The sequence below is a fragment of the Martes martes genome (genome assembly GCF_963455335.1).
Source record: "Martes martes genome assembly, chromosome: 4".
NCBI lineage: Eukaryota > Metazoa > Chordata > Mammalia > Carnivora > Mustelidae > Martes > Martes martes.
The window spans coordinates 159920832-160209189 of record NC_137891.1 but is presented as its reverse complement, the minus strand read 5'-3'; the positions used below and the strand labels follow the sequence as shown (position 1 = coordinate 160209189).

Genomic DNA, 288358 nt, shown 5'->3' with positions numbered 1-288358 from the left:
CGTAAGATCGAGCCCCAAGTGGGGTTCTGCACCGGGCATGGAGCCTGCCTAAGAGTTTCTCTTTCCCTCTGCTCTTCCCCGCCCCCACCTGGGTGTACACGCGCTTTCTCTCTCTCTCTCAAAAAAAAAAAAAATTTAAAAAGTTGGATCAAGTGAAGGAAACCAGTCTGAAGAGACTGTATCCTGTATGTTTCCAGCTACATGATGTTCTGGAAAAGGCGGAACTATGGAGACAGTAAGAAGATCAGCGGTTTCCAGGGATTACACGGGGAGGGAAGGAGGAACACGTAGAGCCCAGCTGGTTTTTCGGGCAGAGAAATTATTCTGTAGGGTACTGTAATGGTGGATACTTGTCATTCATCCCCTATTTGTGCCACACAGAGCGAGCCTTAATGTAAACTGTGGACCTACAGATGAATACTGGCTCATTAACTGCATCAAATGTATCACACTAATGCATGAGGTTAATAATAGGGGAAATGTGTGTGTGTGCGTGTGTTGGAGTGAGAGGGTATGTGGGAATTCTCTGCACGTTCCTCCTTTCCCCTTAATTTTTCTAAAACTACTCTAAACCTAAAACCTAGAACTACTTTAAAATATAAAGCTTACTGGGGCGCTGGGTGGCTCAGTCGGTTAAGCATCTGCCTTGGGCTCAGGTCATGATCCCAGGGTCATGGGATCGAGCCCTGCATTGGGGTTCCTTGCTCAGCGGGGAGCCTGCTTCCTCCTCTCTCTCTACCTGCCCCTCCCCCTCCTCGTGCTTGTACTCTCTCTCTCTCTCTCTCTCTCTCTCTCTGTCATAAATAAATAAATAAAGTCTTTAAAAAAATAATCCCTATTAATTAAAAAAAAGTCAGATCATGTCATTTCCCTGTTTAAAACTCTCACAACTGCTTCTATTGCATTTTGAAAAAAATAATAAATTATAAAAAATAATAAAACCCCCTCTTCCAACCGATGAAGCTTCCATGATGGGGCCCTGCCTCACTGTCTCCCTTCACAGACTCCAGCTGCTTTGGGTTCTCCTCTGTGTTCCCCAAACACTGCCAGTTTGTTCCCACCTCAGGGCCTTTGCACTTGCTGTTCCCTCTGTCTGGATGCTCTTCCACTGATGTTCAGATGGATAGTTTCCTCTTATGATTCCGATCTTGGTTCATAGGCCAACTCCTTACAGAGGCCTTGCCTGACCACCCAAAAAAGCAGTCACCCAGTCATTGGGTACCATATAACCAAATCCAATGGCTGACATTTTTCTTTAAAGATTTTATTTATTTATTTGAGAGAGAGACAGTGAGAGAGGGCATGAGGTGGAGAAGGTCAGAGGAAGAAGCAGACTCCCCGTGGAGCTGGGATCCCAACGAGTGACTCAATCCCAGGACTCCGGGATCATGACCTGAGCTGAAGGCAGTTGTTTAACCAATTGAGCCACCCAGGTGTCCCCACTGGCTGACATTCTTCTTTCATGTGCCTCTGTTTCTTTGTTTAGTGCCTGGATCCCCACTAGGATGTCGTTGCCATGGGAACAGGGGGCTTTTCTACCTTCTTCCTTGCTTTATCCCCAGCTCCTAGAACAGCACCTCGCCTATCAAAGGTGCTCAATACATACTCATTGAATGAATGAGTGACTCCGTGAGTGAATGAATGAATTTACTGAAACTCACACAGGGCTGGGCCCTAGCTGGCTCCTGGCTCCTGCCAAAGCCAGGTTCATGCCCCCTGGAGGCCCACAGTCTAATCCACGAAGATTTATACTGAACAAAAGATGGAGTGCTTAGCCCGGCCATGGAGCCAGATAGTCTGGGTTCAAGTCCTGGCTCTGGTCCATAATAGCTGTGGTCTAGAAACCACTGAGAGAGGTTCCTAGGGCCTGATATACTTACCAAATCCTAGTCGTTGCCAATATCACGCAGGCCATACAGACACACGAAACAGCTCATTTCTAACACCAGAGTTCAGGGACTGTAGGAAATCACTCCATTCCTTGTTTCTGGATTGGGAGTGAGCTCGAGTGAGCATGAGAAGGGGCAGGTTTTTGGGGGGAATGTTCATGCTCCCAGCAGCTCCACGAGATGAGTGCCGTTAGGGCTGTCTCACAGGTGACAGGGCTGAGACTCAGGGTGGTGTAACACGGCCAGCAGGTGGCAGAACCAGGAATGCCACCAGCTTTCACGGGAGGTCATGGTACCCACCCATCCCCCCATCACTGTCCCAGCTCTGGAGGCCCAGGCCCCGGCCCCGGCCCCCGAGCCCGTGGGCTTACATGGGCAGCCACAAAACCAGAGTGGGCAGGGGCTGGTCTGTGGGTAGAGATGGACCTTCACATCCCACCCAGGGCAGGACCTGGGGCAACACGGGGCCACCGTGGTTTCTGCCTTGCAGAGAACATGTGGCAGCTCTAAGGACAGCCCTTGGCAAAAGAGGGAAGGTGCGTGGTAAGAGTGTGGAGTTGTGAGGCTGGTCCCATGGGTACATGGTAGCCGGTCCCCAGACTCCCCCCGGACAGAGGACCAGAGCCAGGATCCTGCAAGGCAGCACCCTGGGAGGGCGTACAGGCCTGAGGGGAAGGGCAGCAATCATTGTGCGGACTCCTGAGGTAAGCGAGGCCCAGAGAAGGGGGTGTGAGCTGGCCTGGTCCCCCGCAGGTTGGTGGCACATAGCTCCGGTGTGGGTCCTGGGAGGCTCAGGCTCCCCGCCCCCTCCACCCCGTGTGCTCCCAGCCTCCCTAGGTGTGGGCCGAGGGTTCAACGACCTCTCTGAGACTCAGTTTCCTCAATTTCAAAACAGCACAAACAGCACATAGCTTCGCAGAGTTGTAAAGATTAGATGCATGTGTATGTGGCAAGTGTGAGCACAATGGCTGGGACGCGGTGAGCAGACAAGAAATGTTTGTTTCCCTCTGTCCTCAGCTCCATTCCCCACGCGAGCGTCAGAGACAGCCTCCTACCCCTCAGCCGCGGTTGGGGGGACAGCCCTGATCCCCCAACTTCCACTCTTCCCAGGGCCTCCCACTTAGGGTCAGAACTCCCCAGCCTGACATCTGGGATACCCCAGGCTAGTCTACCTGCCCCCTTTCCTGCCATCTCTTTACTTATTTTTTTAACATTTTATTTTATTTAAATTCAATTAATTAACATACAGTGTATTATTCCTTTCAGAGATAGAGGTCAGGGATTCATCAGTTTTGCATATAAGACCCAGAGCTCATTCCATCATGTGCCCTCCTTAACGCCCTCCCCGCCCCCCCCCCCCCCCCCGTTTCCCTACCCCCACCCACCTCTGCCATCTCTTTGTAACTAACGTGGTGTCAAGTTAACAAGCTAGTCCACGGCCATTTTCAGAGCTGGGGCATGAGCCTCCCTGTCCTGTGGACCCGATTCACTTCAATACATTAAGCGTTCTGAGAAAGCCCCTTCAGGAAAGAAATCTGTTTAACCTTGTTCAATCCAGAATTTTCCAAGTTAGTTTGACTGTGAAACCCTATTAATATCCCACAGAACATGCTCGTATTTCCTGAACACCCTTTGCGATTTCCTGCCGGCATGCTCTGCGTAGGTGGGTCTCGCTTCCCATGAAGGCTTCCTCCCCAGCACAAAGTTACTAATCCCTGGAGGCCCAGATTGGAGACTCCCCTTGTTCTGGGAGTGTAAGCCCCTCCTTGGGGTACCCTCAGCTCTGTGCATAGGCCCCTTCCTTTGCCCTACACCCCCCACCCGCATGAGGGTGCCCCGACAGGCTGCCGGGTCCCACCCCCAGCTCCCCAGCGTCTGCCTCCCTGCTCTCCCTTTCCCCTGAGCCCACTGGGTCCTATCACCAGTCCTCTGTTCTCCAAGGAACAGCAAAAACATCTCCTCTGAGAACCTCTTCTATATGCTTCAGTCGAGAAAAATCTCTCTTTTCCTCATGTTTTCAGAGCAAAAGCTCAGTGAGGATAGGATCCATAGTTTTTTAAAAAGATTTTATTTATTTATTTGACAGACAGAGATCACAAGCAGGCAGAGAGGCAGGCAGAGAGAGAGGGGGAAGCAGGCTCTCTGCTGAGCAGAGAGCCCGATGTGGGGCTCGATCCCAGGACCCTGAGATCATGACCTGAGCCAAAGGCAGAGGCTTAACCCAGTGAGCCACCCAGGCGCCCCAGGATCCATGTTTTTAATTTCTTTCTTTTTTTAAATTTTTAAAATTTTTTTAATTTATTTTTTAAAATTGTTTATTTCTTTTCAGCGTAACAGTATTCATTTTTTTTATTTTAATCATATTTTTAATTTCTCCACAGTGCTTTGCACTTAGTAGGTGCCCGGCGAAAGCATGTTTATTCATACATTTGGCCAGTATTTACAAAACTTCCATTATGTGTCCCATACTGAGTGCTGGGGGCTACCATGGGAAATAAAACAGACATGGAAGGCAGCAAGGGAGTGGGGAAAAGCAGACAGCTTGGGTTCAAATCCCGATTCCACCACTTACTAACAGTGCATCTCTGGGCAGGTTTCATTCCTAAAACAGGGAAAGATACAGATCTATCTTAAGGAGTTACTGTGAGGATTAAATGAGATGATAAATGCAAAGTACTTAGAATATTGCCCAGCAGAGAGTAAGGCCCGTGTGTATGTTGGCTATTATTATTGCAATACATGTTTTTTGCCTCACAGACCTTGCTGACTATAGGGAAGATAGACACTGAAAAACTAATTATACAAATAAATGTTTTTGAGATGTATCAAGAAAGAAAAGAACAGTGCCCAATGTGGGTATAAAACAGACGGCCCGGACTTGTCCAGAGGGTCAAGGAAGGCTCCTCAGAGGACGTGACATTTAAGCCAAGACCGAGGATGAGCAGGAGATGCCAGGCCAAGTGGGAAGCGGAGGGTGTTCCATGCAGAGGGAACAGCATGAGAAGAGACACAGAGTCAGGAGGGAGCTTGGCATCTTGGAGGGACTCTGAGAAGACCAGGAAGTACAGAGAACAGGGGGCAGGGGTACAGATGAATGTGCAGAGTGGGGCGGGTCACGACCAGCGCTGGGGCTTCATCCCAGGAGCTTTGGGAAGCTTTCAGAGGTTTTGACTAGGGCAGTGATGGTACCTGCATCTCAACAGACCATTCCAGAAGGTGGTGAAGGACATCAGCGGGAGACTGGTCTCCGGCACTTAGACTGGGGCGCGGGCTGTGGCGAAGGAGAGGTGTGTGGGATCAGGGAGAGGCTTGGGGATCAAAGAGTGGACAGGAAGGGGCGCCTGAGTGGGAGCAGGGGGGAGAGACGAGGGGCAGAGATGCCTGGAGATTCTCGGTCTGAGCGACGGGGGAACAGACGACCAAGCCGCTCACACGCGAAGGGACGTGCTGCGCCCAGACTGGGTTTGAGGATGGAAAGGTGTTAACAGTTTCAGGGGAGTAAAATTAACACATCATGCCAAATCATGCCACTTGAAGAATACAAAGGCAGGCGAAGTAATTATTGCTTGAACAGAGGCTTTGGGTTGAGAGACATGTTGCTTTTTTTTTTTTTTTTTAATGGAGAAGAGGCTGTAGATGGAGATGTTTTGAACAGAGGTGTGCACGGAGAGGGGTTTGGACCCCAGCAGGCTCCCGGCAGGTGGGGGCTTTGGCCAGCCCCGGAAGCGGGTAAAGTACGTAGACAGGAGCTACCATGCAGACACACTTTGGCGTCACTTAGGAGAGTCACTCGCTCACTGATTCATTCAACAAACATTTACTTGTTTATTTATCTATCAATTTTCTAGAGTTTAGGGGTATAACGAATCTAAAGATCCCTTAGCTTCTGCGAGGGAGCACAGACAACAAGCTTCAGCGTATAACTCATTTCAGGTCAACTGCTGTAAAGGCAAAGAAGGGAGGACCGCAGATTGGAAAGGGACAGGGAAGCTCTCGGAGTTGAGCGGAGATGCACTCAAGTCTGTCTGAAGGAGACGCATTTGGGTTTCAATAAAACCATTGAGAAATCACAGATTTCTGATTTGGAAATATATGGAAGGTTACTTTCATATTTTTCTTTGTCATCTTTAAATGTATATTATTAAGTAACTGACATAACTATTTAGAATTTTGAAATAAAAGCCATAAAAATGAGCCATGAAATCAATGAAGAAGATTGTAACCAAAAAAATGTTCTTGGGTGCCGGGGTGGCTCAGTCGGTTAAGTGTCTGCCTTGGGCTCGGGTCATGGTCCTGGGATCCTGAGAGGGAGCTCTGCTCAGTAGGGAGCCTGCGCCTCCCTCTTTCTCTCTCTGCTCCTCCCCCTTCTCACAAATGAATGAATAAAATCTTTTAAAAAGTTAAAAAAAAATTTCCAGTCATTCCAAAAGCAGTACCTCCCTAAGAGGGATGGGTAAGTGTGGAAAGAGGGTACGCAGAGGCTCCTGGAGTCTTTCAGGGTCCACTTCATACAGAGAGTGGATCCCAGGGACGCCTCGGAAAAAAACACTAACATGTTCTGTGGACTCCACACGAATTTTACTGCACTGACTAGGAGAACAAAGAAGGTATAATGCGCCCTGACAAACGGACGTCGGTGGCTAACTGAGTGAGGAGTTTCATCCATTCCCCGAGGACTTAGCATTAGTCATTGCACGAGAAGACGTAAGGTGTTCCGACAGAAACCTGACGGAGGTCTTCCCGAGTTGGAGAACGATCCTGAAAATGTACACGATGTAACCAGTAGCAAGTTGTGACATGGGAAGAAAGTTTTCTGAATTATCCATACGATCTTTTTCCATGCTGGAAAAGAAACCAGGCTGGAGGAAAAGCTCAATTGTCCCTTTCTTCTCTGTCTAGAAGCATAGACTTACAAAATCGTTGTTCTGAGTGTGAAGAGGCAACCAAAGAAAATGCAGCCCCAAAGGTAGGAAACCAGAAAGGCATGTCAGATGGGTAATTAAAAAAAAGTGCTATATGCTTTTCTGGATTCTGTGACCACTGAGCCATTCGTTGGCTGCTGAACTTGTATAATCTGCTGTGGTTTATTCTCTCATTGCAAATAAATCTTCCTACACCTAAAGTCATTAGCTACGTCTGTGATGCTGTTATAGTACCCCCAAATTCAGTGGCTTACAAGCATAATTATTTCTTTGCATAGGTCTGCAGATCCGCTGGGGACCCCCCAGCTTTAGGCTAGAGCAGGGGGAGTGAGATGACCTATGACAGGCTCAGGGGGATGGCTCTGCTCCAAGGGTCTCCTCTTCCACCTGGGACCACCTTTTAAAAAGATTTTATTTATTTATTTGAGAGAGAGGGAGAGAGAGAGCATGAGCTGGGAGAGGGGCAGAGGGAGAAGCAGACTCTCTGCTGAGTGGGGAACCCGGCCCCAGGATCCTGGGATCATGACCTGAGCTGAAGGCAGAGACACTTAACCGACTGAGCCACCCATGCACCCCAGGGGATGTCCTTCTTGTGGCGGTGACAAGCGAGGCAGCAAGACCCAGCCTCAGAAATGGTATACTGTCATTTTCACTCCACCCCATTGGTTAAAACAAGTCGCGTGGCCACACCCAGGGTCAGGAACCCTGGAAATACACTCCGGTCTTTAGCAGCCTGACCTGCAAGTTCTCAGGGCAGAAATGTATACACAGGGAGGGGTAAAGAATTGGGCCCAATCATGCAATCTTCTGTTCAGACCTAATTTTACACCTCTAATGTCATAATCTTTACCTTAAAGAGCTCCTCTCCCCAAATTGTGTTGATCCCTCAGGTGGCTGAGCTCTTTGGACGGGGCTGAGGACGGTTGCTCCAGCAGTGAACGTTCCGCAGAGGAGAGGCTGATGACTAGTTTGAAACACTTGGTACCGCGAAGCCCTGTTGAATTCAACGCCCATTTATTTCAAGCCATTTCGTTCATCAATGACAGAAAAGGAAGGGCTGTCAGATGCTTTAAATAAAATTTCAGTTGTGGTTGCAAAAAGGTAGTGATAGTCATTTGTCGAGGTAATTATTTGAAAGTTTTGAGCGGGAATTTTGTGTAACTGTTGCAGATGCAAAATCTAACCTAAACATTTATGTTCACAGAAGCAAGCTCAAATCTCTAAGTAAAAACTCTGAAAAATATTGTATTGGAATGTGTTTACAAATTCTACATTTAGTTTCTTTGCTAACTGTTTTTCCAGGGGATCCTAGGTATACAGAAATAAATGGTCATAATCCTTGGATTATGATACACTCTTTATTTAATTTTTTATGTATGTATGTATTTATTTTTAAGGATTTTATTTATTATTTGAGAAAGAGAGAGAGAGAGGAGGGACAAGTAGGGGGGAGGTGTAAGTGCGGAAGCTGAATCCCCATTGAGCAGGGGCTCTGATGTGGGGCTCGATCCCAGGACTCTGGGGTCATGACCTGAGCTGAAGGCAGATGCTTAACCCACTGAGCCACCCAGGGGCCTCTATGGTACATGCTTAATATTGGTCCAGGTATATTACACTTGGTTTAGTTATTTATAATAACATAACATGTTACCCAAAACCAAAGCTAGCACTTTGGCTATTGTCTACAAGTAACTTAAATACCCCCACCCCATCTCTTGTCTGACCCAGTATCACATTTTGACTTGCGTGGATCTGGATGTTTCTGCCTTTGTGGGCCTCTTCCTACACACCACACACACACACACACACACACACACACACACACACACACACACGTAGGTTTATCATATGACTGCATTGATATAAAGAATATATTAATATTATACTTTAAAACATTTCCTTTGGGATGCCTGGGTGGCTCAGTCGTTAAGCGTCTGCCTTCGGTTCAGTCATGATCCCAGGGTCTTGGCATCAAGCCCCGCATTGGGCTCTCTGCTGAGCTTCTCCCTCTCCCACTCCCCCTGCTTGTGTTCCCTCTCACTGTGTCTCTCTCTATCAAATGAATAAATAAAATCTTTAAAAAAACATTTCCTTTGACCTCTGCTTCTGATTAAAGAGAAATAAAACAGTCTGATGAGCCCTACAAATATTATGGACCCAAGGCACTGAGTCTGCCATGCCCAATGGACAAGCTGGCCCTATTCCCCACAGTGAGGTACCAATCGTCCCAGATCCTACGCTTATCAATCCTTTTTCTTTTTTTATATAATTGATTGCACCTGTATGTATTCCTTTAAAGAATCCTTTTAATGTTAGTCATTTTTAACTTCACGAAAGGCTATCACATTGCATGTATTCCTTGGAGATTTACTTTTCCTGCTTAGTGTTAGATTGGTAAAATTAATTTATATGTGAGGCATGTCCCTGGAGCGGACTCATTTTCACTGCTGCCTATTGTATGTCCTGTTTGAGCCTATCACAGTCTATTCATCACTCTCCCATTGACGGGCATTTTGAAATGGACATTTTTCATCATTTCCTGCAGGAACAAACAACTCCAATATTTCAATGGCTTCCAATGGCTTCCAGCCCCAAGTTATTTCTAGTCCTCATTCTGCGAGGCTGAGGGCCGGCCTCAGCTCTGCCGGGGAAGAGTCTCTGCCAACAGGGAGACTTGGCAAAGGGTGAAAAGGAATGAACAATTACGAATAAGGAACGCAGTCGATCCCAGCTGGTTTCTGGCTTTTATTACACGGGCAGCTCTGCTATGACACGGCTAACAGCCCAGCTGCTGGGGCAGAAGCTACGTGGATGCTCGGCGTCAGAAGATAATGCGAGACTTTCCGCCCGAGTGGTTTCACCCGCATACACACCTGCTAACCGTGTGCCAGAGACCCTAGGGGTCCACGCCCTTTCTAACACGTGGTATTATCTGACTCCTTTTTTTTTTTTTTAAGGATTTTATTTATTTATTTGGCAGAGACACAGTGAGAGAGGGAACACAAGTAGGGGGAGTGGGAAGGGAGAAGCAGGCTTCCTGCTGAGCAGGGACTTGGACGCAGGACTCGATCCCAGGACTCTGGGATCATGACCTGAGCCGAAGGCAGATGCTTAACCGACTGTACCACCCAGGTGCCCCAGGTATTATTGGATTCTTAACTATCGCAAATTGAATGGATGTAGAATGGTGTTTCACAGAGGCCTTGATTTGCATTTTCGTGATCACTAACAACACTTGTCTCTTCGTCCTGAGTGGCTGTCTGTGTTTCTTCCTCTCTGAAATACCGTGCTCAGCGTCTCTCCATTTTTCTGGTTTTTTTTTTTTTTGTCGTTATTGTTCTTACTGACTTGTACATAGTTCTTTATATATTCTTCATATCATTCCCTTGTTACCTCTGTGTGTTGAGATTTTCTCTTCCCACCTCACCACTTGTCTTTCCACTTCCTGTAAGGTGGCTTTTGTTGAACATAAATTCTTAATTTTAATACAGTCAGGTTTATTACTCTCTTACTTTGTGGTAAATGCATTTGGGGCCTTATTTAAGAAATCTTTCTCTACCCCAGACTCTGAAAGATACTTATTTCTATTTCCTACTAGGAGTTTTAAAGTCTTCTTTGTGAAACGCAAGCCCTTAATCCACGGAGAGCTGACCTCTTTCTACGCCGCGAAGTCATTTTTTCGTAGCGCCGTTATTGTGCCCTCTTCCTTTTTTGTTCACCGTGGAACAGACAGAAGTCCACAGACCGAAGTCCTGTGCAGGTCTGATTCTGGGTCTCTCCATTCCTTCTTAGCAGCCCATCTGTCCCAATGCAGCATCCGGCTGTCAGAGCCCAGCTGCCTAGTGAGTCCTGACTTCCAGTGGGGCCAGTCCCTCCTGCCCTCCTGAGAAGTGCCCGCAGCACAGCAGGGCACCCTGAGCTGGGGTGGGAGAGGAGTTGGACAATCTCCTAAAGGGTGGGGGCTTCAAAATCAAATCCCCTGACATCCTAACTCTGCTCCTTCTGAATGAGTGGTTTCAGGCACCTCAGTTTCCCTTTTGAGCCTTGACTTTCTGTGCATAAACCGAGTGTAAGGATGCTACCCAACGAAGATGGTCTGAGCATCAGATAAAACCATCTGAGCAAAGATCTCAGCCCAGCACTTGTCTGTTGACCTTGAGTGTTTGTGAGATGGGGCCCAGAGATGCTAAATGATATACTCAAGGTCACGTGACTCATGCTGACTTCTCACTGCTGGGATTCAAAGATAATTTCCAACTCAGTCAGTCTTTTCGGTTTCTTTCTTCTGTTTCCCAACAACACCCACCCCCCCTCTCCCGGCCAAATCCATCTCTGAAAGCTCATGGCACACCACAGTTCCCCACAACTCCAGCTGCTTCGGCCTTTTCTTATCTGACAGGAACAGAGTGAGCTAGATAATGGTCGCTAACAATGTTGGAGAGGGAGCCAGGTTTATTTAAAATCCAACTTGTTATGGCCCTGTTACCATAGGCCTTGGCTGAGCCATGGATCAGGGGCATCCGAAAGCAGCCAGGTCTGGGCCTGGCTTCTGGGACGATCCCTGGGCTGACTGGGAAGCGCCCCCTGGAACTCAGAAATCAGGAATCATCAACGTCACAGTGCCCTTGAGGGTTAATGGCTAAAATCAGTCCCTGAGGTAGGGCCACGTCTGTGTTCTTCCCTCTGTCTCTCTTGATCCCACCACTGTCCCTGGCATGCCAATGCTCATAAATGAATTAATTAACATAGAGAGATGCAGAGTTACCTGGAAGGGACAGCGTAACCTAATTCTAAAGACACTAACACAGCCAGGGAAAAGGTGTGCCGCTTACCAGCCGATTTGGTAAAGTCGTAAAGAGAGAAGGGGCTCAGAAAAGAGTATGAATGTACCAAAAGTTGCAAGAATTAAAATGTGAAATGGCTCAGAAACTGATGGAGAGATAAATGGAGGGAATAGAAGCCACAACCAGATGCAAACATATAAAGAAATTTGGTGTATAATAAAGGCGGCATTTCACACATGTGACAGTATATTACATTTAAGGGCAATTGATGGGTCATTTTGAAAAACATCTAGCTGTGCCCCTAACTCATTTCATAAACTAAAATAAATTCCAGATGAATCCAAAGTGTAAAAATGAAAACCCAAACCATAAAAATAATAGAAGAAACTATCAGAGAATGTTTGCTCTTGTAATCACGGAGTAGAGAATATCTTTCTAGAACATGACACAAATCCCAGGAGTTATGAAGAAAAAGATGGGCAGCTCTGACTACATAAATATTTTTAAAACTTCTATGGGTGGGGGGAAACATACACACAAAACAAATGACACACTAAACTGAAGAAAATATTGATTTCCTTTCCACATGACAGAGGCGGACTGAGAAACTGATTTGCAAAGAACTCTCACCCCCCAACATTTCTTAAAAAGGACAGAGGAAGAAAAGTAAGAAAGGAAAAGATGAGTGAGAAAAATAGGCAAATAACGTGGGAAAATACATTTTATAGAAAATGACATTCAAAGGGCCAAAATGCACACGAAGAGATGCTTGACTCTGCAAAGAACAGATCCAAATGAAAAAGACAAGGGGATGATATTTTTCATACATCAGGTTGGCGGAAGTTAAAAGGGACAGAGTGTCTGTGGGCCCCTCTCATGATCCCTGGGCAAGTGCGAATTGGTGCATTATTTTTGGAGGGAAATTCATCCATTTCTCTCAAGACTTTAGATTGTGACTTTGATCTAGTTAACTCTGACTTTGAGAATTTATTTTCCAGAAACTCTAGCAGGGGGACCAAAGAGAAATATACAGGCAGTTCTTTGTCGCATTGTTTGTAGTAACAGAAGACTGGAAATGTCTGTGTATCAGCAGATGATTGAGGAATTTATAGTATGTCCATATTATACAGCTGTTGAGGAATGAGAGCGATCTATCTATACACGCCAATGTGAAAACGTACCCACAAGTTAGTATTCTATTTAGAAAGAAAACCAAGTTGAAGGGCGCCTGGCTGGTTTGGCCAGTGGAGCATGTGACTCTTGATCTTGGGGTTGTGGGTATGAGCTCCGTGTTGGGTGTAGAGATCACTTAAAAATAAAATCTTAAAAAACCAAGCTGAATAGCTTATATAGTATCTGTATATGTACTATTATTATATCACTAATATATATTATAACATATACATCCAAATGCTATTAATTTTTTATTTATATTTTAAAAATGACCTCTCACTCTCTCCATATATATTTGTATAAAACACACACATACACACACATATACAATTATATGTGATTTTATATATCTGCAAATTTACACACCAAAGTCTTAACAGTGATTTAGATTGAAGGAAAAGGTTGAAATTCACATTTTCTGTATCCCTTAAAATGAAAAATTCTGTATCCTTTAAAATTTTTTCAATGAGCACATAATACTTTTATAACAATGTTGGAAAACCATTTTATTAAAACTATTTTAACTGACTTTTTTAGCTTAATATATCAGTGTTTGTGGGTTGGTGGTTTAAAGTCTGCCTCTGAGGACAGACTCCCATCCTGCTAACAGGTAGGGCTTTTTCTTAGATCACGTTTCCCTCTCCTGGCTTTAGAAACTTCCCACCAAGAACCCTGACTCCCTTTTGGAGCTAGACTTTGCAAGGGCTGTCTTTTTTCCTGAGAGAGCCAGAGAAGCCACTTGTGTTTCCCCAGGACTTGCTGGGGCATAATAAATGTAGCCCAAGCGCATACCTTTGGCATTAAGGCAAACCCTGAAAAAGTAAGCGACTTTGTTGGGTTGGCCTTTCACGGCACAGTAATACCATCTATCCCAGACTGTGACAGGACAGACCCCACATCCCACTGTTGTCTATATTTCTAGGGGCCAGCCTAGGAGAGGCATTTGGACCTAATTTATCAACCCAAACACAGACAAAGAGGACCTGCCCAGCAGGCAGGTAGTGATGGCTGGCTATCAAATGGACCTAAAGAAGTGAAAAAAGACATTAGCCATGAGCCATCAATGGCAGGAGGGCCAGAGGGAGAAACGGCAGATATAGTAAGTCAGTTTATCAAAGGGAAAAAGGGAGGAGGCAGCCAGCACCCCCCAAACATCTCAGGCAGGACTCCTGGGGCATGGAGCTTGCCCATAGTAGGAACAGGGGGCAGAGAAGTGAGTGGGGCTAGAGTGGCAGGCGGGACAGGCTGTACTGTATTCTCGTCTCTACAGCAGGTGTCGGGAGGGAGCAAGAATGTTGGACTAGTTCAGTGATTCTGGCCTTGGAGTCCCAGAACCCTAGGGAGCTCTCAAGATAGAAATGGGTACCATGAGCTATTTTAGAACTTCTAAATGCATAACAGGAATTGTGCATTGGCTCGGGAGGAGACTGTATGTGCTGACAGGCCAGGTATCTTTCTTTGGGGCTGGAACTCCATTCCTCCCAAGGAACAGGAAAGCATTTGGATCCAGCTCACTCTGCAGGAGGGCTGACCCAGCTTAGATCATATCCTGTTGGGCCTTTGGCCAAGTCAGCCTCTCTCAAGTGTTAGTTTCCTCTTTGGTGGAATGGGGGTGATAAGAGTCCCCCACTCAGAGGACGATGGTGGCCGTGGAATGAGTTAGCACAGGTAAAGCACTTGGCACCGAGCCTGGCCCAGAGTGAGCCTTCGGCAAATGGTAGTTCCTATCATTATTAATTCAGGGGAGGAAGTCTGGACATCTCATGCTAATCAGAAACTCTGATTGGAGCTATATATATTGATTAATAAATAGTAGGAAATGAACGAATGATTAATTATTTAGAGCAGCTTTTGGAGGAGAACATCTTTCAACACATGAGACCCCTAGAGAGAAATCAAGATCGTACATGGAGGGACAAAGATTGAGCCCCTTTGTGTAAATTCCCTGCCCGCCAGAGTCTAATAAGAGACTAGGCCTTTCCTCGTAGGAGCCTTGGTACAATTGTTCTCTCTGCTTGGAAAGCCTTTCTCTCCCGCTCTCTGCCTGCCTGACTCCTCCCAGGACACCTCCTCCAGGAAGTATCCCGTGGGCCTTCCCCAGCACACCGGGCTCACTCCTCTGATGTCACCCACTACAGTGTGCAGTGCTCTCTTAGACCAGTGATTCTCAACCTTGACCATGCATCAGAACCAAACAAAGCACTTGTTAAAACAGAGATCCAAGGATCTCACCTGTTTATACCCTGGCACCTGCAGCAGCTCCTCCGTGTCAAATAACAAGATATAATACAGAAGATTTCCCAAGGTTTTGTGTGCTGACAGCCATACGGCAGTGGTGACCGGCTCGGAAGTGTCACGGGCCTGAAGGCTCAAGGTGAGGAGCCCTCCAAGCGGTCAGGGAACTCAAGAGGCCTGTGTCCTAGGTCATAGCGCCCTCTGGTGGCAACAGCTCAGCTCTGCGTCTCGAGCTCGGAGGAGCTGGGTGACGGAAGGGATGAGGTTTCCCTCGCTGCCTGGTCTATGCCACCACCAGAGGCAACTTGCTGAAACCTGGCTCTGACTACTCTCCCTTTTGTTCTTCCTCCAGGTTAAACCTTACCCATGGCTGTCTGCTGACTTCTGGACAAAGCTAGACATTCAAGGTCCTTTGCTGCCTGGCCCCTCTTCTCCTGCCTCAGGCTCCTCAGTACACCGTGGCTCTCCCCAGAACCTTCTGTTTTAAACACACAGACAGGCTGTGGATTTTATGCCTTCCCGTATGCTAGTCCTCCTAATGGGACCGCTGCCCACGTTCTCCTTCTAGAAATGGACTCTTTCTTTAATGTCAAATGTGACCTCTTCCATGAAGCCCTCTTAGACTCCTCCAGACAGAAGTAATTGTTTTTATAGCCCTGTGCACAGGCCACTAGAGAGACCCCATGGTGCTTGTAAGTACCAGTTTGTGGGGCCTGGACTGTCTTTGGGACCAGGAGCTTCTCTGGGGCTCCTGACTTAGGTTTGGTGTCTCAATAAATAATTATGGAATCCAAAAGGCTGTTTTTCCACCTTTCTCTCTCTCTCTCTCACACACACACAGCTCCAATACTCTCTCAACTCCCCCCTTTCAAAGCTGAAAATCACTTTCTAATTCCTAAGGCTGCATAGATCCTTCCATATAATTCATTCATTAATCCAATCGGCAAATATATTTGAGGCATGTCTTCTGGCAGGCGTTAATCCTAGTGCAGGGTATATGGAGGAGAATAAAGACAAAGTTCCTAGCCCTGGAACTTACATTCCAGTGGAGGAGAAAGATAATAAACAAAATATATTATATATTGTTAAGTAGTGATAAGTGTTATAAAGAAAAGTAGGGTAGGAGATAGAAATTGATGGAGGCGGTTTACTTTAGGTAGTGTGGTTAAAGAGTCTCACTGATGAGATGATATTTCAGCAAAGACCTGAGCAAAATGAAACTCTGAACCATGCATATATCTGGGAGAAGACATTCCTGACGACATGCAAAGGCCCTGTGACATATTCTAGGAACAGCAAGAAGACCAGTGTCTTAAGTTGGGAAATTCAGGAACAAACTCTGGGATGAGGATATGCACAAGTGACTTATTAAGTGTTCCCTTTGGGTGAGCCCCAAGGCCATGGGGAAGGCAAGGCTGAGAAGAGGAGTCCAAGCAAAGATGTGGCTTCAGGCAGAATGCTACAGGGGGTGGGTTCAGCCTGATTCCGCAGGGAGATCTGGTGCATGAGTTATGCCTTAGAGTTTGTCCCAAGCTAAGGCAAGGTTGCTGAGACTTTCATACTCCCATCAGCCCTTGATTTAGGGCCACCCCAGGGAGATGTAAATGCTCAGACACTTCATGCAGGCAAAGTGGACTCCAGTAGCTTGAGGGCAGCCTTGCCCCCAAAAGAGCCATGTACACATGAGTGTTGAAAACAAAAGCATACCAAAGTTGGAGAACACACACAATGAGAGGAAAGGGGGTTATCTGAAGCAATCCCAACATTATCAGACATTATTAGTGGAACACTAACATTATCGGTTGTAATCAATGAGGCTGAAGAACAGAAGCCAAGGGGAAGAATTATGAAATGAGATCCAAGAGTCTGCTGAGGCCAGATTAGGTAAATCAATATCTGATTTTGCTCAATGAGGCAAAGTGCCAAGCTAAAAATCTATACTTCCCAGCCTTTCTTGTATCTAAAAGTGGCCAGTTCAAGACACAGATCTAAGTAGAAGTATGCTGGAGGCTTCCGAGAAAGCACTGATTTCCTTATGGAAGCACCACTTCTTCCATCTTGCTGCTCCCTTCTTCCTACCTGGAATGTGAACCTGAGACTGGAGGTCCAGCAGCCATCTTGTAACCAAGAGGTCATAATGATGCAAATGTGATAATAAAAGCTTCACGCTAAGGATGGTGGAGCGGATAGACAGAAGGGGTCTGAGTTGTTGGGGATGTGGCAGTGAGGCTGCATAGCCTGAGATGCCCATCTCTGAACTTTTTCAGGAAGAGGATAATAAATTCCTATTTGATGAAGTCATTGGCTTTCTAGTACGTGCAGCTGAGCGTCATCCCTAAGTGACACCACCTCCAAACAGTTTGTGAGTCTACACAGCCTCCTACCTTCTGTGAGATCGCCTGTTCCCACCCAAGTAGGGTGGATGTTGTAAAGCTTTTTCAGGCTTGCTGATCTTCTGTGTGACTAATCCTATCTTGTTTTATTGTGCATTTATTTAGCTACAAGTGGGGCTGAGGGTTTTTATATGTTTACTGAATGTTTATGTTTACATGAACTGCATGCCTTTGCGCTTTGCCTGTTTTCGTTTGGGGACCCCAAAGAACTCAAGCTGGGCATTGGCATCTTAAAAGCTCTGAAAATTCCCATGGTATTAAATCCGGAGCTTAACTCTAGCATAGAATCCTCTAAAAATAACCACAGAACATGTTTAGTCTTGGAATTCCTTTTGCTATTAGTTAGGACAGAGCATTCCAACTAGTTTGCCACGAATGGGCTGTGGGCATGTTGATCTGCTCGACCCCTCAGAAAGTGGCTGCAGCTGAAAACGTGTTTGAACACTATCAGATGGCTCCCTCTGTAATTGGCAATAATTATTTTTGTGGCCAAGATTTTATGTGAAGTCCCTGCTGCCAACAAGGCTCTGTCTGGGCCACGTTATGCCACAGCCACCCCCCCCCCCCCGGAGGTGCACAGAAAGTCATCTCAGATAGGCTCATTATCACTCTAGTTCCTGTTTGCTTAGCACCTGCAACATTATTTTATGAGGACCTAGAAAATATTGACATAGCTTTAATTTTCTTATTTGTCATATGTTGCTAGTGTGGAAGTATGGATATGATTATTTAATAATGTTGTTTCCATATTAAAAAGAACATATCGTGTTAATTTTCTCACTTGTCATTTCTCGACTGAGTGAATGACTATTGATTTCTAGCACGAATGTTTAACACAGTCTGATTCTTGGTGGAATTTCAGAATGAATTGTTGGATTTTATTTTATTTTATTTTTATTTTTTGTTGTGGTTAGCTTTTAAAGACAGGAAAACGCTTCTAAAGATAAACATAACCTGCTCGGTCCCTGTGCTTCTCATCTTCAGGACTGATTGATCCAATGGCAGGGAGAGCACGCGTCCAGGAAGAGACTTGCACGAGCAGGCTCCTAGCAGCTGTGTTCATAATAGCCACGAACTGGAAACAGCCCAAATGTTCATCAAAAGATGAATGAAGAAATCGTGGCATATCCCCACAACAAGGCTGAATCTCTCAAACGTGACACTGAGTTAAAGAGCCAGCTGAAAGAGTACCCACCATATGATTCCATTTACTTCAAGTCCTCGAACAGGCCAGTGTAACCTATGGGGATAGAAATCAGATCAGGGGTTCCCTGGGAAGGGAGGAGGCTGCCTCCTAGAAGGATGGCGGTTGTCTCTATCTGGAGCTGGCACACAGAATTGGAAAGATACACCAAGTGTGGGGCACCTGGGTGTCTCAGTGGGTTAAGCCTCTGCCTTTGGCTCAGGTCATGATCTCAGAGTCCTGGGATCGAGCCCCACATTGGGCTCTCTGCTCAGCAGGGAGCCTGCTTCCCTTCCTCTCTCTGCCTGCCTCTCTGCCTACTTGTGATCTCTGTCTGTCAAATAAATAAATAAAATCTAAAAAAAAAAAAAAGATACACCAAGTGTGTCTTCTAGGTATGTGTACCTCACCCACCTCACTCTATGCATTGAAGCTCAATAAAAATAATGTAAAAGAAAGAATAAAAATGTTATGTCTAAAAATGAAAGTAATTGAAGAAAATCAAATCAATTATTTAAAAGACCCAGACGTTATGGCGCCAGAAGATTGATTTTCAAAATATTTTCATTATGCTTGAATAGGAGTAACATCTTAATGTCATGAATTTTCAGAAATTTAATTACTAAATTAAATGAAAATTAACATTTTAGTACTTCCTATTTTGCCTGCTGAATTCTTTTTAAAAAATTTAATGCTGTGTGTATTTAACATTCTTAGAGTTGCAGGAGACATATAGGCATAGAGGCCCCTAGTAACCTTAACTATCTTTTATTTAAATAGATATAACTTAAAAATTATTTAAATTCAATTTGATTAACATATACTGTATTATTGGTTTCAGAGGAGAATTTAGGGATTCATCAGTTGCATACAACACCCAGTGCTCATTAGTTCAAGTGCCCTCCTTAATGCCTGTCACCCTGTTACCCCCATCTTTCCACACACCTCCCCTCCAGCAACCCTGTTTGATTCCTAGAGTTACGAGTCTCTTATGGTTTGCTTCCCCCTGTGTTTTCACATTATTTTAGTTTTCCTTCCCTTCCCCTATGTTCATCTGTTTAGTTTCTTAAATTCCACACATGGGTGAGATCATATGATAATTGTCTTTCTCTGACTTATTTCACTTAGCATAAGATCCTCTAGTTCCATCCACGTTGTTGCAAATGGCAAGATTTCATTTCTTTTGATGGCTGCATAGTATTCCACTGTGTGTGTGTGTGTGTGTGTGTGTGTGTGTGTGTGTGTGTATGTATAAATATATATATATATATATCGCATCTTCTTTATCCATTCATCCGTTGATGGACATCTGGGCTCTTTCCATAGTTTGGCTATTATGGACATTGCTGCTATTAACATTGGGGTGCAGGTGCCCCTTCGAATCACTATGTTTGTATCTTTTGGATAAACACCTAGCAGAGCAGTTGCTGGATTGTACGGTAGCTTTATTTTCAATGTTTTGAGGAATGTCCATTCTGTTTTCCAGAGTGGCTGCACCAGTTTGCATTCCTACCAACAAAGAATGTGAGGGTTCCCCTTTCTCCGCATCCTCGCCAACACCTGTTGTTTCCTGAGTTGTTAATGTTAGCCATTCCGATGGCTATCGGAGGTGGTATCTCATTGTGTAATTTTTATGGATAATTATTTTCCCATTATAATGAAAAACTTTTTAATTAAAACTGGGATGTCATCAGAGCCTGGGTGGCTCAGTCAGTTGAACGTCAGACTCTTGGTTTTGGCTCAGGTCATGATCTCGTGGTTGTGGGGTCCAGCCCTGGCATTGGGCTCCACTGAGAGTCTGCTTCAGACTCTCTCTCTCCCTCTCCCTCCCCCTCTGCCCCTGCTTTCACGCTCTGTCTCTCTCTAAAAGAAATAGATGAATCTTTGAAAAAAAAAAAAAACTGGGATCAGGATCCCATCAGGATCACTATACACAGTAGTTACAAAAAATGTTTGTCATTCAGTAGTCAATAAATACACAAAGATATCCTCCCTTTGGACTCTGGGACCCTCCAGCTTTATTCGTTGACCCAGAAGTCTAATGTTCTGGAAAATTCATCACGTGACGCAAGGTGGTCAGGTCATCCTTGCCCACACCTGACTGCGAACCATTCAGCTACCGCAGGAAAATAATTGATTTTAGGAAATGTCTGTCTGTCCAAAGCAAGAAACAAAGTTCTTTTATAAGCTCTGTTACAACACTTTCAAGAAACAAGTTACAAGTTCCTGCACTTAATAGCCAAAGTCAAAATATCTCACCCATGTGCACAATCACTCACCTCACCAGTCCACATGAAAATTATCAGTACTGAGCTTGGGGCTGAAAAAGCAAATAGAGGTTTGGTTTCGGTCATTGAAACCCCCCTGCTTTGGAGGAGGAATCCTTGTTCACAGAGGACACCATTGGAATTGTTGTCCATATTACCAAAGCCTTGACTAGAATCACGTATTTGAGAGAAACAAGCATTGAATCAGATATGACCCGGACAGCTTTAAGGGAATAAGGTTGACTTTATGGAGCCAAGGAAGGCCCTTGGAAATGTCAGCCTGATACTTCACTTACAGAGTTCCCAACAGCCTTACCAGACCCCACTCACTCACTCAAGGCTCTGCAGAAGCTTGAACTCAAGATCAACTGGTATGGTTCCAGGCGATGAACAAACAAGGACCTGCATTCCTTACCTGAGACAACAAGCCTCAGACCCCGTCCATGTTAGACGAGCTCTTCAAGCAGGTCCATAGGCCCTTCTCCTTGTCCTAAGATAAACTCCTGACATCAGGGACTACATTTCACCTCATTCTGATGTCAAGTCTCTGCTCCGAAGTAAACATGGGAATATACCTTACGCATATGTTTGCTCAATGTGCCTGCTGCATCTTTTCTCGTGAATCATCCTAAATTTCCCTGCCCTTTTATCGAGATATAAGTAAAGGATTATTGGGGGAGTTTTTTTCCTCCTGTCAATTCAAGGTTATTCCAATGTCCAATTGGTTCCTTCAAATTGTATTTTCTAAAATTCTTTCGAAAGAAAGAAAGAGAGAGAAGTGTCTAGAAAAGTTGCCTCATCCAAACAATCCTCGGGACTCCCCGAAGCCATCTCAGGGGATACAGAACCAGACATAGTCCAGAAGCTCAAAAAACCTTCCATTGCAGATGCTGAAGTTCCAGTCATCAGCAGTGGTGTTCAGCCAGAAGCAGCAGCAAGCAGAGTTCTCAGAAGCCAGTGAAGATTGGGCAGTCAGGGGTAAACAAGCGCCCTGGGTTGTGTTCTCCTGGGGTGGTTGCTGCAACAGGACGTAGACGCTTGACTTCACAAGTTCGTCCTCCAAATCCTGAGACTTGAGAAACATGTTCTTTTGTTCACAAAAAGCTACCGTGTGTAAAGATCTGAATTCCACAAGAAATAATGGGATCAAAATGATAAATCAAAACCCAAGCCCTGCGCCGTCTGGGGGGCCCAGTCAGTTGAGCATCCAATTACTCAGGTCTCGAACTCAGGGTTGTGAGTTCGAGCCCTGCCTTGGGCTCCACGCTGGCCCTGGAGCCTTAAAACTAAAACCAAAAAACCCAAAAAAGACCCCCAAGCCTGTCAGCCCTGTGTGTTTTCAGCTTCATGTGAAGAAACAGGACAATAAAATGACTCTCTGCTGTTTGGGTCAGAAATGCATCGACTCGCCTAAAGAAGGGTTATGTCAAGAGTTTGTGAGCTTAAAAAACAAAAATAAAATGTAAGAATTGTGAACCCGTCTCACTTTGCAATTTTTTTTTTTTTTGGAAGGATTGTAAGTGGCTTCAAAATCTGACCTACTTAGTTAACATTTCTTGAGTCTCAATGAACTTGAACAAAAGTTGGGAGAATTAGGCAAAAGTACATTCGTGCAGTCATGAGTTAACTCAGGAGGCCTGGGTTGCCCAAACTCTGCACATTCCAAAGATATTCAGGACTAGCCCTTGACCAGCTCTTGGAAGATGATCTCTAAGCCCTTAGGCTTTAGTTTACTATTTGGAGAACTGGAGATGAAGTAGCTGAGTTCACATACCATTGCTGGCAGAATTAGGGCCTCTCTGGGTGACTCCATCACAGAAGGACAATTAGAAGCTTGTACCTAGTTTCTCCTGAACTTCTCCACCCAAACACCTTTTCCCTGTACTGATTTCCTTTTATGAATCCCCTAGCAAATCAGAGCCTAGGGGCGGTCTTGGGATTAGCCTCCCAGTATTAATACATGTTACCAACACTTAGGGACAAAGAAAAAATTTGCCTTTGGAGAAGTGAAATTACCAGTGAACTAACTTGGAGTTATGATTTGAATCCTGAAAAGAAACTGCTGAGGCTGACAGACCAATGCCTCTGTATGTTGGGAGAAAATTTCATCATAACTTCAAAACACCTGACTTGAGAAAAGTACAATGGCATTCTAAAGCCCTTTATATCACTACTGGAAATTTCAACCTTATGTGTTGTCTATGAAAGAAAAAACAGAACTGTTAGTGTTTGAGAACAATGGTCTCATCACAGCAAAATTCAAAGGATCCTAATTCTATTAAGAATAAGAAAGGAGTTTCTGACAGCTGGAGGGGAAAATGGTAGATATTACTGCCATTCACAGTATCTACTTGTAAACTATTTCTTGTCGGTAGTGAGGATCATGAATTTGAAGGGAGCGTAATTAGAAAAACATAATCAGAAGTACGGCAGCCATTTCTGAGATAGAATCTAGTCTAAAATGTTCATGAGAGCAAGCAAATTTCCTATCAGACATTTGAAAAGAGGTTATTTGGAAGTTTTATTCTAATTCAGTATTTACTATTTGCCTAACTACTTTGTGTTTTGTTTCCTTTCATAATTATGTATGAGAAAGAAAGTATATCTTTCTCATCTTGAGTATATTCTAATATGCCATATAAATACTGCCATTTCCTACAGGTCCCATCATGGGGAACATGTTTGGGAAGCACTGAGTTAAAAGAGTTTGCTGTAAAAAGATTCAAATTATGGGGGCTTAAAAATACAGAATTGTAGGGGCGCCTGGGTGACTCAGTCGGTTAAGCGACCAACTCTTGGTTTTGGCTTAGGTCGATCTTAGCGATCTGAAGGTCCTGGGATCAAGCCCCACGGCGGGCTCCAAGCTCAGCTTGGAGTCTGCTTGGGATTCTCTCTTCCTCTGCACTCCCCAAACACATGCAAGCTCGCTCTCTCAAATAAATAAATAAATTTTAAAAATACAGAGTTGTATTGCCCCATCTGGTAACAGTTCAAATGTAAGCAGTCCGGGATGCTATGTTGGCTCCTTGGGTTATCACTTGAACAAATGCTGACCAGTAAGAAGGTATAAGTTTTACCTTCATCGTTGTTGCATTCATCAGGGGACAGCGATCTTCCCCTGTTCCCCTCCTGGCCACAGACTTTTGGGGCAGGCAGCATCTCTCACGGGATGAAGCATCTTGGAGCTGGACAGACATGGGTTTAAACCTCATCTCTGCTGATTACAAGCTGGGGACTTGGACAGGTACTTATCCTTCCCAAGGCTCAGTTTCCTCATCCGTAAAATGGGGAGAAGAGAATGAACCTCAAAGGGCTGCCAGGAGAATTAGATGAGGAAGGGGGGGACAAGCACTCAGTGTTGCATCTAGTGGAGAGCGTGGGTTGATGGGGCTCAGGATTTGTCTGTACCCCTGGCATCCAGCACAGAGCCTCGAACAGGTGGGTCTACCTCCGTGTTGGTTGAGATGAGTAGGACTGGACTGAGCTCAGGGGAAGGATCCTAATTCTCCAGCACCTCAGGTCTGCCCCGTGTGCACAGAGGCTCCGGCAACCACAGGAAGATCTAGGTGAAGATTTTCGGAAGCGGACAGTTGGAAGTCAGGATAACGTGCCGAGGGACGCTAAACACACGGACAGGGAGATGACAACATCTGCTATACTGGATGTTGCCTTTTTTATGTTTTTAGAGGAAAATGTCTGTGTGGACCCTACATTCTTCCTGGAATGGAGAAAGAATGTTACCAGAAGTGAGCTATTCTCTGCTTCTTCCTTAGTAATAAGAGCTTCCCTGTGCAGATGGTCACCTGCTTGAGACCACATTCCCCAGCCTCCCCTGCACCCCACACATGGCCCTCTGGCTCCATTCTGACCCGTAGAATGGGACAGAAGGGGTGCAGGCAACGTCTACGTTATTGCCTTAAAGGAAATCGTTTTCCCTCACTTCCTTTCTCTCTCCACTCCTGTGGCGGTGTGAATACAGACATGACAGGAAGCCAGGCTTGGCCATGCGGGAAGGCAGAGCAACAAGGTAGAAGGAACCTGGGTCTAGGGTGGCCGGCCTGTCAGCCAGGACCACTCATCCGGAGGGCGTTACATGGTGAGAAATAAACATGAATCTTATGGAAGCCACACATTTTGGGTTTTCTGCCCTGAGCTCTGGAGCAAGGTAGCCTCCGATTAAGACAGGAGAACCCACGAAGGGCCCTCGGAGCTGATGGAGCCCTTGAAAGCTTTCACACAACTGGCCAGCTGGCGGGGAAGGAGGTCTCTAAGGGAAAGCAAGTGTTCTCTGGGGTGAGGGAGCTCTGCCAGAGCTGGGAGGCTGCAGGGCAAAGTGCAGGCAAAGTGCAGACTGAGACCAGTGTGGGAAGAACCAAGAAAGCAAGAAAGGCGGGCTGGGCTCCCATAGAAGAAAGAGGACCTCCACGGGGCGGCAGTTTCTCTTCTGCCTGGAGGAAAGGCCATGGGGGGAGGGGGTTGACAGTGAGTGGGGGCAAGGGTCTCCTTGGACCATGAGTGGCTGCGGGTGTGGAGGCTGCCAACCAGGGCCTGGTAGAGACAGCAAGGCAGTTAGCAGATCCACAACCTGGAGGAAGATGACATTTAAAGTGAAAATTCCAAGTGGAGAAGCAGGGGATGTTTTCTCTGGGCTATGCATTCCACTGAAGGGACAGAGCCCAGAGCCTCAGGAGTTGGCCCAAGGTAGAATTTCCTTCACTCAGTCATGCAGGCCTAAGCAGTGGGGGTCCGGAACCGTGCTCCCTGGAGCCAGAGTCTGGCCTTTGTCTGATTCGTTGCTCCCCTGCACTCCGAGCTCCAAGGTTTACTTTCAACTTGGTTGAACTACAGCAGCATTTTCCAGCACCCCTTTCCCTGTAGGGTTCCGCAAGGGTGGCCCCCAGAGGACCTGCTTTGGAGACCCGGCAGCGGAAGCAAAGCGATGGCCACTGTTCTTTGAAGGGAGTTCTGGTGACAGAGGGATGCCAATGTGCTGAGTGGCTTCCCACTTGTCCTGTGCTCCTCAGCCAGCGTCTCGGCTCCAGGGCTGGCCCTGCTGACCGCGGTGGCCCCCTAGGTGCTCCATCAGAGGCCTGGGCCCCTGAGGGGGCGCACCGCCAGACCTCCCACAGCCCTTCCCCGTGGCTGGGCATGGCCGGCTTCTCAACACCCCAGCCACTCCCTGGTGTCCACCTTGATGGGTTTTCACAAGGATTTGTTAATGACCCTTCTATGATGCCCATCTTCCCACCCCAGGCCTTCACTTCCTCAGCAACTCCTACTCTTGTGCACAGTTTAATTACCGTAGTACATCCCTCGTGCCTCAGCAAGTCGAGGTGGCTCTCTGTGCTCCCCATGCTGGCCCGGCTTTTGGCTTCTTTGAGTCTCTCCGTTTTCACTCGATCATCCAATTTCTTGCTGCCCAAGTTTTTACTCCTGCTATCTCTCCTGCTCTCCTGACTTTATATGGATTAGCATGCTTTTATTTTTATTTTTAAGGATTTATGTATTTATCTGAGAGGGAGAGCACGTGCGAGCGCAGGGGGAGGGGGAGAGGGACAGGGTTTTCAAGAAGACTCCCTGCTGAGCGCAAAGCCCACGCCGGGCTCCATCTCAGGACCCTGAGATCATGACCTGAGTTGAAATCAAGAGTCAGATCCGTAACCAACTGAGCCATAGAGATGCCCCTGGATTAACATGTTTTTAAAAAACATTTCGTTATTATAGTTTTAATGAGGTTTCAGTGGGGAGGGAAAGTTTGGCATGTTTGTTCAATCTAGCAGTGTAACGCAGAGGTTTTCTCACTACTGAGGTCTCAGGGATGGCTGACAGCTTCCTACCAGGATCTGTGACTCAGCCCATGAACCTCTCCTCCAGCCCCTTCTATTCCCCACTTTGCCAGTCTGTCCATCCTTAAAGACACTCTCTGGCTGCATTAGGTGCCCCTCTTGGGGGTTTCAAGGTGCCCCACCCTTTCCCCCTAGTCTTATACTGACCTCAGTATGGTCATTGTCTTTGTGACCCAGGCGCCTGGGACAGTGCCTGGCACGGGTACACGTTTCATCAGTGAATGAATGAAATAGATAACCATTTTGCTGACCCTTTTGCTTTGTTTGCATACAAGGCAACAGAGGAAGATGACTTATTTACCTAAAAAGGAAGAGGATCTGGCATGGAGTGGGGAGAGTGGAGACAGCTACAATTTAAAGGAGCCAAATAAAATGTTGTTCTTGAAAGAAAGAAGAGCTTTGATGACCATATTATTCTTTAAAAAGAGCCTTGAGGAAACGAATCTACCTTGTCAAAAGTCAGGGCGGTGGTTATGTGGAGGGAGGTGTGGGGGGCAGTGTATAAGTGGTAGCTAGAGGGGAATGAGGGGCCCTCTGGGGTGCTGGTAATGTTCTGTTTCTTAGTCTGGGTCCTACTTTCCTGGGTGTGGTCAATAGGTAAAAATACATCATGTTGTGCATTTAAAATTTTTACAATTTTTTGCGGGATGTTACATTTCAAAAAAGGTTTACAAAATATAATTTTGAAAAGATTTTTTAAAAAATTAATTAATTTATTTATTAGACACAGAGAGAGAAATCACAAGTAGGCAGAGAGGCAGGCAGAGAGAGAGAGAGAGAGAGAAACAGGCTCCCCGCTGAGCAGCTGAGCAGAGAGCCTGATATGGGGCTCGATCCCAGGACCCTGAGATCATGACCTGAGCTGAAGGCAGAGGCTTAACCCACTGAGCCACCCAGGTGCCCCGAAAATATTTTTTTTTCAAAGATTTTATTTATTTGACAGAGATCACAAGTAGGCAGAGAGGCAGGCAGAGAGAGGGAGAGGAAGGGAAGCAGGCTCCCTGCCGAGCAGAGAGCCGGATGTGGGGCTCGATCCCAGGACCTGAGATCATGACCTGAGGCAAAGGCAGAGGCTTTAACCCACTGAGCCACCCAGGTGCCCTTGAAAAGATTTTTAAAGGTGTTGTTGATTTAAGTAATCTCTATACCCAATGTAGGGCTTGAACTCATGACCCTGAGATCAAGAGTCTCATGCTCTTCTGACCGAGCCAGCCAAGCGTCCCAAAATATGATTTTTCAAAACAAACAAAAATCCAGCCTTAGACTTCTTCCTCCAGAATATCATCACCTCTACCCTATCATCCTCATTCATCTTTCCAGTTATTTAAACCTGCAAACAGATGGGTGTTTTCCCCATAGCACCTTGAGATCAGATTAGTTAAATACGTGTTGGATGCAGGTATTTTAAAAGGTTGAATCATTTTGAACGCTCTCATCATGTGCAACAGGAATTGAAGGGCTAATTATGCAAATGTGGGAGTTGTTGGAGATCCTACACAAGTTGTCCCTATTTCCCCCCAGGTTTAAAAGGTGACTTTCAAGTGATGGTGGCACTAATGGCAGGAGTATGAGTCGTTCTTGGAGACTGAAATAGATCTCCGAGAGAGATCCGGGATACAGATGTCTGGAGCCTGGCCCCAGAATTTGCAATGATAACTATGGAGTTTTGTACACATCCAGGGCTCCACTGGGTGTTTCCCAGAGGCAAATCTTTCCAAATCTCTCAATCTCCTGACTGTCCATCCTCTTGTGCCAATTGGTTAGGTCATGCAACCCTGTGGCAGCTGGGAGAATGCTAGATGCCTAGTGGGGGTCTGGAGAATACTGACATACTGACCCCCTGGTGACTCTCAGTCCGCAAATCACCCTGGGGAAACATTGTCTGGGAACATTAGAGTCCCTCAGATTACTGAGTTGGGCTGAGGTTAGGATTGCTTTCGCGGTGTCTTCTCAACTGAAATACAATTGGTTTTCTTTTTCTTTTTTTTTAAGATTTTTTTATTTATTTGACAGAGGGAGAGAGATCACAAGTAGGCACAGAGGCAGGCAGAAAGAGAGAGGGGGAAGCAGGCTCCCTGCTGAGCAGAGAACCTGATGTGGGGCTCGATCCCAGGACCCTGAGATCATGACCCGAGCTGGAGGCAGAGGCTTTAACCCACTGAGCCACCCAGGTGCCCCACAATTGGTTTTCTTGCAACAACACTTGTTTGTCTTGCTCGGACAAATAGGTGGGGAAAAGCCACACCACGAGAAAGCTGACCATCACAATGTTAATCTCATCGTCTTAATCTGGTTCATCAAATATCTATCGAGGGCTTGTTGTAGGCCAAGCACTGTGCTAGGCATGGACAGAATGCTCTGCATCTGCGATTTTCATACGGGAAAGGTAGAGGGGCCACTCTTTGGTTGGAAGCAAGCGATGGGAGCTTGTCCTGAAGCTGTTTGCACAAGGAACACAGAGTTTTTAGGGAGATGAGATGTTTGAGGTGGTTCTGGGGGGCTTGTGACATTTGAGGGAGGCTTTGCGACCCGTTCCTGAAGCTACTGGAGCTGAAGAAAGGCCATTCTTTCTCTCAGTCTAGAGAGAAGCAAATCCAGATAATCTCAATCTAATGCAGAAAGTGCTGGAACAGATGAATGAGAGAGTACTCTGCAGATCAGAGGTGTAATAGTTAACTAGCATGGGAAGCGGGGAGGGCTTCTTAATGCCAAGGCTACTGGAAATGAGTCCTGTTTGCCAGGTTTTCTGAACCCTAAAGTCAAAATATATGATCTGAAAAGTAATCACTTTCTCATCTGCCTATTTATTTGCATTAAAAGTCTTTTTAAAAAATTTTATTTATTTATTTGACAGAGAGAGACATCACAAGTAGGCAGGGAGGCAGGTGGCGCGGGGTTGGGGGGGGGGAAGCAGACTCCCCGCTGAGCGGAGAGCCCAACACAGGGCTTGATCCCAGGACCCTGGGATCATGACCTGAGCCAAAGGCAGAGGCTTTAACCCACTGAGCCACCCAGGCACCCCTGCATTAAAAGTCTTACATGAGTGTAATAACAAAATGACATTTATTTATACATGAAATACATTGCTTTTATTAAAAAGTAAAATTCTAAGAAATCAGAACTGTCCCCCTGAATCTGGGATAGGTGGTGATATTAGATATAATTCATCAAAGAATTAATTTATGCTTGCATAATAACATGTTTTTAATACAGTGTTTTTATTCTTTGTCTTTTACTATGTTTTTTCCTTCAATGTGTTATTGAGGTACTAGTGTATGATTATACCATAGGACCATATATAGTACTAATAATGTACATTATTATATGCCCTACATGAGACAGATGTCTCTCTTAGATTATTCTAACATCCCATCATGTTCTGGTGAAGGACATCAATTAATTCTGAGATGACATACAAATTTTGCCCCAAGCTCCAACAACTGTTGAAAGCCTTTGAATGTAAGGTGAATAGTTTTATGCCATGTCTCTCCCAGAGTGTAATAATCACCACCCCTCACAGTCTATCCAGCACTCAGGCTAGAGAAGTTTCTTTACAAAGATTGACTGACTGATTTGACAGAAAGCACAAGCAGGGGGAGCAGCATGCAGAGGGAAAGAGAGAAGCAGGCTCCACAGATAGCCCGATGCGGGCCTCGATCCCAGGACCCTGGGATCATGACCTGAGCCGAAGGCAGAGGCTTAACCAACTGAGCCACCCAGGTACCCCTAGAGAACTTTCTTTATAGACAAGCACAAGAAGATGCTTCATAATTTGCTTCTGTATAAGCTGGGCTTCTGGTGGCTTCTCCCCCACACTGCATACTCTCGGCATCTTGTTGGCTCTCAGCAGAACTGCTTTGCCGGATTCGCCCTGTGTGGCACTGCCTCCAGCCCTTACTGAGAATCATTCCATGCAGGAGCCCTGTGAGCACAGATCTGCTGTACGGGTGTTACTGAGACCATTCTCTGTATATTACATATCCTGTGTCTTCTCCAGGAAGACTCTCAGAAGAAATTGATTTCTGATCTCAGTTACAGGAATAAAGGTCCTTTTAATTCATTCAGTAAACACTAACTACAGGCAATGTGAGAGGTGCTGGGGTACACTCATAAACGAAATACAGTGTGGTAGGGAAGACAGACATCAAATAACGAATCACCCCATTCATTGTTACAGCTTTGATAAATATGACCAAGGAAAAATAGTGTGTGTGGGGGGGGGCACTTAAGAGTGCCAATAAGGGGCTTGAGGGGGTCAGTGAAGGGTTACTTGAGGAAATATTTCTCCTGAGCAACTATTATACAGTTTTCTGTGATCCTTCTCACTTTGGCTGCTAGGAAGTTAAAAGTAAAATTTGTGACTCACCTCTAGAAAGCTTATAGGATTTGGGATTTAGTTTAATTTCTGGATTTATTTATTTGCAGAGGAAAAATATTTTCCCGATGTGCACTGTGTGCTGGGACCGGCTAGGTACTAGGTATACACCAGTAAATCAGATAGACAGGTCCTACACCTCACAGAGCTTAGCGATAAGGGCGAAATCTGGACAGGGAAATGAGCCATCAAAACACAACTCGTGAGCTCTGTGCTTGAAGTCCAGGCAGCCACAGAGGAATGGAGGACAGGTGCTAGGCCCCAGGACGGCTGTCCAGGAAAGTTACTGGGGGCAAGTGAAGGCCAAGCTGAAACGTGACATTAGGAAGACAAAGGGAAGGGGGTTTTCCAACAGAGGTCTGCGCAAAGATCCAGATGTGGGAAAGAGAACAGAGGGCATGTTTAGGCAACTGGAAGAGTCCGGCGTGGCTAGAACATAGGGGGGTGTCATATGACTAGGGGAGTAAACGCAGGCCAGTTGGTGCATAACCTCGTTAAATCCAATTGTGGTTTTGAGTTTATCCTGCAGGCAGTGGAGTGTCATTGAGGAGAAAAATTCCTACCCCAATTTTCGCTTTGCCTCATTTTTTCTCTCATATTTTACACACACACACACACACCTCTTTCAAACCTCTCATGTCCAAGTGAGGGTATAACCAACTAATTCAGTAAACAGCATTAAAGAAAACTGGCCCAAATGAGGCAAACCCAGTTTAACGTATTCGTCCTTAAATAATACATAACCAGTAAGAGAAGATACAGACCATGCACAGAGTATCTCTTGAAAGACAAACAAGAAACTGGTAATACTGGTTGCCTCTGGGAGGAAAACTAGGTGGCTGGGGAATAGATACATTTGGAAAGTTTTTACCGTGTGTGTGTGTGTGTGTGTGTGTGTGTGTGTGTGTGTGTTTCTTTAAGATTTTATTTATTTATTTGACAGAGATAGTTCAAGAAAGCACAGCAGGGGGGAGGGGCAGAGGGAGAGGGAGAAGCAGACTTCTCGCTGAGCTGGGAGCCCGACTCGGGACTTGATCCCAGGATCCTGGGATCATGACCTGAGCTGTGGGCAGACGCTTAACCGACTGAGCCACCCAGGCACCCCTGTGTTTTCCCTTTTACCTTCTGAATTTTGTACCATTAACATATTTGTTAAAAACTAAAAAAATTTTTTTTAATTTTGGTATAAGTAGCCCCCATCTGGGCAAAACATACAACTTTAAGTCAGTAGTCATGGGCTCCTTCCTGCTCTGTGGCTCGCCCAGAGAAGCTCTTAGCACACCTGGCCAGGCGGACACACAGTGATGTGAAAGTGAAGAAAACCACTCAAAGGAGCCTGAGCAGGGAAACAATTAGCAAGATCTGGTGATGGGCAGAAAGCGGGGGGCGGGGGGGGGCGGGCAGGGTAGAACAGAAAGGATTCAAAGTGAACGTTCACAGGGGCTCTCAGGAGGGAATCCTTACTTCATCATATGGAATATAGTAATAAGCACGGCATTCGCATCCCAGGGTGGTAGTGGGAATTAAAGTTATTAAAAGGTGAAAGAGAATTATCCCTGATAAGGGATCTGAGACATCGAAACGTGAAGTAATCTCGAAGAGATTGCCATCGGCTGGGGAGGAGACGCCCAAGAAGGCCTGCAATTCCAGCCCCTGGTGACAAATGTCTTAGGGAAGGCAGGGAGCACACCACAGGAGGGACGTGTAGGAGAGGCGCTGTCCTGGGTCACGTTCCCTAGCAACAAGGACAGAGATGGGGTTCTTGTGTAAGTGAAGAGTTGAGTAATGCTCTCAAGTGAAACCTGAAAGGGGGAAGCAGCATAGGGCAGGGAAGGAGCTACGCCAGACAAGAGGTGTGTTTAGTTCAGGGTTTGGCAAACTCTGGCCTTCCAATCAAATCCGTATTTCTATTTCTGGGACGCGTGTTTTGTTCAGGCATTACACTTTTTGCGCTACCAAGACAGAATTGAGGAAATGTGACCTTACGGCCCCCAAAGCCTAAAATATTTACTATCAGGTCCTTTTCAGAAAAGTTTGCTTCCCCCCCACCCCCGAGGTGTAGGCTGGGCCTGGTCCCTGGGGTTCCCCAGAGCAGGTCCGGCACTGCTGAATTGTCCCACCTGGAGAGGAGGTGGCTGTTTATTCATGCTGGGACGTTCAAGCTTAGAAGAACCCCAAACCTGGAGTTCAGGAGACAGGTCTGGGCTGGAAATATCAATTTGGGAGTCGTCAGAATAGAGATGGTACTTAAAGTCTGGATGAGATCATGTAGAGAATGATTATAGATGCAGAAGGGATCTTTTGAGCCCTGGGGTATAGCAATGTTTACAGGTCAGAAACAGGAACGGCTCCAGGAAAGGGCACCTAGAAGGAGAGCCCTGGGAAAGAGGAGAAAAACAGAGAAAATGGTTTTCTAGAAGCCTGGGAAAGAACACGCTTTAAGGAGGGAGCGACTAGCTGTGACAAATGCTGATAGAAAGTAGTCAGTTGAGAAGCAGGACCTGGGGACAGTGTGCCTGGGAGTGTGTGAGCTCAGGGTTGGGGAGATGGGGCAGTCCAAACATGCAAACACACACACACACACACACACACACACACACACACACACACTCTCACTCTCTCTCTCTCTCTCTCTCTCTCTCTCATGATGCACGTATAGCCACACTGGCATCTTTATCTGGGACGTGTGAGACCAGGCTGGACCACAGAGGTCTAGGAACACAGCCTTAATTTTCGATAAGCACAGTTTCGGTGGAATTGTGTGAGCAACAGCCTGATCAGAACGAGCTCCAGAGAGAGGGAGGGAATTGGAGACAAGTACAAACGCACCTTCTAGGAGCTGTATTGAAAAGGACACAGAGAAATGAGGAGTAGCCAGAGAATCATGTGCCGTCAAGAGAGGGCTTTTAAGATGGGACAAACTGCCTCATACTAGTGGAAATGATCTGGTAGAAAAGGGAGAACTGATGCACGAGGGGAGAATTGCCAGAGTGACATTCTTGAGTTGATGAGAAGATACGGCGCTTGAAACAATGAGGGTAGTTTGTTGGCAGCCCAGGGGAAAAGGCAGAGCCTGTGAGCAGAGATAGAAGCAGGCCGATGGATATGACACGGGGAGCTCAAGGAAGTTCTCCTGATGGCTTCTATTTTCTCAGTGAAAGAAGAAGCAAGACCACTGCTGAGAAAGAGTATGGGGGAGGAGAAGGCAGAGGTTCAGAGAAAGAGAGGAAAGGGTGAAATGATCATCGGAATACTGACTAGCTCATTCCTGTGTCTCCTACAGCATCTCTATTCCTTCAGCAAGTATGTTCTCAGTGTCTACCATGTCCCAGCGCTAAGATAAACACCAAATGCTTCTCGAAAGAATGTGTGGCCATAGCACATCTTCAAACACATCCCAAGCATGTTTTAGATTTGGAGCTGAGTGCCGCTTGGGTAGCTTGGCAGGGTAGGAGCAGTGGTGATCCAGATTTGGAAGAAGCCAGAAGCTCTCATTGGGCCACAGCAGAAGCCTCCTAACTGGTTTCTTGGAAACCATGTGTTTGAGTCGTTTTCCTGAAAAACAAACCTGATCATGTCACATCTTCCCTTTAAATCTTTCAATGAAGACTGCAAGAGCTTGTGACAAATTGCTTCTAGGGAAGAAAACAAGAACACTGGGATAGAGAGGTGAGATATTTCTCAATGCATCCTGTGTAGTGTTTGAAGGGAAAAAAATGAGCTATGTGCACGTATTCACTATTCAAAAGAAAAACAAAATCCCCTCCTCAAAAAAATTTCTATGGCTTTCCACTGTCAGTAGGAGAAAGAAATTCCTTCATTTTGTCTATAATGCTCTTCATGGTATGGCCGTGCCCACCACTTCACCCTGATCTCATGATTTCTTCTATGCTGGCCTTCCCATTCATCTATGCTAGACTCTTCTGGACCTCAGAGCCCTTTCACAGACTTTTCTTTCTGCCTCACTCATTCTTACTCCCAATGTCTCCCTTCCCTTTCTTTGCCAGTAAATTTCAGTTGTCAGTTTTAAACTACTTTTCCAGGGGAGTCTTTCTTGCCTGCATCCCCAATCTACACCAGACTTGGTCAGTTCCCACACTGGGCACTCCAGCCCCCCAAAACTTAAGAGAATCACGATGAAGGGCAATTAGTTGATCACTTTGCCCCACGACGTCGTTACACCCAGGATAGGGTCCCCTGGAGCCCAGCACAGCGTGTGACACACGGGCGGGGGTGCTCCGTGAGTGTCAGCTGGACGAAACTCTGTCCCTGGAGTCTTCTCCATCCAAAGCAGCCCCTTTGGATGGAGATGCGGGGGCAAGGAAGCCAGAGGAGGAAGGAGTCGGTGCCCAGCCATCCTTCTAGGCTTTCCCATTTAGAGGCCAGGGGTGACACTGCCGCGGTCCCTCGGTCCAGAGGGCGTGGCGGGAGAGATGGGCTGGGACCGCACCACCAACAGCCGCAAACGCGGTGCCCACAAGGTCGGACTGTTCAGACAGGGTGTGATGTCTCTAGCCTCCTCTAGAAGGGGGCTGGAGTCAGACGACAGATTTGCCAGGTTTGAGTCCAAAAACGGCCTCTACTGCAGGAGAGGAAGCCCGGACCACCGACTGCGGACAAAGGCTGCGAGGCAGAAAGGCCGCAACCAGCCTGGTCTCGAACTGCCCGGTCTCCAACACGTCAGCTGCGCGGGGACAGGGCCGCAAAGCCGCCCACCCGGACGAGAAAACGCGTCCGCCCCACGCCTGCGCACTCGGGGCCCTGTGCCCCGCGCACTCAGACCCCGCCCCTGGGAGGGCCCGCGCGCCCGCCCCGCCCCCCGCCTCTGCGTGCGCACCGCCTGGAGCCCGCCTCCGTGAAAGACTGCCGGGCGCATGCGGCCGGGCTGGTTCACTGGCGGCCCCGGGCTCAGCGCGCGCGTCGCACCCCTAGCTCCTTAGCGGACGGCAGGCCTGGAAGCCGGCCTCAGGTAGGCTGACTCCAGGGATCCCGGGGGAGCTGTTCTCCCGTGCAGGAATCGGCAGCGCCAGCTGAGCTCGGCGCGGGACAGCCACACCGCCGGCTGACAGACAGCGTTCCCACCAATCAGGGTGAGGTGGCTCGCAGGCTTGACCAATGGGCTCAGTGCCTAACGGGAGTGGGGCGGGCGGGCGGCCAGGCCGGCGAGGAGCCGGCTCCCGCGCGCGGGGCCGCGTGGCCGAGCGCCGCTGGGAAGCCGGGCCGCAAGGGGCGTGGGGCGGCGGGAAAGGCCGCGGGGCGGGGGCCGGCAATGCCCATTTCAGCGCGGCCTGGATCGGCTGGCAGGGGGGCCCGGGATGACGCGTGGGACCGGGAGGGCCGTACAGGCGCGGGAGCCCCTCTGCTCAGCCCTCCCGGAGCAGCCCCGGCGGCCGCCGCTCCGTGGGGACTGTCCCGGCCGTCACCCCTCTGGGCTCGGCGCACGGCCTCGGCCTGGCTGGGAGGCGGCTCAAAGTCCGAGACGCGGCGCCGCGTGGAGGATGGATTCGGCGGCCTGGCCACGGCCCCTCCGGCGAGCCCCGACTCCCGTGGGCGGAAGGGGCCTTGCAGCTCGCCCGCCCGCCGGCCCCGGGTGCAGCCCCTCCGGCCCCACAGCCGGCCGGCTCCCCTCCCGGCCGCCCTCAGTGAGCATGCTGCGTTTTAAAGAAGTTCACTACGTTTGCGTGGCACACTTAGGTCCACACTCATTATAATGTCCAATCCTCAGCAGTCCTGGTGACAGGCGATGCGGGAGATTCTCATCCCATTTTACAGATGCGAGGACCCGGGCTTTGGGCAGCTTGAGTGACCTGACAGGTCTCACTACGCAAGTGGTAGGGCTGGAGGTGGATCTCAAAACATTTTTAACAACAAAAAAAGCTTTTTTTTTTTTTTTCCTTTCCATCTTTGTTGAATTCCTCTGATGCATTTTTTAAAAAGATTTTTTATTTTTAAGTAATCTGTACACCTAGCATTGGGCTTCAACTCAACAACCCCCAGATCAAGAGTCACATGCTACCTCGACTGAGCCAGCTGGGCACCTTCTTTTTTGTTTTTTTTTTTTTAAAGAATTCTTTGTTGTTGTTGTTTTTTAAAGATTTTATTTTTAAGTAATCTTTACACCCAAATTGGGGCTCAAACTCTCGGGACATCGAGAGTTGCTTGCTATACCTACTTAGCCATCCAGGGGCCTCTGATGTGTCTTAATTTGTTACTTCTGTGCTTGAAAACCTTCTGATGTGTCCGTGGCCTTCAGAATAAGTTCAGATAGGACACTCAAGTTTCCCCATGATGTGGTCCCTTGCTTACATTTCCAACTCATTTCCCACTGTCTTCACCATCTCTCTCTCTCTCTTTTTTTTTTTTTTTTTAAGATTTATTTATTTGACAGGGAGAGAGAGATCACAAGTAGGCAGGCAGAGAGGGAGAGGGGGAAGCAGGCTCCCTGCTGAGCAGAGAGCCCAATGTGGGCCTCAATCTCAGGACCCTGAGATCATGACCCGAGCTGAAGGCAGAGGCTTAACCCACTGAGCCACCCAGGTGCCCCTCCCTATCTCTTTTCTTGGCCCTACCTCTGTTTTCTGTGGCTGGCCTTCACCTTCCTGTTGCGTCTGTTCCCTTCCCCATGCTTTAGGTCTTTCAGTGGGTTCTTGAAGACCCACTGCAAGTCTCAGGTCAAGAAACCAGGAGCAGTCTGGGTCCTCTCCCTGCCTTCATTCCTCACACCTTTTGCTGGGCCATGATCTATACCCTGGTCTTGTCACTGAAAGCTTTCTGCTCTCTTTTCTCCAAGTACGCCTTTCATATGTTGTCCCTGTTTCCCTCCATCACTGGATTACTCATTTATTTGTAAATGTTTTGTCTCTAACTGGACTGCCAGCAGCTTGAGTTAGGAGCCCAGATCTGATTACATTTTGTGGTCCCCGCTCTTCCCGTAAAGCAGCCTGAGGTGATCTCTGATAATGGTTTGCTGTTCACTTGACCCAGAAAGCCCTACAAAATCATGCAAATCAGGAGGTTCAAATCTTCATGTTTACTGTAAGAACACATGTGAAACTGCTCAGGTCATCAAGGGTATGCCTGTGCAAAAAGCCACCAGGTAGCTGAAGGATGTCACTTTGTAGAAGCCATATTTGCCATTCTGTCGCTACAGTGGTGGTGTTGGTAGATGTGCCCAGGCCCAACGGTGGGGCTGCACACAGGGTCGGTGGCCTAAGAAGAGTGCTGAATTTTTACTGCACATGCTTAAAAATGCAGAGAGTAATGCTGAACATAAGGGTTTAGAGTGACAGAGTAGTGTCCTCCCTCAGTGTCATCACTGAGCACATCCAGGTGAACAAAGTCCCCAGGATGTGGTGTCACAGGGCTTATGGTTGGATTAACCCACACCTGAGCTCTCCCTGCCGTACTGAGGTGGTCCTTACTGAGAAAGAGCAGACTGTCCCTGAACCACAAAAGGAGGTTGCATGGAAGAAAAAAATATCCCAGAAGAAACTGAAGAAACAAAAACTTACAGCCTGGTAGTAAATTCTGCATAAAATAAATGCAAATACACGTTAAAAAAAAAAAAAAAGTGGGGCGCCTGGGTGGCTCAGTGGGTTAAAGCCTCTGCCTTTGGCTCAGGTCATGATCCCAGGGTCCTGGGATCGAGCCCCGCATCGGGCTCTCTGCTCAGCCGGGAGCCCGCTACCTCCTTGGGGCGCCTGGGTGGCTCAGTGGTTTAAGCCTCTGCCTTCAGCTCAGGTCGTGATCTCAGGGTCCTGGGATCAAGCCCCGCATCGGGCTCTCTGCTCAGCAGGAGCCTGCTCCCCCTCTCTTTGTCTGCCTCTCTGCCTAGCTCTGATTTCTCTCTGTCAAATAAAATTTAAAAAAAAAAAAAAAAAAAAGTGTTTGGTCCCCAAAGTGTGCAGCACAGTAGTACCTACATAGGGGGTCGTCGCCCATCAGTGTGAGTGAGTGGGTCGTTTTAGCCTCTCCCACCTGGTCTTTGGGCACCGTGGAATCTTTACTGCCAGGCACTGTGGGAGACTCCAGGAATCTTCCCTCAAAAGAGCTGTTACCCTCTTAGAGTAAAATTGGGGCAAATCAAATGCAAATGGATGAGATGAGTCTTCTGGAAAAGTAACCTGCTCCATAACTGACTCAGGGAGGCTGAGGACTTTCTAGGATCATCTAAAATTGAGGTTGAGACCGGGTGTAATGTCAGGGATATACCTGATTAGAACCCATCTAAAATGTAGCCATGTCTGATATTCATGTGTCTCTAAGGAGCCATTTGACTTTGAGGTGACAAGAGTAGTGTCCCGCCCCTTATTAGGGACTTGGGGTCCAATGAGTTTGGGAAAACTGCATATTGTATTCCCATTTGGGGAGATCACAGTGTGCATTAGCTTATTAAAGGCTACTGGAGGTCTGACATTAAACCAACTCACTGTTTAACAGCATTTCTCTGATTTATATGTCTGTAAAAAGGCTTTATGGGAACCCCATACACGTTTTGCAGAAACCAGGGAGCGCGCTCTTGGAAATGCTGTAACAGATGGAAAGAGCAAGTCATGGTCTGGTGTCTTCCTTGCAGTCCAAGGGGGAAGTCCTTTTGAGCATTCTTCTTTTGCCAAGTGTATTCATTCCTGCCTTGGGGAGGAGTAGGGCAGGGGAATGCTTGAAGCAGAACTCTCCAGTTTCCTTGTTCCTTTCTTAGCTTATTTGTATTATAATTTGGCTTCACATGAAGTGTTCCCGGAGGAGGAACATGTCCTGACCATGCCAAAGGAGATTGTGTTTTTCATTTTGGTCCCGTTTGGATTTACCGACCGGCTGATGTGTCTGGGCCTCTGAGGCTAGGAGCCGGTGATCAGTCCTCCCTGGCAAACCTGTTGCTGTCCCCTCCGCTGGTCCTGCGTCCATCCACTCCTTTATCTCTCACCACATCTGTTTCCTGCCTTCCCGGCCACAGCTGCACTGCTCTTTGGATTTAATCAAATCTGTCCTCTCTTTGAGTGTTCTGCCCCCATTCTGTGCTTCAGGCTGGTTTGGTATCTGATATTCTCCTCCAAGATACACAGTTTCTCTTCGGGGCATACCTGAGCGAGATTGCTGACAAGGAGTAAGTTGTTATTAATTACAGGAGACAACAACCTGTAATTACAGGATTTCTCGGCTTCATTACAACTCCTTTTAAATGTTGAAGTTCTTTTATTCTGTCTTCCATAACTGGGAGAAGCTGTGTGTTCTTGGTGATACATTGTACGCTAACCAGAGACATTCTCTCTTTCATGGGCAATCGGAGTGCTCACCCAAGATTGAAATCTTTTTTTTTTTTTTCGTGCAGGGAAAATAATGAGGCGCCTCCTTCCATACCCCAGGGTCCCGTGGTTCTATCAGCCAACATTTGGGGCAGAGCATTCTGTCAACAGAGCTGTTTTTAAATTTTTACGTTTTATTTTTTCTTAGGTTGTCTCTCAAGGTTGTTCGTTGTCAGAGCTTTAAACAAAAGCTGCATTATTTGATTAGCGAGTTGTTTTTCAACTCCTGTTTGACTAAAGCCATTCAGTGATCCCAAGAAGTATTTGTTAGGGTCCCACATAACAGCCTTCTAGAGTCGTGTAGCAGATAGGGAAACAGGCTCCTGGGGGATACAGAGGTAGTAAGGGGCAGAGCTAGCTTTTGAACCCAGATATGTGTGCTTTGGGGAGATCTATCTTATTTGTAATTTTTCCTTCTCCCCCTCCCAGGTCAAAAAGTAAAATGAAGTACATTCTAGTTACTGGTGGTGTTATATCAGGAATCGGGAAAGGAATCATTGCCAGCAGCGTGGGCACAATATTGAAGTCATGTGGTTTACATGTAACTTCAATTAAGATTGACCCATACATTAACATTGATGCAGGAACATTCTCTCCGTATGAACATGGTAAGCACAATGCATTTCTTTCTTTTACTAAAATAGTAATTGTGGAGTACGTGAAAGAACAGGTCAGCCCTCGGAACTTGTGTGTATTTTGTATAACGTGACTTGTATTTCCTGCCTTCTAAAAAGTCCTTAGTGTAGCAGAATTTGCTTTTCTCACCTAGACAGGGAGGGAGCAGAAATCCAGACAGTCAACGTGGTGATGAGAGTCCAGAGGTTTCTGTACTAGAAACCTCTCTCTGAGGGGGGGAAAGAAGACCTTTTCTCCTTTCCCATTTTTGAGCTCATCTCCTATTGTGATGGTAAGAACAAACCATCCTGGGCAAGACTTCTAAGAATAACGTCTCAAGGAATGAATGCGAAACAAAGGAATGGGGGAAACTTTGAGTCTCACCACTTTGTTTGGGACTGAAGCGTAGCCCAGACTTCGGTTTTTCTAACCAACAGGCCCTTAATACCCAATGTGAGTTCTGAAGGAAATCATGCTTTTATCCCGTCTGAAACCTTTTTCTGCTCAAGTTAGGGGGCTTTGTTAATTCTTTTTGGGCAGCAGACACGACACTCCTATAAAGCTCCCCGTGCCCACGGCCCTTGAGGCCATGATTTCCTTCCACTGTACGCTCTCCCGTTACCTCCCAATCCTCACTGAGCTTGTGGAGAGGCTGCAAGTGTGTTATTAACTTTTAAAGAATGGTTGGTGGGACACCTGGGTAGCTCAGTTGGTTAAGCCTTTGCCTCAGGTCATGATCCCAGTGTACTGGGATCGAGTCCCACATCGGGCTCCTTGCTCGGCGGGGAGCCTGCTTCTCCCTCTGCCTCTGCCTCTGCCTGCCACTCTGTCTGCCTGTGCTCGCTCGCTCGCTCTCTCTAACAAATAAATAAATTAAAAAAAAAAAAAAGAATGGTTGGTGATTTGTCTTTCTTTTGTGTCATATTTAGTTCTCTAGAAATAAATGTCTCTGCTTCATATCAAGGTAATGCAGACTTCATTCTATGCGAGTATTTACATTTTGAGACTCAAGTTTGCCCTTGACGTAGGTTTTCCACTTCCCCTGACCATGTCTGCTGTTTGTCACAGGTGAGGTTTTTGTGCTGGATGACGGTGGGGAAGTCGACCTTGACCTGGGGAACTACGAGCGCTTCCTTGACATCCGCCTCACCAAGGACAATAATCTGACCACGGGAAAGATCTACCAGTACGTCATTAACAAGGAACGCAAAGGCGATTACTTGGGGAAAACCGTCCAAGGTAGAACTGGATTTGCCTTCAAAGTCTAAAGAATCTTAACCAGTTTGCTTTCTTTTGAGTACAGAAATTTACTTTCTATGCAATTTCAGCCTGAAAGTACAGAAATGTACTTTCTATAGAATTTCAGCCTGAAAGTATTAAGGTATTGTTACTGACATGTGCCCTTGGTTGAAAGTTCAGAGCTGTACAGCTGTTGGCTTAAAAGCTCGCGTGAAGAAGCCCCTGTGACCCCATGAAAGGCACCGAAGCTGTGGGCCCCTAATAGGGTGTGAGTCCAGAGAGCTCTTATCCTTCTGCAGGGATGAATGTGGATTGATGAAGGCAGCCAGGTCAGGGCAGCGAGCCCCGTGTTGTGTGTCTGTCATGCATCTGGGGTTGACTTCGACGGGAGCAGGAAGAGAATGTCCTCTGTGCAGCCTGCTGGCTGGTCAAGGGCACCCATGGGCCGGGGGAGCCAGAGACGCGGGGCTCTCATCCTCCTGCGCCTTCCCCAGAGAGCTTCACTTGTGTCTGTCTGCTGCCCTGGGGGTTCCCTGCCGCATGCATTTGAGAAACTTGCCACTCTTGGCTTAAGACTTTGCTGAACTGAGAGCTGAGGGTCGTGCTGTCAGCCAGCTCTCGTCTGGGGCTGTCCGTGCGAGGGGTCGCTTAGAACATAGCCCTGCCACTTACAGCTTTGTGAACACAGATTGCTGAACCTCTTTGGGATGTGGTTCCCTTTTCTGTCAAACGGAGATAACTCCCTGCCTTTCCTGATTGTTGGGAGGGCGAGAAAGACTCTCTGAGTTCCCGACACGAAGGGGATCAGTTAGGAATCAGACTTAATCACAGTCTGTTGGTCTAGGCCTCCAGTGCAGTCATCTGTGTATGCCTTCAGCGGTCCCGTGTTTCTTGAATACTCAGTGGCCATCACACCCCCCCTGGTGCTGGGGCTACGTGACGAGCAAGACCAGCGAGTCTGCTGTCCCCACGGAGGCTACTGTGTGGGAGACACACAAACAAACAGCTGAAACAAGATGTCTGATGAGTGCTGTGAAGGAAGTAAATAGGAGAGAGAGAGCGTGGGGCAGCCCCTTTGGACAGGTGGTTAGCGGGAGTCTCCAGGAGGGGGTGTTTGTGCTGGGAGGCCGGCAGGGGGCCTGCGAAGGAGGGGGCAAGACCGCACAGAGGCCCGGGCTGCCGGACGCTCCGTCCGGGATGTCAGGGACAGAGGGCGTCGGGCGTGGTGACCAGGGCGATGAGTGGAGAGGTGGGGGAGGCAGCCTGCAGCCAGGTGACACAGGGCCTTCAGGGCGGTTGCCCTGGAGTTTGGATTTTACTCAGAGCCGTGGGAAGCCATTGAAGAGTTTAAAAACATGGGAGCGGGGGAGCTCTGTTTTGCATTTTTAAAAGGTCCTGTTGGCTGCACAGTGGAATAATGAATATCCTTGTGCCTGAGGCACTGCTGGTTAAATTGGGAGCGAGTTGAACAGTAATCCCTGCCCCCCGAGGAGCTCGCCTCCTGAGTCCTACAACTAGGATTTTAACACGTGGTGCGGTGGCTGGCTTACCAAAGGACTGGCCTGTGAGGCCTGCTGCTTAGCATTTTCCCAGTGGTGTCGCAGGAGATCCCCACAGCTTGAGGCAGCAGAAGCTGTCATCTCCACTGAGCGCATAGGGAAATTGAGCTTAAGAATAGTTAAGTAATTCACTCAAGGATCTGTACCTGATGAGTAGTAGAACTCAGGCTTGAATCCAGACGTTCTGGCCCTGGATGCTGCCCCCTCACCACCCTGCCCTCCCGTACTCTCTCTTACCCGTGGATTGTTCATCCTTTCATGAACTGGAACATATGGGAACAGGGGCCTGGAAAGCACCCAGTGTGAAGTGGCTGCTTTCGGCAGTTAGTGGTGCAGGTGGCCGTGGGATCTGATGCATGGGGGGCAGCCGGGGTCGTCTCTGCATGGGGTGCAAGGGCTCTGATGTGGGTTCCGGACACACTCTTGGCCTTACCCTCGTGTGCGTCCAGCCACAACCTGGAAACCTGGAGGGGAGACCACAGGAAGTGTGAGCCCAGAGATTATTAAATGCCGTTTAAGAGTGGTCTCAACGGGGTCACCTGGGTGGCTCAGTCAGTTAAAACGTCTGCCTTCGGCTCAGGTCACGATCGCAGGGTCCTGGGATCGAGTCCCACATCGGGCTCCCTGCTCAGCCGGGAACCCGTTTCTCCCTCTCCCTCTGTTCTTCCCTGCTGCTCATGTGCCCACGTGCGCGCGCTCTCTCTCTCTCTTGCTCTCTCTTTCTCCCTGCCTCTCTCAAATAAATAAATAAATCTAAAAAAAGAGTGACCTCAACAATATTTTTATGACCCCGTCACTATTCCAGGCGAAGATTACAGCACTTAATTTTCATAGTAAACGCGTCTGCCTCCAGCAGAGCTGACAGAAAAGGGTAAGGTATGTATTTCTTTTCTCTTCTCCAGTTGTCCCTCACATCACAGATGCAATCCAGGAGTGGGTCATGAGACAGGCGCTGATACCCGTGGATGAAGATGGCCTGGAACCTCAAGTGTGTGTTATTGAGGTTCGTACGAGTCTTTTCTAACCGAGAGGACACACTGACCTCCTTACTCAGCCAGCAGCACCTGATAAGACCATTCCCCTGTGAGGCCCATGACCCTCCTCGCCACGGTGGGGTGGGTCTGGGCACAGTACCGGTCATGGGAACACCCACACCATCTAAAGCAGTCCTCTGTGTGAGCGATTCTCTTCAGCCTGTGTACGTTCACTCACCGTGGACTGTGCCAGTAACGGTGGCAGGACACATTCTCCTCTATCTCTTGAGAATGTCGCTGACCTTCCACTCTCCTCTGGTAGGAACGTTCATGTTCTGCTGGTCCTAGCTGCTGAATCTGTGTTCCTGCAGAAATAGGGGACTCAAGACATTCCAGCAGTTTCTTTATAACTGATACTTTTTCATACAAAAGTTATTTACGGCTAACTAAGTAGATAAGATTTAGGTTTCTTTGCTTCCTGACATTGTACAAATAAAATTCCTAGTGTATCTTCCACCTGATCTTTCTCTTGGCGAGATCCATAGCCCTGGAGAGTGGAGAGCCTATCCAGAAAAGTAACTCTTCAGCATAAGGGAATGTCGGTTACTGCTAAGTGACATTAGCCAGGCTCAGAGAGTCCACATTATGCTGTTTCTGGTCACCGGGCTGAGATGATAAGGTGTGGTTGTTAGAAAATTAAACCACAAGAGGAGAATTTGACCTCTATAATAACGTTGTTCTTGTAGCTCGGTGGAACAGTGGGAGATATAGAAAGCATGCCCTTTATTGAGGCCTTCCGTCAGTTCCAGTTCAAGGTCAAGAGAGAGAACTTTTGTAATATTCATGTCAGTCTCGTTCCTCAGGTAAGGCACTCAAGTTTTACTTTGCGGGGGAAGGAGAAGAAAGAGAAGAGGATGGTTTTCATCCCTTATGTGTTTTAGATATGTGAGGGGCAGGGAATAAAGATCTTTGTGAATTTAAAATGATTGTAATCGTACTATTTGAAAAGATAAGCGGGAGAACATTTAGAAGCTAACCAGGGAAGTTGCATTTGAAGATGATGGATTGAAAATGTCCATTTGTCTCTACTACATGGTAAAACCCTGCTACAATTAAAGTAATGGGCTTTTTTTTTTTTTTTTTTAAGAGAAATAGTCCCATAGGTAATGTGAAAGGGTCAATGGGAACGAAACCTAGGAAGCCAGAAAGCAGGTGCCGTGTAGGAAGTGAGAGAGCAGACTCGTGAGCCTGTAGCAGGGCCGGCAGAGAAGCAGTAGTGTTTGCCCTGCACAACCCTTAGAAGCTCAGGAAGGGGCTGCGCCAGGTGCATTGGAGGCTGGGGGCGGCTCATGATAACTGCCATTTGAGAAGCAGCTAGAACCCAGCTTCTCCTTCCCTAATGTGTGCACTTGGGTGCCAGTCCCCTTCCCACCTTGGCAGAAGGCTGAAGCTTTTTTTTCTCCAGAGAGGGATTCTAGATGAGCAAGTAGTAGCAGTAGTTCAGAGCGGTAATACTGAAGTAAAATCACGGGGATAAGTGCACTTGGATGCTCTTGGGACACCCTTCCTTCTTCTGCCACTCGGTTCCCAGAATCATCACAGAGCCAGGCTTGAATTGTGCCTGTGAGGTTCACGATGGGGTGTATGACCAGCCCAGGAGAAAACACACTACCCTCAGGGGCTCCCCAGTGAAACAGTGAGGATCCCAGGGGAACAGGCCTACCCTATTCGCTCAGAACTTCCAGTTGGCTTTGAAATGTCAGCTCATGGCCAGTGGTCACCAGACGTTTGGAGAAAGCACCTAGATGTGCAAGATATCAAAACAGCGGGACATAGGGGAACTTAGAAGAAGTTTGGGATCTGGAGGAAGCAGGAAACTTCAGAACTAGAACAGCCTGTCACTTGTGTCCTCAGAGAGTCAAAGGGGAGATCAGCTGCATCTGTGAAACAAGAATTGGATACCCTAAGGAAGGGGCATTCAGAGAACAGAAAATTTAAAAATGGGATATTAATTTCCATTAAAAATGGGATAACAGGAATGAAAAACTTGAGAGAAAGAAGGTAGAGGAACTATTGCAGGAAATACATAAGAAGAGCAAGAGAGAGGAAATAGGAGAGCAGGGGTAAGAGAATGAGAGGACAGGGTTAGGGTTTCCAGAAAATAATAGAGAAACGGAGAGGGATGTGTCATCGGAACCAGGGGTAAGCAAACTATGCCCACAGGCCAAATCAGTGTACCCCATTTTCGCCGGGAAAGCTCTTTTGGAAATACAGCTGTGCTCACCTCTGTATGTGTTGTCTGTGGCGGCTTCTGTAGGGAAACAGCAGAGTTCGAGTCCTTGTGACAGACTGTATGGTCCATAAAACCTGAAGTACTCATTACCTGGCCTTTTATAGGAAAAGTTTTCCGATCCTTTGATCTAAATAATTCAAGGAGTTTTCAGGACATTAGTTTCTAGATTGAAAGGACCCACCAAATGCCCACCATACTGAATGGGACATGACCCCCAACAAGGCACATTGCTGAAATTTCATAATAATGGGGCAGACATTCTCAAAGGTTGTAAAGAGAAAAACCAAGAATTTGTAAGCTGTTATACTTTCTTAGTAGCAATACTAGAAGCTAGAAGACAGGGAAGCTGTTTCTTTACAAGTGGTCAGGGAAAAATGCTTTCCAGCTTAGAATACTGTACCCAGCAAATCTGTGAAGTGTGAGAGGGAAATGGGATAATTTAGTACTTAGGAAACTCAGCACGCCAAGAAGACAAAACAAACACCAACCAAGGAAAACAAACCAAATTTGGACAGAAAGGAAAATGTGGTGCATGTTTATGATGGCAGGATTTAAGTGCTTAAACACACACAACTGTGGAGAGGTATCGTCAGATGGGCTGTAGGCACAGGACAGGAGCATGTGTCGTAGCTTTCTAACTATAGTTCCCGCTGTCTAACGGGGCGATCGATGGGAAATATCTCAAACCACGTGTCAAGAAGCAGCATGAAGCATACCAGAAGGATCATGGGAGAGTGGCTGCCCCTGGGGTTTAGGGAAGGGGAGGGGCTTAGGACAGACCTTGTGGAAAATACATGCGCATGATTCTTTTGACAAAAATAAAAACTAAATTAGACACTGATCCATAAAAGGGGTTCAGAGAAAAGTCATGCCTGAAAATTCTTTATCCTAGAGAAATGAACTTTTTTTTCCCCTTTTGTAAAATAGCCAAGTTCAACAGGGGAACAGAAGACTAAGCCCACCCAGAATAGCGTTCGGGAGCTCAGAGGCCTCGGGCTTTCTCCAGATCTGGTAAGGTTTTATGATTCCCTGGTTTCAGCGCGATCTTGGATATCTAATTAAAATCTCTCCTCCATGTACCATGTGACTCCTCTTATATGGAATCGGAAAGACAAAAAGTGGAAACAGATCCAGAAAGAGAGAGAACACACTGGTGGTTGCCCAAGGGGAGGGGGTGGGGGGTGCAGAATGGGAGCTGCAGACTTCAGGTCAGGGAGAGAATAAGGCCCGGGGGTGAGAGGCGCAGACGGCTGCCCTCGTGGTGAGCACAGCGTAGGGCGTAGAGAGTCCTGTCGCTACGTTGTGCTCCTGAAACCCATGTAACATCGTCTGTCAGCTGTAGTTCAGTTAAAAAAAAGAAAGAAAATCTCAGCTCCGCAGCAGATAAGACCTTTGCTTCGTTGGGTTGCTTTTCGATGCTGGTGGGGAAACAGGGTGAGTGCTTTGAGTGGGGGTTGCCTTTTACAAAGATTTCCTGATGGACCTGTGTGAGGTCATGCCTTGTCTCTCCTCTGCGCCCATCATTCAATGTCCCCTCCCTCCTACCCAAGACTTCACCTGAGGAAAACCCACTGGGTTCCCGAAGTTCATGATCGGCATGTTCATCTGCACTGCCTACCCCCCTCCCGTTTCTCCAGAGTGGGACTTTAGGAGTTCAGTTTTGAAAACAGGTCCTACTTTCATGTTGGCCTGCACTGGGCTGGAGTTCACATTTTCATCCGGCTTCACGAGGTGATGTCTGTTTTCATGTCAGTCAGGAAAATACCCCGGCTCCGTCATCCCTCTTCTGTCTGAACGCCATCCTTTGTTTCCTGCTAGGTTGTGTGCAGGTGCTCCAATCCTCTGGACACGTCAGTGAAAGAGAAAATCTCGATGTTCTGCCACGTGGAACCTGAACAAGTGAGTCGAAATTCCGTCTCCGCATCAGTCGGGTTTTGGTTCTAGTTATCCTGAGGGGCCGCAGCCGCTTTCGTGAGGCTTGCTGCTTGTTTCACAGTTCGAGGCAGGAGTCTGTTGGCTGGAACCGATGCTGTTGGCTCTGGTTTTCTGGACATACTTGACCTCTCTGGCCTCTTCTCTCCCCACTCCTTGTACCCTTGGCTCCAGCCATGCTGCATGGCCTCGTCCTCCCCGCTGGCCCCGCTGTCTCCTATTCATTTTCACCCTCCAGGGCTCCCCTGGGACCCAATATTGCCCGAGAAGCTCTACCTCTCAAGCTGCTTCCCCCTCAGGCCTCAAGGTTGATCCTTCTTGGGCGACCTATGTGTCTCACATGGTGAGACAAGTTCTACTGCCCCTCGGGGAGAGAGAGAGAGAGTGTGTGTGTTTGTGTGTGTGTGTGTGTGTGTGTCCGTCCACCTGTCTGTCCGTGTTTGTCTCTACTCATAGACTCGGCCCCTCGGGGAGAGAGAGAGAGAGAGTGTGTGTGTGTGTGTCCGTCCGTCCATCCGTCTGTCCGTGTTTGTCTCTACTCATAGACTCGGCTTCTTGAAGACAGGGACCGCTTCAACCAGCTTTATATTCCTAGCGCCTGGTGCTTAAGGTGGCGGAGGCTTTAAATCTGATTTAGTCTTTTTCGTTACATGTGCTCATGGAAGGTACCTCTTAAATAGGAAATTCAGAATTTGGGGACCGGTCATATGTCCAGGGTGGGGCATGGTAGGGAAGGCCTGGTGCTGGTTAGTTGAGGCTGTGGCTGCGGTCAGGCCGGCTGAAGGGCGGGAGCAGGGAAGTTGAGGTCCAGGAATTTGTGTTGAGGTTGTGAGTGGTTTGCTTTGCTGCTGGGTTACTGAGGATCAAGAAGTGAAGCAGGAGGGCCCGGCTGGCCTAGCGGGGAGAGAAGGAAGCAGCAGTGCTGAAATGAGAGCAGTTCATTTGCAGGACTATAGGGGGTATGGCAGTGCGGGTCAAAAAGTCAAAGTCAATGGCATTGAAGTGAAGAGAGCAGGGCAGCCTCTGATACCCCATCTCCATGGGCACTCAGGAGTCCGGCTGTGAGCATGGCCTGGGGCCCGAGATCAGTGTTCCCAGTGCTTCCCAAGCTGGGAGCTCCGTGTCAGGAATTCTGCTTCCTACTAAATACAGATCTCCCTTGACTTAACGATGGGCTAATCCCAGGCAACCTGTTGTAAGTTGAAAATACCCTAAGTTGGGGCGCCTGGGTGACTCAGTGGGTTAAGCCTCTGCCTTCGGCTGGGGTCATGATCTTAGGGTTCTGGGATCAAGCCCCGCATCAGGCTCTCTGCTCAGCGGGGAGTCTGCTTCCTCCTCCCTCTGCCTGCCCCTCTGCCTACTTATGATCTCTCTCTGTGTCACATAAATAAATGAATAAAATCTTTAAAAGAAAAAAAAAGAAAATACCCTAAGTCGAAAATGTGTTAACACACCTAGCCTACTTTAAATGTAGCCTACAGGTGGGCAGAATCACCTAACACGAAGCCTGTTTTACAATAAAGTCTTGACTGGGACGCCTGGGTGGTTCAGTTGGTTAGGGGGCTGCCTTCGGCTCAGGTCATGATCCTGGGGTCCTGGGATCGAGTTCCACATCGGGCTCCTTGCTCAGCAGGGAGCCTGCTTCTCCCTCTGCCTCTGCCTGCCTCTCTGCCTGTGCTCACTCTCTCTGACAAATAAATAAATAAATAAATAATCTTAAAAAAAAAACAAACAATAAAGTATTGACTATCTCGTGTAATTCATCGAACACTGTACTGAAAGTGGGAACAGTAGTTGTGGAAACAAACAGTTGTAAGCTATCGGCTGTTTATCCTGTGACTGTGGGGCCGACTGGAAACTGCGGCTTGCTGCTGTGGCCCCATGACACGAGAGAGTGTATGGCCTGTTGCTAGCCTGGGGACCAGAGTTCAAAATGCAGAGTATCCTTTCTACTGAATGTGTGTTGTTTTCACACCACCCTAAAGCAGAGTATCAAGTCAAGCCATTGTAAGTCAGGAGCTGTCTGTACAGAGCGTCAGAATAACTTCGTTGTTATGAACAGCCTTCTTATTTATGCATTTCATTTATTTGAGGTATTTCTATCCCAGCAAGTGAAGGTAATTAAATTCCATGATAGAATACGTTATTAAGGGGCATCTGGGTGGCTCAGTTGTTAAGCGTCTGCCTTCGGCTCAGGTCATGGTCCCAGGATCCTGGGATCAAGCCCTGCATTGGGGTTCCTTGCTGAGCGGGGAGCCTGCTTCTCCCTCTCCCACTCCTTCCTGCTTGTGTTCCCTCTCTCACTGTCTCTCTCTCTGTCAAATAAATAAATAAAAAATCGTAAAAAAACAAAAAGAGTAAGTTATTAAAAAATACTTACTATTAAAAATGCAACAAGTGTTTCTAGATTTAAATTCGCATTTCAAATCTTTCACCTATTTTTAAATTGAGTTGCTTATCTTACTGAGTTATAGGAATTCTCTGTCTATTCTGAAGAATAGTCTTATCAGATCTGTGATTTGCACATTTTTCTCCAAGTCTGTGGCTTGTCTTACCTTTTTAGTGGTATCTTTTGGAGCACAAAAGCTTTTACATTCTGAACTCCCGTGTATCCATTTCTCTCTGTATTGGTTGTGCTTTTGGTATTCTGCCTGAGAACTCCACTTAACAAAAAGATTTCATGTTTTCTTCTAGAAGTTTTATAATTCTAGGTCTTATATTCAGGCCTGGGATCCATTGTGAGTTCCCTTTTATGGATAGCAACTTTCTAGTAAAAGTCGAAATTTGTCTTTTTGCCTGTGGATAGCCAGTTGTCCTAGCTTCTTTCCTTGGAAAGACCATCCTTCAACAGTAATCTGTGGTGTTTTCTCGTAAAGTTGCTTTTTTTTTTTTTAAAGATTTTATTTATTTATTTGACAGAGAGAGATCACAAGTAGGCAGAGAGGCAGGCAGAGAGAGAGGAGGAAACAGGCTCCCTGCTGAGCAGAGAGCCCGATGCGGGACTTGATCCCAGGACCCTGGGATCGTGACCTGAGCTGGAGGCAGAGGCTTTAATCCACTGAGCCACCCAGGCGCCCCGTAAAGTTGCTTTTTAAAGATTTCTTTATTTGTAAAGTTTTTTTTTCTAGATTTATTTATAGGTATTCATAATTTTTGTAGTTATATGAATGGGAAAATTTTAAAAACTACATTTCCTAGGAGCTCCAGGGTGGCTCAGTCGGTTGAGTGCCCGACTCTTGATCTCAGCTCAGGTCTTGATCTAAGGGTTGTGAGTTCAAGCCCCATGTTGGGCTCTATGCTGGGTGTGGAGCCTGCTTAAAAAAAAATTACTTTTCCTAATTAGATATGACCATGTATAGGAACCCTGCTGACCTCTGCTCATTGATCTCAAGCCTGGCAGCCTCACTGAAATTCTGCTAGTTCTGTTTGTTTACATGTAAATTCTAGGGGTTTTTGTGGATGAGAAATAATACTGAATGTAGTTCTTGGTGGTTGCTTTTTATTTTCCATTTCGTATGTTTCTTATTTAATTGTAATCGGTAATATCTCTAATACATCACTGAATAGAATGTATAATAGTGGCCAGTTTTGCCTTGTTTCAGACTTTAAAGATTAAATGTTAATATTACATGCTGAGAACCAAATGATGTTTGCTGTGGGCTTTTTTTTTCCTTCTTTATGTTCTTCACATTTTCCCTAATAGTCCTAATTCACCAAGCATTTTTACTGTGGGTTGGTTTTGAATTTTTATTAGCTTCATCCACTGAGGTGACTTTTTTTTCCTTTTTTTGTCTGTTCATGTAGTGAATTCCACTGTTATATATCTTAACGCCGTGGTTTTTGGACTCAACCTGAAAAATGACATCCCTGCTTGCCACCCCCAGAGGTTCTAGTCCGTGTGGTGGTGGGTACGGTATGGGCTTGCGAATCCTTAAAAGCTCACCCAAGTGACTCCAGTGTACAGCCAAGTTCGACAGCCACTATTCTTGGGACAAATCCTACTTGGATGTGAATTTTTTCTTTTTTTAAACTACATTTGTGGTTTGGTTTGATTTTTTTTTTAAAGATTTTATTTATTTATTTTAGAGAGTGAGGGTGGACGGGGGAGAGGCAGAGGGAGATGATCTCTAGGTGACTCTGTGCTGAGTTCGAGTGCAGAGCCTGATGTGGGGATCATTCCCGTGACCCTGAGATCATGACCTGAGCTGAAATCAAGAGTCAATGCTTAACCGACTCAGTCACCTAGGCACCCCTGATTTTTTTTCTTTTTTTAAAGGATTTTTGCAGTCTTGTTTGTTAAGAGATTAGCCTCTCATTTTTTATTCTGTTTGTGAGTCAGTTTTCAAAATGTATATTTTTCTAGAAAATTGCCCTTGCCATGTTCAGATGTAGAAGTTATTTTCTGAGGGTGATAGAGCCAGTAGGAGGCTGCCAGCCCAGTTCGTTTTTGTTTGTTTTTATTAAATAACCTTTGCCTGTTTTTACACAGGTGATCTGCGTCCATGATGTCTCCTCCATCTACCGAGTCCCCTTATTGCTAGAGGAGCAGGGGGTCGTAGACTATTTTCTCCGGAGACTTGACCTTCCGATCGAGAGGCAGCCGCGAAAAATGCTGATGAAGTGGAAAGAGATGGCAGACAGGTTTGCCTCGTGATAAGGAGCTGCCAGTCCGGGCCTTATTTCTCTTCTCGGGAGGGTCTCAGGGAATTTGCTCGCACTGTCAGCTCACCCTAGGTAAAGACTTGGTGGTAAGAGAGGCAGAGACAGGCTCTTAGCCCTCAGCTTGTTGCATCAGGACTGAGGAAGTCCTGGCAGGGCTGAGCTCAGATCACACACCTGTGGCCTCGTGTCCACTCGACCAGGAAATCCATGTGAAAGGGCGTCTAGTGGCCGCGGGTGAGCTCTCGTCCCCGAGGCCTGCCCTGTTGGCTGACCATGGCCGGGCGCTCCTGAGGTCCCCCCCACCCCCGGATAGCTGAGCCGTTTGGGAATGTGCCGCTCACCGCCCAGAAGAGGATGAGTGGAGTGTCTGGTGTTGTGTTACTGCTGCTGCCAAAGCTGCTCGCTTTGAGAACCGTCCCCATTCCTCCGGACAGTTCAGTGATGCTCTCGCCTCACTTCAGAGGTGTTTCCGCAGCCTCGGCGCTGGCTCTGCGGGGCGGGGGGCACTCCTGCCTTGCTCTGTGAGGGGCGTTTTCCTTTCGCCATTGGCCCTTCCAATCTTTGTGCATTTCCATGTATATCCATAGGCAGCCAAGAAAAGCCTGCCACATGGATTTGAAAGTTGCTTCCTCTTTACTGTAGTGTATGGAGAACTCAGATCATACCTGCTCCCATTGTGTGCTTCCCAGAGAGGTTTTCTTTCTTTTTAGAAAGCAGTTTTGATCTCGTGGTGGTATTTATATTTTAAATAATTTGGTGTCTCTTGGCCTTTGTGTGATAGATACGATCGCTTGCTGGAGACCTGCTCTATTGCCCTTGTGGGCAAATACACCAAGTTCTCAGACTCGTACGCCTCCGTCATTAAAGCCCTGGAGCATTCTGCGCTGGCCATCAATCACAAGTTAGAAATCAAGGTAAGGAGGGGCAGCACGGGTATAGCGAGGCCTGGACAGGGAGGGCTTCTGGGGTCTCATAGATGCCGTAGGCATATCTGCCATATGTTCTTGGAACTCGGAATTTCTTTTTTGGACTAGAAAGGATTCATGGTTGGCTCCTGGCTTAGTGAGAGAGCAGTAGGGCATTTTCAGGAGACAGTGAAGGGGAGAGAGGTGGTCAGGGTAGTGCTTGCGGAAGTGCAGATGGTTGATTCTGAGTAGCAGGTGGCCAAGTACAATTGTGCCAGGGGAACGGGGTTGCCCTGGTGGGCCAGAGGCGCACTGCTGTTCTCTTACCTTGTCTGGGACGTGGGAGCGCTGATACCCACCTCCGAGAGCGGGGAGGTTTCTCTGAAATGTGTGTCCGGTTGCCCGGCCAGTGCCTGGAACACGTGCGGCACACAAGAGCAGTCCTGCTTGTGTTCCGCTCCGTGACGGGACGCGCAGAAGCCCAGCTGGCGGAGTGTCAGGGCTTGGTCCCTGCTTGTCGTCTTCGGGTGCCTGGAGTCTTGAGGTTCTGGGCTCCGATTCTGGCCGTCCTCACTGCTGGCATCGGGGTTGGCCTCCTCCTCTGGGTGTTTCTCAGCGTGGTAATTTAGTTGGCTCTGTGCTGGGAAACACTTTCCTACAGAAGGACCTACGGTATACATTTTAAGAACTATGAGATCTTTTTTTTTTTTTTTTTAAAGATTTTATTTATTTATTTGAGAGAGAATGAGTGAGAGAGAGCATGAGAGAGGAGAAGGTCAGAGGGAGAAGCAGACTCCCCAAGGAGCTGGGAGCCCGATATGGGACTCGATCCCGGAAGTCCGGGATCATGACCTGAGCCGAAGGCAGTCGCTCAACCAACTGAGCCACCAAGGCGCCCCAAGAACTATGGGATCTCATTACACTTCCCCGACTTTTGCTCGTTCTTTGACTCATTCATCTGTCGTCTCCACGTGGACATTGTCTGTGCCTTTTGTGGTGGGGGCCGAGAGGTGAATGAGTCTGTGGGGTCTCGAAGGTGTGAGGGGAGCACACAGAAGGGGTGGGGGAGCCTGTCTGGGTAGACGTGTGAGGAGGGCAGACTTCCTCCAAGAGGGTCTCTGGCAGAGTTTGGGAAGATGGAGGAGGCAGAAGGGAAGGGCATTCGGACGAAGGTAGAGTGTACCCAGAGCTTGGAGATGGGCAACAGTTGGGAACTCAGTGGGTGGGAAAGTGTGAATTGGAGGATGTCAAGACAGGCCTGTGAGGTCATGAATCCTGTCACCTGGGCCACACAGCTGGGTCTTCCCTTGAGGTTCAGGGAAGCCATCGCAGGGTCCTGGGCAGGAAGCGGTAGGAAAAAGGTGAACGACCTAATAAGAAGGGGGCAGAAGATGTGAGTGGACACTTCTGTAGAAGCTGCCCCTGATGTATGTGGAAAGGCAGACAAGGGTAGCAGCTTCAGTTGTCAGGGAAATACATGCACATTAAACCACTGTGACCGGACACCTGCCGGAGAGACCGAGCGTGCTGGCGTGGATGGGAAACCCCGTGCCTTGCTGGTGGGCTGGGGAAATGGTGTGACTGGTGAGAACACAGCCTGGCGCTTTCCTACAAAGGGAAACATACACTTACTCCATGACCCAGCACTTGTGCTCCCTGATACCTACTGAAAACATACGTCCACAAGAAATATTTTTTTTTAAAGATTTTATTTATTTATTTGACAGACAGAGATCACAAGTAGGCAGAGAGGCAGGCAGAGAGAGAGAGAGGAGGAACAGGCTCCCTGCTGAGCAGAGAGCCCTATGCGGGGCTCGATCCCAGGACCCTGAGATCATGACCTGAGCTGAAGGCAGAGGCTTTAACCCACTGAGCCACCCAGGTGCCCCCACAAGAAATATTTTTATACAAGAGGACCGATACTTAATAGCCAGAATCTGGAACCAATCCACATATCCAGCGCGAGTTCGTGTACACGTTGTACTGTATTTCCTCGGTGGGCAACAGCTCAGGGACGAAAAGGAATAAACCCGTGACATGCACAGCAGCGGAGATGAATCCCAGAAACATCCCGAGCCAAAAAACAGACACAGAAGCTGCATGTTGTGTGTTTATTTCTATCAAGTTCTAAAAGGGGCATCTGTGGTGATAGAAAGCAGAGCCAGGGTGTCCGGGCAGGAGGCCAAGAGGAGGTTGTTTGCGGGGGTGGGGTGCAGAGGGACTTTTTTAGGATGACAGTCATTTTCCTTATCTTTGATTGAGGTAGTGGTCACACCTCGGTGTGTATGTTTGACAAAACTCATCTGTGTACACTTAAAATGCTTAGGTTTTATTGCATGTAAGTTATACTGCAGTAAAGAGGGGAAGATGGAAAGCAGTCTTGGTGGCAGACAGGCTGGAGGAAAATGCATTCTTTTTTTTTTTTCTTAAAGATTTTATTTATTCATTTGACAGACAGAGATAACAAGTAGGCAGAGAGGTAGGCGGAGGCAGAGAGAGAGAGAGAGAGGAAAGCAGGCTCCCCACTGAGCAGAGAGCCCGACTTGGGGCTCTATCCCAGGACCCTGAGATCATGACCTGAGCCAAAGGCAGAGGCTTAACCCACTGAGCCACCCAGGCGCCCCGGAAAATGCATTCTGAGCAGAGGAAACACTTTATTATTTTCTTTTTTTTTTTTCATTACACTTTAGTTTTAAAGATTTTATTTATTTATTTGTTAGAGAGATGGGGGAGAGTGAGCACAGACAGGCAGAGGGTGAAGCAGGCTCCCTGCTGATGAGGGAACCCAATGCGGGGCTCAATCCCAGGACCCTGAGATCATGACCTGAGCCGAAGGCAGATGCTTAACCAGCTGAGCCACCCAGGGGCCCCAGCGAGAACACTTTGGACTCCAGCAGGCGGAGGGTAGAGCCAGTGGAGAGCCATACTGGGGAGGCCAATGATTTTTGAAGGCAACATTTGTATTTTGAAATATAAGAAAGAATTTATTTATTTACTTACTTACTTACTTTTAAAGATTTTATTTATTTATTTGTCAGAGAGAGAGAGAGAGCGCGCACAAGCAGGGAGAGGCAGAGGGAGAAGCAGGTTCCTTGCTGAGCAAGGAGCCCGATGCGGGACTCCATCCCAGGACCCTGAGATCTTGACCTGAGCCGAAGGCAGCAGCCTAACCGACTAAGCCACCCAGGCATCCCTATAAGAAAGAATTTAAAGTTTATTTTAAAATTATTGGGTTTAAATATATGAAGATTATAATTTTGAAACTTTATTTTTAATTTTTTTAAAGATTTTATTTATCTGAGAGAGCCAGCGCGTGCGCACAAGCAGTGGGGAGGAAGGGCAGAGGCAGAAGCAGGCTCCCCGCTGAGCAGGGAGCCAGACTTGGGACTTGATCCCAGGACTCTGGGATCATGACCTGAGCCAAAGGCAGATGCTTAACCATCTGAGCCCCTAAAACTTTAAGTGAAGAAAGACCGGGCATTGATAGTATCATTTAGGAATTAGGAAGAATGCGGCTCTGGAGTCATGGACTGCTTCTTGTCTCCCCTGCCCGAATGGTCCCCAGTACATAGATTCCACGGACTTGGAGCCGAGCACGTTGCAGGAGGAGCCCGTGCGCTACCACGAAGCCTGGCAGAAGCTGTGTAGCGCGCAGTGAGTAGGGCCCTCGGCCTTGGGTTTCTGGGGGTTTTGGTGGTGGGGAGAGGGGAGGCTTTATTGAGCAGAGCCCTGTGCTCTCGGGCTTGTAGCTGGCAATCTGCTTTTTTTTTTTTTTTAAGATTTTATTTAGTTATTTCTCAGAGAGAGAGAGGGAGAGAGAGCGAGCGAGCACAGGTAGAGGCAGAGGGAGAAGCAGTCTCCCTGCCAAGCAAGGAGCCCAATGCGGGACTCGATCCCAGGACGCTGGGATCATGACCTGAGCTGAAGGCAGCTGCTTAACCAACTGAGCCACCCAGGCGTCCCAGGCAGTCTTCTTTTTAAAGATCTTTTAATTGTTGAAAGGCTGCAGTCTGTAAGATTTAAGCCTTACAAAAATACAATCAATATAGTTGAATCTAAAGAAAACGCGTTCTGATTTCACGGACATTTGCTGTCTGCGACGATGGATGAGGCTTATTTAAAGATTCTCTTCCGGAACGTTTGATGAGGACCGGTCCGCAGAGTCTCTCCGTTAGTTTTTTGGCAGCTGTTCTTTATAATAGTAAACAATCAGAAGGAAACTCCAGCTCCCTGGAGCAGTGGGATGTTCTAGAGCCCTACAACCATGACCGAGGCCCCCGCTCGGCAGACAATCCCAGCTGACAGGGAGAGGCTCCCTGCCCACGCAAGGGAGCTCTTTAAGCCAAGAAGTAAGAAGTTGCATTTATGTTAACATATGTTAAAAATGATGAAAGAACCCATGTGTGCCATCTTTTTTTTCCCCTTGTAAGCATTTAGTGCACATTTTCTGAGCCTATAGTGTTTACAGACAGCTCACCGGCAGTCTCCCAAGTCACCATCATAGCCCCAGTAGCACAATAGAGGGGGAGTGACTTTGTGGCATCAGCGGCTTGGGCTGGTGGGAAGGGCCAATCCCCGTGTGCTATGCTCTCTCGTACAGTGGAGTGCTGGTTCCAGGGGGATTCGGTGTTCGGGGGACAGAAGGAAAAATCCAAGCCATCGCCTGGGCTCGGAAACAGAAGAAGCCTTTTTTGGGTAAGGAGTAGGAAAGAGCAGGAAAAAGGGCCGTGTGGGAGCCTGCGAGTAAAACAGGGAGGTCACTGGAACCAAGCACAGATGCTGTCTTTCTAGGTAGCAGCTCAAGTAGAAGTTGTTTTGGTTCTGTTTGGGAGAAATTCAGACTTTCTTAGTGTGAAAAGTTTAAGAGCTTATACATCCACATGTAGATGCCGTGGAATTTGGGGAGAATGAAAAGCAATCAGGAAATTTTGGTCCTTTTGCTGGACCCAGCTGTTCGGCAGGACACCTGACGCCGAGTTTCACACCCTCACTTCATATTGGCTTGTGATTTTGGATGCTTCCCGGAGCTGCAAATTTTAGTAATTTTCAGCTTGATCATTTGTAAATGGGAACTTAATGAGAGAGGATAGGAAAACTTGAATTTTTAAGTATGAATACGCTACTGTGTATTTCTAAAATTGAGTAGCTTCTAAAACTTGGACCCTTCACATGAGGACTTCTTGAAAGCTTAGACCCACTTTGTGAAAGCTGATAACAGATAAAACACAGCGGGGGTGCTTGTTGGTAGCAGGGAAAGTAGGAGAGTTTGTGATTGTCGTTCTGTGGGCAAACGGAACACGGAGTCAGGGCAGGCTGGTGGGAAATATAGAAGCTGCTTTTTCAGTGGCGCTTCCTTTGTGTTTTCCCTTCCACCTACAAGGTGTGTGCTTAGGAATGCAGTTGGCAGTGGTTGAATTTTCAAGAAATGTGCTGGGCTGGCAAGGTAAGTGTTCGTTACAAACCTTGTTACAATTCTTGCTGAAGTGTTTCTGGAGGGCGTGGAGCCTGGTGGCCCCTGGGTGTTGGGGGGCCCCGGAGAAGGCCAGGCGCGGCTTCTTGGTACCTCGTGGGGCGCAGTAGGGGGAAGTGCTGTGTGCACGAAGGGAAAGCACAGCTCCTCCGAGCCGTGCCGATGGCAGGAACAAGGAGTCACAGCTGGCCAGGCATCCTGGGTCTCTGTCCCTGCATCTCCAGCTTCAGAGATGCCCGCACTCCCATCCCCGTAGCCACCATCCCTGAGCTGGTGCTGAGCAAGGAAACTCTGGCCTGAGGCTGTGCAGTTACTATGAGCTTGGGCCCTGGTACCCGTCAGACCTGGGCTTAACTTCTGACCCTCCCTTATTGTGGGTGATTTAGGTAAGTTATTTAGCCTTTCTGGGCTTCTGTTTCTTCTGTAAAATGGGGTGATGCTGGTACCTGCTTCTCCTGGTTGTGAGAATCGAACGCAGTTATGCTTGTAAATAGTCCCAGTGCGGTGCCTGGCCAGTAGGAACTTCTCTGTGCCTCGCTATCTGTCCAGACTACCTGGAAACTCCGTGGCTCCCAGCAGGGTTTTACCATGTCTCAGAGTGCTGTGGGGCGAGTGGGCCCGGTTGGCTGGCTTTCTACTCCCTGTGGTGTATCAGATCTCCCTGCCGTGCATTCAGCTCTGCCCAGCAGGGACATCGAGATGGTTCTCTCCCTGGAGCAAGGTTCATCATTCACTACTTCAGCCGAGGCGTCTCACAGCAGGGCGACCTCCCAGAATGACAGGCCCAGTGTGCGGACACTTAACAAGCTTGCTCGTGTCCCGAGGCCTGTGCAGCTGGTGGGAGAGGGGAGTGCACAGTGCGACGGCAGGGGCGAGGCTCCCTGGGACCACTGATGGCAGAGTCCACACAGCTCCTCTCGACTCTGTAGCCCAGCTGACAAACATATCTTCAGGAAGACCTCGGAAGTTGTAGGAAAAAGAAGCCGAGCATCTTGAGCAATGTGAAAGTGGCCTGGCTCCATGAGGGACGAGTGGCCTTCCCGTGGCCAGCTTACTGTTAGGGCTGGGCTCCTTGGACATGTTTTTGAGAGGTCACCTCCCACTCATTCACCCCCTCACCTCCCACTCAGCCCACTCAAGCTGCTCTGTAGGCCGCATGCCCTTTAGTTTTGGCCCCTGAGCCCTGGCAGGCACTGTCCTAGCCGCCCGTGGCCCTGGAGCTGGCCCTCTGGGCACTCTGGACCCTCTCCCAGCCACTACCAGTTGCCCGATGGGGTCCCCAGGTGGGTGGGTGACCTGGCGACGAGTTTGCCTTCAGCTGGAACCTGGCTCTGGTCAGGCCCAAGAGGGAAGGTACCAGGCCTGTCACGCATAGGGAGCCGGATGGTACCAGGAACAGGGTTCTTTTCCTTATAGTCTTCAGTGGTTTTGCTTATGGCTAGACCATCCCCGTTTGGTGAGGGAGAGGAAGGCTGTTCGGGTCTCGAGATCAGTGAATTCCTGACTTAGCTGCTGCATGAAGTGGTTGGGCAGGGCGACACAGAAGATGCCAAGGATGAGAGGAGTGCGTTGCCCGTCCTGGAAAGATGCACTCTGATGCAAGAAGGGGGGAGTTGAGGCAACAGCGTGTGAGCTGTCATGGGGAGGTGATATCGAGCTAAAGGTGATGAGGGGTGCCCCTGGTTCGATTCCCCCATTTTCCACGGCTTGGCTTCCCGGTGCTCGCAGATGGAGAATACTCAGCCATCTGTGTGCACCGAGTACCTCATATTAATGTGACTCCAGTTTTTGTTCGAATCACTGAACAGTCACTTTGAACTGGGGAGGGAAATTGTAATAAAGAGCTTAAGAACGACACTTGAAAATAATCAGTGTTGTTTGTTTTCCTAACGGAAGTATTTCCGTTTTTCAGATGCCAATTCTACAGAGTTTGACCCTAAGACCAACCATCCTGTGGTGAGTCGTGTTTGAGCCGCACCGGGACTGAGAAGGGTGCGTGGGGCGGGACAGGGGGCGCTTGTGAGAGCGCTCAGGGCTCGGACTCAGGGAGACCACTGGGTCTGTCCATGGGTCCCTCAGACTCACTGCATGGGAAGAACTTTTTTTTTTTAATATTTTATTTACGGTTATAAAATTAAAGATTTTATTTAAGATTTTATTATTTATTTGACACAGAGAGAGAGATCACAAGTAGGCAGAGCAGCAGGCAGAGTGAGAGGGGGAGGCACACTCCCCACTGAACAGGGAGGCCAATGTGGGTCTCGATCCCAGGACCCTGAGATCATGACCTGAGCCAAAGGCAGAGGCTTAACCCACTGAGCCACCAGGCGCCCCATGGAAAGAACTTTTACTGTGTTTTCATTGTGTAACTTCTCACTTCTCTTCCCAGTTTGCAACAGAAAATGTTTAAGACAGACCTCACCCCAGCCAGCCAGGGCGGTTCCCGCTTAGCATCATTCTCTCTCCGCGCTCCCCTCAGTCCCCAGGAGCGCCGTCCCACTGCTGACAGGAAACACTTGACGTGGACCCCTGCTGCGCACCATGCGCTGTTTTCACCCCTTTACAGATGCTCGTTCGTTTCCTCTCCGGCAGCCCGGGGACATGGGCTTGTTCTTCAAGACCTGTGGAACATGGGTGTTGAACTAACATGTTTAATAGTAACCAAAGCCTGTGGAGGCCCACGTCCCTCGTGTGGTGTCTCCTGTCAGAGGAATGTGGCTCCTGGGGAGGGATCGCGCCTTTATTCATCTTCAGCTCTCCTGCCCGGGGGTGACAGGTCTGTTCTCGATACCAGAGATGCTGTGATAAACAGGGCAGGCCCAGCTCTTGATCCCAGGGCATTTGAACAGCATCAGTGTATGCTTGTTGACTTGAAACTGAACTTTGCACAGGAGGAGAGGAGGGAAGGGTTGGAGGGGCGCCTCCTCTCAGTGGTGGGAAAGCAGGGCTCTGAGACGGTCCTTGAGGCCAGGAGGTACTCAGAGGAGCCGGGGACTGAGCTGTGCGCTGGGCTCTTGTGGCTTGGGGCCTCCGCCTCTCTGCTGCCCACACATGGCACCAGGCAAACCCTGAGAAGCATCCATTTCCTTTGAGCAGCCGCTCAGTCTGGTGGGGGAGACCTGGCCTTTCCCATCTCGCATCCACGCTGCTGCGTCAGTCTCCAGAACGTGCTGGGGTCCGGCAGCCTTCATGACCCAGAGTGCTGCGGGCAGCTGTTCCCGCAGCTCAGGATGACCCGCCAAAGGCGAGGGCTCAAGGCCCTACCCAGCACGGGCTCTCAACAACGAGAGGAAGGCCATTGCTCAGTGGTGACCATCCCCTCTGAGCAAGGGCCGGGGTTAGAGCTTCTCACGGGCCCTCGGCCCGCAGCGCTGGCGGTCCTTCTGCTAACAGACGCAGCGTGTGGTAGCGAGTGCTTGTTTCTCAACACCTCCAGGTCATAGACATGCCGGAACACAACCCTGGGCAGATGGGCGGAACCATGAGGCTGGGCAAGAGGAGAACCCTGTTCCAGACCAAGAACTCAGTCATGAGTAAGAGCTGCCTCCCCCGGCCCCCCAGCAGCACACCATGGCGCATCCGGACGCCCATCCTGGGCTGCTCCTGGGGCTCTGAAGAGCCAGGCTGGCCTTTTGGGTTTCGTTCTTGCTTTCGAGTTTTTTCCCCCTTCCTGCTAACGTTCTTTCAGGATGCGCCAGGATAGCCCAAGAAGCAGTGTGGCTCTTAGGCCCCAGGCTGCGTAGTCGCGGGGGGGGGGGGCGGGGGCCTTGGGGGCAGGTGGCTCCCTGGGAGGAGGCCAGGACATGCAGTCTCCTATAGCCTGGCCTTTCTCTAGGCCACTCGGGTGAACCAGATTAAACTGCCAGTGTCAGCACTGTCCCCAGGAAGGCAGTTTTGTGCAGCCCAACCTAGATGGGTTTTACTCTGAAGGTACTAATAGGTACTGCAGATTTAGGAAAAGTTGGGGCAGGAAAATCCCGAGGAGAATGATTGCGGTCAGTCTCATTCTCTTGCTCACTGGGGAAAATTCTGTCTTTGTAGAAGTGGGGGCCCCTTGTGTCTGTCGTTGTTTGAGTCAGTTGAGTAGGTGACCGTGCATTGCTCCCAGCTCTGTGTTCTGTGGACTTGGGGACCCCCTCCACCCCCGGCAGCGTGGAGGCCATGGTGCTCTGTTGACCGTGACTTACCTGCACGGCTCCCCGAGTGGGCTGCCTCCCTAGCTCTTCAAGTGTCCTTCTCCGTTCAGCTGTTCCCTGTGTCCTGGTGGGTTTTCCAGGGTAGTTTCTAGCAGAAAGTGCTTTGTACCACAGTAATTGTGTGCTAGGGTGGGGCGGGGGGTGGGATGGAAACATCTGTCTCTGTGATGGTCTTTCCGGCGTGGTCAGAAAAGTCAGAGCCCAGGAACGAGTCTGTGCTGCGCTGCTGCACGCTGGTGGCTGTGGTTGTCAGGAGAGCCCAGAGCCGGCCTTCAGGGGGCTGGGCTGTTTCGGCGCTGGACAGTACACTGGGAAGCAATAAGAATTCTTTGCATCAGTCTGCTTTCTTTTGCCAGGGAAACTCTACGGAGATCCAGATTACCTGGAAGAGAGGCACCGCCACAGGTTTGAGGTGAGGAGTTGAGCTCAGTGACCTTTCACCCTGTCTCCTGGCGACTCTGGAACCACAGTAAGCTGGGAGGTCAGCTGCCTTACTCTTGGCGTGTCCGCAGGTGAATCCAGTCCTGAAGAAGTGTTTGGAGGAGCAGGGCCTGAAGTTTGTTGGCCAGGATGTTGGGGGCGAGAGGATGGAGATCGTGGAGCTGGAGGGTGAGAGCGGGGCGGCTGTGGGGGTGCAGGGGGGTGGCTGGGAGCACTGACCTGGTGGCCGGAGGAAACAGCCCTGCCCTGCTGGGTGTGCTCTTGGGGAAGAGGAGCCTGGAGCCCTGGGAGCCCCTCTTCCTGTGGGCGGTGCTGCACATCTGGCCTTGGTCTTCATTTTCCAGAATGAGGGCTCGCCCTTGGTCCTTGAGCCCCGTTTCTGATCTGGGGAAGCTGGAGAGCAGGGCCAGCCAGGCGGGAACCCTGGAGGAGGCCCCATCAGCTAGCTGGGTGACAGCTTGTGGGGCAAGGGCATCTCCTCCCCCTAGCTTTGGGGCTGCCTTAACCCGGGTTCTGGTTAAGATGCTATTTTGAGAGAATTTTAGGGTTTATAGAAACATGAAACACCTGACAGGGTTTGCTCTTCTTTATTTTATGCATATGACCAAAGTACTGTTTTATGTTTCTGTTTCAGATCATCCATTTTTTGTTGGGGTTCAGTACCACCCTGAGTTCCTGTCCAGGCCCATCAAGCCTTCGCCTCCGTACTTTGGCCTTCTGCTGGCCTCCGTGGGGAGGCTCCCGCATTACCTCCAGAAGGGCTGCAGGCTCTCGCCCAGGTACGGTCACTCCTCTCTAGTCCGTCGGGGGGCCCCCTGGCTCATCGCAGTGGGCATGCGCCCCTCCCTGGGGTCCCCTCAGGCTGCCTGTATGCCGCCGGACCTTCCCCAGTGCGGGGGCTGAGCCCTCACTGTAGCACCTGACCCCGGGCTCATACGTGACAGTGGGGCCCTGGGTCTGTGGGACGCTGGCTTTCATGGGCTGGTGGTGGCCACAGGCCCAGTGTGTCCGTGCCTCGCTGCTGCCTTCCTCTGGAGCCAGTTCCTCACTTGGAGCTGGGGGTTAAGAGTTCCAGGAGTGAAGTATAAAGCGGACCTATATCCTTTCTAACTAGAAGACGAAAATCCCTCTAGTTCTCTGTGCTCAGTACATAAATAGAGCAGGATAGTATATCTGGTTCTTGCTGTGTGCAGACAAGGGTCCTGTGGTGAAGGTGGCTAGGAGCACAGAGAAGGAAAGCGGGTCTGTGGTGGGAGACAATGAATAAAGCATCCGAATTCCACAGGGACACCTACAGTGACAGGAGTGGCAGCAGCTCCCCGGACTCTGAAATCACTGAACTGAAGTTCCCGTCAATAAATCACGACTGATGGGAACGTAAGTGGCGTTTCTCGGTTCTAGTATTTTTGTTCGTGTGTTTTAATGGCAAATACGCTAGAATTGTAAGATAGCAGGAAAGTCTGATGTTGAGGATTTTATGTGCCAGAGTGTGTAAGTGGTAAAGGCGGTGTGGGCCCTGGTGGATAGGGCCCCCCGAGTTACAACGTTGGTGTCCCTGGGCCTTGGGCCCTCCGGTGCGGGGCGCAGGGGACACCACCAAAGGGCAGTTGTCTTGTCGCTGATTGCGACATTCAGGAGCCAGTCTGACCACCTCTGGGGGAGCTGGGCTCTGAGACCCTGTTATCTCATGCAGCCATAAACTTGAGATCTTGAAGGAGGTGACCGGTGTGACAAAATGGTCACGTTTGCAGAAATGCAGGCTTTCATCAGGAAGTGCTTTAAAACTAACACAAAGTACAGCTCTTGGGTTGATTGCTGCTTATTCTGGAAATCCCCTAAAATCCGAACAGTTCTCGGGCAAACTTGGAATGTCAGTCTTGACAGTAACAGTGTTTGTATGTTATGACGCGGCCCAGGGCTGCGGGCGCTGACGTAAATGACATTCAGTAGGACTGTGATAACTGAGTGAACTGTGTTCACCTCCTGCTGATGCCAGTGTCAAGAGAGGGTTGGGGGGGGGTCCAATCTGTGGGGTCCAAAAGGAGGGGATGTGGTGTGATCCCATAGGTGGGGCCCCAGCAGGCCGTTGGGAGATGTGGGTTCCCGCCTGGAGGAGGGCCGTGGCGGCGTGCGGGGCACGGATGCCCTCCTCCGTCTCGCCCGTTGCTGCCGGCTGCCTGCTAGTCTGAGCAAGTGCCCGGAAGAGAAAGCAAAAGCTCCCATCGGCCCAGGTAGTTGGTGAAGTCTGGAATCTCGCCCTGCCGGCAGCCCTGTGAGGACGCTGGGTGCACTGACAAGAATGGGGTGGGAGAAGCCTCGTATGGTCTGGAAGGTGTAGGATTGTGCAGGGATTACAGAGTTAGCGTCTAATCCTATTCGGGTACTCCTGCTGGTCTTCCCAGGCAAGCGGCCTCGTTTGCGGTCGCAGCCGACTACACACTCTAACTTCCCCACTTGTGTATACCCCCGTAACTGCTCCGTGTTGTTTGCTTTTCTTAAACAGGCGTGACTCTTCAAGAGAGCCTTCGGACTTTGAGAGTTTACAGCTTTGATTTTACACTCAGCTTTTGACACTTCCTTTAAATTATGTTTTTATTAAGATTATTTTATTATGGGGGAAAGGTATCTGGAAGACTTTGTGACTCACATGTCCCATCCCGTGTGCTGGCCCCTACCCGGTGCCGCCCTGTGTCGACACCCGACATGGTCCCCGTGGCACCATGCCAGGGAGGGGGGCCTGTGGGCGGGGGTGGGGGATGCTCCCCCACTGGGGGAGCGCCCGTCGGTCATCTCCAACTACCTCCCGCCATCGTGGATTCAAGCGTGCAGCCCGTCGCTTCTCCTGGAGGATGTGTGCCCCGTGGACTGCATGCTAGGAGGGGTTGTGTTAGTGAGTGCCGGCAACGCTTGGTGCTGGGAACCCGAGGGCGCTGCCTGCCACCAGGAGCTGTGAGACCAGAAGCAGCCTCGGCACGGGTCCGCTCCCCAGGGCCCCTCACTGCCCACGGGCAGCGGGGGTGTGGTGGCCAAAGGGAATGGTTCGTTTGGTGTCCCGTGAATGGCGACTAGTCTGTCCCTCTGCGGTGTGGTTTCAGAATGCCTGTCCTCAGCCGCGCGTCCCTTCCCGGGCTGGGAAGTACTCCTTGTATCAAGGGGTTGCTTAAAAAAAAAAAGAACAAAGAATCTTTTGGGGAAACTGCCTCTCAAAGCCTCTGCTATACAGACCACTTTGCTCGAGGCCAGTGTGTCCTTCCAGAATGGTGTTACTGCAGTTGAAATGCAACCTGAAAAGCTATTTTCTTACCGTGGTGTCACCACAGGCACTGCCGTGGGCCCGCTGTCCTCTGGCCAAGACTCCGTGTATCCTCTAACTTAAGAAATAAATAACGCAGAATGAGACATGCTCTGTGTGCCGTGCTCTTGATGTCGCCACTGGGTGGGCAATGTCAGTGCGGTCCGGGACGTGCCTGTGTCACCTCAGTGGCCAGCACCCGGCTGTCCTCGGTGGGATGGCCTTAAGTGCATGAGCTGATCGTCTGTGCAGAACCTGAGAGGAGCCTTTCTTTTTCGTGGGAAATCAGAATTTCCCCCCGAAGGCCTCAAATTCAGATTCCCAACATATAGAGATGCAAAGAAGCATGGGGGCTGCTTGGTCTTGGGGGGGTGGTGTGTGTTATTCACGGGGGTCCCCTCCCTCTGCTGGCCATGGATGTGGCCCCTTATACATGTGACCCGGGAGCAGCAGACTGACCGCTGTCAGCCAGCAGGACCACTTTCTCCACTGCTGGTCCTCCCATCCTCCGGCTTTGTGTGTCCAGGGCGGCATCCTGAGGGCTTTCTCCCCAGAGTGAGGGGCCCATTGCTGCTGTGGACAACCACCCACCCTCCAGCCACCAAGCTCGCCTCCTCGTGAGCCAGCTCCGTTCAGTCCGAGACGGGAGGCTCAGGCTGGGTTGTCTGTCTGTGGTCAACCGCCTTTCCTCACGGACATTTGAGAAACCAGGGCAGGGAGAAAAATGTTTCTTTCTCAGCGTTTAGCCCAGCTTCCCCGTCAGGGGGATCTGGAGAAGAAGTGGGTTTCCCTGTGTGCCTGTGCTCATGGCTCAAGGCTGCCATCCGCACTGGGGCCTAGAGGCTGGGGTGCCCGCCCTGACCCAGCAAGAGCGAGTGAGCCCCCTTTGTCTCCGCTTCTCATGGACCGAAGTAAAATGGGTCCCTCACAGGGCTCTTCATGCCTGTCTTGCTACCTGGAATGCGGCTAATGGGATGGGTTCTAACCACCATTCCCAGCTGGTCACACAGTCTGAGTCATTTCTGTATGAGCCATTCCCCAAACTGAGGGCACTGAGGAGGGTGACAGCAGCGGTCCCTACAACGGTGAGGACTCGGTTGTGTATGGGATGGTTTGCAGATGTCCCGTGGCCTCCGCTGACCTGCTGCTAAGTGCTGGCCACTTGGATGACCTTGTGGAGAAGGGATCCCGCTGGCTTTCCTGGGCTGGCGGAGCCTGAGTGGCCCTGCCCCCCAGGCTGCGGCAGAGGGACCGGAGCCCTTCAAGCCAGCTGGTCTGGGCCGGGCTTAGCAGCCTGGAGCAGCTCAGCAACACGGCTGCTCTTTGTTGCCATCGGCTGTGTCCCAGGAAGGGCACTTCCGAGGACTGCACTGCCCAGACCAGCATCTGGCCTGTGCCGGGCACACGGAAATTGCCCACAATTGGCCCCCCTCTGACTTCCTCAGCAGCACATCCTCTGTGCGGTTCTCACGGAGCCTCTGAAAACTTGGTTTGGGCACTATGTTTGGGTGACTGAGGGGCCCAGTGGACGAGGAGCAGGACTTGGGTAGGTAACGTGTCATGAGACAGGCCTCCCTTACTAGCTTGTGGGTAAGTGGGATCAGCAAGTCCCCGAGCAGCTGAGACACACAGGTGGGGTCTCCTGGCTGACGAACCAGGGGCTGTGGGGCTGGAGCTGCTCCATCTACTCCATGGATATGGCCAAGGACCTCTAGACCAACGAGGAAGAGCAGGTCTGCGCAGGTGTGTTGTGGGCCCTCCCGGGAAATGCCCCATTTGACCAGGTTCCATGGTTTTCTAGTGGCTCAGACCGGAAGCTGAGTGTCCTTGCTTGTTTCTGCAGCAGTTAGCTGTTGGGCATCTACGACCTGCCAGCTGTGTTTTAGGTTCTGAACGTCAGCAATGAACAAAATAGACCCAAATCCCTATCCCCGGAAGGGTGCATTCTACTGCGGGGAGGGGACAGCAAGGAAAGCTACGGAGTGTGGCGAGGCTGGAAGCAGGAAAGTGGGGGAGGGAGGTGTTATGTGCAGTAGGGTGGGTAGAGAACTGACTATCCCCTCCACTTGGAGGTGGAGCCCAGAAGAAACCATCCTACAGCTCTGGGGGAGCGGCCTTCCAGGTAGGGAAGCAACCAGTGCAAAGGCCCTGCGGCAGGTGTGTCCTGGAGACAATGGGTCACTGTAGCGGGGCACACCCGCTCAAGGGGCAGAAGGGGCTGAGGTCAGGTGGGCCAGGTTGTGAAGAACTGTGTAGGCTGCTGTTCGGACTTTGACACTGATGAAATGGGGAGCTCTTGCAGGGCTTTGAGCCCAGCATGGCATGATCAGACACTGGCTCGAGTGTGTCTGTTTCTACTGGTGGAGATGAGGGGAATGGCCAGAGCAGAAGTCCTCACCAGTGGCTGGAGGGTACTTGGGCTGGAGGTCACACCCTGTGCAGGTGCTGGTGGGTGCTGGGGAGACACGGTGCCGGGGTGATGATGACCGAGTGCCCCTGCTTCCTGTCCATTTCACTGTCTCCTAGACGAAGAACTGAACAAAAAGGTAGCAGTTTTCCCCCAAGGGACCTGGTTTTTAAGGCCGAGCTAGAACAGACTGCAACTGTCTGGGCCCCACAGCTCTGGGTGGGAGGAATCTCTGGCTGGCTCAGACTCCTGGACAGAGAGATGGGCTGGGCATGGGACTCAGGACTCAGCTGCATCCAGCTGGCTGACCGAGAGGCCTAGAAAGAACCATCCTTGCTCCAGGTGCATGTTCTTTATTGACAATCATAAATTCCAGCAAGCTCAGGGTGGGGTTTGCAGGGTGGTGGCCTGTCTGCCGCATAGCCACAGTGACCTGAGTGTGTCTGGCCATTTGCAGAAGCGATTTCCCAAGAGGACACATTCCTCTGTGGCCTATCTCGCCGATGGGTCAGGGACCCCAGCCTGGGCAAAGTGAGCATCTGAGGAAGTAGGGCAGTCCCTGACAGCTCGGCCGTAGGCGGGCTCCCGCCGAGCTTTTACCAGTTCTTTCTGGAAGTAAGGTTCCTGGGGGATCAGGCTAAGAGCCGTTTCTCAGCTCCATAGACCGGGCCTGCTCGGGATCGAAGCCCGCACACTAGCAGTCGTTGAAGGAGCAAGGACAGACGTGCTGCTGGCATCTGCCTCCGAACAGCCCACACAGCTCTGAAGGGAGACCTTAGGTTCAAAAAGAGGCGATCCCGTGTTTGCCGGGTGGAGCCAGCCCTCAGGCTCGCACACTCACCCGGCGCTCACAGGACGCAGCAGGTGCAGGAGACGGGCACGCGCTGCTGCAGCTGCTGCTGGAGCTGCTCCTTCTCCGCCGTCAGCGCCTTCAGTCTCTGCTCCAGCTTGCTCAGCTCGGCCGCCCATTTCTGCGGGGGCCACAGAGGCAGAGGTCCACGCTGGGGCCGCTCGGGGCCGCGCCCCTCTGCCCGGGGCCACGCCCCCTCTGCCCGGGGTCCAATCTACCGAGGAGGACGCGACCCAGGAGGGCCTTGGGGGAGGGGGGGCTACTCGAGGCCAATGGGAGCCAGGCCCCCGGCTGTGCGGCCGCCCCCGACAAGTCAGTCAGCCCTGGGTCTTGAGGGAAGCCGGCTGACCTGAGGCCTGCCTGCATCCCAGAGCCCGGGCTGACCCATCCTCTGCCACCTCCTCGAGTTCCAGGGGCAGACCCGGGTTGGCCGCTGCCTCGCAGCGTCCTTGCCCTGCCCTGCTTCTGGGCCACCTGGTGTGGCCCTCTGGAAGAGGCTTTTTCTTGGGACCGTGTCTAGCACTAACTGCCTCCGCATCGTAAGGGGCTCCTCCCAAAGTCTTCAGCCTTCTCCATACAGTCTTCTCCCAGTTCCCCAGCCGCGTGGGGTAGGGGCTGGCACACAGCCGGGGGGGGGGGGGAGGGGTGTTCTCCCCGGCGGTGGAGCACGGCGCGGGGGGTGGGGGTGGGGACGTGGAGTGGGGGAAGCTGATGGCATGCCCCCGACCGCGCAGTGAGTGGCTCCGGGCACTCACCTCCCTGCACCACTCCTGGATGGCGTGGCCAGACAGCGGGCCCTGGATGCTCCCGTCCCGCCGCAGGAACACCTCCCCCCGGTCGGTCTCATAGAGCTGCGGCTCGGCCTGGGCCCTGGGGGCGTGCACGCTCAGGCGGATCACCTTGGAAAGGGCGACAGCGGCTCTGGCAGGCACCCAGGCCCCCACATCCCACGTCACTCACTCCTGGGGGCAGCCTGGCGGGGGGGGAGGGAGCTTCCCGCCTCTCCTCCGGTCGCTGCCCCCAATGCCCCTGCCCCCGGCCCCGCCCATCCCTGCTCGGCCGAGGAGAGGCTGGCCGTCCCTCGCTGAGCGCCGGGGACCAGACCCGAGACCGTCCCGGCGGCGGCTCACCTTGAGGGGCGTGCTGCCGGCCGAGGCGCTGACCACCGGGATGAAGGAGAGCGTGTAGGCGTCGGGGAAGACCTGGGGCTGGAAGCCCTGCAGGATGGAGTCCACTAGCAGGCGCACGCGGTCCTCGTCGCGGTGGCCGCAGCGGACGCCCTGCACCAGGCCGCTGTCCTCGACGCCCACGAACAGGCTGCCGCCCTCGCTGTTGAGGAAGGCGCACACGTAGCGCCGCAGGTGGTGCTTGAAGGCCAGGCTCAGGTACTCGCCGCCCCCGCGCTTAAACTCCACGCTGCGCGTCTCGTTGCCCAGGAAGGCGCCCTGGAAGAGGCGCTCCTGGCCCACGATCTCCTGGCGCACGATGGCGCTGTCGGAGCGCGTGCCGCCGGGCTGGCCCCGGGGCCCCCGCAGGGCCCGCGCTGGGGTGCTGTGGGCGGGGCTGGGGTTGGAATGGGGACTTGGGCCGCTGTCCTCCTCCTGCCGGGGCGGGGACCGAGAGTCAGAAGCCCCGAGCCTGGCAGCGAGAGGGCAGGGCACCTCCTTCCGCCTGGGGCCCACACACTCAGGCACCCCGATGCCCCGCCCGGGGGAGGGGCCTAATTCTGCCCACCTTCCTGGGCCTGTGCGGTAAACCCGCCGAGCCAAGGGCTTGAACCGCCATTGCTCCCTCCTGCCCGGTGGTGGGAAGCAGGGCGGGTCTGACACGCTCTCCTTCCCAGGGCTGGGAGCTGGAGCTGCTGTGGCCGATGTCTTCCCTCTTAGTTACAGACAGGCCTCAGATTCCCGGGGCCAGATCACAACAGGACATATCTCAGTACCTGAGGTCGCCTGTGACAGGTCTCTGAATCATGACACGGGATTCCAGAAACCCATGCCCTTCCTGGTCTCCCTGAAACGCCGGCCTGTCGCTTTCTAGACCACTGACCAGTCCTCCTGAATCTCAGCCCTCTTCCAGCCCTCCCGAGACCCCTTCAATGGTTTCTGCTCTGTTCCTGGGCTTTGCGCATGAGCAGGCTCCTGGGGACGGGCCAAGTCTGGGCCTCATCACTGCCTCCCCACCTCCAGCTCCTCCCATCCCATCCACTGACCCTGGAGGCAGGATGACTCTCTCACTCCCCCTTACTGGGCTTTCTGCAGCTGTCCCTGGCTCCTTGCTGCCTCCCTGTCTCCAGCAGTGGCTTCTGTGGCTGGGGGCACCATGGGGGCTGGAGGTGCCGTGGGGGCTGGGGGGCAGTGGCGAGGAGCCCATCCCTACTAGCCCCATGCCTCCCAGAGAGTACAGTTTATCAGAAACATGAGGAAATGGTCACACAAACATGAAGTCAGGCTCACAGGCCTTGAAATGTCAGTCACAGAGCTGCTCAGTTCTGCAACAATTTAAACACCACAGAGTTTTCATCCCAAAAGAAAAGGAAAACCGAAATCACCTTTCTCACGGAGGGCCCAACCATAGCCGCAGTGAGTTGGTGCTCCCTCCCATCCCCCATGAAGGCCACCACACCGGCCCCCTCAACACCCTCCCTGCTCTGCTTTGGTCTTGCGGCCCTTCGGGGCCCGGACCCCGCCCTCTGGCCCAGCTTTTTTCCTTAGCTCCTCACAGCCTTCAGCGGGCTCGCCCTTCTGCAGACGGGCCGTCACCCCCCTCACTGTGTCCCGCTGCCTAGAACATCCTTCCACTCCCTAAATCCCAGCTGGGATTTCAGCTCTTCTGTGCAGTTGTCCCCGCAGCCCACAGCTTAGTGACTGGCTGTGCCTGGCTCTGCTCAGAGAGCCGGACCCCCCAAGGGCAGGGCCAAGCCTTTGCTCTCCGCTTTGCTGCCTGGCCGGGAGCGGACACCGATGTTGTCAACTGCAGGAATGAGGGGGGCTGAGGAGGAAAGGCCCCAGCTGGCCCAGACCCAGAGGATGGGATTCAGAAGGACCCAGGGAGGAGGTCCCACACTTTGGCCTTCCTTCCCGAGCTTCCAGGCTGGAGGCGAACCGTAAGCGGCAGCTGCTTCTGGGAGCGAGCGGACAGCAGTCAGCAGCTGCCGGCCAGTCTGCCCATCTGTTCCTGAGCCCTCAGACACACACCTCCGCCCCCTGCCCTGCGCCCCCAGCACAGGCCATCCTGGCCCAGGCTTCTCCTGCTCCCACTCCCCGAGGCTCTGGGGCTTGCTGGCTGGGGTGCTCCGGACCAGCCTCACTTACCTCCTTGCCGCTCGAGGGCCCTGGGCCCTCACCCAGCACCAGCTCCTTCCCGCGGGCCACCAGCTCCTTGGGGATCTGGTGCTCCTCCAGGGCCGCTTGCAGGCGCCAGGGGAGGGCAGCCAGAGTGGCCTCGTGGGCTGTCACCTGCACCAGCGCATAGGCCTTCCGTGGGCGCCTCACCACCTCAATGTGCTCGCGCGCCACCGGCAGCTCTAGCCGCTCCAGTGTGTCCCGCAGCAGGCAGGCGAGCACGGGCACCGAGAACTGGGGGTTCAGGTGGTCCACGTAGAGAATGTGCGCGCTGGGGGCGGTCTCGGGGGCTGGGTCCTCAGGCGTGGACTCCTGCAGGGGCTGCTTGCCTGGGGGCTCCATGAGGGGCTCCTGCACCTGGGTTTGCTGGGATCTCTTCCTGGGGGGTCTCTGGAGAGGTCTCCCTCAGAAGGGCTTCTGGGAGTCCTCACGGCCGGCTGTTCCTCCCGGGGCCTCCCAGGGGGCTCAGTGGGTGCCGAGGCTCCTGGGAGGTTCACAGATGGGCAGGGGCTGGGCAGGGCCAGAGAGAGGGAGGGAGGGTAGAGGGCCAGCCGAAGGCGCCTGCCACCAACCCAAGGCCTAGGACAGGAAAGAGGGGAGTCAGCGCTGAGGTGGACAAGAGAGCCTGGGGGCCTGCCCCTCCATTCCACAGAAGGGAAGACCGAGGGGGAATGTGTCTCAAGAGGGGAAGAAGGGCCCAGGACTCAGGTCTGAGGGCCCCGCCACTTCCCTTTCTGGGCCTCAGACCTCCTGTCTTCCCCCTGACCAGTCCACAGGTGGGAGGAAACACTTTGGATTTCCTGCCCATCAGAGATGACTGCTGCCTCCAGGCCCCAGGGAAGCCTTTTTTAGGGGCCTTTGGTGAGGAAGGTGTCACCCAGGGCTCTGAGGACTGGCAGTGGCCACTCTGCTGCTGCTTCTCACCCGGTCCGAGCTGGTGTGAGCCTAGCGGAGGCTTTGAACCAGGCAGGGCTGGGCCGGAGGGTTTTAGAGCAGAGGCCCCCTGACAGATGAAGGCTTCGGCCCCTCCCCCAGAAAAATGGCCTTTGCACGTCTACAGCTAATTTGAGGAGGCTCATGGTCTGGTCTAGACAGAGTCCAGAGAGCAGAAGTGAGGAAGTGCCAAGCCAGGGCCCTTTAGTACGCCCCCTTCCGCCGGGCCGGGGGCCTCATGCCTGACTATGTGCCCTTGGCAACCAGCGGCCCCTCCACTCACCCCCACACACCCGGCCTCCGCTCTGTGGGGCAGCGACCACCGGCCTGCATCTTTTCAGATTGGCTTCTTGAGATAGTCGGGGCCTGGGGACCAGCGCGGCGGGGGTGGGGGCCTTCCGGACAAGCAGGAACAGGAGGAAAAGGGAGGCTTGTGACCCTCATATCCTGATGGTTGCTGGGGGAGCGTGGGAGATGCCAGCCCTCAGCTCCCATGGACCGCTGACCCTTGACCAGCAGCTGCCTGGAGGGGGGGATCCCCTGGGGGCCTGGCAGGAGAACCGAAGCTGTAGGAGAAGTGGGCGGGGCCTGTGCAACCACCTCTGTGATCTCACGGGAGTCAACAATGCCTTCTTGGCTGGACTGAGGCCCAGGGCTGGGAAGTCAATCCTATTCCTATTCCCACACCAAGGTAGAGACACACACTACAGCTTGTCTGTGTGGCTCCCTCTGGGCTGCTCCGGAGTCCAGGGGCCAAGGACACACTTCCTCCTTCTGTAATGTCTCTCCTGGCCCCTGTGGCCACACAAGGCCTCTGGTGCCACAAATCCCCGCCTTCCCCTTCGGTCACCAAACCCAGGCTCCGCTGAGCACTGACAGCCCGGACACTCCCAGGATGAATCTGAGCACACATGGCTGGTCTCAGGGCTGCCCCGGGCAGCAGGCCTGGCTCTGTGCCCACGACGGAAGTTGCCGGCCAGAGGAGCCCTGAGCACTCTGTCAAGAGCTGCCATCCCTTTTCAAGGACAGGGCTGTCGCTGCTGTTTGACAGGGATGGGGACATGGGTGATACACAGCCTTTGTTAACGCAGAAATCTGTTCTTGGGTGGGGGAGGGGGCTTGGAGAAATGCTTTCCTTAGGCAGACGCAGGGAGCTTGGGTCCTTCTGGAAGTCCTGAGGCGGGGAGGGAGGAGGGAGGGCAGAGGCAGATGCTTCAGGCTGGGGAAGCTGCTGGGCCGTGGGGGCTGCCCCCTCCTCTGGGCAGCCAACCTGCAGAGGCCAAGGGAGTTCTGTTGCCCTTAGGGACGAGGCAGAGAGAGCCTGGACTGGGGTGTCCAGCTCTGGGAGAGGCAGTGAGGAGGAGGAGGGCTGCGAGCTCCCCATGCATTCCCCCCACCCCTCTTCAGGCCTGTCCAGCCCCGGCCATCATGGGCCACTCTCAGGACTACCCCAGGGCAGGGGCTGTAGCTGCCCAAGAAGGCAGGTGGAGTGCAGTTGGGCCGAGTTGCCCCGAAATGGCCAGTCAGGAGAGGGGCCCCGACAGACCAGGCATGTAAGCACCCCCAGAGAACAGGACTCCCTTCTTGAGGCCTTGCTGTCAGGCCGCCTTGTGCACCAGGCTTTCCACGCTGATCTGACCGCCCACACTCCTCCCATTCCTATTGGGGGTGTCCTCAAACCCCCGAATTGCATGTGTCCCTGGGACCTTTAACCAGCACATGTTGAAATGCACGTTAGTTCCCCTTCCTTCTGTGGGGTGGGGTGGAAACAGTCACTGGAAGGCACCAAATACGTTTACACAGTAATATTTCAAATACTGAAACGTACTGCAGTGTAACTGGGTTATTTAGGGCATTGGGCTTTCTAACAGGCCGCTGGGCAGGGGCAGACATGGGCTCAGTGTTACGGGGTAAGCCGTCCCTTTATCCCCTCACTGGATGTCTGTGACCTTCCTGACAAACTCTGCTTTGCGCCAGAGGGAAACAACTCTCGAACTTAAAGTTAAGAATGTGAGGCTAACCCAAAGACGAGGGAGGAGAGGGATGTCCACTTTGTGGCCCCACGTGGCCATAATCCCTGAAACCACGTCAAGGATGGATGTCTGCAAGAATTGCCCTGGGAGGCCAGCCGAGGAGCAGAGTGCTGGGGCAGAGGTGGGGACTGAGCTCAGACCTCGTGTGGGAGGGGTCAGGAGGGCAAACTCTGGAACTTGGGGGAGAAGTGGTGTGGACGCTGCCTTTGCCATTTGGGCCCCATGGCACTCCCGGCTGTCTTGAGCCCACCCCTGGCCTATGGGCATCTGCCTGTTGATTCCCACCGACCTCTGCCAGGGTCTAGTCCCAGCCACCCACAGGTGTCTTGGGTCTAGTGTCTTTATACTGGGACTTGTCAGCTGTGGGCTCCTGGAAGCACCCTCAGTGGCTTTCGTGTTGCAGGTGGGGCACAAATGGAGTTGTGACCCTTGGTGGTCATGGTCCCTGGACTGCAGGTTTCCAGCTGTGGAGCCTCCCTGATTAATGGGGTGACTGGGGTGTCGGGGTAAGGAGGCTGCAAAAAGGTGAGGGATGGTGAGGAGAGGGGTGTCTGGGCTCGCAGGAAGGTTCTCCAAGTTTTTAGTTTTGGTTGTGGGGAGGAGGCGGGGGCCACCTTCCAGCTCTTCCTGAGGAGGAATGGTGGCATCAATGTGAAGACAGACACCATGTCCACCTGGACCATCAGAGCCACAGCCTGCAGAGATCGCCGGTGGCATCTAAGTAGAGCCTGGATTCTTCTGTCATCTTCTCAAGCATGCGGGCTTCCTGAGGTTCCTCAGCGCTGGAGCCAATGTCCTCTCCTTGTCACAGTATTGGGGGGGCATGTGAAGCTGGTGCCGGGGGGCGTTTGTCCCCCAGTCCCAGATGCCTTCCCATTTTGTGGGGGGCTGGACTGTGGGGGTTCACAGACTGGTCTCCCCTGAGCCGCGGCTGGTGCTCTCAGGCCTGCCAGAGGCCCCTTCAGCTTCTCTGGATGATTGTGGGTCACTATTAGAAGGCTTGGCTGTGGGAAATAATTTCAAAAGTTTTTTTCCCCCCTCCTGAGAAGACATTCAGTTCTGACCCCAGGAGTCAGGGCAGTAAGAGTGAAGGGGTAACGAATCCTTTCCCCTCCTACAGAATCTGACATTTGGTTACCTTTCTAGTTCTGTTTCCGTGGAATGTCAAGTGTTTGAAGGCAATGTTGCTTATGGTGAGGATGAACCTGAGCTGTGAATCATCAGGACTGAACATAGCTTAAAAGCCACAGCTCTGGGCCTCCTTAGTGCGCAGGCTCCATGGGGCGTGGCCCTTGTAGGGATGCAGAAGCGACGCCTACGGAGTCATCACGCCTACGAACTGGGAGTTATTGCTCCCTCAGGACATGCTGCTGCTAAGCCAAGGTGAAGCCCACTGCTCCCTGATATGTGCAATCCCCTTGCACCCGAGCTGTCCCCTGGATGGCAGTGGGCTCTGCAGGGACTACCCCACCGAAGAGGGGGGCTGTTTCATACTGTCCGCTGGGCAGGGGTTTCTGACAGCCGTCAAGGTGAATGCCACCCCCAGCCGGGGTAGCCTGCGGAAGTCTTGAGTCTGAATGGTCAGCAGGATCTGGGAGCAGACCCCCTGGGGGGTGTTGCAGGCACCCAGGCTTAGCTATGGAGTTTGGGGCCAAGTACTTCAACTCTCTCCCAGCTTTAGTTCTCCCACTTGCAAAGGGCAGGGTGAGGCTGGCCTGAGAAAATGTGCATAAAACAACTCCGCACAAGGAAGCTGGCAAACTGTATGCTCTTGGTGACAAGGGCGTGGCTGAGGGGGATGCTGGCCGGCTCCACAGGCGCAGCCCTGCTGCGGGTCTGGCCGGCCCCCGCGTGCTGGTCCTTCAGGCCCCACGTCTGTCTCTTGGGTAAGGATCACATCCAGAGGTTTATTGTCAGGGTTCCGTAAGGCCCTCTTTGGGAGTCCTGTGAATGATCGGTACAGCCCATCACAGCCCAGTGTCCGGGAATCTGTGGAGAACCGAGCCCTGCTCTGGTTGGGCAGCCCTGACCCAGACCGCGTCACAGGCGCTGTGGTGAGAACCTCACAGGGGCCATGTGCAAAGGACATTATCTCTTAGTCATCATGGTGGCACCAGCCAGGGGAGAGCTGGTGGGACGCTCAGAAGTCTCCTCATCTGAAACCCTCAGAGCCACATGGGCCCAAAGAAGGGAAGTGACCCACCCAAAGCCTCACCATAAATAGTCTGACTAGAACTTCCACCTTGGCCTTGGTGTCAGAGCACTTGGCTTCAAACGCTTGCTTTCATGCTTCCTGTGAGCTAACCTTACATGTCCTCATCCATCAAATGGGTTTGCTGTGAAGATTTAATGAGCTGATTCTAATACCTGTGGAGTAGTTCACGGGGCCCACAGTGACACGAGAGTGCCCGTTATTACAGATTTTCCTGCACGCCGCTGCTCTCCCCACACCTCCCCCAGCAGAGACGAGTCTGGGGGCCCTGGCCTGGCATGTCTGGCTCCAGGTAGGCGCAAGCTGGGCAAGCCAGTGTCTCTCCTCACCCCATGATGATGGCGACGAGGACGAACCTAGCCATGGTGGCTCTTGAGGCTGCTGACCCAAAAACTGCTTCCCGCTCGCCCTTCACGCAGCTTCCGCGCTCCCTGTCTCGCTGCACCAGAGCGCTGCCCCCTGAGGGCAGAGAACAGACTCCACACCACCTTTCCAGTGGGCATCTGGCAGCCAGCCTGCTTTTTAGGGTTTCCTGGAATCAGAAGAACCCCTGGGGATCACCCTGTCTACATGCCTCCTTTAAGGATGAGGAAACTAGGGCCAAGAAAGGGGAAGTGATCGGCCACTGGAGGTTCAGTGCTCTGTTGACTGATTCAAACCACACTGGCATCTAAATTGGTTTTTATTTATAAACAAATTGACATAAAAGAAGTCCAGATGGCAGCGGGGGCAGCTGTGCTGCTGAGTTGCTTATAAAGGAAGCGTTTGGACAGGTGAGGGTACAACCAGATTCCAGCCTGCAAACCCTTTCCTCCCATCCACCTTATAGCCTTCGTGGCCGAGAATCACGGGGCCTAACCTTCTTCGGCAGCAGTTCCGGCCCAGGCAAGTAGCTGTGGTAGGGGGCAGTGTGGGACAGGGGACTCCCATTCCCACAGATGAGGCCCGGGGCAGCAAAAGGCCCAGTGGAGGAAGAGGGGAACGTGACAGGAACTCTGTCCTCCCTATGCTGAGTGATATGGTCAAGGCTTGAAGGATCTGTCCACCCCACAGAGAAAGTGCCTTCGGGCGATGTCCTTGTAAAGGGCCTACACGTCTCTGGGACCAGGGCGGCACAGACTCTCTCCTCCCGAAACCCAGTGTCTGGAGTGAGAGGAATATGTACTGGGGGGCTTGCCCTAGTGCCAGAAACAATAAATTTAAATAAGAAAAGATCTTTTTTTAAAAAAGGTAGAGGTGTGCACCACGAGTTTGGAGTCTGGAGCTCTTGTGAGGAGGTGGCAGGTGCTGGGGGGCAGTGGGGTGCCACACTGGGCCCAGCAGGTGGCTGGGGGCCTGGGCCCAAGTATCAATTCAGGGCCCTATCCTCTGAGGCCTCAGGGGTCAGCCCCTTCCTCCATCACCTGAAAGGTGTTCAGTCTAAACGCCCAGTGAGAGGCCAACCAGGCTTGAGAAATAAATACGGAGGGACCTCAGAGGCAAGGCCGGGCTGAGGGGAAGAGCAGCGCCAGCCCCGGGCCGCACACTCTCCCCTCCTCAGTCCTTCATGGAAGGACGTATCATGGCAGGGAGGGGGAGCAGCGGTGGCTCGCACAGCCTCCGGAGTCCTGAGGTGGCCCTGAAGTCCACGGAGGCGCTAGCTGGGGGCTGCTTGGCTCCCTGTTCCAGGGAGAATGCTGACCCCCTCTGGCGGACCCCACAGGTGTCCAGGCTGCGTCTCCCGGTTCAGAACTTGCCCTGCTTCAGCCGGTCAATGTGGAAGGAGAGCTTGAGAGCGGGCCCCAGCTTCAGCCCCATGTACTTCATCATCATGTCGCTGCGCAGCAGGAGCAGGGCCTTGCCGTCGATCTCCTAGGGGGGCAGGGAGGGCTGTCAGAGGCCTGGCTGGTCTGGCCAGCAGGTTCTGCACCACTAAAGCCGACCGGCTCCCCACAGCTTCTGTGGCCCCTGCCCCTCCCACCCCAACACCTACTACCGAGCCCAGCAGGTGCTCCTTCCCAGCGCTCCTCTGCTTTCCTGTCCCTGCTGCCTGACACCGTGGCCCCACCCTCCAACCACTGAGGTCCGGCTCCCTTCCATCTCTTCCAGTAAGTCCCCCCAACCCCTGGCCCTCATCAACTGTTACTCTGTGAGTTGTCTTCCTTCCTGAGTGGCCAGGGCCCTTCTGTGTGAGCTAGGCTCAGAGCAGCTGTGAGATCTTTAGGCTTGACCCAAAAGCACCCCCAAACCCACCAGCATGAAAGACTGAAATGATCCATGAAAGGCAGCCTGAGTGCCCAAAGAGCAGAACAGTACCAAGTAGTAGGGGCTGCAGGGAAATGGGTTTGCACCCCAAATCAGGAGTATGGTCACTGCAGGAGGGTCGGAAACAGTGCCTGGTCACCCAGCCAACGGTCACTTGAAGAGATGCTGGAGGTTCACAGAAGAGCAAGGACAAGACGGGGGCTGACGTGGCTGGAGAGTGGGAGCCACCTGGCTGGAGACTCTAAGTTGGGCTGAGGCCCCTGATTCTCAGGCCAAGGCAGGCCAATGGGAGAACAAGCGCTTCTAGGAAAAGAGGAGAGTCCTTCCCCTGGGCCTGAGCCCACTGGCCATGCACCCAGCAGGCATGTGACCAAGTCAGGCCTACACTACATGAGTGGGCTGAATTCAGTGCCCACTGAGGGCTGCTTGAGACCCAAGATTCTGTCTCTGTTCAGGGTGTCTCCTGTGGTCAGTTTAGAGGAACCTCTAAGAGTCTACAAATTGTGGAAGCAAGACTCCCAGTGGACACAGGAGAGGTCAGGCAGGGGCACCTACGTGTTTGCGAAAGAGGTCAGCGTGGGGTCCAAGCTGAGGGTCGGCTTCCCGCACAAACTGCATCACGTCCTCCACTGTCCATGAGGAGGGGTCCCGGCCAGTCAGTCGAGAGGCATCCCGGCTTTCCAGGTAGCGGTCGGAGCCTGCAGGACAGGAGGGAACCTGCCATAACGGGTGGGGACTGGTTTGTCATGCCTACCACTCTCCTTGGCATGTCCCCATGGCCCTAGGGGGAGGCTGACGGCACTGCCGGGGCAGAGCAGAGAACTGGAGGTGGCTGAGGGAGGGAAGCGTTCTTCCACAAAGGGATGCGGGTCTGAGACTGTTCTGAAGGCAAATCTTTGTTCTTTAGGAGTAGATCTGATTCTGGGGAGAGTCAGAAGAATTTTACAGTAAGGCTGTGGTTCTGCCTGGACCTGAGTCAGCAGTAACAATGAGTAAGGGGATGTCATGGGTTCAGTGGGGGCCTGGGGGGTAAGGCTGCTTTTGCCTTGGCTCTGGGGACCATTTCCAGAGAGACTTTGGGAGATGGGCAAGATTAGAGCCAAATCCTTGGGGTCGAGGGAGAAAAGAAGTGGTGGATGATACCCTGTGTCTCATCCAAGGCCTGGGGAGTAGCTAACCTTGGGACAGCCTAATAATGCATAGAGGCAGAAAACAGTTTTGCCTGGGCTGCCAGGAATCTCAGTGTTAATTCAGGGCTTGGCTTAGAGCTTTTATCTCATTCTTGGCTCAAATACAGTTCCTCCCATTTCCTCTGTGCGATCTGGACTCTCTGAAATCGGAACTCCTTACCACGCATGGTCTAGAAGTTTCTCCCGTCATCCAGCCTTTTCTACCTTTTATATATATATATATATATATATATATATATATATATATATATATATATTTATATTTTAATTTCTTTTCGGCGTAACAGAATTCATTGTTTTTGCACCACACCCAGTGCTCCATGCAATACGTGCCCTCCTTAATACCCACCACCTGGCTTTGACTGCATCTTAACCCCCTATCCCCATCCCCTTCTCGTCATGCTCCAGACACACTAGCTTTCTTTCTGCTTCGTGAATAGCTATGCTTTATTCTTTGACCTTCAATCTCCTCCGTTCTTTCCCCAGGGCTTTGCATATCTGATTCCTTCTCAATATTTATCTCAAATATCAATTCCTCAGAAACCTTCACTGACCTCCTAGTAAAAGTACTCCAATCCCCACAGAGCTACTCTCAGTCTAATTACTCTCCCCTTTACCCAGCACATACCACTACCTAAAATAATTTCATGTATTTATGTTTATTGTCTGTATTCTCCTATTTTCTGTCCTGCTATTTCCTTGTGATATTCATGGTTTTTAATAAGAAACATACATATGTAGTCTTTGTCCTGTTTCTGGCACAGAGCTCCCCAAATTCTTGGAATTTCCTAAATGGTGAGAGAAATAAAGGGGTCTTTTGTTATTTATAACAAGCCCTTTTCAGCCACACCTGAGTACGTTCAGGAGGTGACTTCCGGAAAGCCCCTAAGGATGGCGGCTGGTTGCCAATCTTCTGGGAAGGGGAGTCGTCAATGACTTCATCAATTGTGCCTGTGTAATGAAGGTTCCGTAAAAAAACCCCAGAAGGATGGGGTTTGGAGAGCACCCCGCTGGTGAGCACTCAGAGGTGTGGGGGGCGTGGCACCCCTAGACATGGCATGGAAGCCTGTGCCCCCTCCCATAGACCTTGCTCTGGGCAGCTCTTCCACTGGCCGTTCCTGACTTGTATCCTTTCATAAAAAGCTGATAACCTAGTAAGTACCCATTTTCCTGAGTGCACCTGAGGGGGGATGGTGGGAACCCCTGCCTGCCAGCCAGTCAGAAGCCCAGATGACAGACGGTCCCATCTGAAGTGGCATGGGGTGGGGGGCAGGCTGGTGGGATATGACGCTGTCTCCAGATGGGGTCAGGATGGAGTTAAGCTGTCAGGCCCCCAGGGGTTTGGCACAACTGCTGGGTGTGTGGAGACACCAACTGTCCGGTGTCGGGGTGAGGTCCTGTTGGGTAGCAGGAGGGGGCAGGCTGCTCCTTCACAGTCCCCAACATGCAAAGGATGCCTGGTCTGCCACAGTAGGTGTTCCAACAGGTTTGCTCACTAAGTGGAGGGTCACACACATAATAGCTACTTGTGCACTTTGCTGTCTCCCTGGCTGGACTATGTTTGCCTTGAGGCAGGGACCTTGCCTTGCTCCTGTCTGTATGCTCCCCACTCAGGAGATGCCGGGTGCACAGCTGAGCAGTGAGCTGAACCATGCCTACAAAAGCAGCAGGGCGTACTCTTCAACTGTCTCTTGCAAAGGCTAAAATTCTCCATTTCCCTTCACTCTGGGTCCCAGTTCTAAATGTCAAAGCACGCTTGCCTTGGCCTGGCCCTGCTCCCTGGGGAAGTGACTCCAGCACATTACGTTTCAGACTCAGAGCCGGCACCGACAGATTGGGGGGAAGATGCTGGAACAAGCAGGGTGCTTACAGCCACAGAAATTCTGATGGCTTTTTAGGGGCGGAGGCGACAGGAAGTGGGAGAGGGCTCTGTGAGCCAGCCACTTCTCCAGGCCCTAACCATCCACCATGATGTGCCCAGAGAAAGCAGTGGCAGGGATGGTGGGGAGCAGAGAGAAGATACACTCATGGGTGTGTCTCGGCCCATTTCAGGCACTTCCTCCACCCAGGGGAGCTAGGAATCAAACACACGCACCATGATGTTTTATATATCTGTATCTATGTATCTATTATGTATCTAGATCTATGTATACAGATCTATGTAGATGTAAAAATATGTATACATTTATATATATTAATACATAAATATTTAATGAGTTTGTCAGCCTTTTTCTGTTAAAACACATACTCTAGGAGGGCAGGTGGCGGGTTGGGAGAGACATCTCTGAGATGGGGACCCTTGAGCAAAGACCCTGAGGCAGGAGAGTGGCCAGGAGGCCAGCAGGCCAGAGGGAGCGAAAGACCAGAGAGGGGTAGGGGATAATATCTGAGAGGGCGTGGTGGTGCGGGTCACAGAAGACCTCGTGTACCACTGAAAAACCACTGACTTCCTGTGCAGTGGGTCGTGGAGCAGAGGGCAGAGGAGTGACTTGAACCGGCTTACAAGGGAAGAAAGCACTCTCAGTCCGTGCTGGAAACAGACACAGACTCCAGGCAAGGGCAGAAGGGAGACCAGTCCGCCGCTCTCTCTGTCCAAACAAGAGACGGCTGTGGCCCGCCCCAGGTGGCAGCAGTGAGTGTGGGGAAGGGGGTCTGGCATGTGAACATTATAAGGGAACCCTACCACTGGGAGCTTGTTTGCCCCTTAAAATAGCCCTTGAAGCTAATAATACATTATATGTTTATAAAAAAATAAAAAAAAATAGCTCTTGGAGGAGGCAGCATCATCTTCACTTTAGAGATGAGGGAACCGAGGCCCAGAGAAGTGAAGTTACTTTCCCAAGACCACACAGCTAGGAAGATGACAAGTTAGTGCCCCAAGTCTGGCTTTTCCTATCCTGGTTTCTGCACGGTCTGCACCGGGACTCTCTCTCATGCCGGATGAGTGCAGCTGGTGGTTGCTCCTCAAGGAAGGCAAGGGTCTCAGTCTGAGAGTGACTAAGACAGGAGTGGCACGGCTAAGGCAGGAGGCCAGACTCACAAACTGGTGCCTACTCATCCTCCATGAATGAAACAGGAGCGGACAGACTCAACAGCTGAATGCTTTGAGAGAAACACTTCCAGCACCAAACAGAAAGAATCTTTCATAGCCTTATGAGGTTCTTCAGGATCTAAAGAGATCTAGACCATGACCTGGCCAACAGACTCCTGTATTCCAGAGGGACAGCAGAAGTGCCCTGAGGACAATAGTGGCTCTGAGGCCAGTGCCCCACAAGGCAGCGGTCAAGAAGCAGTCCTAACAAGAGAGGACAGTAATGTCCTCACACTGGGGATTGACTCAGCTTCCCAAATGACCCCACATCCCTGCTTCCAACTGAGCCTTGTCACGCTCCTGTGAAAACACCAGGCCACTGTCACAACGTCCCTAGTACACAAGAGGAAGATCGGGGCCTGAGAGGTGAGAGGACTCCTTCAAGACACAAGGCAGGGAATCAACTCACAGCTCTACCTGAACTGCAGAGCTCCCCACACCCCACGCCGCCTTGCTGGGGTGAGGCCTGGGAGGGGTATCCCGGCATCTTCCTACCTCTTCCTCCTGCTCAGTCTCTCTGAAAACTGTGTCTCCTGAGACCACCTTTCTCCATTGCAGGCCTTGTCCATGGAACCTTCTTACACTTCCATAGCCTGGGGCAGGGGGAGGCCACAGCATGGGTGTGGAGGTGGCATTTTCCTGTCTCTCCAAGGCTGCTTTTAGGCCATTCTCCTATGAAAGCTCATGTTCTTCAGAAGCCAGATGAGTCTGCAGCCACCTGCTCTTCCTGATCACTGTGCCTACAGATCTCTGGGCTTTCACCCCTTGTTAAATGAAGACCGTTTGGTACATCGGTCACTGCCTTGCGCTCCAGCCAAGTCCCGTCATCACCCTGAGAGGCACACACCTGTTAGCCACCTTGCCTCCAGTGACCTTCACCTCCACTTTACTTCAAATACCTCCTGCCAAGGCCGCTGTCTGCTTCTTGTCATCACTTGGAACAAATCCACTTCAGACATTTAAACATCACTTTCTCTGACCCCAACCTCCCATCTGGGCACCGGCCCTGGACATCAGTCCACTAACCCTATCACTGCACAGAGAGGTTTAGCACATCAGACTGACTTGCAGTCTCCCCCATCCTTCAGCCTTGCCCCAGTGGCGCTCCTAGCCCAGTCTGCCCAGCTCCAGTGCTCATGATCTAAACAGCTGTCCCCGCAGCTCCATCGCTCTTTCCCATGCTCCCCCACCCCAGCCCTCTTGCCCATCTAGCTCAACAGAAAACTTTAATTCTCAGTCTTTTCTCACCCCACGTCTAGGTTTCCAAGAACCAGAGAAGAAAACCACGTCTCTTGCAAAATGGCAAACTAGTCTCCAAACACAGCTGGGCTTCGGAGTTTCCCGCAGACCATTCCCTTCTTCTCACTCCACTCCCCCATCTTCTCTGGACCAGTCCACTCTGCGAGCACCCCTAAGCTCTTCCCTACATGGCCCTCTCTCCTTTCACTCAGGGCCACCATCAGTCTTCCGTCCGGTCTCAGAGAACATGGCTTCAGACCGACACATCTCTATGCCCTTGATCCCTAAGCCTTCCCACCACAGCCACACCTCACTCTCTCCTCTCTCTGGTAGTCTTCATTTCTCCTTGGAAGGCTCAACTTGTCTGCTGATAAACACGCCCAGTGTGCTCCTGCTCTTGAAGACCTCCTTTGGAAGGTCACTAGTTTTCTTTTTCTCAAACCCTCCCTTACACCCCACCGTGCAATCTGTCCTCATCGCCTTCCACCACCACTGAAGCTGCTCCTGCTGGGGTCGTCAGTCACCCACTCATCACCACATTCCACGGACAGCTGACAGTCCTCGTCTCACGAAACCTCTGTTGTGCTGCTCTCTCCTGAAAATACTCTCTCTAATCCTGGCCACTATAATATCAGATTCTGTTTCTGCTCACATTTGACTACTCCTTGGTCTCCTTCTGGGATCCTCTTCCTATTCCCACTTCCTGAACTTTGCTGGTCCCCAGGATGCCATCTTTGGCCAATTGTTCTTTTCCTTCTACACATACGCTCCTGGTCATTCACCCTACAGCCTCAACTACCATCTATATGCTGATAACTCCCCAGTGTTTATCTTCAGCTCAGCTCTCTTCCCTGAGAATCAGCCCTGCAGAGCCAGTGCCTGCTGGAGATCACCTAGATGGCCCATGGTCTCCTTGCCCTTCTTTCTCTTCTAAGGTTGGTTTCCTCTCTCAGCGAATGGCACTACCATCTCCCTGTCACCCCATCTAGAACCTGAGGAGACATTCCTGCTCCCTTCTTTCTCACAATCCTCAAATCTGATTAGATCTACCTCGTGAATAGTTTTTTAATTGCTTCACTCTTCTACAAACCTTCTACCACTATCCCAACCCAGGCCTTCATCTGTTCTGGTCCGGCCCATTCTACACCCCCTAACTGGTCTCTCTGGGCTGTCGTTCCTCGGATGCATCCTCAACGCAGTAGTCAGGTAGCTACTCAAAACACATACCTGCTTAGGTCTCACCTCTAATCAAAACCTTTCAGCAGCTTCACATTGCCTGCAGGATCCACTCCGAACTCTACCATGGCATTTGGGTCCTCTGTGAAGTAGCCCTGACCTTTCCAGGCTTTTCTGTTTGATGTCCCACCATGGCATTTTATGCTCAGCAATAGCACGGCGCGTAGAGTTCCATGCAGACCATCCGTACCAGTTCTTACCTGTGTTCTTGTTCCTGCTGCATGCTCTTCCTAGACAGCTTTCCCTCCCCGACTACCCCTGGTCACCACTCACATGGTCAAGCTTTTAAATCACAGCCAGGGTGTCACTTTCTCAAGGAAGCTTCCCCTGGAGCCCCAGCTTTGGTTAGGTGTTCCTTCTTGCCACCTTTTCCTACCTTCCTTTTCCTACCACCCAAGGCATATCTGTGTACTCAAGACGATGGTTACAATTATGTGTGGAAGTGTTTCTCTCTCCCGTAAGACTGAGCTCCTTGAGGGCAAGAACTGATTGATTTTTGTTACCCCTGCCAAAGGCAGGTGGTGTTCAAATCAGTGGCTAATAAAGAATGGGTGTGTCCTTCCCTGTCCCTTTGGCTCTAGGCCTTTGGCTCTCAGCTTCCATTATTCTCAAGCCAATCCCAGAGCTTCAGTTGCCTTCCGGGTACCTAGCCAGGCACAAATGTAAGTCTAGAGCCCAGCCCAACTCCCATTCCCAGGCGGGGGGCAAGTAGAGCTCGCTGAGGAAGGAGTGAAGGAGGGAAGGAGGGAAGAAGGGTGGGAGATCCCGGGTAAGCTTACCCCTGGAGCAGAGCCGGCGCACAGCTGAGGCAGTACCCAGCGGGAGGCTGCAGGATGGAACCAAAGGCCGGTACCCATGGGTTCGGAGGTTTTGGGAGCTGCTGACAAGGTTGGTGGGATTCAAGGTAGAGTCCATTGAGTCTGAGTGTGGATCCAAAGACCGGGTCAGACTCTTCCCCAAGACAAAGCTCTCACCTGGAAAATAGGAAAACCAGAGTTAGAGCAGGAACTAGCCTGGAAGAACTTCCAGGGCACTGGCCTCCCAGGTACCTGTCTGGATGGAGCGAGAGGCAGCCGGACAGAGCCCTCAGCTGTGTCTCAGGAGGCCTGTATACTAGTCATGGTTCTGGCTCTCACTAGGTGGCCTTGGTCAAGGCCAGTGCCACTCTATGGGCTTGGGTCTACTTAGAGACTCTTCCTTTTAGACTAGATGGTCTTTGGAGTTTCTTCTGGTCTGGATGTCTTATGCTTTTTCTGGATAAGGCGAACCTTAAAACAAATAGAACTATTTTAGGAAGAGGCTGCCTTCCTATACATGAGATGCCAGCACAGGGGACAGAGACACTGGAGAAGAGATACACTTGCTTGGGTGAGAGTACTTTAGAAGGTGACCCTCTCAGCCAGCAGGACATTCCAGAAATGCTCTTCGATGCCTGGGTAAAGGCCTGTCAGTGAAGGGTCTGCTCCTATGTTCTCTCCCTCCTTTGGTATTTGCCTCATTCAAGAGAAACGCCCCAAGGAAGCTGGGCTTATACAGTGGTGAGAGCGGGGCCACGGAGACCAGTACCAGGCAGCCCCTAACAGAGCGCTCCAGAACCTGAAGCAGGCTCCCTCTCATGGCTGGGCTCTACCCGCATTGGGTTAGTTCCTCAGCCCTGGTCACAGCGTCTCTGCCTGTGGAGGGTGTCTTGGGGCCTGGGTCACACCAGTATGCTTTGTGGTTTTTCTTAGAGGCCGGCTGTTTAGGTCATGCTTGGGACTCACTGCGGTCAAGTGATCCAACACTATGGTCAAGAACATTGTCTGGCACACAGTAAGACCTCTGTGGCAAGATGGCTTAGGATTTTAGGACTAGTTTCTAATACTCACCTGAACTTGCCTGGTAACCAGGGGCATAAAGGCAAGTCGAGCAGGAGACAGCTACTGGCCCTTCTCTCAGGGAGAGGGACGGTGAAGCCCTTCCCCAAGAATGGTTCTGAAGGGAGAACTCTGGGCACCTGAACCACAGCCCACCCCTTTTTGCAGATGAGCTTTCAGATTCCTGTTTTCCAGGAAAGATGACCACAGCAGCGTCCCACATTTGAGACAAGAACAGGCACTCAAGTCAGCCGACAGGAGGCCTGTGTTCTAGGCCTGGGCTCCTGCCTTTCACTAGTATTTGATCCCAGGCAAGTTGTCTGTTTTCTCAGCACCAGCTTCCTCATCTGTAAAATAAGGGGAAAATCACCCTCTGTCCTGCTGAGAAATCAAATGAGAAGACGGATTTACCAAGGTGGGGAGCTGTCATTTGATTTCTTCTTCACTCAGAGTTAGAGGGCAAACCCAAGTCCTCTGCAATAGCTCAAGGAAAAGCTGAGATCTAGTTTCTGTGTGTGCTGGCAGGGCAACCTCACCTTTCTAGACCTCATTTTATCTGGCAAACACTGGGGATAGTACCACTCGCCTCACCTGAGCTCACAGACGTGAAGAATCACGATAGTACCAGGGCTCCCCAGCTGCTGATGCAAGTCAGCCTGTCTTGCTCTCAGGGATGCTAGGAAAGGCAGCTGAGACCTGGAGTCTGAGTTGAGGGGCCTGGCAATCAGGACAGGTGGTGGCTGGACTGGCAATGTCATCACATCTCTCCCACTGAGATGCAGCATCACGCCCACTGCTCTGGCAGGTCCCAGTGCCCTTAAGGCCGATGAGACAAGGGCCCAGCTGCCTCAGTGAGACAAGGGCAGTGGAGGAGACTGCAGTGCCTTCATGCTGTGCTCCATGGTGTCCCGAGGGCCTCCGCAGGGAAGTCAAGTGAGTAGGGCTCTGGGCCTCATCCCAGCTGCTAGCACAAGAGCTATGGTTTTAACTTTTATGCCCCAGAGTTTTCATATAATCTTACCTCTGCAACAAGGAGTTCTGCTGCTAAAACAAAAGAAACTTGGCAACCACTGGCCCAGAGATCAGAACTTAGGGCTGAAAGACTTGAGTTCTATTTCTGGCATGACCACTGGTCATGATCACTGCCTTTTTTCTGGGATTCAGGTTGGCCACCTATAACAAGATGCTTAACCTCACATTTGTTAAACATCAATTTAAATGAAATTTGCTGTGGATGTGCTAGACATATGAGAACAGTCAGCATGAGAGGGAGCTCATTCTTTCACTGAACACACGTTTGTGTACTAGCTGCTATGCTAGGGAGGGGTACGCAGAAGGAGACAGGTAAGGACCTTTCCTTATGTATGCACTGATTTTCAGTGAGAAGCAGATTTTTCTCTATCATCTTGCAAGGCTACCTTAAAAACTAGAGTTCCCAAGGGAGGATAGCAAAACTGGTGGGGAGAAGTCTAGAAATTACGCAAAGGAGAAAGAGCCTGGGAATGTGCAGTCCACAGAGAAGTCAGAGGAGACAAACACCCCAAGGGCAGTCATGGGAAAGGAAGAGAACTGGGCCGTAGACTGGGTCTTCTGAAAAGCAGAGAGTAAAACAGAGGGCAGGCATTATAAGAAGACAGATTTTGGCTCAAAAGGGAGGGCATTTTAACCATCAGAAGTGTCCATGAAAACACAATGTCTGAGATGAATACATTGAGATAGATTAAGAGTAGATCAGACAATATAGAAGAAAAGATTAGCTAACTTAAACATAGCTACAGAATTTATCAAAATAAAACAGAAAAAAAGGCTAAATTAAAAAAAAAAACATTATTACTGTGGGAAAACTTCAAGAAAATTCAAATATATTTAATTGGAGTCTCCAAAGGAGAGGTAACAGAAAATATACATGGAGAAAGAATAGTAGACATTTTCTCAAATTTGATAAAAACTGTAAACCCACATGTCCAAGAAGCTGAGTGGACTCCAAGCACAACAGGCATGAAGAAAACCTCACCAAAGCATAGCATAATCAAATTGCTAAAAACCAACAATAAACAGAAGACCTTAAAAGCACCCATGGGGTGGGGGTGGGGGACCCATGTACTCAAAGAGAAGAATGACAGCAGACTTCTCATCAGAGACAATGCAAACCAGAAAACAATGGGGTGACATCTTTTAAAGAAAGTGCTGAACAACAAAAAAGTCAATTCTAAACTCAGCAAAAGTATCTTTCAAAAGCAAAGGTTAAAAAAAGACTTTTTCAGAGACACAAAGGCTAAAAGACTTTGTGTCCAGTAGAGCCATAAAAAGGAGAAATGTGAAGGGAGGTCCTTCAGGCAGGAAGAGGATCTGAAACTCTGGCTTTACACTGAAAACATGAAGAGTACCAGAAATGGTAACTATGAAAGGGTAAATTAAAAAAAAAATCTTTTCTTTTATATTGAGAACGTTTTTTCTTGTATGTTAAAAAAAAGTCTTTAAAAGATAATTAATTACCTATTGGGGCACGTGGGTGACTTGGTTAGGTGACTGACTCTTGATTTCAGTTTGGGTTGTGGTCTTAGGGTCGTGAGATCGAGCCCTACACTGGGATTCTTTCTCCCTCTTCTCTTGCCCCCTCCCTACCTCTCTCCTCCCCCACCCAAAAGTTAATTATCTATTTAAAGCAAAATAATAACAATGTAGAATGGGTTTTACAAAATGTGGAACAGTAAAATGTACAGTGACAACAGTACAAAGGCCAGGAGGTGGATAGTGAAAATACACTGGTGTAAGATTCTTACACAATATGTAAAGGGATAGGATTATGGCTTTAAGGTAGGTTGTGACATGTAAAAAATGTATAATATAAACTAAAGCAATCACTAAAATAAAGGAGTTATAGCTTATAAGCCGGCAAGGAAATAGAACAAAATCATAAAAAAACTGGATTAATCCATAGGAAGGCAGAAAAAAAGAGAACAGAGGAAAGATGGGACAAATCTCTCCACCAATAGCTTTTGTCTTTGTTCTCTGAGTTGCTGAAAGTACAGATCTGGTTCCTTCATTTATATAATTACAATGTTATATTTACATAATTTTGATTATGAAAGACAAGGTCAGGGAAAGCTGAGACCAAAGGGAACACAATCATTATACAGGATAAGGTAATTTGGAGTTATCTGCTGGTAGCTGGAAAAGGAGGAGGTATGGGATGAAAGGAATAGAGAACAGAGGAGAAAATGCCCCGAACGCAGAGTGGGTCCCAGAAATGGCAGCAGGCTGAGGTCCAAGGTGAAAGAGGCTGGTAAGATATATCCTGTAACAGCTTAAAAGCATGAACACAAAGTGTTTTTTTTTTTTTAAGAGAGAAAGAGAGAGAGAGCGCGCGCACAAGTTGGAGGGCAGGGAGGGAGAATCTCAAGCAGACTCCCCACTGAGTGTAGAGCCTGATGCAGGGCTGGATCCCATGACCCCGGACCACGACCTGAGCCGAAATCAAGAGTGAACAGCTTGATCAACCGAGCTGCACAGGCACCCCACTGACAAATATTAAGATAAAACGAAAACGTTAAAATGCTTACTGTTCTTTGTGGCAATTCCTCCCCCCGCCCAAACTTCAGTATAAGTTTATCACAGTTGATAGCCTTGTACTCGTTTCTCCTTAGGGAAATGAAGGCCGGGGAACCAGATCAAATGTTTGGGGTAAAGCAGTTTGGGGAGAGACAGTCAGCTAGGAGAGTGGTCAGGCCAAGAGGGAATAAGAACGGAGTCAGAGCAGGAAACCTAGTCTGAATTATGTGGGGTGGGAATTCATTTTATGTTATTTAGATGTGGATACTGAAGGAAAGGATTATCCCCAAATCTAAGAGGACTCACAGAGTCCCACACAAACCTCCAGCTGGTCTCCCTGCCTACTGGGTTGCTCCATACTCATCCATTCTCCCACATGGGACCCTGAGCCACCTCTCAGAAGCACAGGCCTGGCTGTGGCCCTTCCCTGGGTCCTCACTGCTCAGTGATACAAAGCCACTAATATGGTCAGTTAGCTTTTCCCACTGGGCTGCTGCTTGCACTGCAGACCCGTCTCCCACAAGCCTCCGGTTCCTCTGACGCGGGGTGTGCTCCCCTTTGTCCCTCCCGGTCTCACAGGCCATTCAGTCAGCTGGCGCATTCTTCATCACACCCCTCCCTCCATCACCTTGGGTCTGTGGTGTCTTCACCTGGTTATCCTGCTCCTCCAGGTCCAAGACTTTCTTCTGGAAAGTCTTCCCTGACATCTGGTTTGAGCTTTTGAACTCTGAACTCATCCTGTGAAAGTACGTATCACCACAAATGAGCTGTTTGCTTATTTGCTCCTCTTCTCCACCAGGCTGTAAAGTCTGCATGGAAGGACCTGGACTCCTAGTTTACTGTGGGACCCTCTGTGCCTAAACCAGAGCTTGGTGTCATGCAGCAATAAATTCTGGGTTGACTGACTGAATAATGGACTCAATACAGGTTCAATTAATTATGAACATTTGTGTCATCTTAGAACTCTGACCGTTCTACCAGGAAACCCGGCATGGGGATGAGGGGGCATCCTAACACATCTTACTGTTATTTGGCTTTAATCCTGTGAATTTTAGGATTTGGACAGGAGAACCACTTTATAAGCTCAGAAGACCAGGCTGGCAACCAGAATGTCAGGGCTGCGGAACTTACCGCCATGGGCTGAATGGACCTGTTCCTCCAGCAGAGAGGAATGTGGGCAGACCCCAGGCAGCAGACCTGGAGGGGTATGCTGGGTGGTTTCAGTTACAGCCGAGAGAAGAGTCCCTGGGACCAGCTAAATGAGCCGTCTCCGTCTCCTGCTGCCAGTTCTGAGGGCTGGAAGGAGCGCGCTCTCGCCCAACCCTCAGGGGCCTCTCAGCTGACACGGACCTACGGGGAGTTCTGAAGAAGTGACCCTAATCTGACACTGTGTCTCCCAGGAACACCGCTAGACCTCTTCTTTCACCCTGCTCATCGTCCCTCCTGGCTCACAGCACATGCACACGGCACCCTGTACCCCTCTCCCCGCGGATGCACTTTCGGAGCAGGGATGGAGTCAGCTGCTCCTCTGGCTCCCCAGAGGCCGGCACAGCAGCTGGCACAGAGTATCTGACAGCTGGCCTGCACTTTCCAAAATGCCCGTGTCATGTCATGGAAGGTAGAAAACAGAATCTGGAAAACTGCTGCACATAAAAGGGAAGTAAAGAGAACAACTGCATGTAGTGGATGGTCCTTTACTGGATCTTGGATTAGGGGAAAAACAGCTAAAATGACATTATTGGGACAACTGGGGAAACCTGATAGGACTATATATATCTTAGATTTTATTAAATTTCTTTTAAAAAATTTTTATTCATTTATTTGACAGAGAGAGAAAGAGAGAGAGAGAGAGAGAGAGGGGTTGACAGTAAGCACATATGCAGGGGGAGAAGCAGAGGGAGAGGGAGAAGGAGACTCCCCGCTGAGCAGGGAGCCCAATACGGGGCTCAACCCCAGGACCCTGGGATCATGACCTGAGCCGAAGGCAGAGGCTTAACCGACAGAGCCACCCAGGTGCCCCAATGTTAAATTTCTTTTTTTTTTTTTTTTTTCCCAATGTTAAATTTCTTGAGTGCGAGAACGTTGTGTTCCCTGCTCCTAGGAGATACACAGGGAAGTTTATTAAGGAGCGAGTCTCTCATCTGCAGGTAACTCTCAAATGGTTCAATAAATAAGAACACGTAGACTTAGAGAACAGGTATAGTAAATATTGCAAAACGGAAGTGGTAACTCTAGATGAAGAGCGCATGGCTGCTCACCACTATTTGTTACCCCTTTTTTGTAGGGTTGAAGTTTTTCAAAACAAAACACTGGAGGAAAAAAGTCCAATCTCACCTTAGGTGAGGAGGTCTAATGGGCTCTGCCTTTGGTCACTATCTGCTATACTGAAGTGCATGACCCTAGGGTCCAGGAAATGTGGAGACAAGCTGCAGGGCAGGGGAGAGGGAGGCTCCGTAAGTACCCAGATAAGAGAAAAGGTAGTTTTGGATGATGAACTAGCAGAACCATGTAGCCGGGCAGAAGGGTGGGAGTGACAGACTCCAGATACAAGAGGCAAAGCAAAAGAGGGCCCTGTGCAGATCAGGCTCTTTGGCAGAGGTGGGGGTAAGTCATCATGAAAGCACAGGAATTGATAGATGATCAGAGCTGCAGCAAGGGGTCAGGAAGGCAGCCAGGTAGGCAGGTGGGAAAGACAGGCTAAGGAGCACAGAGGAGTGAGAAATCTAGGCAAAGCTCTGGCTTGTCTGGGCACAATTAGAACACTCACTTCAGGGAAGCAAACAGAAACTGGGGGGAGGGCAGCCAAGTTGCTAGCACCCAGGATGGGACACAGAAGTTCAGAGAGAGTGAGCAAAGGAAGGCCCAGAAAGTTGGCTGAATCGGTCTGAAAATGAGGGCAGGGAGAGGGGCAGCCAATGGTGGAATATGATAACCTGGTCTTTGTCTCTTAGTTGGTGAGGTAAGAGGGCAGAGTGGCTAAAGCTTGCTTCCTCCTATCTGGTAGCTGAATCAGAGAGATGCAAGCTGCAACAGAATTCCCAGGAAACCTCAGGCTTCAATTCCAAACTCCCTCCATGACTGCAGGCCCAGTGGGTACAGCCCCGCCAGTCTCGGCACACCGCTACCAGTACGATTCTCTTCGTTCTTAATGCTGCCACTCCACTGACGAATTCTGGGTTCCTGGGTCTTGGAGAAATCTGTCTGTAGACTAGCAGCTAGCCTTGGTGTACACTACCCCCTCTTGTGTATCCATTCTTCCAGAAGCTCAGGGAGGCCTCACTTTTATTCCTGAGTGCAGCTCAAAGTTCCTGAAGGCCACCTGCCTTGTCCCCACTGCCGCCATGCCCAGCCCTGACCCCCAGTGCAACATGCTAAGAACGTATTTTTCTGTTCTCAGATTCTGATATGAGGGCAAGCAGGAGAGCAGGTTACAGAAGTTGCCTCCCAAGAAATGGAGCAGTGAGGGGGACACAGACACATCTGCGGGACCAGACCGGTGTGGCCCTCTCAAGGAGTATTTGAAATTCAAGTTATCTTTTTGCCCTGTACCAAGTCATAAGAGCAGTGCTCATGGGGGTGCAGAGGTCTAGATAGTGGCCACGTGGGGGGGCTGGGTGAGCAGTCACTTCCCCAGGCACGTTCTCGAGAAGTGGCACTTCTAGAAGGAGTGAGTTAAGACAATGATAAAAAGACACTGGAGGAGGCAGTGTGGGAACAAGACTCAGAGGGGGCACCCTTCAGACTTCAGCTCCCTCACCAACGGGCAGCATGGCCCCAGCACTGAGTGCACCAGCTCTCTGCTCCTCCGCCCAGGAAAGGTCCCTGGGACTCGTTTCAAGGGCCTTTACTCCCTCTCTCCACAACCACCTACCTCGCTATGTGCCAGGCTGAGCTCGGCTCCCCTCCCTGTCGTGCTGGGTCCCGGGCTCCAGATGAGCGATGCTTAGTTCCCTTCCCTCTGTACCCCTCTCGGAAGTGCTTAGTCACTGATCTGGCCCCAGCCACGTGGCCGCCGCTTTCCCGCTGCGGGTCCGCTCTGCTAACTGGGAGAGCTATTTTCCAGCTCGGGTCGTGATGGCAGGAACTTGAAATGACTTGCTAGACAGGCAGTGCTGGCGGAGCTAGGGCCACGCGCCAAAGGAAAGAGCAGACGGCCAATCACTGGGGAGCACATTTCTCAATCTGTAGCCTGAGACTAAACCTTCCTGTTGGCAAGGGGGAGCTCCCTCAGGCCTTGGCTGCCGGCTTCACACAGGGAGGGGTGCTCTGACTTCAGGGTGGCTCCACAGGCCGCGTGGGGCTCAGAAAGGGAACTGTGAACCACTGTTTTCTAGGGATAAAAATCCAGAGGACAGAAGATTAAACCTAGAGAGAGGAGACAAAACCCTGGAGAGAGTAGAGTTGGGAAGAGACCGAGGAGTCCCATGCTGGCAGGCGTGAGGGCAGGCCCTGGGCCCTGGCTGGCGCGGCGACCAGCCCTGTGTCCCATTCCTAGCCCAGACCCCATCCCAGCTCCTACCTGGTAGGTACCTGTCGCGGCTGTGGCCGTACTCGGTGGTGGTGAGTGGCAAGTGGGTCTGTGTAAAGGGCTGGTTGCCAAACAGATTGTCACTGCGAAGGTTGTGGCAGAGTTTCTCCAGGAAGCGCAGGACATAGGTGATGCTGTTGACTGCTGGGAGGTTGAGAGTGTGCTGTTCACGGTCAAACACGGCTGTGGAATTAAGGAAACAGGGCTGAGCACGTCAGCCTGGCAGTGCAGGGCAGCGCAGGGCAGGAGGAGCCCAGCCCACTGCTTGCCTCCGGCTTACCTTGTTACACAAAGCAATCAGTGCCCAGGTTGTCCCTCCCTCCCCTCCCCTCCCTCCCTCAAGGGTTTGATTTTTGCCTCCAATTCCAAAGGGCTTGCTGTAATGGGAGTGGCCAGGCCAAGTCTGTTGCACCGGGGCTCTGAAGTGATTTTACTCAACTTGTGAAAACAACTGTGAACATAACTCTATCTGCTCCATCAGTTGGCAGGGCCTCCTCCAGGAAATCTGCTCATTTCGGGTTTTCTTTCCATTAGAACTGCCCAGGAACAGAGAAGCTAGGCAGACGAGCAGAATACAGCTGTTGCCAGCAATGGTTTAGGTGCACGATCTGATCTGTAAGAGGGCACTAGAGTTTCAGCAACATTTGGAACCGTTCCACGCTTGGTTTTATTTTACTCCTTATCTATTTCTATTCAAGAAGTATCTGTATAATCCTCACAAAGCAGAAGGCCTTCGCATTTGTCTCTGAGGGCAGCAAGGAAATGGGGAGATAGGCCATTCCCAGGAACCAGTTTTGGGGCAGAAGAAGAACCCTAGAGGAGGTGTGGGTGACAGCAACTCCACAGAGGCAGCAGAGGAGGCCGGGTCCCTGCAGACTACCGCACAGAAGCCTTGGCCTCACAAGGAAAGGCAGGCTTGATTTCCCAGCAGTCCTCAGCCTTCTAGAACAATGCCTTCCATGCCCGCCCTCATCCTCCACACAGCCAACTGCTCCCTTGCCTGGGTTCCCACACCACCTGTACACATTTCTCACACATCAGAACACCTCTCACCTGTCATCTCTCCTCCCCCTCCCCTGGCCAAGGCCTGGCAACAGCCTCTGGCATATAATAAAGGCTCACTGAAGGTGTGCTAACAAAATACAGTTATTTATGGGGTCTTCTATAAGAATGCAGGGACTCCTGGGGTCTTCCATGTCAGTGGGGCTCCTGAGGCCGGATGCTGCACCTCGTTAGCGGGGAGGGGTGGGAGACCATGCAGTGTCGTGCAGTTGAGACTGAAGGGCTGCAGGTCAAGTCTTCATAGGTTTGGCGGGTAAGGAGTGGGGTTCTGGACTTGGGAACATTGAAACAGAACCAGGGCACAGCAGGAAAAGTGGATATTCTCAGTGGAAACAAAAAAACACAGTGCAGCTGAATCAGACAAAGCAGGAGAGACAGAGGGAATGGTGTTTCCCACTCTGCCCTGGGATTCAACTTCCTTGTAACAGGGCTGGCGTAGGACAGGGCAACTAAAGAGTCCAAGAACATGACAAGAGTCCCGTGGTCGCCTGAGGCCAGGTGGGAGGCTGTGGCAGTCTGGAGAAGCTCCTGTTGCCACAGTGCAGCCCCTCTGGATTCTTCTGGAATGCCTTTACAGCAATACACATCTACTTCCTGTATGCAGAGGCCGAGCCGGGAGACAGGACAGGAGGTATTCTACTTGGCACAGGTGTGCACAAGGCTCAGAGGGGTTCTGGGAGTTGAAAAGGAGGACTCTTGGAGAAATGGAATCCCTTCCCATGTCTCCAGAGCCTACCGGCATGAAGTAGGAATGAGGAAGCCTTGCCAGAAATCACCCCCTGGAGAAGGCCTGCGCACCCCCCCCCCCACCGCCAGGTGGCCGCACTAACCCCAGGGGGCTTACCTGAGATCACTTCGCCACCGTGGCCCTGTTTGAGGAAGCTGAAGACGGTTTTCTGGTGGTAAGCACAGTCGATGCAAGCCTGGACTGCCTGCTGCAGCACCACGGAGGCGCGGGCCGGCCCAAAATGGTCAGGGAGCAGTTGGACCTTCTTCTTATCTAAGTGGGGCCCGGGGCTGCCATTCTTGTTCAAGTAAATACAAACTGCAGGAGACAAAGAGTCAAAGCTGCTTAGAGAGCGCCCATACAGAAGTGACGTTAACAGTGCTCTCTTCTGTCTCGCACACTCTGGGCTCTGGTCCCTAGCAGGATTCCCAGCTGCCAGGCTGGTGAAACACTGTGGGGAGGGGTGCAGAGGGTGGCTGTGTCCAGCTGCAACCAGCCCAAGTTGCATGACCAAAGGGTCTGGGAACACAGCCTGCTGGAAGGACAGCCCAGACCAAAAGCCAAGGCACAGAACTTGTACTTTGTCTTCTGTGCGCTGAACAGGGCATCTAAACAATTCCCCGGATGTACATCCTTTCATTTTCAGGACTCAGTCACCTCACACATTCCTTGGATCTCTCATGTTGTGTAAGGAGAGGTCAGGTCCATGGCACTGTCAGCCAGAGTGTGCTGGTGTGTCTTTGGCCTTGCACTTAGAATGGTCACACTATAGGTCACCTGCCTTGGTTTCTGTTCTGGGCCTTGGAGTCGCTTTGTTATCTTCTTTATTAACACTCAGGCCCAAAGAACGTAGTAAAACAGACCAATATGGCAATGAAGAAAAGCACAGAAAGAGCCTTGAGGGGCCCAGTTAGACAGTGTCGTCTGCTTCAGTAGTTCCTCCCGTCACGCCAGCTGGGCGCTCTCCTACTGCAGCCCTCTTCCTGGCACGGGGCTAAGTGCCACTCGCTCAGGAGTGAGAGGCAGTCTGCCACAGAGCTGCTTCTTCGTTCTCTGGAGAGGACCCACGGCAGCCTGGTCAGCCATGACATTCTCTCTTCTGATGGGCCTTCCAGGCCCCACTCGAGCAGGGCACTCTGCTTTCTCACACTGCCATGGATCACTAACTGAAAGAGGAACAGGTGGGCAAAAGGTCTTTCTTGCTACTAAGGGCAAAAAAGTTAAGAGCGGGAGCTGTGTTGGCTGGGGACGGACTGCCATCCTCGTCTGTGGGGCCGCGGCTTTAGCCTCTGTAAAGTGAGGGCGCTGAGGTGAGCGAAGACTCCTCACCTCATTCAAAGGGAAAGCAAGATGGAGAGAAGGAAATGGAAAATAGTAAGAGAAAGGCAGGATGTGGAAGGTGAGAAAGGGAAAGAGTAGAGGGTAAGGAAGATGAACTGAAATACACCTTCAACTCCGTTTTCTCCTAAAACTCTCCAAAATGAGCCAGACAATAAAGGAGACAGCTTAAAATTTTGGAAGCTAGAGAGCAGATAAGCAAAGTAGCAATTGGCCAAGTAGACCCAAGAGAGCCAAATCCTTAACTAAGAATGGGCAAAGATGAGAAACCAGCTGTGTCATCTTCTAATTCACAAAAGGCCCAAGAATGGGCATTTGTCCCTGGAGGTGGGTGTGAAGGCAGATCTAATGAAAGGAGGACTGGGTGACCTCTGTTAAGAAATAGCTAGGACTTGCATGTCATGATATGACTCCGTCACCGAAAACAAAACAAGTAAAAATGTAGGAGCTCAAAGAGCTAAGAAGAGTAGTGAAAATAAACGAAGACCTAGATCTACGAAAAGAATGTTCATAGCAGCTTAGTCGTAACAGCCTAAAACTAGAATCACCCCAAATGTCCACCAACAAGAGGACACATATACAAATTATGGTATATTCATTTATGGAAACAGCAGAGCGGTACTAAAGAGTGAACTATTGATAGCGTGCGTCTCAAAATGTTAATTTTAGTGGAAGAAACCAGATACAAAAGGTACATACGGTATAAGTCCATTCATATATTAAGTTCAAGAACAGGAAAATCCAATCTCCAGGGATAGAAATCAGAATAAAGTTAGGAGAGAAGACTGACCATAAGGAGACATGATGTAACTTCTAGGGGTGGTAGAAACGACTTTTATCTTGACTGGGGCTGTGTTTACATGGTGCTTACACAGATTAAAACTCATCTAATTATACATTAAGATATGTACATTTCACTGCATGTAAATTTTACTTAATTAAAACACATGAAAAGGAAAAAATAAAACCAGTCCAGTGATGACTATAAAAAAGAAATTCTACATGGATTAAAGGATGAAATATAAAAGGCAATCTATAAAACCTTTATTTTCTTTAAAGACTTATTTGAGAGAGACAGGGTGAGAGTGAGCGAGCATGAGTGGGGGGAAGGGGCAGAGGGAGAATCTCCAGCAGACTCCTCACTGGGCAGGGAGCCTGACTTTTGTGGGGCTCAATCCCATGACTCCAAGATCATGACCTGAGCTGAAGGCAGACGCTTTACTGACTGAGCCACCCAGACACCCCTGAAATATAAAACCTTTAGAAGACCGTGGCAGTATAAAAATGTGGCTCCCCTCGCCAACAACAACAACAACAACAACAATTAAATAAATTAATAAATAAAGACATGGCTTGACAACTCTTCCATCAAACTCTGTGACACTTGACCAACAGACTATGTAGAAATGACACTGTGCCAGTTTCTGGGCCCAGGTTTAAGAAGCTGACAGTTTCCATGTCCTCTTTCTTGAGACATTCACTCTCAGAACCCAACTACCATGTGTGAAGAGGCAAAGCCACCCTGTGGAGAGGTCTATGTGGAGAGAAATCAACACCCAAAACCCACTTGTCAGCCATATGGTGGAAGGGGGTCCTCCAATCCTAGTCAAGCCACCTCAGCCGATACGGTATGGAAAAGATGCAAGTGACTGCCACCTAGCCCTGCCCACACTGTTGTTTTAAGCCATGAAGTTTGGTGGTGGTTCGCCATGAAGCAAAAGATTACTAGAAAGGGTTGTGGTACCAGAAAAAGGGTGCTGCATTAACAAAAGCCCAACATACACGGCACTGGCTTTGGGACTGGGGAAGCAGGAAGAAGCAATAAAGGCCCCAGAAAGGGTATGAGTGAAAGCATAAAGGGGCTTGAAGAGAAGCCTGTAAAAGGTTGGGGGTCAAAGGATTCTTTTCATTTTGTACCATCTCTATCCCCATTAGTCTACCCTGACAATGCTTCCACCAGAATGATTCTCTTAGAAATGTGAGAATGGACGCCTACAGGTTTTGGGGAAGCTGCCAGTGAGAGCTTAAGGCAAGTGGGAAAACCTTATTGGAAGACAGAGGACGGGAGACACTTGCTAGGTAGTGAGTTAGAGTCTGACAACACTGTCGCCTTCAGTAACCTGGAACCAGGATGTAAATGTAGCTGGAGGACTCAGAGAAAAAGCTAGAGATTTCCAGACAAAGTAATGAAAGTGCCAGGTGGCTTCTGACTGCCTATGATAAAAAATGCAAAATGAGAGAGATGATCTTAAAAAAAAAACTATTAAAAATAAAAAAGCCCAGGATTCAAGAGTCCACATGTGCTTCTCATTTCCAGTCCTTCCAGAAGACAAACAGTTCTAAATTAAGAAAGGGTCAAATCCAGAATGGGGCAATAAAATATTTAAAGGGGCCAGAATGATTAAGACTATGCTTCATACTCTTTCTGACCAAAAGGCCCTTTAAGAATCTTAAGGGCCAGTTTTGCAGATTCTTTCCCTTAAGTTTAAGAATCTTAAGTGCATTGTCTCATAGCAGTGATATAGGAAGCCTGAAGTAGAGAAGGGCTTATCTTCAAAAGATTTGAGGTGTGGCTTTTGTCTAATGAAGGAAATCTCAACAATATTCATAGAAAACCCCTCGGGTTTCTAAGAGAATCATTCTGGTGGAAGCACTGCCAGCTCAGACTAAAAGGGACAGAAATGGTACAAAATGAAAAGAATCCTTTAAGACCCAAACCTTTCAAAGATTTGATGAAGACTAAGAAAGCAATCTCAGTTTTCCTACAGAAAAGGAAGGATGATTCAGAAGACAAAACCAAGACCCATGGAAAACCACCCAGGAAAGCAGTACTGGATCTAGTTAAGGATCTGGCAACATGTGCCCAGTTGGATTTCATAATTTCTATAGACCAGCGACTGCTCCCTTTTAAACGAGTGTTTATCTATAAGTTATCCGATGCCTGTCCCACCACTGTATGCTGGGTATGTGGGAAGTAGACAATGTTTTTTGTTAGTTCACAGACCTTCAGATTGAGAAGAATTATACTCAAGGAGCTATTACACTCGAGAATCTGCACCCGAGAGGTTTCATTTGCTCCTGGATTTGATTTAGGTAATGCGATCCTAGGATCAAGAGTTATAAGGGGATGGAACTTTAATGAAGAATCTTGTAAGAAGAATAAATTTCCCAAGTAGGAAAAATGTAAATAATTTATGTCCAGGGAGTAGAGTGAAGTGGAATGGTCCATAATTCTTTGACCCTCTTCTCATAGAGGAGTAGGGTCTGTTCTCTTGAATCTGAGCTCTGTGACTGCTTAATCAGTAGAATATGGTGAAAATGATGCTATGCTAATTTAGGGGCTTAAGTCTTATGAAAATGGAAGTTTCCACTTCCTGTCTCTTGGGACACTTGCTCTTGGAATGCAGCAACCATGGTGTGAGGAAGCCCAAGCTACCCTTTGGAGAGGCCAACAGCCAGCACCAATTTTGCTACCACGTGAATGAATCTTGGAATTGGATCCTCCAGCCCCAACTAAGCCACCCCAAATGATGCCACGTGGAAGAGAGATGAGCTGTCTTAATGTTAAAATTAACAGTTGAATATATTGATATTACTCTTCCCTGGCATATAAAAGGTTATATACCTTTTCTTTTATAGTTTATGCTTTTGTCTTAATTTAAAAATTCTTCCTAATCTTAAGGTTGTAAAGATATTTATAACTGTCATGTTTCAGTTTTGTACTGCAGCCATGAAATCAAAGGTTATAAACAAAACAAAACATCAGAGAAGGGTTCAGTATTTAAGGAACTTGGAAATGGCCACTCCAGTCTAATAACAAGTGAGAAGCTGAACAAATGGAAAGATTAACAATCCTTTTTAGATCCACAAGAGAAGTGAGATCACAGGGTAAACTGCCGCCACCCAAGTTTGGAGAGAGAGATGAATACTGAAAATCACATTTTACTAAGCAGAAACCCATAAGCATAAATCTCCACAATAACCAGTGCCAGGGCAGGAAAATCTAAATGGCAACTGATGAATCGCTGCAAGTTTAGTGTGGACAAGTCTGAGAGTTAGAGACTCCAGGGGGACCCAGGCATGGAGGAGGGGTGTCCCACACGTTTGTCAGTTACCTTCAGGATCTCAGCCTATGTTCTCATAGTGAATACTGGAGAAAAATCCCTTCATGCCTCCAGCAGCAAGTGCAGGAAAGGAATCATTTAAAAACACGCCAGAGTGTTCTACTCTTCTTAACAAGGCCTGACCTCAGGAAAAAGTGTTTTACCACAGCTATTTTACCAAATCCTGCCAGGATTTGATCAGAGCCCAACCTATCTGGGAGAAGAGAAATACCCAATTCCAGTCCCCTCCAGCCATCCTGTCCTACCTAAGGGCAGGGAGGATAAGAAATATTGGTGAAGTTCACCATCTAGGGGCCCGAGCCCTCCTAAAAGAATGAGACTTAATCATAGGATTACAGAATATTTTTCCTCCCCCAGCACCTTACCATCACATTACTAAAGGCCTATTTATAACAACTTCGTTTACCTAGTACATCTCGTCTGGCTATCAAGAGGAAAATTACAAGGTATACTAAAACGCAAAAACTGCAGTTTTGAGAGACAGAGCACAAGACTAAAGCACACACATAAGAAACTAGCCTTAGACTGGAAAGCATAAGAACTTGATTCAGACATGGCAGAGATGTTGGAATTATTAGACTGGGAGTTTAGAACTATGATTAATATGCTAAGGGCTCTAAAGGTAAAGTAGACAGCATGTGCAATGTAAGCAGACAGATGGAAATTCTAAGAGAGAATAAAAAAGAAATGCTTGAGATCAAAAACACTGTAATAGAAATGAACACCTTTGATGGACTCATTAGTAGGCTCATTAGGGGACATGGCCGAGAAAAGAATCACTGACCTTGATGATATCTTAATAGAAATTTCCCAAACTGAAAAGCAAAGACAAACATGACTGAAACAAATGCCAAAAGACTATCTAGGAACTGTGGGAACACTACACACAGTAGGAATACCCAGAGAAGAAAGCAAGGAACAAAAGAAATTTTTAAAGACACAATGACAGAGAATTTCCCTAAATTAATATCAGACACCAAACAACCCCCTACAACTAGGTATATTACATAAAAATACAGAAAATCAAAAACAAAGAAAAAATCTTGAAAGAAATCAGAGGCAAAACCCCTCTTACCTACATAGGAGGAACACTAAATAAAAATTACATCTTTAGCAGCCATGCGAGCAGAAAGAGACTGGAGTGAAATACTTAAAATGTTGAAGGAAAACACCACTAACCTAGAATTCTGTACCTTGCAAAAATTATCCTTCAAAAGTGAAGGAGAAATAAAGACTTTCTCAGACCAAAAAAAAAAAGTTTGTTGCTAGTAGATTACGTTGCAAGCAAGGTTCAAGAAATTCCTTGGAGAGAAGGAAAATTATATAGATCAGAAATTAAAATCTACCTAAAGAAAGGAAGAGCACTAGAGTAGGAATAGATGAAAGCAAAACAGAAACTTAATTTTCTTATTCTTAACTGATCTAACAGATAACAATTTTTCAAAATAAAAATAACAGCAATGTATTTGATCGTGTATGCTTATAGATATATACACACGCTTATTTACACTTATGTGTAAATGAAATGAATGACAGAAATCATATGAGGGATGGAGAGGAGGAATTAGGATTACTTGTTATTTTATCTGTGAAGTGACACAGTGATTTTCAAAGTAGACTTGGGTTAGTCATAAATGTATACTATAAACTCTAAGGTAATCACTAAAAAATAAAAAAGAAGTATAACATATGCTAAAAAAGGAGAAAAACTGTAATCATAAAATACTCAATTAAAACCACCAAAGGCAAAGAAAAAGTAGAAGACAAAAATAGGCAAAGAATAAAGGCAACAAATAGAAGATGGATCAAATATGGTAGATATTTATCTAACTATATCAATAATCACTTTAAATATCAACTGTCTAGATATACCAATTAAAAGACAGATTTCTCGGGTGCCTGGGTGGCTCATTTAGTTAAGTGTCTGCCTTCAGCTGGGGTCATGATCCCAGGGTCCTTGGATCAAGCCCTGCATAATTCTCCTTCTCACTCTGCCCCCTAATCAATCTCCTGCTTGCTCTGCTCTCTCCCTCAAATCTGTCAATCAATCAATCAATCATCTTAAAAAAATAAAAGAGATTCTGAAAGTGGACCAAAAAACAAGACCCAACTACATGTTGCCTACAAGAAACCCACTTTAAATAAGAAGAAACATATAGACAAGAAGTAAAGGGGTAGAGAAAGTCACTGCAGATAAAGAGGGGCATTACATAATGATATAGAGATCATTTACCTAAGAAGACATATCAATTCTTACCGTATATGCACCTAACAACAGACCATCAAAATATGAGAGGTAAAAATTAACGGAACTCCAAGAATAAACAGATGGATCCAGTATTATAATTGGAGACTTCACCATCCCTCTCTCAGAAATGGACAGATCCAGCAGGCAGAAATCAGTAAGGATGTGGTTGAATACAACAATATCAATCAATCAATTGGATATAATTGATATCTACAGGTTACTTCACTCAACAACAGCAGAACACACAGTCTTCTCAAGCTCATATGAAACATTCATGAAGACAAACCACATACTGGGCTATAAAACATACCTTAACAAATTTATAGGGAATAGAAATCATACAGTGTTTGCTCTTAGTCCACAACGGAACTAAATTAAAAAATCAGTAACAGAAAGGTAGGTGGAAAATCACCTAATGTTTGGAGGTTATACAACATATTTATAAATAACACATAGGCCAAAGAACAAATATCCAGAGAAATTTAAATATATTTTGAACTAAATGAAAATAAAAATATAATTTATCAAAATTTCTGGGATGCAGCAAAAGCCATGGATAGAGGGAAGTATATAGCATTGAATGTAACATATTAGAAAAGAAGAAAGATCTGAAATCAATAATCTAAGCTTCTACTTTAGGAAGAAAGAGCCAATTAAATCTAAAGTAAGCATAAGAAAAGAAATAACAAATATTAGAGCAGAAATCAAAGACACTGAAAACAAGTCAATAGAAGAAAAAAAAAGTCAATGAAACCAAAATTTGGTTCTTTGAAACAATTAACATTAATAAACCTTTAGACAGGCTAAATTTTTGAAAAAGATGACACAAATTACTAATACCAGAAATAAAAGAGGGCACACCACTATGGATCCATGGGCATTAAAAAGGTAACACAGGAATACTATCACGAATTCTAGGCCCACAGATTTGTAATCTAGATGAAATGGACCAATCCATGAAATCTACAATCTGTCAAAACTCATACAAGAAGAAAAATATAATCTGAATAGGCCTATATCTATTAAAGAAATGGAATCAACAATTCATAATCTTCCAAAATAGAAAGCACCAGATTCAGATGGATTCACTGGTGAATTCTACTAAGCATTTAAGAAATAAATTTTACCAATAAACTGTTTAGAAACTCTTTTAGAAAATAGAAGCAGAGAGAATACTTCTTAACTCATTCTAGGAGGCTGGCATTATCCTAATACCAGAACCAGACAAAAACATTACAAGAAAACTACAGACCAATCAATGTCTCTCATAAACATAGATGCAAAAATTCTCAACAAAATATTAGCAAATCAAATCCAACAATATATAAAAATAATTATACACTATAATCAAATGAGATCTATCCCAGGTATGCAACGCTGGTTCAAAACATTTAAAAATCAATTAATGCAATCTGTCACATGAGCAGGCTAAAGAAAAACTATGACATAATCATATTAATAAATGCAGAAAAAACATCTAACAAAATCCAAGACCCATTCATGATAAAAACTCTTAGCAAATGAGAAATAGGGGGGATCTTCCTCAGCTTGATAAATATCTAGAAAAAAAACTTCAGGTAACATCACACTTAATGGTAGGAAACTAGAAGCCTTCCCACTAAGATCAGCAACAGAGTAAGCATGTTTCCTCTCACCACAACTTTTCCTTTTTTTTTTTTTTTTAAGATTTTATTTATTTATTTATTTATTTATCTATCTATGACAGAGAGAGTGAGCAGGGGTGGGGGAGAGTTGGGAGGGGAGCGAGAAAGAATCTCAAGCAGACTCCAGACTGAATGCGGAGCCTCATGCGGGGCTTGATCTCATGACCCTGAGATCATGACCTGAGCTGAAACCAAGAGTTGGATGCTTAACTGACTGAGCCACCCAAGCATATCACCACAACTTTCCATCATTATACTAGAAGTCCTGACTAATGTAATAAGATAAGGAAATAAAACATATACAGATTGGGAAGGAAGAAATAAACACTCTTTGTTCACAGATGACACAAATGTCTATGTAGAGAATGTGAAAAAATTGGCAAAAAAAATTCCTGGAACTAATAAGCAATTACAGTAAGGTTGCAAGATACAAGGTTAACATAGAAAAGTCAATTGCTTTCCTATATAACAGTAAGAAATGAGTGAAATTTGAAATTAAAAACACAATACTATTTACATTAGTACTTCCGAAGATGAAATACTTAGGTATAACTGTAACAAAATATGTACAGGACTTATATAAGGAGAACTACAAACACTGATGAATGAAATAATAATAAAAAAACCTCTTAACATACAGACTCTTAACTATAGAGAACAGACTGAGTTTGGTTCCAGAGGGGAGAGGGATGGGGAGATGGGTTAAGTAAGTGATGGGGATTAACGAGTACACTTATGATAAAATAAAATAAAATAAAAATAAAAAGAAAGAGAAAACTAAATAAATAGAGAGACAGCTCATTCTCATGGACAGGAAGACTCAATATTGTCAAGAGGTCAGTTTTTTCCAACTTGATCTACAGATTCAATTCAATTCCAATCTCCCAGCAGGTTATTTTGTGGCTACTGACAAACTGAGTCTAAAGTTTATATGGAGAGGCAAAAAAACCCACTCTGAATAGTCAACACAATATTGAAGGAGAAGAACAAGTTTGGAGGACTGATCCTACCCAACTTCAAGACTCACTATAAAGCTGCAGTAATCAAGAGAGTATGAAAGAACAGACAAATCAATGGCACAGACAGAAAGTTGAGAAGCAGTCCCACATTGACATAGCTAACTGATCTCTGACAAAGGAACAAATACAAAACAACAGAGAAAAACATAGTCATTTCAAAAGTGGTGCTGAAACAACTGGACAGCCACATGAAAAAAAAAAAAAAAGGGATCTAGACACAGATCTTACACCCTTCACAAAAATCAACTCAAAATAGTTCACAGACCTAAATGTAAAATTCAAAACTGTAAGACTCCTAGAAAATAAAATAGGAGAAAAACAAGATGACCTTAGGTTGGCAATGACTTTTTAAAAAAATTTTAAAGACTTTATTTATTTATTAGGCAGAGAAAGAGAGAGCACAAGTAGGCAGAGCGGAAGGCAGATGGAAATGAGCAGGGAGCCGGGAGCCCAACATTGGGGCTCGATCCCAGGACCCTGGGATCATGACCTGAGCTGAAGGCAGCTGCTTAACTGAGCAGCCACCCAGAAGCCCCAGTAATGACTTTTTAGATACAACACCAAAGGCACGATCCATGGAAGAAATAATCGATAAGCTGGACTCATGAAAGTTAAAATGTTCTGTTCTGTGAAAGACACAATCCATATAATGAGAAGAAAAGCCATAGAGTGGGAGGAAATATCTGCAAAAGGCACACATGATAAAGCACTATTTTCTAAAATATACAAAGAATTGAAGAAAACTCAACAGTAAGAAAATGAACAACCTAGTTAAAAACTGGGCCAACTCTGTTAAATAGACACCTTGCCAAGGAGGATACACAAATAGCAAATAAACACATGACAAGATGCTTTTTCCTATATGTCATTAGGGATATGCAGATTAAAACAATGAAATACCACTATCCACCTATTAGAATGGCCAAAATCCAGAACATAAACACCATCAAATGCTGGTGAGGATGTGGAAAAAGGAACTCTCATTCATTGCTGGTGGGAGTGCAAAATGGTACAGCCACTTTGGAAGACAGTTTGACAGTACCTTAAAAACCTAAACACGCTCTTACCATACGATCCAGCAATCTCATTCCTTGGTATTTACCCAAAGGAATTTAAAATTTATGTTCACACAAAAACTACACAGGGAAGTTTATAGCCATTTAATTCATGATTACTCAAACTCGGAAGGAATCAAGATGTCCTTCAGTAGGTGAATAGATAAACTGTGGTATAGCCAGACAATGGTATATCATTCAGCCCTGAAAAGAAATGAGCATGAAAAAGACATGAAGAAAATTTAAATGCATATCACTAAGTAAAAAGGCCAATGTGAAAAGGCTACATACTGCATGGTTTCAACTAAATGACATTCTGGAAAAGGCCAAATTAAAGAGATAGTAAAAAGATGAGTGGTTGCCATGAGTTAGGGGGTAAAGACAGTTGAACAGGAATTTTAGGGCAGTAATTTTTAGGGCAGTTAAACTATTTTGTATTATCCTCTAATGGTGGATACATGTCATTGTACATTTGTGAAAACCCAGAGAATGTACAACCCCAAGAGAGAATCCTAATGTAAACTATGGACCTTGGGCATTAATGATGTTTCAATGGAGGTTCATTACTTGAAACAAATGTACTTCCTACGCTGGTGGGGGATGTTGATAATGGAGAAGCCCGTGAATGTGCAGAGGCAGGGGTATATGGAAAATGTCTGGACCTTCCGCTTGATTTTGCTGTGAACCTAAAAAAACAGTCTAGTAAAAAAAATTCAGAAAACAAAAAAGAGCACTTCATAAAAGACGCAAATATCCAAGAGTGGGGAAGTACAGTATAAGCCTTTCCTAAATGTATGTAAAATTCTTTCATGCTGATCATTTTGCAGGGCTGGTTTTCCACCAAACACCCTTTGGGAAATGCCACTGGAGTAATGAATAATGATACTTTAAAAGTAAGATGCTAGACATGAGAAGCTCAATACAAAGTCTGGAAGATAGACTTAAGGAAATTTTGAAGAAAGTTGAACAAAAAGTCAACAAGAATAGGGAGAAGAATAAAGAGGCTTAAGAATATAACAGGATGAGTTCAAGAGGTTCAGCATCTGAATAATGTGTGCCAGAAGGAGTGCAGAGAGACAAGGAAGTGGGAAAAAATCAGTGATGAAAGAATTTTTAAAAATCTCAAGAAACTAAAGAATGGATGGGCACATACAGGGTGCCGCATGGCAGTGTCTCATCCTAGGTAAGACTGTAGAACAGTAGGGATGAAGAGAAGCTTCAAAGAAAACAGACAGGAGGCACCTTGGGTGGCTCAGTCAGTTCAGCGTCCGCCCTCAGCTTGGGTCATGATCTCAGGGTCCTGGAATCAAGCCCCATATGGGGCTCTCTGCTCAGTGGGAGTCTGCTTCTCCCTCTTCCTCTGCCCTCCCCCATCCCCATTCATGTTATCTCTCTCTCTCTCTCAAATAAATAAATAAAATCTTAAAAAAAAAACCAGCAGAAAAACCCAAGCAGGTTTCATATAAAATTAAACACGAAATCTAAGATTTACATGGGAAGACAAAGACAGGGGAAGGAGCAAACTGGGAATAATACAAAAGGGGGGTGAAGAAGATGTCAAGGAACTCAGAAGGCTTTGGAAAACTTCTTTTTGAGAGTTTGAAATGGACAGAGTATATATTGTGCTTGAACACAGAGATGTACATAGTAGTAACAGAGCTTAAGTTGAATTATTAAGTACCAGCAAAATTAACACATAAAGAAATCAACAAGATTTACTCTGAAAACAAAATGTGCAACAAAGGAAAAGTAATCAAAATACACTACTTGGCTCAACTGAAAATAGCATTCTGTAAATTTCAATGACAAAATACTAAATTTCACTCTAATCAAAATGATAATACCATGGTATTAAGATAGGGAAGTATATGTGGGTGGGTAAGGGACAAGGAGATTTATAATAAGAGTTAAATCTTCAACTTCTAAAGTAGGTTGTCAGTTAAAAAATGCCTGAAGCATAAAAACAATACACATAAAATGTAAGCATAAAAACAATATATGGAGGTAAATAAGACAATCGGTTGAATTAAAAGTGATTGCCATGTGGTGAGAAATAAACGACAGGGGAAAGGGGAGCCAGTTTGTTTTGTCTTTTGCGTCATAATTCTTAGAAACCTGTCATTCCTTTAAATTATGAGGATGTATATAACTCTGATAAAAAATAAAACTAACTCTTAAAAAGTATTGTGCAGGTAAAAAAATGCAAGGGAGGTATAAAGGATATAGTGTGGCACCCAGCTTTCAATCTATGATAGCTTTTACTGTTACCATTTGAAGGGTCTGTATAAGGCAACTTCAACTAATCCTTACATTGCATTAAGTGTGGAAACTGAGGCTCAGAAAGGGAAGTGAGATCAAGGTCACACAGAATGAGCCAAGGCCCAGGCAGAGGATGGCCACACAATAAAAAGTCAATAAAACTGCCACAGTCTGGCCAAGAGCAGGAAAGTGAGTTTCTACTTTTCCTAGGCTCTGAGACTCAGGCTGAGGGAGGGATACCAGCTCAGTGGCTGCCAGATGTAAATGGGATGTAAAACATTTAAATGGAATGGTGTGGCACAGTCATGAAGCCGCCACTGCTGTGGGTCTTCCAGGTACTGCTGAAAAGGCACACGGGCACCTCAGTGGTATCTAGAATGATGTGGGAGACCCGAGCAAATAGACAGGTATCTAGGGGCATGCCATGAAGTGGGAAGTCAGACAGAATATTCCTACCAAGGTTTGTATTTGTTTTTTTCTTCCTCATCCACAGAGCTTTGGGGCAAAGGCCACTGTTCATAAATCTAATGACACTCTGGGACTAAGCAAACCCAGGAATTGGCTGGAGCTAGATGCAGATGATGTACCTGGAGAAATCATGTAGTAGGACTCTTACTAGAGCTGACATAAATACCACAGGCAGGCTATATGTGGTCTTTCACAGGTTATGTGGAGAAGACACTAGAGTTGGCCTTCCCTTCAAGCTCTAGCGTTCTAGAATTTGGGTGGAAACATACTTAAGTCCTACGGAAAAGGCTATGCTAACTTCCCCGGGGACCATTCCCATACCTTCAACTTCTCTAAACAAGGTGGAGGACCTGCAGAGTAATCAGAGTAAGGTTTCACACATGTATCTCTACTTTTCACATAAGAAACGAGCACTGTTCTTTCTAGTATTCCCCTGGGGAGACTGTGTATCTATTCCAGTGGTGTAGCTCTTTTCAAGTTATCTTCCCAGATGGCTAGTTTATGAAATGGAAGCAGATACGCATGGCCCCGGTTGACTACCTGCCCACTGCAGCCACCACATTGTACCTTGAATCACATGTTCATTGGTTGGTCTCCAAAATCAAGTTCACTCTCATAGTAATAAGGTTTGCCACCACCGATGATGTTAAAAAAAAAAAAAAAATCAGCCAGGGCTTTGTCTGGGATTTTATAGGTTCGTTTTTGCTCCCATCAATCTCCAGCTATAGAGGTCCTGAACAGAAGGCAGCATTCACTGGGAACTAATGGTAACTCTGGACTTCAGTTTTGGTGGACGCTCTCTCCAGCTTTCAACATACCTTGCTGAATCCCATTCTAAAATGTCAGCCAGCACTCTGCACCTTACTGTCCCATGACTTCTTCAGGAATGATTTTCTAGAAGTTGTGAATTTCTTGAAAAGTTTAACATTGAAGAGTAAAGATGAAAAAAATGGAATTCTTCCAATTTCAGCTGCTTGTGAGAGGACTTAATAGCACCACGGTCAGTGCCTCTCCTGCTTATCAGTTGCTGTGTGCAGGGCCAGTAGCCTTTAAGAGTTTTCTTCCTCATCTGCTTGGTCCCTTGAAAACGCACAGGGAGAAACCCAGAAGCCCCTTGCCTGCTCTCGCTGGTCCTGTTCCGGTCACGTGCCGCTCCAGCGGTTTGAGGTTCACAGCGAGCACATGCGGAAGGTGCTGCTGTCTCACCTCCAGGCCTTCCTGGAGCACTTCACTCAGGAGCCGCTGAAGAAAGTCACCTTGCCTCAGGCATCACCCGGCCAGCATGGTACCAGCGGTTCCCTTGCACTGGTTACTCTTCACAGCCTAGGAGTGCTGGGCTCTCTCCTGGGACCAGAGGTGATGGTGGGAGGAGAAAGAACCAGCAGCTTCCAACACACTGCCTCAAGTTCTATGGAAACTATGGACCCTTCCTCAGAAGGTGATTGATTTTTTCGACTTGGTAAATTTCCCACGAATGGAATCTCAGATGTAAAAGGGACCTCAGAAGACAGTGAAAACTTCCCATTAAGGTCTAAAAAGGCTGAAGAGCGACCTTACTAGCCAAAAGAGTCTGTAACCCAAACCATCAATGTACCTATTTGTCCTACAGAAGCCTGTGCTACTGTCAAGTCCCCGCTCACTAACTGATGCTGAGGATGAGAGCCCAGCAGCTAAAATTCGGAGATAAACCCTGGAGGTGGAACCACGGCTGTAAGACCTGTTACCTCAGGGGAGCAAAAGGCCATTCCTACTCTGCTTCCACTCATTGAAGAGTCCAAGCCTTTGAAATCAAGCCTACCTCTAAAGACCAGTCTTGTACAAAGTGGGGATGAGCCAGACCAAACCAAGCCACCAAAAGTGTCACAAGAAAGGAGGCTTAAGGTTCCATTAGAACTGGGTTTAGGAGAGTTTACCAGTTCAAGTAAAAAAGAAGCCACTACAAGATCCTAACTTGGACTGGCTTGTTGATATGATCTCAGAAATGAAGCCTGTAGCAACTATTTTTATTTTATCTGAACTGAGGGCAGAGATGATGGTTCCCAAGGATGATGTTTCACCACTGATGCAGTTTTCCTCAAAATTTGCTGTAGCAGAAACTACTGAGGGAGAGTTTGAAGGCTGGGAAGGGGAAGAGGGGCTGAGCTAGGAAGACAATGACTGGTGACAAGAGGGGGGGGCATTTACACTATAGGAAAAAGGACTCCTTTAAGGAAAAAAACTACATCAAATGAATACCTCAAAAGCTGGCTCTGCAGACAAAACCCCTAGACCGTCCTGTTCTTGCCACAGCAGGAGCTCTTTTCCCAGTCTGCACTAACTGAAGTGTGAGCCCTTGAGGGCCAGCCGGGAGCCCTAGGCGGTGAAGCGGCTCACAGCCCTGGTTTCTCTGACGAAGAGCTGTGTGCCTTTGACTAAGAGCTCTGTGAAACTCAAGTGGCTGTGGAAAGGCTGAATTCCCCCCAGGAAAGAAAGAAAAGAAACACAAAAAGCCAAACTGATTAGCTTAATTTAGTGCCACTTCTTTAACAGTCAGAAGAGTAAGCTCTACTTTGAAATTGGACTTACAGAAAAAATTCTAGCTTTATTAAAGTATCTCAATGATTTTAAATTGCTAAGGTTTTGCTAGGCAGCTTGTTGGTTTACAGTTGTGCTGTCTGAGTGAACAGCCCTGTGGGAAGGTTCTTAAGGAGAAATAACTCTGACAATCCTAAATGTTTCCTAAATATCTGGTAAAGACTATTTTCATGAGAAAAAAAAAATCAGAGCAGTTGCACATGTATTTGAGTGGTGGCAGGATTATTGTGATGCTGGAAGGATTCTGGAAGGGATCAGTAAAAAGGGAGCACCCGGAACTGGAAAGGATGCATATTAGTACAAACTGGAGGATGGAGGTTCCTGGTGCTGGCCCCACCTCCACCCCACCCCCATGCCCCAGTTCCCCAACTCTGAGTTCATAGGACATCTACCTAAGTTCCTTCCATTGTTTTGAAACGATGAAGGTTTCTCTGAAACTATTTCAAATGCCAGAGATAAAACATTTGTTTAAAGATCGGATTTAGGTTTACAAATGGATGGGTTTGCGGGGGTTGCTAACTACTGGTGCAAGACAAGAGAAAGGAGATGGGGGGACTGGGGCTTGTGGCAGCTAATACATGATCTGCTCTTACCTGTGGGGGCCTGCATGGCTGAGCTGGGGATGGTGGCAGCATCTTGGGGTACAGTGCTGGTATCCGGTTCAGGGGTGCTGGTTGTTGGTGAGGTGGGTGGTGGGTTCAGCAAAGTCCGAGGCTTCCTCTGTCAAAACGGATGGGGAGAAGTTTGCTACCTGTGACAGGTAACTTGTCTTCTGATTCCTCTCTTCCTAGCTCTCAATTCACCCATGAGATGGAAATATCTCTGTGGATGGGGCTCTTGTATCTTTGTTTTCCACACAGAATCTTGCCTAGAGCTTTACCTATAGTAGATGCTTAGTAAATATTTTCTGAATCTGCATATAAGATTCTGGGCTCCTATCGAGCCAGAGCTTAACTCAGTCTTTTATATCTTTTATACTAGATTCAATATTATCATTTGAAATACCAGGTTCTTTATCAGTTGGGCAGACAAAAGCAAAAAAGGAAAAAAAAATGCTGAGGCTTAAGCCTACTTTGACATTATTTTGTACTTTGCTTCTCTCTTAAAAAAGGGAAACGTCCCTTCCCCTAACTGTAGACTCATTCTTCTACCTACCTCTTCAGCTCATCAACTGCCATTTTTCATCTTAAACTTTAAACTCTAAGGTCTAAATCTCTAACTAAATTACTTCTCTAAAAACCCTGCAGCTTTACCTGTGCCATTCCTTTAGAGTAATAAACTGTCCCTTCTGCCTGGAATGCCCCCCACCTTTTTTTTTTAACTTTATTAATATCTATTTATCCAGGAAAATTTTCTAGATTTCCTCCAGTTAGTCTCTTTTGTGCTATGTCTGTACTTTGTGTTGCATCTGTCACAATGAATTGTCATAAATATTTACATACTGGTGTCCTCTATTAGCCTGGAGCTCCTTGAGGGTCTGATTCTGAGTACCGCTCCTAGCATGGCAATTGCCATATGATAAGTCTCAATAAATATTTCCAATGAAGCATGCAGTACAGAATACCAATATTGAGGGAAGTAATAAAAATGATTTGAGAAAAATCTAACATCTTCTCTATGCTGTTCAGGGAGTCTCTAGGGGAGAAAGATCTCAGAAGATTCTTCTCAAGAAACAGTTTTCTAAAAGCCATTCTGAAAGCAAGGAAAACGTAATTATCACTGAGATCCAGAAATCCCTTTTTTACTAAATGTCCCATGTAGGGGCCACTGTTGGGAGCTATATAAACCTGTCTGGCTTCTAGGAGAGTATTATGTAAAGCAATAACACCAGTGACAGCAGGCATAGATACGATGGCCTGGTCTGTGGAAGTTATCATGCAAACACTTATGAAACATTCAAAGCATACATGGGACGTGGATATTTCCTCATTTTTAAATTTTTTTGATACTGCTAAAAGTCAAAGTCTAAATAAGCAAGGAGTCAGGGAAGAAAGGAAATAGCAGTTCAACTTCACAGAGTTGGTGGTAGGATTCCATGGGGTCCCTGAAGGAACAAGCCTCGTGAGTTCGGTGCCCAAATATTGTAGCAGAAAGCAGAGAAAAGGAAGGCATTTCTGTTTGAGATAGGTGCATTTACATGTATTATATCTCTTCATATATTACCTCATCTCTATTTTATTGGCGAGAAAACTGGGGCTCAGGGCCTTATTCAAAGTTTCCCACAGTCACACAAGTGGTAACAAATGGAGATGAGATATAAACCTGTTTGTCTAGCTTTGAAGCCTCTGCTCTCATCACGAGACCACTTTACCCAGAAAGGAACAGAAGGGTCAGAGTTAAGTGGAAGGCATAGACATTTATAGAAGTAGGCAAAAGCACAGGAGGGAAAATTAGTGAGCCAAATGCCAGCCCATAAAATATAGGATAAGATGAGAATTATTGTTTTCAAGAGGATTGGAAAGAAAGGGGATTTTGGTTATTACTATGTTTAGGACTGCCTGAGGAAGCAGAACAGAGGCAATCGTAGAATCATAGTGTTTAGGTTTTGAAGGATCTTAAAGGCCACTTAATCCAACCATCCCTTTCCTACTTCCCTCTTCCTGAAAATATCCATCCCATATGAGTCATCCAGCCCTTGACAAAATGCCTCTAATGATGGTATTGACAGATCACCACCCTCCCTCCCTCCCTTTCTTCCTTCCTCCCTCCATTCCTTTCTTTCTTTTGGCAGATCACTACATCCATTTTGTGATAGATTTAACTGTTCCTTTTATGTTGAGACAAAGGCTGTCTACTTGAGTTTCTACTTTTTGGTTCTGGTTTTGTCTTTGAAACTTTACAAATTTTTTTCCTCTTTAATTGGATGTCCTCAAAATGTCTTCACATCATCAAAAGCCTGGCTTCTCTGGCCTTGGAATCTTTAGAGCTTTCAGTCTCTCTCCATAGCAGAAGAATAAGAAGAGAGTAGTGGAGATAAAAATGAACCAGGACCTGAGTTAGGGGTTAGATCAGGAGCATATGTGTTACATAGAAAGATCAGGATGTGACAGCAAGAATTCAAAGCCAATAAACAAGAGATAATCTCAATTAGAACATCATAACTAAAATCATCCATCCATGCTGCATTTATTGAACATCTCCAAAGAGATTGAGATGGAAGGCACTACAGGAGAAAAAGAGAAGATCAAGATTAGGTTCTTGACCTTGAGGAGCTTATATTCTAGAAGAACTGAAGTCAGCTGAAATTAATAAACAGAACAAAACCAATTAACCAACCAACCAACTAACCAACCAACCAATCAAACTTACAGAAGAACTCATGGGATTAGAAAGGGGTGTCCAGGGAGAACTAGGTATCATTTCCATACTGAAACTCAGGTAGTCTAGTTCAGGAAGGAGTTGCAAAGAAATCCCTTAACAAAAAGTGAGTGGAGAAGGTGATGCTAAAGGAAGCCATAGAGAAATAGCTGAGGAAATTTTTTATCGATGGTTTCCCTAGGGAGGACATGAATGAAGAACTAGTCATGACTAAAAAGTGGCACTCGCAGTTAACAGTGCTCAGTGAAGCTTGACTCAGCAGTCTTTTCCTGCATGAGAGGTAAGTGTTATCTCCTTCAGGAAATGTGGGAGAGTGCCCGTGGTACCCATGGCAGGGCAGCAGTGACCTTGGAACTAGAACATCTGGAGCCCCATCTCTGGAGCCTTTGTTGTTTATTAGCTATGTGACCTTAGGGAAGTCATTTAATATCTGTCTTAAATTACTTAACTATTAGATAACATTAACACTACCCATCTCCTACAGTTTTGTGATCATCATGTGATATGTATGTAAAGGTGTCTGATACAGAGCCTGATATTTACTAGGTACTCGGTAATTTTCTTTCTTTTTAAAAGAAGGGGCAGGGATAGAAAAAGAAATACATTTATAGAGTCAGATTTCTGTTTCTGTTCCTGCGCCTGGGTCTAATCTGGGTAGGTTAACAATTAGGAACAGGGTCTTCCATCTAGGGAAGATATTAGACCAGAATTCCCTCAAATGTGAGTAGCTTTTAAAGTCAAAATTTGTTTCTTATCCACACCATCCTATCTCTAATATTACCAACTCCCAGTTAAGTAGATTAACAGGGACGACAATTTAAGAAATTCCTGTTAAAAGCATACACAAGGTGGAAAATAGGGCCAGACATGCCCCTTTCCAAGATGGATGGATACGGGTGCATTACCCCTTTATGACCCTTTATCCCTTTCTAGGAAACCCACATTTTTACCTACCTTACTGCCAGGTTTGGGACCCCTCTTCTTTGGGAATTTCAAAGGTTCAGCTGACTTGGATGGGGTAGAGATGGGGTGGGGAATTAGGGGCTTGGGTGTCCGGCCCCGCTTCTTTCCTGGTTTACGCCCCCTCTGCCCTGGTTGATGGTCCAAGACAGTTTTGGTGCTGCTGTGGAGGCTGGGCTTCTCAGTGTTCACATCAGATGCAGGATAGGGATTCTTTGGAATCACAACTGCAAGAAAAAGACTCATTCTATCACCCCCTCCTCCCACCTGCATTCCCATCCCAAACAGCAGGGGTGGGGGTGGGGTGGGGGGGTGGCAAAGACTTGTTACTTCTGCTTGGGTAGTTTTATCCCAAGAAGCTGGTTTCCTGGTATCTGACCTAAATGTTAGAAAATCTCAGAGGAGAACTGAATTTATATTGGTTAGAATTGGAAGTTTTAATTATTTCTGGCAGATGCAGAGAAAATATTAAATTTTTCTCCCCAAGGCATCTAGTTAAAGCATATAAACAGAATCATAGGCTCATAGACAGAATGACTTTAGAAGCCTACAATCCCTTCCTGCTAAGAATGCAGATCCAAGGCTTAGCAGAGGAAATGATGCCTTCTCCGGATTACACAGTGAACTGGGATAAGGACTTATGTTTTGACACTGGGCCCTGACAAGCAAGTTAGGCATTTTCTACACCGATCTACTTAAAATTTTCATGTGATTATTGCAATGATAGTGAAACACATGGAAATACATATATCTGACAGCATCTCTCCCTAGTTCAAAAATCTTTGCTCCATATGACCTTTAATGTAAAGTCCAAATTCTTTATCCTGATATCCAAGGACTTTTGGTACTTAATTCCTGCCTTACTAGGCAGTTATGCCTGATGTCTTTTCCTGACACACACCTCCACTGTGTTCTAGCCCACTTGTTTTCTGAACACCAATTCATTCATATATATTGAGTTCCCTATTCCTCTTAGTCAAGAAAACATCAATACTCAGATTCCAACACTCAGCTCCAGGGTCACCTCCTTACTGAGGCCTTGTCTGACCATTCCCCAACGAAGTCAGTACCACCCTACCTCCAAAGCATTCTGGAGACATCTATGTTAGGATACTTTAAATTTTACTCCCAACTATTCATCTTCTCCTTAAATTGAAAATGCTTCAAGGTAAGCACATCTAATTCATTCCACAAATAGTTACTGAGCACTTACTATAGGTTAACAAAACATAGTTTCCACTGTCATGGAGCTTACCTCCTAGTTGGGGAGACAGAAAACAGACAAATAAATATACAGTATAATACCAGGTAAGTGCTATGATGAAAACTAAAGGAGGGTAAGGAGAGAGAGGGGTGAGGAAAGTTCTCTTTGAGGAGGTGACATTTACACAGAGCTCCCAAATGAAATAAAGGCAAAGCCTAATGAAAACCTGAGAAAAGCACCTCTCAAGTAGAGGGTACATAACAAGTGCAAAGATTCTGAGACGGGAACATGTCAGGGGGGTTGAGAAATGGTAAGGAGGTCAGTATAGCCAGAGTGAGTAGAAAGGAGTGGCAGGGGATCAGGTTAGAAAAGGAGTAGCAGGGGTGCCTGGGTGGCTCAGTGGGTTAATGCCTCTGCCTTTGGCTCAGGTCATGATCTCAGGGTCCTGGGATTGAGTCCCTCGTCGGGCTCTCTGCTCAGCGGGGAGCCTGCTTCCCTCTCTCTCTGCCTGCCTCTCTGCCTACTTGTGATCTCTCTGTCAAATAAATAAATAAAATCTTTAAAAAAGAAAAAAGAAAAGGAGTAGCAATAAGATTGGGTAGGACTCTGCAGATGGTGAAAATGAATCTGATATTATTCTAAGTATGAAGGGAAGCTGCATGAGAAGAACTAGGGAGACTGGCTCATAAACTAATCACAGTGCGCAGGTAGAGGGTAACGCTGCTTATGCGTCTAGGCAGGATGTAATAGATTATGGCAATGTGGTGTTGCTAGTGCAACAGTTAGGAAAAGTCAGATACGTTCTTTGAAGAGACACTGCAGTGTTGTAGAAATCACAAGGACTAGATGAACTGGAATTCCAGGCATGAGTGGGGAAGGCTTCTGAGGTAGCTGACACTGTTTTCTTTCCTGAGGACATTTGCCAATTTGGGGCATGAACTGAGGATCAGGTGTGGTCTGTGCAGAAGACCTCTACTGGAGGAGAGAGAAATCCAACAAGTTGTTGTGACAGATCGGAACTTGAGCTCCATATGTGTGGCCAATTTTCCCCATGGGACACTTGCTAAGTTCTGAGCCTGCACATTGGATATATGAAGCTAGGCTGAGAGCTTCTACAAGGTAGAATGAAATCTCCTTTAATCTTGTGGTTATAGGGATAAATAAGGTCCCACTAGATGGAGGAGATCTACCTCAAGCACATATCCCCTCTTCAAGATAAATGCCATATTTTGAAATTGTAAGGAGTAAAAGGTTAAAGAACTAAACCCCTAACCTCTAAAGGTAGGACAATCTCTTGCAATTTTTCAGGACTGAGAAAACAGAGAGATCTATTAGGTTCTCAATCAAGAGCCCCGGAGGGCCCACACCCAAGAAACAGGTATAGCCACAGATATAATCCAGACCTGGAGTAGCTCAATCCATTATTAGATTGGGAGGAATAGGCCCTTATCCTATTAGCTAACAGAGGAAAGGAAGAATTCTTTCTAATGGAAGATACTAGCTGGAGCCTCAACAGTTCTTTTATATAAAATATCCAGTATATCACAAAAAATATTAGATGTAAAAAGAGGCAGAAAAAGGGATTGGTAACCAAGAGAAAATACAGACAATAGAAGGAGATTCATATATGATCCAGATAATGGAACAGATGCTTTAAGATAATCACAGTTAAATAAAAAAAGAAATCATAGTTAATATGTTAAAGAAAGTAGAGGAAAAGATAAACAAAATGTAGGAGAAGATAATACCCACAGAAAACTGGAATCTATATAAAAAATTAAATGAATATCCTGGAATTAAAAATGTAACATGAGAAAATTAAGAACTCATTGGATGGATTTAAGGGAAGACAAGATCCAGCAGAAGAAAGGATTAACGAACTTGAAGAAAAATCAATAGAAAACATCCAAAGTGAAGCAAAAATATAGGGAAAAAAACCCAGATTAGGGCATTAGAGACATGTGGGCATAGTCAATGGATCCAAAATATGCATAACTATAATCCAGGAGAAGACAGAATTAGGCAAATGTAATATTTAGAAACCAATGAAACAAGAGCTCAGCAATCTACAAGCAGCAAAAATCCCCCCTCCAAAAAAGTCCCTCAAACTAAACCAAGACACATAACTGTTAAATTGCTGAAAATAAAAGATAAAATATAAATGAAATGAAAAACAGATTTTTTTTTATCAGAGAAAAGAAGCATTACTCTTATAGGAGCATCAATAAGACATCCTAACAGATACTATAGAAATTGGAAGCAGCAGAGATATATTTTAAGGGCTAAAATATACAAACTGCCAACCTAGAGTTCTATACCCAGTGGAAAAAAATCCTTCAAAAATGAAGGTGAAATAATATTTTCAGACAAATCAAAACTGAGGGAATTTGTCACTAGCAAATCTAAACTACAGGAAATAAAAAGGAAGTTCTTCTGGCTGAAGGAAAAGTAATCCCAGGCAGAAAGATGGAACTGAAAGAAATGAAGAGCATAAGAAAGGGTAAATAAAAAAGTGCTAGATACAAAAGAATTTAGAACAAGAACTGACTGGAACAAAAACTTGTACAATGATTTGTAGAGTTTATAATGTATGTATTAGTAAATTATATGAAAGCAACAGCACAGAGGATGGAAGGAGGAGACAATGCAGCCAAACTTTGTTAAGAATTTTGCATTACTTGGGGAGTGGTTACAAAGTACTTATTTAAAGAAGACTTTGGTAAGTCCAGGCTACATATTTGCACAGGATACCTAGTTAAAGAATTACATAAGAATGTATCCCTAAAAGCTAAGGAGAGAGAAATGGGGTAATAAATATACCTGACTAATCCAAAAGGCAAGAAAGGAAGGATAAAAAAATGAGGAAGCACTCAGACAAAGAGAAAACGAAAAGCAAAATGCAAAATGGTTAAATCCAAATTAATAATTATATTAAATACAAGTGGATTAAGTAAAACAATTATTAGGAAAAAGTTAACATTCTGCACCAATCCTGCCCCCCCCCCAGTACTCAATTATATCTGTTTATAGGAGGGCCTTGAAATATAAGGACACCAGAAATATAACACAGAAAAAAGATAAAAACAAACAGATGGAAAACATATACTCTGTAAACATTAACCAAAATAAAGCTCATGTGACTATATTAATATCAGACAAGTCAATCTTTAAGGCAAGAAGTATGACTAGACTAAAAAGGAATATTTCATCAAGATTAAATAGTTAAATTTACATAGACCTAATAACACAAAACATATAAAGCAGAAGTTTAGATAACAAAGAGGACAAACCAACAAATCCAAATTATGAGTGGGAGATTTTAACATATCTCTCTCAGTAACTGATAGGTTAAGAAGTTGAAAAAAAATCAGTAAGGGGAGGAAATATTTGAATAACTCAATTAACTGACTAATAACATAAATAACCAATTAACCAACCAACTTAACTGACATCTACAGAACACTATACTCAATAAGTATAGAGTGCATTTTCTTTTCAAATGCGATATGATATTATGCGATATGCTGAGTGAAAAAGAAATCCTGAATAAAGTTTGAAGAACTGAAATCATACAGAACACGTTGTCTAATCACAGTGGAATTTATTTATTAATTTATTTGTTTAGTCTCAGCCACAATCTTCAACATTTTTTAGAAAATTCTATTGCTTTGGTGTTTAAAAAAAACTTTTATAATCACCCTATATTCATAAATTCTAATCCAGCAGGAAGATAAACAAGTTAGTGTTTCAGCTCCACTACCAGTAACACAGAAATATTTATAGCTCTGAAAACAAAGATCTGCAGGCAGGAACTTAAGAATTTGAAGATTCTTTTGTGCCAGCTGATTCAATTTACACATCTGCATTCATTTACTTATTCTAATCACTGCTTAAAAACTTTACGTTAATATAGTTAAGCATAAACTATGTGTGGCTTTTTTTTTTTTTAAGATTTTATTTATTTATTTGACAGAGAGACACACAGCGAGAGAGGGAACACAAGTAGAGGGAGTGGAAGAGGGAGAAGCAGGCTCCCCGCGGAGCAGGGAGCCCGAAAGGATCCTAGGACCTTGGGATCATGACCTGGGCTGAAGGCAGATGCTTGACGACTGAGCCACCCAGGTGCCCCGCTCTGTGTCTGTCTTATAAGAGAAATACAAAGTGTCAAAAGGAAGAATCTTTTTTCTTTTCTTTTCTTTTTCTTTTTAAAAGATTTTATTTATTTATTTGACAGAGAGAGATCACAAGTAGGCAATGGCAGGCAGGCTCCCCGCCAAGCAGAGCTGGATGCGGGGCTCCATCCCAGGACCCTGGGATCATGACCTGAGCCGAAGGCAGAGGCTTTAACCCACTGAGCCACCTAGGCACCCCAAAAGGAAGAATCTTAACATTTTTTTTGCTTTGATATCTTGAAGCTTTTTTTTTAAAGTTTTTATTTGAGTATAGTTGGCACACAGTATTACACTGGTTTCAGATGTACAACACAGTGATTCAACATCTCTATATGTTATGCTATACTCCCAAAATGTGTAGCTAACATCTCTCACCATACAACACTATTATATTATCATTGACTATACTCCCTATGCAGTAGCTTTTATTCTTATGACTTATTCATGCCATAAATGGAAGCCTGCACCTCCCACTCCCACTTACCTAACCACAGTGGAATTTAAATAGGAACCAGTACCAGAAAATTAATTAGAAAAACCCCAAATGCTAAGAAACTAAGTAACATATACTTGTAAATTATTCAAATACCAAAGAAATAAAAATAGAAATAAAAAAATTCCTTGAACTTAAAATTCATGAAAATATGACAGATCCAAACGTGTGAGATTTAGTTAAAGCAGTGCACAGAGGAAAACATACTGCTTTAAATGTTTGTATTAGAAGAGGAGAAAGGTTAAATATCAATGATCTAAGCTTCTATTTCAAAAAGCTAGGAAACGAACAGCAAACTAAACAAAAAAAGTAGTGTAAGGAAATTATAGAGATGAGTGGATAAGTCAATGGAAAAAAGAAAGCGGACATACTACAGAGAAAATCAACAAAGGTTGGTACTTTGAAAAGATAACCTTTTAACAAGTCTGATTAAGAAATATAAAAAGACAAATATCAAGAAGGAAAGAATGGATTTCATTATAGATGATTCGGGTATTAAAAAGATAGTAACAGGACATCATATATAACTTTATGCAACTACAACTGAAAATTTAGATGGAATGCGCAACTTCCTTGAAAAATTGGCTTATTAAAATGGACAGAAGACCAAACAAAATATAAAGAGCTATATACACAATAAAGAAATTGCAATTGCAATGAAAAGCTTTTCTGCAAAAAAAAAAAAAAAAAAAAAAAAAAAAAATTCCAGGCTCAGATGCCTGATTGTACAAAACCTGTTCAGATAAATGGAAGAGGGAACACTCCCCAAATCATTTTATGAGGCCAACATAATCCTCATGCCAAAACATGACAAAGATATTACGAGAAAGCAAAACTATAGACTAATATCGCTCATGAACACAGATGCACAATCTTTAACAAAATATTAGCAAATTCAATCTGGCAATTTATAAAAAGGATAACATATCATGACTATGTGGAATCTATCCCAGAAATACAAAGATTGCTTAACAATAGAAAAAAAATCAGCTGAACTTACCACATAAACAAAAAAAGAAGAAAACCCACGTAACATTGCAATAGATACAGAAAAAAAGCATTTGACAAACTTCAATACTCACTCATCATAAAAAAATCAGCAAATTTGTAATTTCCTTATAGAAAAGGTCATTTATAAAAAAAAATCAGTAGAAGCCAGCATACTTAATGGTGAAATATTAAACACTTTCTTACTGAATTATGGAACAAAATAAAAATATTCAACATCACCACTTCTTTTTTTTTTTTTTTTTTTTTTAAGATTTTATTTATTTATTTGTCAGAGAGAGAAAGAGCGAGAGAGCACAGGGAGACAGAGTGGCAGGCAGAGTCAGAGGGAGAAGCAGGCTCCCTGCCGAGCAAGGAGCCCGATGCGGGACTCGATCCCAGGACGCTGGGATCATGACCTGAGCCGAAGGCAGCTGCTTAACCAACTGAGCCACCCAGGCGTCCCAACATCACCACTTCTATTCAACATTGTATTGAAGGTCAATGTAACAAGGAAAGAAAAAGAAAAGAAAGCTACAAATACAGGTTGTAAAAAACAAGCATTATTTGCACATGACATGACTTTTGACATCAACTGTACCTTTTTCCATCTACAAAACCTAGTAAGATAAAAAAATGAATCTGGGAAGGTCACTAGATGTAATTCAATATGCAAAAATTTATTCTATTTCTCTATATAACAATTAGAAAATGAAAACCCCAAATCAAATATTCAGTGAAAGACATGCAATACATCCACACTAAAAACTGTAACACATTCTAAGAGAAATTAAAGAAGATCTAGATACCACTTATCATCACACTCATGGATCAGAAGACTCAAGTTATGCTCTCAATTCTCATCAAACAGACTTAAAGAGTCAATGAAATTCCAATCAAAATCCCAGCAGTTTTTCTTTAATGTGTGTATGTCCAAACTGACAAGTTAATTCTAAATTTTATTAGGAAATGCAAAGGATCTAGTGTCTTCTCAAAGTGATTTACATTCCCACCAGCAAAGCTGGAGGGAGTGTTTGCATCATTAGACACCAAGGCTCATTATAAAGATGGAGTACTTAAGACATGTGATATTGGTGTTAAGGTAATCAAATGGATCAAGGGAATAAAACAGAGTCCAGAGATAGACCTACATATACACAGTCATCTTATTTATAATAAAGGTGCCCCTGTAATTCTGTGGTGGTGGTCGAGGAGGGGATCACTTCTACAATAAAACTGTGGTGAGTCAAACAGATAGCCATATGGAAAAAAATGAAACTTTAACCCTGCATTTCATATCAGATACAACAATGAACATGAAGTCTAAAACATCCAACTTTTCCAAGAACACAGAAGGTACTATCTTCAAAACTCTGGGGTAAGCAAGATTAAACAAACAGGTCACACAGAGCATTAATTATAAAAAGACTGACATATATGACATCAGTAAAATAAATTCTGTTCATCAAAAGACAACATTAGGGAAATGAAAAAGAAAAAAGAAATCTAGAAAGTGGGAAAGGATACACAAAACATATGTCAGAGAAGCAATATCCAGAAAATACAAAAGAATTTCTATAATATGTAATAAAAAGACTGACAATCCAATTTTCAAAAGAAGAGACTTGAAGAACTAGGTCACAGAACTGAACTTACAAATAGCAGATAAGGATATGAAAAGTTACTAGTTATCAGTAAAATGAAAATTAAAACTACAGGACACTGTATCTCCACCAAACTGCGAACATTAAAGGACCGGCAGTACCTGTAGTGGCGAGGAATACGAAGCAACCAGAACTCTTGTGCATTGCTGATGGGAATGTAAATCACTTTGAGAAGACACTTAGCTTTACACTCTCACCCGGCAATTCCGCACCTGGGCATACACCAAACAAGAATGAGGGGCATGACCACCAAAAGACATGTACTAGAATGTTCACAGCAGCATTTTTCAGAAGATTCCCTGGGAGTCGCAGGCATTATCTAAAAGTCTGAAGATGTACATAATCTATGATTCAGCAATTTCAACCTTAGGTATAAACTCCAGAGAAACTCTTGAATATGTATACCTCAGATATGTGTAAATGTATGCTCATACGATGTCACTTGTGATAACTGAAAACTTGAAATGATCTGATATTTATTATTAGTAAAATGCACTTAAAAAATGTAGTTTTCAAAGTATGATCTGGGAACCTCTTCGGGACCTTGAAATCCTTTTGCGTGTCTATAAGATGAAAACTATTTTCATGATACTAAAACATTATCTCCCCTTTCCACTCTCATTCTCTCACAGTGGAGTTTTCCAGAGACTATGTGATATCATCAATCTGACAGCTAATGGATGTGTACTTGTATATTCTTATGTTTTAAAAAATTCTAAGTTTTTATTTCTAATACAGTGATATGGAGCACCTCCATAAATAAAATCTCTTTGGGGTCTTTAAGGATACCAAAGTTTCCTGATACCAAAGGGTTTGACAACCATTGACCTAAAATTATAATCACTTCCTTGCCCTGTTTTTCCTAACATGCTTACAGAAAAGAACTGCCTATTCTCTACCTATTCCACACCCAAACCTGAGTTACTGAACATGCCAAATATTTAAACTGATTATTCTAAACCCTAAGATTGCCCCCTGTATCTCTAGTAAGACCAGGAACTGAACTAGGCAGGGAGGTAAGGGATTTACTTTGGAGTTCCTGTCATCACATGATAACGTGCCAAGTTCCTAGCAGAGACCCAGCACATGTCTGTAGAAAAAAAGAAAACAGATATAAGAGATGAACTGAACAGGTCTTTACATGGCCTTCAAATAGTCAGAAAACAGTTTTTCCTCCTTCTTCTCTTTTCTCTTAAAGCTAGACAAAAAAATCCATGTTGCCAACTGTCAAAGAGGTTGACCTCTCTGGCCTGAAAGATCTGGGCAGAAGAACTACTGACAAATTACATTTAATAGTTCAAAAAAATCAGAGCATGCAGGTCATGTGTGAGAAGCTAGCACTGAGATTAAAGCTTCATACTAATTTAAAAGCTTTTTAATAATGGATTTCTTAAGCTATCCTGAGGGATTCCAGGATTTGGAAGTTCTTCCCACCAGGAAGCCCTATTTTGCCACATTCTAACTTAATTATCCTAGTTGGGGGAAAAAAAATGGAGTGATGTCAGGGGACTTGGGATCTAATTCGAGTTCTGTCCCTTATGGTGTGACCTTGAGTCTGTCATTTAAACACAATCTTTTCTTATTTTTCCAAACGTAAATAATTAAAAAATTTAATGACTGTCCTACTTCAGAGAGAAAGATCAGAATATTCTCCAATACATTTTGACACTAATAAGTGTGACAGAATTACACTCTTAATCAACAAGCCTTTGACAAAATTCTTGCACATTCATGTGGCCTTTGTAACAAACCCATGAAGGTGACATATCATCCTCCTTTGACATTTAAGGAGAGCAAGCCTCAGAGACGTGATGGTGGCAGAGCCAGGCAAGATTCTAGTCTCTGTTGTCTTCAGGGCACACATTCTGTCACATAGCCTAGGAGAAAGGAAGCAAACTCTCTTTCTTCAGGAGCCCAGAAGGGGATGACTCTTATGTTAATTTGTTTGACCATGAGTTGAAAATTAAGTAAATGCTAAGTATCAAGGTTTGCCAGTTATCATGGTGAAAACCCAATACCACTGCTGTCCTAAAAAAAGCACAATGTTGAGATGGTTAGTAACCTTTACACAATCAATCACAATTTAGTGGGTATGGACTCAGGTAGGGAAGGTACAAGATGAACCCGGAACATATTGGTCAGAAAGTAATGGGAATGCTCAAGGAGTGATGGAGACATGTCAAGAGGGCACGGGAGTCAACTTCAAGGGGCTTCCACAGGCCAAATCTGGGAAAGTTTGAACATCAAAACAAATAATGGTAATAAGAAATTAGTAATGAATCAAAAAAGTGTGGGATCCTATTGATATAACTAATGCATAAATAAAAAAACACAGAGAAGGGAAAGTTGTTGCTTATAGTAGAACCCCAACTAACAAACGTGGAAGAAGTGAGGGAACTAGAAAGTAGCTATTTGGCTACTGATTCAGGTGAGACTCATCAACAGATGCTAAAACTACAGGGTGAAAATTTGGTGAGACACAGGATATTTACTGTCTCAAAATATTTCTCCAAAAGATGATTAATTAATTACAAAAGAACGAGGTGAAGAAACTTAGTAAATACCGCCGGGACCAAGTAACCAAAGTTGCTCCAGTAATGGGACAAACAGATATCATGTGTCTCCAAATGTGATGCTTTGAGAAGAAAGTCACTTCTAGAACATTCATGTCAAAAATGTATGAACTGAATCTGATCTTGAGGTAACATCAGACAAACCCACTTGAGACCCAATCTATAAGATAACTGGACAAATATTTATAAAGAAATATTGAGGTCATGAGATACAAGGAAGAATGATGGAAAAACTTCTCCAGGACTAAGAAGACATGACAATTAAGTACAACTCATGAACCTAATTTTCTTATCCCAAAAGGACATTAGTGGGACAGTTGGCAAAATATGAGTAAGGCTTATAGATTAGCTACTGGTATTCTATTGATACTAATTTTCTGGTTTTAATAACATTAGAAGGTCTACAGATTAGCTCTAAATAATATATTAATATTAATTTTCTGATTTTTAAAAAGATATTAACTAATCCCTACATCCACTGTAGGGCTGGAACTCACAACCTGGAGATCAAGAGTTCTACATTCTACCCACTGATCCAGCCAGGTGTCCCTAATTTTCTGATTTTAATAATGGTACTATACTTACAGAAGAGCATGTCCTTATTTTTGGAAAATATACACTACAGTCTTTAACAGTAAAGGGACAGTATGTATACAAGTCATGTGTCAAATGGTTCAGAAAAAAAATATGTATTTATTGAGAGAGACTACTAATACAAATGTGATCGATGTTAATATTCAGAGAATTCTTTGTACTCCTGTTATAATTTTTCTGTAAGGCTGCAATTAGGTCAAAGTTTTACAAGAGATTCATAAGTGTGGTACCAAAATGTACATGTACACAGGGGTTATAAGAACCTGGATGAAGGAGTGACTAACTCTGCAAGAAGGGGAGAGGGTGCAAGGGAGACAGGCAGGTGAGACTTGTCAGGCAAGATTTCAAGGTGACATTTTAACAAATCTTTGAAGAATAAATAGATCTTGCATTGGGAAAAGGGCAAAAGTGGAGGGAGAGCAAGGGTACTGCAAACAGAGGAGACAGTACAGAGAGAGGCAAAGAGTGGTTAAAAAAAAAAAAAAAAAAGCATGGTTACACGAAGATCCATGGGCAGTTGTGAGTGGCTGAAGTCCAGAAGGAGAAACAGATAAGGTTAGAGAGAGATGCTGGAGTCAGCTTGAGAAGAGTCCATATGACATTTAAGGAGGTCTAACATACAAAGACTCTGCCAACAGACACAGGGTGGGTCCTATGGCCCTCCATATGGCAAAGGTAAGGGTGAGGTTCATTGCAAAGGCAAAAGCACTTCTAAGGCAGGATGGAGTACATAAAGTTGTGTAGAACTGGTCTCCCCTCCTTGATAAACTTCTTTTGATCTGTGTGCATATGTGTATATCTAGTCCTCATTCCCTTGGCGATAATCATGACTAATAATGTTGCTAAAAGGCAGACAAACTGTTAAGACCACGAATGAATAAAAGTAGTTTACAAATGGGTGTCCCTTAATGATGGAGTTAAATTTGCTTAAAAGGAACTGGCATTTATTTTTTGGGCACTTACTATGAAAGAGGCAGTATGGCAATGCAGATAGCCATCATCTTCCGTAACATTTACTAGGGTGTATATGACCCAGTACATACTGGCAGTTAAAACAATGGGCTGTGAAGCCTTGCTATGAAGTAATAATAATAATAATTCTATTATTATTATTATTATATTATTATTATTATTATTATTATTATTATTATAGTCAATGCATGAGGCTACTGAAACTTGAGTAACTTGGCCAAGGCCACGTAAGTAAAGGCAAGGCTGGAATTCAAGTCCAGAATGCCTAACTCTAAATCCTTGCATTTTCCATCATACCACACAGCTTTCCATCATACCATTCACTCATCCAGCAAATATTCTGTATCAGGAATAGATTATGTGGTAGGCTCCACAGCATGAACCAGGAGTGTAAGTGAACAAATTAATCTCAGATGGTGGTAAGTGTTATGAAGAAAAAACAATGTAACAGAAGATGACATTTGACCTGAGTCTGGTATGACAAGAAGGAATCAGGCATGTGAGGATCTAGGGCAGAGTGTTCCAGCAGAGGAGTCAGACAGTAGGTGTAAAGGCCCTACGAAAATAATGAGCTTGACTCGTTTAAGAAACAAAAAGAGGGCCAGAGAGACTCTGGCAGGGTGAATAGAGGAAATAATGGCACAAGAGGGTGTCAGAAAACAGATGGGGTCACACCATGCAGGGCTTTTTGGGTCATGATAAGAACAGGACCAATTTACTTCTGAGAAAGATCTCCCTGATGCTCTGTGGAGAATGGATTATGGGAAGGCAAATATGGAACAGAGACATCAGTTAGGATGTTGACTGTAGAAGTCCATGCAAGAGGTTGACAGTGGTGATTAACGTGATAACTGGGAAGGTACAAAGAAGTAGATAATACAAGATAGGTTTTGTAAGCAGACCTGAGAGATGGAACAGAGGGAGGGAAAGAATGGCTCAAGATAAATTTTAGGTCTTTGATCATTTACCAACCAGGGAAGATGAAAAGAGTTGGAGGTTTGAGAGGCAGATTGGGACTTGAGAATCTGTTCTGGCAGTATCTTGTGCTAAATGACTTTGATGGTAAAGATAACAAGTAGGTAGTCAAAGAAATGAGTCTGGAGTTCTACAGAAAGGTCAAGGGTAGAGATAATTTTGGTACTAATTAGCATAAAGACAGTATATAAATACAGGGGATTGACTGAAATCACTTGGGAGGAGATACACTATAGCATAAATAGAGTATATAAAATAGTAGAGGAGAGGGCCTAGAACTGAGCCCTGGAGCCCTTCACAATCTAGAGGCTGAAAAGTAGAAAAGGCCAGCCAAAGGAGACCGACAGGGCATAGTGAGTGGGACAGGAATTGAAAATCTAGAGAGTGTAATATCCCAGGAGCCTAGAGAACGTAGTGGTTCAAGAAGGAGGGAATCTTTTTATTAATTAAAAAAAAATTTTTTTGGAAGATTTTATTTATTCTTTTGAGAGGAGAGAGAGAGAGTATGAGCTAGGGGGAGAGTCAGAGGGAGGAGGAGAAGCAGACTCTCCTCTGAGCAGGGACCCAGACTCAGGGCTCGATCCCAGGACCCCTGAGATCATGACCCAAGCCCCGAAGGCAGATGCTTAACCAACTCAACCACAGGTGCCCCGAGGAAAGAGGGACTGATCACTTGTGCTGGAAGTTACAGAGACACTGTGTAAAACGAAGTCAGAGAAGGCTTTGTCAACATGGAGGTCAATGTGTTCTTGGTAAGAGCAGTACACTAGAACAGTGGTGACTGAAGAGCAATTGGAAAGGGTTGAGAAGCTAATGGGAGATAGAAATAGAGTGATTATAGATCTGTTTTCTTTCTTTTCTTTCTTCCTTCCTTCCTTCCGAAGTTTTACTATGTGTAGTAGGCAGAATGGCCCTCTGGTAACTCCATACCTTAATTTTGGAAACTATAAGTATGTTACATGGCAAAATAAATTGTACAGGTATAATTAAGGTTGAACTCTTAAAATAGGGAGATTATCATAAATTATTCAAGTGGGCCCAGTCTAATCACATGAAGAATTCTTACAAGCTGAGGACATTCTCCAGCTAGAAGCAGGGAGATGAGGCAGAAGGGGGAGATCAGAGTGATTCAAAGTGTGCAAAGAACTCAAACATCTGTTTTGACTTTGAAGATGAAAGGGGCCACAAGCCAGGGGATGTAAGAAGCCTCTACAAGCTAAGATTCTCAACCCTCAGGGCAAATGAACACACATATACATGTTCTCATTAATTTTCTCTTGAGGTCCTGGACTTCTGATGAAAATCAAGTTGGTGTTTTGTTTTTTGATTTTGTTTTGTTTTTTTAAATTGATAGTACTAGGCATTTCCTCTAGGGGAGGGAAGAAATGGCAGGAGTAGATAATTCAGGTCTCTTGATTCCTTATCCAATACTCTCTTCCCACTCACATGTGGGCATACACACACACACACACACACATACACACACTTCTTCTTTGGTATATTGGGTCTAAATCTACTCTACTGCCTTTTTTTTTTTTTTAACTTCCTAGCTGTTTCTTATCAATCAAACTTTTAACTGTTCCAAACTTTAATTTGCATGATGGCCTCATTAATCTAATAGTATTTTGGCTAAATACTACATTAACATAACTTCACATCTTGGGGGAATAGGAAGAGCTGTTCATTCTCTAATTACTTTCACTATTGTAAGTCTTCTCTCTCCAACTAGCTATATAATTTAACCAGAGCATACTTTTTTAGTGCTAGAGGCATCGCCACCCATTTCAAATCTGCAATAGCAGGCCTACTGGACCCATAGCAGAAGAACAGTATCATCTGTATTTCCTCCATGTTTTATATATTCTTTGAAATCTGTAATTAGTCCTTGGATTCTAGGCCTTGCTGATGCCTGATTCATACACTTGGCTTGCTTTCTGACCTACCCTTCAATACAGCTTTGGTGACTGGCCTAGAGTTCTTAGGGTCTGATTTTGACCTGTATTTTGTTTTCAGTTGTACAACTCTCTTGGTTATGTTGATATCCCAAAAGGTTCCTATGGCCAAAGTTACATGGCATGTATCCTAGCACCCTGAATTTTGCCAAACACATATTAGTAGTTCATTAAAATGTATCAAATTGGTGGTGATGGGGAGGAAGAGAAGGTGTATACATTAAAGTGAAGGTTGCCCAGCCTCTCAGCAATAGGACAATGTGTAAAGTCAGTGTGTGAATCAGTAAAAAACTGGTCCAGAAACTGGAAAACTAATCACAAACACTTGCCTGAGGAATAAGACTCAAGGAATGAAAGCCTATAGCTGTTTCCATGGAAACATGTGATGGCTCTCTTTAGTATTATATAACCAACACATTAAATAAAGCCAAATATATTGGAGAAAAAGACCAAGAGAACTGGGATCTAAGGAAAACTATTACATAAGGCCACTATTCTAGAAGACCCCAAACCAAAAGATGAAAAGAAATCAGGGAAGGAAGGAATAAAATAAATCCCCAGCATTCACATTCCAATGAACTGTGGGACAGTATAAAGAACAGTGGCCCAGGACACAGCAAACATAATTCTGAAACTAATGTGTTCTACCATTTTGGCAAATTTCAATGTGCTCTATTTTTATGGTTTGCTATTCCTTTAATGTCTCTCTTCAGGATAAGGGAAGGGTACTATTCTACATAAGCATAATAAACTTGTCACACTGAGTTATAAGTAGTTCTATATCCCCGCCAAAATAGTGAGAAGAAACTATAGAAAATGCAAGAAGAGACAGATTAACACTAATAATAAAATACTTTAACACGCCATTTTCAGAACAAGACAAGTCGAGGGGACAAAATATAGGGGATAAAGAAGATGTAAACAGCACAATCATCTGAAAATCTATTAAGCATTTGGAGCATATGTCCATAGCTAAGCTCCTGATTTCCCCACCTCTTGCCTTCAAACTGTTCCTCTCAGTTTTTTCCACCCCATTCCATCTTCTCAAGTGGCTCAGGCTAAAACCTTTGCCATTATCCTCGACTCCTCTCTCCTTCTCATATTCCATGTCCCATCAGCAGCAAATCCCATCAGCCTTAACTTCAAAATATGTCCAAATTTAGGCCATTGCTCAACACTCCCTCTCCTATTTCCTCAGTCTAAGTCATCATCACCTCTAACCTGGGTTATTGCAATAGTCTGTCCCCGCCCCTCTTTAAAACATATCTCAGGTATCAGCATCCCTGTGCTCAAAACCTCCAGTAGCTTCCTATCTTGCCCAGATTTAAAGCCAAGTCCTTATGTAGACCTACTGAACCCATGACCTGATTCCTCATTACTTCTCTGACCTAATTTCCTACCACCCTCCCTCAATTACTCTACTCTAAGCTAGAGATTTGCAAACTGTTTGGTCTTGGGACCCCTTAACATGCTTAAAATTTTGGAGGATTGCAAAAAACTTTTGCTTATGTGGGTTATATCTATCATACTGGAAATTAAAACCGAGACATTCTAAACATATTAATTTTAACTTAACAAAACACATGTTTACACAATATATTTTTATGAAAATTAATGTCTTCCAAAAGAAAAGAATTTAGTGAGAATGGCATCGTTTTACATTTCTGAAAATCTCTTTATTTATTTTTTATTTTTTTTAAAAGATTTTATTTATTTATTTGACAGAGAGACATCACAAGTAGGCAGAGAGAGAGAGAGGGGAGGAAGCAGGCTCCCTGCCAAGCAGAGACCCTGATGCGGGACTCGATCCCAGGACCTGAGATCATGACCTGAGCTGAAGGCAGAGGCTTAACCCACTGAGCCACCCAGGTACCCTGAAAATCTCTTTAAAGTCTAACCAAATATGGAAGACAGCTGTATTCTCCACTTCTGCATTCATTTGTTGCTGTGTATCCTTTAGGCTGAAGTATGTGTAGTATATGAAAAAAATATAGATTCACAGAGATATGTAGTTGGAAAGGGGAAGTGAGTTTTTTATATTTTTATTTTTTTAGAATTTTCAGTTAATTGTGGATATTCTCCTTTAATATTATACCAAAACACAACAAGTGGTAGTTTCTTAAATGTTAGTTGAAACATGGAATCTGAAACCTTACTGGTGAATTTTTCATATTCTGGTAATGTTAAAATCCACTGGTCAACCTTATACTTTGAATGGGTCTTCCATCTGAAGTATGCATGCATGATTTTGTAACGTCATGCATTGGTCATTTGGAAAATATTGTTTCACTGAATTATGCAGATTTCCCAATGTTGGCACATTTATTATGCAAATATAAAAAATTCACAATACTTGACATCATCATAATTCTTTTTTTTTAAAAAGATTTTTTTTATTTATTTGAGAGAAAGAGAATGAGAGAGAGAGAGAGAGCGAGCGAGCATGAGAAGGGGGAAGGTCAGAAGGAGAAGTAGACTCCCTGTCGAGCAGGGAGCCTGATGGGGGACTCGATCCCGGGACTCCAGGATCATGACCTGAGCCAAAGGTAGTCACTTAACCAACTGAGCCACCCGGGCACCCCATCATTCTAATTCTCTCAGAAAAATCTGTATTAAGTATTGGGATGGTGTCAAGATCATGGTGGCAGACACAGGTTTTCCAAAATTTAAATTTACACTTGAAAGCTTGAGTTTTATCACTGTCAACAAATGCTATTTAGTCATCTGAAGTGGCAGGCTCCCTTAGTTCATTTTTGAGAAAATGTCTGCCAAATACCAAATCTGAATAACCACAGTTTGCCTGTTAGTCATTCTTTCAAGGAAAAAAAGTGCTTCATAAAAGGAGTAAATAATTCAGCTGACAGCTCAATTTTGCAAGTGCTTTTCCTAGAGGCAAACAAGTACTCTGGTGTGCAGTGCATCTGCTTTCTTCACACTTCCCCTTTCCCCATACAGAATATTAAAAAGATATGTCCTCACAGACTGGAACCTGATAAAATAAATTTTACTGCTTCATCGAGAACACTCTTAGTGAGCCTGGCTTCTCTGCCCTGCCCCCATGGGGGACCATTGCCATGATTTGTGCCAAGGTGCAGGCAGTTGTACTCTCACTCACCATTGTGTTTGCACTGTCAATGCAAATATCAACCCAGTAACAAGGGCAAAAAAATGTCAGTATTACTATGAAAATACTTCTGACCTCAGATCCCATTAAAGCATCTTGGGGATGCTAAGGCCCCAAGGACCACAGTTTGAGAACTGTGGCACTAAACACTCTATTGCTTTTCTGCACTTAATTTTGCAGCTCCCTTGGCCTGGAAAGAATTTCTTTTGCACAGTTATCCATAAGGCACCTTTCAGTGAGGTTTTCCCTGATCATCCTATATAAAATAATACCTCCACTCGCCCCTTGCCTCTCCCTGTCCTCCAGCCCCCTTGCACACTCGATTTCCCTCCTTCCCTTTTCTCAAACTTTGTACAGGGAAATTATAACTTGCTATTTATTTTCCATCTTCCCCAAGCACAGAAATTTCTAAGGGCAATGCTGTTATTGCTACCTCCTAGAATCATCTTTATACTTGGCAGGTGCTTAGTAAATCTTAGTTGAGCAATTAATGTAACTCACATCCAGCATTTGATTCTAGGATTTTGGCTTGCTTAGATTGCTTTTTCAGTAGTTCATATCTTATTTCCCTAGCAGAATACAAACTCCAAGAACAGAGGATTCCATGTAGTCCCCAAAGCTTCTGGCACTTGTCTTTGACATGCTATGTATATTCTCTTCCCTCGGGAATATCTGTAGTCCCATAGTCAACTCTGGGTATAGCCAGTACACATGTGGAATGGCAGAAAATTTGGCAAAAATTTTACCTATTTCTGATTTGCAACAATTTCTATTGTGGAAACACTGTAATTGGTATATAGCAATGATGACCTCAGCTCACTGGCTCTGTGTTTCCTACTCTGAAACATGTGGGAAGCAGGAAAAAACTGCCATTCTGATGCTGTTTTCAAGCAGAAGGTTCTTGGTTTAACATGCAAAGGTTTATTTTTAAAATGAGCACACTTGACTCTGCAGCCAAGATCCTTAAACATAGTTTAATTCTTTGATTTAATCTCGTATTTCTGGGAAGCTGACTTAAGGATATGTTCTGCAACACTGAAAAAAATGCTTATATGTTTATCAAAGCATTATTATAAAAGAAAAATTAGACCATCAAACTAGGGGAATAATTAAGCAAACAGCTGCATATCCATTCAAATTATGTAATCATTAAAAATGATGGCTATAGGGGCGCCTGGGTGGCTCAGTCATTAAGTGTCTGCCTTTGGCTCAGGTCATGATCCCAGCATCCTTGGGATCGTGTCCTGCATCAGGCTCTCTGCTCAGCGGAAAGCCTGCTTCCCCTCCCCACCCCTCTCTGCTTGTGTTCCCTTTCTTACTGTGTATCTCTCTGTCAAATAAATAAAATCTTAAAAAAAAAAATGATGGCTATAAAGATTGTGTAATAACAGAACCAGGCAGATGACGTGTTAAGTGAAAAGCTCTAAAATCTAATATTCAAACGTGATTTACTGTATTTCAAAAAATTATTTATAAAGAATAAAAATCAGAATAAAATATACAAGTTGTTAACAATGGGAAAAGAGAGGAGGAAGATGGGAAGCTCAGATGAGCAGACCAGGTTCAATAACAAACACAATTATGTGAACAAACAGGCACTAACCTATTATGCCTTATTCTAATTCCTAACTGGATGATTTACCCAAAACTGAGTCTTAGAGTATCGAGAGCTGGGAGGGAGTTTACATATCATGTAGTTTAATCTTTTTTTTTTTTTAAAGAAGGAGAAACTAAAGATTATAGAGAAAAAATACTTGCTTAAAATCTCCCAGGAAGTTAATGGCAACACTGGAGTGGAACCAGGGACACGTGAACACGATGTGTGATTTTGAGGAAGTCACTTCTTCACTTCTTTGCACTGTGGTTTCCTCATTTGTAAAACAGACAGTAGTACTCACCTAAGGGGCTACTATCAAGGTAACATGAAATGGGACCACTACAGCGCTGGAGACATTGTATTCCATAAACATTAGCCTCTTTCCTTTCTGATTCTAGTGAACCGTTTGTCATTAGGTTGCTCCACAGGGGGTAGAGGGGCAGAGCAGGTTGAGGAGGGCTGTACAGAGAAAGGAAAAGAGGAAAGCATCCAAGGGGCACCTCTGGCGGAATGGTATTTGTGGTCCTGATGGTTGTGGGACCCTGCATCACTGGTATAGCAGAAGATACAGCCATTGGGAGTCCCGTCCTGAGACCAAAGTGGGCCCACTCAAGGCTGAAGAGGCTGAGATGGGCCTGTGTCCTGTCTCCCTCTTCCCTGCTTTTTGTGCTCATTCCCCTTATGCTGATAATTAGCATGAAACCATTCTAATGCTTTCTAATTCACAGAGTAATTTGGGCAGTCTCTGGGACCAGCTGCTTTCGGGGATGCACATATTAGCTGCAATTTCCACCATTTTAACCTGGTTCAAAGAAATGCCATCTTCACATGTTAGGGTTTTTTTTTGTTGTTGTTGTTTTTAAAGATTTTATTTATTTATTTGACAGAGAGAGAGAGATCACAGGTAGGCAGAGCGGCAGACAGAGAGCAGGGGGTGGGGGAGGGGAAGCAGGCTTCCTGCTGAGCAGAGAGCTTGATGGGGGCTTCCTGCTGAGCAGAGAGCCCGATGCGGGGCTCGATCCCAGGACCCTGAGATCATGACCAGAACCGAAGGCAGAGGCTTAACCCACTGAGCCATCCAGGTGCCCCCACATGTTAGTTTTTAATCACTCTGGGAACCCTGAATTCTGCTCCAACTCTGGCAATGTGTAGAACGTCTAAGTACAGGAAAGGGCAAGTACACCTCACCTGAAACAACGGATGTACAGTTGTTATTTTAGTGTCTTTGAAATAAAAAGTATGTCTAGAAATCAAGTTAGCTTGTCAGGAGCTGGCTGAGAGTGCTGTGCCTTTAAGGTTAGGAGACATTGTATCTTTCATCACAAATTCATCTGAACAACTGGTCTTCTTGATTTGCAACTGTTGCCTGATTTCAGTTTCAGTTTTCTAGTTTTTCTATCTGCCTATGCTTAGATCTGGCATATTCTGCTGATAATATGGTCTACCTCAGCATTTATTCCATTTACTTAGTTTGACATCAAGTGCATGCTTTCCCAGCATCTAATCTTAGACTGCCTCTAGTTCTAAGATTCTGTAGCACTGAGAGAGTAAAGGAATGTGGCTCGAGAAGAGCATGGCTTTTCCCAGAGAAATTGTTCCCTGAATGTTTCAAATGCATTTCTTTCACTCCAATCCCACCTGACACTACCTTAAATCACGTTCTCATCATCTCTTGTCTTAATCACTGAAACAGCCAGCTTACTGGTTTCCCTGCTTCTTTCTCATGTGTTCCCATCATTATCTCCGTCCCTTACATGACAGGTCATAGAGAGCAGTCTACAGCACAAATAGAATCATGTCACTCCTTTGGTTAAAATCCTCCAATGGTCTCTTTTTATTTTCTGGGTCAAGCCCCTTGAGCAGGCCCTGCTTATCACCTTACCTCATTAGATTTTTGTTTTCTGACATACACCCTTCTTAGCTTGTGTCTTGTACATGTGAGTTCCCCTCAAATGCACCTCCCAAGAGCTTCTGTTGGTGGCTGTCAATTCTAGGTGTCCTTCAGCAAATGACACAAATCCCAAGAGGCCCTCTCCAACTTCCCTCTTTTCACTGATTCAATATGAATGATATGATTTTGAACTTCATTTATTTCTGGGTAACTCTTAAATATTTCATTCTATTTTTGACAACTATTTTACGAGTGCTTATGTAACATGTAACTTACAAGTATTTACGTAAGACACATAAACTGAAATTTTTCATATGGCCCATGAAAGACTCACCTTATTTATCATCATAGGGAAGACATATCATCATGTAGCTAGCCCAAATAAAACCCAACAAAGTGACTGACTCTTACTAGGCCTAAATGTCCTTGTTTATAAAATAACAGAATCAGGCTAGAATGACTAATAACTCACATTTTTTTAAGAGCTTCGTATGTGCCAGCCATCGTTCTAACATATGAGCTCATTTAACACCTTACAACAATGCTGTGAGTAGGAACTACTACTGTCTCCAATTTATAGATGGGGAAACTAAGGCTAAGAGAAGTTAAGTAACTTGTTCAAAGTCACAGACCAAGTAAATCTCTAAAAAAGGCCTATTATTTTGAAAGTTCGAGGAGAATTCCATGGTTCTAAAAAATACTCAAGTCTAAATTGAATGCAGAGACGCCTGGGTGGCTCAGTTAGACGTCTACCTTCAGCTCAGGTCATGATCCCAGGGTCCTGGGATTGAGTCCTGCATCAGGCTTCTTGCTGAGCAGAGAGCCTGCTTCTCCCTCTGACTGCCGCTTCCCCTGCCTGTGTGCATTTTCTCTCTCCAAAAAATAAATAAAATCTTAAAAAAAAAGAAAAAGAAAAAAATAAACTGAATGCAGAAGAAAGTCAAATCAGCAACAGTTGTTTCTACTTCATATTCTATTTATCTATATCTCATCCTCCCTAATGAAATTATATTCCCTGTTATACCTAGTATACGGGCCAAAACACAGTAGGAACCCAATAAATATTTTTGAATTACTGAATTTTCCATCACGTATTACACTAAAAGCCATTAACAAGTCAACAGACATTACTGGGAAAGATAAGATAAAGAAAATCCAATTACTCCTCAATGTTAATGTGGAAAATAAAATTAACGCTTGTTAAAGATTCCGATGGGGTTGGGGGTGAGCTCCTGCCAAGTTAATCAAGATGAGAATATTATTTTATTTGAGATTTGTTAACATAATTCTCAAAACAAAGATGCTCATAAATAAATGAAAGCAAAAAGAAGAGAAATTGTAAAACACTGTCATTAAAAAGTACAAGTACCCAGACAGTCACCATCAGCCCCTATCCAAACAGGATTCCATGTCATATAAAGCAGAAACAGGCTACCGGCAGTTATAGCAAGAGTGGGAAAAGGAAACAGAGAAACTTGCATGAACTCAAAATATCCTTGGGGGATCCTACCCAGTGTCCTTAGATTGCTTTCTCCTTCCCTTTTATTTCCATGAATGTTAAATTTCCTAAGAATATCTCAACTGGCATAGTTGACTGCATAACTATATAATATATACACGTGGCTCTACTCAAAAACAAATGACTTCCCTTGTGAGAGCTACTGTATTTCATTTTCTACGGCTGAACAGTTGGTCTACACTGGCCTGGAAAACGGCCTTCTCTTGTCCAGACGTACAGTAACTAGCTACTGATGCTTTGAAGGGTCCTAGCTCCACTCTTGTTCCCTCCCATTCTACCCTCAACACACACTTCAAACTCATCCCCACCCCAGCTGCTGGGGTGAAAAAGGGCCCTGGAGTTTCTGGTTGATTTCACCATGCATTTCCAAAATCACTGATGGAAACCTCTCACATGAGAACCATGGTTCACAGTTCTCAAATTACTTCAACATTCATTAACTCAATCTTATTCACAATCATCTCAGACTTGTTTACCTAATGGGTATCTTTAAAGTTCATCTGAGGCATACAGAAGTGTGGTATAGTAGAAAGAACATGGATTTTGAAGTTAGAAATCCATGGAACTAAGTTCTGGTCCTTGCAAATCATTTAACCCCTCTGAGCTATGGGTTATTATGAAGTTTAACTGAGATAAAGCTTGGGGACATGGATATGAGAAGCACTGCGCCTGAGATGACCGAGGGACTTAACAAATTTCACTTCTTCTTGCTGGTAAACTTTCTGAGGCTCAGTTTCTCCATATGTAAAACAAGGTTAAATGCAGTAGTTCCCCTTTATCCATGGGTTTTACTTTAAAAGCTACCCATGCAGTCTGGAAGCATGTACCGTCAGAAAGTCCACTAGCTAACACTACATCACAATGCCCACCTCGTTCCCCTCACTTTATCTCATTGTGTAGGCATTTTATCATCTCACATTATGACAAGCAGGGTGAGTACAGAACAATAACACACTTAGAGAGAGATACCACACTCATATAACTTTTATTACAGTACAGTGTTAAAATGATTCTATTTCATTACTAGTGACTGTTAATCTCTTACTGTGTTTTACATATAAATTAAACTTTATCATAGATATGTATGTAAAGGAAAAGCATTAAATACAGTGATCAGTATCACCTGAGGCTTCAGGCATCCACTGGGAGTCTTGGAACATACTCCTTGCGGACAAGGAGGGGACTACCGTACTATATAAATCCTGCAAGGGGAGGGGCTTTGGGGGATTTACCAAGATAATGTAGCAAAGTGCTGGCTGTACTGGGGACTTTGTATGGGGCACTGAAAAGGTTAAATTTTTTTTTAAACATTTTATTTATTTGACAGAGAGAGAGAGAGAGAGAGAGATCACAAGTAGGCAGAGAAGCAGGCAGAGAGAGGGGGAAGCAGACTCCCTGCTAAGCAGAGAGCCGGATACGGGGCTGGATCCCAGGACCCTGAGATCATGTCCTGAGCCGAAGGCAGAGGCTTAACCCACTGAGCCACCCAGGTGCCCCGTTAATTTTCTTTCTTATTAAAATGGTGCTCACTAAATATTCTTTCAAGCAACATTATAAAAAAGGTGGTTAGTTTAATGGAGTACTAAAATAGCAGATACACAAAAAGTTAAGCATTTTTGTGATCTACATTCTTTTCCATGGAAAGTTACAAATAAGACTGCTTTAAAGTATATTCTATTGGCCATGGGTACATGAGTGAATTCAGCTCTAAGGCCGGCTTCCATGTTTCTACACAGCTGATACTATATGATCCCTACTGGTTTGAATGAAGAAAAGTTCTCCTTGGGAAAGAAGTGGAATCCTTTTAACTGATGGAAACTTTTCCTGAGGAAAATACTTGGGTATATCACAACCTGGATAGTATGATAAAAAAGAATTGTAAAAGCACATTCCAAATCTTACCATCCTTATCCTTTAGTGGCAAAGAAAAAAAAAAAAAAAAAACCCTAACTACCAGAAAATCCCCTTCTGCAAGATGGCCATTGTGCCCTGAAAGTTTGCTTCAGCTTGTGCTGAGACTAGATAAGGAGTAACATTAAGCACTGACTATAGCCATTTTAAGAATATAAAAAGAAAGACAATGCAAGCCCTTATCTTCAAGAAGCTAGACAGTATAGTCCTCCTTTAAGGGAACTGAGAGTACCACTCCATTTTGCACTAGTCAGACCATCCCTGATGTGTGGAGTTGGCTCTGGGCACAACAATGTAAGCTGAAATGGGTTCAGAAGGAAGTCCAAGCTGATGAGGGGCTTAAAAACTATCCAATTTCAGAGATATCTGGAGAAAAAAGGCCTGGAGGAACAAGAGTATCAAGAGCTATCTGAAAAAGGCTTCAGGTGAAATAAGAAATAAAATTAGGACCAACAGATAGATATTGGGGAAAAGCAGATTTCAGTTCAAAATTTAAAAAAAAATGTTTTTAGTCATGAGAGCTATCACAAATAGAAAAGTTTCCTCTCTGGGAGGTTACAATTTCCCTGTATCTGGAAGAACTGAAGTAAGGGTTAGACACGTAGTTACAGGGGATGATCTCGAGTCCTGAATCAGGTGGAAGTTGAATTATGACTTCTGAATTCCCTCTAATCCTGTGATCCTAGGATTCTATGCCTTTTTACTTCCTGTAAGGGTGACTGTGAAGTCTTCACATATTGGGAAGATAAGCTCATGTTGGTGGCTACAAGTTTCTTCCAAATCTGATTTTCACTTGAAAGTTTAAATTTCTCATTTACAGCAAATGCTTACAGGTGGTCTTCCTTGAAGTGACCAGCTCACTTAATTTGGGAGAAAGAGTCTGCCAAATGCACAAGTTAGTTGTTCTTTATTAATTAAAGATGATGTTCCGTGAAAAAGTGGCTACTTGAGCTTGCAGTTCAAACAAGCCCACAAGTGCCTTTACCTGAGACAACCATTACACCTGGATATCTTAAAGCGGGAGAAACCGAACTCACAGAAGTTGCCAGAACACACACCGCTAAAGCTAGGATTTGAATGTAGATCTTTTGGTTTTTAAAGTTCATGGTCTTCCACTATTTAACCCTGGAACCAATAAACAAAACAAGAGTGTATCCCCAAAGAAAGGACAGAGGATAATGAACAAAACATGCCGAGCTGTAATAACGAAGGGCATCAGAGTCTTGGTGATTTCTAGGTTTCTCCAATGATCCTTAGTAAGGAGTCTTAGCTGCCCAAAAGAATTCATTATCAGATCTCTTCTCCCTCCAACAAAATGCACTATATGGAATTGGAAACTGATCTGTAAAATGTAAGTAAGTCCAGCTTGTGTGTGTGTGTGGGTATGTGTGTCTACATGACAGGACAGGAACAATGGACAAGAAAAAAGGAACAGGGGGAAACCCATTTGATTTATCAGTTTCCTAGACTGGGATCTTGTTTTCATTCACTGCAGTCTATCATTGGCCTTGGCATAGTTACTTAGAGGATGTGTTCTTCATTAGCTTTGCTCAACTTGGCTGGGTTCAGCTGTGTGCTGCCAGCTGGGTTGATGCCAAGGCTAAAACTCCACTCCTCTAAATTCAAATTCACTTAATAAAGCATGGGTTGCCTCTTGCTCTGATCTAGCTCAGTTAACACTTCTAGTTCTCCAGATCTAGCTCCTTCTCTCCCTCCTGACTCTAATTCCTACAGGATGGAGAGAAGACCTCTGCGACTATAACTTTTCGTGTTTTCTTGGGAAACTTTTGGGCTGATAAATCTATAGAGTGGGGAAAAAGAGAGGATAACAAAATCATGCACGGTGGGACCACAAGACAAATTTAAAAACCTTCTACTACTGACATTCAAAGGAGTGACTGACCTTAGCTGTGTAGGGCAGCAGGTAAACGGATTTGGGAGCAGTTTCTGTGAGTGGAGGGCTATGTGTTTTTGAGAAGATGACCTGCAAATGGGTCTGGTGAAACCCAGGGCCCTCCGGGATACAGTGTGAGAGTGCACTGTGCTGAAGCAGACGCCGCTCAGCCACACGGTCGCGCTAGCACATTCCAGCTGTTCTCAGTGTGAGACAATGAGTCCCAAGAGCTTATCGTCAAACTCCTGCCTTCTTGCCATTGCACCCTCAAAATCTTGTTTCTTCTTTGCTCTGTTTAAGAGTTTTCCAAGTTTTCCTCATCTCCTTCATATACGTGAATGTTTATGTTTTTCCTACTTAGTAAGGCATTAGTGAGATTATAACTATAATATATCCTCAAAAAAAATCTCTTTAATTGAGGGAGAGAATGTAATTAGAGAGAGTTCATATTACTGGTTTCCAGCATGGCTTTCCTAAAAACCACAGACACTGATTTAAAAGAGGGGCTTCTGCAAGCTGATGTGTACTGATGCTGGCACCCAGTAGGTGCTGTCATAAAAGCCAGAGAGAACTACATGGGTCTAAGAAATCTGAAGACAACAGCAGGTGTGGTCAAATCTATGAACTGCTTAAGTCACATCTCATTTTTTCCAGGAGTTTGAGGGACTCCAGCTGTTTCACTACATATGCCAGAACACTGCTACCATTCCCAGGCATCTGTGGCTGCTGAAGGCCAGGGAAGTGGGCAGGCCAAGGGGCAGCTCCAGGAAGCTGGAAGAGGGGCATGGGACAGGACATTTTTGTCCCTTAGGCAGATATAATGAGAATCAGAGGAAAAACCCAGATCCCTGCCTCCTAATCTAGTGTCACTCAAGTCATTTCCCCCTTTGCCTATTTCTATTTGTGTACTGTAAACATACAATCACGAGAAAGCCAGTTACGGGAGTACTGGTTCACTGCACAAACCTCATCTCCTAAGTATGTGTATCTTTTCTGACCAAAATAGAGCATTTAAATGCTTCTGTGCATAGCTCCCTTTTCTTGGGATGTCCAGGCATCTCAATTCAGATAGAACTAACATCCAGTGGGCATCTGCCATGTGCTGCTCGGTGCTGTGCGTGTGCATGTCCATTCTCCCATTTCAACCTGGAAAGTGGGCACTTCTCTATAACTTCCACTGAGCCTAGCATTACTGAGAGGAGGTCGCTCGACAAGTGTCAGACACATGGATGGATACAGGCCAGAGTCCAGTGTGAGTTGAGTACTAGGCCAAAGCTGGAATAATGAGAAATTATGTGTGCATGCATGTGAGTGTGTGTAGGGAGGAAATGGTATATTAAAGAAAGGCAAGGCCTGGAACTACGATATCTGAGAGGGTAAAAAGGAAAATAGCCAAAAAGCCAAGAGGCTGTCCTCATTAAAGGTACCAAAGAATTTGTTTCACTTATTAATCTGTGTGCCTGTACCTTTTCTGACATGGTTAGTGAATACACCTTCTCAGGGGACAAGCAGGGCATATTAGTTGCCAGAAGTTTCTAGAGAGAGGACATTCTCCTGTTTGCTGTGGCTTAGTAGCAAAAGAAGTTGGCCGGAAGGGTAGGTGGACAGCCGTACAAATGTTTCTGGAGATGAGTGCCCTTTGCCACTCTTACTTATTTTTTTTTAGAGAGACAGAGAGAGTGAGCAAGTGGGGGCAGGGAGGGAGAGAGGGAGAGAGAGAATCTTAAGCAGGTTCCACACCCAGTGCAGAGCCTGATATGGGGCTCCATCCCACAACCCTGAGATCATGACCTGAGCTGAAATCAAGAGCTGGTCGCTTAACTGACTGAGCTGCCCCTTGCCATTCTCACTTTTGGTCATAAAGTTTCCCAAATTTAAAAAACAGAACATTAGTTTAAATAGATTTTAGTCTGCTGTTAAAGTGAGAGTAATACTCTCACTTTTGTAATTAAGTGAATAGTAGCTTTATAGTTGATGAATAGAAATGGAATCAGAAAACATAGCATGACCTATTTTACTCGACAAATTATTACTGAGTCAAGTGCTGGGGATATAAAGATGAAATTATAAATTAGTTCCAAATAACGAGAACTCCAGGCAGTAATGAATCCTAACTTCCTAGACAAAACAAAAAGAAAAATTTTAGCTCTCTCACTAATGCTTATACTGAAAAACTAGTAATATTTTACATGTTGCAGGGGCAATTATTTGTTACATAAATAAAATAGGTGTTGAACTGTAAGAACTCATATTTTGGCTCTTTATTCAAAGAATATGCCCCCCCCAATCTTTTTGTCCTTTTTACCACAATGTCACTCCTTCAATTCTTTCACTGGAATATTATAACAGCTTGTTAATGGACATCTCTGCCTCCAGCTTCTGGAAGCCACCTGTCCTCTCACTGCTACCAGAATGATTCTTCTAGAACACAAATATGACCTGTAATCTCCCAATGAAAGCCCATTCAATGGCTCTCATTGCTTTTAGGACAAATACCTTGATCTTTAAAACAGTGTAAAAGAGGAGCTGTGTACTTCCTGTGTTACTTGCCCAGCCTTTCCTCTTTCTAGTCCTCTCTTTACACTCTGCAATCTAATTGTGTAAACATTTTTTAGGTCCTCAACAAATTGTTTTTTTATTTTTTAATTACCTTTTTTTTTACTTTTTTTTTTTTCTCCAGTCTTGGGCCTCCACTCCTTTCCCGCTGCTAGCTAGAATTTTCCCTCTATCTCCCCACTCTTCCAGTTTCAGCTCAGATGTCACCTCCTTTGGAAGCCTCTTCTGGCCTCTACCTTCCATCCTCCAAACTAGGTTGTAGGCCCTTCCATACTTTATTACTTAAAAGCTATAATTCTCTATTTGTCTGTATGCTCCTCAAAGTGTAAACTCTAAAGGGAGAAGCTCCATCAATCAGGCCACAGACCAGCACTCAGCTATGATCTGGAAGAGCTTGAATGAATGGATGGACGGCTGAAGAAAACCAGCCTATCAGCTGACCTACATCCTGTGACTTATAGTGTGGCCTGGGTTGTGTTATTCTTGCCTCTACCCTAGTTTTTCCCTGCATAGTTTAGGATTACAATTCAACCAACCCCTTTTCTGACCCAGAATCCTAAAGTGACTATAGTATTGTTTCCTACATAGTTTTACAAGAGGAAGACGCCATCTATGAAGTAAGGGAAATACTTTCAAATGTTTCACAGAAACATTTGGAAGAGACATTCTTCCAAATGTTCCAAAAAACCTCCAAAGTTTTGTTTTTAAGCATCAAATTCTTACTCTCTAGACCACACCTCAACCCCAGCAATGAGTCAGCTTTTGAAGTTTTCTCTTTGTATGATGCCACAGGTAGATAGGGTGGGACGAAAGGGCAGAAGAGGCCTGGCTGACCTTTTACTCAAGGGCAGCACCTCTCCTGGACTCCCATATCTGTATCAGCATACAGAGAACAGCCAGAACTGGTTTACAGTCTGTGAAGTCACAACAGACTGAAGTATAATCCAGATAACAATACAGTAATTTATAATAAAAATGTAAAGATGAAATAGCTTGTTCTCTTCCTACTGTAAAACTGCATAGGAAGATAACCTATAATCTAAAATGGACTTACCCAGCCTGAAATCAGGGCAAGGGGGAGTTAGGTGGATGGTTATGATGGTGAAAAGCCCAATTAAGCATTATTGTCATGCTGAGTGGACTGCACTCTTTATTACTTTTTAAAACTTAAAAAGTAAAGCTTGCCTTTATTTCAGTTTTATGTTAAGTCACACACATAAAAAAGCGATGAGTTGTTTTTTTTTTTAAAAGCTTTTATCTTTTATAACCAAGTACCCTGGATTAGTTGCAAGCTTGGTATTTGCTGCTTATGAGAGTTGGCTGGACCCCATGAGTTCAGGAGCTCTACTCCTTAGCTCTACTACTTCTTAGCAAAGGAGAAACACCAGCATGGAGGAGTCTGAGAGAGAGAGAGAGCCCTAGGCAGGTGGGGGGCACAGCAAGGTAGTAGGTGAGCTGGAATGGGAATCAAGCCAGAGACAGTCACAGGAGTCACTTGTTACCCATCCCCAAAAGCAGGAAGAGACAATATCACTGAGTGGGAGGGCCCTCAAGGGTCACCTGTTCAACCTCTCACATTAGGAATCACTTGCTCAAAGACATAAAACAAGTTTGTGGCCCAGTTGTGACAAGACCCCATTTCAAAGCTCTCATCGTATACAACATGGCTTCTTTCCTATTTCTTTCTTTCTTTTTTTTTTTTTTAAATTTTATTTATTTGACAGAGAGAAATCAGAGCTAGGCAGAGAGGCAGACAGAGAGAGGGGGAAGCAGGCTCCTGCTGAGCAGAGAGCCCGATGCGGGGCTCGATCCCAGGACCCTGAGATCATGACCTGAGCCGAAGGCAGAGGCTTAAACCACTGAGCCACCCAGGTGCCCCTTCTTTCCCATTTCATATCAGGATCCAGAAGCCAAAATCCAGGGTCCCAAATGAAGCTTTGAAGAAAGCCTGAAGAAGAATGGGGAGAGTACAGGGGAGACATGTGAAGGCAATATGGCTCGAAATGGCCCTGACAGCTGGCCCTCCTGGAAGATCTCCATGACTTCGCCCCCTAGACTCAGATATCAAGAAAACTAAGTCACTTAATCCTCTAGACTTCACTTTTCTCATAAATAAAATGTATCCGAGAATAATTATACCTAGTTCAGAGTTACCAGGAATATAAAATGAAATAAATGCACGTAAAAGAACATTAAATAAAATCGTTATTTTTCTTTTCCTACTCATTGTGAGCAAGGAAACTTATCCTACCAAGAAGGTAGGAAGGGAGGAGGAGACAGTATGATTAGAAAGAGAACAGGCTTACACAGAGAGAACATCTTGTTTTGAGAAATGAATTGAGTAACTGCATTTTTTCCACATTGGATCACTTGCTCCCTAGCCAGGACACTGATGTGGCTGACGTTCTGCTATTTCTGAGAGCTACACTACAGAAACTACTGAGGGTATGAGAAGGGGGGGCAAGGGAGTCACTGGAGGAGCCCTGGCTGCTGGAATGGTGGCCAAATGACCTGCTCTGGAAATGTCAACTGGAAGAAGGTCTCTCTCTACCTTCTGAGCCTGGTCCTTCTGGTCACCTTCTGTTATAAATCGAAGCTATCTACGGACATGCAGAAGGGCATGAAAAACAGCCAGCAAACACCTCTGGAAGAACCACAGAGTGAGTCATATTTCTTATCAGCAGGGTGCACAGTCAGAAAGGAACGCCCACCCCACGACTCCTGGGCACGAACTCCCAGCTCTCCTGGCTCTTGAGAAAGGCCTAACGGCTCTAAGAGATTTACCAATCCAAACAACACAATTCTCTAGGCAAGAAAGTGAGAAAATCAGCCTACTCACTGAACACAGCCGGGAGCACCGAGAGTTACCTTGTTCATCTCAAGTAAACAAAAATGACTCCACTACCACCTCCGCGGCACATCTCTTCCTACGGCCTCCCCAGAGATAACTGCCTCACAGGGCTTACAGCACGCGCAGCGATGGATTTCTCACAGTAACTGCCCGGCACTTGTTCCTTGAAGCAGAGAGGAGGAGCACTTTCCTGAGGCAGGAAGTGTGTCTCCCCGCTGCCCTGCCCCCATCTCAAGGGCTCTCCTCCTCAGTGCCAACCACCTCATCCCAACAACCCTTACCTCTTCCTTGTCAGTTACCCCGGCGCCACCCATTCTCCATAAGCAGCCCGAGTGATTTTTTTTAAAGAACAGCTTTATCAATAGGTACTTCACATACCATAAGATTCACCCTTTTAAAGAGCACAATTCAGTGTTTTTAGTAGATACACAGAATGGCAAACATCATCCCTATCTAATTTTAGAGCATCTTTATCATCCCTGCGCTCATCAAAGGCACGTCCCATTTCCCCTCTCCCCTAGGCCGCTGGCAACCACTACCTGACTTTTGTCTCTGTATTTCCACCTCTTCTGGACACCCCATACAGATGCAGTCATGCTGTGTGTGGTCTTTTGTGACTGGCTTGTTTTCTCTTAGAATAAGGTTTTTCAGGGTACATCTGTGGTGCAGCATATTTTGGGACTTCATTCCTTTTTAATGCCAAACTGTATTTCATATGGAGATACATTTTATTTGTCTGCTGGGCACATGGTGGACACATGGGCTACTTCAACTTTTTGGCTACTGTGAATAATGTTGCCATGAACATTCATGACAGTTTTGTGTGGAAAGGTTTTCTGTTCTCTTGGGTGTATACCCATGAGCGGTATTGCTAGGTCACAGGTAACTCCACGTTTAACATTTTGAGTAACTTCCAAACTGTTTCCAAAGAGGCTACACCATTTCACCACCTCACTAGCAATGTGAGCTCTAATTCCTCCACACTCTCACCAACACTTGTTACTGCCTTTTGATGATACACCCATGGGTGTGAATGGTATCTCCTTGTGGCTTCGATTTGCATTTCCTAATGACTAATGATGTACAGTATCTTTTCAAGTGCTTATTGGCCTTTCTCCTTTTTGGAGAAATGCCTATTCAAACTCTTTGCCCATTTTTTAACAGGGTCGTCTTTTTCATTGTTGAGTTGAATTCTGGATACAAGTGTCCAAGTGACTTTTTAAAAGTAAACCAGATCTTGTTACTCCCCTACAGAGTGCCCTCTAATGACTCCCCACTATGTTTAGAACAAAGTCCAAATTCTCACTCTGGCTTTTGGGGTCCTAGCAGGTTTTGCCACTTTCCTCCTTGCACAGTGCATTCCAGTAGAAGCAGGCTTCTCTCTGCCCCTGAAACACACGCTCATTCATGTCTCAGTCCCAGGACATGTATGTCCCTTCCCTACTTGGAATTCTCTTTCTTGTCATTCAATTTGGATGTCACCTTTCAGACAAACTTTTCTGAAAAGAAACTGTATCTAAAGAATCTCCCCTCTCCACCAAGAGGAACAAGGAAACTTTTGGGCATGATGGATATGTTCACTATCTCGACTATGGCTACGGTTTTCTGTACGTACATTATGTGTCAAAACTTTTCAAATGCATACTTTAAATATGTGCCATTTGTTTCATTTCAGTTACACTTCAATAAAGCTGTTAAGCAAAAACTCCCTTCACGATCACTCCTCCACTGCCACTGCTTCATCATACTTTATTCCTGAGGAGAAACTGAAAATCTGAAGCCACCTTGTTAATTTCTTGATTTCAGTGCTTATCAACCATCTCATCCCACTAGAACAGAAGTTTCAGGAGGGCAGAAATGATTTTCATCTTTGTAACTGCTGTATCCTCAGCTTAGCTCATGATTAAGTGCTCAATAAATATTGGGCGCCCTGAATGAGTGAAATTGACGGAGGTTTAGGAGAGACTGACAGACAACAGGAAGGGCGGCTTTCTATTCCCTCAGATTCACTAGTACTTTTAGACTTCAGGAATGAGATGCAGCTATCTCAAACTCTATTCCTGGGTGATGTCCAAAATCATCATCATTAGAAATATAATTTATTGTTCAACTGCTCTGTGGTACTCTTCCAGTATTTTATATATACTCTTCCACCGGGAGTGGTTATTTTTATAATAATAGCACAATCATAAGAATATGGCATAATATAATATACATTATATAGTAATTGTAACAAATACAGTAATAGCATATAATAACTATAATAATAGCAGCAGTAATAGAATAAAAACATTTGTTTAGCACTGGGTATTTAGCAGATACTAGGGAAGCATTTAACCCACGTCATCTCATTTATTCCTCACAATAACTTTATGAAGCAGGTGTTCTCTTACGGACGAGGAATCTGGGGTTTAGAAAGGTGAACTAACTGCCCAAAGCCACGTGGCTGGTAAAAAAAGGCAGAGCTGGGACTCAAACCTATGTCTGTCTCGCTGCAGAGCTCATGCTCTTCCCATTGCGCTACAGCGCGTCTCCACTGCTCTGGTGACACGGTGCTACTCTGGCTCACGTGCAAAGCCCCTGAGTCCCGAGACAGAGGTGCACCCCGACAGATACCCCTCAAACTCTGAAACAGGCCAGGAACCAAACTGACAGAGAGGAGAGGCTAGGTGCCTGAGGATAAACTAGGATATTTGGAGTGAGGAAATTTTACTTTATCCCAACCTCTGCATCTAGCTCTCTTTGACATTTAATTCTTGTTTCTGATTACTCTCAGGTAGACCTTGGTCTTCACCTCAGTCGCCTCCTAGTGTGGTTGAGTGAAGAGATGCTGCCCATGGGAGATAAGCAATGCCCCTTCCCGACTTGGGCCCTGAGTTCAAGAGCTCACAGATGAGCCTTTACCTTTTGTGCCAGGCGGCTGTAGGTTGTCTCCAGTCAAGGAGCACCAGCCCACAGGGAAGATGTCCCGGGAGTCGAAGCGGCACCAGTAGTCAAAGGCCCCTCGCCACCCGTCAAAGGTGACAAGCACCTCTGAGCCCCGCACCTCCCCAATAGTGGCTGGGCAAATGAAATGAGGGTTCTTCCTGTCCACAGCTTCTAGCTTCATTCCCATTTTGAAGAAGTTGTGGGAAGGTGATGGTGGTTCCTAGATGAGAAACAGAAATATGCAGACCTAGATGCAAAGACAGAGGCATCTGTGCACCAAAAGACCGCTACCAAATTTGGATGATGACAAAGTAACGGGCTGCTCTATAAGATTTAAATGGAAGATTTAGTCTTTGTTTTAAATGAATTTCAAAGGGTACCAAAGTATTACTTCTTAAGTCCTAACATTTTACCATTTTTGATTCAGACTTTTAAGAAATAAAGGTAACAGATAAATGTAAATCCCTTTCGCGCCCATTCCATGCTTTCGTATTCTACTATATATATACACATCCATTTGCATACTTTAAAATTTTATGTAAATGGTATCATACTGTACATATTCTACAATTTTGCATTAACATTGTGTTCTTGAAATTTACCTATGTTGATAACTCCAGCTCCAATCCATTTCAAGTGCTAATAGTATTCCATTATATGTGTATATCACTACTTACTCATTCCCCTTTGACAGACATTTATGATTGTTTCAAACTGTCCACTATTTCAAGAGTTTTAAAGACCATTCTTGTACCTGTTCCTTTGCACACATGTGGGAGGGTTACTTTTGGGGGTGTGTGCAAGAGTAGAATTTCTGGGTTATAGGAGAGATGTATGCATCTTATGCTTTATTAAATACTGTCAAATTGCCCTCCTAAGTGGTTGTAGCATTGCACACTCTCTCCAACAGTGTGGATTTGCAATGCAGTTGCAAGGATAAAGTTCCCAAAAAGTGCTGTACACTCTGTTCTTTCCCTGGCCTTACACTCTGATCCTGCACCAAAACACCATCCTATTAAATGGGTATCTGGTAGAAAAAGTCCCCTCGTTTGTCATTTTTTGGTATGGCTTTGGGTATTCTTTCTCCTTGATCTTTCACATGAATTTCGTATGATCTTTCATATGAAAGCTGATTTCATATAATCAGCTTTTCAAGTCCACAGAAAACCCCTATTTGGATTTTGACTGGAATCCCAATGAATTTATAGATTAATTTAGGAAGAAATATCCTTTATATAAATGATATTTAGCCTTCTCATCCATGAACATGATAGTATTTTCCATTTATTAAGCATTCTTTAATGTAGATTCCTTCTCTAATATGAATTTTTAAATTTTCTCTATAAATATCTCATGCTTACTAACACTTTTCTAGGCATATTTTAATTTCATTGCTATGGTAAGTGCTATCTTTTAAAATTTTATTTTCAAGCCACTTGTTGCTATTAAATAGAAAGGCAACTGATTTTTTAAACCTGATCAGTTAATTTAATACTGAGTAGCTTATGATGATTCATATGTCAATTTCCTTGAGTGCTTGATTTATCAATTACTAGAGACATGTACTGAAATATCTCATAGCAATTGTGGATTTTCCAATTTGTCCAAATTCTGTCAAATTTTGCTTTTATATCTGAGGCACTGTTTTTCAGGAGTGTGTACTCTTTTATTGGTAGATAGAGGGCTCTTTAGAATGTCTTTCAGCAGCAAAGTCTCCTTGCCCAATATCAGTATGATTAGCACTAGCTTCATTTTGATGAAGATTTGCCTAGTGTTGTCTTTGCTTTTCCTTACAATATTTTAGTGTCATATTTTAGCTGTGTCTCTTGTAAACAACATGTAGTCAAATTTAAAAACAATCTAACTGTATGTCTGAACTGATGAGTTCAAGCTCATTTTTGTGATAACTGGTGTATTTAAATTTATTTCAATTATCATATTGCCGACTTTCTATGTAACTTGATTTTTCCAGGTTCCTTTATCTCCTTTATAATTAATCGAATTTTCTTCCCTTTCCACTGCTCCATTGATTCAGATGTTAACCGTTTTCTTTATACTCTTCCAGTGGATCATTCCTGAAGATTATAACTGTACAGCTGACGTAATTAAATCTAAACTCATCTTTATGTATAGTCCCAAGCAATATAAGGACCTTAGACTGTTTTACTACTCCTGAGTTTGGTAATTTAGCTCCACGTTGTTATTATACTTAGTTTATATAGTTATAGGCACTGCTTGATTAGCTTTACGCTCATGTTAAACAATTTCCTCACCACTACTTCTTCCATTCTTACTTTCTGAATTCAGTTTTCTCCCTCCTGAAATATATTTTCAGCTGTTCTTTCAGTGTCTATATTAGTAACTACTTGTATAAATTGTTTGGAAATGTCTTGATTTTACATTCATTATGAAATAATAATATGGCTAGATATAAAATCATAAGTGGACAACAATTTTTTTCTCGATACTTGGAAGATAACTGTTCTATTGTTTTTTGGCTTGTACTGCTGCTGTCTGGAAATGTGCTGCAGGCCTACCTGTAATCCTTTGGAAGGTGTTCTGCGTGATTACTTGTTCAGATCTCTCCTTTGGACTTCAGTCATATCGTGATGTTTTAAGGTATGTATTCGTCTTTATTATACACTCTGGAAAATTCTGTTAATATTTTCCTGAATACCCTTATTCTCTGTTCTTTCTAATTAATCTTTCTGAAGTTCATGATCAGCATATATCAGGCCTTCTAATATTATTCTCCTGTCTCTTCTCTTTAATATTTTCCATCTCTTTATCTCTCTGCACTGTGTTCTGCGGACAGTCCTTATACACGTCTTTCAGTTAATTCTATATGTCCTAGTGTCTTATATACCTACCCATTAATTTGTTCTTTTAATCATTAAGTTTCATTTCTGAATGTTCAGCATGTTTTTTTCAAATATTTTTAGAAATAGTGTTTTGTATCCTTTCAATTTTTAAAGTCCTTCTTTTCATTCTTTAATCATTTTTAAATACTTAATTTATAATCTCTATATGGTGTTTCTATTATCTGAAAGCCCTTGGGGTATAGCCTTACTGTTTATTGGATCTACTGATGTCCCATCATGTTGGATTTGTTTTGAGAGTTTTTGAGGGCTCTGGAATTCTGAAACAAACGCTCATCTTCAATGGTACTTCACTTTTGGGACATCTATGACCTTGGATTGAAAGCAACCAAACTATCTGGAGAGGCTTTGGGTTTGCCTCTGCAGGCACTCAGAAATATCTCCAGGCACTCTATCTGAACCGTGGACCTACAGGGGTCAAGACCGCTTTAACGGAGGAAGTGACTCCATTTTCACCCCTCCCTAGAACCCACGCAGAGCCTTTCCTTATCAGTGTTAACAGTCTTTCCACAAAGGAGTAACCAGCTGATCTGGTCCTCTACATTGCAGTCTCAGGCCCATTTCCCTGCCTTGCACAGGCCCACAAGTGCTCATCTATCCTATTGTGGCTGTTAAAATATAAGGTCCTTATAAAGTAAGACTGGCAACGCCCCTTAAGGCATCTACAGGTGCACCACATACACTTGCCACTGGTTCTCCTGCCTCATTCTGGCCTTTGCAGAGTTTCTAACTTTCTGGAAGCTCGGCAAAGCCTGTAAAAGAATATTTGTTGGTCTCCCTCCCCCACAACCCCACCATTTTGATATATGCTGTAGTGAAAGGGTTTTTAAGTTGCCCAGTACACTATATTCTGGGAACCATATAGTGCTCTTAGGGTTTAGACTTAACTAGCAGGATAGGCAAAACTTATTCAGTCCCTTTACCTCATTAAAGAATTCAGCTGAGCACAGACTGATTGCTTCCTGCCTTAAAAAACGAGCAAGAATGGGTACAGGTTTTACATCCCTCTTCCACCACTTACTAGCCATGTGATCTTGGGCAAGTTCTTTATTCAAAAGTCTTTGTTTCCTTAACTATGAAATGGAAATTGTAATTCTTGCTTCAGAAAGTTAACTGTGGATATTAAATGAGATGGTGTATAGCAACTCCAAACACACTGTAGACATTCAAAAAAGAGTCTTCTTCCTTTCTCTTTGTTTAGCATATGGACCTTAGGGAATTCCAAGATCTAGGATGACAATAGCTCCTTTAGATTTATAATATATTTTATGTGTTTTGCTGTTAAACACATTTTAACTTAACAACCCTGTGAGACAGAATCCCACTTACAGGTAAGGACAAAAGGACACTGCTTATTATTGGCAGAGCGGGGACCCCAAACCTAGGAATCCTGACTTAGAGTGAAATATCCTCCAGGGACAGGTGCTGCTTCCTAAGGTACTAAAAAATCCTCCCTCTGAACTAGTTTCTGAGAAGGCACCTTCACGTCATAAAGTAGACACTAGGGGCTTAGTAAATGAAGGAACGTGAGCATCTGACCTTAGGCAAGTGGTGATATCTGAAGGACACCATACCTTGTGGAAAATCCTGATGGGAGCCATCTCTGCTCCATTTAGTGTCTTCAAAAGGAACATGGGCCAAGAGGAGGCATTCAGCCGAAATCCTGCAGCAAACATAATGGGGAACAGATAAAAAATGTGTTTCAAAAGGGAGTGGTGAGATGAAGTTTTCCCTTGGGAATCCAGCTACTCCTGCCACAACCTATATGCTGTGGCAGTTATAGAACCACAGGCTGTTAGGAAAGGACTTAAAGGTGAAATAGAAGAAATGCCTCATTAGACAGCCAAGGAAATGAGGCACGGGAGAGGGCACGGAACTTGCCCAAGGTAATGTTGCAGAGTAAGAAGTGGAACAAAGTCCCCAGCCACCTTTTCTGACTCCGTGACAAGTATTAGAAAATACATATTATAATGTTTAAAAAGCTTTCCTTGAAAAGTCCAAAATAGATGTGTGATAGGATTAACCAATTCTTAGAAATGATCTAGACAGCAGAGTGTGAAAGGGGTAGGATAATCTCTTAAGAAGAAACCAAATATGTCAACTGATACACCCAATATACACGTAAATCTTTTTGGTTTCTTTCCATATTAAACTAACTCATTATTTCTCTCTCTGTGACTCACTTTCTCTTCCTTTCTCTCTCTCTCTCTCTCACACACACACACACAGTACAAAACACTTTCTGATACTCATTTTTCCTTAAACAATTAAGGATGAGACAATGATGAAGATGGAAGGGATAATCCTATCCCAAAATACACATTTTCCCAGAGAGTAAAAAGAAGCCTAGAGAGATTAATTGTCCATTGTCGTTCAGCAAGTAAAAGCAGAAAAAATGTACTACTTAATTAATAAATTGTAAAAATAAGATTGTTATCATAGTTAGGTCTTCCAAATAGAACTCTGAATGTTTCCCTTTATTTGGCTTCAACTCTCTATCCTGAGATACTCAGCTTCCCCATTCCTCACAAACAACAGACAGGCTGCATCAAAGCTGCAGAGCTGGAAATAACAACTATTATTGAGAACTTTACTGTGTATGTGACACTGTGCCCATAGCTTTCCATAGACCACCTACTACTCAAGACAACCCAGGGAGGTAGATATTATCTCCATTTTATAGAGGAGAAGAGAGGTATAAAGTAAACTTAAGATCTCGAAGTGAACAAATGAGAAGGACAGAATTGAAATCCAGGCAGTAGGACCCTTCAGCCCACACTGTGGACTATGTATGCTAGACTATCAATGTACAAGCAAAATGAAAAAGGAAGAATCAACTTTGGGGATTAAGTATTAATTAATAGCTGTAGTTAAGGGGGAGGAAGTGAAAAGAGAGAAGAATGTGAAGATTAGAGAGTTACCACCCCACATGATGTAAACGTTTCGTCTCAAAGCTGGCTGGGCTAAGCCAAGCTCCCCCAGGTCAGGCGAGGTCCTGTGGCCGCTCATTTATATCAGCAGTGGTGACAGCGATGCAGATGTTCCTATCCCTTCAGCCTGAACTGCTACTGTTTACTTTTTTGCGTGCCTAGTCTTTTTTCCTTCTGGAAAAATTCTGTGTGATTTGGTGGGGATGCCTATCGCATGACTGTACCAACCTGGTTATGGAACAGAAAATAATGCCAGGTGAAGGCATCAGACTCCCCCCACTGAGAATGCGTATGTATGTCCCAAGTTGGGTCAACTGTGTTCTGACAGGACAGGCATGTTGGAGGAGTGTCTGTCTTTCCCTGAGATCATGGCTAGAAGGATGTCTGTAGGTTTGGCACTGCTACATGTAGAACATAACTGAGAATAAAGCCATGGTACAGCAAGAGATGGGGAGCCATGAGAGTGTTTAAAACCCTGTGTCCAAAAACACTCGGCTGCAGGCCTTAACTTCTTGGTCATACAGAGTCGGTAATTCTTGCTTCCTCCTTTCACCTCCTTTCACCTGGTTTGAGTGGAGTTTTGTTACTTACGGTCAAAGGAGTCTTGACTACCACTTTTCCTTTGATCAGAGTAAAATAAATAAATTTCTTCAGAAATTCGGGCCTGGTCTGTGAGTGAGGAAAACAACTCTCCTCAGGTCAGGCAAGGGCTGAGGCAAGTCAAACCTAGAGCAGATGTGCCGTGAATTGTTCACCACACCTCTGGGCAAGGCGAGGCAAGGCACAACTGTTCTAGGGAGATGCTTGCTATACCTTGATACAAGAGGAGTAGGAGGAATGACTGCATGATCAGAACATTCAGATTCATGTCCTCAGTTTCCAAGGAGTGCCTTGCCATGTAATTACCAATTCCATTTCTTTAGAAATAGGTTACTCTGGAGCTCCTAGCTCGCCTGGAACTTGAAGACCAAAAAAAAAAAAAAAAAAAAAAAAAAAAAGTCCTCTCAGCTCTGGGAACACTATAATAATATTATAATAGCTAATTTGTATTGAATGCTTATTATGCATAAAATTCTTCACATGCAATTTCCTTCTGGATATCTGAAATAACACCACGAGGTATGCACTGTTACTACCCTTAGTTTGCAGAAGATGAAATGGAAACTCATGATAAGTATCTTGTCCAGGGTAGTAAGTGATAAAGATTGCCATATATGATGGCCCCACTCTAGACCTCAGGCTCTTAACTATTCTGTTTCACCACCTCCTAGCAAGCTCCTTCAAGAATAGCACAGAACTGGGACGCCTGGGTGGCTCAGTTGGTTAAGCGGCTGCCTTCGGCTCAGGTCATGATCCCAGCGTCCTGGGATCGAGTCCCACATCAGGCTCCTTGCTCAGCAGGGAGCCTGCTTCTCCCTCTGCCTCTGCCTGCCACTCTGTCTGCCTGTGCTCGCTCGCTCTCTCTCCCTCTCTCTCTCTCTGACAAATAAAATATTTAAAAAAAAAAAATTAAAAAAAAAAAAAAAAGAATAGCACAGAAGTAACACAGAACTATTACCAACCCAAGGAATTACCGAGGTACCTTATTCCCCAACGCTTACAGTGATGTGGGACCCCACTCCAAATTCAAAGGTATCCCAAATCTGTCTTGGGCAGTCACAGATAGCATTTTACCATGGAAAGGGCCCTCGGAGACCATACAGTACAAAGATTTTATGTTGCAGATTGAACTGAAGTCTAAAACTGAAGTCCAGAGAGGCTACAAAACTTAACTATGGTCACACAAATTGCTCTTGTAGAATCAGCATGGAGCCCTAGGACCCTTCATCTGGGTTCTGAAAGTTCTCTTTCATACTATGCTGCCTTCCAAAGAGAACATATATCATGCACATATGAAATGCTAGGCTCTATGTGCTGTGCACTCTAAGTGGGTTACCTCATTTAATCACTACAACACTATGAATTAGGTATGAGAAAAGTAGCACTGGTTCAGGAACCAGGCTGCTTTGATTCAAATCTGGCTCTGCCATTTACCTGATGCGTAACCTATGGCAAATTACAAAAACTCTCTCTGGCTTTAGTTTCTTTAACAATAAAGTGGGATAAAAATGGTAACCACCTCAGTGGGTTGTTCTAAGGATTAAAATAGGTTAAGACAAGTGAAAGACTTAAAACTCAGCCTGGTATATGACAGGTGTTAGATAAATGCTGGCCATTACAGATGGAAAGACTGAGCTTAGGGAAATGAAGTACAATCCAAGGGTACTATACTAACTAGTCAATAGCAGAGGCAGGACTTCAGCCCAATTCCTATGTCTCCAGAACCTTCATTATCAATCAGCACATTAATGTCTTCAAATATTTCAACACTCAGCCCTACTGTAATGTTTTTACTGGCAAAAGGAGTTTGGGTCATGAATTTGTATAAGAGGGAAGAGAAGAAGAATAAAAATAGTAATTTGAGGATCTCCTCGAATTAAACAATGGCCTGGGGTGCTTATGAGGAAAAGAACAGGTGGGTCAGAAATCCCAACTTCTGAAAGTGGGAGCACCTCAGCGCTCGGCCACTCGTCCTCTTCTTCTTGGTTTCCAGTCTCCTCCTAGAAAATAGGACTGCCAATTTATATCCCCAGCTCAAACCTCTGCCCTGAGTTTCATGCTCATATTTCCAACTGCCTTGTTCTGTAAGTCTACTTGGATGCTAAGAGGTCTCAAAATGAGTAAGTTTCAAGCAGAACTCTGGATCTGCTGCCCGCCCCCAACTGGTCCAGTCATCTCAGCTCACTGGTACCATTTATTTAAACCCAGCTGGCTCAGGCCAAAAGGCCTAAAAGTCACCTCTGATGCCTTCCTTCTAGCACCCCTCAAATACATTTAGTCAGCAAGGCTTGACAGCATGTGCATCTTCAAACCATTTCTCGCCATTCAAGATTTCGCACCCACCAATGACCGCCCCAATCTAAGGCCCAGTCACACTCTGCTTAGAATGCTCCACCAGCCTTCTACCTGGACTCCCTGCCTCTACCTTTGCCTCCCTACTGCTCCACATAACAGTCAGAATGGTATGCTTGTGTGTGTGTATTTTTAAATATAAATCAGATCACATTACCGTTGTGCTTACATCCCATAACACAAAATAAATTTATGGTCTTCAGATATGTTAACAAGGCTTACATGGTCTGGAACTTGCTTACTTCTCATAACTCACCTCCTGTTCGCTCCTCTGCCCCCTTTCACTGATCTTTCTGTTCCTCAGACACACAGAGCTGTATCCTTCTGCCTCAAACACACTTCCCTTTCTCAAATCTTTGTTAATTCCTTGCTGAACTACCATCTCCTCAGAGAGGCATTCCTAGGCCATCTTACTTGAAACAGCTTCCTAAATCCTGCTCCTCGTGGTCCTTAAGTGCTTATCATTTTCTGGATTTTCTTTTTTCCTTGTAATGTGTCTGTCTTTTCCAACTACGATATAAACTCCATGAGAGTTTTTACTGAACAAAGGAAAAATCTCCACTTGGTAAACAGGTACCAAGAATCGATGGATACTTTATCATGTTATTCCATTTAATACTCACCAAAACCAGGTATGGCAGAGTTTAGGAACAATCTGGCAGGTGAGGCAATTGAAATTCGAGGTTAAAAGTCAAGGAAGGGGAACTCACCAGAGCCCACATAGCTAAGCTTTTAAGTAGCTGAGCTAATATGACAAAGCCAGGTCTCTAAATCTAAACACAGCCATGCTGCAACTGTTCTGTGCTTACCTAGGATTTCTTTAAAAAAAATATTTGTAAAGAACCAATGATAAGGAGCTTCCTGATATTCCCAAGACAGTGGGACTACTGAATAAGTTAGGATCCAGCTGTTTAAACTAACCTTGACCTGAGGAAGCTCTGGACTTAGATGCAGATCAGCAGGTCTAAGATTTAACCAAAGTTCATGCCCTCTGGTGGCGAGTAGCAGAACCACACTCACACCAGGAACCACCTGGTTGTGGTCTCCACTCCCTACCCTGCCATAGTCCCATCTAATAATTCCAAGCTTTGTGAAGTTATTAGACTCTAAGGCTGTCAAGACGATTCCCAACTCATTTTCTTCTCCCAGAGGAGCTTTACATACATGTACATCTACAAATTTATGTACAGAAAGATGCCACTAACTCAATGTACAACCCTAGACAACTTACTTCCCTTTCCCTGTTTCTGTATTTGTCAGATGAGGACACTGAACTAAAGCCATGCTTCCAAACTGAGTTGAGTGGATGATCTCACTTTTACCCCACGCATGAAAGAAAGGAGAAGTGAAACTGGCAGAGAAATGTCAACCGCGCTGTCTTCCCTGAGGAAGAAGTGAAAATCCGGCCTGACTATTTGGGAAGACTGGATTCCTTTTAGTTCTGATAGGACTCTATCCCCATATCACTGTTCCATTCCCATAGACACTCACAAACACAAGTTACCTCAGATTGATTTAATTGGGGGTGGAGGTCGTGACTTATCTTGAGATAGGTATGTGTAGGTGGGTCTGGCAGGGTCCTTGCTGTAGAGAAGAGGGAGTTTAGTGAATATTTTTAAGACACCATGCTTAAAGTAACTTCCAAATTTTGGGGTTAACCACCCCCAGAGATTTTTATAGAGTTCAAATTCTGTGATCACAAAATGAGATGTGTATCTTTTTAAAACCTCCTTTCTATTGACAGGCCCAGGAAGCTACCTAGCAAGTGGAAAGACTGATCAGTGACAGGAATATACAAAGGGTTCCTTTCAAGTCAAGGTATCCACATATAACCCAGACCATGTGACTAAGTTTGCTGATTGGGCACTTTGTACTGGGATCCTGACACACTCGACTAGGGGCCTCACCAGAAGCCAGCTTCTGTTTTAGACTCTCAAAAGTGGACATTGGAATCCCCTGAGGGAGCATTAAAGATTACACTGGTCTCACCCAGAATCAGAAATTCTGATTTAACTAATCTGAGGTAAGGCCTAGGCACTGATATTCTTAAGAGCTCTCTGGGTGATTCTAACTGGCAGCCAAGTTTGAGAACTAGTGATCCAAACAGTCCTGTTTATAAGAAATAATCACAGTCCTGAGTAGTAGAATAGGTCAGTGAAACAAGGGAGTGTGAGGAAAAGGTTGGCAGCATTGAGTTAATAATGTCACCTGAGGATCATTCTACCTTTCCATCTTTTCCCCCGGAGGACTCTGCAAGGGAGTATGAATGTTTCCTTTGTGAAGAGAACACACACACATATACACACAAATCATACGAGATTTTACAGGAGGAGAATGCTCTTCTAGAGCGATATTTCCCAAATATAGACCAATTTCGTTAGAGTCTCGGGAGAGTCATTTTACCATGCAGAATCCCAAGCCCCATTACCTAGAGATTCTGATTCAGCAACTCTGGGGAGAAGTCCAGAGGAGGCCTGGGGAACATGAACACACACACATATATATGTATAATTATATACATAATTTATTAAAACTTTTTATTTTGAAAAATCTTAAACCTAGATTAAAGTAGCAAAACAGTACATGAACTATGCACCCTTCACCTAGATTCCACTAGTAACATTTCCATATTTGCTTTCCATCTATCTACACACACTTTTTCCTCTGAACTATGAGAAAGTCAGAGACACAGTGACACCTCACCCCTAAATACATCAGTACATTTGTCCTCAGAATAAGGACACTCTCCTTTAAAACTGCAATACTGTAATACCCAAGAAATTTAATTAAAAATATTTTCCCCAAAATGTCCTTTATAGCTGTTTAATTTTTAAATACAAGAACTGATCGAGAATTACATATTGCATTTGGTTGTCATGTTCCTTTAGTCTCCTTTAATCTAGAACAGTCCTATTGCCTTTGTTTTTCATGAAACATGTTTTTGAAAAGTGTGGGCTAGCTGTTTAATAGAAAACCCAACAACTTGGATTTCTGATTGTTTCCTTATGATTACACTCATACTAACCATTTTGATAAAAATACCAGTGATGTTGAATACTTCTCACTTCATTACTTTAAGAAGCACATAATGTCTGTTTATCTAATCACTGACGATACTAAATTTGATCACTTGTAAAGGAGTGACTGACAGATTTCCTCATTATAATTTCCCTTTGTAATTAATAGGTAATCCGTGGGGAAAAACACTGAGATTATGTGAATATCCTATTCTCCGATAATCTTTTTTTTACCCAATCGTTTTAACATTCATTGATTATCCCTGACTGAATCAATTAAAATGGTTGCAAAATGGTAATTTTCTATCATTCTTCCTATATTTATTAGCTGGCATTCTGTAATTAGACCTTTTCCTGCAAATGTAACATTTTTTTGTTTTTGTACACTAGGGACCTATGGAAGCCAATACCATTGTTCTTTTGTTTTCATCATTCTTTCTGATCATATTGCTCCAATTTTGGCACGTCAGAGCCCCTTCCAGCTGGCTCCTGTGTCCTTCTGATATGTCCCCATCATTCTTTGAGAATTCTTTTCTTTCTGGAATAACAGAATGTTCCAAATTCACCTTACATTTTCTCTTCTGCTCAGCCTTGAAATCAGCCATTTCTCCACGGAGGCATGATACCGTCTTGTGAAGAGTGGGATTTAGAAACCACATTGCTACTGAGGTGTCTTTCCTTCTAGACCTTTTCAATGAACAGCGCTTATAGAATTATAGTACAAGTATATATAAAATTATATAAATTTTTTTGAATTAACAGTTCATATAGATATCTGCAACTCAAATTCTGTACTACAGGGTTCTTCATCTTCCCCCGTCCCACGTTTGTATCTTATTTACTCAATGGCTCTATCTTCAATGCATGTAAAATAGCTTCAGATGATTAAGGTAAAACCACTAAGATTAAGAAAACAGAATTTATTTCAAGTTCCATTTTTTTTCTTTGAAATATGTCCCATTAAGGGTATACTGTGAAGGTTCTGTGTTGAAGTTATTTGAATTAACTTTCTTTCAAGGTTGTTATGATATCCATTTGATACACAGTTCAGTTTGTTTCTGTTTGTAATCAATTTTAGGTTACGATTTGTTCTTTTTTTCTGGTTTCTTTTTTTTTTTTTTTGAGTAAAATAGTTACGTAACACAAAAGTTCAGAGAATATAAGAGTACTCTCAGAGAAGTCTCACTCCCATTGCTATACTTTCTACCCTATTCTCAGATACTCCCAATAGGTGACCTTTTCATTTTTTCTGGTTTAACACTCCCATGTTTCTTCTTATAAAAGTAAATGAAATATGGAATTTTGTGCATAAAATGTGCACCTGTGTGTATACATATTTCCCCTTCCCTTTCTCAAAAGTAAGAGGCATTAAGCACATTCACACTGCTGTGCAACCATCACCACCATGCATCTCCAGAACTTCACCTTCCCCAAGGGAACTCTGTAGCCATTAATCAATAATTTGCAATTCTTTCCTCCCCACCAGCTCCTAGCAACCACCATTCTATTTTCTGTCTCCGAATTTACCTAAATTAGGTATATCGTCTCAGTGGGATCATACAGTATTTGTCCTTTTGTGGCTGGCTTATTTCACTTACCACAACATCTATATTGTAGCATGGGTCCGAATCTCTTTCCTTTTTAAAGTTCAATAATAATCCATTGTATGAATATGACACATTTTGTTTAGCCTTTCTTCCACTGACATGCATTTGGGTTTCTCTGACCTTTTGGCTACTGTGAATAATGCTTCTAAACATAGGTATACAAGTATCTGCTTGAGTCCCTGCTTTTAATTGTTTTGTCTATATAGCCAGAAGTGGAAGTGCTAAATCATATGGTAATTCTATTTTTTATTTTTTGAAGAAACACCATATTGTTTTCCATAGTGGCTGCACCATTTTATATCTTCATCGTAGTGCACAGAGAGCAGTGCCTGGGTGGCTCAGTGGGTTAAAGCCTTTGCCTTCAGCTCAGGTCGTGATCCCAGGGTCCTGGGATCGAGCCCCACATCGGGCTCTCTGCTCAGCAGGGAGCCTGCTTCCTCCTCTCTCCCTACTTGTCATCTCTATCAAATAAATAAATAAAATCTTTTTTAAAAAAAAAGTAGTGCACAAAGATTCCAATTTCTCCACATCATCACCAATACTTTTTTCTACTTGATAATAGCCATCTTAATGGGTGTGAAATATTATCTCAGTGTGGTTTTTTTTTATTTGTATTTTACTAATGATTAGTGAGGCTGAGCATCTTTTCATGTGCTTACTGGTCATTTAGAAAAATGTCTATTCAAGTCCTTTGCTCATTTTTAAATCAGGTTGGTTGTTTTTTATTGTTGTTGAGTTGAAGGAATTTTTAAAAATATTCTGGATATTAACCTCTTATCAGATACAGGATTTGCAAATAGTTCTCCCATCCTGTGAGTTCCCTTTTCACTCTGCTCATATTGTCCATTGATGAACAAAAGTTTTAATGTGATGTAGTCCAATTTAACTTTTTCTTTTTTTTTTGGTTGCATGTGCTTTTGGTGTTATTTCCAAGAAATCATTGCCAATTCCAATGTCATGAAGCTTTTCCCCTATATTTTCTCCTAGGAGTTTTATACTTATAGTTTCTACATTTAGGACTATCATCCGGTTGGAGTTAATTTTTGTACATAATGTGGAGGTAAGGTCCGGCGTCATTCTTCTGTATGTGCATAATCAGTTGGCCCTGCACCAACTGTTGGGAATCCACTGAACTGTCTCGGTACTGCTGTTGAAAATCAATCGAGCATAAACGTATGAGTTCATTTCTGGACTCTCAAACCTAATCCACTGATCTATGTATATCTTTGTACCAGTAACATATCTTGAGTTTTGTTGCTGTATAATAAGTTGTGAAATCAGAAAATGTGAGTCCTAGGTGGAATGCTAATTTTTGTCAAAGGTCAGATGACTTTCTTCCTTAGCTATCATAATATGATGAATTTCACTAGCGATTTTTCTAAAGTTAAATCTTCTTTTCATTCCCAGAAAAAAAAACCGTTACTTTGCTTGACAAATTATTGTTTTAAATATGTTGAATTCTAACTCCTAATATTTTAAGATTTTTATAACAATATTCATACATGAAATTGTGTGTGTGTGTGTGTTTGTGTGTTTGTGTGTGTGTAATATAAATCAGGCTTAGGTATCCAAATTCTACCTGCTTTATAAAAAGAATCTGCATGTTTTCCTACTTTTCTATGATCTAGAACTGCACTATCCAGTAGAGTAGCCACCAGCCACACAGGCTTTTTAACTTTAAACTATAATTAAGCAAAATTAAAAATTTGGGTCTTTAGTTGTAGTAGCCACATTTCAAGTACTCTGTAGCCACATGTGGCTGCTGACTACCACACTGGACAGCACAGATGCAAAACATTTCCATTATCACAGAAAGCTCTTTTGGCTATCACTGACTTACAACAACTTAAGTAGAAGGAGAAAATCTGGTCTTAGAGGTTTTGCAGGATTCCTGTTAAATAACCTGCACATAGTGCTTTGCTATAGGTACAATTCGTTGAAATCTTTTATATGTTTTCTATGTAACTGTTTAAATATTACAATGTTATTAGGGTCATTTTTGACAATAGTATTTTCTTATTTCATCTCACTTTTCTATTTTATTTACATAGAGTTATTTCCTCCCTTTGTCATCGCTATGTTTGTGTATCTGCACTTATTCCTTTTTTTTCTTTCATAGGCTAACTAGTGGTTTATGTATTTTGTGTACTTTTCTCCCCAAAAGACTAGTATTTTGATTTATTGCTTTTTTACTTTCTACCTCATTAGCTTCTGTTTTATCTTTATTTTTCTTCTTCCTTTTTATCTTCTTTGTACTGTGACTTTTTTTCTAGTCTTTTGAAATGGGAATTTAAATTCTTAATTTTTACCCTTTTCACTTTTGTTGATGTCAAGCAGTTAAGGCTATCAGTTTTCTTCCAATTACTGCTTTAATTGATCTCAAAATTCTGATATGTGATGTTTATTATCATTACTTTTTAGAAATTTTGCAACTTTAGTTCATATTTCAAACAAGAGCTGTTTAGAGTTTTAGATTTCAATGTAGAAGGGCATTTAGCAGGTATAAAGCTTCATATGCATACACATATATGATCTGCCTTATTCATTAAAGTCTTTTTATTTATTTTTTTGGTACCAAATTACTTTATTTGGAGGAATGGTACAAATGAAAGAAGTAGATGTTTTGGTACAACTCATAGAAAATAAAGTATTTAATACCTTTACTTTTTGTCCTCTTGGGCTGCCTTGCCTTGAGAGGTGTGTGAAATCTATTAGTACGTTTGTCTCTCTACGTCTTTGCACCTACCATCATTTCTATTTTGTGAAGACAGATGCTTTGTGATTTGGTTCTGAAATATTTTTAACTATTATATTTTCATTGTGAATTGTGTCACCATTAAGCATTATAAAGTGGCTTCTCTTGTTTAATGCATCTTGGTCTGAATTCTACCTTGTCTAATATCAGAACTGCAATCTCCGGTATATATTGTTTGACTTTCCTTTGTATACCCTTGTCCATCCTTTTGTTTTCTCCTTCACTTTACTATAGGTATGTCTCCCGTACACAGTATAAAGCTGGGCTTGACTTTGAGCACCAATCTGAAAATTTTTTTTTCAATAGGTGAGTTAAAACCATTTACATTTATTGATGTAAATTACACATTTGGTCTCAATTCTCTCACATTATGTTTTATTTATGGTGCTTTCCATATTTAGTTCATCTCTTTCTCTGTATGGTCTGTTCCTTGATCTTTTTGTTCCTTTGTTATGTAGGAAATTTTGGAATTTTGTTTTTGTGGTTACCTTTATACTAACATATTTTCTAATGTCCTTAATTTACCTTTTCCTCATTTTGGTTTCTACTATTTGGCTTATCAGTTTCAGGTGATATCCTTTGATCCCATCTAAGGATATTACAGGAGGAAGGGGGTTTGCTTCCTGGTTACAGTGTGTTTGCGTGGTGGGCTTCTGCGGTACGCCCACCTTCTCCATTGCCCATATCCTGCAGTGCCTGACAGCCAGCAGTATCAGTAGTCAGTGCTGCCACCACCTTTCCCCAGATGGTTTTGTAGCACTCCAGAGAGACAGTTCTCTGTGAACCGCTTTCCTTAGAGGTACCCTAAAAGGCAAATTTCTAGCAAGTTCCACTGCTGTAACACCACAGTGACTTCTCTCATCCAGTGAGCCACAGCTGTGCCCCCTCCAAGATCAACTTCTCTGCCCTGAGGGTGGGGGAGGGGAGGTCCTTCCTTGGGGTCTCTATCTCAGCGCCAGTGTAGTGGCTTCTCCTTAAGTCTGCTCTTATATTCTTTAAAGTTCTCTTTCCTTTTGATTAGCCAATCCCTCAATCCTGTGTTACAGTTAACAATTATATTACACTTTCTGTGTTCAAATTACTGTGTGGGTTCTTTCCCTTCACAGGATCCATACTGATACCATACTATTCTACTCTTATCTCCACCTGTGTTTTTCTTAGCTTGATCATTGATCATTCCTTGTTTGGATGAAGCTCTTTCTGTAACTGATGCCTCAGGTAGGCTTGGGGTTTATAGTACTTCCCGAGTTCTTGCACGTTGAACACGGTTTCAGTATAAGCTCAATACCTGAAAAACAGCTTGTATAGATATAAAACACCCCGTTCTTACTTTCTTTCTTTGTACTTTGCTGTAGAGAAGTATGATGCAAAGTTCACTTTCTCTCCCTCGTAAATAACTTGGGCCTTTTTTTCTGAAGGCTTAGAGGGATTTTTCTTTATTCTTACAGTGTAATAGTTTTACTAGGATACATCTTAGTGTAACCAACCTGAAACAATCTTTCCAGGAAAAAGGCCTCTTCAATATGTAGGTTCATGTCTTCTTTAATTTTTGGAAAACTTTCTTATAATTTTAAGTATCAACTGTTTCATTATTTCGTTCATCTTCTTCAGGGACTCCAATTATACATGCATACATACATTTACATATACACATTCAATCTTTATTGATTCTATTCTATATCTAATGGTTCCTTTCTGGTACTTTTTAATCTTTCCTAATATTTACTTTTATTCTTTTGGCTGTTTTATTTCTCTTCTCAATATCCCTTATTATATTTTCAGTTAAGCCTATTATCCATTGGGCACCCTGCAATTGAGTCTGCAATTGGGATTATTTTGTTTTTCTTCAATTTTTTTCCTTGAGTTTGGACAATCCTATTTTCACACCTTCCTGTTTCTTCCGCATTTCTAGTCTGACTTTTAGAATTTATGATTTAAGGTTTTTTTTTCATATCTGTCAATACTTGTTTAATTCAAGTTGTGTTGTGTAATAGTTTTCTTCTGGTTAGTCACTGATTTTGGCAGAATTTTCAGTAGTTAAAATGGTTTTATCCTCATCTTTGGTTTTTCAACATATAGAAACTTTTTGTAGATACAGACTGCTATTTCTTAATCATGTGAGATATCTTATATTTTCCTGGACCAACAAATACAGGAGGTTCTGTTTTGGCAGGAATCTTGGGTTATGAATTTCTGTTGACATAGTGAAACACAGTTTCTTTAGTAGATGAGCCTGTTGGGATGGAATAGGAAGACTTGTGTGTCTTTTGACTGATTCTCTTCTGTTTCTGTATAAATCTGAATTACAACACCCCTGCTTCTTTCTTTTCCTTCAACCTACGTCTATCCTCCCCCAAAAGTAGTTATCTTCTCAAGAGAGCTATCTCTAGTCCCTCACACTTTCAATCCACTCTCTTCCTTTGGATTCCCCAGTAGCCAATGTTCTAATCAAATAGATCTTAGCTCTGTTCTCAGTATTTCCCACTCTAAATTGAACTACCTTTTCCTGGAGTTGATTTTGGCTGTGTTAGGCCCCCACTGCCCTCACCTTTCTAAATCCCATTTCTACCTACATAAAACTATTCATTCTGGTTTGGGTCAGGGGGTCACGTACTAGCTTTAATGATTTCAGATCTTTATACCTGAACATGCAGACAATATGTAATTGAAATCTATGGTATTCTTGACTCCAGTAATGTTTAAATTGGTTTGGTTTCCTTTTTGATCCACACGTTTCTAGAGAATTTATTGAAAGACTGTGATTTAAATTGCCACAATTATCCTTGGGACCTTATATAGTTGACCCCTGAATGATGCAGAGGTTGGGGGGTACAAACCGCCCCCCCCTGCATGCACTCAAAAATCAAAAACTTTTGACTCCCTCAAAACCTAACTACTAATAACCTACTGTTGACCTGAAACCTTAACGATAATGTAAAGAGCTGATTAACACAATTTTGTATGTTTTATGTATTATATAGAGTATTCTTAAAATAGGCTAGAGAAAAGAAAATGTTATTAAGGGGCGCCTGGGTGGCTCAGTCAGTTAAGCGTCTACCTTTGACTTAGGTCATGATCCCAGGGTCCTGGGATCAAGTCCCACATCAGGCTCTCCGCTCAGCATGGAGCCTGCCTCTCCTCTCCCTCTGCCTGCCCCTCTGTCTTCTGCTCTGTCTACTTGTGCTCTATCAAATAAATATAAAAAATCTTTAAAAAAACAAATAAAATGTTATTAAGAAAGTAAGGAAGGGAAAATACATTTATTTTTTATTTTTTTTTTTTTAAATAATTTTTTTTAATTTATTTATTTGACAGAGATCACAAGTAGGCAGAGAGGCAGGCAGAGAGAAAGAGGGAAGCAGGCTATCTGCTGAGCAGAGAACCCGATGTGGGGCTCGATCCCAGGACCCTGGGATCATGACCTGAGCCGAAGGCAGAGGCTTTAACCCACTGAGCCACCCAGGCGCCCCGGAAAATACATTTATAATAGTGTACTGTACTTATCGAAATAAATCTGTGTACAATGGAGCTATGCAGTGCAAACCTGGGTTGTTCAAGGGTCAACTGTGCTTTTTAGTATATGTGCTGCCGAAGCGAGCACTCAATTGTGCTTTTTAATAGCCTAACAAGATGATTCTAAATAGTGATTCATAAAGCAGGTTGAGAACTACACAGTTTAATGCAGCTATAAAAAGGAATGAGAAATATCTCCGTACTACTAAGAAATCAACTTTAGGATCTTTCATTAACTGGAAAAAAGCAAGGTTAAGACAACTATGCATAGTATGCTGTCATTTATATAAGAAAGTGGGAAATACATATGTATATATGTACATACACAGACACAGACACAGACACACCCAAATATATTTGTATTTTTAAAAAATGAAGTACAAACTATAAAATTAAAAGAAAGCAGCGCCTATGGCAGAAGAAAGCAATAAGGTGAAGGGGATTTCTCTGAATATACTTTGCTCTATAGATTTGACTTTAAGAATGATTTGTATCACATATATATTTATAAAGGAACATTTCTAAAAAGCAATCTCTAAAAATAAAAAAGAAAATACAGGGGTGCCTGGGTGGCTCAGTCAATTGAGCATCTGACTCCTGATTTTGGCTCAGGTTGTGATCTCAGGGTCCTGGGTTCCGTGCTTAGCAGGGAGTCTGCTGAGGATTCTATCCCTCTCCCTCTGCCCCTCCCCTCATTCATGTACATTCCCTCTCTCTCTCAAAGAAATAAATAAATCTTTAAAAAATACAACAAATGAACCTCAGTTTATATCAAGTTGGTGGCACTGCAACCCAGAGAGAAACTAACCCAAACAATCTTATAATATATTATTGACTATCCTTCACTTGAGGGTAAGAAAAAAAGAAATGCAAGTAACTCAAACACTGTCAGTAATGAGGATGGTGGTAAAGTGTTACTGTTATTCTGAGACTACTGTATGTGTCTATACAATAGAACAAATGAGTTATTTTGTTAGTGATATGGAGAACTAGGGTTTTGTTGTAGTACAAAGGAGATAGAGATTTAAGATAGCAAAGATAAAGTAAATAAAAACACCATTTGTCCTGAATTTTAGTAGGAAGTATCAGCAAGAACTAACAATTTTATCTTTAATAATAATAGTAAGGCAGTTCCTATCTCTGCCAAAAAGACATAGAAAGAACAACCAACCCAGCAGCTCTGAGCGCTCTAGTGTTTGGATTATAGTCTCTATCATTTCCCACTAAAAGGAACCTACGCACCTAAAAGAAATAGCTGAAGTCGTATTTGGGGCAGATAATATATAAGATAAACCTGGAACATTTTGAAATTTCAAAAGTCCAAGAGAGCTATCAAGCAATAAAGAGTCAGAAGACCATTTGATGAGGCTCCTATATAGCCAACAAATGGACAAATTAGGAATCAATAAGGATAATTAGTGCAATGGAATGAAACATGTCAAGTATTTATGAATTCTTGGGTTTACGATAGTAAACAACAATAACAAAAAAAAACTATCCTTAAATATTTTTGAAGGATGGTAGTAAACCAATTCATCATTTTGTAAATTGGTAAATAAATAAAAGAATCAAGCATTTAAGCTTTCTTCCATGAATGATATCCTCACAATAGCCAAATAATTGATGGAAGTTTATTTTAATAGACATATTCCATTTAATTTATGTGGATAGAATTATTTATAAGATTAAAATTTCCCATTCTGCAACCATAATGAATTGATTGATCTAAATCAGGGATCAGCAAATTATAGCCAGCAGCTGGTCATCTGTTTTTATAGATATAAGATTTTATTGGAACACAGCCTTGTTCATTTGTTTATGTATTGTCTCTGGCTGCTTTTGTATTACAATGACTAAGCTGACTAGTTGTAACTGAGAATGTATGGCCAATAAGCCTGAAAGTTTTGCTGTCTAACTCTTTAAGAAAATCTGTCAACCTTTGATCTAGGCCACAAGCAGTAATGGCTGCTACGTTATAAAATAAGAGACAAGACCATATATGCTTCCTAATAGAAGTAAACACCATCATCTATGAGATATTCTTATAAAAAAACTGAACCTGAACCTGATCAAGCCTCTAGACCTAGCTGCCAATTTCTAGGAGAGAGAGAACAGAGAAACCTGTCAAATGATACCACAGAGATACAATTGGCAAAATCTAATTGTGGGGGATATTAAAGACAAATTATTTAGGTTTTTCAACAAATAAATTGTAAGACAAAAATAAGAGAGAAGGAGAACCCACAGGTTAAAAGAGACTTAAAGGACATATCAACCAACTGCAATATGTGGATATTTGGATCCTGATTCAAAGAAACTAACAGAGAGAGAGAAAGAGACAGACAGACAACAGGGAAAATTTAAACACTGAGTAAATATTTGTTGATATTAATGAATTATCATTAATTTATATATGATAATGTTATTATGATTATGTTTCAAAAATATTATCTATGAGACATAGATACTAAATATTTAAGGATAGAATGATATGATGTTTGGGCAATTGGGCAGGAGGGGGCAGGGAGTACATGCGGATAACAAAACAAGACTGACTATGTGTTGGTAATTATCAAGGATGAAGAATACATGGACCTCAACTGTGCTATTCCTTCTACTTTTGTATATGTTTGGAATTTTACATTACAAATAAAGTTTTTAGTTGGAGGATAATGTTCAGCAACCACTTTGGGATCTCTTGCAAATGATACCTGCTATGTAATGCTCAGTTAATTCAGTATAATCTTCTGAGGGGAACACAGCCCATAGTTCATAACCTGTCTCTCTTCTCTGTTGAGACTCACTGCAACAGTGACTAACTGCTATTGATGAGATGGGCTACATCACCGAGGTACATCGAGGGGGGAAGAAAAAAGGTAAGTCTGATATTGAGAAGAAAAATGTAATGGGGTTATTAGTTTAAATAAAATAATGCAAATTAATTCAAAGTGAGAAAATTACAAGGACCAAGTGAGAATTTAGGAGAAAGGAAAGAAGGAATCCCTACAACAGTCATATTTCCACTGGGAAATTTTCTCTCACCTCTTGTTACCATTGTAGGATTTGGTAAAAGCTCTGTGGTTTTTGAGGCAGATTAAATGGTAAGATCTCCTTCTATTCTCTCTTTCAGGGTAAATGAGAACTGACAAAGAAGGATGAAAGGTGTGGTTTCTAGTTAGAAAAAAGAGACCTTAAGAGAAGTCTGGATATTATAAGTTAATGTAGAGGCGGATATGTCCAGATTTTACAGCTCGTTTCATTTTGGGTGGGCCCTTTCTTTTAGCCATATGAAAAAGAAGGAATAGGCAGGGGACCCTAGGGTTTCCCATAATAGGATGTACAATTTTGGAAAGATAACTAATTGGCTAAGGAGAGCTTAGGTCTAGTTACTCACCCAGAGGGGGCTGCAGCATACCCCCATTCTTCTCACAGTTCCCAATAGGCTGGATTTCAGCTGAGTCAACCAGCCGCCAGAAGTCATTCTTGTTGTCGCTGCCATCAAGGCGAAGGCGGAGGCGGGCACCTGTTAGTCCAACCACTGTGGCAATACACGTGGATGTGGTGTTCCTGGGGTCCTGCGCTTCCAATTTCATGCTGATCTTGAACTCGTTGCTTGGAGGTGTGTAGGACTGAGAAAAACAAGCCATGGGCATTAGGAAGACTAAGAGTGAATGGCATTTTCTGTACGGATGTTGAGCTGGAACCTGACAATTTATGCTTAGGACTGAAACTGGTTATAGCTGAGCCTAAGACAACTGCCTTGAACTATTCCCTAATTCTTAGGAAGGGTTTCATATAAAAGAAACGTTGGAAGGTAAGATGAAGGGGAAAAAAATTACTTTCCACAGAGGCATCAAATATTGACTCACACGAGTAAAAAAAGCACAGCAGTGTCTCAAATGGTCCTGATTTAAATGCTTGCTCATCCTATCTTCTCCAATATCCTAAATCTCCAGGTATTCATAACATTTTCTTCTTAGAAATCATCCTATTAAACTTGCATATCCTCAGTGTCTCTTCATGGAGCATTTCAGTGTATTGGTTTGTATATTCACCACACACACTACTGGGGGTTAAAAGTTTTCTTATTTTGACATTAACTTACAAATCAATTCATATTTAAAAACAATTTTAAGTTAAGTTGACATACCATAAACTATACTCTTTGTTAAATCTTGACATATATATATATCTATGACACCATACACATCACAACACCCTAGGAGCCTTTACCACAATAAAGAAAATTAACATGGACATACTCCCAAAGTTTTCTTATGTCCCTTTATAATCCCTCTGTCTAGCCCTTCCCAGACCCCTGCTCCCAGGTAAACACTGATCACCTTCTATCACTGTAGATTGATTGGCTGCATTTTCCAGTTTTAAGTGGAGTCACAGAGAATAAACTCTTTTTGTGTGTGTCTAGCTCCTTTCACTCAGCATAATCTGATATTCATCCATATTGTTGGATATATCAATAATTCATTTCTTTTTTCTAAGGATCTTGTTTTTTTACAGCAGTTTTAGGTTCAGAAGAAAACTGACCAGAAGGCAAAGAGATCTCCCATATACACCCTACCCCAAACACATGTGCAGTCTCCCCTATTACCAACACCTCCCACCACAGCAGTACATTTGTTACAACTGATGAACCTATCTTGACACACAATAATTACCCAAACTCCACACTTTACACTAGGGTTCTCTCTCGGTTTACATTTTGTGGTTTTGATCAAATGTATAATGACAGGTATTCATGATTATAGAATCATACAAAATAGTTTAACTGCCTTAAAAATTCTCTGTGCTGGGCGTATTCATCCCTCACCCACTCAACCACTGATCTTTTTAGGGTCTCCATAGTTTTGCCTTTTCCAGGATGTCATATAGGTGGAATCATATAGTATGCAGCCTTTTCAGACTGGCTTCTTCCCCTCAGTATATGCAAGTTAAGTTTCCTCCATGTCTGTTCATGGCTCAATAGCTCTTTTCTTTTTACAGCTGAATTATGTCCCATTTATTGGCTACACCACAGTTTTTTTCGTTTACCCACTGAAGGGCATCTTTATTGCTTCCAAGTTTTGGCAGTTATGAATAGAAGTGCAATAAACATCTATGCACAGGTTTTTGTGCAGATGTAAGTTTTAAAATCCTCTGGATAAAAACCAAGGGATATGATTGCTAGATTGTATAGAAAGAGTATGTTCAGTTTTGTAAGAAATCAACAAACTATCCTACAAAATGGCTGTACAATTTTGCACTCCCCCCAGCAATGAATGACAGCTTCTTTCGTTCTACACCCTCGTCAGATTTTGGTTATGTCACTCTTCTGGATTTTGGCCATTCTAATTAGTGTGTTGTGGTATCTCACTACTGTTAATTCCTATTTCTCTGATGATACATGATGTGGGACATCTTTTCACATGCTTTTTTGTCATCTGTATGTCTTCTTTGGTGAGGTGTTTAGTTAACATCTTTGGCCATTTTTAAATCAAGTTGTCTTCTTTCTTATTTTTGAGACTTTTTTAAGTGTTCTTTGTATATTTTGGATAACATTCCTTTATCAGATATGCCTTTTGCAAATATATTCTCCCAGTCTGTGGCTTGTCTCCTTATTCTTCTGACAGTGTCATTCCCAGAGCAGAAGGTTTTAATCTTAATGAAGTCCAGCTTCTCCATTATTTCCTTCATGGATCATGCCTTTGGTGTTATATCTAAACAGTCATCACCACACCCAAGGTCATCTTGTTTTTCTCCTATGTTATCTTCTAGGAGTTTATAGTTTTAAGTTATACATTTAGTCCGTGCTCTGCTTTGAATTAATTTTTGTGAAGGGTGTAAGGTTTCTGTCTAGATTTCTTTTTTTTTCGTGTGTGTGGCTATTGTTGTTTAAGCACTATCCTTTGGGAAAAAAACTATCTTAGCTCCATTGTATTGCCTTTTCTCCTTTGTCAAAGATCAGTTGCCTTTACTTTTGAGAGACTATTTCTTGGCTCTCTATTCTGTTCCACTGATCCATCTGGCTCTTCTTTTGCAAATACCACACCGTCTTGACTCCTGTTTCTTTATAGCGAGCTTTTAAGTTGGGTAGTGTCAATCCTCCAACTCTGTTCTCCTTCAATATTATGTTGGCTATTCTAGATCTTGTCTCGCTATATAAACGTTAGAATCAAATTTTTTCCACAAAATAACTGGCTGTAATTTTGATTAGGCTTGGATTGAATCTATAGATCACACTGGGAAGAACTGTCATCTTGGTAATAAAACTAACATCTATCTTTTTTTTTAAAAGATTTTATTTATTTGAGAGAGAAAGAGCACATGCAAGCAGGAGGATGGGCAGGTAGAGAGAGAGAATCTCAAGCAGACTCCACACTGAGCCGTGGAGCCTAACGTGGGGCTCAATCACATGTCCCTGAGTTCATGACATGAGCCAAAATCAAGAGTCAGATGCTTAACTGACTGAGCCACCGAGGTACCCCAAGCCTTCCTATTCTTGAACATCACTATCACTCCATTTTTTTTTTTTTTTTAGTTTTTTGATTTCATTTACCAGAGTTTTGTAGTTTTCCTCATACAAATCTTGTATATATTCTGTTAGATACATATCTAAGTATTTCATTTTTGGAGGTGCTAAGTGGAACTGTATTTTTAATTGCAAATTCCACATGTTCATTACACTATAAAGGAAAGTGATTGACTTTTATATATTAACCTTGTATCTTACAAATTTGCTATAGTTGCTTATTAGTTCTAGGAGGGTTTTTTTGTCAATTCAAGTTTGCTACAGAGACAATTATGTCATCTGAAAACAAAGAGAGTTTTATTTTTCCCTCCCAATCTGTATATCTTTAATTTTCTTGTCTTATTACAGTATCTAAAACTTCCACTATGATACTGAAAAGGAGTGGTGAGAGGAGATGTCCTTACCTTGTTCCTGATCTTAGCAGGAAAGCTTCTCATTTCTCACCATTAAGTATGATGTTGGCAATAGGATTTTTGTAGAAATTATCAGTCTGCGTAACTATTCTGCTATTTACCCATGTTGTTGAATTAATCAATAATTCATTTCTTTTTATTGCTGTGTTCATGTTGATAAACATTTGGTGTATTTCCAGTTTTTGATTATTACAAATTAATCTATGGACATCCATGTATGAATCTTTGTATGGAAAATATGCATATATTGCTGCCATTGTAAATGAGAGTTTCTCTTCCATTTTGTCTTCTATTGAGTTACTTTTAACCATAGTACTGAGATATAAAAACATTTTTTCCAAGTTAAAGATGTATTATTCAATCCCTAATTTAGTGATTTTTTTTTTTTTGGCTGAGTAGTTTGTTGACGTTTTTTCTCAAACTGTATTTTAAAGTAATTGAATCATTTTATGTTTTCACCAGTAGCTTATGAAAGTTTTATTTACTCCACATCCTTGCCACTATTAGGTCTGGTGAGTCCTTTTTGTCAGAGACATTTAAATAAATGGATAGAGATATCTCATTATCATTTTACTTTGTATTTCCATAATGAAAAAATGTTAACCATCAATTCATGTACTTACTTGTCACCCACACATTTTCTTTGGTGGTTGCTCTAATCTTTCAATCTGAATCCTTTTCTTTCTTCCCTCCCTAAAAGCCTCCCTTCCTCCTTTCCTTTTTTTTTTTTTTGGCCTGGTCACATTGGTAGTACAATGTTGAATGGAAATGGCAAGAGCAGACATCCTTGTCTTGTTCCTCACATTAAGGGAAAAGCATTTAAACTTTTACCATTAAGTATGATAGCTTTAAAATTTACATAGCTGCCTTTTAGGGGTTAAGATTTAGGAAATGTCCCTCTATTTCTTTCTTTCTTAAATTTTATTTATTTATCTGACAGAGAAAGACATAGCGAGAGAGGGAACACAAGCAGGGGGAGTGGGAGAGGGAGAAGCAAGCTTCCGGCTGGGCAGGGAGCCCAAGGTGGGGCTCGATCCCAGGACCCTGGGATCATGACCTGAGCCAAAGGCAGACGCTTAATAACTGAGCCACCCAGGCACCCAAATGCCCTTCCTTCTATTTCTTGTTTGTTGAGAGTTTTTATTAGTAATGGACATTGGATTTTGTCAACGCTTTTTTGCATCTACTGAGATGATCACACTTTTTCTTCATTAGTGTGTTCATATGATAAAACACTGATTGACTTTTGAATGTTTAATCAACCTAGCATTCTTGGAATTAAGTTCCACCTGGTTGATTACATATTGTTAGTATCAATCTCCTAGAATTTTCCTTAGAATTTTTATAAGTATTTTCATGTGAGATGTTGCCTTGTGGTCCTTTTCTTGCAGTATCTTTACCTGATTTTGGTATTAGAGTAATACCTGCCTCATAGAATAAGCTGGAATGTATTCCCTTCCCTTAAACTTTCTGGAAGAGTCTGTGTAGAACTTGCATTACCTTTTCCTTAAACGTTTGCAATAATTCACCAGTGAAGTCATCCAGGCCTAAAATTTTCTTTATGGGAAATTTCTTAGCCATGAATTCAACTTCTGTAACAGCAACAGTGTTATTCAGAACTTTGGTCATCTGTGTTATTCATGAAAATTATCCATTTCAATGAAGTTGTCAAATTTGTTCATAATATTCCTTTATTAGTCTGTAAATATTTGTGCAATCAATAGTAATGTTACCCCTTCCAATTCTGACATTAGTAATCTGTGTTTTCTCTCTTTTATTATTGATTAATCTGGCTAGAGGTTAACCATTTCTATTGATATTTGAAAAGAATCAGCTTTTGGCTTCAATGATTTTCTCTATTATTTTTCTGTTTCTTCTATTATTGGTTTATGCTCTGATCTTTATTATTTCCTTTCCTCTGCTTACGTTAGGGTTAATGTGCCCTTTTTCTCCCCCTCATTATTTAAAATGGAAACTGAGGTCACTAGATGAAATTCTTCTTTTTGGTATCAGTGTTTAGTGCTGTAAGTTCATTGTAAGGACTGCTTAGCAGCAATCCACAATTTTGAAATTTTCATTTCCATTTAGTTGAAAATATTTTCTAATGTCCCTTTTTATTTCTCCATACCCAAGGTGTATTTAGAAATGTGTTACTTAGTTTCCAAATATTTGGAGGTATTATTTTCCAGATAACATTTTTTTTAAAGATTTTATTTATTTATTTGAGAGAGAGAGGTCACTGGTAGGCAGAGAGAGAGGGGGAAGCAGGCTCCCCACTGAGCAGAGAGCCCGATGTGAGCCTCGATCCCAGGACCCTGAGATCATGACCTGAGCCGAAGGCAGAGGCTTAACCCACTGAGCCACCCAGGCGCCCTCCAGATAACTTTTTTAAAAAAATTTTTATTTTTTCAGTGTTCCAAGATTCGTTATGTACTACACCCAGTGCTCCACGCAATACGTGCCCTCTTTAATACCCACCACCAGGCTCACCCATTCCCCCACCCCCTTCCCCTCTAAAACCCTCAGTTCATTTCTCAAAGTCCACAGTCTCTCATGGTTCATCTCCCCCTCCGATTTCCCCAACTCACTTTTCCTTTCCTTCTCCTAATGTCCTCCATGTTACTCCTTATGCTCCACAAGTAAGTGAAGCATATGATAATTGACTCTCTCTGCTTGACTTATTTCACCCACCATAATCTCCTCCAGTCCCGTCCATGTTGGTACAAAAGTTGGGTATTCATCCTTTCTGATGGCTGAGTAATATTCCATTGTATATATGGAGCATATCTTCTTTACCCATTCGTCTGTTGAAGGGCATCTTGGCTCTTTCCACAGTTTGGTGATTGTGGACATTGCTGCTATGAACATCGGGGTGCCCATGGCCCTTTTTTTCACTACATCTGTATCTTTGGGGAAATACCCAGCAGTGCAAATGCAGGGTCATAGGGTAGCTCTATTTTTAATTTTTTCAGGTAACTTTTTGCTATTAATTTTTAATTTATATTCAGTGTAACCCAAGAACATACTTTTTATTACTTACATCCTTTTCAGTTTATCAAAACTTACTTTATGGTCCAGAATATGGTCTAACTTGGCAAATATCCTGTGTGCACTTGTTAAGAATGTACATTCTATTGTTGCTGAGGGTGCTCTATACATGTCAGTTAGGTCCAGCTGGTTGACAGTGTTGTTAACGTCTACTATTCACTTGCTGATTTCCTACTATGTGTTCTTTACTCATAGACAGGAGTATTAGAACTCCATCCATAAATAAATTTAGGTTTATTCATTTCTCCTTAATTTTTTTTAACTTTTTAAAAAAGATTTTATTTATTTATTTATTTTATTTTATTTTTTTTTAAAGATTTTATTTATTTATTTGACAGAGAGAGATCACAAGTAGGCAGAGAGGCAGGCAGAGAGAGAGAGAGGGAAGCAGGCTCCCTTCTGAGCAGAGAGCCCGATGCGGGACTCGATCCCAGGACCCTGAGATCATGACCTGAGCCGAAGGCAGCGGCTTACCCACTGAGCCACCCAGGCGCCCCTTATTTATTTATTTGACAGAGAGAGAGATCACAAGTAGGCAGAGACGCAGGCAGAGAGAGGGGAAGCAGGCTCCCTGCTGAGCAGAGAGCCTGATGCAGGGCTCGATCCCAGGACCCTGACATCATGACCTAAGCTGAAGGCAGAGGCTTAACCCTCTGAGCCACCCAGGCGCCCCTCTCCTTACATTTCTATCATTTCTTGCTTCACGTAAAAATGTCTGACCCAGGGTGCCTGGGTGGCTCAGGGGGTTAAAGCCTCTGCCTACGGCTCAGGTCATGATCCCAGGGTCCTGGGATCGAGGCCCGCATCGGGCTCTCTGCTCGGCAGGGAGCCTGCTTCCCTTCCTCCCTCTCTCCCTGCCTCTGCCTACTTGTAATCTCTGTCTGTCAAATAAATAAATAAAATCTTAAAAAAAAAAATGTCTGACCCATTTTCATGATGAAATTACCTTTTTTATCTTTGGCAGTATTCTCTACTCTGAAAAATACTTTGATATTAACATTGTCATTTTAGTTTATTGTGGCTAATGTCTGCAAGGTATACCATTTTCTATCCTTTTACTTTTAACATGTTTGTGTCTTTATATTTAAAGCATAATTTCTTGCAAGAAATTAGATTTTTTTTTTATTCAATGTGACAATCTCAACCTTTTAGCTAGGGCACTTAGACCATTTATAATTAATTTGATTACTGATACAACTGGATTTAAGTTTAACATCTGTTATTTATTTTCTATTATTTTAGTGGTTGCTTTGCTGTTTATAGTAAACAAGTTTAACTTATCAGTCTATCTTCAAGAAAATAGTATAATAAGAATCTTACAACAGTATCTTTAAGAAGTCTCCTCTCCTGGGCATTTATGTTATACATTTTACTTATTCATATGTTATCACCTGTACAATACAATATGATTATTACTATTTACACGATTATCTTTGTAGAGATTTAAATAATAAAGAAAAACACCTGGTGTATTTGCCTTTGTAATTACAATTACCAAGGACTTTGATTCCTTTTTTACAGATCTGTAATTCCACCTGGTATTGTTTTTGGAAGGTCTTTTGACTGGGTATAGAATTCCAGGTTGACAGTTTTTGCTTTTGGTACTTTCAACATGTTACTCAACTTCCTTGTTTGCATTGTTTCTGACAAGAAAATATAATATTGTTCTTATCTTAGTTAACCTTTACGTAAAGCGTCTTTTTTCCTCTGGCTGCTTTTAAGACGTTCTCTATTGCTAACTTAGAGCATTTATAATATGCATTAATGTAGTTTTCTTCTTGTCTTTTATTTGGAGGGGATTCATAGAGCTTCTTCAATCTGTAGATTTACAGTTTTCCTCAATTTTGGAAATTTTCTAGCCATTTTATCTTCAAATATCTTTTTCCGTCCCTCATCTCTTCTCCTTTGGGCACTCTAATTACAGAGCCTATGAAGTTATCCCATGGAAACTGAAGTTATCCTTTGGCTCACTGATGTTATTTTTCATCTTTTTAAGATTCTTTTCCCTCTCTGTGTTTCATTTTGGATAGTTTCTACTGCTATGCCTTCAAGTTTACTGATCTCTTCTGCCATTACTCCCATCCAGTATACTTTTCATTTTGCACTTAGTAGTTCGATATGAGTCTTTTTATATCTTTCATGTTTTTGCTTAACTTTCAAACACATGGAATACAATTAAAATACATGTTTTAATGTTTTTGTCTGCTATTCTAAGATCTATATAGATTCTGAATCTGTTTCAATTGGTTGATACATTATTCTGTTCATGACTGATTATGTTTTCCTGCCTCTGACATTTGACTTTTACATGTTGGTTGCTGGTTATTTTTGCATTTCTTCTTGTGCTCTGTTCTTAAATGCACTTGTTACCTGAAAACATTTTGATCATTTGAGTCTTGCTTTTATGATTTGATAGGCAGGTCCAGAGAAGTGCTCATTCTAAGGCTAATTATTTCCCACTGCAGAGTAAGATTGTTCCAAGTTTTCTGACCTATGACACATGAATTATGAGGTTTTCCAGTCTAGCCGGTGGAATCAGGCATTATCCCCAGTCCTGTGGGAATGTGAGGCTCTATTCCTTACAATCCCAATCCTGTCAGATGGTTTTTCTCTTGGCTTTGGGTAGTTTCCTCATCTGCATACATGAAACAACATCACTTTGCTGAACACTTGAAGAGGGTTTTCTGCAGATCTCTGTGCTTTTCTTTCTGTGCAGCTCTCTCCTCTTAGGCACTCTGTCCTCTAAATTCTAGCCATCTTGGTTTCTCCTCTCAGCTCTGTCTCTTCAAATTAGGGAGCCACTGGCCCAACCTGGGCTCTTCTTCTATGGGCCACAGTCTCAAAACTCTCTTAAGGCCGTAAGCTGGGAAGTCATAAGGGGCTGGACTCATTGTTTTTCATTGCTCAGGTATCACTGTACTTGGCTGCCCGATCTTCAGTAACCTGAAAACTACTGTATAATATACTGTCTTTTATCATTATTTCTGGTGGAAATATGAATTTAGTCCCTATTATTTCAAATGAGCAGAAGTCCTGGATTTGTATTTTTATTTAGAACACAGACACAGTTCAAAGTGAAATGTTGACAACTTGAGGAAATAAACACTTGACTAATAAAGGAAGGAAGGTATAAATAACTTCCTGATGTTTAGCTCTGCCTAGCATCAGTATACTTTTTTTACCAGCTTATCATGTGCTGAGATAGCAACATTATTTGTGCATTCTGTGGGACACTTACCCCTATATGGGAAGGTCTGAGAAACCTCTAATAAGGTCCTAACATACTCTCCAATGGAACTTGGTGCCAGTATTCTTATGGGAAGGGAAGACTGCGGCCAGGGTGTTACATAAAGAGAAACGAATATTGCTCTACTTTCAAGCACTGTCTAAAGGCTACAACTTTGCTTCCTATCTGTCTGAATTAAGAGCTTTCATAAAAATTAGGTATTGTTCCCAGGAACAAAACATAGCTTCAAAGAGGTTAAGAAAGAAAAAGGTGTTACTTGGGATGAATTTGGGGAGACTGTCTACTGCCAAAATTCATGAATTTTGAGCCTTGAGATGTATTCTTCCCACAGAATTTTATTCTGGGGCCTTCAGGTGACAAGTCCAAGGACTTGTTTTCCTTGTCTCAGAATCAGAACAAACCTACTTGCCTCCCACCTACTAAAGATGTTGAGAATCAATTACCTGCTTGAAGCAATGGACAGGCGCTGGGACTGAACATGTTTCTTTTAGGTATTTGTCCCAGGTAAAATGACCTGTAAAGGAAATAGAAATCTCTATCACAGTCAACTTCCTAAAAAGTGCTTTTGGGATGTAATCTACTCTAAACATTAGGCCATTTTTGGACTTGCTCTGAGTGTAAGAAAAAATTTATTTTCCCCTATTGGGCTCAAAAGAGTATTAGGGGTAGAAATCTAGGTAACCTGAGTGGATCATTTTAGATCAATGTTTTAAAATCATGGTCTGAAGATGACCTTCACATGGTTTTCATGTTAGTCCCTAAAGGGATCCAAAATGCCAGAGTGAGATATACCAATATCTCACAAAAGTGTCCAGGAAGCTTTGGACAGCTGAACAGAAGACGTAGAGAGTGGGTGAGGAGAGTCCTTCTGAACACCCTGTCTCCTGTTGAAGAGATCCCTTAATATCATCAAATGATAGCTTTTAACACCCAGTATGGTTGGATCCTACCCTCTCAGCTTAGAGAGAATGAAGGAGAGATATTGGGTAAGATGGTTTGATGGCAGCAAAAACTGGAATGAGTGAGATTATACTTGAATCCTCGCTCTCTCTCACGCACCCCTAAACCACTCCCATTCCTGCCACAGCTGCAATGCTCTGAGCTGCAAAATGACAAAGATGTAGTAATTTACAGAAAAGTAGGTCCTTGTAGCATTTCTGAGAGTAACTAAGAATAAGCAAGGGAGTCTACAGGATATTTTAGCCTCTTGAAGAGGGCTTTAGAGCCTCTCAAAGTTTGAGGAACACTAATACCCATCTAGAGGTGACCCCATGATGATGCAGGGAAGATCCCAGAGACTCTCACAAGCTAAAACACCGTAGCAAACCAACATTTCTTGAAGTTTCCTCTGCAGTGGAGCAGCACAGGGCCACTTTGGACCATATAAAAAGCACTAGATGCTGGGAATAAAAAATGATTCACTGAATGATGAAATCTAAATCACTTCAAAGATGATGCCAAGACTTTATACTCTATTGACTTTATAGCTTCTATTTTAAAACTGGTCACTTTCCCACCATCCTTAAGCAAGCCAAACAGATTTGGCTGGATCACAGTCAGTTCTGAACCACTTCATGAACTCGCTGGTGATTAACTATCTAAAATATAGAATCCATAGGGTAAATGAGATGGATATTTCCTGGAATCAAGATTTGAGGAGCTTATCAGAATGTAATAAAGAGTATGCTCTTAGCTGAAACATCCATAAAGCACGGAATGAATATAGTTCATCATTATTTGCTGTTAGGAAAAGAAAACACTACAAATTACTATTCCATTCTTACAAATAAAGGATTAAATCCAATAGCAAGTCTGGGATTTGAGTGAACTGCAACTCTTGAAAGTCCAGCATCTATGGCAACACTGTCCACTAAACTTTCTGTAATGATAGAAATGTTTTGTGTCTCTATTGTCCAGTAAGGCAGCCACTAGCCACATGTAACTACTGAATACTTGAAATGTGAATGAGGAATTTAAATTTAAGTTTAAATTAATTTGATTTAATTTAAATTCCTACACCTGGGTAACAGCTACTGTATTAGTGCAGGTCTAGAGGTTTGGTCAGTCCTGGGTAATTGCTTGTAGTAGCTTGAGCTTTAACCACAAGCACCCAAGAGACTTTGGTTTTAAGAATTATGTCAGCATCAGGCGTACCAAAATAATTAGGATATTAAATACAGTTCTCTATTACATATCAATTATGGTAATCAATCCCTGTTATATAGCCAAGAAACCTCACACCTTTCTCCCTACAGAGAACACCCGATTACCAACTGAATGAAAAGGAATCTCCTTATTAAAAGCAGTTCACCCACTGTGATTGAACCATACCTAGATTAGCATTTTTCTTAAATTTTACTGCTTAGGCATCCTAAGGCTTTGTCTCTTAATTTCAGGTAAATTGAGATAAATTGACTTTTTCCTGACACAATAAGAATGCCTGAGCACCTGCTATAATGCCCATAATGCCATCATATCTACTACATCTCCAACTACACACACACATACACACAAATAGGACAGGCAGCAAGATGCAGATCAGGGAGGGGTTGGCAACCTTTCTGTAAAGGACAAGACAGTAAAAATTTTACTTTTGTTGGGCCACACACTTTCTGTCATAAATACTCAACTGTGCACTGTAGCCTGAAAATGGCCACAGACAGTATATATATGAATGAACAGGGTTGTGTACACTAATATTTTATTTATAAAAATAGGCAGTGGGCTGGATTTGCCAACCCCTGGCATATTATTATTGATTCCCAAATGTTACTTATCATCAGACTCTCCTAAATAATTTTTCTCATTTTTTTAAATAGAGTTTTAGGCCCCAGCTTCAGAGGTTCTCATTCAGTAGGCTTTGAGTGTGGTCTGAAAAATCTGTATTTTCAAAGGTCCCCTAAGTAATTCTGATTCATATCTGTGTCTAGAGATTACTGGTGTAGTTAAAAGTATGTAATATTCAGAGTCAGAAGATGTTGGATAAAGTCTTGTGGTTTTTTTTTTTTTAAGACCTTATTTATTTACAGGTGAGAGAGAGAGAGAAAGAGAAAACATAAGCAGGGAGGAGGGGCAGAAGAAGAGGGAGAAGCAGACCCCTGCTGAGCAGGGAGCCCAATGCAAGGCTAGACACCAGGACCCTAGGATCATGCACGACATGAGCTGAAGGCAGACACTTAACCAACTGAGCCACCCAGGCGCCCCTAAAGTCTTGTTTCTATAACTATCTTGGATAAGTTATTTAATCCTTCCAAGCATTAGTTTACTCATCAGGATGGAGATAATATCTATCATGCAAAATTGTACACGTACTCACTCATTCATTCAATAAATATTTATTAAACTTCCAAGTACAAAGGCACTGTGTTAAATGTAAGAGGAACAAGATAGACATGGCTCCTAAATTCATAAAGCTTGCAGTTGAGTAATAAGGAGCGATATTAAATAAATAATAACACAAATAATTTGGTACAATTATGATCAATGTAAGTTAATGAGGTGGTACAGGTTGCCTTGAGAATGCAGAATGGGAAAAATTTAATCCGCTACAGGGGTCAAGGATTAGTGTGAAAATTAATAATATTAACTCATTTAAGTATAATGTTTTATAGTTTACAGAATGATTTCAATTATTCATTCAATTGATGTTTGAATATTCCTCTATGTGCCAAGCAGTATTCTCAGTGCTGGGGTAAGACAGGAGGTTCCTGCCCTCACGGAATTTACATTCTGCTGCATGATGAGGCACAATTAACATATAACCCAATAAATAAAGTAATGAGTGGTAAGTATTTGAAGGAAATAAAATAATGTACTACACAGAGGCTGGTAACTATCTTAAATGGTGAAGTTATGGACAGATGCTCTACACAGGAAACACTGGAACTGAGACGTTACAGGTAAGAAAAAGCCAGTCATCTCATTTATATTACTGAATAATGTTTATGAAAGTTTTCTTTAAACTCTAATCCGTACCACTTGATAATTATTAGGAAGTAAAATCCCTGCCGTGAAGAGAATAACACACTACAGAGAAGTACCTTTAAAAAATTGAAATTCCCCAAAATGTAAAGCACAAGGATCCACCAAGTCGAATGCATGAATCCTCTTCTCTAATATTCATTCATTCAACAAATACTTATCGCACACCTACCATGTACCAACCCTAGTTCCAGGCACTGGTGATATATAGCAAAGAATAAAATAGCCAAAGTCTCTGTCCACAGGGAGCTTACTCTCTAAGGGGGAAGAAAAACAATAATAAAGAAATAAATATATGTCAGTTGGTTTAGAGGGCAACAGAAATACTTTTTATTTGGCCTTTTTCAAATAAAGAAGAAAGCAAGGTAAGAGGGAAAGAGTGCTGACAGGGTGTGTGTACTATTTTAGGCAGATGGTTAAGAAAGGCATCTTGATGAAGCGATATAAGTTGAGACCTGAAGCTCCCTCCAGCCTTTGCTTGAATACTTCCAAGGCTGAAAACCCCCTTATTCAGTTCTTATTCAATAGTACAAATGGATAGACTTTACCCTTTATAGTTGGGCGAAGTCTGCCTTCTTCTAACCTCTACCCATTGGTCCTGGGCATAATACGTACAATCTCTCTAAAGATGTCCCAAACCCCTCAAATGCTGCTAATCTGATCTGGTTACATGAGGCACCTTCACCCATGCTGGCTACTATTTGGCCCCATTTCTCTACAATAACTCCACCCCATTCTACCTTAAGTGCAGAACCCAAATTCCTGAGAGAAAGACAATCATAAATCATAGATCAGAAATTCTACTCCAAATTACTGTCTGAAAACTGTTCCATTGTTTATATGTGCCATAATTCACATTAGTTAACAAAAGTATTTGTTAAATAATCTCAATGGTTATTTGAGTGTTTCCTAATTTTTGATGAGTATTTTTGTACACACATCTTTTAACACTTTTAAGATTACCACTTTAGGGCAAATTCCTAAGGGGGCATTAATGAACAAAGAACAGACAGATTTTATATTTTGATACAATGTAATTCCTACCAGTAGTGCATAAGAATATGTTTCTTATAGTCTTTTTCTTTAATTTTTTTTTTATTTACTTGACGGAGAGAGCACAAGTAGGCAGAATGGCAGGCAGAGGGAGAAGGAGAAGCAGGCTTCCTGCCAAGCAGGAAGCCCAATGCGGGGCTCGATCCCAGAACCCTGGGATCACGACCTAAGCTGAAGGCAGATGCTTAACTGACTGAGCCACCCAGGCACCCCTGTTTCTTACATTCTTGCTAAAACTGCTTCGACATTCTCTATACTTGTGATAAATCTTACCAGAGAAGAAAAAAAAATACTGTTATATTTCTATATGCAATTCTTTGATTACTAATAAAGTTAAAGATCTTTTTAGGCTTATTAATCTATTTGTATTTTATTTAATCATTCTTCACTGATGTATTCTTCAGTTTTCTCAGATTCTAAGAGTTCCATGTAGATTAAAGATACTAGTCCTTTGCCTGTCACGTATGTTGCAGACACTTGTCTCAGTCTGCTAGGATTTGCCCTTCAATTTCTCAGTCTTGTGCTTTATGACTTCTGGCTTTCATATCATGCTTTCTTCACTTCAATTTACAAGAAATATTAACTCATGTTTTCTTCTAGGATTTCTCAGGTTTCATTTTTTTTACATTTAAATGTTTGTTCTACTTTGAATTTAGCTTGTGAGACAGATAAGGCAAAGATATTGCTTTCCTTTTCACCTCTATTCAATAAATGTGCTCAGCACCATTTATTAAATAAATCAACTTCTCCCCACTGATTTGAAACGTCACTTTGATCGTGTATTAATTTCTTATATACATTTATGTTCTGTCCCTCTCATCAACCTATTCCAGCATGAGGAGCACTTTGTTTCATGTAATTTCAAAACCAATCTAAACAGAGCAAGTACTTTTCATAAGGCATATCCTCAACCATGCTTTCTTGGCACTTTCAAATGATTAATAAGTTATGGCATAACCAGCACTAACAAAACCCAGTTATTTTTAAATGTCTAAAGTTTAAGTTTATGAGATACACAGTGCTGTTCATTCTCAAAACAGTGTCCATAAGCCTTTTAGATCAGGAATTTGATAATTTTTAATGAATCAACTAAAGATAAAACACCAAGTCCCCCCCACCAAAATGTCTGACTCACCCTGTTTCTCAGAACAAATCCCACCATTTCCCAGCTCCTGTAACATCCTATTCACACCTTTATTTTCATACTCTTCACATCATACCATCACTATTATTTATTTAAGTTCTTTACAGATAGCCGTTATCTTTATTATTATTTTTAAAATCTTCACTGATTAATATAGTGCCTGACACTTAACACAGGCTCCATAAAAGTACAGCGAATGAAAGTGAGTGAAAAGAAGAAGCAGGTATGCCACGGTGCTACTCTGTTCTGGACTAGTGAAATCACACCCGGGATATTACGTTTAGTTCTGGGAGCTATAGTTTGAGAGGGACAGAACAAACCAAAGCCTAAATGGTGACCTAAGTGGGGAAGGGACACAAAACCTCATCACCTGAGGAGCAGCTGAAAGAATGATGAACATTTAGCATGAAGAAAAAAAGAAAAGTCCTGGAGCCATTTTTCCATCTATCCATCCAGCAAATATATTTATCGTGTGTATCAAAGCATTGTGCCGGGTGCTAGAGATACAACTGTGATCAAAATATTGTTCTTGCCCTCACAGAGCTTCAGTGAGGGGCAGAGACGAAACCGCCAACTGTAATAAATTATGCTAAGTGCTGTGGTTGGCTAGGAGGATGCTACAGGAGGACTTGTGGAAGGATCCCCAGAGGAAGTAACCTCTCCACTTCTAAGTTAAAGTGTAGAAGCATAAGCAGAAGTCAGTCAAGGAGAAAGAAAATTCTTTCTTTCTTTCTTTTTTTTTTTAAGATTTATTTATTTACTTATTTGAGAGAGAGAGAGCACAAGCAGGGGATAGGGGCAGAGAGAGAAGCAGACTCCCCGCTGAGCAAGGAGCTTCCTGTGGGACTCAATCCCACGACCCTGGGCTCATCACTTGAGCGGAAGGTAGATACTTAACTGACTGAGCCACCCAAACACCCCAACTTATCACTGACCGAGCCACCCAGGCACCCCAAGAGAAAATTCTTTTAAGAATTTTTTTTTTATCAGACTGAAAGAAAAGCATGTATAAAGGGCCAGAAGTAAGACAAGGTAGTTTTAAAAACTAGGTATTTTAGTATGGCTAATGGGTAGAGTTAAAAAAACAGTAGTTTAGAAAAGAGGTTTTAGATCAAAGTGGTGTTCAGGGACCAGAGAACCTCCTACACCACATTAATGAGAAGAGGAATCACGGAAGGTTCTGGGGGAAGAGGCATTCTGTCTGCAGTGTGAAGGACGGATTAGAAGGAGACAAGGCTGGAGGCAGGAAGACTAGTTAGGAAGCTATTCTAATAATCTAGGTATGAGATGGTGGTTCTTCAACTAGGAAGGTAAGAGTGGCAGGGAGAAGGCAGTCCCTAACACTTTCTAATAACTAGAGGCTGGTGAGTGAAAAATTGGCTAAACTATTCTATATTGCCCTAAAAGCTGTAAGTATGATAGACAGAATTTACAAAAAAAAACAGATTTTGGCCCAATAAATATTTTTCTGAATATGAAGCAAGTTCCTGAGGAGGCTATAAGTCCCCAACAAATTTGAGGAGTTCAAGACAAGGCATCTTTATAAGATACTCAAAATGTCCAATTTTGAAATGCTGAGCCAAGTTAGATTATTTTGAGGCCTCTTCCAATCTCTGAAATTCAAGAAATCTACTGAATTTCATTTCAATTTGATATCTGGTGTGGCTCTCCATGCTTGATGGGGAAATGAAATATGCAGGATTAACTCGACAGCGGCTGTGCCTAGCTACGCCTGTGCTATGTTAGAACAGCCTCTACTCCTTGCACAAGGAAAAATATACTTTCAAATTTTATGAGTATCCACTTTTCACAATCAACAAAAGAGACTGTTCACAGCATCCTCTGTCAATGAACCATATGGAATTGTCACCATTCATAATAGCAACAGAACCCAAACCAGCGGCAGCTCTCACTGAGTACCTCCCATATGCCTACACCATGCCACACAGTGTTCGCTATCTCTCACGTTCATTATAACCTGAAAAGTAGGTTTTATTCCCAGTTTAAAGATGAAGAAATAGGCTCAGAAAGATTAATTTTCCCAAAACACAAAACTGGTAAGTGGGGAATAAGAATCTGAACCAAGGCCTATCTGATTCTCATGTCTATGCTTTTTCTACCATACACCAGTGCCTTAGAAAGCTTGAGGCAAGTCTGAAGTCATTAAAAAGTGATTCTCATTTATTGCTTATCAAGTGCTAAGCCCTTTACCTGCATTATTTCATTTCATTCATTTCTTCAGCTCTTATTCATAGAATATGAGCCAAGAGTTGACTTAGAGTTATGTCTGAGGCTAATCCCTCAACAGAATGAAAATAACAATCCTCCAAAATTGGAAAGTATTTGAGAGTATTTTAAGATGCTTTCACATCCATTAGCTCACATAATCTTCTTTAAAACTCTGTGAAGTAGGAAGAATGGGATCATTATCCCCATTTTCCAAGCTGGAAAACTAAGGAGGAACATCACAAAGTTCCAAAGTGCAGCTGGCTTTCAAAGGATCCAGGAGTTCTGACTCCTAGTCTAGTGTTCTGCGCTGTCTTCTTTGTCAGTGGGCAATAAAAGTAATGTTCTTGGAAGAAAAGGCAAGAGGGAGCATAAAGACACTGATACTAATAGAGCTGAGTATGTGAAGTTACAGTAACAAAATATACAAAAATATCTGAACAAAAACCGATAAAGGCATTAGGATAGTCATACTTATGTTACATATAGAAAGACTTTAAGGGGCTAAGAAGACTGACATTTGTTTATGTAGAAATCCTGAAGGCTGATTAAGAATGATTAACATTATTTCTCAAATCCTAGTCCTGAGGTACACCCTGTAGGGATGAAAATTAAATGTAGTAGCAGTCTGACTCTTGTTATTTCAACTGTTAATATTTCTGATTGTATTTAGTTAAAAAATTTAGAAAATCTTTAGGTTAAACTTCAGTTCAATATATCTCATGAATAATTTCTTTTGGGAAAATCCCTCCAAGTTCTAATTTACGGATAGTCGGGGTTTGCATTAGCTGTGGATTTGGTGAGTGAAGAGAAGCTTCCCGTATGGGCCTCCTTGGACTCTGTGTAATTAACTACTCTCCCCTCCCCATCTTTGTTAGCTTGGTCTGCACCTCCTGATAAGGAGGGTTTAGCCGGACAGCTGAGAGGACTGGCTGTATGGGCTCCTGAGGCAGCCAAGCACAGGACTCGCTAGTCCATGAGACAGACAGCATGGCATTCTTTTCCTAGTCACACTCTAATCTCTGGTTTGGTTAGTACCCATATTCAACAGAAATACAAGAAAGAAACCTTACCTAGTTCCAGGATGTCAGTAGCTTCTATTAAAGAAAAAAACATTACAGCATAAGTCATTGTGACAAACATATCAAAAAGATAAAAAGGTGACGTTCTGGGGTAAAATGAAGACCTGAGAGTTTGTGTAATCCAACCCTTTCATTTTAAAAGATACCGAGTGTGTTATTAGTGTGTTACTAGTAGTTGTGGACTATATCACCCAATTCTGCCTCACTCGCAAGGCTAAAGTCTTAGATAATTTGGAATTATCTGCTCAGAGTCTAAGTTTCCTGATTTCTGGTTTAAAACAAAGCAAACTGCTTTGGGCAGATACCTCCGCAAACTATAATATTTGCTTGTGTGTTAGCCAGTGCGTGTTTTGTACCACAGACCTCTTTTGCAGATACCTCCGCAAACTATAATATTTGCTTGTGTGTTAGCCAGTGCGTGTTTTGTACCACAGACCTCTTTTGTACCATAACAAAGGTTTCATGGTAAGAGATGTCAGATTAAATTTTTCCATAATACACAGAGGTTTTTGTTTCCTTACCTTGATATTGGGATGCAGACTCTGAAAGGTGACCATATTTGTGTTTTCTAACATCATTCCAGTCTATGTCTGCAGGAAGAGAGAAGACAGTCATGTGAAAAGGAAACGCAAGATTCAATAATTCTCTAAGTTAAGAGTAGGTATTCATAGTTTTTGACAAAGTAATCCACTTCTGAGATTGTATACTAAGGAAATGCTCCAAAATACAGAAAAAAGGTTTTATTTATAAAGCTTCGTTTTTGTTTAGCAATAACAAAAAGAGGGCCAACTAAATGTTCGGAAGACTGATTAAGATATCACTGTACATCAATCACATGACAAAATATTTTGCAGCTATTAAATTTTTACAAAGGCAACATAACAAAACAGGAAAATGTTTAAGATATGATGTTACCTGATAAAATATCAGATCAAAAATTATATTCATGAAATAATCGCAATTATGAAAACAAAGTACACCCCTGTTATGGACCGAATTGTGTCCAACCACCCTCTGACATTCTAATGTAACTGTATTTGGAGATAGAGCCTATAAAGAAGTAATTACATTAAAATGAGATCATTAGGGTGAGCCCTAAGCTGATAAAACTAGTGTCCTTAAAAGAATAGGAAATCTGGACACATATAGGGACAAAGAAAAGACCATGTGAAGACAGGGAGAAGACTGCATCTACAAACCAAGGAGAGAGGCCTCAGAAAAAAACAATCCTGCCTATAACTTAATCTCTGACTTCTAGCCTCCAGAATCATGAGAAAATAAATTTCTGTTTAAATCACCAGATCTGTAATCTTTGCAGCCCTAGCAAATTAATACAACCCTACAAAGTTATCACTAGGGAAAAAAAAAAAAAAAAAAAGCAAACATAGCAAATATAAACATCTGGTTATCGTTAGGTGATGACCCTGTTTCCCCCCCATCTTCTAATCTCATATATTTTTGAATTTTCTATAAAGAGGATAAGTTACTTATATAATGTAAATACATTTTCCTTGTTTGAAACTTTAATCTACTGACCCTACCACTTTCTCACCATCAACTACCTATCATGTTTTTACTTCCCTTCTTAACCAACTCAGATCCCATTGTCCCTCATTAAAAACACTCCTAGGCAAACACTCTTAACTCCCTTCCAGTTCTTTTTTTTTGGGGGGGGGGGTCATATTTGCCTAGCAAAGCCTCAGTCTTAACTCTGATTAAAGCCACTTATCCACCTATATACCATGCCTACCCCGACTGCTCACAAGTACTAAAGACAAACAAATGCAAGCTTACTGGTCTCACTTTAAATTCATGGCCATAATTTTCAAATGCCACTTAACACCATCTAGAAATCATACCACATTTCCCTACTGTGTTTGCTTTTCCACCTTCAAAAAAAAATTCATATATTTTTCCCTCGCCTCATACTCCAAATATTCCCTCCCTCACCTTTACTCTTAGGGATGATGTTAATTCAGTGTTCACTGAGAAAACAGAAATAAGGGACAGGAACCTTCTATATGCCACTATTTTCAGGAAGGTACAGACCTATCATGTTTAGTCCTATATCCCCGTGTACCGTACAGGAGCAGGTCCTCAGTTAGTGTTTAGTGAATGAATGAATCTACTCACTCATCATTCTGTCTGACTGCTCACCTATTGCTGTGGATGAAGTGTCTGTTTTTATCAAAAGGGAACGCTCCAGTTTTGCTCCAGATCTCATTTCCTCTCATCCTCTCAAGGACTTTGCAAGTATTCCTTTTCTAATAGACCATTTGCACCTGCATCCTTACTGCTCCATCATCTCCTACAGACAAACTGAAGAGTATCATGCTAAGTGAAATAAGTCAAGCAGAAAAAGACAATCACTATATGGTTTCACTCCCATGTGGAATATAAGGAATAGTGCAGAGGACCACAGGGGAAGGGAGGGAAGGCTGAATGGGAAGGATTCAGAGATGGAGACAAACCATGAGAGACTCTGGACTCCGGGAAACAAACTGAGGGTTACAGAAGGAAGTGGGGTAGGGGTATGGGGTAACCAGGAATGCGTATTAAGGAGGGCACATGATGTGATGAGCACTGGGTGTTACACACAACTAATGATCGTTAAACACTACATCAAAAACTAATGATGTACTATATGTTGGCTAATTGGACATAATAAAAAATAAAAACATAAAAAACAAAACAAAACAAAAACCAGACAAACACACAAAACAAAAGATCACCTCCCCTCTCTTAATCCCACATATATCCCTCCTGCTATATCCTTCTATTTCTCAGGGAAATTTATTTTAAGATTTGTCTATACTCATTGCTTCCTCACTTCCTCACGTTATCTCCTCATTCAAACAGGGTTTTTCTGTTTACTACTCCACTGAGATCATTCATATATCTGGCATTGGCCTCCTCTTGGAATTCCATGCTTACGTATATGACCACCTATAGGCTGTCTCTACAAGGTTATCAAATCAGACACTTCAAACTTAACATGGCTAAAATAGAATGCTATCTCTTGCCAATCCATTCTTCTTTTTTCTTAAGTTTTTATTTAGATTCCAGTTAGTTAACATACAGGGTAACATTAATTTCAGGTGTGCAGTATAGTGATTCAACTCTTCCATACATCACCCAGTGCTTATTACAAGTGTCCTCCTAAACCCCCATATTTTTCACCCATCCCCCACCTACCTCCCCTCTGGTAACCATCACCTTGTTCTCTACATTTAAGAGTCTGTTATTGGTTTGTCTTTCTCTCTTTTTTTCCCCTTTGCTTATTTGTTTTGTTTCTTAAATTCCACATATGAGTAAAACTGTATGTGCTGGACATGCCATTTACTGGTTTGGGGAAGACTGTTCCTCTTTTTGTTTTCTCCAAACCAGTGAATAGCATCTCCATCTCCGAGTTGCTCAAGCCAAAAATCCCTTTAGTTATCCTTGATGCCTCTACTTCCTTCACACTCACATCCACACAGTAAGCTCTGCTGGACCATGTCCCCAACCCATTTACCACTCTCATCCCATGGCTCACATTCCAGTTCCAAGCACTGTCCCTCTTACCTGGACCATTAGGACAGCCTGCTAACTAGAATTCCTGTTTCCACTCTTGGCCTACTCCAACCTATTCACCATACAGGGCTCAGAGTGATCATTTTATTTATTTATTTTAGGGAGAGAGTGAAGGGAGGGGGAGAAGTGGGAGAGAACCTCAAGCAGACTCCCCACGGAGTGCGGAGTCCAGTTGGGAGGGGGAGGGAAGGCTCGACCTCAGGACCCTGACATCATGAGGAGCCAAAATCAAGAGTTATATGCTTAATGGACTGAGTCACCCAGGCCCCCCCAGAGTGAGCATTTTAAAACATAAAACATCTGCTTAAGCATGGCTTCCCAATAGCTCCGAAATGAGTTAAGGGTGCCTTGCCCAGCTATGCAGTATTTGGCTGATCTTGCCGCATATGACTTTTCCCTTTTCCACTACACTCCAGTCACATTGGCTAGTGTTCCACCCTAAGTGTTTGCCTTCTCTCCTAGTTGGATGTCCCCTGTCTTTCTAGTAACTGCCACGTTTGTTCTCTAAATCATGAATAAAGATTGTAAACTTGATCAGGCTAAAAAACTGCTGACAGAGACAAAAGATATTAGGGTATAAATGAATTTATATTTAAATTTTCAAAAATTATTTTTGTAATTAGAACATAGTCTTAAAAATTAAATATACAATATATATTCCATTTATGTACAAGTTTTCACTCTTCTATTGCTTATGTAAAGATGAGCTACTGGTATACACAAAACAGATTTAGGAGCCACAATAAATAGAAAGCAGGCTATAAGATCACTAATCAAACTAATAAAACAATTCAAAAGCAACCAATACAATTTAGAAAAAAAACATTCTAGTAAAGAGAAAAAACAAAAGCCAGAGTCAATGATGAAGCAAAATGAAGAGAATAATTAACAAACTTAACTGGGCATAAAGGCATCAAATAAGGCCCCACAAGACAATGAAAAAGGAACTTCTGAGAAAAAATATTTGAAACTCCTCACACAAACAAGTGGACCTGGAAAGCAGTCCCCCAGAGAAGAAAAGGAGACAACTACATTCATTACAAATGACTTAATTTTTAAGCATCACCATAAATTGCTCAGTAGATTAGGGAATCCTGTATCAATTCTTAAATGAACAGAATGCTGCCTCTGATAGAATTCCACACATAAAAGAAAAGGAGCTCGTTTTTTTCCCCCAAAACATTTTAAGATTAATGGCCATGTTTCAAAATACATTATGATATGCAGCTACTATTTTTAAATAACCAGTTTTATTTTATTCTCTCTCCTCAGGCATATTCTCTCTCTTATTTCTTCCCTGGTCGTCCTTCTCCCAGTTAACAGCGACAAATCAGAAACCAGGAATCCTCCTTAATTTTCTTCTCTCGTCCTCTGGATCCAACCAGCTATCAAAATCTGTCAGTTCTCCCTCTGAAACGACCATCTCCTCTGCTCCTATTCTGAGTTTAAGATTTCACTCTCTTTCACCTCCCTGACAGAAACAATTACTTCAGTCCCATGTGGGACCCCATCCCTCTCTAATCCATACTCAAGGCACTCATTTTCTAAAATACAGATTAAACTTGTCACACTCCTTTAAAAGTCTTCAAAGATCAAGCCCCAGACTGTCTCCATAATAGACATGCCATACCGCTTTCTGCGTCTGGACTTTACCCCCCACCCCACTTCTCAACTTGGAAGTTTCCTATTTATTCGCCATGGTCCAGGATAAATGTTACTTCATAATGGCTTTCTGGCAACATCCCCAAGCAGAGCACCATCTCTATCTCCCACTCCCATACCTGCTCCACAGTGTCAGAGCTAAACGCTACTAACCTAGTCAGTATTCCTGGGGCTTGGTACACAGCAAGCACTCACAAAAAGAGAAAGAGGGGGAAAAAAAAGCCAACAGGAAAAAAAAGTGTCTTTTTACCAAACTCAGAAACAGTTATGCAATGTGAGAAAATCACACATATTTAAGAAGTCAATGTTTAAACGCACACTTTCATCAAGATAATTTTGACACATAAATGGATACTTAGATACAGAATTCATTATAACTAGATATCAATTATTTATGCTAAATAAAGAATAATTTAAAATAGATCATTGAAAACTTCAGATAATAGAGTAGTCATTTATATATTGATTTTGGAATTTTTTCCATACAGATTTACTATTTCAATACCTAGGCTAATATTAAAAATAAATGTGCTTGCTATCATTAAATGAGTACAGAGTTTCAGTTTCAGTGTTATAGGATGAAAGAAGTTCTGCAGATGGGTGGTGGAAACGGCTGCACAACTATGTGAATGTACTCAATCCCACTACAATTAAAAATGGTTAAAATGGTATATTTCAAGTTTATGTCTTCTATCACAATTTTTTAAAAGATTTTATTTATTTATTTGAGAGAGAGAAAAAGAGCAAGAGAGAGAGCATGAGTGGTGGGGAGGGGCAGAGGGAGAGGGAGAAGCAGACTTCTGCCCCCATTGAGCAGGGAACCTGCGAAGTGGGGGCTCGATCCCAGGACCCCGGGTCATGCTCTGAGCTGAAGGCAGATGCTTAACTGGCTGAGCCATCCAGGTGCCCCGTTTATCACAATTTTTAAAACTCAATTAATAAAAAAATGGACTTGCATTTCTGGGATGTCAGGAGGCTCAGAGGTTGCCATACCAAATCCATTTCAGATTCAACTAACACCTATCATTACCACATACGAGGCCCAGCACCTGGCATTTTCATACAGATCATCTCAGGTATTACCAGTATCTATTTGCAGGTGAAGAATAAGACTCTGGGGCTCAGAAAGTTTAACAGTGCCATTAGGGGCAATGGTTGGTCAGGCAACAGCAACGAAAGATACGCAATAATTGTTCACAGATAAAAAATTGAATTGAATTAATGCCTGAATCCTGTTTTTATAGACTTATTAATTCAACAAACATGTATTATCTGTTATTTGTCAGGCACTGTTGTAGGCACCGAAGATAGATCACTAAACAGATAAAAACTCCTCCTTCTCACGAAGCTGACATTCTAAACCAGAGGTTCCAAAAATGTGATCTTTTGACTGGAGGCATCTGAAACAGCATTCATTGCAGGGAAGCAGTTTTCAGAATGAGACTTCCTGGCAGTGAGAGCTAGCCTGCAGAGGACAGGTTACTCATTCTCTAAAGAGTATAGGCAGAAGGCTGCATGGCCACTTATCACCAAAGATGCTGAAACTTTTCCAAGCTGAGAAAGAATTTATGGGTTGGAAAGGGATTAATTACATAAACTTCTAAGATCCTATTCAATCTTGGGAGTTCTATTTCACTAAGCAACAAACAATATTATGAGATAGCAATGCATCCATACTTTCTGTGCATGTGTTTGAGCACATGCAAACATCCCAACTATGAACTATTTAGCAGTATAAATTACGTCTCATTCTCCTTTACATCTCAACTGTTTCAGTCCATGAAATGAATGAATGAATATAATGTCATAGGTTTAAAAGAGAGTGAACTGTTTCCTATTAAATCTTGTTCAATTTGACATTTAAATTCTATTTCCAATTTACTATTTTTTTTAAGATTTTATTTATTTATTAGAAGGAGAGAGAGAAAACACAAGTGAGGGAGAGGGAGAAGAAGGCTCCCTGCTGAGCAGGTAACCTGACAGTGCAGGGCTTGATCCCAGAACCCTGGGATCATGACCTGAGCCAAAGGCATTATGTTTCACTGACTGAACCACCCAGGTGCCCCTCCAATTTGCTATTTTCAAAATAACCCTCTAAAGCCTTTCCTACTTCCAGATTGAAATTATATTCATTCACTCTTTAAACAAAAACTCTTTGACTACACATAGGTTCCAGCCCTGTGCCAGGTAATGGGGGATTCAAAAAATAACAAGGTACTCTCTCTTAGTCTAGAAGAGGGAGAAAGATACCTAAGTAAGTGTGATAAAGAATTATAGGTGCTACATTAAAAGTATACAGGGGCTAAGAAGGTAAAGGAGAGGGGAGGAGCCAGTTCTATCTGGGGAGAGGGTGGAAGAAGAAATTAAGACCATGGAAAAGGAACTGAGTCTTGGGAATGGAGTAATAAGAAAAGTATATCATAGAGAGGGAATAATGTAAAGAAAGAAATGGGGCAATGAAGCATTATGTTAGATCTGCTCTGTCCAATATGGTAGCCACTAGCCATATGCAGTACCTGAATGTAGTTAGTATGACTAAGGAAGTGAATATTTAATTTTGTTTTCATTTTTTATTAACTTAAATTCATAACTGAAACTCAATACAGTTATAGGGAGAAGTTTTTTTTATTAGTTTCATAGATAGAATTTAGTGATTCATCAGCTGCATATAACACCCAGCGCTCATTATATCAGGTGCCCTCCTTAATGCCCATCACCCAGTTACCCCATCCCCCTACCTTGTCTGGAATAAAACTGGGTATGAGAATCTACTTTTTCAATTGAAAATTGTTGAAATCTAAATGCAGATCAAGTATTTCTGACATAACTTGGTGTCCAAATTGAGATGTGCTATAACTGCAAAACATACACCAGATTCTGAAGACTGAGTATGAAAAAAAGGAATGTAGAATAGCTCATTAAGTATTTTTATATTGGTTATATGTCAAAATAGTATTTTGGATACACTAAGTTAAATAAAGTATATTATTAAAATTAATCCTCTGTTTCTTCTTTACCTTTTTCAATGTGGCTACTAGAAAATTTAGAATTACATATGTGACTTGCGTTCTATTTCTGTTGGACAGTGCCATGCTAGGCAACTGTAGTCCACTGTGGCTGGAGCGGGAGGCATGTTAGGGGGCTAAGAGAAGTAAAATGTGGTCAATGTCAGTGACTGTACTTTTTTTACTATAATAGAGAAAGTAGATCTACAATGAGCAAAAAGAAGCCAATGGGCAGAGAAGTAGAGGTGAGCAACAGAGGAGAGAATATACTAATGGCTTATCGGACCTTAGCTCTGAAGGCTCATTACACCCTTGCCTTTCACATGGCTTAGTTGTTCAACCTCTCTAGTAATTAAATAACTATTTAGATGTAGGGATAGAAGAAAAGGCTTTAGAGAAACTCTTGTGATTTTAGTGGCGAGTAGAAAAGCAAATTTAACTTAATCTCAGATAAGACAAATCATCCCACCTCAGAAAATCCCAAGCAAAGGATAAAAAAGGGATAAGACATAATAAACCAGAAACCTATGCCTAAAATAGAGATTTTTATATTTAAAGATTCTTGATAAGATTCTTAGTTTCTATATTTAAAGATTCTTGATAAGGTTCTTAGTTTCTTCTAAATTTTCTTTAGAATCTAAACTCTGAAACTTGTAAGTTGTTTTTATTAAATTCAATTAATACTATTAAAACTATCACTATAAAAATAGCAAGAATACGTACCTTTGTGAAATGGTTGTTAAGTTTTAATGACATTTAAATACTTAAACGCTAGACAAAGTGTCTAACATGGTGCCTAATGTAGAGAACAAATTCATTAAGTAATAGTTTTCTTTATTTTCTTAATAATCTCACGTGTGGCTGAGCTGTTACAGGAATATCCTTAGAAATTTAAAAAGCAAAACTTCAATTCCTTCTATGACCTGAAAAACTAATGACAAAATGACAAAAGACATCGTGGCTAAAAGAAATGGATAATGAATGATATAATTAGTAGTGAGGAATTCCTTAGAATCAGTCCTTACTAAAATCTCTTAATCCCTCTTAATTCCAGAATAGGATAAAAAGATACTTACCACTAGGCTGCATAGTCAATGGACTTAAAACTGGTCAGGGAATTAAGAAGTTTGGGATTTATCCCTGGATCCACCAATACCTTACTCTGACCTCTGACAAGTCAGTTTCTCTGTATGTTAATTTCTCCATCTGTAAAATGGGGGTGGAAGGAAGGAGGACACTTATTACCCCGTAAAGTACTGAGATGTAAGTGTTAAGAACTGGCTATGTTATTTAAAAAGTAGGACATTTAGATAAATCTTACTTGGTTATTAGAGTATCTCCGGGTTGGACAGTACCTTATAGCAAGGACCACTGGTTTAATTTAACTAAGCCCCAATATTCACAAAATCAAGAATACGGATATCTGCTACATTTGGTCCCATGCAAATACTACATATAAATATAATTTCCAACTAACCAGGTTAAGCCAAAAACTCAAAAGATACTAAAAATCCATTATCATGGGGCACCTGGATGGCTCAGCTGGTTAAGCAATTGCCTTTGGCTCAGGTCATGATCCCAGAATCCCAGGATCAAGTCCCACATCGGGCTCCCTGCTTGGCGGGGGGTCTGCTTCTCCCTCTCACCTCTCCCCTCTCATGCTCTCTCCTCTCATTCTATCTCTCAAATAAATAAATAAAATCTTTTAAAAAAAATCCATTAACATGGTATTATGGACTGAATGTGCACCCCCACAATTCCTATGTTAAAGTCCTAACTCCCAATGAGACTGTATTTGGAGATAGGACTTGCAAGGAGGTAACTAAGGTTAAATGAGGTCATAAGGGTGGGGCCCTAACCTGTCCTTATAAGATGAGAAAGAGACATCAGAGATCTCTCTCTCTCCCTCTCCCTCTTTCTCCACAGAGTAAAAGGCCAGAGATTTAAATTTAATAAAAATTAAATACAAACAAAATGGAACTGTTCAGACACACTGGCCACATTTGAAGTACGGAAGAGCCACATGTGGCTAATGGCTGCCCATTAGATGATACAGAACATTTCTAGCATCAAAGAAAGTTCTATAGGAAAGCACTGCTTTATTTTACTGGTCTGTTATGTTCTGGTCTTTTCTCAGAAATCAAAGAGGCTATATTTTTTAGGATGTTCCACAGATTTCCCTCTTAATGTTAAATGAACATATGTGACTGGTGGTGACTATAGTGGGTAATACAAGATCTAGAGGATGTAAAGATTCTGGTATTTCTGGAAACCCTTGAGAGAAAAAAAATATGTAGCAGAAAATTTACAAGTCTATGGAAGTATCCTTTCAACACATGGCAAAACAATCATAACAGGCCATCCCCTGAATCAAGGAAAAGTAAAAGAAATTCTTCATATATTAAGAAAAAAATTTAGTTATAAATTATCACTTATATAGTAACAATAATTATTAACATTATATAGCTATTATTTTTAAGTGTTTACTATGTGCCAGATATTGTGCTAATTATTTCAATAAAACCATCTTGTTAAATCATCACCAGTGTGATACCACTTAGTATGGTATCATTATTCCTTTTTACCTAATGAGGAAATAATACCCAGAGAGGTTGAGTAACATTCTAAAAGGGTATAGTCAGTAGAAAAGCCAGTATCTGAAACTAAACTATGCTCTTAACTACACTGCCTCTCTCAAAAAAAAAAAAAAAGACAAAAATACAAGAAAGAAATCTTACAAATGCTTCTAACATAAAATAGCCCAACTCAGATATTCTACCCACTTTACTAAGGTAAAAACTGAAGCACTGAGGCTTATTAGCTTGATCTGGACACCGAATTAATATTAAGCACAGTCTGGGATTTAATGAGGCAAAACTAGATTAAATGGAGGATGTCCAAAGGTACCATGTTTTAAATATTCATAGAGCTTGGAAAACACAAAAGAAGTAATGCAGGCTTACATGCACATATCAATGAGAGAGGGGAGGGGGTGAGGAGGAAGGGAAGAGGGGACAGAAGAGAAGGGATGTTTTTCTCAGAAACTGGAAAATAGAAAAAAGACTCATCAAATGTACTTCTGAAAACCCACTGAGACAGAACTCTTTCAATGTTAGATAGCAGTTGGGATTTTAATAAACCATAATCCTATGCCAATAAGCACAGAGATCAAAAAGGAAAAGCTGGGAGGAGAACACCTGCCCCACTGTGGCCATGGAGGACAACCTACAGAGGAGGCAGGACAAGGGACTAGTCTGGAATGTACCACTGATTAGCCACTCTCTCTTATTAGCAACTATTCCTAGTGCCTTTTAGCTGATTCTCTGCCTCCAGCTCTCCTTCATTGACTTTTACTCTGTTCAGAGAGAGGTGTGATGAGATGGTAATATTCCTCTGGGATGATCTGCCAGAAGAGGGGGAAGGGGAAGCAAGCTAAGCAATCCCCTTCTCGAAGAGAGCAATAAATCCTGTCTTGTGCATGCAGCAGATGTGAACAAAGAAGATGGAACAGATCTCTCCTTGGCAATCATCCCTCCCCCACTCCCTCTGTAGCAATTATCCATCTCTGCACGCGCACACAGAGAGAAGAACCCCACAGAACATCAGTATTTCCTTTAACAAGCAAAGCAGCATGCAATAGCTAATGAAAATGCAGAGAGGCTATAACTCCCTTTGTCTTGCAGGCAGTCCTAGAAGACTTCAACTATATATAATGTGTACCCTTTCCAGAGGCTTACAGAGGTGGCATCCAGAGCATAAGCGAGGCTAATGCTTTCTACAAATCTTCTGGCTCCTGTTTCCTGAACAGGGAAGACATTTAGTGAACCAGTGGTACCACATCATACTTCCTGGCAGACATATATAGATCTGATGTCATGAGCTAAGTAATGCACCATCATTCCTGTCACTATCCAGAGAAAAAGACCTAACAGTACTGGCTGATCTACTCTGCCAGTCAGAACACTTTGGAGGTGGAGTTTTATGTTCAAGTCTAGACCCTACACTCTGAATGAGATATAGGCACACAATCTATTCAAAGGAAAGCAATGAGGAGAGTAAAGGTTCAAGAAACTGTGGAGGCTTAACCAGGAGAAAAGACGACTCAGGAAATAGGAGAGTTGTTTGCAAATATCCAGCATGTCCTCATGTAGAGGAGAGATGAGACTCACTGTACTTGTTCAATAGTATGCCAAGGGACAGAACTAGGGACTAGTGGGTGGAAGCTACAGGTAGACAGGCTTCAGCTCATTACTAGAAGAACCTTCTGGCAGTCAGAGGTATCCAAACATCAGATAAACTCTGAGAAGGAAAAGTATGAATCTGCCATCATGGAGGGTATGGAAGCAAAGGTAAGATAAATTCTTGGTGGAAGTATTAAATCAAGAGAAGGAAGAGGGAAGTTGGACTAGGTAACCTTAAAAGGGCTTTCCAAATATGATATCCTACAATTTTATCGGGGTATGGACCTCCTGATTTCATCATTTCAACACTGCACAACTTTAGGTTTACAGCATGGACGGCACATATTTCTACAATACCAACTTTTCCTCTGAAGGCTTGCAGAAATGTGATGTGAGCAGAAGAAATAACAGCATCATCATCTTCTTCTTTCCCTTCTATTTCTGCAACTACTGTGAACTGGCACCATGAAAGGCACTTTACATACCTTCTCACTAATCTTTGAGAGGCAAGTTCCAGCTAGGCTACCGTGAGACTGAGCCAGGAACACATCATCTTTGGTTTTTACTTTCCTCATTTGTAAAATAAAGAGGCTGAACTTCATTCATGATCTGTAAGTTCCCTTTTAAATTCTATCACATTGTGAGTCTACGGGAAGCAACATCAAGGTAGCAGGCCAATTATTTCCTCCTTATCCATTACAACCTAAAACCAGGTGGGATAACCTGGGATAACTTCTTTCTTTGAAATAATGAACAATGGGGCGCTTGGGTGGCTCAGTCATTAAGCGTCTGCCTTCAGCTCAGGTCATGATCCCAGGGTCCTGGGATAGAGCCCCATGTCAGGCTCCCTGCTCAGTGGGAAGCCTGCTTCTCCCTCTCCCACTCCCCCTGCTTGTGTTCCCTCTCTTGCTGTCAAATAAATTTTAAAAAAAGGAAGAAAAGAAAAGAAATAATGAACAATGTGTGATGTTTTTATTTTATGCAATAAATGCAAAATTTAGTGTACGTGGAATTTTTAATAAAAAAATGAAGTCTACTTTGAGCACACCAAGATGGTTAAAGAAACCTTTACTAAAATAAGTTCAATGTTTTACTGCAAAGTAACCTGTTCTATAAATTTGGATTTTATACATTGGATTTTTCTCTTATACTATTTTGTTGTCCACTCAAGTCATCCATGCCAGTCAAATTGGCATCTTCTCCTTTGTGGTTCGTAATTGGGTCAGAAGTTATAACACAGAACTACAGGTTTAGAAGACACAGTAAAAGCCCCTTAGTTCAATGTCTCCTCCTTCCCTGCCTCCAATTCCACCAACCCCAGCCAGAGTCTGAATCTTCTTTCTAGCATCCCTACAGAATCCCGTCTTAGACCTCCACTGATGAAGATCCTGAACCTCTCTAGGAAGTTCTTTCCATTCTTGCCTGTGGATCTTGGCCTTAGGAAAGTGATTCTCAGTATTTTTTCCATCTCAACAACCACGAGGGAATCCCATCATACTTCCATTAGTAACAGTAGTTTCATCTACAATTGAACTTTTAAAAGAGATATCTTTTTTTGTTTGTTTTTAAAGATTTTATTTATTTATTTGACAGACAGAGATCACAAGCAGGCAGAGAGGCAGGCAGAGAGAAGGAGATGAGAAAGCAGGCTCCCTGCTGAGCAGAGAGCCTGATGCAGGGCTCAATGTGGGGCTCGATCCCAGGACCCTGGGATCATGACCTGAGCTGAAGGTGGAGGCTTCAACCCACTGAGCCACCCAGGCGCCCCTAAAAGAGACATCTTAAGACAGTAAGACACTTTCCCTTTTTATTCGGTATACTTCTGTTGCCCAATTTTTCACAGTGCATATAAATAATTTTAACACACACATACATTAAAAAGAAAGTGGTCCAAGGTGGTAAATGTTTATCACAGCAGTGGCAGGGAGTTACATAGGAACAAGGTCCCTTAGGGAAACAACAAAGAAAGGGAGAGAATGGCATGTGTTTGATGTGACACCTCCACTGACTCTAACATACTTGGGGGTGGGGGGGTGGGTGCTGAATGTCACCTAGCTCCTTGAAAATCACTGCTCATCTCTACCTCAATTGAGTATGCCTGCTCTTTAGGCATTTGGGGGCAGCTTTCATGTGTGCAGGGAAAGTTAGCTGCTTTCTGGTCTTATCAAGGTGAAACTCAATGACTATGTAACTTGTCTCACTGTAAAATGTATCTGCTTCTTATTCCCTCCCATTCCACCTAATCCAAAGTATACTATTCTGACTGGACAGTCTGCCTTCCAACATTACACCTCTACGATCTGGTTATTTTCTCTTTACGGTGATGGCTTAGCACATGTCCTAATTATTCAGACTAATTATCTTAGTCCAAGCTCAAGGGTATTTTTACCAAATATCCCTAGATTTCTCTCTTCTATTATGAAGATCCTGCAGCAATACTGCCAGGGTTCGGATCTGGTTCTATCACTTACTAGTTGTATAACCTTGGCCAAGTAACTTAAGCCTCTTTGCCTTGGTTTTCTCATCTGCAAAATAAAGACAATAACAGCAATTAGCTCACTGAGGGGCTAGGAGAATAAACAGGATACACAGGAAGCACTTAGACCAGTACCTGGCCATCGTAGACACTCAATCAATGTTAATGTGCATTGCTGATTACTTCTTCTCTGTCATCATCATCCTCATGCCCTGCTATTAATTAGGAAACTGTCTTACTACAGACCCTAAGCATTTACTTGGTAATTTCTATTGAATTTTTATGTTTCCTCTTTATCAATCCGAAACATTCGTAACACTTCAACATAGCTCCCTCTGACAAACCTGTTTGAAGTGAAACTTACTCACTTAGCGTACCCACTACTACAGCCCGTTTTCATTACGTTACACTCACACTTCACCAATTCACGTTCCTTTTTTTTTCATACCTCTATTCAAAACCCATCTCCTAAAACACGGTTTGGAAAACCTCTGTAAAAAGCCAGAGAGTAAATAATTTCAGCTTTATGGGACACACAGTTTCTGTTGCAACAACTCCACCACTGCAGCATGAAAGAAGCCACAGGTAACACATTAACAATAAATATGGCTTTGTTCCAAAACACCTTTATTTACAAAACAGGCAGCCAACAGGATTTGACCCATGAGCCACAGTTTGTTAATCCCTGATACAGAGGCATTCTTCCTTAAATTCTGCTTGGGTATGATCATCCCTCTGTTCTACTTCAAGCATGTACCATATTTATTTACAAGCTTCTAAGTATTTGTATGTGGTCAGTCTCCTACTAAGATTGGTGTACACATCCTTTAAGGAGAGCTAGTTTTGAATTCTTTTTTTTTTTTAAAGATTTCATTTATTCATTTGACAGAGAGAGAGATCACAAGTAGGCAGAGAGGCAGTCAGAGAGAGAGAGAGAGGAGGAAGCAGGTTCCCTGCTGAGCAGAGAGCCTGATGCGGGGCTCGATCCCAGGACCCTGAGATCATGACCTGAGCTGAAGGCAGAGGCTTAACCCACTGAGCCACCCAGGAGCCCCTAGTCTTGAATTCTTTAAACGAATATATCTAAGCCTAGGAGTAATGTGGGGTATTAAGGACACAAAGACAAAGTCCTAGCCTGTGCTCACAAAGAACTCATAGATTGGTACGACAGATAGCAATGCAAATACAAAATCATAACATAATATGATTTTTGTTCTCACAGAGATTTCCTATACAAAGTGCTCTGGGAAAACAGAAAGGAATGAATAACTATGCTTGGGGAAGTGAGGAAAGCTTCACAGAGATGAAGTTGAGCTAGGACTGTCAGAAGAAAGATAAATAGACATTTTAGGCAAAGGGAATATAGTACAAAGGTACTAAGACATGAAAATGGACAGCATATTTGGACAACAGCCAGCAGTTTATTATAGATAGGAAAGCATAGGGTAAGCTATAGAGATAAAGGGAGATGATAACAGAAAGGTAGGTAGGCTGCGAATAAAGAGCCTCATTTGCCACACCAAGACAATGGTATATTACATATTGAGGCACCTGGTATCATCTCAAAGATTATGTTCAATATCAAGATCTGACATTAATATTTTATATCCATAAAGGGATTTTAACATTTTTAACAGACGTTTACATAATTTCCAACGCTCATGTAGCTGTCATATTTAATACTTACATGCCTCCTAAATTCTGATACTGATCATCAACTTGTGATACAGTGAGAAGAAAAAGATTTAAAGGCAAAAGATCTAGAATTAAATTGCACAGCACATAGTACATGATTTTGAGTAAGTCTCTTAACCCCTCATTGCTTCCATAAAACAGGAATAGCAACTGTACCTACTCCACAAGATTACTGTAAAAACGAGGTAAGACAATTATGTGAAGAGTACTTCGCAAACTATAAAGAGCTGTATAAACGACACTCAAGATTTGTTAAAATTGCAGGGTTAAGTTGGCAAGAGACGGTGAGATTCTTTTATTCATTCTAATTGATTTTTCTGACACAGATTCATATACAACCTAATAGAGGAAAATTCTCTATACCTATTACATATAAATACAGGTTCTGACCTTTTCGAGGATCCGATTTTTGCATGGTACCATCAGCTATATCAAATAAGAAAGCGTTCCTCCTTAGCAAGATGGAGAAATCTGGAAGCAAAAGACAGAAAAAATTAGAAATGTGAACTACTGTAGATCAAATTAGACATGCAGTGAAATTAGGTTTTTATCAGAGGAAACCAACAGGCTGGACACCCAAACAGGGGTTCCCAAAGGCAGCAATTTAGGTAAGTTTTCAATTTCTAGGATCCTTCCCTCAGTTTTGTGGGTTCAGAACACTGATTCTGTTAAAAACAGAATATTCTTGAGGGTAGTTCTACAGATCACTAAACAATGATGGATAAATAAGAATGTTAACTTATTTATTTATTGTGAGAAATATTAACAGTCACATGACATAAAACACTATATCTGAAAACTACAAAACACTGCTGAAAGAAATTTAAAAAGACATAAATGGAAAAGACATTCTGTGTTCATGAATTGGAAGACTAACACTGTTAAGGGGACAATACCCAAAGAGATTTACAGACTCAATGCAATCCCTCTCAAAATCCCAATGATGTCTTTTGCAGAAATATAAAAAGTCATCCTAAAATTCATATGGAATTTCAAAGGACCCCAAATAGCTTAGACAATCTTGAAAATCAAGTCTAAAGTTGGAAGATTTACACTTCCTGATTTCAAAACTTACTACAAAGATAGAGTAATCAGAGCAGTGTTGTACTGGCGTAAGGACAGACACACACCCCAATGGAACAGAATTGAGGGCCCAGAAATAAACCCTACTATATACGGTCAGGTGATTTTTGGGAAAGGTGCCAAGACCATTCATGGGAAAAGGATATTCTTTTAAACAAGTAATGTTGGGAAAACTGAATACCCATATGCAAAAGAATGAAGTTGAAATTTTACCTTATACCGTATACAAAAATTAACTCAAAATGCATCAAAGACCTAAACACAAGAGCTAAGATTATAAAACTCTTACAAGAAAACACAAAGGAAAATCTTCATGACACTGGATTTGACAATGATTCTTGCATATAACATCTAAACCACAGGCAATGAAAGAAAAACAGGTAAATTAGATTTCATCAAAATGAAAAACATTTGTGCATCAGAGGACACCATCTGAGTGTGAAAGACAACCTATACAGAGTAGGAGAAAATACTGCCAAATTATATATCCAATAAGGGATTAATATCTAGAATATATAAAGAACTCCAACAATTCAACAACAAAAAACCCTCAAACAACCCAATTAAAAGACAGGCAAGGGACCTGGAGAGACATTTCTCTGTTTATCTATACAGATACCAATAAGCACATGAAAAGCTACTCAGCATCATTAATCAGTAACAGAAATGCAAATCAACATGAGAATGAAACACCACTTCACACCCATTCAAATAGCTATCATAAAAAAAGAAAACAAAAATAACAAGTATTGCCAGGACGTGAAGAAATTAGAATCCTTGCAAACAGCTAGTAGGAATGAGAAGTGATGCAGTGACTGTGGATAATCTCAAAATCATAAACATAAAACTACCACATGATCCAGCAACTCCACTCCTGGGTATATACCCAAAAGAACCAAAAGCAGGGACTAAAACAGATACTTATACACTAATTTTCATAGCAACATCATTCATAATAGTCAAAGGAGAGGAACAATCCAAGTGTCCGTCAGTAAATGAATGGATAAATAAATGTCCTTTATATATATATGTCCTTTATACACACAATCGAATATTCCATAAAAAGGAATACAATTCTGATACATGCTACAACAGAGACACATCTTGAAAACATTACTCTAAATGAAATAAGCCAAACACAAAAGGACAAATATTGTATGATTCCACTTATACTTGGTAACTAGAATAAGCAAACTCGTAGAGATGGAAAGTAGAAGTACTAGGGGTGGGTCAGAGGAGGGAATGGAGAGTTATGATTTAATAGGTACAGAGTTTCTGCTTGGGATGATGAAAAAGTTCTGGAGATAATAGTAAGGCTACGCAATACTGTAAATGTACTTAATGCCTTAAGTGGTTAAAATGGTAAATTTTACATTACATATATTTTACCACCAAAAAAAAAAAAGAAAGAAAGAAAAGAACACGTAACAGGTGGGTCTGCATCACAGTCCCATTCAACCATCTCACAAGAGAAATATACAAAGCTTCACAGGGATTTAAAAGAAACTAAGTTCTGGAGTCATAACATTCTCTTTCCTGAGCAATCCTAGATGAAACCAGCTATCAATTTTCTTTACAACGTCCCATTCTGCAGGCTTCCAAGCTATCCTCTGATAAATACATCCTTTCTTTGGATAACATTATTATCTATATAAAGCATGTGGTAGAGATGGGCTTTGAGTCTGAATACCAATTCTGTCACTAGCTTTGTAAACTTAGACAAATTACTAAATGTCTCTGAGCCACAGTTTCTGTATCTTTTTTTTTTTTTAAAGATTTTATTTATTTGTCAGAGAAAGAGAGAGCACAAGCAGGGGGAGAGGCAGGCAGAGGGAGAAGCAGGTCCCTTTTTGAGCAAGGAGCCTCATGTGGGACTTGATCCCAGGACCCTGGGATCATGACCCGAGCCAAAGGCAGATGTTTAACTGACTGAGCCACGCAGGCTCCCCAATTTCTGCATCTTTAATGCGGGAATAATAGTTTCTACTCCAAAGGGTTTGTGAGGATTGAATAGCATTATCTATTTTAATGAACGGATATAAGTAAGTATGTGATAGGTAGGGGGTTCTCCTCCCACCTCCTTAGCTTTTTGTCACAGTACTAATCCCTAACAAAGTCAGTGGGGTCCTCTTCGCTCCATTGCCATTCACACAATCACCACCACAGCTCTCTGTGGATTAAAGGGCCTTCCTGTATCTCTGTCAGAAACCTTCTCATTCAAAGTCCAAGTCCAAGTCTTCTCTCTAAAACCAACTATATCCAAAAGACCAAAAGTAAATATAGAAAAATTCATTTTCTGCCTATATCACAAATCTCTCCTACAGGAAATCTATCCTCCCTGAGGACAGAGACTGTCATAGGCTTATTTTATATCACACACATTGCCTATATTAGGGGAAAAAAAAAAAACTTTTTGAGTTTTTTTTTTTTTAAATTGGCTTTTCAACAAGTCTAAGTTTTTTATAACAGGACCTTGCATAAATTTCCAAGTACCTAAGTTCTGTTTTTATACTTGTAGTACAAAGCAATAAGGTAAAAACAATACCTATGGTTCTCTTTCAGTGATGAGAACCAAAGCAAAATATATGAGGTGTCACAGGGTGCGACCATGACTATTTCAAAGCCTGCTATACTAAAACTGGCGTGTATCAAAAGTGCCAAAATAAGAGAATAGGTCCAATGTTCCATCATAAAAAAAACTCAATAATGAAGTTGATCTGAAATCAGGCAAAATTTAAAAATCCACTTCATCGCCACTTAAAAAGCAAAACATCAAATCAAGTAATCGTCAGAGAATAACACCAAATCAGAATTCGTATTGCTGATTTATTCCTAAATCAGTGGTAAGACATTGAATTTTACCTTATCTGACTGATCTGAACTCCTTCAGCTACACCAGTTGGGATTACCACCATATATATTTATTAAACATGCATAGGTATAAGACTGGAACCAGGAGACAGAGAACCATAACAGAAAAAAAGAAACTGAGAGGTTACAAAGAAAAGAGGCTAGGATCATTTTGTTAAATAGACTTTCATACTGTTAACTTATGGAAGCATGATAGGGGAAGGGAATTAACTACGTGCTAGTTTCTGTGCTATGCACTTTAAAAATGACTTTGTAATAAAGTATAACAAACTGAAAAGTACACAAATCCTAAGTACAGAACTCAATGAGCTTTTATGACCTGTCTCTAAACCAAGAAAGACATTGCTACCAGCGCCCAAAGAAATACTCCTTTGTGTCCTCTCCCAGTCACTACTCCATGAGTAAACACTGTCTTGACTTCTGTCATTGCAGAACAGTTTTGCTTGTTTGGAACTTCATATAAACAAAATATACCACATGTGCTCTTTCATGTCTGCTTCCCTCCACTCAAAATTTTGTTTGTGAGGTTCATCCATGTTGCCCCTAGCCCACTTCTACCTTCATTACTCAATTTAAAGAGCCCAACAATTCTAGTATCGCAACAGCCACCAGGATCAGGCTCCCCCAGACCAACATCGCTTGCAGTTTTAGTGGCACAGGGGTGCAGAGACAAGCGGGGACCTTGGGCGACCACTGATACGGTGGCTGGGAGTGCGCACCGCCTGTGGGAGGGTGCAGTGCTCAGCAGCGGAGATTGCAGAGGGGGAGTCTCTGTGTGTTCTGATTTCAAGCTTTACTCCCATTTAGTTTAAAAAAAAAAAAAAAAGCTGAGATTCTGACGTTAACTGAAAGAGATTAATTAAGGCATTCAAGGTCACATAGCTACTAAATGGAAAGGCTAAAATTAAAGACTGTCTAATTTGAAAGTCCATGCTCTTTCTGGTTCCATTATGCTTGCTTACTGTATTTTATTTTATTTTTTAAGGGTTTTTTTTTTTTTTAATTTATTTCACACAGAGAGAGAGAGCACAAGTAGGCAGAGAGGCAGGCAGAGAGAGAGAGAGAGGAGGAAGCAGGCTCCCCGCTGAGCAGAGAGCCTGATGCGGGGCTCGATCTCAGGATGCTGGGATCCTGACCTGAGCTGAAGGCAGAGGCTTTAACCCACTGAGCCACCCAGGTGCCCCTGCTTACTGTATTTTAAAACAACAAAAAATTAATCCCTTTCCTGGTTTATGTGTAGAAGCCTGGCAAACAGTCAAGGACTATGCAAATTAAGAAAGTATTGTTAGGGGGCACCTGGGTGGCTCAGTGGGTTAAAGCCTCTGCCTTCAGCTCAGGTCATGATCCCAGGGTCCTGGGATTGAGCCCCGCATCGGGCTCTCTGCTCAGCGGGGAGCCTGCTTCCTCCTCTCTCTCTGCCTGCCTCTCTGCCTACTTGTGATCTCTGTCTGTCAAATAAATAAATAAAATCTTAAAAAAAAAAAAAAAAGAAAGTATTGTTAGCAGGAGGAAGGAGTTACCTAGTACAATGGCTTTTAAACCTTTTATGACTGTGACCCACAGACTTAAGACCAGACATTTATATACAACAATATGCACTCCTGAAAACCTTGCACTTTGTAAAAATTATGCACTAAAAATGGTCTTGGGGGAAAAACAGAGTTAGGAATAGACTAAAAAACTCATGGAACTTTGTATCCTTTACACACACACACACACACACACACACACACCATAAGGATCTGGGTCATTAAGAAAGGGTTATATTAGGCTCAACAAACTAAATTAAAAAGAAGGGCAGCACAATTCATTTTAGAGTAATTTCCAACTAAAACGATTCTTAAAAATAAAGATTTAATGTATAATCAAACAAACCTGTAGCTACCCAGAACATTAAGCTTCTAAGAGTGACTTATTTCCCCAAGGTTTCCTGGAATGAAGATTTGAATGCATGTCACCATCTGCAGACAGGAACCACTTAATAAAAGCTTTTCATGGTGACAGAATTAAAATCTGAGGTCAGGCTCATATGGCTTTGGGGACCAGTAAGAGACTATTAACCCATTTACCACCTTTTATCTGTTCAGACTGCCCAAGCAGACCTTTGAAAAATGTCTATGCTACAGGTACCAGAGATCTCAAGATCAACTTAGAATCAAGTTAGTAAAATTAGAATCTAATAAGATAGAGTACTGTAGAGAAAACTACCTCCTCAGACATAGAGCCCTGAGAGTAGATTAAATCCTCACCTGCTTAAGTCACTAAGACAGGTATATAAAGTAATTTGGGCTCATCGACAGAGTGGCATCTAGAAACCATTCTATAAATCCCCCCCAAGTCTCAGGTTATTAGCCTAAAAGAAGTGAGTTATGACTCCCTGGCATTATTCAGGGTCCTGCATGAATCTTACAGAATTACAAACTTGGGGCAATTATGGTTTCTTTGTAAGAAGAAACTGAGCTGCAACTTACGCCTAAACTTGGGCTGGTTCATTCCAGGTTACCGAGGAGTCACTTCCTCAGGGCTTCAAATTCTTCCCCAGAAAACTAGGAGGTGAGAACTCTATACTGCATTCCCAGGCAGGTCCCCTGTTTACTAGAAACAAGCTGCACGGCTGTTTCCTCATCATCCACTTCCAAAAGTATGATTTTATGGCTTCATGGAAAATCCTACTGTTACTGAAATATGGGAACTTTATCAAGTGATATCAGTTGTCTTCTTGCTAGCTACTCAGGTAATTGCCCTGACACCCATTTCTGGTTGGGAGTCTTTGAGACTACCTCCTTCTTCTCTGCATCAGGCAGGCCAGAGACGACCAAGAGGCTTCTAGTGAAATATGTCCCATGTGAGTGTGAAACAGTATAGCAATTCCGGGAAAGGGCTCTCTTCTCTAGAAGACCACTTGACTGAGAGGGCATGGATAATCTTTGAGATGTGGTATTAAGCTTAGGCATATCATATTTTTTTTCATATCATAAATTTTTAAAAATTATTTGGGTATGCTAAAGAATATAAACATTCCAAACAGCAAAGGCAGAAGAGTGGTGCCATTTGCTAACAGTCATTCCATATTTACTAGGAACCTTCTTTATGCTAACAAGTCGGAAAACCTTTCTACAGAATCAGAGAGCCAGCAGGAACCAAGAGGCATGAGAAGAAAAAAATATTATGTTCAGTTTCACCTCAGAGATAAGTTTCTGCCTGCTTATTAGCTTTTTGATTTTTTTTTTTTTAATCCTGGAAATTTAGCTTTTGGGACACAAGATGCTTTTCTCAACTTCCTCATCTTTTGACCAACAATTCATTCCTTAATTAAAATCTACTTTAATTTTTCTTCATTCTAAGTCTCTGGGGTTCACTGGGCCAGGATTTGTGGTAGATTTTATTTCAGAGAACAATCTTATATGGTGATACTAGTTCAGAGAACCCCAGAAATTTATTTCATCAAAATCACTGACAGGTGTAAAGCCTGCACAACACTCTAATACAGGGCACTGATTCGTTCCTTTTTTTTACCATTCTGACACATCTGAAGAATACAAAACACTATCAGTGACAACAGGCTCATTAAACACACTGGCTTTCCAGAACAGGGTAGGAGGGCGGACTTATTTGATGGGGAGAGAAGCTCCACGGGATGAAGGTGTTTTGGAATCTCCAAGGGTATTGGTGTAATTAGGAAAAGCACCTCCCTCAGTCCACATGCTTCTTCCACCACCCTCCCCTCTGACAGAGAGTCTAGAGCAGTGTCGCCCAAAAGAAACATAATTCAAGGGGAGCCTGGGTGGCTCAAGTGGCTAAGAGTCAAACTTTGATTTTGGCTCACGTCATAATGTCAGGGTTGTGAGATCAAGCCCCACACTGGGCTCCACACTTAGTGTGGAGTCTGTTTAAGATTCTCTTTCTCCTTGGGGCACTTGGGTGGCTCAGTGGGTTAGGCCTCTGCCTTCGGCTCAGGTCATGGTCTCAGGGTCCTGCGATCGAGTCCCGAATCGGGCTCTCTGCTCAGCAGGGAGCCTGCTTCCGCCTCTCTCTCTGCCTGCCTCTCTGCCGACTTGTGATCTCTTTCTCTGTCAAGTAAATAAATAAAATCTTAAAAAAAAAAAGATTCTCTTTCTTCCTCTCCCTCTCCCCACCACACTCCCTCACTCTCTCTCTCAAGAAAAAAAAAAATTACATGTAATTAAGATTAATTAAAATTTACAGTTCAGTACTTCAGTTCACTAACCACATGGCTATATGTTAGACCATCCATATCTAGAGGAAATAAATATAAACTTAAATATTAAGTACTTAATATGTTCTAACCACTTAACTTGCATTAAGTTGTTCAATTCTCACAGCCCAGTAAGGCAGGTACTATTATTTTATTTAGTATTTTATTATTTATTTATTGAGAGAAAGCACGTGAGCAGGAAGTAGGGGGACAGGGAGAGAGAGAATCTCAAATAGGCTCTGCATTCAGCTCATGCTGGTTTCCATCCCACGACCCTGAGACCATGACCTGAGCCAAAATCAAGAGTCAGATGCTTAAGCAACTGAGCCACCCAGGCACCCCAGGTGGGTACTATTATTATATCTATATGAAGATATAGAGAAAACCCATTCAGGGAGCTGTCTTAGAATTTGCCCAAAATTCTACAGTTAGTAAATGCTGGAGTTGGGATTCAGAGCAAGGTAAATTGGCCGATCTCTTGCCTCTGCGGTTTGGGTTTTTTCCAGGAAAACTAGACTAGTATGCCCTAGGAGTAAACACAATCTTCTGCCTCTGGTTAGAGGCTCCCAGCACTGGGTGATTTTCTCCATCATATGGCCCTATCCTGGTTATTTGTTAAGTTAGATAATGTCCCTCCCCTCCTTAAAATCTTCCAAAGGCTCCCATAGCTCTTACAATTAAATCCAAGTCCTTTATCACCCTGACCCACATCATCCTTCAGGATCTGACCCCCCCTCTCCTACAGCCCTCGTCATTCCCGCTGCTCCAGCCATGCTTCCTCTTTTCTTCCAGATGCAGGCCAAACTCCTCACTACCTAGGCACTGCCTAGAATGTTCCACCACATATTCATATGGCTCACTTCTTATCATCTGGGTCCCCGCTTAAATATCCCCTCCCCACAGAACCCTTTCCTGACCACTCTACCTAAAGTAGTCACTCAGACGCCCTCAACGATACTGCTCTGAGTTCTGCCCAACAGTTAGCATCATGTACAATCGTCCTTGGAATGGTGCCTATATGGAAGAGGTACTCAGTATTTTTGAATGAAATGAGTGAGTCCTAATTATTAAGGAAAAAAAAGGCATATAATTTTAAAATTACATAAACAGAACATGGTGATTACTTTCTGAATTTAAAAAACATGTGGGTGATTTTTAAGTAGAACTTACAGGTGATTTATGAGAGTTTAAGACAAATCTCTCAAAATGGAACAAAACAAGCTGGGTCCTTTAGTACTATAAGTCAGTCTTAAATCTGACAGGATCATTATAAACAGGTAATGAGAGGCTGAAAGGAGTTGAGAGACATAATTGTGAATACAACTTAGCTTTTCAAAGACTTTTCTGAATACAGTCCTCATAGCTCATTAAGGAAATCCATCTAACACTTGGCAGCACTGGAAAATAGGCAAGAGTACCATCAGAGCATCAGAAACTTTGAGGAGTTTCTGTCATATATAATCTAAATACAGCTGCATAATGGAGAAAATCAATCAATGCTGAGAGCCTATAACCAACACAGGTAAAGGGTATTTCCTGGCAGGGCACGCTAAATAGACCAACTGTCCTGGGAAAAAGCCCACGCTTTGAAACAAAATGTGGGAGTTTGATGGGAAGTGCTGAGATACCCAAACTCTGCAGACCTGCGCAGGCACCCCACTCCATGCAAAGAAGCTTCTAGAGGCACTGAATGCACGCTATTGTTTCTTACAAATTTTTTAAAGATACTTTCAAAGGAGAAAGAGACAACAAGGAGGACTTCAAAGAGCCTACTCTGAATCAGACACTGAGAAAAAGATTAACAAAAGGCATTCTCTAGAAAATGCCATGGGACGATGTAAGGTTGGAAACAATGTAGGAGCACAAATAGTACAGAGAGATTCAAATAACGAATAACTCACTAAATAAAATTCTTCACAGGGGCAAAACAATATAAATAAGAAAACTGTAATTTAATTAAAAACATCTGAATGTATTTGCACTCCTGGCTTCCAAATTAGTTAAAATACCTCGTTTAAAAAACCTCCTTCAGAAAAGTCCTAAAGAATCACCAGAGAAACGTCAATACAGCCAGGTGGGTGGAGGGACAGATAAATAGATATGTGACATTTACAAGTAATGGCAAAATTTAGGTGGTAGACATGAGGCTTTTCATTGCAAAACCTTTCTGATTTTGTTGTATGTTTGCAATTTTTCATAAGTAAAAATAAACTTGAAAATATCCCAAAGAAACTGCTGTCTCAAAGCTTAACAGCAGGCAATAGTGAAAAGATGGGTAATGTAATGGAAGGAATGAACGTTGTTTTTTTTAGCACTCTTACATATAATGATCATTCATCACAACAAACCTGAGAGGTACATGACATTATCTCCATTACACACACTACACACTACACACACACACACACACACACACACAGACACCCGAGGCTCAAAGAGTACTTTAACAAAGTTATTTGGATTATCTGTGAATATCAAAATACACACATATGCTTAAAAACCTACCTAAAATCTTAATCCATCCCTTATCATTTATTTTCCACAGGTTTCCAAGAAAGTGACTCTATTTCACCTTTGCTTGGAGAAGCACTTTACAAATAGTGAGAACACATAAAATGTACTTTATAAAACAATACTTCTTACAATGTATTATAGAAAATATAAATGACTTCTAGTTTCAAAATCCTTTTTAATGTTCAATGCTAACTGACTTGCATATTATCTTCTTTGTATTAAAGTCATTTGTAAATATCTTTTGGAGTCCTTTTAATGTTGTAATTTCCTCGAAATTAGGATCCATATCTGATTCATTTCTACATTCTTTATAATAGCATCTTGTATTAGATACAAGTAGTTAGTGAATGTTTACCTATGGAAAGGAAGTAAACATGATCTTCATAATAGATATACAAGGTAGCTAGGACACCTGTTCACATATTAAATACTTGAAGAAACAGAGGCAGAGTAAACTCTGATGCTATTTCTTTGTGAAAAAGCTCACTTGTTGAACTAGGGCTCCAGTCTTTTCCTATTGCACCACTGACTCAAAAAGGATGTTAAGCCTGATTCTCCAACTCAGAGTCTGGCAGAGTGTCCAAAGGAAAAAGCTTTAGTTACGTTATTTTTTAAAATGCTTGAGAAATCCTGAAAGATGGATCCTAATGTAAATAAAAAGGTTTGTAAACCTCTTGATTTCTTTCTTTTAGGAGAGTGATAGAAAGAAAATGAAAATGCTTCTTGAAAATCCTAAACTTTGTTACAGGTAACCTAAAACTCAACAAAACCAGAAGCTGATATATAACAGCTAACATTCATACTTAGCTCTTCACACCAATTCCATGTATACACGTTATTTCATTGATTTTCCGTAATACTCAGTGAGAGATTTCTATTATTCTCATTTCACTGATGAGGAACTTTCAGAGCTGGGAGACTTAGTAGGTAGTTGAACTGGGATTTAAAACCACCTCAGTCACGCTCTTTGCAGTATCCTATGTTTTATTTGCTTACACGCAACTAGTCAACGGCCTTCTAAATGGTTTCTCTCTACTTCACTCTATCATGTGTATGGCAACTGGAATAATCCTTCTAAAATAAAAACTCCATCATGTTGCTTCTCTGCTTAAAATCCTTTAATGGGGGCGCCTGGGTGGCTCAGTGGGTTAAGCCTCTGCCTTCGGTTCAGGTCATGATCTCAGGGTCCTGGGATTGAGCCCTGCATCGGGCTCTCTGCTCCCCAAGCAAGGAGCCTGCTTCTCTGTCTCTCTCTGCCTGCCTCTCTGCCTACTGATCTCCCTCTGTCAAATAAATAAATAAAACTTAAAAAAAAAAAATCCTTTAATGGATCCATGTAGCCTGTGGTATGAAATCTACCGAAGTCCTTGGCATTGCATACATCGCCCCTCAAAGCCAAAATTCTTTGAGATTTGGCCCCTGACTACTTCTCTAGCCTCATCTACCCATCTTCTTTTCTTTAGCCTCTTTCCTTAACTTATTCTAAATTAGCTGTACTCCCTCAACTCATCTGTAAGTTCCTCTTCCCATAATGCACTCAACTTGTCAACTTAACTCATCCTTCAAAATTTAACTCAGAAATCAATGAATTTCCTTTTCCTCAGCCCTCTTAGCTCTTTTCCCTAGATAATCATTTCCTATTCTATTCTATGTTTATATCTGGTTCATACTTATAGCATTTCAATACCGTATTACAATTATTTGTTTGCATACCTCTCCTGCTTGTTTGACAGCAAAGCCCTAAGGATGTCTTGGTCATCTTTACTTCTTTACCCTTCCCTAGGGTCTAATACAGTGCCTGAAAGTAGCAGGCACTAGATACATATAAGTTTGTTGAGCTGAATTCAAATAAACTTACTTAGAAAGTTTAAAAGTGTTAAAACAGGATTTGGATTTTCCAAAATATAAAAGTTTCAAAGGAAAAAAAAGAGCCTGAAACTCTTTAATAGAATTGTGTATAACAATGGCAATTGCCCTGAAGGTCCCTGCTAGCACTGTGTGCCCCAGCTGGGCCTCCAGAAGGTTCATTACATTCATATTATCACTGTGGCAATTTATTAATGAGCTCAACACTAGCAAGACAAATTGAAATGACAGCCCTGGCAACTAACATCTCTTATTTATCACTGGAGCTAGTCTCTCAGTAACAGTGCCATGGATAAGCCTTCTTCAATGCAAAACAATTACAGAGTATCTTCTAAGAAACCTACAAACACTGTGATTGGCACTAAGGAGAATCAAAAAGTATCGGTCCTTATTACCATAGGCAAAGAATGCTTCAGAAAAATAACTCAAAACTGAAAAACACAGACACCCATTAGAGTGATGGTAAAGGACTCATTATGTAATTCATCACTTTAAAGGGTCAATTACCTATCCAAGGGTTAACTGAAACACCACTGGGGTTCCTCTTTCTCCACGCTGATGGAGGCAGTATGCATGAGAGCCAAGAACTGGTACTAGGCATTCTGGCAGAAGGAAGGTCTGTAAAACTAAAGCTACCACTCCTTCAAAAGTTTGAAGGTTTCTTCGTATCACAGCATTCCTACCAATGATTTAAAGTTGCTCTCCTGAGGCAAAACAAAGGCAATTCTTAAGCCATTAACATACAAAAGTAAACTTTAAGTGCAACTAGACATAAATATGGTTTAAAAAGGAGAGGGAAATAGCAAGAAATCCTGTGAATACAGGCAGATACTACTCACTCACTGTCTTTCACTAATGACTATGATACCGCCAAGTAACACCCCTGTTTTGGCTTCTTAATCTGCTACAACAGAGTACCACCAACTGGATGTAATAAACAAAGGAAGTTTATTCTCTCACAGTTCTAGAGGCTATATGTCTGAAATCAGGGTTTCGGCAGAGTCAATGCTCTCTCTGAACCTTGAAGGGGAAGATACCTTCCTGCCTCTTTTAGCTTCTCGTAGCCTCAGGAAACCAATAGATTTTGGTACCGATGGGAGTGGGGTGCTGCTCTAACAAATAGTTAAAAATGGGGAAGTGACTTTGGAATTGGATAATGGGTAGAGGCTTAATCTAAAAAACCTAGATTGCCCTGAAGAGATGTTTGGTATAAATAGGAACCCTAAAGATATTTCCGGTGAGGTATTAGAAGGAAACAATGAACACATTATCAGACACTGGAGAAAAAGCAATTCTTGTTATAAAGTGGCAGAAAACTTGTCTGAATTGTGCTTGGTCATTGGGTGAACTTGTGATAAACTTGGATATTTAGCTGAAAAAATTTCCAAACAAAGTGTTGAAGTCTGGCCTAGTTTCTCCGTGGTGCTTACAGTAAAATATGAGCAGAGATAAACTGAGGAATGAACTGTTAAGCAAGAAGGAATCAGCACTTGATGATTTGGAAAATTCGCTGCCTAACCAGACTACATGCTCTGGAAATAGGGCCAAGGGTGTGGCTGGACAATCGTTTGCCTGTGACTCATGGATACAGTCAACCATCTCAGAAGCTAGGAATAGAGATATGGTTATCCAGAAAGATTTGGAGCCTCTTTGTCAGAAGGTCTGGATCCCCAAGAATGACATGAAAGACTGATGAGGTTTTTGAGAATTTTATACCAACAGAAGTGCTATTGGTCTGGACTGAAGGGAACAAAGATGTAATAAAAGGAAGGAAGGGGGCGCCTGGGTAGCTCAGTGGGTTAAAGCCTCTGCCTTCGGCTCAGGTCATGGTCCCAGGGTCCTGGGATCAAGTCCCACATGGGGCTCTCTGCTCAGCAGGGAGCCTGCTTCCTCCTCTCTCTCTGCCTGCCTCTCTGCCTGCTTGTAATCTCTGTCAAATAAATAAATTAAAAAATCTTAAAAAAAAAAAAAAAAAAGGAAGGAAGGGCAAAGCCACACATGTAGAGGCCTGGACCAATGGGTCCCTCTTAGGTGTAAAAGGGTGGAGGTGTGCTATCAGGCCAGAGGACAGAGCATCAAGTCACAGAGAATTCTCTCAGGCCTTGAGATCTTGTGAATTTGCTTTAGACTGGTGACCCTTTTATTCCCTCCGTTTTCTCTTTGTAATGGAAATGTCTTTCCTATGCCTGTCCTACCTTGTACCTTGGAAGCAGATAACTTGTGTTCTAGGTTTCACAGGCCCACAGATGGAGAGTTTTGTATCAGGATGGACCATACCACAGTCTCACCCATACTTGATTTAGAAATAATATCTGAGACTTTCTGAGCTGATTATATTTAGGTGAGATTCTGGACTTAAGAGTTAATGCTAGAAATGGGTTAGGATGTTGGGGGGGATGTTGGAAGGGGATAAATGTATTCTGCACAATGGAAGTTCATAAATTTTGGGGGGCCAGAGGGTGGATTGTTATGCATTGAATTCACTATTCATCAAGTTATGGGTTGTGTTCACCAAAATTACATACTCCTGGTACCTCTGAATGTGACCTTGTTTGGAAAATGGTCTTTGTAGACATAATCAAGCTAAATGAGGTCACAGGGTGAGCCTTCATCCAATCTGTCTGGTGTCCTGAGAAGAAGAGGAAAACATGTGAAGATAAACATAAACAGGGAGAACACCACAAGATGACAGGCAGAGACTGGAGTGATGCAGCTGCAGGCCAAGGAATGTCAAGGACTGACAGCCACCACAAGCTCGGAAGAGATTCTACTCAGTGCCAGACAGAGCATGGCCCAGCTGACACCTTGATTTGAGAGTTCTGCCCTCCACACTGTGAGAGAATAAATTTCCATTGTTCTCAACCACGCATGTGTGGTACTTTGTTACAGCAGTCCTAGGAAACTAAAATACTCCTTAATACTAATATATATTCAAGAATTACTAAGTACCAGGTACTGTGTTAAGTGCCTTACACCTCGTGGAGAAAATAAATAAAGTAACTTTCCATTATACTTGTTCTAAACACTATACTAAATTTTCTCCCATGTACCATCTGTTGTATAATAATCTGCCTGACTTTGTCCCAGGTTCCTGGCATAGAGCTTCCAAAATCCTTGGAATTTTCCAAGTGACAGGAATATCTTTGTTATTCATAAGCCCTGTGGATCACATGAGTTTGTGCTAATAAGATGGCTGAGGATGGGGGCCAGTTGTGAGAAAGAGCAATCATGGGATTAGACGATTGGGGCTTTGGGTCAGCCCACCTTCAGGGCCTATCTAATAAAGCCCCAATCAATACTCTAGACACAGAAGCTCAGTGCAGCTTCCTAATTGGTAAACACATCAATGCGCCAGGAGGATGCCCTGATTCCATGGAGAGAAGACATGGAAGCTCTGTGTTTGGGACTCATCCAGACTGTACCCTATATGTCTCTCCATTTGGCTGTACCTGATTTGTAGCATTTATAATACATCTGTATTCGTAAATATGGCCGTTTCCTGAGTTCTGAGTAGTGCTAGTGAATTACTGAACCTGAGAGGGAGGTCAAAGGAACCATCAGATTTGCAGCCAGTCAGTTAGAAGTATAAATGGCCTGAGGACCTCACTTGAGGCTGGCATGTAAAATGGGGGCAGTCTGTTTGGGAAAGGTGTTCCCTTAAACCTATGCAATCTGACACTAATGCTGGGTGGCTGGTGTTAGAATTGAATTGGATTATACCCGCTGGTGTCAGAAGAACTGGGTTAAAACAGAATACCATAATTGAGTTATGGTATTAACTGTGTCCCATACCTCTGTCATTGGGTTTCATTTTATAGGGGTCCCATACCTCAGTCAGTAGGTTTTGAGGTACAAAGATTTTAACTTCTCTGAAGTCAAGAAGCTGATAACAAACAGCAAATGTGCTGGGGTTTACCTGTACCTTCATACTGTCTGCCTCATTTGGTCCTTAAAAGCTTGTGAGGTACAAATGGCAAATACTACTATCTGTACATTAGAAATGAAAACAAGACTCAGAGAGTTTAAATAACTGGTAACAGTTACATGCTAGTAATTGCAAAATCCAGGATTATAATATCTAGGTCACGTGACTTCAAATCTTGTACTTTTTCCACAGGCCAGTCTTTCTTGCCAGTAAGAGATCACTTAAAGGTCACTCATAAAACTGTAAGAACAGACAAACGCAATTAAGATAAAATAAAACAAGAGTGCCATTTAAAAAGTCAGATTCCAAACTTTTCAATTAAACCAATTTCAAGGCTAATTCAGTTATAACCTCCTCCTCTGTACACCACCCACATTCTGCCCTGGGGATTCAAGGCATATCCATACAGGCTATCTGGCCAGGAGGTTTTTATTTGTATCTTTTTTTTTTTTTTTTTTTTAAGGTGGTGGAGCCCAACGCAGAGCTTCAACTCATCACCCTGAGATCAAGACCTGAGCTGAGATCAAGTGTATTTTCTAAGACACATATTTCAACCTTTATTATATATGTCATACTCAACATACAAGATAGGTTCCCTAGTGAGGAGAAAATCATCCAGCTTGCCCAAGACCAAATAAAAAGCTTCTCTATCTGACCTATGTACCAAATATTGAGGACTTTCCCAATTTATCCAATCAATACTTACTGAATACTCTATCAGTCCCTGGGCTAGGGATATAAGGATGGGTAAGACTTAAACCATGTTAATTTAGAAGTGGAGAGAGATAAGCAAAATGCATTACAAAGGAATGTAACATGTAGTTATTATGGGTATGTGGAGGTAGAGACCAATTTTCTCTAAAGGCATTGAAAAACTTCATAGAAGTCTTCATAGAAGCAGTGACTTCTGAACGAGAATTTGGAGAATGCATCTTATTCCAGGCAGAGAACGAAGTTTAGGAAATTCTAACTAAGCAAAGATAAATAGAAAAGTAATAAGTAGTCAAAGGGCTTGTATGATGTCCTGTGGAATATGATAGATAGCTCAAGCAGAGGATGCATATAAGGCAGTGACTTAATTAGAAAACCAGGTTAGAATTAGATAAAGATCCAAGACTATATTCTGCAGCCTAGAGGTTTTCAGACCCTTTTCAGTCAAAGAACTATCTTCAGACAGATTTTTTTTATGCAAAACACAATAATATATAATAACTACAGAGCTTATCAGATAGAAGGGAAGCAAGGAATCAGTCTACACATTCTGCCTTACCTTGACACCCCATCACAGAGACCTGAAGTGGTGCTAGTTAGTATTCAGTGTGTAGTCCTCATCAGCAAAATGTTCCCAGTTTGTAGTAAGCAAAGAAATTGAGAGTAAGCACTCTGAAACTTTGCACTACAATTTAACAGAATAATTTTATGTTGTACTTTTTATTAGGTTATTCAACCTAATAAAATTTTGAAGTTCATACTTGGACTTCAAAAATTTTTATCTAATAATCTATTTTTATTTATAAAATTATTAGTCTAAGATGAATGAAAAATACTGCTTCTTCAGTTGTTGTCTGTGTCGTATCAGGGTGTTGCATGTAAATGTTGAATCACTAAATTATACACTTGAAACTAATATTATCCTGTATGTTAACTAACTGGAATTTATTTACTTTTTATTTATTTTTAAAAGATTTACTTATTTATTTGAGAGAGAGAGGGTGCCCACAATGTGCCAGCTGGGGGAGGGGCAGGGGAAGAGGGAGGGAAGGAGACCCCCTACAGAGCGCAGAGCCCTGAGGAGGGAGGGCTCCACCCCTCCACGCTGGGGCTCCATCTCACAAACCTGAGACCATGACCTGAGCTGAAATCAAGAGTCCCACGCTTACCTGACTGAGCCACCCAGGCGTCCCAACTAGCTGGAATTTAAATAAAAAGTTGAAAAAAAAAATATGGCTCCTTCAACATGTGTAGTTTAAGAAGCATGCCCTAGAGGTTCCACAACTTACCAGCTCTGTAACTGAGAAAGAAAAAAACTCCAGTGGCTGTTTAGAAGAGGAAGATCAACTGGTAAATATAAAGCATAAATAAATATAAAACAAAACAAAACAGCCCAGATGACATAATGATTACCTGTGTAAATGTCAAGCATCTGGCAAATGAATAAGGACATTTAAGTTCACAGAAAAGGTAGATCTCTGCAAGCTATAGTAGTCAAGGAAGGCATAGACATGGTAGTAGATTTTCAGAGGTTAGAAAGACCTTAAGCCATCAATTTCCAGATCTAAATTCATTAAGTCAATGATTTTAATATTCTTTATTACATATGTATATGTCTACTGAAACACCTATTAGATACTAGGTGCTGGGGATACATTACTGAACATAAGGTATGATTCCTGCCACCATGACAGACATTAGTCCACCAAAACATACAAACTGATGTGTCATTTAAAACTATTATAAGTACAACAGAGTTGCCTGGGTGACTCAGTTGGTTAAGCATCTAACTTGATTTTGGCTCAGGTCATGATCTCAGGATTGTGAGACTGAGCCCCACATGGCTTGGTACTGAGCGTGGAGCCTACTCGGGATTCTCTCTCGCCCTCTCCTCTGCCCTTCATCCCTCCCCTCCCACTTGCATGCTCTCTCTCTCTCTCAAAACAAAACAAAACAAAACTATTATAAGTAGTACAAAGAAAAGTCACGTGGCACTATGAAATCTTGTAACATAAGAGATTAAAGAGATTCTGGGAAATGAAGGCAATATATCCTAAAGAAGTGAAATCTTAGTTGAACTCTGAAGAATGAGTGTAAATTAACCAGTCAAGGAAGGGAGAAGAGCATTCATGGCAGAGGGAAAAGGCATGAGAAAAAATTGTGAGGTGAGATGGGGTGTTGATAGCCCACAGAACAGAAAGAAAGGAAGTATCACTAATGCACAGAAACCAAGGAGCAAAGTGAAGAGAGGTCACAAAGATAGATGGGCCAGGCCACTGAAAGTTCTATAAGCAAGAACATAGATGAATCTTAAAGACATCATGCTAAAAGAAATAAGCCAGTCACAAAAGGACTGTATTTCACTCATACGAGGCACATGGAAGAGTCAAAATATGTGATGTCACAGAGATAGAAAGTAGAATGGTAGTTGGAGGGGCAGGAGGGAGGGAGAAGTGGGCAGTTATTGTTTAATGGGTACAGGGTTTCAGTTCTGCCAGATGAAAAAAGTTCTGGAGATGGATGGTGGTAAAGGTCATACAGTCTGAATATACTTAATGCCAATGAACTTTACACTTAAAAATGGTTAAAATGATAATTTCTGTTATGTATATCTTACCACAATTTTCAAAAAAAAATTTTTTTTTAATTTATTTGTCAGAGCGAGAGAGCACATGCAGGCAGAGCAGCAGAGGGAGAAGGAGAAGCAGGCTCCCCACTGAGCAGGGAGCCTGATGCGGGGCTCGATCCCAGGACCCTGGGATCATGACCTGAGCCAAAGGCAGTCACCTAGTCAACTGAGCCACCCAGGTGCCCCAAAATATTATTTTTTAAAGTTCTATAAGCTACATTAAGATCAACAGGAAGCATGTGAAAAATTTTAGTATAATCGAGACTTTTTTTTCAGACTTCAAGTCTTTAAAAAGTTAACCCTAGAAAACAACATGGAAAATGTATTAAAGGGAGCCAGCACAGCTGTAGGCAGAGTAATTAGGATGCAACTGTAGTAATTCAGGAGAAAGAGGACAGAAGCTTGGACCAGGATGGTAGCAATGAAGATTCACTTGTACATTCAACAAATATTTAATGAATGCTATTATATGCCAAGCACTGTGATAGATGTTAAATATAAAAGACTGGCAATGGAACTTACAAGCAAATAAATAAATAATTACCTTTTGTGATTCAGTACTAAAACAAATGAACAGTGACTGTTTAACAGGGCAGTCAGGAAGACCTCTATGGGGATGTGATTTCAAGCTGAGAAAGAGCTAACAAAGCATCAGGAGAAGACTTCCCAGGCAGAGAGAACAGTGTGTGCACAGTCTCAGAGACAGGAAAGAGCTTCACATATTTAAGGAACAAAAAGGGTACCAGTGTGACTGGAGGGTAGCCAGGGGATGGAGGCATCATGTGAGACAGGCTAAGAGAGCAGGCTCCGTATCATGCAGACCGCAGGACAAATATTGTTTGTATTTTCAGCACAAGGGGAAGCCACTGAAAGACTTTAGGCAAAGAGGTGGCAGGATCTGACTATATTGATGGTGGTGAAGAGGGAGGGTAACATGCAAAAGTAGAAGCAGGAAAACCATGTAGGGGTTAATATGACAGTCCAAAAGTATTATGCCTTAGGCTAGAACAAAAGATACAGGTGGAAAGACTCATTAGGTATTTAGAATACAGACCTAAAGGGTATTAGTAATGGACTGAAAATGGAAAAAAAAATCAAGTTTTTAGGCCAAGACAAATAGATGAATTTCGAGGTTGTTCACTGAAATAGGTAATAGTGGGCATCATAGTCACCTGGAGAGCTTTTTAAAACTACTAATTTCTGTGTTCCATTCCCTTGGAAAACCTAATTTAATTTTTTTTGAGGGGGTGGGTTGGTGTCCATGGGATTTTTAATTTAAAAATCTCTCCAGGTATTTTTGGTAATCAGTAAGGGTTGGGAGTCACCGCTGTAGACAAAGTTAACCAGAGTTGGTTTCTACTGCTTGCAACCCCAAGTATCCATATGATACTGAAACTGGTATTTGGAAGAAGGGTCCCTAAAATGTAGAATTGACTGGATTTAGGTTAGGAACAGAAGAGTGCAGACCTCTATCTCATGCTGAGAGGTTGGCCATCCATATGTGGTATGAGAAAGCTGATCCCACTGTGGTCTGTTTTGTATCAGGACTCACTACTACTGAGGTACACTGCAGAGCCATGGTAAGGAAAATGCAGGATGTGACATGTATTGCCTATATAGGTGGACTTCAATCAGTTCCTATAAAAAAAGAAATTGCTTAATATGAAATAGGGCAGATATTAAAAATATTGAATAACCTGTAAAGCCATACCAGTGCATAATGGGGAATATAAACTCCTGAGTAAAGCTGGTCAATCTGAAAACACTGGGTAGGAAATAAGGCTTTTCTAAAAAAGTTTCATGCTGCCTAGAGCCTGCACAGGAGGCTTGCTGAACTGGAAAATTACCCAGGGCTAAAAATGGTACAAGTAAAGGCAGAAAGGCAGGACCTACAACCATGGATAAGACAGACATAACAGAGTCTTTATTCTGCTAGGGTCCTTTTAAGCACCTCTGTTATGCACTCCTTGCCTGATAAAGTTGGGATACAATCTAGAAGCAAGAAGTTTATTAATAACTCCCTTCACCAGGCCCTATTTCAAATTAAGTGAGCCAATACATTCCTTTTTTGCTTCAATCCATTTATGCTGGGTTTCTGTTCTTTACAACCAAAAAGTGTTAATACACTACCAACATTTTAAAAAAGCTAGAGCACTGTTTTTTTCCCAAAAGGATCACCAGAGGCACTGCCCCAAATCTACTAAAATTGAATCTCCAAATCCAGGTATCTGTTATTCTCAGTGTGTGTTCCAGAGGGTCAAGCAAACTGGGAAAACAAAAGTCTGGTTGTCTCCTCCCGTGCCGATGAAGAGGAAATTGTTACTTCCCAGCAATACAGAGGAAAAACATTATAACAATATTTATTGAAACATACCAAGAGCCCACCACAATATCAGAATCCACCACAGTTGGCATATAGCAGGGCATGGACAATTTAAGACACTGCCTTGCCTACCAGGATCTTGTGGCCTTTAATTCATGGAAAAGGCAAGACCTACAAATACATCCAGGATTCAATAGAATAAACTGAGTATCATTATGGTAGGTTAGGTGTGAAACACATAAGATTTAAATCCCTTTCCATCAGACAACAAATCTATTTCCAAAATACCATCAGTGTAAAATACATTTCCCTCTTAATATAAGGTGAAGGAGCACAAAAAAGAAAAATATATGTATCATGAAAATAGCCCATTAATTCAAATTTGGATTTAATCGACATGTATTTGAGCACTTACTATGTAAACATTTAGTGTATCAGGCACCTAAATACAGGTTTTCATTGATAACTAATATTCAGAAACACCAGCAAAATAGTAAATTGTCTGAATTGACATTTCTCTTTTCAGCCTAATGGTTTATTTAAATACCATCATTAAGGAGTTTAACTATCAAAAGAAAATTGTTAGTGTTGAGAATAAAGAAGTCAACAAAAACATTACTTAAGATTTTACCAAATTCAAATAGCGGTTCTCAAAAAGACAACTTTGACACCTAAGTGTTCAGGTCAGCATAAAAAAAATCTACTCATTGTTAAGGCACTTAATCGTATTCAGCCCAACCAAACAATCCTTGTTGATTCACTAGGTAAAGTTGTATTAAGTAATTAAGTCAGAGGGGTAACAGCTGGATCATTTGGAGAGTAAGTTCTGGAGCAAGAAAGAAGCAAGAGAACTGCTGGCTCTGCTGATATTTGTTTAGTAATATTTTCAAAGATTTCCATATAGAGAGAGGATATCTAGGGTCATTAATAATTATTCATAGAATATGTCTTTGAAGATAGATTTCAAAGAACGGTTTCCTTTAAATGTAGGTACAACTACAACTGACGATGAAAATATACTTAGTAGAAGAACTATAAACTCCGTGATTAAGAGACTTCTCAAAAAGTTTTTTCTTAAAAACTCAGTCCAGGACTACTAAATTAGCATCATGCCAAGAATCGTATCAACCTTATAAAGCATTTGCAGAAAAAATAAGTATGCAACTCATATGTAATGGCAATAGGTATTAGCACTATTTTAGTGTCACACAAGTAGCTCATCTAAAATAACATTTTTTTAGACATTTTTTCTTAAGATTTTATTTATTTGACAGAGAGAGAGTAGGCAGAGAGGCAGGCAGAGAGAGAGGAGGAAGCAGGCTCCCTGCTGAGCAAAGAACCTGATGCGATGCGGGGCTCGATTTCAGGACCCTGAGATCATGACCTGAGCCAAAGGCAGGGGCTTAACCCACTCAGCCACCAAGGCGCCCCTAAAATAACATTTCTGTATAAATGGCATCACTTCTGTTCAGAAGCAAATATGAGAACTTGGCTATAAAAATCCTACCAGACAATGGCATCATGCTTTCAATTAACATGCAATATTAAGGGGCGCCTGGGTGGCTCAGTGGGTTAAAGCCTCTGCCTTCAGCTCAGGTCATGATCCCAGGGTCCTAGGATTGAGCCCCGAGTCGGGCTCTCTGCTCGGCGGGGAGCCTGCTTCCTCCTCTCTCTCTGCCTGCCTCTCTGCCTACTTGTGATCTCTCTCTCTCTCTGTCAAATAAATAAATAAAAATATTTTTTAAAAAACCATGCAATATTAAGTTATATGAATCTTTTACATCTAAGTCCTGTTGAATAGCATTTGGCATATTTTTGTCATCTACCTATGTGAGGCACTGAGGTGAAAAAGTTTATATGGATAGTGGCATCTCCGAAGGTGGGGAGAAAAGACTGGAAATAATCCTGGAAGTGCACACCGGAGGCTTAAAATATACAGTAGTCCTCCCTTAACCCGGGTTTCAGTTCCCAAACAAACAAACAAACAAAACCCCCTAATTCTTATAAGTCAACCTTGCCTCCTGTTGTACAGAGTCTCAGAACTCTGTAACACTGCTTGTGGGGAGTGCACAAAGTGACATGTGAAGGGGTCTAAGGTTGAAGTCAGACTGGTCTGGGTTTGAAATGGAGTCCTATCACTTATAAACTGTATGATTTTGGCCAGATATCTTTCAGTCTCCATTTGCTTATGCATAAAGAGGAGCTAGTAATACCTTTTTGCAGGTGGTGAGAACAACACATCTGTGTGTTGCAATGTGTCTGAAAGATACTTGAAGAGTTATTCCCTTTGTTAGTGTGGTATGTGACACAGGGTTGGTATGCTTTAAATACATTCCGGAAAAAAGTGGGATATGTATAAAGAAACACAGAAGATGTAGGTTGTGGTTGTTACTTTTATACTGGATAAATAAATCCTGAAACAATGTCACATGCCTTCATGATTTTTCAGGTACCTATTCAGTGCCTGACAGAGAAGCCACTCAAATGTTTAGTGATTCCTCCATAGACTTCTTGGGCCAAGACTCAAAAGAATGAGATTCCAGTTTTATGACCCTGGACTTAGAATGGTTGGACTGTAGATTATATGTACTTCAGTTTTAATAGATATTGCCAAATTGTTCTTCACCATGATTGTACAATTTCTATTCCCATCAATAGTGTCCAAGAGTTCCCTTAACTCCACATCCTAACAAGATTTGATATTATCAGACTTCTTAAAGTTTGCCAATCTAATAGGTTTGAAATGACATCTCATTAAAGCTGTAATTTGCCTTTAATTATTGGTCAATGACTAATAAATATTTAGATTGCCTCCTTTAAGCCTTGTTATTTTTCTATGAACTTGTCTTTTTCTAACCCATTTGTAGGAATCCTTTATTATTACAGATAAGATATTTGGCTGATACATGTACCACATATATACTGTTTGATTCTGTGGCTTGCCTTTGCATTTAAAAAATTATGATATTAAGAAAAATGATGGTATTCATCTTTCTCACTGTATGTAGCACAGTGTCTGGTAGTCGGTAGACATTAATAAATATTTGTTGAATCAATGAATGAAAAATTGAACAAACACATAAAGAAATTAGATGTTTTAACTACATTTCCTTAACTTGGAATTATGACTCTATGCTTATTAGGCCTTGTAAACTTTTATACTCCAAGGGCACTTGGGTGGCTCAGTCAGTTAACGTCTACCTTCGGCTCGGGTAATGATCTCCGGGCCCTGGGACTGAGCCCTAAGTAGGGCTTCCTGCTCAGCAGGAAGTCTGTTTCTACCTCTCCCTCTCCCTCTGCCTCTGCCCCTCCCCAACCCCACTCAAGCTCTCTCACACTCTCTCTCTCAAATAATAAAATCTTAAAAAAAAAAAAAAAATTTTACACTTCCAAATTCATCTTTAAAATTCATTTATTTTTAAAGAAAAAAATGTAATCTGGTTTGAAGACTTTCTGATAATCCTTGGCAACTGGAGGTAATTAGAGATAAGACAGAACACCAAAATATCAAGGTTGGAAGTCTAAAATTCTAAATCATCTAAGACAAATGGTTGTCTGCTCTCTTCTTAAATCTCTCCGAGAACAAGTATACTGGCTCTTGTGTTTTCTATTATACTTTACAGGACATAATGACTAAAATAGCCTTTATTTCCATCATGATTAAATGCCCCAGAGAAAAGTCTACATAAACAAGAATGTAAAACAATTAAGTAAGAAAACACTTAGAAATACATTATAATATGCCAATGAGCAACAGACATAGCCATTAAAATGAATATACAATACTCATATGCTTTAATTTTGAAAGCTAACAATTACAACACTTACAGTAAATGTAGAGGGAAAAAACAATGCAGCAGCCTTTATGTTTCCAAATATACAGAAATTAATACATGATGACTTGCAATAGAAACAGTAAGAAGCTCAGACACCACAGGGTCTTAAAAAGGAGGTCACAGGAGGCAATGGATCATTCTGGACACAGTACAAAAATCTGTAGTAAGAAGACATAGTTTGAGTTGTTCTGACATTGACTAGCTGTTTGATATTGGGCACATCATTTACTCCACGTGCACCTCAGTTTCTTATCAGCATATAGAGTTTATAATGATCTGGAATCCTACCTAACAGGGTTATTATGTATTTCAAATTTAAAAAGATGTGTGTAACATCCTTCAGTAATATGCAACAGTCCTTATCTATCCTTCCTCACCTCCCCGTCATCCCAGTGTCATCTATATCATCCCTGAAACTCCCAGGCAGAAGGAGATATAAAGTCCTCCAGAATGGATATTGTAAATTTGTGCGCTCAGGCTGCCATAACAAATACCACAGACTGGAGGGCTGAAACAACAAGAAATGTATTTCCTCAGGGTTTCACAGGCTAGAAGGTCAAGATCAAGGGGTTAGCAGGGTTGGTTTCTTCTGAAGCCTCTCACCTGCTTATATAAATAGCTGTTTTCACCTTCTCTCTTCACATAGTCTTTTCTTTGTGTGTATCTGTGTCCTAACCTCTTCTTATACTATGACACAAGTCATAACGGATGAGGGCCCATCCATATGACCTCATTTTTTCTTAATTACCTTTAAAGGCCCTATCTCCAAATACAGTAACATTCTGAAATACTGGGGGTTAGGACTTCAAATACAATTTTGAGGGGGAGGGGAGTAAGAGACATAATTCAGTCCAACAGAGATATATAGAAATCCTACCACACCGTACCTGCCACTGCCCTAGCACTTACTGTACTGTAATATAATTATCATTTTTGTCTCCTCTAGTGGACTATGAATGCCTGCACAGCACCAAATATTTCTTTTTAAAAAAGATTTTGTTTACTTATTTATGGGGGGGGGGGAGCAGAGGGAGAGAGACAAGCAGACTTCCCCCTGAGTGCAAAGCCCAACACAGGGCTTGATTTCATGACCCTGAGATCATGACCTGAGCCAAAATCAAGAGTCAGATGCTCAACCACTGAGCCACCCAGGTGCCCTTGAGTATTTCTTATTAATCTCTATCTTTCAAGTGTCTAACACAGAGTATATGTTCAATAGAATGCTCCAATAAACTGCTGATAACTGAACCTATGACACTTTCTGTGAAGAACAATTAGAATTCATCTATCCTATGAGAATTTTTTTAATGGAATTTGTAGTAGGACAAATGATTTAAGAGAAAGAACAAATTTTTCACTTTTATCTTTCCAAAAGCAACTCTGTTCCCCTATTCTCAACCTTTCCATCGCAGGTTCTATTCTTGGATTACATATGCTGAGCTTTCCTTAAGTAGTGAACCTGGAGACTTTACATGACCACTGTAGAAGTCAGTGACCTCTCCTCCACTCCACTGAATTTCTGGGGTGTATAGAGAGTTACATATTAGAGTTAGCTAAGTATGTGTCTTTTTTTTTTTTTTAAAGATTTTATTTATTTATTTGACAGACAGAGATCACAAGCAGGCAGAGAGGCAGGCAGAGAGAGAGAAGGAAGCAGGCTCCCCGCAGAGCACAGAGCCTGACGTGGGGCTCGATCCCAGGACTCCGGGATCATGACCTGAGCTGAAGGCAGAGGCCCAACCCACTGAGCCACCCAGGCGCCCCCTAAGCATGTGTCTTACCTTCCCCTTATAAACAGTGAGCTCCCTGAGAGAAACGACTATGTCTTAAATATCTCTGAGTGACCAACAATCACTATTTACTGAATAAACATAAATTTCTCTAAACCAGAATCACTCTTGAGGAAGAGAAATTTTCTTAACCCAAGGAGGCGGGGCAAGAAAGGTGGCAAGGATGTTATGTTCAGTTTGGGACATACTGACTTTGTTTTAAGAAATATCTCTTATGGAATATCTTTTTATTAGGTCCATTTCAATTTCAGGTTTTCACATAGTATATTGGGACCTGGAGTAATGGGATATACTGATTTTAAAGTAAATATGGTACCTAGCTACTTGTAAAGCTGACCATAGGTAGCTAAATATATAGTTCTAATCCTCAGAAGAGATAATCTTGACTGTAATGAAAATTTGAGTCATGAGCATGTAGATGTTATTGTAACCAAGTCAGTGGATGAGACTGCTAAGGGAATGTACAGAGGGTGGCTTAGGACCAAAGACAGGCAAGAGAAGGGAAGCTCTCGTTCAAAAAACACTTGGGATGAAGCGCTCAGGGAGGAACCAACAAGCTGAAGTGTACCAAAGCCAAAGGAAAAAGAGTGCTTTGAGGAAGAGGGAATGATTGTGAATGTGAAATGCTGCTGCAAAAGTCTGAAAACTGCCCGCCTCCCCCTGGCGTGAGCAACAAGGGGCAGGCTGATGACCCTCATCAGAGCAGCTCGGGGACTCTCTCTGATTTGCGCACTTCTCCAAAACTTTAAATCTCAGTTTCCTTTCTTTGCAAAATTAGGAGACTTATCTCCTCATGAGTTTTCAGGAGATTAAATAAAAAGCAATGACAAAAGTAACATAGATGAATGGAACAGACACAGCATTGTTACAATGTGCTGGACGCTGTGCAGAGCTCTTTCATACAGGTTCCCTCACTTAAAAAAAAATCATACACACATAAAATCACAAAAATCTTAAGGTACGATAGTACTTAATAGGGACTATTATCATTCTCATCTTCAGATAAGGAAACTGAAACTTACTAAGCGTTGGAGACTAAAACCAGAATGCAATGTACAGGTAAGAATGAGAAAGTTTATATACTAAATGTATATAACTCACTAAGTCTGAGTAAAGGGTAGGAGACTAGATGGTACCTGGAGGGAAACATGGACTTAAGATTTTTTTTTTGAGATTTACTTAAAGATCGGAGACTTCTAAGCAGATTTAAATAAAAAAAGGAGACGGAAGAGAGAAAGAGGCTGAAGGCAATGAAAAGATGGAGGTCAGAGATGTAGCCTTGGGAAAGAAGAAGAAACAAGAAAATAGAGGTATAGTTTTAAGAAATAGGTTTGACATAAGGCCTCATAAAGACTAGGGCAAAGAAATGACTAGGTACTAAATGCTCAATGGCAGTAATCTGTATAAGTGTATGATTTTCTCCAGCAGGGCTCAGAGCTACTACCACCAAGAAGAAACAGGTTTGATTCAGCAAGGTTTGAGATTTTGCCCAGACAAGGACAAAAGAACAGTGGAGCAAGGGGATAAAGGGTAATGGCAAGAGAGTGAATAAAATAAATTATAGACTAAGGAAACTAAGCTGGATAGGGAAGGAAGTGAAGACAGGCTTCAATGAGATCACACAACAGAGCTGATGAAGACTGTCAAAGGTCAGCTAGAAGACATTTTGAACAATGCTGCCTGTCTTCATTTATAATTCCAGAGGCAGGCCATCTCTGGGGGATAAGACCTATGGTGTGACCATTATGATCACTTGAGTTGAAGAAGCTATTGTGTCATTGAAACAATCATCTGTGTGAATACTGAAGTTACTAAGGATGAGACAGAAACCGAGGTAGAAAGGAAGACTGTACATGCTAGGTCCTAAGTGATGGAGAAGATCTACAGACAAGAAGACAAGGGTGGTATAGCCCCTGCACCACCGAACACACCGATTTTAGGAAGATGGACAAGTAATGGTCTGGAAATCATGGCGCACAGAAAGCCATGGTCATCCTTGTCTCTCTCATTTTGCACAGACTGTGGGAGAATGGGATGCCCCCATTTAAAAGAACTACAGAGCAAGTGATAGTGCTCTCCATTACTCCTGAAGTGAAAGCCTGACTTCCATTTAAGGCCAGAACACACATGAAAATATAGTAAAATGGTTAACAGGGTATGAAATAGGGGTTTCAGAGAGCAAATGGAAAGGTATGAGAGGGAACAAACAAGCAGTGTTGGCAGAGAGGAGGAAGAAGCCAAGTCAGCATGGGAAAAGCAGTAAAGAAGACAGGTAAATGGAAGGGATAGGACAAAGATAAAGGATGATAAGACTTGCTGGCTTTATATGGCCATAAGGTTATCAAAATAATTAGTTCTAGCAGTGCCGTGGTGGCTAGAGAGTTTGGCAATGGTTTGAAGGGAGGGGCAAGATCTGAGTGGCTATTATGTAACTGACATTATGTAAAGTACTTTATACTTCCTATCTTAGTTAAACCTTATACCTAACAAAAATGAGGGAACTGAGGACCAGTGACGCAAAGTGACCAGCTTAGGCTTGTACAATTAATATTTAGTGACATTTAGTATAAAAAAGACAGATTTTGAAATCAGAGCATCTTTAGTCACTTTCTACCAGTAAGATCTTGTAAGTTTCTTATCTACCAAACAAGGTTATCTCAGAGATTAAACTACAACTATAAAACAAATCTTAACAGTTGGGGGTTTGTTTTGTTTTGTTTTGTTTTAAGCTAAAACTGGCCTTGTTTTCAAATGTGGAATTTCTTACTTGGTTTACTTCAAACAAAAACCCCAAGTTCTCAAACTATAAATTCTACATAGGAAACTGAGGTAGGGAAAGAGGATATACAATCGATGGTTCCCTAGTCTATCTAGCATCAAGTCCAAACTCCATAGTTCCAGGTCTTTAATACCATGGCCCCAGCCCATCTCTCCGGCCATATCGCTCACTGCTGACTTACACAATACTCAGACCTTGGCAATTATACATTTTTAACAAACATACCCTATACTTTTCTCCCTTTGTATCTCCACTGAAATTATTTAATGTGCTGAAATTTGTTCTCCAAGGCCCAAATGAAACTTATTTTGAGTGTGAAGCCTAACCTTGCTTCCAAATATTGAGAAATGATGGCTCCCTCCTCTGAACTCTGCATCCCTTTGCTTTTCCTCTCTTTTAATTTAAGTAAGCATGAGAAAAGTTCAGCCAGCAGAGCTTAAGTCCCTTAAAGGTAGCTGAAAGAGAACTAACATTTCCTTTGAATTCCTTTCCTAGTGATTTTATACACATAATTTCATGTAATCTCTGTGACACCCTATGTTAAAGGAATTTATTTTTTACAGGTAAGGACACCGAAAATCACACTGGTTAGACAAATTGCTTATAGTCCTAAGGTTAGTCAGCGACAGAGCCTAAATTTGAATCTTGGTCCTTGTAGCTCAAAATGTAGGCTCTTCCCAGAAACCATGGGTATAACCTCACTGCTTTATCTTATTGTTTCAGATCCACCTACTAATCATCAGTGGGGAAACCTCCATTGACTTTTCTTTGTTAAGTATCAGCAGAAAGGATGTGATTGACGGTACTTGCACTCCTACTTTTCTTTTCTTTTTTTTTTTAAAGATTTTATTTATTTATTTGACAGAGATCACAAGTAGGCAGAGAGGCAGGCAGAGAGAGGGGGAAAGCAGGCTCCCTGCTGAGCAGAGAGTCCGATGTGCTGCTCAATCCCAGGACCTTGGGATCATGACCTGAGCCGAAGGCAGAGGCTTTAACCCACTGAGCCACCCAGGCGCCCCTGCCCTCCTACTTTTCAAGACTAAGAACAGACTCTCCAGAGCCAAAAGTGATTACTATGAGTCCTGAATAAAGAGGAAGAGATCAGAACCCTGCTCCCAAGAAGGAAAAGTAAAAAAACAAAACAAAACCAAAAAACAAAACACTACTTTTCCACTCTTCCATTTAAAAACTACTCCTTTGAGGTGTCTGCCATCTGGCTATGTCACTCTCTACCCCTCCTCCTCATCTGTCATCTGCCACCCTTCCGATTAATCCCCTCCACTCACCGCACCTGGGTCACAATCATCCTCTCTTACCCACACCCAAGCAACCTAAATCACTTCTCTATCCACACAGATGGTCCATTCAATACAACAGACTCAAAGTTCCTGTCACACTCAGCTTCACTGACCTTCACCTCTGCGGCACCTCAGCTACCCACACACAGAGGCCTAGTTATCACCTAGAAGAGCTCCATACCACACAAGTTAATTCCAATATTCCACTTTCTGAGCACAATCTCCCTCTTTTCTAGCTTACTTCCACTACATTTGTTTATTGATTTAACTCAAGCTACTGAAAAATCTTCAAGTCCAAAACCAAATTCATCATCCAGTGTTCCCTGTCTCAGCTAATGTCACCGCCATCCCCCTAGTCACCCAAACCAAAAATCTGAGCATCATGCTGGACTCCTGGCCATCTCATCTGCACATCCAATCAATCATAAAGCCCCACATCCAGACTCTGGCAACTTTATCCCTTTCTTCTCATCCCTATGACATTTTAAAAATGTTTCCACCATGTCTGATAAAAACTTTTCAGTGATTAAAAAAAATCACCTACTGGGGAACCTGGGTGGCTCAGTGGTTTAAAGCCTCTGCCTTCAGCTCGGGTCATGATCCCAGGGTCCTGGGATCGAGCCCCATATCGGGCTCTCTGCTCTGCAGGGAGTCTGCTTCCTCCTCTCTCTCTTTCTCTCTCTGCCTGCCTCTCTGCCTACTTGTGATCTGTGTCTGTCAAATAAATAAATAAAATCTTTAAAAAAAAAATCACCTACTGAATTAATTGCAAGTATAAGGTCTACTATGATATGGTCTCTGCCTATATTTGCAGTCTTACAACTTCACATTTATGTCTTTTTTAAAAAAAAAAGATTTTTATTTAGTTGATAGAGACAGAGACACAGAGAGAGAGAGAGAGAGAGAGAGAGAGAGGAAGAACACAGAGGGAGAATGAAAAGGAGGAGCAGACTCCCCACTGAGCAGAGAGTCAGACTTGGGACTCCATCTCAGGACCCTGGGATCATGATCTGAGCTGAAAGCAGACCCTTAAGTGACTGAGCCACTCAGGTACCCTATGTCTTTATTGTTATATTCTTTGCAATTTCAAACTGCCTGTGGTTTTCTTTTTTCTTTTCTTTTCTTTTTTTTTTTTTTTTAAGACTTTTATTGTCAGGGAGAAAGAGAGAGCAGCAGGCAGAAGGAGAAGCAAGCTCCTGGCTGAGCAAGGAGTCTGATGTGGGACTCGATTCCAGGACCCTGAGATCATGACCTGAGCTGAAGGCAGACATGTAACCAACTGAGCCACACAGGTGTCCCCCACGTGTGATTTTTTATGCAAGCCATTCCTTCTCTCACACTGATGCCTTTCCTTGAGCTGTTTTCTCTGTTGGAAGCACACTTATTACCCTTCTCTGCTTGACTGTCTTCTTCTTACCATTTATTATTTGGGTCAGTTGTCACCTCTTCCCAAAGCCTTCCCTCAAGTCCTTGGCTAGTCTAAACGCCCTTCCTTGGGACAACCACAGCATCAACTGCATCCCTCTCACCTTTTATTCTGAGATGACTTATTTGGGCATTTAATTTACCAGCTCCACAAGGATTGAAAGTGTATCTTATTCATATCTGTATACCCAGCTAAACACAGTACGTAAGCATAGTGCCTGACACAAAGTAGATGGATAGGCTTAGAGTAAAGCTTAGAACATGCTGAGTTTATCTCTGCAGTGGTATAATCACACCGGTTCTTTCTCACAGAGTTTTCAGTATTTCCAATCATTAACTTCAAGTTCTTTGAAGGGAAGGAACCAGAGCCCTTCCTGAGCCTGTACAGGTCTGCACAGAACAGTTCTATACAAATTTTTACCCAACTTATGTAAAAGGGAAATAGCATTTGCACAAACAAACCAGAAATCAAAACTTGACATGTGTGCTGCTAACTTCAAAACCACTGACCACTTTAAAAAGTAAAGACACAAGAACAAAGATAAAGAACCAATTTTGACTGCTGGCATGTGCTTGCCTATGTTATAAAAACAGTGAAACTTTGCTTAGAATTTGAACAGGGTCCCAGATACAAAAATTTGGCATTTTATCTATAAGGTCATCGCCATCTCTGCTGGGCTTAAAAATTACTAAGCTGGGGCGCCTGGGTGGCTCAGTGGGTTAAAGCCTCTGCCTTCAGCTCAGGTCATGATCCCGGGGTCCAGGATCGAGCCCCGCATGGGGCTCTCTGCTCGGTAGGATGCCTGCTTCCTCCTCTCTCTCTGCCTGCCTCTCTGCCTACTTGTGATCTCTGTCTGTCAAATAAATAAACAAAATCTTTTTAAAAAAAAATTACTAAGCTGCAGGGTTGCTTAGGGTAGTTTAGGATGTTGGTAAAAGACACTTTTTAAAAACTCAATCCTCACATACCAAAGCAAAGTGATGAAAAAGCAAGCAAAAAATAATGCTGGTAAGTGAGCAACAAAAAGTGTTCTTTTTCATAGTAACTTTGAGCCTTCTGCTGGCAGTCAGAAACAGAGCAAAGAGTTCAATATAATAAGCATTTCCCTCTCCAACTAAATATTAAGTTGCAATCGGCCCCAAACTGAGTCTCAATCCTTTTTCAGAGTAAAAATAATCAGCTCTCCTATTTGCATGGTGCATTGCCACACTATGATATACATCAGCTCATCTGATTACGTGTTTATAGACATTTTTTTTTTTTTTTAATGAGGGGAAACCCAAACATCTTCACGAAACAGGATCTCTCTTAGTTCATTTGAACACAGTACTGGACTTTTTTTTTTTTTAGTTCAAAATACAGCACAGAAACGAGGAGGGGAATACTTTTCATTTAAGCAGGTCAATCTTTGGGACCAAGGAACTTCTTGGAGAAACTTAATAGGTCAAGAAGCTCTCCTTTGAAGAGGATATGGGCAAGCTCGTTCTGAGAAGGGATCAGAGAACTTCAGCATGCAAGAAACAACCGAAGGAACTGGAATTAGTGAGGAGATGACAAGACTCTGGGGACATGATTACTATCTTCAGATATCTCAACAGCTGCCCATAACCAGGAAGAATGGGAGGCAGCGGTTTCTCTGAATCAAAAAAATATTTCTAAAAACCAAAGCCGTCCAGGAACAGAATGTGTTTTCCTTAGGGAGAAATGGGTTTCCCATCACTGGAGGACGTGTTCAGACAGATTAGTTCAAACGATTAGGGTGGATTTGGGGATTTTCAAAGGGACTTCGGTGTGCGGTGGGAGAAAGGAGTCCTAGATGACTTTAAATTCCCTTCCAGTCTGGAGATGTTCTGGGGTTCGCCCGTCTCCCGGAAGCCCCTTTCACTCCTCTCCGGCTGGCGCTCAGCTGTGCCCCTGGCTCCCGCCTGGCCGCTTGCCCTCCGCGGTGCCCGGCGGCTCCGAGGTTTGAAAGCGGCTCTCCCCGCCCGTTTCCCGCGGCCCACGTGAGTGGTCCCGGCGCAGCTCTCGCCGCCGCAGCCAGCCCGAGGACCGCCGCTGACAGCTCCCGGCCCTCCGCACGCCCGCCGGCCTCGGTCCGAACCGCCCCCGACCCGCAGGCATCCCTCAGTTATCGCGTCCGAGCGGAGCGACAGACCCGCCACACATTGACAGCCGCTCCGACTCCCGGCCCTCGGCGCCAAGCCCACCCACCCGGCCGCCCCCAGCCCAGCCGACCCGGACAGGGCGGCCGCCGCTCGGACCTGCCGCGACGCCGACCCTCCAGACGCGCCCCCGCCCTCGGGCTGGCGCCGCCGGGTCCCCCTGGGGCGCCCCTATCGCGTCAGGGCCGCGCGCCGGTCACTGGGCCGCACCGGCCCGGCAGCGGACGCACAGCGGGCCGCCGGGGCTGGGGGCCGGGCTGACACGGCCGCGAAGGGCCGCGGCCGCTCTCGGACCGCAGACAGGCCCCCGGCCCGACAGCCGGCAGACGGCCGGACGGCGGGCCCCGAGGGGCGGGGGCGGCCGCCGGCCAAGTCCCTCCGCCGCCGCCTGGCTGGCGGCGGTCCCCGCCGGCCCAGGCCCCTCAGGGCGCGGGCTTGCCCCGGGAGCGGAGGCGGCGGCCGAGGCGCTTACCTGCGGGCTGGCGGCGGCGCAGGGCGGCTCACTCCCTTCCCGCCGCCATGTTTCCGCTGCGCAGGGAGCCCGAGCGGACGCGCGAAGGGGGCGGGTGAGGGCGGCTCCGGAGGGCGGCGAGCGGGCTGGCCGGCGGGGCTGGCGGCTGGGGGCTCGACCGCGGCGGCAGCGGGGGCGGCGGCGGCGGCAGCGGCAGCGGCGGATCCCCGGCCCCGCCCCCCTCCCTCCTCCGCCGCCGCCGCCGCCGCCTCCGCCTCCTCCTCCTCCTCCCGCCGCGGGGTGGCGCGCGCCTCGGCCGTCGGGCCCGCGCGCGGGGGGCGGGGCGGGGCTACGCGGGGAGGGCGACACCGAGCGGCCCGGCCCGGCCAGCCCCGCCGCCTCCCGTCCGGGGTCCCGACCCGCGCCCTGCTCCGCTCTCCGCGCCTCGTCTCCCAGAAGGGTAAACTGAGGCCTGGAGAGGGCTCGGGGCTAGGGTTCGAGTCCTGCCGCCCGTCACCCACTCCGAGGAGGCGCAGGGACCGGGGGGCGAGACAGCGATGGCAAGAGCGGTCAGCTCTCGGCCCTGCAGACCGGCTGACGCAGGGCGCCGCCTCGGGCTCAGAGCCGGAGCTCTGGGACTCGAGTCCCCGCCCCACTGCTGACCAGCTGTGTGATGGATGACCTTGAGCAAGTGACCTCGTTCCTCTCCCCCCAGGGCCCTCCTCTCTCACGTGATAGTCCCTTGATATCCAAGGGACTACTGTGAGGTTAAGTTAATGCTTGCAAAGCTGACGGGACAGTGCGGGGAGTTGGTAAGTAAATGCTCAGTTAAGTACAAGCTCCCGCGGTCCCTTCATGGCTCACCCATTCAACAAGTACGCATTGAGCCCTCTGTGCCAGGCACTGTACACAAGACCATTCTTTCAGTGCCCGCTAGCACTCCCCTGGATTAACCGCCACATCCACCGCGGATAATCCCCAGCAGGGGGGTGAAACCACTTGTCCAAGGTCGCCCAGCCAGGAAATGACTGAGTGGAGAAGATTGATCTCCAGCCTGTTTGACTTCAAAGCCCGGGCTCTGCCTGCAGAGAGCGGTCAGCTCTGTTAGCCTGGATCAAAGGAGGCACCCGAGAGTCCAACGCGTTCAAGCTGGCTCTTGAAAGAGCCTGCAAGGGGAAAGCTAATTTCAGGCAGAGAGAAGGATGGATGCAAAGGCGTAAAGACGTGATACCGTATGGCTGGCTGGTGTGAGTGGTGTGGCGGGAGTATGGGAGACATATGGATATGGTGATGATGCCGCTGAAGCTAGACAGGGAAAGGAAGCCAGAACCTGGGAGGAGGTATTGTAGGGTCTAGAATGACATTGAATGTCCTTGTATGTCTACCTTAGAATTCACCTTGTAGGCCAGCGGTTTTCATCAAGTGGTCTTGGGACTGTTGGATGTCCCTCGGATCCTTTCAGGGGTCAGTGAGCTCCGAATTATTTTCAGAATAATGCTAAACGTGGTTTGCTTTTTTTTTTTAACCCATTCTCACGAGCATACAGTGACGTTTTCCATAGAATATAGGACATGTGATATTGCAACAGCTTAAATACAGAAACAGATTTTAGGATCCAGCTGTCTTCTCTTACACCAGGCGTTAAAGAGATTTGCACAAATGTATAAAACGCTACTCTTTCACATTTTGTTGTAGAAAATACAGATATTTTTCATTGAAGATGTGTTTATGGTAACTTGTATTTTTCATTGAAGATGTGTTTATGGTAACTTGTAATGAGTTTATTGTTGTAATTTTAAATGAATAAAAATTTAGAACTTTCTCAGTTTTTTAATTTCTAATATGGTAAATATTGACGGAAGGAACAAACTGCATGGAAAGGGGTCTTAAGACCAAAGGGTTTATGAATTTGCAACAACATGAATGGAACTAGAGGGTATTATGCTAAGCGAAATAAGTCGATCAGAAGAAGACAATTATCATATGATCTCTCTGATATGAGGAATTTGAGAGGCAAGGTTGGGGGGGGTAGGGAAGGAAAACATGAAACAAGATGGGATCCGGAGGGAGACAAACCATAAGAGACTCTTAATCTCACGAAACAAACTGAGGGTTGCTGGGGGTGGGGGTGTAGGGATGATGTGGCTTGGTGATGGACATTGGGGAGGGTATGTGCTACTGTGAGTGCTGTGAAATGTGTAAGCCTGATGATTCACAGACCTGTACCCCTGGGGCAAATAATACATTATATGTTAATTTTAAAAAAAAGGATTTATGAATGCATCTGCTTGGACATTAAAAAGCTACTGAAGTGTTAAATGGGGAAGTAACTTAATCAGATTCGCATTTCAGAAGGCGCTCTCAAGACCCAAGCCAGGATGAGGGATATGTGCACAAGGCACTGGCATTCCAGGCAGAGGGGTAGAAATTAGAAGGTGCAGGACAGCTAAGCAACAGAGCTATGACACAGATGATGTTGGTCTTTTTATTCCTAATTTGGTGTGGCCTGGCCACCTGACACGTCAGCACCAGGGCAAGTGTTTTACTCCTTTATCTCCACTGGGCCCCATGTACTGAGGATCGTGCCCATGTTTGCTGTAGGTGCTGTTTCTTCTTCTGACCCCAGCACACTGTTCCCTCTTATTGCCTCTTTTCTGAGAAGCAAGTCAAGGTGGCAGATGAGAGGAAGGGAAGAAGTTACCGGTGGCAGCCTGAGTGGGCCTGGGAATCCTGGCAGAGGGTCCTCTGAAGCTACACAGCCCAGGCTAGCCTCCACGTCCTTCTAGGGCTCTTCAGGCAGCAAGGGGGAAACAACTGAGTCAAAATTGCTGCTGTCTAGAAAGCTGCTTTTGAAGAGAAGTTCCCCCCAGAGTGCTGAGAGTCTGTTCCTTTAACATTAAAATAAGAAATTATCCACACCAGGTGGAAATCTGTTAAAGGTGTATTAGGAACTTCCAAGCTATCTGGAACTTCCGGAAATAGATTTATTATTTTCTTCATGCATTATAAATACGAACTGGTAGCAATATCGGGCTTTATTATGAAGAAATCCTCTTGGGCTGCTGAAGAGTGAAGGACTATATTCCGCTTTAACAAATGTCCCCAGGAAGCTATGGCTTGGGGTGCTCATGATGGTTTCTTCAAGTTTCTGGTTGTTCGCTGCCACTTACCTTGCTGTCATTAGGCCCATCCCCTTCACACCTGCTTCTTCTTCTTTTTTTTTTTTTTAAAGATTTTATTTATTTGACAGACAGAGATCACAAGTAGGCAGAGAGGCAGGCAGAGAGAGAGAGAGAGAAGAAGCAGGCTTCCTGCCGAGGAGAGAGCCCGATGCGGGGCTCGATCCCAGGACCCTGGGATCATGACCCGAGCCGAAGGCAGAGGCTTTAACCCACTGAGCCACCCAGGTGCCCCCCTTCACACCTGCTTCTAAATTGCTAAAGCCAAGAAGGTAAATAGTCCAAGCTCCCCAGAGTGTCAGATAATGGGAGTAAGGATCTGAAGGACCGTCCTAGGGGAAGTCCTAAGGAAGCCAGCTGCAGAGGCAATAGAGTGGGGTGGTTGATTATGAGCTGTGGGGTTAGCCTTGGCTTCTCTGGTTTCAGTTTCTTCCTCTCTAGAATAGAGGGAGGCTAATCACATACCTATCTCATCAGGTTGTTGGAAGGATTAATTCGAAGCATGTAATCTAGGTCACCAACCCCCTCCCCAACCCTTTTTGTTCTTAGCTCCAATCCATAAGATAATTCCATACAGAGTCCTTAAACTTCATGTGTTACAAACCAAAATCATGACTCTCCATCCTAAATCTTCTCTTTCTAGCTGTGTTCCCCATTTCAGAGGGGGGATAGCACTGCCATCCTCCCAGTCACCCAGTCTTAAATCTATGGTGTGCTTTTTATCTTATTTTTAAAGATTTTATCTTATTTTTAAAGAGTTTATTTATTTGACAGAGAGATATCACAAGTAGGCAGAGAGGCAGGCAGAGAGAGGGGGGAAGCAGGCTCCCTGCTGAGCAGAGAGCCCAGTGGGCTCCATCCCAGGACCCTGGGATCATGACCTGAGCTGAAGGGAGAGTCTTAACCCACTGAGTTACCCAGGTGCCCTATGATGTGCTTTTTAAAATGCCTCCCTATCCTCCACATCTTATCTATTTCCAAAGCACTCTGCCTTTTCAGGCCCCATTCCCTGGACTGTTGGATTTGTAACCTAATTCTGACTCTTCTCTCAAATTTGCCTCCCACAGCTGCCAGGAGCTGAAAGCATCATAAGAGTCCCCAGTTCCTAAAACTTAATAGGTCCTCAGTACCTACAGGACAGAGTCCATTGCCTTAGTCTTGAACTCAAGGCTCTCCATGGTCTGGTCATAACTTTCCTTTCTAAATTCATTTCTCTCTATTCCCCTTTACTTGGTTCACTTGTACCTTTCTTCATTTCTCCTTTGCTACTCCGGGCTTTTCCAGAGTCTTCTAGAATGCCTTCCTCTCTCTTTCTATATGTCTTAATCCTACCCATCCTTTAAAACTCTGATTTCATATTGCTTCCACAAAGCCTTCCATGATCTTCCTTCCAGATCGAACAATAAAAATCAATGTTTATGTAATGCTTACTTTGAACCAGACACTTTACTACACACTTTGCATGTACTATCTTAATTAATTCTTGTGACAATTTCATTTTCATAACAAATTTATGCAGTAAGCGTGACTATGATCTGCATTTTACAGATGAGGAAACCAAGGCACAGGAAGGTAAAGTAACTTGTCCAAGGTCACACAGCCAGTAAATAGTGGAGTCAGAATAGGAACCCCGGTAGCCTGGCTCTACAGCCCATTTTCTCAACCACTGGGCTAAAATGAAATGAGATCTCCTGCCTCCACTCCTCTTAGCTGTCATGACAGGCCATTCAAACATCTGTTCGGGTCTTTATCACTTCCTACGTCATTATCAGTTAACATGTTTTATCTTGTCTACTTACAGAGTAAATTTCTTAAGAGCAGGACCAGTATCTGATCTAAAACAGTGTCAGCTAAATTTCTTGAGCCCTTAAATATTTAGGAATGTTTTTAAAGGATGTAAAATGAACAGAATATTCAACAGCAATAAGAACAAGTGATCTAAAGCAAGATTGACAAATTATGAATCCTTGGACCATATCTACCCCGACTCTCATTTGTGTATGGCCCAGAAGCTAAGAATGGTTTTTACATTTTAAAAGGTTGAAAAAAATCAAAAGAAGAACAATATTTCAATGAGAGATGAAACTTAAATGAAAATAACAGTTTATTGGAACCCAGTCAGGTTATCTATGGCTGCTTTTGTGTTACAATGGGCCGTAGGACCTACAAAGCCTAAATTATTGACTATCTGGCCATTTATAGAAAAATTTGCCAAACCCTGATCTAGAGCCACATGTAATAACATGAAAATATCTTAGAAGTAGCACTGAACCAAAAAGGATAAGCAGCATGTTGCCACTTATATAAAGTTTAGGAATAAGCAAATCTTTATCACTTTGGTTCCAGGACACACATACACATGTAGGAAAACATAAAGAACTAACATGGAAACATTAAGTTCAGGGGAGTGGTTATCGCTAGGGGGCTAGAGGTGGGAATGCCATCAGGGAGAGCACACAGGGGATTTTAACTCTTTGCAAGCAAAGTGAAGGGTATGCGTTTTCATTGTGTGTTGTTTTTTTTTAAATCTCATATTAGAAACAACGGTGTTTCACAAGAAATGAATAGATGAGATTCAAGAATTTGTTTACTTTTACTTTGGCTGGTTGAAATACACTCGGCTTTCACCCATAGCTAAGATCTTCCATGACCTATAAATCCCTAGAACCCTACTGAGATGGGAATGGGCATGATTTAGAACGTGGTACTTCTCAGGTCACACAGGGACTCCTGATTAAGGATTGTCTCTGTGAACAGCGCTCCTTGAAAGCAAGTCCGCCTACGCCAAGTTTGGGGCCGCAGCTGGAACAGCTAAGCCCAGGCTACTTGCTTTGTCTGTGGAATATATTGGCCTCAGGGCACTGGACTGATCCCGGGCCTCCTCCTTTTGTCTGAGCACTGGGCTCCATGTCAGTCTCCCTGCTTTTGCCAGGCGGGAATGGGCAGAGTGTATTCAGATCCTGATCTGCTTCCAAGTCCTCGTCTGCATCCCTGAGTCTCCTTTAAACGTTTATTTGATGGAATTTCAGGGAGTTCCCGTCTTACGAGTGGCCTAAGGTTACGAGGATAATTAGATATGGCCTGAATCCAAGGAGCACACAGTTGGGGAAGTTGGTATGTTAACAGCCAACAAGAGGACAGTGTTGTAAGTGCTGATTGCTTTGTAACAAATTACCACAAATCACTGCAAATTTAGTACCCCCGTTGATTAGTTCTGTGGGTCTGAAGTCTGGCAAGGCATGGCTGGGTTCTCCACCCAGGGTATCAGATGGCTGAAGTCAACGTGTTGGCCAGCTACCTTCTTATCTGGAGGCATGACTAGGAAAACGTCTGCTCCCACCTCCTTCAGCTTCTTGACAGAATTCTTTTCTCTCTGGTTTTAGGACTGAGACCCACATTGCCTTGCTGGCTATCAATCAGGAACAGACTTTCAGGTCCTTGCCTCATGCCCCGCCTTCCGTCTCATCCGCAGAGAATCTCTCACATCAAATCCTGCTCATTCTTTGAATCTCTCTGAAGACGCTTCTTCAACTGTCAGAGAAAACTCTGAACTTTTACAGAACTTGTAATTAGCTCCAGTCAAGCCAGGTAACCTCCCTCCTCGAGGGCAACTGTACCATGTTACATAAATCTAATGTCACGAATAAAATTCATCATCTACACTGTCTCAGGGATTATGCAGGATGCGTAGACCAGGAGCCAGGAATCTTGGGGACCTTCTTAGAATTCTGCCTACTACACCCAGGGAGAAGCATTCTCTTTCCCAGTCTCTTGCTCTGTAACTCCATGGCTCGCTATGTATTGCCCTGCTATTATTAGGGTACATTTTTAAACTTTTTTTCTAGGTTGAAAGTTTCTTGGAATCAGGAACCTTGGTCACACCTGTAGCTCCAATGTCTTAGACAAGTCATCTTCTGAAGGACATATTCCTCCAGGTTTGCTAAGAAAATAGACGAGGGCATATATTGTCTTTTGAATTCTTGCTTCTCTTTTATCCCCAGGTCAAAACGTCTCTGCCACTTCTTAGGAAGAATTCCTTGCTCCCTCCTCTGGGCTGTCACTTGGTACATATCTCTGTGTGATGTATATCGCATGGTAGCGTCTTCGCCTAGTCTGTCTCTTCCTTGAAGAGAGCACTTCCAGTTTCTTCCACTTAGTGTCCCAGAGCGCAGGGCATCCTAGATGTCAGTGTTTAATGATCGAATTTCTAAAAAGGAGGCATAAGGAGTTCCAAAGCCAAGAAGCACGTGGAATGTGGACTTGGGGTATAAGCAACCCTTGGAAAGGATTGCAGAGGGACGGCAGCTCACAAGTGTAGAGGCCACAGAGAGGGGAAAAAAATGGGGAAAAAAAAAAGTTTAAGAAGGAATACCAGTAAACCCCAGGCCTGCTGTTTTACGTATTACATTAAGGAATAAACCTGGCAGAGCCCTCCATAAGGGACAGCTAGAAAGAATGATTATTTGGGGACTGATCATCAAGGAAACAGTAGTTTACTTTTATAGTCCAACGTTTCATTTTCACTTTTGGGTGGACAGGGACCCCAAGGGAGAATTGGTGTAGGAAACGGAAAAGATGGCTTCTGGAACTTAAAACCAGTGGGGCTGCGGTGGAGGGGGGCGGGGAGCTGAAGCTTCTCACACCCTCATCTCCGTCCTGATGTGGTCATTTGCCCTTTCACACCTCCTTCTGGTTGTTGGCCTTTTGTGACTCCTTTTCAGCTTCAAGGCTGCCTAAGATTATTAAATGGGCAGTGTAAACAGATTTCTTTCTTTTTTTTTTTTTTTAAGATTTTATTTATTTATTTGAGAGAGAGACACAGCAAGAGAGGGAACAGAAGCAGGGGGAGTGGGAGAGGGAGAAGCAGGCTTCCCACTGAGCAGGGAGCCCGATATGGGGCTCAATCCCAGGACCCTGGGATCATGACCTGAGCTGAAAGCAGACGCTTAATGGCTGAGCCACCCAGGCACCCTGAACAGATTTCATCTGTATACTAAGTTTGTCATCAGAAAAACAGTGGGAAATATTGTGATTGGATTCGCCAGGAGCCCCGAAGCTCCTAGAAGCAATTACAAGGATGGGCCAACAGGGTGTGCTGCAGGAGCTAGAGGTGAGCTCCATGCCTCTCCTGAGTTTAGGGCAATGATGCTGGATAGCCCGTGACAACAGAACTCCCCTTCTTCCATGACGGTCCAAGGGCAGGTTTGCTCACTCTCTCCCTCTGACCACTTTGCTTCTGGCTGGTGTTTACTGGGGGAGCTGACCATCTGCTCTTTTACTGAGAGCCCCTGTACAATACCCTTGGGAGAGATGCCCACATAGCATGACATTCTGCTCACGGAGCTTACAGTCTCATGAGGAAACGTATTCCTATGCAAGGCAGGAAGTTCTAAGTGCCAGGAGGGAAAGGAAGTCAAAATGTTGCCGTGTTTGGAAGAGATTCAAGGAGGGATTTATAGAGGAGGTGGTATTTCAGGTGGACCTTGAATGATGGGTAGGAAAGTTAGAGGGGGGAAGAGAAAGTATCGGGGGAATGGGGCATTGTCTGGAGAAGGTACAGTGAGATAGGGACAGAAAACTGAGGGGGCGCGCAAGGAATGGTGAGGAGCTTTGTGTGGCTGGAGCTGAGGTCCGCATAGGAGTGTCGTGGGTCAGTGAGCTGGGCAGAGAGAAGGAGGCTTAGTTCTGGAGAGTCTCAGCTGTCAGCTAAGAATCCTGAGAGCGGGCAGGGTGGGGTGAGCAGAGGACATGCAGGGGGGGAGTGGGGCCTCAAGTCGGGGGAGCAGAAGTACAGTTTTGGATTGGTTTGCCAGGTTCTTGCTGCTTCCTTTGCCTGGAATGCCTCTGCTCAGCCTCTTCCTTGACATTCTGTGCAGCCTGTGCCCATCGCAAATGCCTTCTCCTCCAGGAAACCTTGCTCCCGTCTTCCAAGCTGGCTCAGATCTCTCCCAGCCCTGAGCTCCCCACAGCTCACCGTCCCACCCTTGCTGATGGCATTTCTCATCACCCGCCCTGCTAGGTGGCAATTTTAATCTGTGTCTTTTTGGAATCCTGTGCACATTAGATGCTTGGTAAACATTTTCAAGTCTAACGGAATTTGCCTCCTCTGGAATACTCAGCCTGTAACTTGGAGAAGCAGGGCCATGGTGCTCCATCATTCTGACTAGCATTCCTGTAAATAGTAGTAGACAGACCGTAGTTGAGAATGCCTTCCCCTCTGTTATGCCAGAGCTGAGATTAGGTGGGGACCTTGGGATTAATCTCATCCTCATTTTACTCATGAGGCCCAGAGAAGTGCAGTCACTCACTCAAGGTCACACAGTGAGTTGATGATCTGAAGTAAGTTGTTTTGTATGTGAGTTGTATCACAGCACCTAACACACAACACACTTGAGAATCCTGTCTACCTCCCCAGCCTCTTGAAGTGTGATTAAGTACCAAACTGCCTGTAATTTTTTCCACACTTTATGGGAACTTTATGCCTACAAGCCTCTGCTCATACCTGGAATTTCTTCTTTTTTCTGTCTCTTCCTCCTACCCTCACCAGGTTAACTCCCACTCATCCGTGAAGTTTTCCCGGATCCCTCGGTCGTCCTGCCTTGGCCAGGATGGGTTAAATGTCCTTTCTCTTGCTCCCTTAGCAGTCTGAGCACTTCCTTTCATCATTACACTTCCCAGGTCACATGCATATCATTTGCTTCTGCACCTGTCTTCCAGCTGATGATATGCTCCAGAAGGTTGGAACTGACTCTAGAATCTTCATTATGTGCCCAGCACCTCACTCCATACCTGGAACACAGTGATGCTCGGTAGATATTTATGAGATGATGTGTGCAGTGGGGTCCTCGAAGGCCCAGGCCATAGACAAGAGGGACAGTCTCGTTTTTGCCCACTCTGTAACTCACAAGTCCCTGCCTGGACGGGCTGCTCCGATTCTGATGGTCTGAAGGCTTTGCAGAGCGCTGCTGAACCCAAATCTCACTGTTTATTAAGACACTTCTGCTCTTTTTCCTTCTGTAAAATACCAAATAAAAATAGTTCCAGAAAGCTATGCGGCGGAGAAATTCCAGACCCTGTCTGAGGTCCCAGATAAAGGCCGTTATTGTTAGGAAGTTGTCATTAACCCAACCTGCCTTTTCTTTGTGCTCTGGCTCCACACCCTTCTAAGGGCACAGATTTTTGGGGGGGGGGTCCTTAGTTACTCTTAAGCCTGTTACTAGCTGGTAACAGGAAAAAAAAAAATAATAACTTGGCAGCAGTTGACATCAAAATGAGCTTGAGGTATCGGTTGGCTGCTGGCATCAAAATGAGCTTGAGGTATCGGTTGGTGGCAAGCTCACTTTGTGCCCTGGGCTGTGACTTCAAGTTGATTAACTCTCAAAGTACCTTACCAGATGGCCAGTGTCCTCATCCATAAGGCAGGAAAAATAGCACCTACCTTGCTGGATTGTTGCAGGAGTGAAAGAAGACAAAGTAGGCAGAAGTACCTGGCACGCGGACATGGTTAAAAAAATGTTACCTCTGTAGCAGACAGCAGCGAGTCCTCTTAACTCTCTTCTGCTGTAGCCAGACTTTATCCATGCTCCTAAGTTTCATCCTAGGCATCATATTTTAAAAGAGGGATATTGACAAATTGTCACCCCGAAGCAAATGACCAAGATGATAAAAAGCTTGAAATCAGATTTTTTTAAAAAGATTTTATTTATTTGAAAGAGAGAGAGAGAGTGAGCAGGAGCGGGGCATGAGAGGCAGAGGGAGAAGAGAAGCAGACTCCCCTCTGATCAGGGAGTCTGCCGCTGTGGGGCTCAATCCCAGGATCATGACCCGAGCTGAAGACAGATTCTTTTTTTTTTTTTTTTATCTTGAAGACAGGTTCTTAACTGACTGAGGCACCCAGGTACCCCGAGAATCTGGAAATCAGACTTTAGAAGAAACAGCTGGAGGAGCCGGGACTCTCTGGCCTGGGGAAGAAATAACTAGGGAAAAAATGGCATAGGCAGGCCTCAGAGAGGTCTTCAAGCAATGGCAGGATTCACATCCAGAAAAAGATTAAGCTTTGTTCTATTCCATAAATATCTATGGTATTTACTATTATGCGTCAAGAACTGAGAATGCAAAGCAAAATAAAATGCAATCTCTGCCCCCAGAGGGTCTTAGACTATGCAGGACCGAAACAGTGCAAAAGGGGGTGTGTAGGATGTGCTGGGGGAAGGCATAGAAGAATGAATTCTGCAGAGATCCTGGAGGGCCCCACCGAGGAGGTGACATCTGTTATGGAGCTCTGGGCAGAAAAAGAAGGAAGGGCATTCAGGCAGCAAGTGCAGCAGGTGCAGACAGAAAGGCAGCCTCCTGGAAAACCTCAGATGCCCTGGCAGAGCAGACAGAAGTGAGCCTGCAAAGTCCGGCAGGAGCCAGATTGTCAAGGGCCTTGGATATTAAGGTAAAGAGCTCGGACTATTTACCTCGAGTGGGCATTGAAGGGTCATCATAGGCATTTAAGCGGGGGATTTTTTTTTTTTTTTTGAAAGGATGCTGTAATGCGGTATGCTGAAAGGCTTTATGGAAGAGAGAGAGAAGGCAGGGGAGGCGGGACATTCCAAAGAGTTACACATGGGCTTGAATCTTCCACTTACTGTGGATGAACTTGAGCACATTATTGAAACCCTCTGAGTCTGGTTTTTTTTGTTTTTTGTTTTTTTCCTGGTCATATACTGGGATGATCACATGCACTTTAGAGAGATGTTTTAAGAACCAAATGAGGTGATACATCCAAGCCCCTCACATGTGCCTGGTACCCAAATAGTGCTCAGTAAGTTAGCACACTTTCCCTCCTTTCTTTTCTCTTAATGGACAGAGTAGACAGAAAAACAGTTCTGCTCACTGAGATGTGGAGTCCTGGCCACACAGTGGGCCAAATCCCCTTGGGAAAAATGAATGCATTACTGGATATGCTCAAGGAGGCTATTTCTCTGGTGGAGGGGAAGTTGAACAACATAAACCTCCAAAATCCTTTCCTACTTTAAGGTTCTATCACCTCCGGGACCTAAGTACCAAGGGCACAGTCAAGAGACTGAGGTTTGATAAAATCTTTTAGTATTGAGGGGCACCTGGGTGGCTCAGTGGGTTAAAGCCTCTGCCTTCGGCTCAGGTCATGATCCCAGGGTTGATCCTGGGATCAAGCCCCGCATCAGGCTCTCTGCTCGGTAGGGAGCCTGCTTCCTCCTCTCTCTCTCTCTGACTGCCTCTCTGCCTACTTGTGATCTCTGTCTGTCCAATAAATAAATGAAATCTTAAAAAAAAAAATCTTTTAGTATTGAACAACCAATTGGACACAAAGGAAATGAATCCTCTTCAAGATGTACAGATGTACACCATTTGAGAAGACCTACCGTAAACTTTTTAACAGACCCTTGGGAGTAAGTAACTGTCATACAGCAGAAAGGGTCCTGGACTTGACGTTGACAGGCTTACATCCCAGGGTCAGAAATTATGGTCTTAGGCAGTTCATTCTCCGTGTCTTGGCCTCAGTTTCTCCATCAGGAAGATGCAGAGGTTGAACTCTGTGGGGCCTTCCATAGCTAACATTCTAGGGCTTGGGGAGTTGAAGACATTAAGATCATGAAATCACGGATGTAAAATCTTAAAAGGTTCTAAGAGCTCCCGCAGCAACTCTGTCACCCACAGGCCATAATATGTCTCAATTTGGTAGCCTCACACTCGGTAAAACATATTTTAAAATGTATCACATGTATTGGGAATGAGACTCATTTGATATTCTTCTTAGAATCAGAATTTCAGAATCCAGTGCACTTCAATTCTCAGCATTAACTTAGCTGTAAATTGGATTATTTCATATTTCTGGTTGAGAGAGAAGGTGCTTTTTCCAGTATGGCAAAGAAATATAAATGTCAGTCATCTGTCACAGAGGGAAGATGCTGTCCTATCTCTCTGTTAACCTCAGGGTCTAGATACTACCTAAGCGGGAAGCAGACAAAATAAGGACTAGGTATGAAGATGGCTTGCTTTTATGTTTTCTGGTCCCTCTGCCTGGAATGTTCTCCTGGCCATTCCTGTACATCCTGTTTGAAGCCTTTCCTTTCCTCCTTTTCTGTATGATAGAAGGAGTCCCTCCATTCAGCCTGTGTTTCCTGTCTATGACAGCGTTCATCATAGAGGACGAGAGGTATTGCCGCGTGACTAGTGATTCTTGACTAGGGTCAAGGGCAGAACACCTGCCATGGGCCAGGCACATATATCCTCTCACGTAACCCACACAGCAATGTTTAGGAAGCTGTGTTTAGGAAGCAGATCTCATTATCCCCTGTTTAGCTGAGGAATCTGAGGTCAGAGAAGTTAAATGACTTGTTCAAGGTCATAGAACTCATAAGTAGCTGAGTCTGGCTTTGAATCAAACTTCTTTGGTTCTAAAGCCCATGTTCTTTAGATTTTTCATGCCTTTTTCTTGTCTTATTTGTCTCTGTAACCTGAACTCTTAGAACAGGCCTGGCCTTTGATAGACATCAATTACGATTGTTGAATGACAGTCCAATTCCGTTCAATCAGTCAGTTAAGATTTACTGATCGGAGCAAAGGGCTAGGGGAACTATCGAGCAGAGGGTAATTGGGTGGGGATCTTGCTAGCCTTTTCTTGACTTGCAGTGAGCTTCTGGTGGAGACATGTACTTTGAAATAAACACTCTCATTAAACTTGCCAGTGTCTCAGCTCTGCAGGAGAGGCTGTGGTGGTCTCTTGACAAGGCCAGCTGGCAGGATGGACTCGCTTAAACGAAATTAGTTTCACATCCTTCTAATAACCCCGCTCTAAGGTCCTAGTTTCACAGGAGAAACAACTCAAAAACAACTATCATACATATGAAAAGGGGTATACAGGAGACTGAACAAAATCCAAGAGAGTGGATTGAAGGGAGGCATTAGTTCTGCCTACAAGGATTAAGGCGGGTTTCACAGAGATAGTGGCATCTGAGCTGGGACTCAAAGGATAAATAGGTTTATTTATTTGTTGACTTGTTTTGTTTGTTTATTTTCTAGGCATAGAAAGAGAAAGGCATTCCTGGTGGAGAAGTTGCACATAGTTCTCCGTGATGGAACATACCAGGGGGAGATATAGTAAAAGTTGAGACAAGAAAGCTTAGTTGGACCAGGCAGTCAAATGGCCTTGAATGTCATGTTAAGAATTTGGATTTACTCTGTAGCTATTCCAAGACCTTCCAATGTCCACTGAGCTACATCTTCAAAGTGTCACCTAAATTTTTGTCTATTGGCCCCAAAGTTCTGACAATAAGCAGGGAGAGAAGCAGTAGAGTGGAAATTGGAAGTTGGGGGGCGGGTCTAGAGTCCTGTCTGATTCTGCCTTATACTGATTGGTGACTCAGTCTCTCTGGGCTTCTGCTTTCTCCTGTGGAAAGTGAAATGGTTAGAAGATCTCTCCGACCTCTACCATGCCCCAAATCTGTTTGCCAGTTTTACAAGGCCGATCCTTCATGAGGTTCATCTGAGTTCCTGCAGTGGAAAGATGTGCTGGCTTTCACGGCTTTGTGTAAGTCCTTCCATTGAGTGTGCAATGAGTCTGGGACTTGCTGCTAACATTGAGTATGACAAAGGTGATGGAATGGAGGGGATGTACGTTATTACATAACATTATTACATAAGTGGTTGCATGGTTACATGACTTAAAATTGTAGGGTCCATCCTGCTGGCATCCCTCTCTAAGTCCCTGGTTGGCTCCGAAGAAGCGGGCTGCCATCTTATGGGATGCCTATGTTGGGGGGTGCACTTGGCAAGGAACTGCAGGCGACTCTAGTTGCTGGGGGCTGCCTCTGACTGACAGCCCACAAGAAAGTGAGGGTCTCAGTCTTACGGCCACAAGGAACTGAATTCTGTTAATGACCTCAGTGTGGAAACAGACCCTTCCCTAGTCGGGCCTCAGATGACACCGCAACCCTGGCCAGGTCCTTGGCTGCAGATCTATGAGACTCTAGGCAAAGGGCTCAGCTAAGCTACACCAGATTCCTGCTCCATAGAATCTGTGAGCTCATCAAGACGTGTTGTTTTCAGTCTCTGTGTCAGTGATAATTTATTATACAGCAGTAGATACAGTTTCCCACCCTAATACTTGAGACTCCTGACCCCAAGCCCTGTGCTCTACAATTCCATGTCCCCTCTCTGTTAATAATCCCATACCAGGATCTATGTGCGTCTGTGTGTGGGTGACTTTATCTGTCTATATCTACATGTAGTCACAGATTTATACTCAATCACAGACCTTCAGGAAGTATTTATTATGTGCAGGACATGCACAGACGGACATGCACAGAAGCCCAGGGCCCTCGCTGAGGTGCTCACAGCCTGGTGAGGGAGACAGTCCCATGGTGCCAGAGCGGAGGAGGGCCCACCTGCAAAGGTGAGGGAGCTAAGGAGATAAATGTGTGTCTAGCACTGTCTGGATGAGTCTGCCTTCCCAGTGTAATTTCGAAATTTGAGTCTTTTTTTTTTTTTAAGATTTTATTTATTTATTTGACAGAGAAAGATCACAAGTAGGCAGAGAGGCAGGCAGAGAGAGAGAGAGAGAAGCAGGCTCCCCGCTGAGCAGAGAGCCCGATGTGGGGCTCAATCCCAGGACCCTGAGATCATGACCTGAGCCAAAGGCAGAGGCTTAACCCACTAAGCCACCTGGGTACCCCATGAAATTTGAGTCTTATAAACCTCGAGGAAAGATGCTAGTTTTACAGAGGAGGCCCCTGAACCCCAGAAAGTTTAAGGGACTTGCCTTAGATCTCACACCTAGCGGCGAACATATCCAGGACTTCCACCCAATTCTTCTGCTTCAAATTGCCTGGATAATTGAAAATTAGCTATACATTTTCTAGATTCTACTGGAACTTCCCAGCAGGCAAACTTATGTGGAACTTTCTGGGAGGTGATATGAGTGGAATTCTGCCTGATTCCAGTGTCATTGTGCCCATGAGCTCTCCACGTTACCTCAGAGACAGGGGAAAGGAGCCAGAAGCAGACCCGGGCCTGTCTTCATCCACTCTCAGCTAGCACATGGCGAGCATTCAAGGAAGGAGGCTGGGGGGGCACCTGGGTGGCTCAGTCTTGGTTAAGCTCAGGTCATGATCCGGCTTCTTGCTCAGCAGGGTGCCTGCTTCTCCCTCTGCCCCTCCCCCTGCTTATGTGTGCTCTCTGACAAAGAAATAATAATAAAATAATAATAATATAAAAACATATAATAAAATATGTAATAATAATATAATAAAATAACAATAAAAAGAATGGAGGCTGACTTGCATATTTTTGTGGGCCTAAACCCTGCCCTGTGTGTCTGAGGCAGGGTGTGGTATAGCAGTGAGGATGTAGGGCTGTGATACTCAAACTCAGGAGCCAAAAATGTCACCTGAAGAGACCTATCGAAATGCAGATCTCAGAGCCCTACCTCCAGAGCATCTGACTCAGTGGGGCCCAGAAGACATTCTCATCAAGACCCTCAGATTATTCTGACACAAATAAATCACAGGGCATATGGATATTAGTGATAAAATCACAGCCACACCAGGTAGAGAGGTTCAGTGGGGAGCTCTGGTGGGAGCTGTTCCCAATCACATCCCCACTCCTGTTTGCAGTTCCTTTTCTTTACAGGAGGGAGGAAGCCAGCGTTGTGCTAGTAAATGTTTTAATGGGCTCTCTTCAGAAGGAATAAAAACACACAAACAGAAACTCTGATTTATAGCGTTCGCCAGTATCCATGGTGTAAATACTCATACAGTGGCTGATGGTGAGCTCCGGAAGGGACGTCACCGGACGCCGAGTTGGGAGGAGCTATGACATGACATCGCCCCTTGCAAGCTGGTAGGAATCAGCTCCGGCAACTTTTGGGAGGAAGCCCAGGTAGGGCAGGGGAATTACTTCCTGGGCCTCAATTTGCCCACTTATAAAATGAGAAGGCAAGAAGGGCTTCTGATCTCTGATGGATTATGCTTTACTCATGACTAATTGTTAGGTTTTACTCGGGCCTGTGGGTTTAGAGAAACCAGATTTAGGAGGCCTGTTTTGCCAGGGCGCTCAGGGACAAGGGCACAGAATGGACCCAGCTCTGCTCATCCCTTCTTCCTTGGGAGGGTAGAGGAGCTCACAGGATGGGTGTACGGACCACGGGCTTTGAATCCTGGCCAAACACTTACCAAGCTTCTGTAAGCCTTAGTTTCCCTATCTGCAGACTGCAGGAAATAACACTGTACCTACCCCCACAGAATGGCAGGACTAACTGTGATAAAGTCTGGCACGTCCTAAGATTTCCAGAAATATTAATCTCTCTCCTTGTCTCTGTCTCTTCCCTTGCCTATGATGGTTATTTTCCAAATTTTACCAGAGCCTGGTTAGACCAAACGGGAGAATAGGAAGTCACCCATACTGTATGATTCGAGGGAAAGATCCCTCAGACAAAAAATTCATATCTACAATGTATGTGCATTAACATATACATACATGGTGTGTGTGTGTGTGTATGTACCTCCACTATGCTACCACGGGGGATGAACTCCTAAATCTTTGTTAATGCCCCACAGCAAAGACCACTAGGAATACACATGTAGTGAAACAAGCTTGGGTTTGTCACTTGCTGCCTAAAGGACACAGCGCTCCCACTCTGGGAGGCAGCGGTGGGGTAGGGGAGGCAGGGCTTGGAGGGCTGGCCTTAAGCAGGAATTAGCTCTGCCTTAACGGGTTGTCGGAAGGCAGAGGCAATCCAGGGATTAAGTATCTTTTTATCTATGACAGGGAAGAATGGAGGAGAACTAAGTCTCTAATTGGTCAGGAAACCACCACCATCTTTCATGCTCCCGAGAGAGGGGGATGTGGGTCATTTTTATGATCTTGCACAGTGCTCTTGTTTTTGTCTGTATTCAGACATGATTATGGAGTGGTATATTTTTGCCTTGCCATGTCACGATTACAGTGACCTTGTCTGGTATTGGTGTCCTGTGAACTTGCTGGGGTTCAGGAGAACGCCGCGGCCTCTTTGGGAGTGCCAGGGCCACAGGCCGCGGACCAAGCTGCCAGTTCTCTTCTTGTTGTATTCATTCACAGAACCTTTATGGAGGCGGTCTTTTAGGCACATACCATCTCTTTTAAACCTCACCACATAATCCTGGGACGAATAATTATCTCCATTTTATAGATGAGGAAGCTGATTCCAAAAGATGAGTGACTTTCTAAATTCATCCAGAAAAAAAAAAAAAAAGATAATCTCTAGGTACTTGAACTCAGAACCATTTGGCTCCAAGTCCAAGGGCTCATCTAATCAAGCCACTCCACAGGAGTGAGATCCCAAGGAGGCCGAGGACCACCCTAGTCCTCTTGTGCTCCCCAAAAGAGAATGCTGTTCCTGGCAGGACTGACGGGGCGCTCCACATCCCCCGTGAGGAGAGGGACAGCTCAAAGGGAGTCCTGGGCAGGCCAGCGAGGTGCACAATTTGCTGTTAGTCCTGCAGTGGTTTGGTATAGCTAAGAAGTCAGGCACCTGTTTTGTTTGTCCCAGACTCACCAGTAATTCCCCATGTGTCCTGGAGTAAATCACCTCCTGACCTTGGGCCTCAGCTTCTTTGTCTAATGATCTAAGAGCTCCTGAGCTCACAGTGAGTGAATGAGTGATATGAAGGAAAGAAAGAAGGAAGGGAGGGAGGAGAGACTGACCAGACAAGGATTTTCTATAGTCAGTGTTTTGTTTCGTTCTGTCTTTCTCCTCTTTCTGGTCTGGACAGTTCCAACCTCTGCTGGTGTCCCAGTCCTCCCTCTGCCCTATCTCGGGTTCTGTTGTTCTCCCCCAGCCCGTGGCCCAGCAGCAGGTGCTGACATGGCCGTGTCTCCTGGCAGCCCGTCAGTCTCACTGACCACAGCCTTCATTTCCAGCAGCTCCTGCCACAGTCTGCAGCCAGGTCCGACCCCTGCTTCCTACAACCCCTTCCAGCTCTACCCAAGTTATGAGCCCAGAGTCCCACAGACTCAGACCTTTAGAGGGGGCAGGGTCCTGCCCTAGAGATGACCCAGTCCAATGCCCTTGGGCCCAGAGAGGGGGGCACAATTTACCCGGAGTCACCTCGCAATTGAGCATGAGTCACAAACTGAACCCAGGCATCCGGATTCCTAGTTCCACCTCCTTAACTTCTGGGAAAACGTCTGGGTTTTATCTGAAGACGGCCAGTTGTCGCACATTCAGGATGTTGATCCCACACATGTTGGTTGAGCAGTCTCCTGTGCTGGATTCTGGAGACACGGAGAAGAATAAAACACTGCCTGTGCCTCTAGGGAATTCTAGTCAAGTGGGGAGACAGATAAATAGCTACTTACATCATAAGTGCCCTGGAAGCTCAGGAGACGAAATGCTGCAGGAAGATGGGGAGGGAGCAGGAGGTGGCAGAAAATGGAGAGGGTCAAGATGTTTGAATTGGATCTTGAAGAACGGGTAGGAGTCCACCATTCAGAGAGAGGATGTGGGGCAGAAGAGCATCGCGGTCATGGGTAGCTACTTAACCTACAGGAAGGCGTGCAGCCATTGGAAAGCATGGCGGAAGTCTCCAGGTATGCAGCGGGGATGCAGGGGAAAAATGGCCCTAGAATAAGAAAAAACTTGGATTCTGGTTTCAATGCTGTTGTGGAGTCACTGGATGCCTTTAAGCAAATCACTTAATCTCTTTGTGTCTCAATGACCTCCTCCTCTCTCCAGGACGATGGCCATAGGCCTTATGGTTATTAGAGCTGCTCTATCCAATATGGTAGCCACAGGCCATAGGGCACTATTTATGTATTTATTTATTTTTAAAGATTTTATTTATTTATTTGACAGAGAGAGAGAGAGAGAAAGAGACAGTGAGAGAGGAAACAAAAGCAGGGAGTGGGGAGAGGGAGAAGCAGGCTTCCCGCTGACAGAGAGCCCTACGCAGGGCTCGATCCCGGGACCCTGGGATCATGATCCGAGCCGAAGGTGGCTCATGATTGAGCCACCCAGGCGCCCCTCCATAGGGTACTATTTAAATTTAAATTCATTAAAATTAAATCAAATTTAAAATTTAGTTCCACATTTCAAGTACTCAAAATGCACTGTTGGAGAGGGGCCACCATCCTGGACAGCACAGGTATGGAATACTTCTCTCGTGTCAGTAAGTTCTGTTGGTTGGTGCTGCTCCAGAGGCCTGTGGTTCTGAGAAGGGAAGGGATTTGTCTTGTCATAGAACAAACTCTCCAGCCTCCCCATCTGCCTGTTCAGAAGGAGATCCCCCGGAATAGGATAGAGTTGACATATCATTCCAGCGCCCAGTCCTGGCTCCTGTCCCACAATGACCCAGCCCAAGAACATTTGTCAATACACACTATGTTCTGAATAAGCTGTGTGAAAACCTCTCATAGCCCCTGGCCCATAAAAGGAGATTTCATCAAGCTCTCTGGAAGGATGAGACTTAGTGTACTTTAATGGTCTTAGGGCCTCATTTTGTCCCAGGCATCATTTAAGCAGTAATCCAAGTGATCTTATGAGGAGACCGTATGTCAGGAGTATGACCTTTAGTGTTGCTTTATCTGTGGCGTACGTGCGTGACCATGTGTCGGAGCTTGCAGGAGTCAAACAATGGATAAACCTTGTTTGTGAGGCACAAGACTTTTATGTGATCTTGTTCAATGGCTTAACGAAAAGAATTGAGTAGGTAAAATCAATATTTTGTTAAAAGCACAGGACTTTACCACCTACGCTGTACCAAGCACTGTCTGAGAGGGTCTAATAGGTAAGTTGGCAATCGTGAGGCAGGGAGCAAGCAGTCTCATCGTCCTCACCCCACGGACAGGGACATGGAGGCTGGGATTTGTGACTCACCCAAGACCTCACAGCCATGGAGCTGCAGAACTGGGTCTCACGCTGGCAGCGGCCTCATCGCCCAGAATGTTAACCTGAACTGAGAGTGGTGTTGAATATCAGCTTGAGTGAGGCTTCCGGATCATCTAGTCTGATCCATTTCTTTAATCATGGGGATGCTGAAGACCACACAGGGACATCCATCTGCCCAAGTTTACTCAACATGCTTTTTATGGCAGACTTTGAACCCGAGTATGGGTTGCCGGACTCCTGTTCGGTGTTCTCTTTGCTTCACTACTTTAAAAGAGCGTGATAATTGGGGCACCTGGGTGGCTCACTTGTTAAGCGTCTGCCTTCAGCTCAGGTCATGATCCCAGGGTCCTGGGATCAAGCCCCGCATCAGGCTCCCAGCTCAGCGGGAAGCCTGCTTCTTCCTCTCCCACTCCCCCTACTTGTGTTCCCTCTCTCACTCACTGTATCTTTCTCTGTCAAATAATAAATAAAAATCTTAAAAAAAAAAAAGAGCGTGATAATTAAAATGACTCCTGAGCATTCTTCTGGTTGCCCAACTGGCGCTGGATGTTTTTGTGGAAAGCAACAACAACAAAAACAACGACACAAAACCCTGGGTTTGCAGAGAAAAGCCCTGGAATCAAATCTGACCTCAGTTGCTTACCCAGGGACCTTAAGGGAGTCAATTTATGTCTCAGCCTCAATTTCTCCAGATAAAGAATAAAGATACAATTCCCTTAAGGACTGAAGCTGAGTGCTTGGCACAAAGTAATTGCTCAAGAAATGGGAATGGATGCGGAAGACACACGTCCTGTCCTTCACAATCTGGATATGGACGCAAGACTAACATGCTAGGAGGGATTGGGGGACAGCAGAGAGCAGGCTTGCTGGTCAGGTTAGACAATGAATGTTAGGACAAATAACAGGCTGTTGGCTCTGCCTGGCGTGAGTCTTCAACCTTGAGCTGATTCCTGCTGAACAGATCCTACAGAAAAGGCTGGCCTGCAGGAACCAGATTGGACACTAGGTGGCACTGGTGGCCCACCGTGAAATAGGGAGAACCCAGCAGGCGAAGGGAAGCCGGTGACCAGCGTTTTCACTCTTGCTGTTTCTAGGACTCCGGGGTATAGAGGGAGGGACCCTGGGTGCTGGGCTGAGGGTGAGGGTGCTGTGCCCCAGGAAAAAAGGATAAATAGGAATTTCACAGTGTTTAGGAGCCACTCTGTCAGGTATTATCTCAGCGTTACGCATAAAGCGCTGTGACTCTAGAAATTAAATAATTTCCTCAAGGGATACAATTAAGAAGTGGATTCAGGATTTGAATCGAGGCCCACTGCTTGCAAAGCCCACCCTCTTTCTAGGAAAATACTTTGCTACCAGCCAGTGGAATCACTCTAATGGAAGAAGCTCAACCGGGTGTTAAGGGAGGGAACACCAGGAAATAGAAGGCAAAATTTAAACCACCTCCTCACCTGTGATCTTTCTATACAAATCCCCCATCCCTTTCACCTGGTCTGCTGCAATAGCTTCCTAATCCATTTCCCTGCTCCCATTCTTAAACCCAGACAGCCCCTTCTCCAAATGATTTTGTTAAAATGAAACCACATCACATTATTCCCCAGTTCAAAACCCTCCAGTGGGTTCTTACTCCAATTAGAACAAATTTCTCACCAACCCTACAAGCAGTGCTGGTACATGCTTAACAATGGGCACTCCAGAGTGGGGAGCCCTAATCTGTAACATTTGCTAATTGTAGTGTACACTCTCCCTCCAAGGTCAGTTTCAAGCTTCCAACCTGACATAACTGAGCAATAAGTGTTCCAGAGCCAGTCTGAGTTTGGCTCCAGCAAGCTGCTACACCAAGGCCCCATATGTAGGAACTGGCCCCAGACATCTTCTGCAGAGGAACTTTTATCCCTCTCCCTCTGTTCACTCTGTTGGGTCCCTGGATTTCTCGCTGTTTCTTGAATGTGGCAAACATTCTTCTACCTCAGGACCCTTGCACTTGCTCTTCTCTCTGTTTGGAATGTTCTTCCCCCAGATCTGTACATGAGTTGTTGACTCCATCCAGTTCTCTGCTCAAATGTTATGGAGAGGCCTTCCCTGAACAACTTACCTAATATAGATGAACCCCTGCCCTCCATCACTTTTACTCCCTTACTCTGTTTTATGTTTCTCTAAGGTCACCAATCCTTAACTGCTGATAAGCAATAGACCTTTTTATACTTCATTGTCTAGGTCATTGTGGTATTCCCACCCTTAGAACAGATCAGACTCAAAGAATGCACTCAATAAATATTTATTGGATTAATAGATGAGTAACTATCTTCCTTCTACATGGAAGGAGCCCCCCCTTGAGGCCGAGGCCCAACCCCACTCGGGTTCAGTGACTGGACATGTGAAACACTACCAGCATCACAGGGTGGGAGCCTTGAGTCATCAGCGTGAGATGTGGTGCTGGGTGGGGCCCCGGAGGCTCCAGGAGAAACCATCAAACCATAAGACAGGGTGATTATGCAGAGAAAAGTTAATTCCACTTACAAAAAGCCTACAAACTAAAATTCTAAAACACAGGAAGAAAGCTAAGCTGGTAATGCCAACAAAGCAGTAACTGCCAGAAAGACTCCACTACAGACAATAGCAAAACAATAGAATGATCTAAAAACGACTTTAAAATCAATATCGAAGCTCTTCAGGTAACACCCACCCATAAAAAGAGAAAAATAAAGGATAAATCTAAAACAGGCAGAGAGGAAAACCATTTCTAAACTCTGGGGATGAGAGATACAGTCATCAAAATAAACTGAGGAGACAGAATCAATCTGGACTGGACATGGTAGAAGAGAGGATTCATTATTTGGAAGAGAGAATCTGGGACTTCACCCAGGGTGCAACGAGAGATCAAGGACAGCGGAGAAGTTGGAGGGACTCTAAGGCGACAGAGAGGTTGCAGATGGGATTGATGGTTGCCCACATTCCCTTGGCCGATCCCAGCACTCACCTGAAAACAGCTCTGTACAGGGCAACAGCTTCCTTTCTTTCTACCTGGGGTCTTTCTCTGGCTGTAGGACCATGCTCAGCTTACAAAGAGGGCGGACAGAGTCTTGGGGCAGTTAGCCCCAGGAAAGACCCTCAGGCAAGAGGGGACATTAGTTCATGGATAACCACTTCACCTTCCTTTCCCCTTTGTGGGACAATTATGCAGGCTGTTTCACACAGTCTCCCACAGGCCCCACAGTGGGCTAGAACCTCAGTTGACCCCAACAGGAACCTGCCCCTGATCAAATCCTTGATTTCTTCCCTGTCTCATTTCCCCATTTCTTCACTGTGCTTCCTGGCATCATTTCCCAAATAAACTACTTGCCGCCAAATCCTTGTCTCGAGATCTGTTTTTGGGAAACCCAAACTAAGATAGGAAAGTTACCATGGCTTACACAAGATACAGATCCATTTCTCTCTCATGGAGTAGTGGTCCATCATCAGGAAGTTTAGGGCAACCTCATAAAGTCACTGAGACCTGGGCTCCTTCTATCTCAGTTCTTACAAGTGCAAGGGCCCTGAGGTAGAAGAGTGTTTGCTACATTCAAGAACTTTGTGGCCCACGATGGCTCAATCAGCCCCAGCCATCCCTGCCTTTTCCAGATAGCAGGAAGAAAGACAGGTCAGAGAGTAGCACACTCCTTTGCTTTAAAGACATTCCAAGGAAGTGTCACAAGACTCGTGCTTGTGTCCATTGTGCAGAACTCAGTTACTTATCTGTATGTAGGTGAAAGGAAGGCAGAGAAGTGCAGTCTTTATTCCAAGTGGCCATGTGCCTAATTAAAAGTCAGAGATTCTAAGGAAAAGGGGGGAAAGAGGTACTGGGGTACAACTAGCCTTTTATGCCCCAAGCAGTTAAGAAACACGGAGTGTAGGTTGACAGAATGCCATACATGAGTTCCAGGAGAGCATAGGGAGTGCAGAAAAAGCAAGATTAAAGAAATCAGGGCTGAGAATTTTCCAGCATTAAAGACAGACATGAGAGCTCAAATTCGCAGTACATACTCAGTGTTGAACAGAGCAAGTAGAAGTGAAGTCACACCCAGATACACTGTAGTGAAACTACAATGTATCAAGGATAAAGAGAAAACATGAAAGTTACAGCAAAGACACCCCAGCCTCCTGGGGCCTCACCCAGAACCGGGTTTCATGAGGATGACGCGAGGCTCTCATCCTGGGAATCTGGTGGGCACGTCACAGGTCCAGTCACTGAACTTGAGTGGGGCCTGACCCCGGCCTCCCCTGAGGCTCCTTAAGCCTCTTACCTGGCAAGGGAGTCAGATTCCCGGCTCTTCCCCCAGCCTCTACACCCACATCTCTAGCTTCCCTCTTTAGCTAACTAGCCCTTCATGTGTCTCCTGCATTTCGGGGCCATGAAAATGTCTATCCTGGATTTGAGCATGGCTTTTCCTGTTTTGAATTTGTTTGTTTATTTATTTATTTATTTATAAATCATTGCTATGACTTTAGTGCATGGAGGTGGGATTCAGAACCGGAACTCACAGTACCATCTTGGCCAGAAGTCTCTGGATCCTTTGGATCTCCCCAGAGTGGACAACCTCTACCTTTGATAGGACGGTTTCCAGCAGCCAGGCAGACAGATATGGGAAAGGAAGGAATCTGCCCTTCTGGAAGCTTCTGTTTTATTTTCCAAGGAGACACAGGCTCTGGAGGACCCATAGAGCTCCCCCCACCCCCGAATAAAGCGTTTTGGGGCCTCCTGGCCTCCCAGATGCCCAGTTCATTGCTCCCTGACTCTCCCAAGTCATTCCATCACAGGGGCTCTCTGCCAACACTCCACCTCAAAGGTCTTCACTGACGTGGGGCTTTAGGTGTTCGTGGCCATATTTGAATTTCAACAAGGGACTCATAAAGATGTTTTCATCTTTAAAATGTACAGGAATGGAATTCAAATGGCGGAATGACAGGCTGTGTGTGGGGTCGATTGGCTGGGTCAGAGACATCACACCTGGCTGGCAGGGAGAGCTTTCTGACGACAGGAGCTGTCCAACAAGGCATGGGCTGCTGTCACTGGAGGAACTCAAGCGGTGGACAGTTGACCTTCCCCTGGGCGCCAGCGGAGTCTGGGAGCAAGAGGGAGGGTTCTGGGAGAAGCAAAGGAAATGGCTCCCTGAAAGCTTCTGTACACTGAATAGTGTCACTAAGATGTTCTTACTGTTCTGAAACCCGCCACGCTCTCCACATGGATGCGATTCCAAAAGCATATCCTATGCTGTCCCCTGAGAATCAGGTGCAACAGTCACCCTTTTGGGGTCTCGCCTGTGAATGACGGGGTTGGACTCAACCGTGGTGGTTCTCAAAGTCTCTGCCAGCAGATCTCAGAGTCCAGGCCATGAGGGGCTTCCCCTTTGCTCCCCAGAACTCAGCCCCCTCAGTCTACCCCACGCGTGTTCACCCACCTGTGTGACCCCTTTTGAAGAGGTGATCCCACCTGTCAGGGCGACTGTGTTCAGAAGCTGCAGTATTTTTCATGTTTCACAGTTACCATAGCAGTAAGATTTATCTTCATCTTTCACAATTTAAAAATACTAATGGAATTACTGGCTTTGTCTGTATTTTAAAGCCACAGCATTTTTCCTTCACTGCTACCCCATTTGTGGTGCCCTTAAAATTTACTCGAAGAGATAAGTAGAATCTCAGAAAGACCTTCTCAAGATAAGATGGATATTTTTTTCTTCCCAACTTTGATAGGGCTTATAGCATGACTGGCAGCATAGACGAGTATTTAGAGTGTGACTGGTGGCGTATAATGGAGTCTCCAAAGGGCCCTTTCACTGCTCACTTCCCTTTCTGGCCCCAGCAGGTGAAGGCAGGGTCCCTACAGGCCACCGTGCTTGTCATTGCTCGTGCCTGCCTTGAGGAAGGAAGAGAATTCCTATTTCTTCAGTGCCGTATAGGGACCCATTTTACAGATGAGAAATCTGGGCCCAGAGAGGTCAAGCAAGTTGCCCAAGATCACACAGCCAGGAAGAGGCAGAGTGCCCTGCTCTCTCAACCACATTCTCTCCAAATCCTCCACTGGGTCTCCGTCTGGCCTTCTTTTCTCAGGGAGGATTTCTGCTTAAACAAGAATTTCTATGTGGCTTGTAACCCTTAGGTGATGACGTATTGTCACAAATTTTACCTTTCACCTTAACCTCTTTTTTTTTTTTTTTAAGATTTTATTTATTCGTTTGACAGACAGAGATCACAAGCTGGCAGAGAGGCAGACAGAGGAGGTGGGGGAAGCAGGCTCCCCGCCAAGCAGAGAGCCCGACGCAGGGCTCCATCCCATGACCCCGAGACCATGATCGGAGCCGAAGGCAGAGGCTCAAACCACTGAGCCACCCAGGCGCCCCTCACCTTAACCTCTTGAGATGCCTTTTCTGATTATAATACGTGATCTGTCCTTCGCTAACTTTTGGAGGGTAACTTTTTGGTTAAAACAATTATAGATACATAGGAAGTTGCCAACATAGTGCACAGAGGTCACGTGACCTTTCACCCCTTCTCCCCCAGTGGTGCTGTATCAAACCCAGGAAATCTGCAATGGGGCAATACGGGTGTATACTTCTGTGTCATTTTTTTTCTAAAAGATTTTATTTATTTATTTGACAGACAGAGATCACAAGTAGGCAGAGAGGCAGGCAGAGAGAGAGAGAGGAGGAAGCAGGCGTCCTATCGAGCAGAGAGCCCGATGTGGGGCTCGATCCCAGGACCCTGAGATCATGACCTGAGCTGAAGGCAGAGGCTTAACCCACTGAGCCACCCAGGCGCCCCCTTCTGTGTCATTTTATCGCATGCATTGTAACCATTGTAACCAAGATACAGAACACCCCATCACCACAAAGCTCCCTTGATACTCACCTCCCAGACTTGCCTCCAGCTCTCCCTAAGCCCTGGCAATCACTAAGTTTCTCTCGTTTCTGTATTTGTTTCATGTCTGGAATGTCATATAAATGGATTCATATCATATGTAACCTTTTGAGATTTTGAGATTGACTTCTTTCACTCAGCATAACGCCCTTCAGCTCTATCCGGGCTGTTGTCTGTATTAACTCTTGGTTCCTTTTTATTGTTAAGTAATATTCCACTGGGGCCGGGGCGGGGTGTCAATTTTTTAAGAACCTGGACTTACAGAAAATAGACAGAAAAATATAGGAAAAAAATATCCCAAGCCCCCAGATTGGAGGGGGAGCTCTTCTGCTTTCCTTCGGGCCCAGGTGAGGACTGGCTAAGGGAGAAGAAAAGCCTGTGCCCCGGGCCCCACGGCTCCCTCACCTCCCCTCTGTGGCACTCCAGCAGGCTGCTGGGGCTCTCTCTTTGCATCTCTCTTCTTTTTTCCCCCCTCTCTTTCTCCTCGCCCCGTGTGTCTCCATCTGTCTCTCTGAGTCAGTCTCTCTCTTTTTCTCCAACCACAAAACATGGCTAAATGCAATTTCCATTGAGTGCAAAATCTTGTGTCTGTGCTTCATTATTCTGTCTGGATTCGTACATGTTTTCAATTGCATAATTCCCCTCCTTCCTCATTTTCTCCCCAAGACTTTCTCCCACATAATATGAGCATTTGGGGGCCAGCTTTTGACAGTTCTGCCTTTGAATGTTGTGAAAAGTAGAGCGAGTGCCTCTTTCAGCCCCGCACCACCAGGGAAGGAAGCTTGGTTGGCAAGTTCCCCGGGGTTCCCGCAGTGCTTTGTCCCCTCGGCCAGTCCCGGGCGATGGCGGTGGCAGTGCCCCTTTCCCAGCCTGTGGGAAGGCCATGGTTGGGCGGCAGCACCTGCCTTGGAAGAGGCCAAATAGCCTTCTGATGGCCAGCTCCAGCCCCTCCCCCCACTTGGCGACCACAGCGTCAGGGCCGAACTCCCCTGTCTGGCTATTCAGGGTGCTGAACATCTGGACCAACCCTATTCATGCATTGATGCTTTCAGTCCTCGACGACTGGAAAGCATAGCTTTCTTGCTCCAATGGCCATTGCGGTTTTGAAACGGAGTACGTAGAAAATAACCCAGCTATCCAACCAGAAGTGAATAGCGAAATACATCGTGAGATGTCCTCTCAGGTCAAACACTGGAAAGTCATTAAAAAGCACGGTTTGGGGAGTTTTCGGAAGAAGACAACAGGCACGATGTACTGTTAGAATCCCCATGATGTAAGAATACCCAAGTATGGGAAAAATGGCTTAGAGAAAAGGCAACCAAGTGTTAACAGTTCTTACTTCTGGATTGAGGGATTATAGACGACTTTTCCATTGTTTCTTCATGTGGGCAATAAGCACATTTTTATCTTTATAATCAGAAACAAATAGGCATTATTAAAACTAAATGAAGTCTGCTGGATGAAAAGTCACTTCGGTAGCCCTCCACTCAAGCGGTGCGGTAGGGCCTCTCCTCTCCACCGGGAGGGCAGACCCTCGTCCAGGCGCCTTTCCTTGAGCTCAGGCCCCTGCTGCCTGAGTGCTGGCTGCCCACCCCCCCCCCCCCTTGTGTTTCTAAGTGGACTTTGCAGCAGAGCAGGCGGGTCCTGTCTGACATGTCTGCACGGGTTTCTGAAGCCAGCGACTGTCCCACTCCCCTGATGCAGCATCCTCGGTTGTCCTCATGCCCTTCAAGAGGATTCGATGATCCCCGTGCCCCCGTGCCCCCCTGCCCCCACCGCCGGGTACTCAGCACACACCCCTCCCTTGGGGCCGCCCGGCCGTCCGGCCTCCTGGGAGCTGGCATTGGCCCTGGCCTTCCAGGCGTAGGCATGGAACCCAGAGCTCCCTGGTTCCAGCCCAATGTCCTAGAAGGAGCACAGAGTTCTAGAAGCCTGGACTCTGCCATGAAGTCCTGCTTGAGAAAGGACAGCCTCAGAGAGGACAGTCAGTCCCAGCTGCAGCATGGAAAGTTACGTATCCTGTCTGGGCACCTTCTTTTTTTTTTTTTTTTTTTTTGACCGAGGGATTTTTAAACCAGTTCTGAATGTGAGCCACAGTCTCTGGTCTGGCTGCTCTGGTAATGGCTAACTGCTGGGCTCGGGGGCCAGCCTGCTCGGTTCTAATCCCAGCTCCACCACCTTGGGCAAGTTTCTTCCCCTCTCTGGGGCTCGGGCTCCTCAACTGCAGAATAGGGGTACCTCCTTTACAGAGTCATCGCGAGGAAGAAAGAAGTTGACCTGTGCGGAGCCCTGAGAGCAGGCCTGTCTTGGAGTAGCCCACAGTGAATGTTAGCTCTTATTTTTATTATTCTACCCTGCGGTCATGGGAATGGGAAAGCGGGGTATTTGACGCTGGGGCTCTCCCAGAAAAGCCCAGATGTAAGTCTCTGTGTTGAATGCCAAATGAGGATTACCAATTAAAAGCTCTGCCTCAGATCCTCTCCTGAGTGGGGTGGGTATGAAGAAATACAGGCCTCGGTGTGTGGGGGGGGTGGGTCACAGAGGGGGGCGTGGATCGCTGCAGGGTGGGGGGCAGCGGCGGGGGGAGGCAGGGGGGAGACCAGGGAGCACAGCCAGCTCGGCCTTGAAGGAGGCCAGGGGCGGTAACCCTCTGGAAACAGAGGGGGATGTACCAGGCACCTTTAGAAAAGGGTGGAATTCCAGCTGGGGCAGGGGTCCGTGGATGGGGCTGGGACAAAGGCTAGTTTTGCATTCTCCCTTGTGATGCCTATCCATTTGCAGCTATTGTTGCAACTGCCCTGTGGGGTGGATTCACACATGGAGGAGGACTTGGGGCTAGATGGGGCCACAGCTGGCTCAGGACACAGACGGGGAGGGACAGAGCTAAGATTTGAATCCAGGGCTGCCTGCATTCCCCGGGGGCGGAAGGGTCCCTGCTCCCCGGTGTGGATAGGGAGGGTGGGGGACTGTCCCGGGGACACCCTGCTGCAGGGAGTGGGGAGAGGCTGAGGGAAACCCAGCCCCAGGTGCGGTGAGCCCCAGCGCTGCTGGGCAGCCACGTGGGGAAAGAGCAGAAAGTAGGTCAGTCACGCAGGAGACAGAGCGTGAAATTAATGAGCACGCAGGAGCAGAGTAGTCACCTTCCAGGAGGGCCCCGAAGGAGGAATGCAATCCCCTGGGAAAGGTAGTGGGGCCGGAGGGGCTGGGGCAGGTGGGGGAAGAAGGGCGTGGGTAACAGTGCTTTCTATCCTTGCCCCTCTGCTCGGGGCAAGCTTAGTGGGGCAGGGTGGGAAATGTTGGCAGAGTTTAAGGGGTAGAGACTGGCAGGAGAGGCCGTCAGATGTAAGCCCTATGAAGGTAGGACCGTGATGGCTTTCTTTACAGCGGACTGACTCTGACTGCTGGGATAGGGTCCTGCGGGTAAAGACCCTCCCAGAATGATTAGAGCGACAGCTTTGCTGTGGATGTTGTCCGTGACCCAGGGAAGGGAGACCCTTGTTCCTTACTGGTATCAAGGGAGCTTCAGCTGAATTTGGTTAACATTTGCCTCACCATCTAATGGAAAGACAGGTTAGCAAATGATGATAATATCATATGCTAAGCAGGAAAATGGATAGTGGTGACTCAGAGAAGAGACAGTTCTGTTGGGGGTGTGCTCATGGATAACTTCTTAAAGGAAGTGACTTAATAGATGGGTTTGAAAGTCAAGGACAAGATTACAGGTTGATTTTTGTGGTCCCAGACGCTTCCGCCTTTATGGGTCACTTCCGACACACGCACACACACATGCGCGTGCACGTGCACACACACACAGACGCATGCAAATATACATTCTTAAAACTAAATGAGGGATGAATGATACACACAGAATTTAAAAGTGTATTAAAAAAACAGAAAATATATATAAAAAAGGATTATTTTATGACTGCCCTAGTATAAAGGAAAATGATTAGCATTACATATTAAACATTTTCGTTGACCTGAAAGTTTATTTTTTTCCTTCTGATTTTAAAAGAAATGAAAACATTTTCATGGGTTGCTAAAAGTGTTTCAGGCCGGAGGCATGATGCCTGCTAGGCCTAATGGAGAAACCAGCCCCGATTGAGAAGAATCTGCTTCGCCAACAGGACAGGGAAAGGCAATGCCAGGTAGAGAGAGCAGCACGTGCAAAGACACGAGGCCTGAGGGCTGCCAGCAGGTTCTAGCAAGAGCTAGAACATGGTCCTGGGAGGTGCAACACTGGCTGTTTAAAGAGACCGGCAGACGATGGGATAGGAAAGGTCAGATGGAGGTGCCGGCCTTGAATGCCTTGTTATGTGCATCCCAGAGGTTCTGGAGTAGGGTTCGGAGGTTGCTGATGAGAAGGGCGGGTTCCTGGGCCTCGATCCCAGGGGCTGTGCAAGCAATGGTGGCAGGTGCTTGCTGAAGTTGTTCCCAGCTCCAGGGACTCCCCCATACTGGGTAGGACTGGGTGTGGGGGGTGGAAGAGAGAATCCTGGCTGGCTCCTGGTTTTTCTCCACGGGACAACAGGGATGGAAGGGCGTTCTCCTAGAACTACATCTCAAAGGAGCTTCTGGGCCCTGGATAGAGGGGATATAGGGTGATTCAGAGGAAAGGTGGTAGGCTTTGGTAAGAGATCAACTTGAGCTCAAATCCTGGAGATGCCCCCTAGGAGGTATGGGGCGCTGGGCATGATGCTCACCTAGGAACCTCAGCTCCTTTGTGTACGTGGGGTGGAGCCCCCCCTGGCAAGGCTGTTAAGGGGATTAATGGGATTGCTTACAAGGCCAGGACAGGGGCCACACCCAGCAGGGGCACCCAGCAGGAGCCGCAGAAATAAATACCCATTTGTTCTACCAGGTGCCAGACATCACAGGAGCGTGAGCACCGGGGACGAGCCCTAGATCACTGTCCACATGGCCCTATTCTCAAGGGGCTGCTTCCCCATGCCCCTGAACAACATCTCCAGTCATCATGCTGGGGCTGGCTGGTTGCTGATTTGGGCCGGATCCTGCTTCTGGGGCAACGAAGATGCTCATGGCTTGACTGAGGCCACTGTAAGTGGAGATTCTCCTGGAAGTGTCCTTTCTAGCTGGGAAACTGACTCGAAAGCCTGGTGCTGGCTCTGGAACAGGGAAGACTGAGCCAGGGAGCCAGGGAGCTGTGAACCCCTGAACTGGCTGATTCGAGCGCCCTTCTCCTGGGGACTCCTCCTGACCTCCAACCCCAGCTCTATTAGCCTTGGCCAAGGAGAAGGCGGGTGGGGCCTGCAGGCAGGTGGGGCCAGTGGCAGGCCTCACAGGGACCCAGAGTTTTCCTGTCTGACCCTCAGTGATCAGCAAACGCCACCCAGCCTTACTCATGCCATGCTGGGCATGGAGTGTGCAGAGAAGAAAAGGACACTTCTTACCCTTCTGGGAACTCACAGTCTACAGCAAGTTTTCTCTGCCTTGGCTCTCTTGACACTTGGGGTCGGATAATCTCGAGGGAGGCTGTGTCTTATAGGGTGTGGAATGGCATCTTTGGCCTCTGCCTGCTCTTTGCCAGTCACAACTCCCCCACCCCCATTTATGACAACAAAGATGTTGCCAAATGTGCACTGGGAGACATACACCCCCTGGTTTCGAATCAGCAGCAGCTGAGAGAGGGAGGGAGGCTGAACCATCAGTACAGTGTGCCTTGCAGTGAACATGGGTGCCCTATGGCACCAAACACAGGAGAGGCTTCTGGGAAATGGGACCCCATGGTGGCAAGGCCTGGGTTGTACAGTAAATTCCCAGTGGAGCTGGGATTCTGGCCCAGGATCCCTGTGCCTTGTTCCAGCGCTTCCCTCCTGGACACCTGACTGCTTCTCTCTAAATCCATCGGCTCTCCTGGACTCCCCCCGCCAGAAACGGCTTCTGCCCTAGAAAACCAGCCACGCTGGTCTGAGCAGTCTGGCGTTCTCCACCCCAGGCTTGTCTCATGCCGCCACCATAGAGTGGGTGCCCAGTAAGCTTTCACGCATGTTAAGAAAGGCTCTGCTTGTCCCTTGGGATAGCCCTCTGAAAGCTGGCTGGGTGGCCACTTAAGTACTGTGCTTATGCTAAGAACAATCCTTCAAGCAAGTCCTTCAGTGTATAAGCACTTCCAGGTTCCCAGCTCCACGGAAGCTGCTGGAACGTGGGAAGCAGAAAAACTCCGCAGCCTCTGAGCCTGGAGACTGGGTTCTCCCGGCTCTGCCCTGCACCAGCTCTGAGACCCAGACACAAGCCCCCCCACCTGTGGGGCTTCTGTTTTGTGACCTTCTGAGTCGGGCACGGCCACCGCGTCCCCGGCTCCTCACGGTGTCCTGGGGGTCATGCTCAAAACTTTATAGGAAACAATGGTATAGACACAAAAGTCTTTATGTGTGTTCATTATTTTCTGAGTTTCCAAGAGGCACGGAGGGGTGGGTGTTCTGATTTTTTTCTTTCTTTCAAAAATTATTATTTGAATAACACCCACACATTTAACAAATATTTATTGAGCCCTGATGATATGCCAAGAACGCAGCAGTGAACACGTGGAACAGGAGAGACAATAAACAGGAGAAGTGAGTTACGTATAGATAATATGTTAGATGGTAACAAATGTAAAAGGAGAGAAACCAGAATCCTACAGATTGGGGTGGGCAGTGGGGGAGCGGGGAGGCGTGTTGGAATTTCAGGGAGGGGAGGCCCCTCTGGAAGCTGACATTTGAAAAAGAACCCAAGGGCAGTGAGGGAGAAGTTACACCAATGTCATTCCAAACAGAGGAAGAGCAAACACCATACCCAGGTGTTGAGGGCCGAAGAGGAGGCCAGGCCAGGGTGTTGGGGGTGGGGTGTGGAGAGGGAGGGCAATGGTGAGGGAGGTGAGTGGAGGCAGCTCCCAAGAGGCCTCAAGGTCATGTAGGGACTTTGGCTCTTACTCTGGGTGGGGAGGCCAGTGGCAGGTTCTGGGTGCAGGAGGGACAGGGTGCATTGGATCGACTAGCTGAGACCAGTCAATGTCAGGTGTTTCTCATGCTTGCCAATCCTCCCAAGAACCCAGTAAAAAAAGTCAAACCCGCTCTTCAGGTAGTTCAGACTTCTCTCAGATGGGGGGATCAGGATGGCCCAGCTGAGCCCTTGATTAGAGCCCCAGTCTATCCCAGCTCATGGTATTTCCTCAGCCCGTAGCAAGAACCCATTCCAGCCCAAATCCTTGCTGCAACAGTGGTTTGCTAGAATCTGGAGGCCAGAGGTCTGGTTTGGATCCTGCCACATCATTGTTGCTGAAATGAAATGAAATGAAATGAAATGAAAACCTTCTCAGTTTTCTCATCCTCCAATGCCTGACCTGCCCTTCTCAAGGTTGTAGTGAGGACAGTGAAGACAGACAGGGATCAGGAGCCTGCTCAGGTAGAGGAAGGAACCCCCAGATCCGATCTTCCTTCCTACCAAGCTGCAGTGGAGGCTAACTGCCCCTAGGTGGCGCAGTTTTCCTAGGCTGAACACAGCTGCTGCTGCCAAAGGGGGTCCGAAGATTTGAGGGACACTGTGGGGGTAAAGATGATAGTGGAAACCAATAAAGTTGGTGTTTGAGGTTCAATTCTACAGCCGGTGACCCCACCATGGCGGTTAGTGGAGCAGGACGCACAGTTTCACTCTGGCCGTCCATCAGACCCCCCCCCCCCCCAGCCCTTAAGGGAAGCATGCAGCCCTTGGGGTCATGGGGGGAAGGGCCAAGGTGTAAACAGGGCAGCATTCATTTTCTTTTCTGGTTGTGGGAGCTGAAGGCTGGGGAGGAGAGAGCTTCTGTGGTCATGCTGCAACTTGGGGACAGAACTGCGGCCCACTTGTCCCTCTGCCGATGAAATACAGAGCTCTTGATGAAAGCATGAAGTGTCATCCCCTTGGGTGGCCCTCCTGCCTCCCAGCGTTTCTTCTTGGCCTGGCCCTCCTTCCTCCGCCGATGTGGATGTTCTGGAAAGGCTGGGAGAGCAGTCATTTGCTCCTCGTCTAAAGAGCAGGTCTCTGCGTGTAGAACACTGGCTGAGGGACAGGGGACTCGGGCGTATGAGCAGCTTTGTCACTACCTGGGGGATCATGTGCCTTCGGCTCGTGGCTCTTTCCTCCCTGCCTCTGTGTCCTTATCTGTAAAGTACAGCGGGAAAGAAAGACCAGGTTGGGCTGGCTATTGCCAAGGTCAGTTTCTAGCTCGGACATTCTG

At 44.3% G+C, this 288358-nt stretch overlaps 3 protein-coding genes and 1 pseudogene across 11 annotated transcripts; 2 read left to right on the top strand and 2 right to left on the bottom strand.

Moving 5' to 3' along the window:
* Positions 1–35916: 35916 nt before the first annotated feature.
* CTPS1 (CTP synthase 1) lies at positions 35917–68055 on the top strand. The gene is made up of 19 exons (XM_080802768.1): positions 35917–36157; positions 40799–40977; positions 42053–42223; positions 44685–44785; positions 45503–45619; positions 47977–48060; positions 48868–48948; positions 53471–53622; positions 54425–54557; positions 58114–58202; positions 59149–59243; positions 59929–59991; positions 61931–61974; positions 63455–63551; positions 64571–64626; positions 64727–64823; positions 65290–65434; positions 65941–66032; positions 67159–68055. Exons 2-18 carry the CDS (start codon positions 40812–40814, stop codon positions 66023–66025), a joined length of 1776 nt encoding a protein of 591 aa, XP_080658894.1. The 5' UTR covers positions 35917–36157; positions 40799–40811; the 3' UTR covers positions 66026–66032; positions 67159–68055.
* On the top strand, positions 38027–38588 carry LOC308341714 (large ribosomal subunit protein uL22-like; annotated as a pseudogene). Its single transcript has one exon. The product of its transcript is annotated as a large ribosomal subunit protein uL22-like (transcript).
* A 2637-nt stretch (positions 68056–70692) lies between the features above and the next one.
* Positions 70693–74890, bottom strand: SLFNL1 (schlafen like 1; the record flags this gene model as incomplete). The annotated part of the gene is made up of 4 exons (XM_080801332.1): positions 70693–71325; positions 71960–72103; positions 72335–72805; positions 74519–74890. 4 exons carry the CDS (start codon positions 74888–74890, stop codon positions 71203–71205), a joined length of 1110 nt encoding a protein of 369 aa, XP_080657458.1. The 3' UTR covers positions 70693–71202.
* A 5499-nt stretch (positions 74891–80389) lies between these two features.
* SCMH1 (Scm polycomb group protein homolog 1) lies at positions 80390–252325 on the bottom strand. Of its 8 annotated transcripts, none has more exons than XM_080802756.1 (15): positions 252202–252325; positions 216691–216771; positions 200230–200298; positions 199700–199723; positions 190666–190736; positions 180383–180617; positions 161789–161877; positions 157312–157555; positions 121473–121705; positions 117794–117920; positions 100569–100769; positions 98654–98845; positions 89506–89700; positions 82526–82668; positions 80391–81577 (listed from the first exon to the last, which is right to left on the bottom strand). In XM_080802756.1, the coding sequence occupies exons 2-15, from the start codon at positions 216713–216715 to the stop codon at positions 81452–81454; spliced, it is 1974 nt and encodes a 657-aa protein (XP_080658882.1). In that variant the 5' UTR covers positions 216716–216771; positions 252202–252325; the 3' UTR covers positions 80391–81451. The 8 variants fall into 8 exon arrangements, with proteins under 8 accessions (XP_080658886.1, XP_080658882.1, XP_080658883.1 ...); XM_080802757.1 differs by lacking the exon at positions 252202–252325 and adding an exon at positions 209025–209154; XM_080802758.1 differs by lacking the exons at positions 216691–216771; positions 252202–252325 and adding an exon at positions 201866–202053 and having other exon boundaries at positions 82526–82687.
* Positions 252326–288358: the final 36033 nt, after the last annotated feature.

What these genes read in the sequence shown, in the direction of transcription:
- CTPS1 (XM_080802768.1), top strand. Translation starts at nt 40,812, where the DNA reads ATGAAGTACATTCTAGTTACTGGTGGTGTTATATCAGGAATCGGGAAA. An exon ending in ATGTCAGTCTCGTTCCTCAG is followed by an intron (nt 45,620 to 47,976) that starts GTAAGGCACTCA and finishes TTTGTAAAATAG; the next exon opens with CCAAGTTCAACAGGGGAACA. An exon ending in AAATGTGCTGGGCTGGCAAG is followed by an intron (nt 59,992 to 61,930) that starts GTAAGTGTTCGT and finishes TCCGTTTTTCAG; the next exon opens with ATGCCAATTCTACAGAGTTT.
- SCMH1 (XM_080802753.1), bottom strand. Translation starts at nt 201,932, where the DNA reads ATGAGATCTGGAGCAAAACTGGAGCGTTCCCTTTTGATAAAAACAGAC. An exon ending in CACTTCATCCACAGCAATAG is followed by an intron (nt 200,299 to 201,865) that starts GTGAGCAGTCAG and finishes CTCTTCCTGCAG; the next exon opens with ACATAGACTGGAATGATGTT. An exon ending in CTGACCTCTTTCGCAAACAC is followed by an intron (nt 81,578 to 82,525) that starts GTAGGTGCCCCT and finishes CTGCCCCCCTAG; the next exon opens with GAGATCGACGGCAAGGCCCT.